Below are 288,358 nucleotides of genomic sequence, written 5' to 3'. Positions count from 1 at the left end.
CATATAAATATATATTTGTAATATATACATATTTATAAATAAACAAATATATGAATATATTATATAAATATAAATAAATATATAAAAATAAATATATACATATAAAATATATATAGTATATATATAATTTCTCCCCTGAACTAAAACTTCAGGTATCCATCCTCCAGATACCCAGCACGCAACTTAATCTCTCCATGTCTAAAACAGAAATGTTGATTTTTTTTTTTCCTATTCTCCCCTAGTCTGTCATATCCTTCCTTTTTTTCTACATTAGCAATTGGCACTTCCTCCCATTCCATTGCTTAAGACAGAACCCTTTCACTTATTCTGATTCTTCCTTTTGACTGTATATCCAAAATGAAGTTCTAAATTTCCCCAGTTTTCACCTTTTACACGACCATTGTTCTAGACTAAACAATATTCATCTCTACCAAGATTTTAGAGCTTTCTAACTGGTTTCTCTGTTCCATTCTTACTGCTGGATGTTCACCAGGTGACTGCAGTGGTCTTTCACAAAGTAAATCGTATCACATCACTTCTTTGCTTAAACTCTCCAGTAATGTCTTATTCCACTATGAATATGATCCAAATGCCTTCCCTCAGTGGATCTGATGCACTGCTGGACTTGGACCTCATCTCACTTAATTTGGACTGAGTAGGATTGACTTACCTACCTCCCTAATTCTTGACACCAGATAATTTGTCACCAGCATAGCTTAAGTGACTCTTTTTCCCAGTTAGCCCCTCTGTTTCTATCTCCTCTATCAGGAAACCTAACTCCTTATTATTATTCCCTGATTTTGAGACCCTTATCTTTCCCTTCTTGTTTTCTAGGCATCAGAAACAAGGTTGTTTACATTTTCTTTCAATTCATGTTTCCATTTCTCTTAAGGGCATTTATTTTTTGTTTGGTTCCCATTTTTGTCTTCTTTGTTGATTCTCTAGAGAAGGGAAATTTCCTCTTCATACCTAAATCAAACTTCCTCAGTGTTACTTGTTTATTTCTATTTTTCTCATCTCAAAAATTTTGTGAAGAAATATTTCTAGTCAATGATTCTAGAAAATATCAACATTCTTGGCTTTAATAATATTAGGTTGGTTTTAATTATAAAAATTTTTATACATTTAATTATATAAGCAGTTCATTTGGATTTTTCTATAACATCTTTGAAAACCTAAGTGAACTTTTTGGTCAACCAGATGTTTTGGTCTTGAGTTTTTAAGCAAAGCAAAATGCCTCTCTTCTTAGGGTGAACCCTTTTTCCTTGAAGATACTTTTTAAGCAGTTCAATTGCAGGAATCCAGTTTAAAGAAGTACATTTTCAAAATTCTCATACTGAATATGATTTTTAATTTTGTTTATGATTCTGACCATAAACATCCAACTGAAACCTTACTGTGTAAAACTCAGACCTAATATAGCAAAAGGGTAATAAAACTAAAAAACTGGGATGGGGAATACGTGTAAATCTATGGCTGACTCATATCAATGTATGACAAAACCCACTGAAATGTTGTGAAGTAATTAGCCTCCAACTAATAAAAAAAAAAAAAACTAAATAAAAGTCAACTTTTAAAGGACATATTAATAATAGTTATTAAGAAAAAGAGAAAATCAGATTTGCAGTCACCTGGATTGGGCAAATATTTTCTCTGCATTGTAATCTAAAGATAACTTATTTTTTTATGATTTAGTTTTATACTTATGAAATAAACAGAAAAAAAATCTAAACTATCTCCCAGTGTTTTTAGGATCAAAGAGATACTGTATGTGGTATTTTATGATGCTTACGAAGGAGGCATCTTGGAATGAGAAAGGCAGGACATAAATACTTATTCTGGTCCTTATTAAAGGTATGACTTTATTAAGCCCGCCATGCCTCATTTTCTTGTTGCAAAAATATGAATAACTGTAATTTGATATCCGAGATTATAGTTTTATAAAACAGCATCTTACATGGCAGGGATTCAATAAATTATAGTTATTAAATATTACTTTAAGAACTTATAAACAATTATAGAATATAGCATTGATAATTGCTATCATTATTTCATTCAAGTGCTAAGATGGAAGTTACTCTAAAAAAGTATTCATAATAAATATGCAAAAAGTGCTAATTAGGGTTCAGCCTAATTTTTCTTCTTTTCACCTCATTCTTCTGTCTTGGGAAAGGATCTACATTTGTTTTATAACATATATTTCATTTTTTTCATAACAATGACATTAAAATTGCTAATGATACTTGTGACACAGAAAAGTCCCTGCTCTGTTTTGAATGTTGTGTAGTTCTGATAAATCTTGTCATAAAAACGCAGTACATACTAATGTTTAAAGTGTATTGTTATAGTTCATGAGCAGAGTTCATGCCCTAATTTAGTTGTCTGGTTCTGCTTCTTATCAAAAAAGAATTACAACCGGTGTCAATAATAACTTTGCCTCAGTAAATCTTACATTATTGGGTTGTGTTAGAAATTTAAATCTGATTATTCCAGGAATACTTTGGAGATAAAAGTAATTAAGAGACTACTAGGTATCAATATTTATACAGAAACCTATAAGGATTAAAACTATTTAGTATTTACTATTGGTGCAACAATGGAAAAAAATAGATAAATATAACATAAAAGGACATTTGGAAATAACACATACATGGTCTCTTTTTATATCTAAGTTTATTTACAATATAATCACTATGTTGTACAGGTGAAACTATATTATATTTTAAATCAAATATTCTCAATTAAAAAGACCATCCTTATTCTAATGCACTATGATGTCCAACATTTGTATTTGTGTTCTTTTTGATAATAGTCATTCTGACAGATGTGAAGTGATATCTCACTGTAGTTTTGATTTACATTTCTCTGATAATTAACAATATTGAGCATCTTCTCCCATCCCTGTTGGGCATTTTATATATTCTTTGGAAAAATATTCATATCCTCTGCCCATTTTTTATCTTATCATTTGTTTTTGACACTGAGTTTTATGAGCTGTTTATATAATCTTAATATTAACCACTTATCAGGCATATTATCTGAAAATATTTTCTTGCACTCCATAGGACGTTGTCTTCTCATTTTGTCTGTGGTTTCCTTTGCCATGCAAAAGCATTTAGTAAAGTCATATATGGTTATTTGTGCTTTTGTTTCTTTCCCCTTTGGAGATGGGTCTAAAACAAATACTGCTGACATAAGTGTCAAAGTATGTTCTACTAATGTTTTCTTCTAGACATTTTATGATTTCATGTTTTACATTCAGGTTTAATCCATTTTGGATTTATTTTTGTGTAAAGTGATAGAGAATGTTCTAATTTCCTTCTTTTACATGTAGCTGTCCTCTTCTCTCAGCATTACTTACTTATTGATGATGTTTATTCTGTATTGTGTAGTTTTTCATTCTATGTTGTAGATTGACTACAAGTGCATGAATGTATCTGGTTTGTCTATTCTTTTCCATTGATCTATGTATCTGTTTTTGTATCATGCTGTTTTTAATACTATAGCTTTGTAGTATAATTTGAAGTTTAGGCGTGTGATACCGCTGTTATTTTTCCTCAAGATGACTTTGGCAATACAAGCCTTGTGATTCCATATACATTCAAAGATTATTTGTTCTAGTTCTGTGGAAAATATCATGGCTATTTCGGTAGAAATTACATTAAATCTGTAGATTTCAACCATGTCAATTCTTACAATACAAGAACCTAGGATATCTTTCACTTACTAGTATCATTTTCAAATTCTTTCATTAATGTTTTGTCTTTTAGAGTATAGGTTTTTACCTCCTTAATTAAGTTTATTCCTTATTCCTTTTGATGTGATTTTAAATGGGGCTGTTTTCTTGCTTTCTCTTTCTGATAGTTAATGATTAGCATATAGAAAGTAATACATTTCTGTATATTAATCTTTTATCCTTAAATGTTACTGAATTTATTAGATCTCACTGTTTTTGGTGGGGTGAGACTTCAGAATTTTACACACATAGTATCATTTTATCTACATAAAATAACAGTTTCACTTTTTTATTTCATATTCAGATGCAGTTTATTTCTTTTCTTTTTGTTGTTGTTGTTTGTTTGATTGCTGTGTCTGGGACTTCTGTTACAATGTTAGATAGAAGTGGGAGAGTGAGCTTCCTGGTCTTGTAAGCTTTATAGGAAAAGCTTTAAAGCTTTTAATCATGGACCATGATTTTAACTTTGGATTTGCCATAAATGGCCTTTATTTTGTTAATAGTGTTCACTCAATACTCATTAATTTGATGACAATATATATAATGAATGTATGTTCAATTTTTTCAGATACATTTTATGTGTTTATTGCGATGATGTGATTTTATCCTTATTTTGTTTAATGTAGTATATTACATCAATTGATTTGTGGGTATTAAAGTATCCTTGCTTCTCTGAAATAAATTCTACTTGATCATGATATTTGATCCATTTTATATATTGTTGCATTTGATTTGCTGATGTCTTGATGAATTCATCTATATTATATTGGCCTGTATTTGTGTTATTGTCATTACTGTCTTTGATAGTTTTAGTATCAGGATAATGTTGGCCTCAGAATGAATTTGGGAATGTTCCATTTTCTTCTGTTTTTTAAAAAAGTTTGTAAAGGATATGTAGTAGCTCTTCCTTATGTTTGGTAGGATTGCCCAGGTCTTTGAGCTTGATTGATCAGGGTTATTCAATTATAAATTCAATTCCACTATTAGTGATAATTTGTTCAAATTCTCTCTTCCTTCCTTACTCATTCTTGGATGGTTGTATGCTTCTAGAAATTAGTTCATTTCTTCTGGGTAGTCCAATTTTTTGCTATGTAACAGTTCTTAGTATCCTCTTAATGAATTTGTTTTTTTTTTTTTTTGTATCTCTATGATATCTGCTGTTATTTCTTCTCTTTCATTTTTTATGGTTTTTTTTTTTTTTGCATCCTTTCTCTTTTTTCCTTGATGAGCACATCTAAGGAAATACCAGTTTTGCTTATCTTAAAAACAACTCTTGGTTTCATTGATATTTTCTCTTTTTATTTATTTATTTTTCTAAATTATCTCTCTAATCTTTTATTATTTTCTTCATTCAGCTTTCTCTGGGCTTTAATTGTTTTTCTTTTTCTAGTTTCTTTATATGGCAGGTTAGAGTGTTTAAGATTTTTGTTCTTTCATGAGTTAGTCCTGTATTGTTATGAACTTCCTTCTTAGACTTGCTTTTGCTTGGTCCCATAGATTTTGGAAAGCTGCGTTTCCTTTTTCATTTGTCTCCAGACATACAATATCAACATACTGAAGAATGAAAGCCATATTATCATTTCAATCAGTTCAGTTCAGTCCCTCAGTTGTGTCTGACTCTTTGTGACCCCATGGACTGCAGCACGCCAGGCTTCCTTGTCCATCACCAACTCCCAGAGCTTACTTAAACTCATGTCCATCGTGTCAGTGACGCCATCTCACCATCTCATCCTCTGTTGTCCCCTTATAATCCCACCTTCAATCTTTCCCAGCATCAGGGTCTTTTCCAATGGGTCTGTTCTTCACAGCAGGTGGCCAAAGGATTGGAGTTTCAGCTTCAGCATCAGTCCTTCCAATGAACACCCAGGACTGATCTGCTTTAGGATGGACTGGTTGGATCTCCTTGCAGTCCAAGGAACTCCCATCTCAATAGATGTATCTCAATAGATGTAGAAAAAGTTCTTAAAAAAATCAACACTATTTGATTCAAAGCCCTTCAGAAAGTGAGCATAGAGGGACTGTATCTCAAGATAATAAAGGCCATAAATGATCAACCAAAGCTAACATCATACTCAACTCTGAAAAGTTAAATATAGTTCCTCTAAGATCAGGAGCAAAAGAAGGACGTCCAGTCTCACCACTTTTATTTACCATGTGTTCATCTTTACTAGTGGGTTTTCCCCCTTTCTTGTTCTTGTAGCTTTTTCTTTTCCACTTAGAAGAGATCCTTTAATATTTCTTTTAGGGTAGGTTTACTATTGATAAACTACTCTCGTTTTTTCTTGCCTGAGAAGTTCTTTATCTTTCCATTATTTCTAAATGATAATATTTATGGATAGAGTATCCTAGGTTGCAAATTTTCCCTTTCAATACTTTATATTTCCTTCTAGTATTTTTTTTTTCATTTCAGTTATTGTATTATTCAGCTCTGACTGGCTCGCTCTTCTCTCTTTATATTTTGCAGTTCTTTATTAAAATTCTCACTATATTCTTTCCTTTGTTCTTCTTGACAGAAATTCCTCATTCTTCTTTTTTTTCTTTAGTTTTTCTGTTTGTATGAAATGAAGAGAAACAGTTACCTCACTTGGCCTTAAAGTGGTATCCTTGTGCGGGAGCTCTCTTATATAGTCTATGTGTGCCCAGTTGCTTTGGTAGGAGAGCTGGATCTAATGTGAACATTAGTCATGTATGCCCCAAAGGTGTACTGGCAACCATCACCTTGGGAGGATGCAGGGATAGAGATGAAGAGGCGAGAGCCAAAGTCAGGGGTGCTCTGAGACTTCTTCTCTGCTCACTGGCCAAGTTCACTGTTCCACCCTACTGTGGCAAATTCTTAAAGAGATGGGATACCAGACCACCTTACCTACCTCCTGAGAAATCTATGTGTAGGTCAAGAAGCCACAGTTAGAAACAGACATGGAACAGACTGGTTCCAAATCAGGAAAGAAGTCCATCAAAGCTATATATTGTCACCCTGCTTATTTAATTTATATGCAGAGTACATCATGAGAAACGCTGGGCTGCATGAGGCACAGCTGAAATCAAGATTGCCAGGAGAAATATAAATAACATCAGATATGCAGATGGCACCACCCTTATGGGATAAAATGAAAAAGAACTAGAGAGCCTCTTGATGAAAGTGAAAGAGGAGAGTGAAAATGTTGGCTTAAAACTCAACATTCAGAAAACAAAGATCATGGTATCTGGTCCCATCACTTCATGACAGATAGATGAGAAAACAATGGAAACAGTGAGAGACTTTATTTTTTTGGACTCCCAAATCACTGCAGATGGTGACTGCAGTCATGAAATTAAAAGACACTTGTTCCTTGGAAGAAAAGCTATGACCAACCTAGACAGCATATTAAAAAGCAGAGATATTACTTTGCCAATAAAGGTCTGTCTAGTCAAAGCTATGCTTTTTCCAGTAGCCATGTATGGGTGTGAGAGTTGGATTATAAAGTAAGCTATGCACTGAAGAATTGGTGCTTTTGAACTGTGGTGTTGCAGAAGGCTCTTGAGAGTCTCTTGGATCAAGGATATCTAACCAGTCTATCCTAAAGGAAATCAGTACTGAATGTTCATTGGAAGGACTGATGCTGAAGCTGGAGCTCCAATCCTTTGGCCACCTGATGTGAAGAACTGACTCACTGGAAAAGACCCTGATGCTGGGAAAGTTTGAAGGTGGGAGGAGAATGTGATGACAGAGCATGAGATGGTTGGATGGCATCACTGACTTGATGGACATGAGTTTGAGTAAGCTCTGGGAGTTGGTGAGGGACAGGAAAGCCTGATGTGCTGCAGTCCATTGGGTTGCAAAGAGTCGGACACGACTGAGCAACTGAGTGACTCCACCCTACTTGTGGTGGTTTCAGGTTCAGAGTTGCCGGAGTAGAAGCCATGAGCATCAGGTCTGTGTTGGCCCCATTCCCTCTAAGTGTGCTCTTCCACCTCCCAACACTGGGACCCTCTACCCAGAGGGGGCCTGTGCTGGAGCAAGAGGGACTGGAGTAAGTTCTCAGTATTGTTTAGGGTGCTGCCTTCTTAAGAATCAAAGATGGGTGCCTGTCACTTGAGATGCATTTTCAGGTTCAAGCCAGCTTTGCCCTTCACAACTGAGCACTCTCCTCAGCCAAGGCAGCCCTGCTCCTTGTCTGGAGCTGCATTGCGGAGCTTGAGGGGCCAGAGTGGGCACTCAGATCAGTCAGGCACAAGTACTGGGCTGGTCATGGGAGCCTGGCCAGAACTCCATGCTTTTCATTCTGCTCTCTCCACCTTGTTTCAGGAGTCAGCAAGCGTGTGCAGAGTCTTGATCAGCAGTCTATGTTTCTTACAGACCTCCTATTAATCCTTCTCATTTTTAAATTAGCTAAATGGACTTATCTTCCAAATATTGGACCCCATGACTTGGGCACCCAATATGTGTCTAGAACCACTTACTTCCCAGGAAGGATATCTGTTCTTTTAAACCCTCTTTTTTTTTTTTTTTTTTGTCCCCTCTGAGGGCATAAATCTGAACTTAATCACTTTTCTTTCCTTCCTAACAGATTCTGTAGGGGGGGTCTTTCTTTCAATCTTGGTTGTATGGGATTCTTTCTACCAGTATCCAGTTATTTTTCAGTTAGAAGTGCTCCACATGTAAACATAATTTTCATGTGTTCATGGGATGAGGTGAAGTCCTTGTGTTCCTCTGTATGTGTGCTAAGTCACTTCAGTCATGTCCAACTCTGTGCAAACCTATGGACTGTAGCCTGCCAGGCTCCTCTGTCCTTGGGGTTCTCCAGGCAACAATACTGGACTGAACTGCCATGCTTTACTCCAGGGTATCTTGACCCAGGGATTGAGTCCATGTCTCCAAATTGGCAGGCAGGTTCTTTACCACTGGTGCCACCTGGGAAGCCTGCCCCTGTCTTCCTACTCCGCCATTTTGACCTTTTCTCAATGATGGTCTTTTCAATAAAATGTTCTGGATTCATTGGATATCTTTCTGAAAAACATTAATCTTGTATCTTATGTAACACCATAAACAAACATTAATTCCAGGTAAGTCATAGCCTAAATATGAAAGGTACAAAAAAGAAAGGTTCTATAAAAAACACAGACTATAACCAATACAGTAAAGATTCATTAAATAGCACAAAAAATGAAGGTAAAGTAGATAGGTTAGATTATATTAAAATTATGAAATTCTATTTATTAAACAAAATCACAGAAAGACTAAAAAGACATATTTAAAACTTTTATATCCATTGTAAATATACATGTATTGATATACACTGATACATGTCCAAAGGCTCAAATCCACAGTGTATTTAAAAACTCGTCACATAAATAACTTAAGCAGAGACCTAATAAATGATGAATATGGAATTTCAACAAACATTTCATACAATAGAAAAAATAAATGAGGCTTTGAAATGGAACTAAACTTTTAAAAATAGTTTTCAGAAAAATATAAATTAAAACCACAATGCAAATTATTATACATCTAAAAGAATGACTAAATTTTTAAAAGGCAGGCAATATCAAGTATTGACAAGATGTCAATTCAAATGAGAAAAACTGAATTATCCTAACTGTCGCAACAAAGTGAGTTTATACTAATAACTTGAATAAAACCTTTGGTGTTATCTATAAAGCTAAATCCATATCAATTCAATGACTTAGCAATTCCATCCCTAAGTAAACACCCAATGGAATTGGGTACGTATGTTCTCCAAAATGAAAGTACTTGAAGTATGTATCCATCAGTTGTATAGTTCATAATTGTGATATATTCACACCATAAAAAACTACATATATCTCATAGATAAAATACTGGGGGGGAAGTTGCCAAACACAAATAATGCTTAGTATAGGACTCCACAACTCTTAGTTTCACATTTTCTATATGAGTGTCATGCTTCAAAAAATATTCTACAAATGCAGAGAATATTTCTGATTCTGAGATCACAAGTTTACCATGTTATTTAAGAGGATACTGAATTAATGATATATAAAGATATTTATTTACTCATATTTAACACAAATTGAATCATAGTTTAAGTAAATTCATGGCAAGCAGTACTTGTTTAAAATGATAAACAAAAACATGAAATAGTTTTCTAAGCTCATTTTATCTTTTGTCTGTATCCATTTCTGAATGACTATAATTGGTTGTTTATGTCACATACATTGTTTCAGTGTTTTTCAAGCACTGCTTAATTACAGAAGGTGAGTATTATATTCATTTTATTGTTGAGTGATGGACGTGAAGAGTCTGTCCATACTGAGGATCAGGCTTAACTCTTTGGATATTTTTTTTAGTACTCTTAAATATACTGACATATCAAATTACCTAACCTCTGACCTTGACTTAGTTCAGAAATAATTATCTTAGGATAATTCTTTGACATTTATAGAAAGAAAGATTTTGGAAATACTGTATATAAACTGGATGTGATCTATTATTAAAATATATTAATAATATTAATTGGGTTTCCCTGGTGTCTCAGTGGTAGAGAATCTGCCTGCAATACAGGACACGTGGGTTTGACCCCTGGGTCAGTAAAATCCCCTGGAGAAGGAAACAGCAAACCATTCTAGTATTCTTGCCTGGGAAATTCCAAGGACTTTCTACAGTCTGTGGGTTGTGAAAGAGTCAGACATGACTTAGCGACTAAACAACCATTTCATTCTCACAGACATTAATTAACTCTTTTAATTTTAACACCAGAAGAAAGTTAAGGAATTTCAGATCAAGCCTGGTTTTTTTGACTCTAAAACTAGAGTTTGTTGCCATTGAAAAAGATATATTCAAATGCATGTGCTAAATCACTCCAGTGTCAAGATTCTTTGTGATCCTATGGACTGTAGCCTGCCAGACTCCTCTGTTCATGGAATTCTCCAGTCAGCACTGGAGTGTGTAGCTGTTCATTTCTCCAGGGGATCTTCCTGACCCAGGGATGGAATCTGAGTCTCTCATATTACAGGAAGATTCTGAGCTACCAGGGAAGCCATTTATTTTTACAATATTTTTTTAAAATGAAAAAAAAATGATATTATAAAAACTTATTTTTATAATTTTTATTTATCTTATTTTTGGCTATGGTGGGTCTTTGTTGCTTTGTGAAGGCTTTCTCTAGTTGTGGCAAGGGACTTCATTGCAGTGACTTCTCTTGTTGCAGAGCACGGACTCTATGGACACCAGCTTCAGTAGTTGTGGCTGGGAGCTCTAGGGCATGTGGCCTTCAGTAGTTGCAGCAGGTGAGCTCAGAAGTGGCGACCTGCAGACTCGAGAGCACAGCCTCAGCAGTTGTGGTACACCAGCTTAGTTGCTCCATGGTGTGTGGAATCTTCCAGGGATTGAACCCATGCCCTTGCATTGGCAGGCAGATTCTTATCCCTTGTGCCACCAGGGAAGTCCTAGTACCATATTAAAAAGTACTTTGGTTAAAGAGCTATTACCCCCCACCAAAAGTCAATTAATTATTCTCTTAAATTTTTTTTCTTTTTAAAAAGTATAAAATTCACATTGTTCAATGTATCACATTTTTATAATATTGAAGATACTAACATTTCTCAATGCTAGATTTAGTTGACTATGATTGCCTGAGTTCAGATAATTAGTCAAGGGTCTGATATAATATGCAGCATAATTAATATAACTTAATGGAAAGCAATTTTTTTAATGGAAAGCAGTTTTTAAACCCTCATGTATTTCTCAGAATTACAGTAATGAAGTTAATATCCAAAGGTTATAATAATATCATTTTTGGAAAGCATTCATTCAAGAATGAATTAAAAATGAGTCATTGAGTCATATTTTCTCATGTGATTGATTAGAAAGAATAAAATCAGTATTTTTAAAGCTGATTTATAAGTTAATGTTCACATTGTTGTTGGCATTTCATTTTGGTAAATAAATTGATCTTACAATCTCTAAAGTTGAGAAAAAATTATTACAAGGCTAAATCATTTGAGTGTATTTATGTAAATTTACCAAACTATTAGTTAGAAATGTAGAGTTTGAATGAAGTTGTCCAATTTACTTCTGTCATAAGTTAAATTGAAATGAATTAATAGTCCATATTTTATATGTTTAGAGAACAACTAACTAATGTCTTAATAATAGTAGTGGACTGAAAAATCACTGTGTTTTCTGAATCATAAATATAATGAATTATTTTAATGTATTCAGATTTTGAGCTTCCCTGATAGCTCAGTTGGTGAAAAATCCTCCTACAATGCAGGAGACCCCTGTTTGATTCCTGGGTTGGGAAGATCCACTGGCGAAGGGGTAGGCTACCCACTTCAGTATTCTTGAGCTTCCCTTGTGGCTCAGCTGGTAAAGAATCCACCTGAAATGTGGGAGACCTGGCTTTGATCCCTGGGCTAGGAAGATCCCCTGGAGAAGGGAAAGGCTACCTGCTCCAGTATTCTGGCCTGGAGAATTCCATGGACTGTATAGTCCATGGGGTTGAAAAGAGTCAGACACGACTGAGCAACTTTCACTTCATTTCACTTAGATTTCTAAATCATATCTATGAAAATTATTAATCTGATTGTTGCCACCAAATGCTAGCAATTAATCATTAAGTATTATTTCATATTTCAAGCTTTAGAATATAATTCTATAATGAAACATTTTTCTTCTTCTAATACATATTGTTTATTTTTAATTTATTTATTTTAATTGGAGGTTAATTACAATATTATGGCAATTTTTGCCATATATAGACATGAATCAGCTACAGTGTACATGTGTCCCCCATTGAACGCCCCCTCCCACCTCCCTCCCCACCCCATCCCTCTGGGTTGTTCAAGGACACCAGCTTTGAGTGCCCTGCTTCATGCTTTGAACTTGCACTGGTCATCTATTTTACATATGGTTATATACAGGTTTCAAAGATATTCTCTCAGATCATCCCACCCTTGCCTTCTCCCACATAGTCCAAAAGTCTGTTCATTACATCTGTGTCTCTTTTGCTGTCTTGCATGTAGGGTCCTCTTTAACATCTTTCTAAATTCCATATATATGTGTTAATATTCTGTATTGGTGTTTCTCTTTCTGACTTACTTTACTCTGTATAATAGACTTCAGTTTCATTCACCTCATTAGAACTGACTCAAATGTGCTCCTTTTATAGCTGAGTAATATTCCATTGTGTATATGTACCACAGATTTCTTATCCATTTGTCTGCCAATGGACATTTATGTTGCTTTCATGTCCTAGCTATTGTAAATAGTGCTGTGATGAACATTGGGGTACACGTGTCTCTTTCAATTCTGGTTTCCTTGGTGTGTATGCCCAGCAGTGGCATTGCTGAGTCATATGGCAGTTCTATTTCCAATTTTTTAAGGAGTCTCCACACTGTTCTCCATTGTGACTGTACTAGTTTGCATTCCCCTCAACAGTGTAAGAGGGTTCCCTTTCTCCACACCCTCTCCAGCATTTATTGTTTGTAGACTTTTTGATGGCAGCCGTTCTGACCAGTGTAAGATGGTACCTCATTGTGGTTTTGATTTGCATTTCTGTGATAATGAGTGATGTTGAACATCTTTTCATGTGTTTGTTAGCCATCTGTATGTCTTCTTTGGAGAAATGTCTGTTTAGTTCTTTGACCCACTTTTTGATTGGGTCATTCAGTTTTCTAGTATTGAGCTGCTTGTATATTTGGAGTTTAATTCTTTGTCTGCTATTTGGTTTGCTATTGTTTTCTCTGATTCTGAAAGCTGTCTTTTCACCTTGCTTATAGTTTCCTTCATTGTGCAAAAGATTTTAAATTTAATTAGGTCCCATTTGTTTATTTTTGTTTTTATTTCCTTTACTCTGGGAGTTGGGTCATAGAGGATCTTGCTGTGATTTATGTCAGAGAGTGTTGTTCCTATGTTTTCCTCTAAAAGTTTTATAGTTTCTGGTCTTATATGTAGATCTTTAATTCATTTTGAATTTCTTTTTGTGTATGGTGTTAGAAAGTGTTCCAGTTTCATTCTTTTACAAGTGGTTGACCAGTTTTCCCAGCTCCATTTGTTAAAGAGATTGTCTTTTCTCCATTGTATATTTTTACCTCCTTTGTCAAGGATAAGGTGTCCATAGGTGTGTGAATTTATCTCTGAGCTTTCTATTTTGTTCCATTGATCTATATTTCTGCCTTTGTGTCAGTACCATACACCAAATAGTAGCAAATAATTATTAAGTATTATTTCATATTTTAAGTTTTAGAATATAATTCTGTAACAAAAGATTCTTTTCCTCACATGAAGTATTTGCTTATTGTTTATTTATTGATATGTAATTGATTTACAGTGTTGTTTTACAGGCATATAGTAAAGTGATTTGTGTATATGTATAAATATATATATGTTCATATATGTATATATAAAACATACATATATACTTTTTCATATTCTTATCCATTGTAGGTTGTTACAATGTATTAAATATATATAGTACCCTGTGCTATATAGTAGGTCTTTGTTGTTCATTTTTATATATAGTATAAAAATATATATGATATTTTTATTGTTGATTTTCTATATAGTAGTGTGTATCTGTTAATCCAGACTTCTTATTTATCCCATGCCCTCCATTCCCCTTTGGAAACCATAAGTTTGTTTTCTGTACCTTTGAGTCTTTTTAAATAAGCTCATTTGTACCTTTTTTTTTTTTTTAAGATTCCACATATAAGTGATATCCTATGATATTTGGCTTTCTCTATCTAGCTTACTTAACTTAATATGATAATCTCTACTGCTACTGCTAAGTCACTTCAGTCGTGTCCGACTCTGTGCGACCCCATCTCTGGGATTCTCCAGGCAAGAACACTGGAGTGGATTACCATTTCCTTCTCCAATGCATGAAAGTGAAAAGTGAAAGTGAAGTCGCTCAGTCATGTCTGACTCTTCACGACCCCATGGACTGCAGCCTACCAGGCTCCTCCGTCCATGGGATTTTCCAGGCAAGAGTACTGGAGTGGGATGTCATTGCCTTCTCTGATGATAATCTCTAGATCCATACATTTTGGTACAAATGACACTTATATCCATTTTATGGCTTAGTAATATTCCACCAAGTGTGTGTGTATGTGTGTGTGTACCATATCTTATTTATCCATTCACCTGTGCATGAACATTTATATTTCCTCCATGTCTTGGCTACTACAAACAGTGTTGATATAAATACTGCATTTCATGTTTGTTTGTTTTTTTTAATTGCAGTTTTCATCTTTTCTGAATATATGTCCAGGAATTAGTATCAGGGTGGTAGATCACATGGATACTGTATGTTTTTAAAAAATAGAACCTACTCTGCTCCATAGTGGCTGCACCAATTTACATTCCTACCAGTGGTATAAAATGGTTTCCTTTTCACCAAACCCTCTCTAGTACTTATTATTTGAAAATATTTTGATGACTACTATTCTGACCTGGGTGGATTGATACATCATTGTAGTTCTGAGTTGTGGTTCTCTAATAATTAGCAGTGTTGAGCATCATTTCATATGCCTTTTGGCCATCTGTTGTCAACTTTGGGAAAATGTCTCTTTAGGTCTTCTGCACATATTCTTTCTTTCTTTTTTTTTTTCCATTGAGCTATATGAGCTTTTGGTATATTTTGGAAATTAATCCCTTATTGGTTGTGAATATTTTCTCCCATTCTGTGGAATTTTTGTTTTGTTTATGGTTTCCTTTGCTGTGAAAAACTTTTGAGTTTAATTAGTTCCCATTTGTTTTTGTTTTTATTTGCATTACTCCAGGTAATGGATCCAAAAATATATTGCTGTGAATTTATGTCAAGGAGTTCTGCCTATTTTACCTCTAGAAGCCTTATAGGATCTGTCTTGCCTTTAGGTCTTTCATCCATTTTGTTTTCATTTTTGTATATAGTGTTAGAGAATGTTCTAATTTCATGCTCCTACATGTAGCTGTCCAGTTTACCCAGAACCACTTATTGAAGAGACTGCCTTTTCTCTATTGCATATTCTTGCCTCCTGTGTCACAGATGAGTTGACCACAGGTATGTGGATTTATTTCTGGACTTTCTATATTGTTCCATTGATATCTGTGTCTGTTTTTGTGCCAGAATCATACTGTTCTGATTACTGTAGATGTGTTGTCTGAACAGGAAGCCTAATTGCTCCAGCTCTATTTTTTTTTTAATATTACTTTTTTTTTCATTTATTTTTATTAGTTGGAGGCTAATTACTTTACAATATTGTAGTGTTTTTTTTTTTTTTTTTCTCGAGATTGTTTTGGCTATTCAAGGCCTTTTGTGTCTTCATACAGATTTTAGGGTTATTTTTCCTGTTCTGTGAAGACATGCCATTTGGAATTTGATAGGGATTGTATTGAATCTATAAATTGCTCTGGGTAGTATGATAAAATTCAGCATCTATTTATGATAAAAACTCTCCAGAAAGTGAGCATAGAGGGTACATACCTCAACACAATAAAGGCCATAGATGACAACCCCACAGCTAATGACATATTCAGTGGTGAAAAGCAGAAAGCATTTTCTCTTAGATCAGGAAGAAGACAAGGATGCCCACTCTTACTGCGTTTATTTCATTTTGGTCTTCTTGAAAACTTTAGAACCATAATATGCTGATATTTTCTCTTTCGTTTTCTTTGTTACCAGTTTTGTAAATTTATGAGATAAACATTTTCTAAGAAGTTTAATAACATAAGTCAGATGACAGCTGAGTTAATAACACAATAAATGTTATGACAACTAAAATAGACACAAAAAATGAGACCATTAGGATTGTTATGCAGTTAAATTTTTCCTGGGAAAGCCTAAAATGAGAGAAAAATATTAACTGATATTTCTAGTAGAAGTCTCCACCTTTATTATTAATATCCCTATAGTTCCCTATCTAGTTATGCAGTTTCCTAAGAAGGATGTATCATCCTTCCTAGAGTACAGGGCTTTTGATCATTTATGTTCTTAAATATTTTAGCAGTACTACTGCTATGTGTAAAGAGTTTACAGCTTACAAATTATTTACTTTCATGAGAGGATTTAGTAGAATATGCTAACACTCTTTGCAGTTTGTGTATTGATCAATTGAAAATAATAACGGTGATTTCTTAATAGTCCAACTGTTGATTCCATGCCATACTCCTACTAATCTATAACAATTAAGTCTTTATATCACCCAATGTTTGTATATCAGAGCTCCAATGACAAAAAAATAATTTATTAGATGAAAGACGGAAGTGGGTTCTGAATTGAAATAACAGGGAAATCTAAAAGATTTTATTTAAATGATTCAAATATGATAGTTTGTTAGAAAAACATGGATTTTTTTCTTGTAGATTCAGTGACTTTATATCATTTGTGAATATGAAAATTACATTGCATTAAAATATAGATATTCCTTTCTCTGTGTAATATTAAATTTTTGTTATATTTCTGTATTGAAACCAAGGTTTATATCTAGCAATTCTGACATTATGTAACTTATTTTTAAAAAATGAAACAAATTGCTTTATTTTAAAAACCTAAGAAATATGTGAAAATATATTTCAGTTTTAAGGATTCCTATAAAGAAATGAGAGTTTAAAAATGTTGGTACTAATCTACTTCCAGCCATTTCTTATCATTTTCTTTTATTATTTTTCAGGTATCTTTTGAGATTAATGTTTTAGAATCATCCTTTTCAGAAAATTGTATTGTTTTTCACTATGAAATAGATCTAATGAAATATTTTCTCCTCTTTATGAAAAGTTGCCAAACAATTGACCCTACAGAGATTCTCCAATTCATCTCCTGGTCACCCTTAAATCCTTTCTCCATTAAAAATTGAATAAAACACAACAATAAAAAATGATTTTGACAATTTCACCATTTGTTTGCATTTTGGTAATTTTAGTGAATTGTGTTCAGTCCTCATTTAACTAGACCAGACTACAGGATTTGACACCGTTAATCATCCTCTCTTCCTTAACTCTTGATTCCTAAGACTTCATTTTTTTGCAGAGAGGATTTTCTTATGTTATAAGGTAATCATTAATCAGTTCTCATTCTCTGCTTTGATCACCCTTCACTTCCTTAGTGAGTGAGTGTTGAGTAGTATATCGGCTTTAAATTGAATTCACATATCAAACCCCGTGAAATTTATATCTTTAGTCCAGACCTTTCTCTGAATCACCAGATTTGTGGTTTAATTGTCTATTTAATATTTTAAATTTTATGCCCAGTAAATATTCCATATCAGTCCTATTCAAAATCACTATTATGATATTTTTAAAATCAGCTCTACTCCCAGCTCTCTCAGTATTGGTTGTCAGTATTGGTTTCCTTTTTGGTTCTCTTTTTTCCCCCATATCCGAGGTAGATGAGATACATTCAGCATCAGACATCATTCATCATTTTACTGTTAGCCTTCAGGACAAGTTACTATCCTCTTCTTCATGTGTATAACTTCTACAGACTTTTGATTGATCTCACCTCCAACTTTGCTTCTAAAGTCTCATCATGTAGCATAAATAGTGAGCTGTTTCAAATTATTTGTTATTTTTAAAATAAGAATTGTATATGTAAGATTTTCAATGTAATTTGATATACATAGTGAAACAGTTTCTACAGTCAAACTAATTAGCCGATAGTTAACTATGCTCACATAGTTAACTTGTTTTTCTTTTTTCATGGTGAGTGGACCTGAAATCTACTGTGAGTGAATTTCCAGTATTCAGTACAGTATTATTCACTATAGTCATCATCCTGTATATTTTCTTTCTAGGCTTACCCATCCTATGTAATTGCAGCTTTGTACACCTAAACCAACACATCTCCATATATCCTATGTCAGTTCAGTTTAGTTTAGTTGCTCAGTTGTGTCCGACTCTTTGCCACCCCATGGACTGTAGCATGCCAGGCTTCCCTGTCCATCACCAACTCCTGGAGCTTGCTCAGACTGTTGTCCATTGAGTCAGTGATGCCATCCATCTGTCTCATCCTCTGTTGTCCTCTTCTCCTCCCACCTTCTATCTTTCCCAGCATCAGGGTCTTTTCCAAAGAGTCGGTTCTTCACATCAAGTGGCCAAAGTATTGGAGTTTCAGCTTCAGCATCAGTTCTTTCGATGAATATTAAGGACCGATTTCCTTTACGATTGACTGGTTGGATCTCCTTGCAGTCCAAGGGACTCTCAAGTGTTCTCCAACACCACAGTTCAAAAGCATCAGTTCTTCAGCACTCAATTTTCTTTATAGTCCAACTCTCCCATCCTTACATGCCTACTGGAAAAGCCATCCTATGTCACTGCCCCAGTGATCAGTGTTCCACTCTCTGCTTCTATGTACTTGACTTTTTTAGATTCCACTTAAGTGTAATCATGCCATTTATTTACTTATTTATTTATCTGTTTGCTTCCTTGTGTCTGGTTGTATCACAATGTCATTTACCATAATGCCATCTATATTCATCCATGTTTTTGTAAATGACAAGATCTCTTTTTTTGTGTTTGGATTATACATATAGTTTTCTATTGTGACATATTACAATGAACATGGATTGCAAATATCTTTTTTAAGGAACTCATTTCATTTTGTTTGGATATATACTCACAGGAGGGATCAAACTTTAAAAATGTAAATCAGATCATATCTTTTTTCTGGTTCCCTATTTTACTCAGAGTAAACTCTAAAACAATGAGATCTCTACATAATCCTGTGTAATTTGGCCTTTCTTGTTCCTTCTTTGACTTCACATTTTTTTATTTCACCGATTTCTATCCACACCTTCTGGCTGTCCTGGGATATGGCAAGAACAGGTCCACATTTTCCCTGTTGTCTGGAAATGTCTTCCAACAGACATGTATATATAGTCAGTTACTCAACTTTAAATCTTCTTAATGTTAACTACTCTAAGCTTTCTATTTAAAATTACAAATTACCAATCTACCCTTCAGTGTTCATACCCTGCTTTTTTCTTTTCATTATTCTCATTCCCTTCTAAAATACTAGATAGTTGACTTGTTTACTGTATTTATTCCTTATTTCTGTCTCCCTTTGTCTACTTTGTACACTTAAAATAAAGCAAACACCTGATGGACTCACCAGTGATATCTGTTACATGACTGCATATCACAAGTTAAATGAAAGGATTAACTGTAGTTAGATATGCCATGCAAAACTGTTAAACATATCATGCTTAAGATAAAATACATCAAAAGTGTTTTATAAAGATATGGAAATTAGTGAATATCCCCCCAGACCTCGCCTATGAAATCTAGCTACACATCTACCCCTCTGGCTAGCAGAATTGGATACAATCACTAGGATAGCCAGGAAGGCACATATGGAAGACTGCAAAACTTCCATCAGCCTGAAATCTTAGTTTGCAGTGGAAGGTGACTTTTCAGAGTCTCTTCAGATAGGAAGTGATTAAGAAAGAGTTATAACTGAATCACTTTGCTGTATACTGGAAACTAGCAAAATGTTGTAGATTAACTATACTTCAGTAAACAAAGGGGTCTAGGGATGTAATATCAGCAAGATGACAAAATAAAATCTGTCAGCACACACAATATGAGGTAACAGATGCTAGGTAACTAGCATATTGTGGTTATAACTTTGCAATCTACATGTGTCTGAAATCATCAGATTGCATTTCCTAAACTTTCTGTGCTGTGAAAGTCGCTCAGTTGTGTCTGACTTTGCAACCCCATGGACTGTAGCCTTCCAGGCTCCTCTGTTCATGGAACTCTTCATGTCAGTATACTGGAATGGGTAGCTGTTCCCTTCTCCAAGGCATCTTCCCAACCCAGGGATCGAACCCAGGTCTCCTGCATTGCAGGCAGATTCTTTACTGTCTGAGCCACCAGGGAAGCCCAAGAATACTGAAGTGGGGAGCCTATCCCTTCTCCAGGGGATCTTCTGGACCCAGGAATCGAACCAGGGTCTCCTGCGTTGCAGGTGGATTCAATACCAACTGCTCTACCAGGGAAGCTGTTAATGTCAATTATATCTCAATAAATCTGGAATAAAGTTAGCAAGCAAATATTAGTAGATATAATTATCTTAGAAATGATGTTTTCTCTTACATATAAGAATTAATTTTAAGACTAAAGGTTATAAAATTTGTCACCTTTAAGTGTTTAGCATATAAAAATAATTGATAGTCATTAAATTAGTACTTCTTACTCATTGCCTTTTAAAGAATGCTTCTATTCTGTCCCTCCAGCCTATCTTCTATAGTGACAGTGCTGTCTTTTAAAAATCTAAATGCAATATACACTCTTTTGCTGAAAAATCTTCAATAGATTATCATTTTAAAGATCATATGCTTCAATCAAGTGGATATGCACCATTACAATTTGACTTTTCTTACTTTATCACCCCCATCTCTTCTCAAACACTATCAACATATACTATTCAAATAAATTGTCTAAGACATAATGAATAGCTTCATTAGGCTAATGCTCCCATTGAAAAGAGTAGAAAAGTCATCTCAAGTCTCAAAGAGTTGCTGAGTCCAAAACCCTCTGAGAGTCAAGATAACTGAAAGAAGGGAATAATGGAGTGTGAGTTGAAAGTCTATAAGCAGATTTCCTGGTCCTTTATTTATTCTTGGAGCAGGGACTATAGTGAGATTATCAGTTAGTTGCAGCCATGTAGGTGACAAACCAGAAGTTTTGGCAGTCTCATAAAGCTGGAGAAACATGGAAGGGAATTTGTCACTAACAACACAGACAAGATTTGAAGGGGTCAATGTTGCCGGGAGAACAGAGAGGCAGGGAAGAGTGAGTGCCCTAACCTCAGCAACTTCTCCAACATGGCTTTTACAGAATTGGTAATTCTACAGATCTAAGCAGACTGCTGCTGAAAATAGATGGTAATTTACATCAGTCAAACAGTGAGGGCGAGACATATACTGAAATTCAGAACCTTTCAAGTAAGAGAAACCCCAGAAAACCCCAAGACTCTCAGGAAGAACTCCTATGATTCTATAGAATAGAAGACGCTTTGTCCTCTGAGCCACCAGGGAAGCCCCACAGTGGTAGGCAGACCTTAGCAAAAACTCCAGCCCAGCATCTGGTCTACTCAGCCTCTGATTAGTTGTTCTAGTGCTATCCTATTTGTTTATCAGAGAATGGGACTCAATTGTTCTTTAAAGAGGGTGATAAATGTGTTGCATTCTATCAATAATTACTCTGCAGGACCAAGAGACTGGGCCATGTAGAGGCAACCCAAATAATTGGACTTAAAGTCACAAGTTGGATGCACTTGTATTAAATATACATTAGATTGGTGCAGAAGTAATTACAGTTCCAGACTCTGAATTTTAAATCCTTATAACAAGGCTCAAATACATCTTTATTAATCAAAACAGGAACTGTTACAGTCAACACATTTTGCCAACAAGAAATATGTTTGCTTATTCCTGTATTATAAAAATTCATGCTCCTGGATTCAATAAACTCTTGGAAAACATTTTCTGTATCCTGCTGGTTGTGGCAGCATTTTTCTGCAAAAAATTGTGGAGATGCTTTAAGAAGTGGTAGTCAATTGGTGAGAGGTCAGGTGAATATGGCAGATAAAACAAAATTTTGTAGCCAAGTTTGTCCAACTTTAGAAACATTGGTTGTGTGATTTGTGGTCAGGCATTATGGTGGAGAAGAATTGGACCCTTTCTGTTGACCAGTGCTGGCTGCAGGCATTGCAGTTTTCAGTGCATCTCTTCAATTTGCTGGGCATACCTTTCAGAGGTAATGGTTTTGCTGGGATTCAAGAGCTGTAGTGGATCAAACAGGCAGCAGACTACCAAAGAATGACTGACCATTACCCTTCTTTTGGTGCAAGTTTGGTTTTGGGAACTGCTTTGGAGCTTCTCAGGAGAAAGAAATGGCAACCCACTCCAGTACACTTGCCTGGAAAATCCCATGGACGGAGAAGCCTGGTAGGCTACAGTCCATGGGGTCGCAAAGAGTGGGACACGACTGAACAACTTCACTTTGGAGCTTCTCAGTCCAGTCACTGAGCTAGTTGTCATTCTAAAACCTACTTTTCATTGCACATCACAATCCAGTCAAGAAATGGTTCATTGTTGTTGCATAGAATGAGAACATAACACTACAAAACAACATTCTTTTTTTAATTTGTGGTCAGTTCATAAGGCACCCACTTATTGAACTTTTTCACTTTTCCAGGTTGTTTCAAATGTTCAGTGACCGTAGAATGGTCGATGTAGAGTTCTTGGGCAACTTCTCATGTATTTCTAAGAGGATCAGCTATGATGATCCACTCAATTTGTCATTGTCAACTTCTGATGGGTGGCCATTGTGCTCCTCATCTTCAAGGCTCTAGTCTCCTTTGCAAAGTAGACTTGCAAAGACCACTTCTTGAACCACCATTGCACTGCATGTCTATTAGCAGTTCCTAGGCCAAATGTGTTGTTGATGTTGTGAGTTGTCTCTGCTGCTTTAAGGCCCATTTTGAACTCAAGAAAATAGCTTGAATTTGCTTTTTATCTAACATCATTTCCATAGTTTAAAATACATATAAAATAAACAGCAAGTAATTATTCATTAGCAAAAAACATAAAGCAAGACATGTGCATTAAAATGGGGTATAACATAACAACATTTATTTAAGAAGGCATTCCAATATCCAATGGCAAAGTTCAACAATGCAGAATTGAAATTTCTTTTGCACCAATGTAATAAAAAATGACATGAGATGGAAAACTTCACCAGAGAACTGGATTAGATTATACAAAAGTAATAAAAATTCTAAAACTGATGAGTATTAAAACAATTAAAAATTCAGCATATAATAGTATATGGAACCATGAGAAAAGAGGATGAGTGAAATAAGAAAGAGGCTTAAATCATGAAGAGCTAAACAGGTGGGGAACAAAAGAATCTGAAACACTGGGACATAATGAAAAGTTCTAGTATAACAAGAGCTGCAATCCCAGAGGGAGAGATTGAAAACAGGATCAAAGTATAACTTGGAGAGAGAACGATTAATAATTTTTATGCACATACCCATCCACTTTTTACCCTTTTCAGATCATTTTTTTTTTCTTTACACATGTCCTTCATAATGCTTTGTTCTTAGTTATAATAACTGTTCTTATCAGGAAGTGTTATAGTTATGTATATATTCACAGTACTCAGCACAAGAAGTTCTTAAAACTTTCTTTCTAATTGGCTAAGTGCCTAAAGGCATACACACAGATTTCTCTTTCATTTTATGTTTCTTTTCTACTGATGTTAACGTTTCTGTCCTGTAATCTCTCTCTCTAAAATACCTGAATGAAGGAAAATACATATAAAGACTCTGTGTTAAGCATCAACTGATTAATCTGGGAAGTTAATTAAGTACTTGTTGAAGAGAATTAAAGAATTATAATGGAAATGAAATCACTTAGTATAAGAGAAATATCTTATGTTTTTGAACTTAGCTCTTTGCAGCAGGGGGCAGTGTGATTCTCTTGTCTTTTCCCCATAATTGATTAAACTTTGAGGTTAACTTATTCTTACAGACTTTCATGAAAGTTATGTTTTTTTTGTAACTAAAGCAGAGAGAAATAATGAAATTAAAATTACTAGTTTTCTCTTTCATTTTATTTAGCGATTCACAAATATTGTCAATAATACCATGGGTTTGAATAGCAATGCCAGTGGTAAACTTTCACAGGGAAATGGTGACAATATGCCATTGGCCTTCATGAGGTCTTTAAAGCCTACACACACACACACACACACACACAGAGTTAAGCATGATCAGATTTAAATCCACTCTCAAGGCAATTGATCCAGGGAATAGGAAAAAATAGCCTTTGTCATCTCTGTCTTGCAGAAAAATGCCCTTATACTTACCAGACCTGCTGGGTCAAATGAGAAAGTGAGCCGATGGCACATCTTTGGTTTGTAAACAGGCCTAGCAGTTGCAATCGATAATGTTGTTATGAATTTGTACTCAGAATGAAAGGGCATGTAGCACTTCCTACATAATTGATTTTAAAACTGATTTAAAAGTGTATGATTCTTACTTTTAACTTGTGAAAACCCAAAGCCATAAACAAAAGATTTCTGTTAACACTAAAGATTCTAATTTGCGATATACTTCTCTGACAAACAAAGCAGACAGTTGCTCTTGTGATGACATAAATTAGAAGCAGGAGCAAAATTGCTTACTAATTGCCATGAAAGTAGTAAAATAAAATTAATAATGTCGTAGCCTCTAGACTGGGATAAGTGGTTTCTCAAACAGCACAGTAAAATTCCTTGAACTATGATCAGTTTTACCTGATTAAAGGATACTGCTGACAATTAATGACCATGTAGCTTAAATCATTGAGGTCTGCTGAAAGAAATTATGAAGTTCACACCATTTTAGCAATTTGGGTAATTTGCCTAGAGATTATTATGAAAAGGAACTTGGGCAATTGTAAGATAATGATGAAATGATGAATGAACAAGAAACAGGAATTGGAGAATCCTAAACCTTATATGAATTATTTCTACTAGAAATAAATGTATTTTGCTGTCTTACTAGAAATTTGTAACATAAGTAATATTATTATGCTTGCAAATATTAAAAAATGTCTTAATGAGTCTATCATAATATTTCTATTTATAATTGATAGCATTTTCTTTTCATGCCTACCATAACATGATAGAATTGATTTTCTTTTACTAGATTTACTGTAGTACCTTGTCACAATTGCATCATTTTCACAGCATGGACATTTTCTCTGCACCAACAATGTTACAAAAACTACTAAACCCTAAGTTAAATATAGAATTTAATTCCAAATGTCTTAACCATGAAACCATAAATAAATATTTCATTTATTCTTACTTTAACACAGTATATAGACATTTATATTTTTCTTTAAGCTAAGAGTTTTCCCAATAGTTACATAAAAACATTATTAATTTTGTTATATGTCTGCATTTCAGATTGAAAGCCATGATTTTAGGCTGAGTTCTAAAACATCCAATTAAACTGTCATAAAGAGTGTACATATCATTAGGCTTACAAGTTGAAACTAATTTACATAAAATGGAAATTTATTTCAGACTGGATGTCAAAATTATGGGTCCATCTTGATTTACTACTTTCCGTGTAAAATCAACCATCTGATCTACTTATGAAACTGATTATCTTACCTTCCTGCCCTGTGAATGAAAGTGATCCTGTGAGGCCTTTTCCAAGCATATGTTTGGGATGCAGACATCAAGCTTTTACTGAAGTAGTCAAATAAGTAATAAAATGTCCATTCAAAAGGGTGACACTGAGAACCAGGTTTGATTATTGTGTGTTAAGGGAAAAATACATTAACTAAGACGTCATGGCGGAGAAACAAGATGGCGGAGGAGTAGGAGGACGTGGAGTACATCTCTCTCCATGGATGCATCAGGATACACCTTCAGACACGGAAGTGCATGCAGAACACCATCTGAGAGCAGACAGGACTACTTGACTGAAGAATATATAGAACCACACAAACTTGGTAGGATAAAGGAACTAGGGGGGAAAACGGGAGTGTTACTAGGATTGAACCTGCCCTTGGGCGGGTGGGGGGAACTGAAGCAGGGTTCCGATCCCCACATTGGGCAATTGTCTGAGTCAGAGGAGAAACAATTAAGGCTGAGAGGGAAACAGCTGATCTGTGGCAGCCCAAGTGGAATAAGAATCAGACAGTCCCTGCCATGGCCATATGTACCCTGGAGAGGGAGGCAGGTACGCTAGAAGGTGCAGCAGCTGGGAGCCAGAGCTTAGCGTTTGTGGAGCAATCCCAAGGCAAGGGCTGATGTTGACTGTGGAGAGATGGACCAAGGGGAGGCGAGGGAGGAGATTATGGTGGGAAATGCCTGTGGAGGAAAGCCAGGCAGTCATGGAAACAAGACGATATTGCTGAGTCACATGTAGAAGGTGGAGCCATCACCAAAGCCTCTCTGACCCCACATGCCAGTATCAGCTGCTGAACAACTGAGAGGCTGGCCCATCAAGCTCCTGACAGACTGAACTACAGAGTAGGACCCCACCCAGGCTACCCTTTAAGTGCCTGATGCAGTGGTATGCAGAGTAGGACCGCAGCCAGGGGGATCCCTCTATGTGCCTGATGCAGTGATATGCAGAGTAGGACCCCAGCCAGGGGGACCCCTTCATGTGCCTGATGCAGTGATATGCAGAGTAGGACCCCAGCCAGGGTGCCCTTTAAGCGCCTGATGCAGTGATATGCAGAGTAGGACCCCAGCCAAGGGGACCCCTCTATGTGCCTGACTCACCAAACAACAGAGAAAGATCCCAGGCAAGGGAGCCCTCTAAATGCCTGAATGGGCGGAGCTATGGAGAGAGACAAGCCAAAGAGGCCTTCTGATCGTCAGCTACCAGAGGTTCGAAAAAAGACAGGGTCATAACTCCAGCGGCTGAGGCAGACCATGTCTCTTCACACTTGGTGCTGCCAGAGTCCCCATGACCCAAGCAGCTGCACCACCTCCACGTTCAACCCACACTGGGGCAGCGCTGCCACAGGCCAAAAAAAAAAAAAAAAGTCTTGTGTTTATGCACACGGGGGTTTTTTCAGTCACATCGAATTCTTTGCGAACCTCTGGACTGCGGGCTTCTCTGTCAGGCTTCTCTGCCAGGGGGGTTCTCCAGGCAAGAATACTGGAATGTATTGGCCAATACTGTTGCCATACCCTTCTAGAGCATTATAGTCCCTACGGTCCTAGAGGCCAACCCCCTTGGGTACCTGGTGCTGCCAGAACCCCTGCAACCCAAGCAGCTGCACCACCTCCACACCTGGCCCTCACAGGCGTAAACCCAAGTCCTCCAGGGAAGCCTCAGGAGAAAATCCCAGCGGACGACCCACATGCAGAGGTGGAAATAAAACATAATTGAGTCCAGGGGCAGTGCGCCTAAATAGGAAGACCCAAAACCTTCCCACCAGCTGTACAAGCTGCAGATTAAATCCACATGACCAACTAGGCAGAGTCTGCATCTCCAGAATATATAAAAGTACATTGAGAGCTCCCACAAAAGACAATGTGGTAGTTCTCATAGCTGTGGACATTGGAGGCAAGAACACACAGGTGTAGGACCCTATTAGAACCTGAGCTGCCCCCACAGCAAGTCCAGAGACCAGCACAGTTTTGGGATGCATCCTAGGGAGGTGAGATGGACTGTGATTCCCAGTGCTGGAAGGGACTCTGACAGCAGTGACTCAAGAAAGGCATTTATTATTCTTACGTTTTGACTTCTGTAGTTTCTTTTGGATTTTTCTTTCTTTTCCTTTTTCCTTTTCTTCCATCCCCCTCTGTTGCTGTTGTCGGTTTTATTGGCACTATGAAATCTAATTAAGCTTTTGAGTTTTTTCTTTTTCTTTTTATTTCAATTACACATTTTATTGTTGTTATAAACCTCTGCCTCTACGTTGGACTTCTAAGGTTCTGTGGCGTTTCCTTTTTTTTTTTTTTCTCTCTCTCTTTCCTCTTTTTTTTTTTCTATTTTTAATTTTTAAATTAAAATTTTAAACCTATTATTATTTTTCTACATTTACTCCTTTGTTTGCTTTTCCTACTTTTTTTTTCCCTAGTAGTTAATCTTTAATGTATATAAATCTTCTTTGTCCACCTCTATTTAGCTTTGCATATCTATTCTCTCTTTCTTTCCTTTCCTCTCAACATATTTGTTAGTCTTCTTTTCATAGCTTTATTTCCCAGTTGGCACCTTGCTTTAGTTTTATTTTCCAGTTTCTGCTTTAGTTAGGTTTGTTCTTAACTGGTAGATATAATTTTTGGTTCCTTTTGTTCTCCAGGTCAATTTATTGTACTTTAGTTTTGTTGGACTATTTTGATTTTGCTTATGGATGTATATGTGTATGTGCATATTCCATTATTTTAATTATTATTTGCCTGATTTTGTAATTGCCATTAGTCTGGGGGTTTGTCTTCATTTTTCATTTTTAGGTATGTGTTTTAATCTCATTTAATACCATAACAAACCACTTGTGGAATCTTCATTAATGCCATAACAAACAACTTGTACAATCTTCGTTCCTGAGCAGAGATCAAGCCCTGAGCCTTTTGAGTGGGAGCACTGACTTCAAAACTCTAGACTACCAGAGAACTTACCCTAGGGAGTGTCAAATAGTGAGAACTCCCACAAAGGAAACCACTTGAATACAAGACCCAGCATCACCCAACCACCAGTAGCACATTCTGCAGGATGCCTCATCCAAACAACAAACAAAACAAAAATGCAAACTCAATCATCAACAAACAGGATTACCACCTCACTCAGCCTTGCCCATCAGAGGATAAACAAACAAAGAAACAAAAAACTTAGCGTAAATCTCTTGTATAAGAAGCTTACACAAACCACTGCACCAACCTTAGTGAAGTGAAAGTGAAGTAGCTCAGTCATGTCCAACTCTTTGCAACTCCACGGACTGACTGTAGCCTACCAGGCTCCTCTGTCCATGAGATTTTCCAGGCAAGAATACTGGAGTGGGTTGCCATTTCCTTCTCCACCAACCTTAGATGGTGCAGAAACCAAAAGGAAGAAAGAATTCAACCTTGAAGCCTGGGAAAAGGAGATCTCAAACACAATAAGTTGAAAAAAATACTGAAAAGTCAGAGAAATATTGTACAAATGAAGGAACAAACTAGAAACACAGAATTCCAAATAAATGAAGAGGAAATGGCAAACTACCTGAAAAAGAATTCAGAATAATGATAGTAAAGATGATCTGAAACCTTGAAAACAGAATAGAGTAAATGCAAGAATCAACTAACAACGACCTAGAAGAGTTAAAGAATAAACATACAGAAACAAACAACACAATTATTGAAATTAAAAATACTCTAGAAGGAATAAATAGCAGAATATCTGAAGCAGATGAACGAATGAGTCAGCTGGAAGATAAAATGGTGGAAATGACTTCTGAAAAGCAGAATAAAGTAAAATGAATGAAAAGAACTGAGGATAGTCTCAGAGATCTCTGTAACAATATCAAATGCACCGACATTCGAATTATAAGGGTCCTAGAAGAAGAAGAGAAAAATAAGGTGTATGAGAAATTTTTTGACGAGATTATAGTTGAAAATTTCCTCAACATGGAAAAGGAAATAGTCAATTAAGTCCAAGAGGCACAAAGAGTCCCATATGGGATAAACCCAAGGAGAAACATGCCAAGACGCATACTAATCAAACTAACAATGACTAAACACAAAGGAAGAATATTAAAAGCAGCAAGGCAAAAGCAACAAGTAACTTACAAGGGAAAGCCCATACATTTAACAGCTGATCTTTCAGCAGAAACTCTGCAGGCCAGAAGGGACTGGCAGGATATATATGAAGTACTGAAAGGGAAAGATCTGCAGCCTAGATTACTCTACCTGGCAAGGATCTCATTCAAACTTGATGGAGAAATTAAAATATTTTTAGACAAGCAAAACTTAAGAGAATTCAGTACCACTAAACCAGCTTTACAACAAATGTTAAAGGAACTTATATAGTCAAGAAATACAAGAGAAGAAAAAAGATCTACAAAATAAAACTCCAAACAATTAAGAAAATGGCAATAGGAACATATATATCAATAGTTACTTTAAATGTAGATGGATTAATGCTGCAACCAAAAGACACAGACTGGCTGAATAGATACAAAAACAAGACCCATATATATGATGTCTACAAGAAACCTACTTCAGACATAAAGACACATATAGACTGAAAGTGATAGAATGGAAAAATATATTCCATGCAAATGGGAAGCAAAAGAAAGATGAAGTAGCAATCCCATATCAGAAAAAATTAGACCTTAAAATAAAAAATATTACAAGAGACAAGGAAGGACACTACATAATAACCAAGGGATCAGGCCAAGAGGAAGGCATAAAACTTGTAAATATCTATACACCTAACATAGAAGCACCTCAATACATAAGACAAACACTAACAGACATAAAAGGAGAAATTGACAGTAACACAATAATAGTAGGAGACTAACACCCCACTCACACCAAAGAATGGATCATCAAAATTGAAAATTAATAAGGAAACACAAGTCTTAAATGATACATTAGATGAGATGGATCTCATTGATATCTTCAGGACATTCCATCCAAAAGAAGAGTACACCTTCTTCTCAAGTGCGCATGGAACATTCTCCAGGATAGACCACTTATTGGGTCACAAATCAAACCTCAGTAAATTTAAGAAAATTGAAATCGTGTCAAACATCTTCTCCAACCACAACACTATGAGACTAGATATCAATTACAAGAAAAAAAAATGGTAAAAAAAAAAAGAAAACCCACAAATGCATGGAGATAAAGCAACACATTTCTAAAGAACAAACAGGTTACTGAAGAAATCAAAAGAAAAATCTAACAATTTCTAGAGGCAAATGACAATGAAAACATGAAAACTCAAAACCTATGGTATGCAGCAAAAGCAGTCCTAAGAGGGAAGTTTATAGCAATACAATCTTACCTCAAGAAACAAGAAAAACCTCAAATAGACAACTTAACATTACACCTAAAACAGCTGGAAAAAGAAGAACAACAACAATGAAAACAAAGCAGAAGGAAAGAAATAAAGATCAGAGCAGAAATAAGTGAAAAAGAAATGAAAGAAACAATAGTAAAGATTAATGAAACTAAAAGCTGCTTCTTTGAGAAGATAAACAAAAATGACAAACCTTTAGCTAAACACATCAAGGAAAAAAGAGAGAAGACTCAAATCAACAAAATTAGAAATGAAAAAGGAGAGGTACAACACACAGTGCAGGGATACAAAGGAGTATAGGAGAATATTATGAACAACTATATGGAAATAAAATGGATAACCTGAGAAATGGCCAGATTCTTTAAAAAGTTCAATCTTCCAAGACTGAGCCAAAAAGAAATATAAATTATGAACAACCCAATTACAAACACTGAAATTGAAGCTGTGATAAAAAATCTCCCAAAAAACAAAAGCCTGGGACCAGATGGCTTCCCAGGAGAATCCTATCAAACATTTAGAGAAAAGCTAATGCTTATCCTCCTACAACTCTTTCAAAAAAATGCAGAGGAAGGAACACTTCCAAACTCATTCTACAAGGACCCATCACCCTGATACCAAAACCAGACAAAGACAACACAAAAAAAGAAAACTACAGGTCAATATCACTGATGAACATAGATGCAAAACTTCTCAACAAAATTTTAGTAAACAGAATTCAACAACACATTAAAAGGCTCATATACCATGATCAAGTGAGGTTTATTCCAGGGATGCAAGGATTCTTCAATATAAGCAGATCAATCAATGTGATATACCATGATATCAAATGGAAAGATGAAAACCACATGATAATCTCAATATATGCAGAAAAAGCCTTTGAAAGAATTCAGCATCCCTTTATGATTAAAATTCTTCAAAAAATGGGCATAGAACCATCTTACCTCAACATAGTAAAGGTCATATATGATAAGCTTACAGCCAGCATTATTCTTTTTTTTTTTTTTTTTTTTTTAACATAATCAAGGATTTATTTCCTCATTCACATCCCTGTCTTGTAGTTGTTGCTGCTGCTTGAGTGTTAGTGGGTTCACAAGGAGTATCAGAGGGTTTGTTTAATCCCTAAGTCGTGTCTGACTCTGCAAACCCATGGACTGTAGCCCACCAGGCTCCTCTGTCCATGGGATTTCCCAGGCAAGAATACTGGAGTGGGTTGCCATTTCCTTCTCCAGCCAGCATTATTCTTAATGGTGAAAAATTGAAAGCATTCCTGGTTCAATCAGGAACAAGACAAGGGTATCCACTTTCATCAATATTATTCAACATAGTTTGGGAAGTCTGAGTTACAACAATCAGAGAGGAAAAAGAAATGAAAGTAATCCAGATCAGAAAAGAAGAAGTAAAGCTCTCACTGTTTATAGATGATATGATACTGTGCATAGAAAACCCTAAATATAGTATCAGAAAATTACTAAAGCTAATCAGTGAATTTAGAAAGCTGCAGGATACAAAATCAATACTCAGAAGTCACTTGCACTCTATATACTAACAATGCAAAATCAGAAAGAGAAGTTAAGGAATCAATCCCATTCACCATTGCAACAGAAAGAATAAAATATCTAGGAAGAAACCTACCTAAGAAGACAAAAGAACTATACACAGAAAATTATGAGACACTGATGAAAGAAGTCAAAGATGATATAAACAGATGGAGAGATATTCCATGTTCCTGGGTAGGAAAAATCAATCCTGTGAAAATGACTATACTACCAAATGCAATCTACAGATTCAATGTGATCCCTATCAAATTACCAATGGCATTTTTCACAGAACTAGAAAGAAGAAAATTCACAATTCATATGGAAACACAGAAGACCCCCAAATAGCCAGAGCAGTCTTGAGAAAGAAGAATGGAGCTGGAGGAATCAAGCTTCCTGACTTCAGATTACACTACAAAGTGACAGTCATCAAGAGAGTATGGTACTGGCACAAAACCAGAAATATAGACCAATATAACAAAATAGAAAGTCCAGGAATAAAACCATGCACCTATAGGTACCTTATTTTTGACAAAGGAGGCAAGAATATACAATGCGGTAGACAGCCTCTTGAATAAATGGTACTGGGAAAACTGGACAGCTACATGTAAAAGAATGGAATTAGTGCACTTCCTAACACCATACCCAAAGATAAACTCAAAATGGATGAAAGGCCTAAATGTAAGACCAGAAATTATAAAACTCGTAGAGGAAAACATAGGCAGAACACGATGACATAAATCAAAGCCAGATCCTTCATGACTCACCTTCTAGAGTAATGGAAATAAAAACAAAAGTAAACAAGTGGAACTTGATTAAATATAAAAGCTTTTGCACAGCAAAGGAAACTATAAGCAAGCTGAAAAGACAACCCTCAGAATGGGAGAAAATAATAGCAAATGAAAGAGCTGACAAAGGATTAATTCCCAAAATATACAAGCAGCTCATACAACTGAATACTGGAAAAACAAACAACCCAATTAAAAAGTGGGAAAAAGACCTAAACAGACATTTCTCCAAAGAAGACATACAGATGGCTAACCAACACATGAAAAGATGCTTAACATTGCTCATTATTAGAGAAATGCAAATCAAAACCACAATGAGATATCACCTCACACTGGTCAGAATGGCCATAATCAAAAAGTCTATAAATGGTAAATTTTGGAGAGGGTGTAGAGAAAAAGGAATGCTCTTGCACTGTTGGTGGGAATGTAAACTGATGCAGCCACTATGGAAGATGGTATGGAGATTCCTTAAAAAACTAGGATTAAAGCCATAGTATGACCCAGCAATTCCACTTGTAGGCATATACCTGAGGAAACCAAAATTGAGACACATGTATCCCGTTGTTCATTGAAGCACTATTTGCAATAGTTAGAACATGGAAGCAACCTAGGTGTCCATCGACAGATGAATGGATAAAGACATGGTGATAAATATACACAATGGAATATTACTCAGCCATAAAAAGGAACACATTTCAGTCAGTTCTGTTGAGGTAGATGAGCCTAGAGCCTATTATACAGAGTGAAATAAGCCAGAAAGAGTTAAATATAACATACTAATGCAGATACATGGAATCTAGAATAATGGCACAGAAGAATTTATTTGCAGGGTAGCAATGGAGAAACAGACATAGTGAAAAGATTTATGGACATGGGGAGAGGTAGGAGAGGGTGAGATGTATGGAGAGAGTAACATGGAAACTTACATTATGATAAGTAAAATAGATAGACAGTGGGAGTTTGCTGTATGTCTCAGGAAACCCAAACAGGGGCTCTGTATCAATCTAGATGGGTTGGATGGGGCAGGAGATGGGAGGGAGGTTCAGTAGTGAGGGCATATATGTATACCTATGGCTGATCATGTTGAGGTTTGACAGAAAACAACAAAAGTCTGTAAAGCAATTATCCTTCAACTAAAAAACAAATAAAAAATGAAATCAGAGAGCATATGAGTCCTATAGTTTATAAAACTGCAGCATTAGTAGATTTGGGAAAATGATTTTCCATAGGATGTTAGGAAAATTTAAAATTTGTTCCAGCTAACTATATTCCTGCTCATAAAACTGACATATGATGCAAAAATGCCAGTTGATATTTTCAGTTTGCAACTGATCAACCTTAGGACAAAGCTTTTTCTTGGCTAGAATGGGAAATTGTTCTTTACGTGAACCTGAAGGAGGTAGGAATAAATCACCTGGGTCTTTCTAGGACTAAAGAACGCATAACTGTTTCAAGGTCTATAAGCTTCTAAGTGGCAGACCAAGAATTAAAACTGAGATTGATCAAACTCTACTTTTATTATAATTGCTGTACCAGTGGCTCTCAAATTATTTTTAACAATTGATTTTTTTTTTTTTTTTTTACTGAGTTAAACAGGACCAAGTTAAATTATAATAAAAACTGAGCTACACTGGTTGAAGTTAGGATGAGGAATAGTCCATTTAAACATTTTTTTTCACAACAACCTCACCTTGCTCTGTCCCCCACAGTGATCTCCAAAGCACTTTACAGAACAAACCCTGGCCTTTCCTGGATGTGTTTTAAAAATCACTACATTAAAGGTACTAGTTGCCACATTAATGTATCAATTTTCCCTGTGGAAAATTGATGTACATTCCTATGATTACATTAGAATGAATTAACTTATTACATGGCTAATTTAAAATAGAAGAAAATTAAGTATTTATTATTCCTTAGGCACAAACAGACTGTTCTGAAATATATGTAGGAGGTTTGGCTAGGTTATAAGGACTAAAAGATACAGTTACCACCCTTAAGAAACTTTGTAGACCTAAAAGCTCATTGCAAGGGTAAGCAAAGCAAAGGTGCATGATGCAACATTATTAGCAATAAGGAGTTATAAAGCAGTTGTTCTAAACTCTTTCACTTATGTTTTTCTTTTAAGTCAAAATATTACAATTTATGGTCAAGTGTGATAAGTGCTATAAATAAGAAAGTGCAAAATATTAAAATTTAGGAGTTTAGGTGATAGTACTTTTCGAGGTCAGTTCATTAGGAAGGCATTTGTGGACGTAGTGTTATGTGATCTGGGTTAAATAAAACAGAGAAGGAATTGGAGGAAGTGGGAAACAGAATAGATATACCAAGGCATCATTGATTATTCCTATTCTAATTCTGAAAACTTATTGTAAGATGATGCTATTCACTTTAACAGTATTTCTTATTATCTGTATCACTTCTGATACCACACCAAAGAAGTAACATTCTTTTAACTTCCTCTGATGTTTTCTTCCCTCAATAATTCCTTGAAAGTGAAAGTTGCTCAGTCAAGTCGGATTCTTTGTGGCCCCCCGGACTGTAGCCCTTAAAGTTAATCAATAATTCCTTAAAGTTGACTAATTCAAATAGTCTTGGCATTCTTTTTTCTTAAAGGAAAAAAAAATTATGGGGTAAAATGATGAAACCAGTCATATGGTAAAACCTCTCAAAATCTACCCTCACTCTTTGGTCTTGAGATTAGGAAACCATTCCAGTCAGAAGTGCCCAGGATTGTGGATGCCCAAGAAATGGCATAGAACAGAAACTGCCGATAAATTGAACTTCCTCGGTCACTTGGAGAGTCACCACTGCAGCTAACAAACCCTCCTGACTAGGTGAACTGGCCCTTTGTCTTCGATATTTAGCCCCTGACAGTCATAGGTGGGATATTGTCCTGTGACTTAGACAGTCATCCCAGTCATCTGCAGAGAGAGGAGATTGGTCCTTAATGAGTCATTTTGCCTGCAATCCATTACTGAAAAAATTCCTGGCCCTTCTCATGTATCTCCAATCTGACCTTTGTGATTTTGTTGTCATTTTTTCTCACACGTATTTACTCAACCCAGGAGATTGTAAGGTATGAATGATTACAGAATAGTTTTACCAACATTGTCCCATACATGACATTTCTATGATTAATTCTAAAACACTAGCACAAAAAATGAATAGCACAAGTAGCCATGTCCACCTGGGGCGTGAGGGCTTTTGGAAAATCATTTATCCCAATATGCTGTACCATTCTGTGAGCTCTTTTCATTCTTCTCTCTATTGGCTGTATTACTTAGCTCAGTTTCAGTCAAGCAATGAATACATATTTGTGTAGTGAATGAAAGTTTTTTTTGCATAAATATTGAAAGAAACAGCTCATTTACTAGTTCATATGTTACTGGTATATTAACTTTTATGTTAAAGTTGTGCTATGAATTAATGAATAGGTTTAATCTTATTTAAAAATAAGGGTATAGTTTAGTGATAATAAAATATTTCAGAAATATATTTTATTCATTTCCAAAATGCCTGGATTAAAATGTGGTATATGCCACAATTTGCCTCTCAGGCCAAATGGTTTGTATTTCCTTTACTTCTGCTTTACAACTTCTGCTATCTTCAACACTAAAGCTGTAAACTTTCTTCAGATAGTTTTGTTAGCCTTGTTTTGGTTCTTACTTCTCTGTCTTTGGTCAAATACATTCATTCCCATTGTTTCAGCTCTCATAAAAAGCACATCAAACTAAAATATATTATCTGCATGACTTTTTTCTGAACTCCATACTGCAGTTTCCTGATATTATATATACATGTCATATATACCACCTTATAATAAATGTATATAACGTAATAATAATATAAAGCATCATGATTTGTGAATGAAATTTAGTACTTTCTCTGCTGTTCTTAAAAAGTATTTGAGCATAACCAAACAGATGCTGAGGAAAAATAAACTTTCTAAAGGAATCACACCTAATAAATGGTAGTTAGTTCAGTAATACCTGCTAACCATTGTGAGATGTTGATTGAAATGTTGTAATAGGAGGATCAGGCTAATGCACTTGAATTTCTCATTAGTACTAACATTATTAAACAGTAGGAATGCAAACATCATGTATTTACTAACATGATATGAATTAGATGATATATTCTTTCCAACCATTGAACATGGGTCACGCTTTTAAATCTATCAGTTTAGAAAAAAGATTGGGAGAAGAAAATTCCGAAATGACACTATAAAGATGCTATCAGTTGAACACAGAGTATGGAAATTTATTTATGACAAGTGACATGTTTCCTTAAGGCAATATCACTGGGAAAAAATGAAACAGAGATATAAACCTAATATAATTTATTGTTGATCAGCTGCTCAGTGGTGTCTGACTCTTTGTGACCCCATGGACTGCAACACATCAGACTTTCCTATTCTTTACTATCCCCCATAGTCTGCTCAAACTCATTTGCATTGAGTCAATATTGCCATCCAACCATCTCATCCTCTGTTGCCCCTTTTTCCTTTTGCCCTCAATGTCAGCATCAGGGTCTTTTTCCAATGAGTTGGCTCTTTGTATCAGATGGCCAAACTATTGGAGCTTCCGCATCAGTCCTTCCAATGTATATTCAGGGTTTATTTCCTTCAGGATTGACTGATTTGATCTCCTTGCAGTCAAAAGGACTCTCAAGAGCCTTCTCCAATACAATTCAAAAGCATCAGTTCTTTGGTGCTCAGCTTTCTTTATGGTCCAGCTCTCACATCTATACATGACTACTGGAAAAACCATAGCTTTGAACAGATGGACCTTTATTGGCAAAATGATGTCCCTGCTTTTGAATACACTGTCTAGATTGGTCATAGCTTTTCTTCCAAGGAGAAAGAGTCTTTTAATTTCATGGCTGCAGTCACCATCTGCAGTGATTTTGGAGTCCAAGAAAATAAAATCTGTCACTGTTGCCACTTTTTCCCCTCCTTTTGGCCAAGAAGTGATGGGACAAGAGGCCATGAGCTTCGTTTTTTGAATGTTGAGTTTTAAGCTGCTTGTTCACTCTCCTCTTTCACCTTCATCAAGTGTCTCTTTAGTTCCTCTCTGCTTTCTGCCATAAGGGTGGTGTCATCTGCATATATGAGGTTATTGATATTTCTCTCGGCAATCTTGATTCCAGCTTGTGCCTCATCCAGCCTGACATTTCTCATGATGTACTCTGCATAGAAGTTAAATAAGCAGGGTGACAATATACAGTATTGATGTACTCCTTTTCCACTTTGAAACCAGTCTCTTGTTCCATGTCCAGTTCTAATGGTTGCTCTTTGACCTGTGTACAGGTCTCTCAAGAGGCAGGTAAGATTGTCTGGTATTTCCATCTCTTTTAAGAATTTTCCATAGTTTTTTGTGATCCACAAAGTCAAAAGTTTTGGTGTAGTCAATGAAGCAGAAGTAGATGTTTTTCTGGAATTCCCTTGCTTTCCTATGATCCAATGGATTTGGGCAATTTTCAGTCAAATTATCTACCACTGAGCTATACCCCCATGTTTGCAATTTGATTTCTAGTTCCTCTATCTTTTCTAAATCCAGCTTGTATATCTGGAAGTTCTTGGTTAATGTACTGTTGAAGCTTAGTTTGAAGGATTTTGAGCATAACTTTGCTAGCATGTGAAATAAGTGGTCATGCAGCAGTTTCAACTTTCTTTGGCATTGCCTTTCTTTGGGATTGGAATAGAAACTGACTTTTTCCTGTCCTATGGCCACTGCTGAGTTTTCCAAATTTTCTGGCATTTTGAGTGCAACACTTTAACAGCATCATCTTTTAGGATTTGAAATAGCTCAGCTGTAATTCTATCACCTCCACTCCATTTGTTCATAGCAATGTTTCCTAAGGCCCACATGACTTTACACTCCAGGATGTCTTGCCTTGGGTGAGTCATCACACCATTGTGGTTATCCATGTCATTAAGACCTAATAATATGTAGGTTTATTTGGATATAAATTCTATAAAACAAATAAAGTTAGCTAAAAATAATATAACTATCAGTAAAATTTTAATAGAAATGGTTTTAAATTAGTAATGAATTACTTTTAATTTTGTTTGTAGAAATCATCTTGATATTATATATTTTTAAATTCTTATGTATTACATACTGTTCAGAATTTAATTAAATTTTGTCTAGAATATGCTTTAAAGGACGTCACAAATAAAAGATGGGTTCAGTGAAGTAAGAAATACATAATATTTTATTGAAACTGGATAAGATCATGATGATTCATTACACTATTCTTGTTTCTGTTTATTTGAAACTTCTATAAAATCTTGAAGAGATTTGAACAAGTTCTAGTTTATTTTTCTCCTCTTCTTCTATCTTCTCTTTGCACACGAATTGAAATAATCTCTCTGTAAAAGGTAGAGTTTGTACATTGTTAGCTAAAGAGTGATCTTGGATTTTAGAATTTTGAGTAGTAAAGAAAAATTAAAATGAAAATAGCATGTTGAGAGGTAGTAAATGAAATAGTGGGCTTCCCTGGCGGCTCAGCAGTAAAGAATCTGCCTGCCAATGCAGGAGACTCAGGTTAGATCCCTGGGTTGGGAGGCTCTCCCAGGGAAGGAAATGGCAACTCACTTCAGTATTCTTGCCTGAGAAATCCCAAGGACAATGTAGCCTTGCAGGATAAAGTTCATGGGGTCATGGAAGAGTTGAACATGTCTTAATGACTAAACAACAAATGCAATAGTGGCATGTTTTCTTTAACCTTTCAAAATACCTTTTTTGAGGTATAATTGATATACAAATAACAACATATTTAATGTGTAAACTTGGTGCATTTACTATATGCAAATATATTAGTAGGTGTTGGGTATGTTTAGTATATCTTTGTAGTGATGGTATCACAGGGACATGTTTTATGGAAAAAAATTGTTAAGACTAATGGCTTTTAAAATCTTCGGTTTGATCTGATATAGATTCCTTCCATAGATTTTCTTCTCCAGTATTCCTGTTCTGATTTAATAGATGGGTTGATATTTCAAGAGGTCAAAATGTCTATTTTTGAACTTTTAAGTACTATCATATTAAGCTGCTCATGACAGATGAAGCATTAAAAATGGCTTAAGAATGAGAGTTCAAAGCTTTCCTTAGGTATGTTCTAATATTTAATATTAGATGATGTAGTGTCATGACTTAGAAGATTCAGGTTCTTAGAACAGGTCTTGTAACACAAGTTATATGACCTTGGACAGATTTGCATACCAATTTTCTCCATAATAAATGTAATGTGAATATTAATTGATAATAACATGTGAAAGCTTATGGCTTCCCAGGTGATGCAGTGGTAAAGAATCCACCTGTTAATATAAGAGACACAAGAGACCTGAGTTTGATCCCTGAATTGGGAAGATCCCCTAGAGAAGGAAATGGCAACCCACTCCAGTGTTCTTGCCTGGAAAATTCCATGGACAGAGGAGTCCATAGAGTTGCAAGGAGTTAAACATGTTGAAGCCACTGAAAGCGCACATGCACACACAGACACATGTGAAAGCTATCTGTCTATCATGTATCCCAAAGGCATTAAATTATTGGAAATTTTGTGTGGCAGGTAATAATCTTATTTAATACACTAAAATGTTTCTTTAACTCCTATTTTACTTGAGTGGTAGTAATTTTATCTCTGTTATTTTTTCCCCTCCTTTTAGGAGATTGTGTCTAATTTCTAGGGGCTTATATAAGGATAATACCTTAGTTGATGGGAAGGAAGCTTATAACTTCTTCAGTGGCCATATAATAAACTCTAAGAACCACTGAGTATTAATATTTTCTCTGGTGTTTTATTGTTGGTTCATATAGGTCATGGCAGAATCATCCCTCAAACCTATTCATAATCCCCTTCAAGTCCAAGACTTTGCTCTTTCTCTGTTTCACTAGGACTAGGCTATGCCACTATTTCCTAAAGCTCCCTCTCCCAACCACACTTTGGGATAATTCTAATGTTCTTATACTTTGGTAGCATCTAGAATTCTGGGTCTGATTTCTTACCTAAATTCTGCTGTTTCTATTACCTATACCTGGAATTACTGTTTTAAGAATTATTTAAAGCATGAACTCTGAAGTCAGATTAAGGTTGAATCCTACACACCTACTACCTTCTCAACCTTGTTATTTAACCAGATTGCACTTTGCTTTCTTCATTTGATAAGTAAGAAAGGTAATAGTATTTTCCTCAGAAAATGTGAAATGTATAAATAACCAGAAACTTGTCTGGACCACAGTAAGACCTTTAGAAGTATTATCCACTATTATTCCCCTGATCTTACCAGAATACCTTTGTAAGTTAGAAATTTAAAAAAAAAAAAGTCTGCTTTTCCCTCATCTGTGTTTTCACATCTTTTCTTTAAGGTGTCAGAACAGAATACTTTTCTGATAGAGATACTAAAGTAATGGGAAGAAGGCTAAGTGGGGAATGGGAAGAAGTAGAAGAGGAAAACACAGTTAAATTTCATTGCTGACGTGTCAATTAAGTTGCTAATGTGGTAGTTTACACAGTTCATTTCTTTCATTCTAATTGCTTGTGTGGACTAATCAGGGGTGTGACTTGGGCATGGCTATTCTTTAAACTGTTGGAAATAATTCTGTTGCTCAGGCAGGCTAAAAATTACTGACCTGGATTCCTAGGAGGCCCAGATGGTTTAAGTATTTATTGGGTATTTAGCAGAAATATGTAAAAGGGATTTGTCTTTTCTATGTCTGTAGCATTGGGAATTTCAAGACAAGTTCATGAAAATTTCCAAGTATAGGAAGTCAAACATCTAACATCTGTTTTATGCATACTAAGCACCCTGATTAATGGTGAAAAAGGAATGGAAAGTGGAATCTTCAAAATATTTCAGTAATAACTATAAAAACTCTATGTAACTAATAAAAATGTATAGAATAAAATTGGTATTGGCATGGTAACAATATATATCATTTATTGTATATATCATACGTATCATTTTCCCATTTTATTAGTTTTATGCTCATCTGAAAGGTATACTAACTCACAGATAATCACCATTTACATCTTACAGTTTCAATATTCAGTTGATGATGTACATTGGTATGTGATTTACACAAACACTAGTAATTTTTTTACCCTGTGTTTGCTCTAGACTTGAAAAATAGTATTGAAAAAATATTTTTTCAATAAAAATGAGCCTGAGAATGTTTCATTGGGCTGAAATTCCAGGTATATTAGTAATGTTATATACCAGAGAAAAGTAAATCACACTTTCTAAACTCTATCTTGCTGAAACAAGCCTAAAGGATAAGTGATAATAGCTGTGCAATATCATGTGATGAAATGAAAATAGTGAAATGTTATTCAAAAATATTGTAGAATGTAGAGTTATGTTTCTTGAAATTCAGGTTCAAAATTAAGGTGAAAGTTACTTGGATTAAAAATTACAATGTAATGTCTTTAAAATATCCTATAATATAAACTGTAGATGTAATTGTACATAAATTTTATGGAAAAAATGGTTAAAAGCAACTGAGCTAAAGAATGGATATGAATTAAAAAATTGTTAAATATGGATATCTGTTTCTCAGACCATTATGATTTTATAATTGCTATTAAATAATATTAATTATATGAAAGTATATTGAATATGAGGTATATCTCTAAGTACTTAAAATTTATTTCATCCTTAATAGATAGATACAGTGAAATATTCTTATGATTAAATGATGCTCTTAACATTATTATCAAATGCTTGATTTTGAATCAACATTTCTAATACATATCTGCTTATCTACAGGATTTACTATGTTATGCTTTTATGTAGTTTTTAAAAATACAAACTTTTTTTTATGTGGATGTGTATACATAGAAAGGTTGCATTTGTGCTAGTAAGCTGTAGGTGGCTTACTGATGAGATTTTTACATGTACTGGAGGGTTTAGGAACTAAAGTGAACAAAATGTATTCACAGTGGTTTTTCTCTCCTCTTTTCTCTCTCAACATCTATCTCCTTATACACCATTATGGATTCACATGCTTTTATTAATTAATTATTACTATAAATATTCATTTTGATACTCAGTTTGCACAAAATGTGATCAATATAATCTCTTTCAAGAAGCATTCATTTTTTTTTTTTTTACATGATTCCACTAATCTTTGGTTGGATGGCCTCACTGACTCGATGGACATGAGTTTGAGAAAGCTCTGGGAGTTGATGGATAGGGAAGCCTGATGTGCTGCAGTCCAAGGGGTCACAAAGAGTTGGACATGACTGAGTGACTGAACTGAACTAGTCTTTGAGTGCTTCTTTCCTAATAACATTTATCAATTTTACTTTCCTTTTTTGCTTGCTATATAACTATATTCAGAAGTGTTTTCAAAGAGTCCTAGTTTTTCATACTGGCAAAGGGTATTTGCAAACCAGACCTGGATGCTATGTGTGTTAATTACTAATTACTATGTGCTAATTACTTTTGGAGTATCATAGCTTTTCAGTGGAGAGATGTAGCATATAATTTTAAATAAGTTTTATATTTTAGAACACTTAGATTTATAAAAATATTGCAAAGACAGTATAGTTTTTTAAAATAAATTCTGCATTCAGTTTCCCTTTATAATTAACATCTAACTTTAATGTGATGCATTTGTTATAGTTAATTAACCAATATTGAAACATTATTATGAAGTCCACATCCTGTTCAGATTTTATTAACTTTCATTTTGTGTCGCTGTTCTGTTCCAGGATCTCATCCAAGATACCATATTGCCTTTAGTTATTGTGTCTCCTTAGGATTCTCTTGGCTGTTAAGAGTTCCCCAGACATTTCATGTTTTCAATGACCTTAAAAGCTGTGAAGAGTACTGTTCAGGTATTATATAGAAAATTTCTCTGTTAGAATTGCCTCAATTAGAGTTAGAAAGTCTGATGTTTTTCTTATGATTAGACTGAGGTTATGGGCTTTTGGAAGGAAGACCAGAGGTGAAGTGCCATTTTTTGTGCATCACATCAAGGGTATGTAGGATACTGATATCGTTGTTGTTGTTAACCTTGATCCTCTGGTTGAGGTGGTAGTTTGTCAAGTTTCTCCACTGTCCAGTTATTCTTTTCCCCCATTTCTATATCGTACATTTTGGAGAGAAGTCACAATATGAAAACAAGACTTGATAAGTGTGGAATTAATTTCTGCCTCGAGTAAGGCAAACTAGCTACACAAAGTATTTGCATTTCATTCTGCATTGGAAATCTCATCCCTCATTTGCCTCTTTCTTTATTCAACAACCTATTATATTAGTAAATACTCATGAATATTTACATTCTACTCTGAGTCAGAATGCAGTACTTATTTATTTTGTTGCTCAAATTGTTTGGGGGATCTTTCAGACGGTTCTAGTTGCTTAAATTCCACATCACTGTTTTGGTTTGTTTTGTTTTAGAACTCTTTCTGGCACCACAAGATTTTTTTCCAGGCTCTTCTGGTATATTTCCTGCCTTAGTCTTGGAATCAACCATTTATTCAAAGTTTTAGTTCTTTGTTTTGGAGGTTGGAATTAGAAACCAAATCATGGGCAATAGGTGATGAGATGGTCAATTTTATATGTTAACTTGACTGGCTTAAGGTATAATGTGATAGCTGGTAAAACATATTTCTGAGTGTGTCTGTAAGAGAGTCTCCAGATGAGATTAACATTGAATGGGTAATAAGGATAACTTGAATGAGTAAAGATAAGTTCTATTGCAGGTAGATATCATCCAATTCATTGAGGGCCTAAGTAGAACAATAAAGCAGAGGAAGGGTAAATTTGCTCTCTGCTTGAGCTGGGGCATACACCTTCTGTTCTCAGACATTGGTTCTCCTGATTCTTGGACATTTGGAGTTGGTCTCACTTATAATTGACTCCCTTGGTCCTAGGGCCTTTGAATTTAAACTCAAATTACACCACCAGCTTTCCCGGGTCTCTAGCTTGCAGATGGCAGATGATGATACTTTTCTATCTCCATAATTGTGTAAGCCAGTCCCTCATTATAAACGCTTTCTATATATACATATAAAAAGTGTTTATATATATTATATATATAATTAGTTCTGATTCTTTGAAGAACCTTAATATAGATTTAATTAGTAAACCTAGTTAGTAATACAGGTTTAGATTAGTAAATCATGATATAGGTTTACTCCTTGCTACTGGGGTATCTTTGCCTTTATCAGTATCAGTGCAGGAAAAGTATATGTGTATATACTATCCCATGTATATATACATACCTATATTTATAGATACCTTATGTCACCATATGTGCTGTGCTATGCTTAGTTGTTCTGCTATGTCTGACTCTGTGACCCCACTGGGATTTCCCAGGAAAAAATACCAGAGCGGGTTGCCATGCCTTCCTCCAGGGGATCTTCCCATCCCAGTGGTCAAACCCAATTCTCCTGCATTTCAGGTGGATGCTTTACCATCTGAGCTACCAGGGAAGCCCAAGAATATTGGAGTGGGTAGCCTATTCTTTCTCCAGGAGATCTTCCTCACCCAGGAATCAAACCAGGGTCTCCTGCATTTCAAGCGGATTCTTTACTAGCTGAGCTACCAGGGAAGCCCATGTCACCATATATATCTATATTAATCTAAATATAAGTTCATATTGATGTCTCCCATCCTCATTTATTACCACATATTCTTTGCTCCTTCCTCTTGCTTATCTCTAAGCTATCACTACAAAAGTGAGGAAATTGATTTTTCATCATCCACCTTCCATTTACTTTAATTCTAGTAGACATATATATTCAGAATTGTTAACTCATACCTGATGCAATGTACCTTTTTCAACTTAAGTTTAGTGATTATGTACATTTTCCCCTCAATTAGTTTTATAGTCTCCACTGACTTCCAGTTATTTACCTTGGAACATTTACCACACACCATCCAGTCAAATTGCTTTATATATTTGTAATAAAGTTCAGTTGTTTTATCACATTCTGCATTCCATTCTGGGAGTCCCTGATCATTATTTTTATTTTCTCTAAATCATTATTTTTAAATTTTTAAAATATTAAAGTTCACTTTTTGTCCTGTGTTGATAAATAGATTTTGGAAAATGAATATTGTCATTTATCCAAAAATATATTATTATACATAATAGATTCACATTCCTAAAACCTCCCCTGTGTTTCACATATTAAACCTTACCTCCCCTTTCCCCCAAATCCTGGCAAACACTGTATTTTATTGTCTCAGTAGCTTTGGCTTTTCCACAGTGTCATTTAGTTGAAATCACAGTGTATAGTCTGTTTAGCCTTTTACTAATAAATATGCATTTAAGATTCATACATTTTTCGTGGCTTGATTGTTCATGTTTTTATCACTGAGTAAATATTATATATTTTGAATCTATCACAGCAGAGTCTCCACTGGTCTACTGAAGGGCATCTTGGTAGCTTTTATTTTTGGTGATCGTGATATTTATATGGAATTCTTTGTATGAGCCTAACTTTTCCAGTCAGTTGGTAAATACCAAGGAATGCAATTAATACTTCACACACGAAGTGTATGTTTAGCTTTGTAGTTCAGTTCAGTCGCTCAGTCGTGTCTGACTCTTTGCGACACCATGGACTGCACATGCCAGACTACCCTGTCCATCACCAACTCCTGGCGCTTTCTCAAACTCAGGTCCATCAACTTGGTGATGCCATCCAACCATCTCATCCTCTGTCATCCCCTTCTCCTCCTGCCTTCAATCTTGCCCGCCATCGGAGTCTTTTCCTATGAGTAAGTTCTTCGCGTGGCCAAAGGATTGGAGTTTCAGCTTCAGCATCTGTTCTTCCAATGAATATTCAGGACTGATTTCCTTTAGGATTGACTGGTTTGATCTCCTTGCAGTCCAAGAGACTCTCAAGAGCCTTCTCCAACCCTACAGTTCAAAAGCATCAATTCTTCAGTGCTCAGCTTTCTTTATAGTCCAACTCTCACATCCATACATGGCTACAGGAAAAACCATAGCTTTGACCAGACGGAACTTCGTCAGTAAAGCAATGTCTCTGCTTTTTAATATGCTGTCTAGGTTGGTCATAGCTTTTCTTCCAAGGAGCAAGTGTCTTTTGATTTTGTGGCTGCAGTCACCATGTGCAGTAATTTTGGAGCCCCCCGCCCCCAAAAAAATCTCTCATTGTTTCCATTGTTTCCCCATTGTTTCCCCATTTTTTAGCTTCGTAAGAAATGTCCAAATGCTCCCAAAGTGGTTGTACTATTTTGCATTCCCACAAGTAATGAATGTAACTGTTCTTTTACTCTTCACCATAAATGAAATTATGTTTTTCTTTTCAATTTTAGCTAATCTAATAGGTGTATAATGCTCTCTTGTTTTAATTTTCAATTCCCTAATGGTGTTTTATGGATAAAATATTTTCATATGCTTATTTTCCATCTGTATGTCTTCTTTGGTGAGATATCTCTTCAGATTCTAGTTCTCATATGGGTTGATCCTTTTTCTTGAGTGTTGAGTTCTTGCATAGTTCTTTATAAGTGTGTTTTGATAGTCTTTTTTTCTGGCATGTGGTTTTCCATTTCTTTCCCTTAAATGTTTTTCACAGAGGAAAGTTTCCATTTTAATAAATCCATCTATCTTTTTTCCCCATGAATTGTATTTTAGATGTTTTATCTCAAAACTCATACCCAACTCCAGAGTCACCTAGATTTTCTACTGTGTTTTCTCCTAGAAGTTTTGTGGTTTTGCATTTTATTTTAGGTCTTTTATCTACCTCTATTTGTGTGTGTGTGTGTGAAAGTTATAAATTCTGTGATTAGATTTATTTGTTACTGTTCCAAGTATTTTTTTTTTTTATAATTATCACATATGTATATTTAACGTTCTAGTACCATTTGTAGAATTTTCTCCATTGGATTATCTTTCTGTGAGTCTGTCTTTAGGCTGCCTATTTTGTTTTACTGAATATGTGTGTATTCTTTTGCTAATACTATGTTGCCTGGATTACTGTTAGAGGAAGTCATGGAGAGGACATGACCACTGGTGGACCAAAAGCTGAACCCAGGCAATTGGTGACTCCTTACCCTGTGTCCTGTAGTTGGAACATACATTCTTCCCACCATTCCCACAGCTGAATCTTTATCAAAAAAGTAGACTTGAGAGAGTAAAGTGCTTCAAGACCATGTGGACTGAATATATGACTGAACCCAGTTAAAGTCTCTATATAACTTTTAAAATTCTGATAGGTGGGTGCACCTATCTTCCAGATGAGTAGGTACTGTAGTTACCCAAGATGAGCCTTGTATGCAAATTCTTTTGCTTATTAAACCTGTCACCTACCAATCTTGAATGGTCTGCCTCTTTCTTAAGTCTCTCATTCCCCTCCATTTACGGGCTTCACTTTCAGACTTCACTTGGGGATCTCACACATTTTCAAAACCACAAATACTGTAGTTATATTAAGTATTGGAATTGAGTAGTATGAAATTTCCAAGTGTATTTTTCTTCTTTTTCAATACTGTGTTGATCATCTTAGATCCATTTCAGTTCCTTTCTGACTTAAAATAAATTTCTCCATATCAACAGAATAGCTTCCTGAGATATCAACTGTGATTGTATTGAATCTGTAAGTCAAGTTGGTAAACACTGATATTTTAAAAATAATACTGAGTCTTCCTATTCATGAAATATCTATTAATTTATATCTTATTTTTCTTTAGCATTCTATAGTTTTTTTTACATAAAGGATATTTACATAATTTGTCAGATTTATACCTTATTACTTATCTTTTTTGGTTATATCATAAATGGTATTGCATTTTTTATTTCAGAATTTAGCTGTTCATTGTTAGTATATAGTATATAAAGAATAATTAACTTTTGTGTCATAACTTTGTGTCCTCTGACCTTGCTATATTGGATTATTAGTTTCCATAACTCCTTTGTTGATTCTTCGAGAATTTCTACAAAGATCACATTGTCTCAGAACAAAGATAGTTTTATTGCTTCCTTACTAATCTGTATATATGTTATTTCCTTTTCTTAACTTACTGAATGGAGAAGGAAATGGCAACCCACTTCAGTATTCTTGCCTAGAGAATCCCATGGACAGAGAGAGAATCCCAGGGACAGAGGAGCCTGGTGGGCTGCCGCCTATGAGGTCACACAGTCAGACATGACTGAAGTGACTTAGCAGCAGCAGCAACTTACTGAACTAGGTAAAATTCCAGTGCAAAGTTGAAAGGAAGTGTTGAGAGAAGACACCCTTGACTTGTTCTCATCCTTGGGAGAAAACCAGTAAAGTTTCAGCATAAAATATGATATTTAAAGAATGTTTTTATAGATTTTTTTATCAAATTTAGAAAATTATTTTCTATTCCTAATATGCTGAGTTTTTATCATTAATGGATATTGAATTCTGTCAAAGTATCTTTCTGCTTCAGTTGTTAATGTGGTAGATACATTGATTTTTGAATGTTGAAACAACCCTGAATAATTAGAAAATACTCACTTCAGTGTGGTTTATAGTTGTTTTAAAATATTATTGAATTTTTTTCTGCTAAAATTTTGGTGAGAATTTATTGCATTTATTTTCATGAGAGGTGTTAGTCCATACTTTTCTTTTCATATCATAACTCTCTTATTTGTCTTTATGTTATTGATTGATTAATTCATAGAATGAGTTAGGAAGTATCCCTTATAATTATATATCTAGGAATATATTGTGGATAATTAGTATCATTTTTCATTAAATATTTAGAAGAATTAATCCTTGAAATCACTTAGGTGTGGTGTGGTGCTTTGCTCTTTAGAAGATTACTGGGTATTAATCAATTCCTTTAAGAGATACTGGCCTATTCAGATTATTTTTCATTGTGTGGATTTCGTGGGTTTGAGTCTATCAAAGATATGGTTCACTTCTTCTGAGTTATCAAATTTATGGGCATAGAAGGCTGTTGAAAATTTTAATTATAATAGTGAGTTTGTCTGTTTTTGCTTGAATATGTGTGTTTTCTCATGTCTTTTGTCTCTCTGTTGTTAGGTGCACAGACATTAAGGATTTTAATCTCCTTTTGGAGAACTGACCTCTTTATCAATATTCAATGTCTACCTTTATCCCTAGTAGCTTTCCTTGCTCCAAAGTCTAATTTATTTTAAGTTACTATGACTACTCCAGCTTTCTATTTATTAGCATTGGCATACTATACCTTTCTCTAATACTTTTCTTTTAACCTCTATGAAACTTCATATTTAAATTGGATTTTCTATAAGCAAAATATAATTGTCTTTTTAAAATTCATTCTAACAATCTGTTTTATAGTTGTGGTATTCAGACCATTCAGATTTAAAATGATGAGTGTTTTAGTTAGTCTAATACCACTATGTTTTTAACTGTTTTCTGTGCCTTGTGTTCCTTCTTTTCCTTCTGTTTTCTGTCTAATCTGGCTTGATTTAATATTTTATGTGATATAATTTAAACTCTTCTCTTAGAATATTGGTTGTATCCTTTTTTTGCATGTGTGGTTCCCCTGTAATTTTCAATATACATTTTAACTTATCTAATCCACCTTTACATAACATATACTGCTTCTCTTGTAATGAGTGTTCTTAATGCTGAAATATTCCCAATTCCTTCTTGCCTCGTTCCTTTTGACACTGTTGTCATCCCTGTCACTTATCCATACTCTGTAATCATCCACTGTCTTGTTACTAGTTTTGCATTCAAAGAAACACTTATCATTTATATTATCTTAATCAAGAATAAGAATAAGGAAAACAATATGTTATTTATATTTAATTCTTCCATAACTCTCTTTATGTGGATCTGAGTTTCTGACATACAACATTTCCTTCTCCATAAAAAACTTGTAACTTTTATCTGTAGAACTGCTCACAATGAATTCCCTGTTTTGTTTAAAAGGAAGTCTTTATTTCTCCTTATGAAGTATTAGCTTGTTAAGAAAGATCTATGTTGGTGAATATATATTTTTTGGAAATACCTGTGTCTATATCTGTATCTGTCTATCTATGTGTTACTCTACTCTTTTCTTTCTTGTACAGTTTCTGATGAACAGTCAACTGTATAAAAAAACCTTCTTGTCCCTCTATAATTAAGATAATGTTTTTTCAAGAACATTAAATTCTTTACCAGGCCATGTTTAGTATGTTAAAGGACTCACTGATAGCATTCTTCAGTTCTGTCACAGTGTTATTAATTTCTAGCTTATTCTTTTGATTCTTTCTTAGAATATCCATCTCAGTCCTTATATTCCTCATCTGTTTTTGTATTTTATTTACTTTGTCATTAGAGTCATTATTACATGAATTATAATTATTTTAAATTTCCTCTCTGATTCTAACATTTGCTTCATATCTGTTTCTGATGCTTGCTTTGTGTTTTCAGATTTTGTTTCTTCTGAACTTTTTACCATGTCTTTTAATTTTTATATTTTTCTTGAATGCTAGATGTGATGAAAATAAATTGAGGTACATAACCTTAGTGTGAGCATGTATGTAACTCTGACTAGGAGTTGAGGTGTTTGCAGTGTTTACCGTATCTTAGGCACAGTTGAATTCCTAGGCTGTGCCTGCTTTGGTCTGTGATGATCAGGTGTGGTGAAAGGAAAGCATTCTACAATATTATGATTGTACCTCATTGTTATAGTAGACCTGTGTCCCTGAATTATGGTTTTCAATAGCATTTCTTAGCTTACTCCCCCTACCTCCCATGAGACAGGAAGGCCAGAGAGGGCTAGATCTGGGGAAATATCCTCTCCAATAAGGCTCTGACAATTTATTTTTCCTCTGGAGAATAGGCCTCTGTTATCGAGGAAGCTCTAACCTAGTTCACAGTGGTTACCTTTCCCCTTTGACAAATTGATAATGGGAGTGGCAGCTCTTCACCAGTAGATTCTGGTTGGTTCCCTGGAGATAAGTCTACAGAAGTTTGTGCCTTCCCAATACTATAAGCCTGAAGAGTTTCTCACTTTCACCTTCATGATGGTCTGTATTCATACTCTAGCAATTCTTCAAAATGTCCTTTAACTTTTCCTACCAGTTAATGGCTCCAACTGTTTTTTCTCCAGGTGAAGGTCTATGACTCCTTTGCTTTGACTGTCTTTTTGACTTTCAATCTAGCAGTTCGCCTTTGCACTCTCAGTCCCCTGGTGAGTCCAAGATAGATCATTAATTCTCAGTTTGTTCCGCTGTTGCAGTAAGAAGACTAAAACTTCCAAGCTCTTCATGTGTTGAAACTTGAACCAGAAATCCCTCAATGTATGTATTTTAAAACTTGAGTTTTTATTAATATTTCCAGTTTAAATATAGTGTGTAACCTTTTTATACCTTTACCGACTTTATCTTTCTTTTCTCTAATATGGAACATATCTTGTATTATTAACATATGTAAGTATGTATGAATGTATGTTATTCTATGATATACTTAAAATAATTTTAAATTTATAATGTTAGCTTTGTAGTTTAAGATTCCTTAGTAATTCCTTTCATCGTATTCAGTTAATGTACTGTATTCAAATTTACTACAAAGCACTTACTGTTTCTGCATGGTTTGTTAACAACCTGATAACATAGTTCCATTAATTATTTCTCTTTATTTTTGGTTAAATTTTTTACACTTTATTTTTTTTTATTTTTCATGTGTAAAACTGACATGGTTCAAATACAAAAACTTTCTAAAAATGGTATATTCAAGAAAATATTACTACATTTGCATCTCTTCAGCTCTATCCTCCCCATGTCATCTTTTGCAAGAATACATATTTGTGTACTGTCCCTTGTATTTTGTAAATCTTTAGCAAACTATACAATGTACCTGTAACCTGCATTTTAAAATTAATGATATATACTAGAAATAAATCCACAATGAACATCTTACTTCTTTTGATAACTAATAAGTTCTTTTAATTATGTACTAGTATGCATATATCATAATGTACCCAGCTAGTTACCTATTGAAGCTGAAACTCCAATACTTTGGCCACCTCCTGAGAAGAGCTGACTCATTGGAAAAAGCCCTGATGCTGGGAGGGATTGGGGGCAGGAGGAGAAGGGGACAACAGAGGATGAGGTGGCTGGATGGCATCACGGACTCGATGGACATGAGTTTAAGTAAACTCTGGGAGTTGGTGATGGACAGGGAGGCCTGGCTTGCTGTGATTCATGGGGTCACAAAGAGTCGGACACGACTGAGCGACTGAACTGAGTTACCTATTATGGTGTTGAAGTTGCAGATTTTTTCCAAGTTTGCTATAAAAATATACACACTATATATATATAGTTTTACATTTGTAGGAGTGAATCAAAGTCTATTCAGTAAAGGTTCTAACATTTTAAAATATGCCCATAACACACAAAAGTCCTACCTTCTACAACTTGCTAACAGGTTGGTCTTTCTGATGTGGCCAATCTGCCAAAAGAGAAATGGTATCACCCTGTAGTTTTATGTAGTTGGTGTTATTATTATGTTAAATATAATTTCATGTTCCTAAGGGCCATTTTATTTCCTTCTGTCCCCCAGTTAACTTCCTTTTTTCCATTTATTCTGTCAACTTGCTCTTTTTCCTCTTTTTTTCAAAGCATTTTATATAATGGTGATTTTAAGTCTTTGACTAATATATCAATGGAAAATATTTTTAGTTCTTTCTTTGACTACTTATTTTTCTCCAGTTCCATTTTTTTTTAAGATTGCAGACATATATAACTTTGCTGTACACAAGCAACTAATACAACACTGTAAATCAAGTATACTTCAATAAATAAATAAATACTATAATGTCCCAGGAGCACACAAAATGTAGTTTTATTTTCTAGTATCTGAGTGCAAAATTGACTGTATCAATAAGAGCCTCCTTATTGATTGCTTTTCAGATGTTTTTCATGTTTGCTCAATATTGTATCAATTTTGTCTGAGACAAAATAGTGTACTGGAAGTATATTAAAAAGTGCTCTTGGGATCAATGCTTACAGATAGAAATGGAAAGAGCCAGAGTAGGCCAAGGAGGTAGTTGGGCTGTCATGCAGTCTCTACAGCGACTTCAGCCAGCAAACCTGAGCGGAGCAGTGAAGCTGGGTTGGCCCTTCAGAGTTGCCCCATGTTACATCCATTGGCCTGATATTTACATAGTGGGTCTTTGGATATACTCTGTCACCAGAAACAGAAGTTTTCTTAGAAGAGTCAGCTCTCTCCAGCCAAGACAATTTCTGAGAGGGCTAACAACTGGGAGTAGGTAGCTCACAGTATTCCAAGTAGTTGAGGGAAAGGTCTTTCAGTCCTGAAGAGAAGTTTCTGGGCAGTTTCTATATCTTCCTCCTTGTATGTCTTCTAGTCTCTGCTTTTTGGGGACTGCAGATTTTTAGTGCATAGCTGCCGACAACTGTTACATCTTCATGGTGAATTGTAGTTATTACACTATAAATATGTTAACATTAAATATGTATATTTTTACGTTAGCACCAAGTACTTTCTTAACATGTATTATCATTTTAATATATTTCAGTTTCTGCCATGTTGTACACTTCATAGGTATTTTTATTACTGTTTTATACTTTCTATACTTAATAAATATTTTTATAATATTAAATGTACAGCTATGTGAAAACTTTCTATTAGTGATACATAGTCTTTATCCTCAATTTTCATTCAGGTTACATTTCCTTCTCGTGAAGGATAGTATTTTCCATTATATTTACAGCAGAGATGAATTTTCTTTACTTTTTCAGAAAATGTGTTTATTTAGGCTTCATTTTACATTTAAAATTATTTTCTTGAAGAAAAAGGAATATAATTCTATAGTGTTCTGGTGTCCATTTTTTCTTTAAAGAAAACTGTCATTTTCTTGATATCCCTTTAAAGTTCCTGAGCCCATTACTATACTCCTTCCTTTCAGATTGCTGTCTTTGGCTTTTTTTTTTAGCAGTTGTCATAATGTCAGACTTAGTCTGTAACAGGAATTTTATTTTAGTATTATTTTTAAAAACCTTTTGGCCATTATCCTCTTTGAATATGGATTCTGCCTCATTCTCACTCTCATCTCCATCTGAAATGTTAAGAACATGTCAATTAGAGCTTTTCATATTATTTAATATGTTTTCTATGCTTTTTTCTGTATTTTCCTTCTTTTGTTTATGTGTTTGTTTCCTTCTGTTTTTTTTTTTTTTTTTGTGTGTGTATTGTGGATATTTTCTTCAAAACCACAGTTAGTTTTTACAATTTTTTTTTGACTCAGTGGAATCAAATCTGACATTATTTCTACCCACTAGGTTTAGAACTTCAGTACACTTTAAGCTCTATAATTTCCCCTACTTATTTTTAAAGTAGTTAAATTTTTTCTCTGTCAAAATTCTTGATACTATCTTTTTTATTTTTGAACATAATAAGCATAGTTATTTTGGTCTGTGTCTGCTTTCTTCATATTTTTTCAGTGACTTATTAAGTGTTTTTACCTTTTGTTTTATATATAAAACAGTTTTTGATTTACAACAAAACTAAGAGGGGGAGTTTAGAGATTCGTCATATATCCCTCACCCCCACATGCATAGCTTTCTTATTGCTACCATCCCCTACCAGAATCATACATTTGATACAGTTGATGAACCTACACTGACACATAATCACCCACAATCCACAGTTTACTGTAAAGTTTACTCCAGGTGAGTACAATAAATAAGTTTGAACAAAAGTATACTATAATACAACCATCATTATAGTATTGTGAAATGAAAATATCTTCTGCCATACTAATAAGCAAGAAATGTCACAGCCATCATTGGATTTCTGGTACCCAAGTGTGAATGAGGACTCCCAAAACTGTGATGCTGCTACCCAACATGGTTTGCTGAGGAGGTGGGGGAATGCAAGAAGCAAGGTGAACAGGATTGACCCCAGATGGCTGAGGAACATGAAAAGAATGAATTTAGTGAGCCCAGAGGCTTGCATCTTCCCATACATAGAATCCTAAATTCCTAAACTTGATCAAAAGTTGCTACCTCATTGAAAAAGCAAGATAATTTCAGAAAAGCATCCACTTCTGCTTTATTGACTACACCAAAGCCTTTGATCGTGTGGATCACAACAAACTGTGGAAAATTCTTAAAGAGATGGAAATACCAGACAGCCTCACATGCCTCCTGAGAAATCTGTATGCAGGTCAGGAAGCAACAGTTAGAACTAGACTTGGAACAACAGACTGGTTCCAAATAGGAAAAGGAGAATGTCAAGGCTGTATGTTGTCACCCTGCTTATTTAACTTATATGCAGAGTACATCATGAGAAACGCTGGGCTGGATGAGGCACAACTGGAATCAAGATTGCCGGGAGAAATATCAATAACCTCAGATATGCAGCTGACACCACCCTTATGACAGAAAGCAAGGAAGAACTAAAGGACCTCTTGAAGAAAGTGAGAGGAGAGTGAAAAAGTTGGCTTAAAACTCAACATTCAGATAGAGATCACAGAATCCAGTCCTATCACTTGAAGGCAAATAGATGGGGAAACAATGGAAACAGTGAGAGACTATTTTTTTGGGCTCCAAAATCTTTGCAGATGGTAACTGCAGCCATGAAATAAAAAGACACTTGCTCCTAGGAAGAAGCTGTGACCAATCTAGACAGCATATTAAAAAGCAGAGACATTACTTTGCTGACAAAGGTCCATCTAGTCAAAGCTATGGTTTTTCCAGCAGTCATGTATGGATATGAGAGTTGGACTATAAAGAAAGTTGAGCACTGAAGAATTAATGTTTTTGAACTGTGGTGTTGAAGATTCTTAAGAGTCCTTTGCGCTGCAAAGAGTTCAAACAAGTCCATCCTAAAGGAAATCAGTCCTGAATATTCATTGGAAGGACTTATGCTGTAGCTGAAATGCCAATTCTTTGGCCACCTGATGAGAAGAACTGACTCATTAGAAAAGACCCTGATGCTGGGAAAGATTGAGGGCAGGAGGAGGAGGAGACAATAGAGCACGGAATGGTTGGATGGCATCACCGACTCGATGTACCTGAGTTTGAGTAAGCTCCGGGAGTTGGTGATGGACAGGGAGGCCTGGAGTGCTGCAGTCCATGGGGTTGCAAAGGGTCAGACACAACTAGAGCAGCTGAACTGAAGTGAAACGGAGGTAAATATGAAAGGAATGAATTTAGTGAGCCCAGAGGCTTGCATCTTCCCATACTTAGATTGCTAAATTCCTAAACCTGATACGTGATCTTGATGTTCAGACTGCTCTTCCCTTTGTTGCAAACTTATATATAACCTGTCTTCCCTTCTGCCTCCTTGGAGTAATTTTCTCAGAGCTATTGAGATGCTGTCTCCTAAACTTTCCCACCAAATAAAATAACTGTCTACTTTCAGATTGTGACTATATTTTTTAGTCGATAGTATCAAGCAGAGTATTTTCATTGTTCTGAAAATTGTGTTCCACATATTCATTCCTTCCTCCTCACTAACCCCTCTTTGTTTTTCTAACTAGCCAATTATGTCATCTGCAAGTAAGGACAGATTTATGCCTTCCTTCTAAATCTTCATACATTTTGCTTTCTTTCCTTGCCTTATTATATTAGTAAGATTTCCCAGTACAATGTTGAAAAGGAATGGTGAGAGTGGACATCTTTGCCTGTACCTAATCTTAGCGGGAAATCTTTGTTTCTCACCATTAAGTATGATCTTAGCTGTAAGATTTTGGTGAATAAACTTTCAAGTTGAAAAGTTTCCCCTCCTTTCCTAGTTTATTGAGAATTTCTATTATGAATGTGTATTGGATTTTGTCAGATGCTTTTTCTGAATTAACTGATAGGGGTGTATACTTTTTCTCCTTTAGTTTTTTGATGTTATGAGTTACATTAATTGATTTTAAATATTGATCCAGCCTTGAGTATCTGGAATAAATCCCAGTTAGACTTAGTTCTTTTAATGCTGGGTTGGATTTTATTTTCTAAGATTTATTTGAGGATTTTTTCATCTATGTTCATGAGCAGTATTTGTTTTTATTTAGTTTTTTTTTTGTAATGTCTTGTCTGATTTTAGTATTATATTAGGGTAATGCTGGTCTCATTAAATGAGATAGTGTTAGGGAAATTAAATAGTCTGTTTAGGATTCAGAGACAAAGTGGAGCTGGCCTCTGACCTTGACTCTAAGGTTCCTAGACACTGTCCTGACTGAGTGACTGCCTCCTGTGAGTGCAAGTCTTCAGGACCATAGATAAGATGTTGTTCAGTCATTCAGTCCTGTCCAACTTTTTGCAACCCCAGGGAATGCAGCACATCAGGCCTCCTAGTCCTTCACCATCTCCCAGAGCCTACTCAAACTCATGTTCATTAAGTCAGTGATACCATCCAACCATTTCATCCTCTTTCGTCCCCTTCATCTCCTGTCTTCAATCTTTCTCAGCATCAGGGTCTTTTCCAATGAGTTAGTTCTTTGCATCAGGTGGCCAAAGTATTGGAGCTTTAGTTTCAGCATCAGTCCTTCTAATGAATATTCAGGATTAATTTCCTTTAGGATTGACTGGTTTGATCTCCTTGCAGTCCAAGGGACCCATAAGAATCTTTTCCAACACCACAGTCCAAAAACATCAATTCTTAGACACTCGGCCTTCTTTATGATCCAACAGATATTGGCAATTGGATCTTTGGTTCCTCTGCCTTTTCTAAATCCAACTTGTATATCTGGAAGTTTTTGGTTCACATATTGTTGAAGCCCAGCTTGGAGAATTTTGAGCATTACTTTGCTAGCATGTGAAATGAGTGCAATTGTGTGGTAATTTGAACGTTCTTTGGCATGGCTTTTCTTTGGGATTGGAATGAAAACTGACCTTTCCAGTCCTGTGGCCATTGCTGAATTTTCCAAATTTGCTGGCATATAGAGTGCAGCACTTTAACGGTATCATCTTTTAGTACTTTAAATAACTCAGCTGAATTCCATCACCCCCACTAGCTTTGTTCGTAGTGATGCTTCTTAAGGCCTACTTGACTTTCCACTCCAGGCTGTTTGGCTCTAGGTGAGTGATCACACCATCATGGTTATCTGGATCATTAAGATCTTTTTTGTACAGTTCTTCTGTGTATTCTTGCCACCACTTCTTATTATCTTCTGCTTCTGTTACGTCCATAACCACTTTTGTCCTTTACTGTGCCCATCTTTGCAAGAAATATTCCCTTGGTATCTCTGATTTTCTTGAAGAGATCTCTAGTCTTTCCCATTCTATTGTTTTCCTCTATTTCTTTGCATTTTTCACTTAGGAAGGCTTTCTTATCTCTCCTTGCTATTCTTTGGAACTCTGCATTCAAATGGGTATATCTTTCCTTTTCTTCTTTGCTTTTCACTTCTCTTCTTTTCACAGCTGTTTATAAGGCCTCCCCAGACAGCCATTTTGCTTTTTTGCACTTGTTTTTCTTGGGGATAGTCTTGCTCCCTGTCTCCTGTACAATGTCACGAACCTCCATCCATCATTCATCAGGCACTCTGTCTATCAGATCTAGTCCCTTAAATCTATTTCTCACTTCCACTGTATAATTGTTTGGGATTTGATTTAGGTCATACCAGAATGATCTGGTTGTTTTCCCCACTTTCTTCAATTTAAGTCTGAATTTGGCAATAAGGAGTTCATGATCTGAGCCACAGTCAGCTCCTGGTCTTGTTTTTGCTAACTGTATAGAGCTTCTCCATCTTTGGCTGCAAAGAATATAATCAACCTGATTTCAGTGTTGACTGTAGAGTCTTCTCTTGTGTTGTTGGAAGAGGGTGCTTGCTATGACCAGTGCGTTCTCTTGGCCAAACTGTATTAGCCTCTGCCCTGCTTCATTCTGTACTCCAAGGCCAAAATTTGCCTGTTACCCCAGGTGTTTCTTGTCTTCCTACTTTTGCATTCCAGTCCCCTATAGTGAAAAGGACATCTTTTTTGGGTGTTAGTTCTAGAAGGTCTTGTAGGTCTTCATAGAACCATTAAACTTCAGCTTCTTCAGCATTACTGTTCAGATCATAGACTTGGATTACCATGATATTGAATGGTTTGCCTTGGAAATGAACAGAGATCATTCTGTCATTTTTGTGATTGCATCCAAGTACTGCATTTTGGACTCTTTTGTTGACCATGATGGCTACTCCATTTCTTCTAAGGGATTCTTGCCCACAGTAGTAGATATAATGGTCATCTGAGTTAAATTCACCCATTCCAGTCCATCTTAGATCACTGATTCCTAGAATGTCAACATTCACTCTTGCCATCTCCTGTTTGGCCACTTCCAATTTGCCTTGATTCATGGACCTAACATTCCAGGGTCCTATGCAATATTGCTCTTTATAGCATCAGACCTTGCTTCTATCACCAGTTGTGTGTTTTGTTTTTGCTTTGGCTCCATCCATTCATTCTTTCTTTCTGCAGTTATTTCTCCAACGATCTCCTGTAGCATATTGGGCACCTACCGACCTGGTGAATTCATCTTTCAGTGTCCTATCTTTTGCCTTTTCATACTGTTCATGGGATTTCAAGGCAAGAATACTGAAGTGATTTGCCATTCCCTTCTTCAGTGGACCACATTCTGTCAGACCTCTCCACCATGACCCGTCCATCTTGGGTGGCCCCACATGGCATGGCTTAGTTTCATTGAGTTTGACAAGCTGTGATCTGCATACTGATTTCTAGTAATTGCCTTCCTTTTTTCTCTTATAGCATATTGGACACCTTCTGACCTTGGAGGCTCATCTTCTGTCATGTCTTTTTCATACTGTTCTTAGAGTTCTAACAAGAAAATTGGAGTGATTTGACATTCCCTCTTCTAGTGGGTGACGTTTTGTCAGAACTCGCCACTATGATCCATCCATCCTGGGTGATCCTGCATGTCATGACTCATAGATTCATTGAGTTATGCAAGTCTCTGTACTACAACAAGGGTGTGATACATGAAGGGGGTGATCTTTATATAATCACTTATTATAAATCACTTATTATAATAATAATCACTTGTTAATTACAAAAGTTTCTTTGTTGATTTTTGGATATTCTACACGAACAATTCTGTCATCTGTGAATGTAAACAGTTTTATTTTTTCCTTGTGACTCTCTGTATCTTTTATTTCCTGCCTGTTTCATTGCATTAGCTAGGACTCCCAGTACAATGTTGAAAAGTGGTGGTGACAGAAAGACTTTCTTGCCCTGTTCCTGATCTGACTAGGAAAGACTTGAGGTTATCATCATTAACTATAATATTGGAGTTTTAGAATTTTTGTAAATATACTTTATCAATACAGATAATTTCCCTGTGTCCTAGTTTACTCAGAATGTTTATTGTGAATAGGTACTGGATTTTTGTGAGATGCTTTTCTGCATGTTTTGGTGTAGTTGTGTGTGTGTGTGTGTTTTCTTTAGCTTATTAATATAATCAATTACATTAATTGATTTTTTAATATTGAGCTGGTCTTGAATAACTGAGAAAGGTTTCAGCTAGTCATGATGTATAATTCTTTTGATATGTTGTTGAGCTTGATTTGCTAATATTTTGTGGTGGATTTTTTTTTTTTTTTTTTTGCACCTTTGTTCATGAGGTATTGTTTGTATTGAGCTGTTTTTATAATATCTTTATTCAACCATGTTGTTGCATATTGCAGAATTTCCTTCTTTTTAAAGTCTGAATAATATTTCATTCTGTGTCTTATAACACATTTTATTTTTGCATTTATCTATCAATGGACATTCAGTGTTTTAGGTATTATGAATAGTGCTGCAGTGAACATAGGAGTGCTGATATCTCTTTGAGATCCCAATTTCATATATTTTGGATAAATACCCAAATGTGGGATTGCTGGATCATATGGAAGGTCTATTTTTATTTCTTTGAGGAATCTCCTGTTTTCTAAAGCAGATATACCATTTTACATTCCCACCAATAGTGTATAAAACTTCCAATTTCTTCACATCCTGCCAATAGCTTTTTTTCCCCATAATTGCCATCCTGAAACGTGTGAGGTAGTATATCATTGTGGTTTAGATTCACATTTTCTTGATGACTTGTGATGTTGAGCTTCTTTTTATGTTCCTGTTGACCATTTGCATGTCTTCTTTGGAGACTATTAAAGTCTATCCAAGTCCACAGTCCATTTTTAAAATTTTTGTTTGTTTGCTGTAGAGTTGTAGCACTTTCTTATATATTTTGGAAATAAATCCCTTCTCAAATATATGATTTTCAAGTATTTTCTCTCATTCTGTACATTCTCTTTCACTCTTGATTATTTCCTTTCCTGTGCAAAACCTTCTTGGTGTTTGATGTAGTTCTACTTGTCTATTTTTGCTTTTGTGGTCAGTGCTTATGGTGTTATAGCCATAGAACTATTGTCAAGATCAATATCAAGATTTTTCCCTTTGTTCTCTTCTAGGAATCTTGCAGTTTCATATCTTACATTTAGTTGTGTGTGTGTGTGTGTGTGTGTGTAGCAAAAAAAAAAAAAAAATGAGTCCAGTTTCATACTTTTGCATGTTATTATTCAGTTTTTCCAACACAATTTATTGAAGAGACTGTTCTTTGCCCACTGTGTATGTTTGGTATCCTTGATGATCATTGACTGTGTATATAAGTTTTTATTTTTGTGCTCACTAATCTATTGCGTTGGTCTATATGTCTGTCTCTATAGTAACACTGCACTACTTTAAGTACTACAGCTTCACAGTGTATTTTGAAATTAGGAAGTGTGATTCCTCTAGTTTTCTTCTATGACCAACCTAGGCAGCATATTAAAAAGCAGAGACATTACTTTGTCAACTAAGGTCCGTCTAGTCAAGGCTATGGTGTATCTAGTAGCCATGCATGCCTGTGAGAGTTGGACTATAAAGAAAGCTGAGTGCCGAAGAATTGATGCTTTTGAACTGTGGTGTTGGAAAGATTCTTGAGAGTCCCTTGGACTGCAAGGGGATCCAACCAATCCATCCTAAAGGAGATCAGTCCTGGGTGTTCATTGGAAGGACTGATGTTGAAGCTGAAACTCCAATACTTTGGCCACAACTCATTGGAAAAGACCCTGATGCTGGGAAAGATTGAGGACAGGAGGAGAAGGGGACAACAGAGGATGAGATGGTTGGATGGCATCACCGACTCAATGGACATGAGTTTGGGTAAACTTTGGGAGTCCGTGATGGACAGGGAGGCCTGGCATGCTGTTGTTCATGTGGTCGCAAAGAGTCAGACATGACTGAGCGACCAAACTGAACTGAACTGGATTGATTTGACTATTCAAGGGGTCTTTTGAGATTCCATATGAATTTTAGAATTGCCTTTTTTTCTGTTTCTGTAAAAAAAAAATTGAGATTTTTTATAGAGGTATCATTGAACATGTAGATTGTTTTGTGTAGTATGAATATTTTAATAATATTATGTCTTCCAATCCATGAATATATGTCTTTCATTGTGTCTTCCTTAATTTCTTTCATCAGTAATTTATACTTTTCCATATAGAAGTCTTTCATTTCTTTAGTTAAGTTTATTCCTAAGTATTTTTTTTTTTTTGGTGCTATTTTAAATGAGATTGTTTTCCTAATTTCTTTTTTGGATAGTCTCATGTTACTGTATAAAAGCATACCTGATTTTTGTTTTTCATTTTTGTATCCTACCATTGTACTGAACTCATTAATTCTAGTATTTTAATTTTTTAGGTATCTGCAATATTTTTATATATAAGACCATGTCATCTGCAAACAGTGACAGTTAAGATTATAGTGCAATAACATTTGGTCCCTTTGGCTAACTTTGGGAGAGAATGGCAATTGAACACTTGAGAGAAACATAGAGATGATCCTTGTAAGGAAGAAGAGTTAGATACATGGTGGTAGCTGGAGATAGAAATGAAGTCACATTTTAAAATAAATCATGGATTAAAGAAATCTCAAGAGAAATCAAAAGCATTTTGGTATAAGTGAAAAATGAAGTGATCAAAATTTGTAAAATGCAGTGAAAACAGTGTATAGGGAGAACTTAGACTACTGAATATATGTATAATAAAATAAGAAAAATTCAAGAATAGCAATTTAAACACAAAGCAAGCATAAGGAAAATGAAAACAGAATATAAATCAATAAAATTGAATACCAAGAAAAAACTAGAAAACTAGTTTTTATAAAAAGATCAATAGGCTAACTAAGGAATAAGAAAAAACACAAATTACCAATATCAGAAATAAGGTTGAGTCATCATTACTGACTTTTGGACCCTTAAGGATAACAGTGAATTCTATGAGCACATCTGTTTCCATAAATTGGATGACTTATATAAAATGGATCAATTTCTTGAAAGGTACAAAAGTCAAAATTTAAGAAAGAAGAAATAGATAATTTGAATGGATTTATACCTATTTAAAAATTCAATCATTAATCAGTAAGATTTCACAGAAGAAAGCACAAAGCCTAAATAATTTACTGGAAGATTACAAAAAAGTTTGCCTATATTTAAAAGATTTTGTTTATTCTTTAATTAATGAGGTAACTGGTGGATGTTACCACCAGTTCACAAGATAATTTTAGAAACATGTATATTAACCTCTTTCAGGAAGGATAAAATGAATTTATGAAACACTTGTCAATATCCTCAAGGTAATTTTTATGTGTGTCTCCATCAGAGAGAATTTCTATTTTTATGGACAAGAAACATTGAATTTCTATTAGTATTCTACTACTTTCAGAGTTTTAAAATGGCTCTAAGTCAGTGGAAGTCATAGATAATGTGGAAGGGTACTCTCAATGGGACAGTCATAATTTTTGTCCATTTCAGTGTCTTCACAATTTTTTCTTATACCTGCTACCAATGAATGGGATAGGAGCTCTTTTAAAAAGCTAAAATTAGTTATAGAATATAAAGTTATATTTTCTTCAAGTATTTTAGAACTAATATATACATTTTGCAATCTTAATGAAGTCACTTTCCAAGGCTACTACTAACTTCTACCTTTAACATCTATCTGAATAGTCCCACATTAACACACTGCAGAACTGAATGTGATTCATTTCACCCAGATCTCCCACATCCTAAAGAAGTAATATGCAGAGGCCAGTGCTCTCAGGATCCTAACTGTTGAAATAAGAAGAACAGCTCTACCCAACTTAAGTTCCAATCTCATTCGTATGAGGAGAGACAAAGCCACAGCTCCTTGGGTTCACAACAACTTAGAGAACTGCCCTTTTGCTTTAATTACATTGCCTTGTCCCTAGGATTCAAATTTAAGACCTGGAGGATTCAGTTCAATAGTCGTATGAGAGACAGGGAATGAGAAAGAGATACAGACTGTTTTGAGACTCTTGAAACTCTCCTGTTTGTGCTATTGTTCTATCTATTCACCTACATATTCATCCAGCCTTCCAATCACTAATACTAGAGTAAGTTTAGTATTACAGCTGACATGGGGAGAAGATTTTCACAAATTATAATAGCAGAAGGTTCCAAAATCCTATCATCTAATATTCCCTGGAGTTCTGTCTTCTGATCCAGAGAATCATTATGGTATCTCGTAGACAGAGCAGGGTACTGGGGTGAAAGAAGCTAAGTGTGTTAGTTTTCATTCTCTTCAGACACATTATCATTTACAAAAATAAGGGGATTGATTATCACAGCATTATGAGATTATTGTGATAATAAGGGTATATTTGACAAATAATATTTAATTGCTGAGTGCAAGTTCCTTTACTGCCCCATGTCATCAGTCTAGGTCTCAGATTCAGTTCAGATGCTAATAATACATAACTCTCTCTCATACTTATGCCTTTATTTCCAGTCAGTTATTCACAAAAAAGTTTATGTCCCAGTTCATTTTGATTGATGTACTAGAATAATATCCTTTATCTTATAATTAATTTGTTATGGTAGCTATATTTATAACAATATTATGACCACAGTTAGCCTTTTTATAGCTCATATAATTAATTTTTCTCTATATTTCTGTACACTCATCATTAATAAGTTCCTCTATATCTATAATATTATTTTGAAATGTATATAACAATCATTTAAGAAATAAATTATTTCTATACCAATCACTTCCAGATATTAGATACAGAAGAAACACTTGTAATGTAATCTTTGAAGCCATCATTGTCCTAAATAAAATCAGATGTACACTACAAGAAAGAAAAACTGCAACCAGTATATCTCATGAACATAGTTTCAAATGTCCCTAACAAAATATTAACAAGTTAAACCTGAAAGTGTACATTTAAAAATACATATTAATTCACCCACATTCCAAATTACTGCTTCTATCAAAATAATTCTTATTTTCCCTCAAAGGTAAACACGTTTGCCTAAAATAATGTTTTGGGTTGAGTAAAACAAAAAAAATAAATGTTTCCTCATGTGGGTAAGTTTAAAATATCTAATTTTTTCATGACTTTTAAAAGCAGTTAAGTAAACCTATTTGCCACTAGAATAAAGGTCAAATAATTAGAGCTATTCTGTTTGGCTACATGATAATTCATTTCAAATAATCCATGAACATAAATTATTAAAAATATGACTTAGGGAACCAAAACATCTAAAAAATTCTATTAGACTTTTGAATTAAATGATGTGTTTAGAAATTAATAAACACTTTTGGTTATACTGAATAAAGGAAATTTGAATCACCATTATCTTCACAGAAGGTTATCAAGGACCTTTGGCGCTAGAGAAACAGATGTTTATTAAGTAGCTATATAGGCCTCAGGAGATAGATTTATAATCACTATAATTTAATCTTCCCATCAAGCCAATTGGATAATGTTGTCTCAACTGCAACAGAGGAGGAAAGAATCTAGTGTAGATTGAGTGCATGTTATCAAGTCATACATATAACTAAGTGTTTAGTTCAGTTCAGTTAAGTCGCTCAGTCGTGTCCGACTCTTTGCGACCCCATGAATCTCAGCACACCAGGCCTCCCTGTCCATCACCAACTCCCGGAGTTTACCCAAACTCATGCCCATCAAGTAGTTGATGCCATCCAGCCATCTCATCCTCTGTTGTCCCCTTCTCCTCCTGCCCCCAATCCCTCCCAGCATCAGGGTCTTTTCCAATGAGTCAACTCTTCACATGAGGTAGCTAAAGTATTGGAGTTTCAGCTTCAGCATCAGTCCTTCCAATGAACACCCAGGACTGATCTCCTTCAGGATGGACTGGTTGGATCGCCTTGTTGCCCAAGGGACTCTCAAGGGTCTTCTCCAGCACCACAGTTCAAAAGCATCAATTTTTTGGTACTCAGCTTTCTTCACAGTCCAACTCTCACATCCATACATGACCACTGGAAAAACCATAGCCTTGACTAGATGGACCTTTGTTGGCAAAGTAATGTCTCTGCTTTTTAATATGCTATCTAGGCTGGTCATAACTAAGTGTAGTGAGGCAATAATAACTTGGAATTTGGAAGTGATAGCATCAAATGATAGTTTGGCTCCATTTAATAATGGAGATTTGGAAAAAGCATTCAATATTAAGGAATTTTGACATATATAGTTTCTTCTGAATTAAAGTTTCTTTGATTTGAAATGTATTCAAACACAAGAACAGAATATTTGGCTTGCCGTTTTTAAGCAAATAGTGTCTTCCCTCTTCTCTCTCTCTTATTGCCTCATATACACACGCACAAAGTCATACAAAAACAACATGAGAGCAGTCCAGGGCAACTGAAGATGTTTAACAATGTTTTTTGGACATAGGTTCCTATTTTTGCATTCTGCCATCTTTATGTAGAATCATCTTTCCTCTACAATATATTTGACATTATGTTCAAGGAAGAGAGTAGGTGCAAGGGCAATGAAGCCAAGATTGGGCCTGCCGAGTCTATTTTTGTTTTGTTTTGTTTTGTTTTAGTGAAGAAAACAAAATCTGAGAAGCTTCACTGCTACTTTTTTTCTTTTTCTTTTTTCCTTCCACTTTTATTGAGGTATAATGGTCAAACAGTATTGTATAAGTTTAAGGGGTACAAGATAATAATTTGAATTACAAACATCATGAAGTGATTATGATTATGATATTTGTGGGTTTTTTGATAATAGCCATTCTAACAGGTGTGAGGTGATATCTCATTGTTTTAATTTTTCATTTTTGTGATGACTTGCAATGTTGAGTATCTTTTCAGAAGCCTATTTTGGCCATCTGTATGTCTTTAAAAATATGTCTATTCAGATACTGTGCTCATTTTTAGTCAGGTTCTTTTATTTATGTTGAGTTGTGTGAGTTCTTTGTTTATCTTGGATATTAATCCCTTATAGGATATATCATGTGCAAATATATTTTGTCATTCAGTAGGTGCCATTTTTATTTTGTTTATAATTACCTTTTGTAGGCAAGCATTTTTAGTTTGATTTAGTCCTATTTGTCATATACAAAAAAATACTACTATGACTCATGTCTAAGACTTTACTGCCTAAGGTTTCTTCTAGCAGCTTTTTGGTTTCATGTCTTACATTTAAGTCTTTAATATACTTTGAATTTATTTTCATGCATGGTTTGAGAGAGTAGTCCACTTTAATTGTTTAGCATGTCCAGTTTTTCCAACACCATTTATTGAAGGGCTATATTACTTCATTGAATATTTTGGTTCCTTTGCCACAGATTAATCATCCATATAAGTGTGAGTTTATTACTGGGTTATTTGGTTCCTTTATATATGTGTGTGTGTTTGTGCTTGTCCCATAATGTTTTGATTACTGTAACTTTATAGTGTAGTTTGAAATCAGAAAGCAAGAAATCCACTTTGTTCTTCTTTCTCAAGATTGTTTTGGCTTTAGAATTTTTGTTTCTATAATTTTAGAATTTTTTTTTCTATTTCTGTAAAAAAAATAATGCAATTGGTATGTTGATAGGAATGGCATTGAATCTGTAGATTGCCTTGGGCTGTATGGTTATGTGAACAATATTAATTCTTCTAATCCATGAACACAATATACTTTCCATCTAGTTGTGTCATCTTCCATTTCTTTCATCTGTGTCTTATAGTTTTCTTAGTACAGGTCCTGAACATCCTCAGTTTGATTTATCCCTGGGTACTTTATTATTTTAGTTGAGGTTATACACAGAATTGTTCTCTTAATTTTTTTCTTTCTGATAGTTAATTGTTAGTGTTTAGGAATGCAACTGATTTCTGTGTATTAATTTTCTATCCTGCAACTTTAGCAAATTCAGTGATGAGTTGTAGTCATTTTCTGGTTGCATATTTAGAATTTTCTATGTTTAGTATCACATCATCTATGAATGGTGGCAATTTGATTTCTTTATTTCTAATTTAGATTTATACATTTCTTCTGATTGCTACAGTTAGGACTTTCAATACTATGTTGAAAAAAAAAAAAAACTGGTGAGAGGGGACGTCCTTGTCATGTTCCTTATCATAGAGGAAATAGTTCAGCTATTCACCAATGACTATGATTTTATCTGTGGGATTGCCATATACAGCCTTTTTATGTTAAGATGTATTTCCCTGATAGCCATTTTGTTGAGACTTTTTATCATGACTAGATGTTAAATTTTCTCAAAAGATTTTTCTGAATCTATTGAGATTTTTATTATTTAGTTTGTTAATATTATATATAGAATTTATCATTGTGCATATGTTGAACCATCCTTGGGTCCGTGGGACAAATCCCTCTTGATTATGATGTATTATCCTTTAAAGGTATTATTGTATTTCATTTACTAATATTTTGTTGAGGATTTTTGCATCTGTGTCATCGGTGATATCAGTCTGTAATTTTCTTTATTCTTCATAATAATTTTGTCTGATTTTCATATCAGAATGATGCTATTTTTGTAGAATAAGTTCAGAATTATTCATTCCTCTACATTTTTGGGAATGATTTGAGAAATACAGGTGCTCACTATTCTCTAAATGTTTGTGTAATTCACTTGTGAAGCCTTCTGGTCCTGGCTTGTTTGTTGGGAGTTTTTAAATTACTGAAGAAATTTCACTACTGGTAATTGGTCTGGTCTATTTCTCTTTCTTCCTAGTTCAGTTTTACATCTGGAAATTTGTACATATGGAAACGTGTCCATTTCTACTTGGTTGTTAGTTTTATAGACGGTATAATTGTTCATTGTAATCTCTTAAGATCTTCCATGTCTCTGTGATATTGATTGTAATCTCTCCTTTTTCGTTTCTGAAATCTGTTCATCTAATCTTCTCCCAAGTTCTTGAGGCATCTGTACAATCATTACTTTGAAATATTTATTAAATATATAGCTCATCTACCCTTCTCTTAATTATTTTTCTGGGGTTTTATCTTGGTCCTTCATTTGGAACATATTCCTTGTCCCTTCATTTTACCTTATATGCTGTTTTTGTTTCTAGGTATTCAGAGGTTTGTTTATGATTCCTAACCTTGAAGAAGTACATTTTTCTAGAGGATATCATATGTATCTTAGCAGTGCACTTCTGTTTAGTCACCAGAGCTATATGCTTTAGCTGTGCACCCTATGTGGCTGCATGGATCCTCCTCTTGTGGCAGTCTGTGTACTATCAGTGGTCTGGTATGTGTTCCAGGCCCCTGGAACACATTGGTTGCCAGGTCCTTGTGCTGAGGCTGCCAGCTGCCGGTGCACAAGGCCAGGTTGTGAGATAACTTGTTACAGAGCCCCAAGGGTCCCAGGTCTATTGTTGGTCCACTGGTAGGCAGAGCTAAGTCCTGGGATAGATAGTCGCAAAGCTGGATCTCCTGGATCTGGTGTTGGCCTGTTTTTTGTGTGAGGCCAGTATCTTAAATGGTATGTATGGGATCTTTGAGTGTCCAGAGCTCATGTTGATCTACTGTTGGATGGGGCTGGATCCTGGGGCAGCTGACCTTGGGGTCCAACGTGTCTTGAAGATGGTGTTTGCTTCCTGGTGGGTGAGGTTGGGGCCCAGGGGGAGTGTTCATAGGCTAATGTTTGCCTGCTGATGGATGGAGCCAGAGCTCAAGAGGTCTCTGGGCTAATGCTGACCTGCAGGAATGTGGGATGGGTGCTGACATGGAAGACTGCAGCACAGTGTTGGTCCTGAAAATGGTGTCTACCTGCTCATGATGGTGCTCTTACATAGGTGATCCTGGAGCTGTGCCTACCTATTGGTGATGAGACTGGTCCTGGAGCTAGTGCTGGCCCACTGGTGGGTTTACAGGTCCTGTGGTCTCTGGCTGCAGGACCCAGGGATACCCAGAGTTGGTGGTGGCCCTCTGGTGGATGGACCAGAACCCTCAGAGCCCTGGGCCTTATGCTTGCCAACTGGTGAATAGTGCTTGGTCCTAGGGTCTCCGGTGCAGGGCCCTGGAGGTTCTGGGGCTAGTGCCCATGCACTGGCATATAGTGTCAGGTTCTTGGCCCTGTTATGGACAGAGCTAGTTCTTGGTGCCACTGTGGACTCAGGTGGTCCTAAGGCATCTGGCTTGCTGATGGGTAGGACTGTTTCCCCATCCAGCAATTTGCTTGTCTTGAGGTATCCCAGAACTGGTTCTGACAGGTCAGTGGATAAGGCTGCATTCCATCCAGGGAAAAAAAAAATTCCAAAATATCCCTTGTCAGCACCAGTGTTCTCTTGGTAGAACTAGCTCCAAAAATGGCTACCTCCAATGCTATGTCCCCAAGATGAGCTCTAGTTGCCTCTTGCCTATCTAGATGGCTCCCCAAAATCAGCATATGGTCAGACCCAGGCTCTTTTCAGATTACTGCTTCTGCCCTTGGTCCCAGAGCATGTGAGATTCTGTATATGTCTTTAAGAGTAGAGTAGAGTTTATTTTCCCCACAGCCCTCTGTATCTCCCAGAAGTAATCCCTGCTAGCCCTTATAGCCAAATAGTCCAGGAGTATTGTCATCTTGCTACAGGCCCACCAACCTAGGAAGCCAAATGTGGGGCTCATACCCTTTGTCCTTGGAGATAAATTTTGAAATTTTAATTATTTTCCTATTTGCAGATTTCCCACCCATGCTTATGAGATTTCACTGTATCGCATCTCAGCCCTTCCTACCTGCTTCTATAATTTTGGATGCAGAAGATCTTTTCTGGTCCTCTAGTCTTTCTCATCAATATTTTCTCTGTTAATAGTTGTAATTTTGTTGTGCCCATGAAAGGGAGTGGGCTCAGGGTCTTCCTACTCCACTATATTGGCCATTCCCACCTGCTACTTGTCAATACATGAATATTTGGAGACAATTTTCCATGAGTCTCTTAGGATTTTGCATGTATACAAAGGTACGAAGTGTTTTGTTATAGAAGATCTTTCAAAGTATTATGTGGGTAACAGCCTTGGGAAGTTGGTAACAGCCTTGTCCTGTCAGAGTTGAGGGCAAGTTTGTGTGTTGTTCAATAAAATCAAAATAATATCTACTTCTGTGATAAAGGACAGTCATATTTACTGTAGCTTTTATTAAAGGTCGAAGTTTCCTAAGCTCAGAGTCCTTTTTCTATTGCAACCCACTGTATGTTCTGGGTTCTCTTGGCTCTTACTGTATTGCCTGTGGGAACTGAGGCTTGGAAAATCTGTGAGAATGACTCCATCATGCCACCCTACCAACCTTGCACATTTCTACGTAGACCACAAAGGCAAGACCTGACTGTAGCTTTTCTAAGTCTTTGCAGAATGCCCTGTGATCCTCCTGGAACATGAGATCATTTGATGTTTGTGAATAGCTGTTACAAGGTTATTTTCTACTTGTTTCCCATTTCCCCGGGATACTGTCATGACACAATTTTCCCCTAGTCTTCTGGTTTCTCATGAGCTGTGAGGCTGTCTGCCTTGTCTCTTTAGGGCAATACTGCAGGCTCAGGCTCTTAGATTGCTTAGCTACAGCATGACATTAGCTTCTCTGTAAAAATGTCTCCTAACACTCTCCCTAAGGGACAGACAGAATAGAAGCAGGCACCTTTACTTCTCTTTGTTTTTGCTATTTATGTAAGTAACAAACACTGATAATCTAAAAAAATGACTTTCTTTTCTTTACTGGATCCATTTTTCAGTCTTGCATTGGTAAGGAATCAGTACAGGAAAATGATATTCTGGCTACTGCTATTTCTGTGAATAATAATTGTTCTTTTTCTTTGATCCAGAAGATTTGTGTCATCTACCAGCATCCAATAAACTGTGACAGGCACATTCGTTAGCTTGCAAAAAGTGTAAAATATCAGATCTTTCAGAGTTCTTGACATTGATAGTGGCAGAATTGTGTCACATATATAAGCCCAGCTGGATGATGGCTGGGAAGACATGATTGTATATATATCTTGAGTTCCCACCCAACATTATCTACCATATAAAGCTAAACTCCTAAAAGCAACAGACCAGATCCGTATAGAGGCCTAATTTTAACTAGTTGTATGTTTAAGACATAGAGTAAATTCGTAATTCTTGCTATAGTCTCCTTAGCAAACCTACTAGTATAGTTATCTCCTTGCTTGCCTTTTTTTTTTTTTTTTTTCTTTAATACAGAAATCCTACTTACACTGCATAAATAGTTGACTGTTTGCAATGAACAGAATCTAGAGGGGATCAGGAAATATGTTTCAGAACAGTTAAAAACACTTTGGGTTCTTTTCTTTATACATAGGAAGTCATTTTCTGTTGAAGTCGGGAGCACTTCAACTGTTTTGAGATTTTAAAATACAGATGTTAGAAAAAGTTATTAGTTTAAAAAACGATCCTTTTAGGAGTTGAATGTTCTTCAGTACTAATTATAACTTTTAATGATTGTAAAGTGCCCTGGGAGACTTTAATGAAGATTGTAAGACTACATTTCTACTGTAAATTTCCCTTTCCTATGAAAATGTGTTTGAACACCCAAAGGACAAAGCTAGTTGTATAAAGTTCACTAAATGTTAACACTTGCCTAGTGACCCAGGAGTCATATAAGGGAATTACAGACACATGTTCTGAGAAATCTTTGGCAGAATTAGTTCTCTGAAGTTTAAAAAAATGGACTGATAAAAATTTAAACAATGATATCACTTGCTTAGGCTATAATAGATGTTACTTAAGTCAGCGTACTGGGGAAAGACACTATAATTTTGGTTCTATTAGGGCAACTTCCTGCTTGTTTCTAATTGACTTGATGAAAATTCTGTGGCTTGCCAGCAATATACATCTAAATGAAAATTGTTCACAAAATCTCAAAAGCCAGGGTCATTGGCCCTGTAAGATATGAGTTACATAATTAATAGTCAAAGTACTGTTCCCCAAAAACATTATTTCTGGACTTGAAATACTTTATCTGAATTGATTCATACATGGTTCATTTGTACTCAATCATTTAACATTTCCCTCTCCAATTCTTTGCTTTCTTGTGGTTACTACAGTTCAAGAGGCTAAGTGGTGCCATTTCTCTTAATTCTCATCAGATGTGTGCATCATGTTATAGATAGAAGACTAAAGTATTCTTCTCTTTAGAACTAGATCAAGGCCCTTTACAGGGTACGTTATCTCTTCTACAGAATTAAATGGCTTATAAAATTAGGTGATTTATCTCCACAACTGGATCACTTCAAGTAAGTAATGTTTATTTCCTGCTTTATTTTACCAGATACTTAAGATTACAGATGGTGTTTTGACTTTTTAAAATATCCTTAGGATATCCCAAAGAATTTTCTGAGTTCTTTCCTATTTTTAATTTTAAATCTATAAAATTATATTGGAATGTTTTGGAAAAGGAAAACATAATTTAGCGATGTGTCAAATGGTTTTAATGACAAATATCTTCCATATTCAAATATTAATCTATCTTTGAATCCTCATAGCAATTAAAGTCCAAACTGAATGTGATCACTAAATCTCTTTATTGTAACTTTATCTTTAACAAGAACTCTTGGCCTTGTTCTTGCAAGCATTTTTAGGTATTTTGTCAATTTTCCAAATCAAACCAACAGTTTGAACACCTAAAATAACAATATAATAATGGTCACAATTTAATGAAGACCTAATTGTCAGGAACTTTTCTAAAGCCCATTCCATATTCCTGGGCATATATCCAGCATAAACTGGATTCACACACCCCAGTGTTCAATTCAAAAATATTCACACACCCCAGTGTTCAAAGTAGTATTTACAATAGCCAAGACATGGCGAGCAACCCAAATGTCCATTAACAGGTGACTGGATAAAGAACATGTAGTGTATATATATATAAACACACACAATGGAATAGTACTCAGGCATAAAAAATGAAATAATGTCATTTGCAGCAATATGGATGGGTCAAGAGATTGTCATACTAAGTGAAGTAAGTCAGACAGAGAAAGACAAATACCATATGATATCACTTATGTGTGAAATCTAAAATAGGGCACGTGTGTGTGCTTAATCACTTCAGTCATGTCTGTGTCTGTGCCGTTCTATGGACTGTAGCCTGCCAGGCACCTCTGTCCATGGGGTTCTCCAGCCAAGAATACTGGAGTGGGTTGCCGTGCCCTCCTCCAGGGGATCTTCCTGACACAGGGGTCAAACCCACATCTCTTATGTCTCCTGCATTGGCAGGTGGGATCTTTTACCACTAGCACCACCTGAGAATATGACACAAATGTACTTAATTACAAAGCAGAAATAGACTCACAAACATAGAAAACAAATTTATGGTTACCAAAGGAGAAAAGAGGTAGGGTAAATTAGGAGTTTGAGATTAGCAGATACAAACGTCTATATATATAAAATTAATACACAACAAGGACCTACTATATAGCACAAGGGACTATATTCAATATCCTATAAAAACATAATGGAAAGGAGTATGAAGAAGAATATATTTATATATATATACATATATATATGTATACATACGCACACATATAACTGAATCACTCTGCTGTATTACATCAGAAACTAGCGCAACATTATAAATCAACTTCAATATATTGAGAAAAGACATTAATGATAAAGTATGAAAGTTTAGATTTCTATATGCTTCAATAATTCATTGATACAATTACTTTCAAAAACATCTGAAATAGTATCTGGGTAGCTATCCATGGACTCTATAGGATAATTTTATCACTAAGTATGTGGTCTATGATAGACAGGTTTTTCATAAAAGGTTCATCATGCCAATATAATGAAAACCAGGAAGATTGTATAATGAGAGTTGTATGCTATTGAACTGCTCCATTTCTTTTTCATTTTTTCTTTTTGCTTTTTGAGAATAAGTTTGGAGAATTGTGGCTATTTATTAGGGGTAAATGTGGGTATTGTATTATTAGGCTAATGTGTAGACAGACAACTCTACCTAGAAATGGTAGGCTTACATGAGAAACTGAACAAAGATAAAAAATTATTAACCCAGTTAAATATAATTGATTTAGATTATTCTTTCATGATAGGTTTGTAAACAATATTTACACAGATTAAGAAAACTATTGTATTATTTTATTCCTCTTGAAATTCTGACATGATTTTATACCTTGCTCTAGATAAACCTAAATTTTGTTTTCAAAGTTTTTTCAAGTTAAACACTCTGGCACATCATCAGTTTTCAGAAAATTTTATGGATAATCATAGAATGCAAGACTAAGAAATCTATGAAATAGAATTTTTATGATGAAAACTTTTGTTTCCTGAAAGTTTCTATTCAGTACCTACTGTACCATATTCTATGATAATGAACACCTAGAATTTCTAGACAATGATCTAAAGAAATATTTCATTTTTCATTATATAAAGGGCATTCCTATAATTTTCCTTCTTTCCCATAGTTTTATTCCTTTACCTTCTTCCCAACTCCAAAGGTTTTTTTTTTTTTTTTTAATTCACTTGTTTACTTGTTGGGTTTGTTGGTCTGTTTTTGCATTGTTGATTTTGTGTTGTTGTTTTTACCATCCCTCTCATGAACTTTATTCCACCTACATGTGCTGCAAAGTCAAAACTAGATTCCATTCTAGAAAGTTGATAGCATCCTTGTAGTTCATTGTGGGTTTTTTAGGTTTTCACATTCATCAGAAAAGTATTTACATGTGTACAATACTGTATATACAATAGATAACCAACAAAGACCTACTGGGTAGCACAGAGAACTATACTCAGTATCCTGTAATAACCTATAATGGAAGATAATGCAAAACAATACATATATATGTATGGGGATAGATACAGATAGCTGAATCACCTTGCCTTATGTCTGAAACTAACACAACGTTGTAAATCAACTATATTTCAATAAAAATTAAAAAGAAAGAATTTACAAGTAAATAACTTTTTCTTTGTGAAATTCACCATGCATAAGAGCATAACTTGATGCATTTTTAAAGACTCCCTTGTCCTCTGGAGTAGAACAAAATAAAAGGAGGAATAGAGAGAAACAGCCCTAATCACATTCAGATGACTAGAAGGAAACCCTCCTCGCTTTGTACTCAGAATCTAAAGGCAGAGAAAGTAGTTTAACATCAAGTATGTTAATCAGTTTAACATTTTTTTTTTTTTTCTGGAATGGGCTGGACTTGATAGGCTAAAGATAAAAATGGTGATATTTATTATTTTCACATATTTTCACATTATTTTCAATGTGCTCTCTCTGATTTTAACTGTCTCTACTCCTAAACATGTATCAGGAACATTTCTGTGATTAGAAAAAAAAAAAACTGTGTTTACTTATTAAAGTACCCAGTTGAATCATACATATTTTCTGTAAAACTCAATCTTGCATACCAAACCACTAACTTCACCATTTCTCAACTCAGTTCTCTACTTTGGTTCAGAAATCATCAGTGGCAAAAGAAGAATGGGCAATTCCCAATACTTCCTTTCCACTTTTTTCCCTGCCTCTAATCCTTACCATACCAGGTATCCTTCCATTTCCTTTTATGTTAGCACATGCTGACTTCTGTTGCCACAGTGTTTACACTCTAGTAATCCAAAAATTTGAGGGAAAATTTTGCTTTGAACCTCTTACACTAGTGCTGTTGTAAAGTGATCACTTCAATAGCTTAGTTGCTTCCCAGGTCTATGAAATTCACTTACTTCTTTTCTCTTTTTCTTCATTTTTTTCTCTGTGTTCTCATTTTTACCATGGGAACAGTAACCTTACTTTATCTACATCAGTGGACTCTTGCCTAGTCCCACTATTCAATATTGTTAGAGTGCTTTGAACTCTGTAAAGATTTTAGAACGTTGACACTGATTTTTTATGTCCCACCAATGTACATAGTTCTTGTTTTCACAGATAATATCTCACCATATTATAATTTAAGTTACTGCTAGTTTTGCATTTTTTTCCTATATTGGATTACAATACTTAGTTCTCATCAACAGCAAGTAATGAAACCTGAAAAATGTGAATTCATGTTAAATGATCATTCTGTTTAAGAGTAGTGGAGAACATCAAATGTAAAACCCATTGCCCTACATATAGGCCAAAGGTATAAATAAGATCAGGAAAGTGTATTCCATTAAAGCCAAAAAACAAACAATTATATGTTGAGAAAAGTTAGCTCTACATCAGAAGCACATAGGATGTGAAGAAGTTTTATGTAATGGATGTTCAAATACACAAATATTTGTGAATAATTGAAAAAAGCCTTTTTAGGGATTTTGTTCAGTAGTGCGATAAAATGGGGAATAAAAATTGAAATAATCTGTCCATTAGTTTATATTGACTTTAGTATAAAGGAAATTATTTTTTTTAAACCTAAACAAAGCCTTATTTAATGGTTTAAACAGCCATTCCCAGAACTTTAGGAACTTGGGTCTCATCTTCATTTTATTACAGTGCCTGGTACTTTCTAAAATCTCTAATTGATTTTTCCAATTTTATAAACTGAAGGAATAAAAAGTTCACTTTACAAAGTTCCCTTCAGGTTACTACAGATATCTTAGTGAGTCCCAAAATCTGATTTAAGAACTTAGTATATAAAACATTGAAAGTTAAATGATAAAATTGTTTCTATTTTCTTTCAAATGTTTGTCATTTTTTTTTTTTTTTTGCTTTCTTTTTTTTTCAAACATGTATTTGCAGTGAAGCAACAATTCTGAAGGTGGCCTTTCATCTGCGGCTTGAAAATATATAATACCAGGAAGCTTAATAATTCAACAAAGCAGAAAACAACCTATTAATTCTCCCAGAAAAGAAAAACAACAACAAATTTTAGTGAGGGAAGTTTTTCTTTTAGTAAGCTATTAGAAATCCTTACTTGTTGACAAAATTTTTCTAATTCATTGGCAGCTTTCTTAAATTAATCTGATATCATGTGATAGCAAAGAAGAACCACCTACAGAATTATAGTTTCTAGAATATTACATATTTGTATATACAAATATATGGAATATTATCTTCTTAATACAGACTATAAACTCACTTAATGTAGTGCCATTGCTTTGGTTTTATAGTCTTTGTCATGAAACTGCCTTGTACTAGGGTGAATGCCTCATATATTTGAGCAGTTAAATAGATGGGCTGCTTCATCTTGACCTTTGGAGAGTCTATATTGAGTTGGGGGCTCATTTCATTGCTTTTACCATTTATGACCCTGTCTTCCAATGGCAAGGGTGTTTCAAATGTTTTCTAATCAAGCATGTACCTTTACTGAAAGGTCAGAATACTAAAATGCTATCTATCAGGGACTGAAATTATGTTTCATCTCTCCCATACAAGAAATTCTAATTAGAAATGCACTACATTCATTCCCTTGGGTCAAAGATGGCCATGAATATCACATCACTGAATTGAGGACTATAGCACATACACATACACACAGTAAGCAACATATTCTCTAGACCTTTGTTGACAATATCACTTCTCTCAATGTTTTGCACTTTTTTTTTTTCATGCACTTTGAAATACTCTTTCAGATTGTTCTGCAGAGGGTATTTACTGTCTGGGCTACAAAAACAAAACCAAAAGAACATTATGTTATTTTATGGATCCACTCAGGAGCTCATTTCCCCAGACGAACATGCCAATCTACCATTCTATTCAATTTCACAAAACAATAACAACAACAATATTTGAGCAGTGTATATCTATATATACATATATATATATATTTGTGGGGTGTGTGTGTGTGTGTATACACACACACCCTACAAGCCAAGAAAAGCAAATCCTCAGCCTTGAAAGGAGGTTGATCAAAACAGTCTTGGAATAATCTAGGAAGAAGAAACATTTAGAAGGCAAAATGACACAGGTAGTAAATAGAACAAGAAACTTGTTGTGCAAGCGTAAAGGAATAACAGATTTCTCTACTTATATTTATAATGTATTTATACATTATGTATTTATATACATGTATTTATAATTACTTATAATGTATAAGCCTAATTTTTTTCACGTGACTGAATTTTGGAGATCATATCATAGATTCTATATCTGCCACATTCTTAATATTATTCATAAAATATTTTCTTCTGTAGCTCTATCACAGTTTGTCCAGCCTCACCTAACTGATGAATATGTCTGTTGTTTCAGTTTTTACTATTTTAGAAATAGGAAATATTGTATATGTGTATGTGTGTGTTCACACACATTTGCATCCATATGCCTATATTTGTGTAAGACACATTTACAAAATTAGATTTGCTGGGTGAACCTTTAAATGATGACCTAAAAATGTGTGAAAAATTACCAAATTTCCTTCTGATGACATTGCAACAATTTAGGTTTCAACTGATGATTAATGAATGCCCATTTCTTGCACTTTGGCTGCTTATGTCTACTCCTATCCATTTGATCTTTGTCAGTATCTTAGGAGGAAATTATTAGCACACCATTTGTATACACACACACGTGCATGCACACAGACACCCACTACTGTGCTTTGTAGGAAAACATTTTTCTTCCAATGCGAAACTATTTATTGTCTACAAGTTTACTGTCCCACTTTATGAGGTTCTACTTCTATTCATGAACTTTGAGCTACTATGTAACTTTCAGTTTTGTAAGTTATAGGTAACTGAGAGATATGTAAAATCTGTCCTATTAATGATTTTATTGACTTGCCACTGCCAAAAATTACCTTTGTCTCAATAATCCTTTATTCCATATTAATTTGAGCTCTTTTTACTTTTTCTTTAAATCAGTTACAATATCTGCCTAGTTCTGTCATATCATTGAGTGAGACAAATGCTTTAACCTGGCTCATATCTATATTTTTATGTGAGTCATGATTTTACCTTCCTATAAAAATTACATTTTAAGAGTATACAGATGTAAAGATATGCCATATAGTGTATATATGTGGATATACTTGTATCATACATATCTATCTACCTATGTATATATGTATGTATATTTTAATATGTACATTTTAATCATTTATGTCAAGGAAACATTGCACTGGATGGAATTAAACAGACCAGGAAGACTTTATTTAAGATTATTGCCGTAGGGATCGAAACTATTGGGCAATGGATTTAACTCAACTCCATTGAAACAAGAGGTTAGAGTGCTTTAAAGTGCTGGAGCAAGACAGTGAGAACACTGCAGGGTAGATTTTAGAGGGAAATTTGGTTTTAGGGTGATTGATGGGTGATTAGGCCCATCTTTGTTTGCAAATTTGTGCTCATTGAAGTGAGGCCCCCTACCTTCCCACAGAGACTAGGACACAGAGGCTCTTGTTTTCTTGATGATTAAATTTCAGTGGGATAGCTCCCAGGTCCTTGAAAGCATTCCTCAGGTATGAAACTCATGACAGGCTGGAAGAAATTTTACATCTCAAAGGATCATGGAAAATTTTACACAGTGATGTTTTCTGGAGTAAATGCTCTAGGAGATGGGAAGGTGAGGGACCTAGAGTCAGGAAGATGTGCTTAGCTGCTCAATTGTGTCTGACTCTTTGCAACTTGCGGACTGCGGCCTATCAGGCTCCACTGTCTTTGGGGTTTTTCAGGCGAGAATACTGAAGCGGGTTGCCATTTCCTCCTCAAGGGGATCTCCCCAACCCAAGGATCGAACCCACATCTCCTGTGTCTCCTGCGTTGCAGGTGAATTCTTTATCCACTGAGCCTTCAGGGAAGCCCCCGCAGTCAAGAGAAGCCTGTCTGAAGTTTAGTCAAGCTGAGGAAAACACTAAGCCACAGTTGGTCATTTGTCAAGTTTCACAGAGAAAGCTAATAATAAATGTTATTTTTGACATAGCCCTCTGATTTTATTTTTCAGAGCTCCCCTGTCTTGCTAACATTTGTCATTCTCTTTACTGCCCAACGTTTGACTTTCATTTCTGCATCTCCTATCAAGAAATTTGATAGTGCATGCATGCTAAGTCGCTTCAGTTGTATCCAACTCTGTGCAACCCCATGGACTGTAGCCCAGGCCCCTCTGTCCATGGGATTCTCCAGGCAAGTATGCTGGAGTGGGTTGTCATGCCTGCCCCCAGGGGATCTTCCTGACCCAGGGATCAAACCGCATCTCTTGTATTGGCAGGCGGGTTCTTTACCACAAGTGCCACCTGGGAAGTCCAAATCTGATAATACCAGTTCTTTGCTCTCCCAGCCTTTCATATTTGTAAGTCTTAGCATATTCTGATGGCTGTATGAGACATACATGTCCATTCCATGATCTAAACCACAACCACAGCTGGGGTGAACAAGCAGTGGATTATCTCAGAAAGCATGGCAGCCAGAGCCATAGCTAACTGTGAGTGGGTATAGTAGCAAAAGTACTAGTTGTTGGAGCCACTGTCCAGGAGGTAGTACCAGACTTCAGAAATGAATTCAGGGATTATTTGGATTATATTTAGCATTTCTCTTAGATATGTGACCTCCAAAGTTCATTCTTTTTTTTTTCTTTCTGAAAATGTGTCACTTACCTCTTTTAATAATTCCTTACCTGCTTCTTCTGTGAGCTAGAGTATATTTATAGCACTTGCACCTAAAATACCAAGGCTATTCTGCTTAGCAGTTGTTTCTACATCAATAATACGTTAAAAGCTTTACTCTTTAAGAAGGAAAGAAAAAATCTGTATATCACTACCTTAGGGAGGTAAATCCAAACACATGCATTGTAATTTTTTGTTGCTTAAGCCAAATGTATGTTTAAGTAATATTTTGTGATTCTTGTACTTTTCCAGAATACATTTTTTAATATTGCTTTTACAGACAAATCCTCTAGTTATATTACTAAGGAAATAACAAAATGCCAGGGTGTCAATTTGAATAGTCCATATTTACTAGTCTGTGAGTTTCTCCAATTGTTGATAAATTTTGAAAATACAAAGAACATGAAATTTTTATTGGAAAGTAAAATTGTTCACACTGTTGGTTAGCCCTTGGCAGATGAGTACTTCAAGTGAAACTTTAGGCAAGCTTCAAAGTTGTAAATGTGAGTAATACTTCTGATGACCCAGCCATTTAGCAATTACTTGGTTTCCTAAAAAGCCAATAGAGAGACTATTTGAAGGGAATGTACTTCTTCCTTAATTTTATTTTAATTACCTAAGTACCTAAGAGGTTTTAAAACATTGACCCATCTATATTACCTAGCTTGAACTCTGCACCATTGTAAAATGCTTCTCGTTGCAGAATTTTTTATTGATTTTATTTTTTTTAGTTTCAGTAAATTTAACATAAAATTTACCATTTTAGTCATTTGTAAGTTTATAGTTCACTGGCATGAAGTGCATTCACATTGATGTTCCACCATCTTGCAAAACTGAAATCCTGCACGTTTTAAACAATATATGAACATTCTCTATTCCACCCAGCCTTTGGTAACCACCATTCTACCTTTTTTATCTGTAAATTTGACTATTTTAAGTATCTGGTATATGTGGTATTGTACAGTATTTGTCATTTTTTTTTTTTTTTTAGTATTTGTCATTTTTAACTGACTTATTTAACTTAGCATAATGTCTAAGGTTCATTCATGTGGTAGCATGTTTCAGAATTTCACTCCTTAAGTTGAATAATCTTCCACACTATATATATACAAACTTTGTTTATGCATCCAGTTATTAATGTACACTTGGGTTGCTTCCACTTTTTGCCGAGTGTGAATAATGTTGCAAAAACATGGCTATTAAGATATCTGTTCACGTCCCTGGCTTTAATCCTTTTGGGTGTATACTCAAAGTGAGATTGTTGACTCATGTGGTGATTTTATTTTCAGTTTTTGGAGGAACTATCTTGCTGTTTTCCATCGTAGTTGCAACATTTTAAAATATTCTCACTACTAGTGTACAGGGTTCCAATTTTTTTTGTATCCTTACTGACATTATTTTCTTTAAAATAATAGGCATTCTAATGAGTATGAAGGTGTATCTCTTTGTAGTTTTGATTTGCATTACTGTAGTAATTAGTAATATTATACACATTTTCGTAGACTTCTGACTGTTTCTATGTCTTTGGAGAAATGTTTATCTGTGATTTTTTAAAAAATAAGGTTGTATTTTGTTGTTATTGTGGAGGTTTAGGAGTTCTCTATATATTTGGCTGACAATCTGATATACAGTTTAAAAATATTTGCTTCCATTCTGTGGGTTGTCTTTTTACTCTGTTGATACTATTCTTTGCACAGAAGTTTTGAATTTTGATGAAGTTCTGTGTGTCTATTTCTTCTTCTGTTGTCGTATACAAGAAATCATCATCAAGGCCAATGTCATGAAGCTTTTTTCTTACGTTTTCCTTTAAGAGCTTCATAGTTGTAGCTCTTGAGTGTAGGTCTTTGGTCTGTTTGAATGCATTTTTATATATGGTGTTAAGTAAGGATCCAGCTTCATACTTTTGCATGTTGATATGCAGATTTCTCCTACACTATTTGTTGATAAGTCCATTCTCTTAATTTGAGAATGAATTTTTCTATTTCTGTAAAAATGTCCTTGGGATTTTGATAGGGATTATATTGAGTCTGTAAAGTACTTGAGTAGTATTGACATATTAACAATATTGACCTAACAGTCAATGAACACGGGCTGGCTTTCCATTTCTTCATACCTTCTTAAATTTCTTTCAATATTGTTTTGTAGTTTTCATTTTACAAGTCTTTTGTCATTCTAGTTGATTCCTAAGTATGTTATTCTTTTTCATGCTAATTAATACGGGTGTTTTATTCACTTTGAGGATAGATCTTTAAGCTTATAGAAGTTTTGTGTTACTAAGCTGTCATTAAGTAAATGGTAAAATTGAAATTATAATTCAGACACTCTGTTTTCAAATCCAGTTCATTCTCTGCTGCCTTTTAACACTAAATCATGAGGTATTATTCATTTTATATACTAGATCTAAGTATATAAAATGGAAATGTAAGAGGAAATGTAAGTCACCTAGCATCATGAGGACACTAATCATGTAAAGTGCTCCAGAATTCTGTCAATTTGCTATGAAGAAACTTTATGAGAGAATTCTAGTAATTATTCGACACAGTCAAACTGTGAAAGTGGAGCTCAATCAGAATAAATGACCTATCCAAGTTCATACTGTAATTTTGAAAACAGAATAAATTAAAAAGCTAACAATTTAACTCTGTGAATAAATTCTGAGGCAACATCTGAAAATGAAGACAGAATTTGAAAGCTAAAATCTAAGCTTTGTAAAGGTAAAACCATTATGACCCTATTGATAAAACCCAAGTGTTTTTTGAACAGTACTATCACATGTTATTGCTTTCCTGGTTTGAGATTTTATTAATTATTGATGGAATGAGAACAATTAATGCTATTGCAAATTTGCAGCATCACAATATAATTGATTTGGTTTACCTCAATGTTGAAAGTAATAATATGCAGCTCACTAAAACATATTAGAAATAAAATCTTTAAGACTTCCCAGAACCTATTTTGACTATTAAAATGTATTTTTAACAGTTATCTGTTTTATAAATAGAATATTAATTGTCATCTATGAAACTATCAAATATTTCTGATCTATATAACTGATCATATGGCATGTTTGCCATTGTTTGGTGAGTTTTCTTAGTAAAGCTGGTTAGAAATTAAATTGGTGCAAATTTTGTGAATATTAATATTGTAATATGAGTCAGCCTCCTTAAAATCCAAAGACTCTATCTGACTAATAATTCTGTAAAATGAAAAACATAGTAATAATATATCGATTTCATGAGCTATCCATTCAAGGAACCATACTGACTTCTTTATAATAGCATAAATTGGAAGTTCAAATTTTGAAATAAATTATTATGCCATTATTTAAAACAAATGCTGCTGAAAAAGATTGACAGGGTTAAATACTAAAAATATAACTTAAAGTAAAAAAATCAGAGTAAAATAATATTTTACAAAATAAGATAATCTGTTTATATAAGATAAAAAAAAATACACATCACATACTGTGAATACACACATGAACTCAGACTGGGAACAGACCTGAAGGAAACATTCAAAAATATGAATGCTGATTATCTGTATATGTTAAGATTATAGTTAATAATATTTAAAGTAATTTTCTACATTTTAGAAATTAGTTTTTAAAAATCATACATGAAGATCTAAAATTTTTATATTTGTAAATTTTATAAGTGAATTCTTTATATTTAAAAGTAAATCTTCCAAGCTTTGTTTCAGAAAATCAGAAACTCTTTCATATATTATATGTAGCCACCTTACTCCTTAAAACAGGAGTTTTCACAGTAAATAAATAAAATGTACATTTAAAAAATAAGGACACACTTTTAGACAGTGGGAAATACCAAAAAATCATATGTTTAATCCTCTTTCCCCATCAAATTATTTCTATTCTATCTTAGTGTTTTTCTGTAAGGTTATTTTGCTACATTGGCAATGCCTGTTTTCATACTCGTTTAAATATACTGTTTTTAAGAGATGAGCAGACATGGTGCTATTTACTTTTCACATTGAATACTTTTGCTAATAGTTAATAATTCACCAGTTGTGGTTTCTCTGTAGAAGAGGCTTGGGGATTTCCCTAAAGGACTTTAACAGTGGTTCCAGGATTCAGTATGTTTAAAATGAGGTTTCTTTACCATCCACAGGGAGGAGAACTTCTGAATATTTAGTAAGGAGAACTGATTAGCTGCAAACTGAAGTAAGCTTTCTTCTTTTCCCTAAATAGCTTTTAAAAGTTTCTTTTTATAATTAATTATCTTTCCTCATGTCATATTTAAATTTAGGGCCAATTTAAGAAAAAAAATAAATTATTATTGGCACTTTTATGTATGTGGAAAGGGAGATGGAATAGATTAATTAGAAACAGTTAAAAAAAAAGTTAAAAAATCACTTTTTTTAAAATAATAGTCCTTGAATATTGTTGAATGAGGCAGGCTTCAATTAGATGGAGTCTATTACTCCAAAGGTAAGTAGAAAACTGGATGCTAAGGAAATGATCACAAGCTGGAATTCTGAATTAACTGCCATCCTTAAACTTCCAGAGTAAATGTCTTAAATTTTGTAGTTTTGCACAAATCAATGCACTTTACAAAATCAGCATGAGAGAGCTGGGCAGGAGCTCAGGCACCCTATGTTTTTCTTGTGGATATGAAAATTGAGGTTCAAGAAAATAACCTGCATTCTTTAGCATTAACATTCTAAAGGAAAAGAAAGTTTTATTTACAACTTATCTTTGAAATTTAACTGCTAATCTTTATGAACATAGTCATTATTGTCCCCAATAAAATTGTATCTTATTTGAGTCAACTGAGACACAGGAAGTTACAACAATAGTTATTCATTTGCAATTCAGTTCTATCTCAGCATCCAACCTGAAAGACAAAGCATAGGTGACTGCTTGTGTTTGAGAAAAGATGCACTCATCTGAGCAGCTAAAGTGAAAAGTAAAAGTGAAGTCTCTCAGTCTTGTCCAACTCTTTGTGAACTCGTGGACTGTAGCCCACCAGGCTCCTCCATCCATGGAATTTTCCAGGCAAGAGTGCTGGGGTGGGTTGTCATTTCCTTCTCCAGCGGATCTTCCTGACCCGGATCTCCCACATTGCAGTCAGACACTCTACCATCTGAGCCACCAGGGAAGTCCTTCTGAGCAGCTGTCCAGAGACCAAATACACAAACTGATAAAAATCCAACCATCTGTACACAGTAGAACTCTGATCCACAATCCAAAACTATCAATTTTAGCAACTGTAGACTTAGAATATTCAGGATTTGGCCCCTAACTACTAGCTGCCCTGATTATCTGCCCTTGTTCCTATTTAGAATCAATCAAAGAAAACCATATGCTCCCTTACCCAATCACATGGGATGTCTCCTCTTCAGCTCACCCATGCTAACAATTTCAAAACATAAGTGAAGCCTTCCCTTTTATCCACTGTAAAACTTTTACACTATCTTGCCTACATTTGCATCTCTCTCCAATACAAATGATAGACATTGACTCCAGACAGTTTATTGTCCAGTTCTAACCATTGGTGAAAGTAAAAGAAAATGCTATTAATAGAAACCTCAGTATTCTATATGTAATCTGGATAAATTTGTTTTGATAAATTTTGATGGTTAATCTGATCCAAGGAAAAGACCCAGACTCTGGGAGCAAATCCACATTGTTTTTGGATAGATGGTCTTAGCTATGAAGGCAGAGAAGTATCATGTTTTGAGACATGGGGTAACTGGGGACTTGCCAAAGATATACATGCTTTACCTGGAGTTAGCTTTCTCTGTAGACATACCTTTTTTGCCTGGCATTCCTGTGTGTGTCTCCTGTCCATGTGTCAACACTTTGTGGGTCTCTCCTCTACCAAGAAAGGGACTTTCGCCCGCATGTGTGTGTCTGCTCAGTCTCTCAGCCATGTCCAATTCCTTGTTACCCTATGGATTGTAGCCCGGTTGGCTCCTCTGTCCTTGGAATTCTCCAGGCAAGACTACTGGGGTGGTTAGCTATTCCCTTCTCCTGAGGATTTTCCCAATCCAAGGATTAAACCTTGGTCTCCTTCATTTCAGACAGATTCTTTACCTGTTGAGCCACCAGCCAAGCCCCCAAAATCCCTTCATTTCCTTTCTTTCAAGATATCTCTTCCTTTCTCTTTTTCACCAACTTTGTTGCTTCTCAGTTCTTTGCTTTCTACAACTGCCTAGCCCTCCTTTTCTTAGAGTCTTTATGTATACTTTAAAAACAATTTGCTGTTTTTATGGAATTAAATTATATAATCCATTATGAAATTAAAATCTATCAATATTTGTATCAACCATTTTATTAACAAAAGTAATTTGTTAACAATAGGATTTACAGTTAACTCTTTTGTAAATATGGAGTTGATGGTGTCCAATCAAATAACAAAAGTGGGAAAAAGGAGAAGAAAGAGAAAAGAAGACAGAATAATTTACAACTGTTGTAGGAGTGTGTGACTTAAAGTTGGACACTCCCTCTTTTGGACTTTTAACTCATGGTAATAGTAGATTTCTATTACTTTGCTTTGTTTTCTGTAATTCCTTTGTATTTTAAAAAGGAATTGGCAAATATTTGTGCTTTTACCACTTGATCATGTGACTCTTCTCCCACTATTTGTGATTTAAAAGAAAAAAAAAACTAGCTCTACAGTATTGTTGGTCATAACACCTGTTCGTGTTAATGAGGAGATGATTACAGTCTAAGTAGACCCTTTCTGTTAATTTCTCTATAGTTCTCTTCAATGCAAAGGTCACCAGCACATTCTGACATTCTAATTAGTTACAGGGCTGAGTTTTCCAAAAGCATCAGGATCAGCAGGAGGAACTGCCAGGGTTTGACTTTTCCAGAAATAACTCCCCTTAATTAATCATTGTATATCATAGCAAAAAAAAATCTTTGGAATAGGGGGCATCTGAATGATTAAGCAGAATACAGTCACATAGTGGTTTAGTTAAACTATGATCTGTTTTTCATTCTAACTTAATCAAGATTTTTGGTTTATCACTTGTATGGACAAGACGTATTGACCTCTTCAAGATACTGTATGATATTCAGAATAATTTATCAAGCAATAAATATAAAATGGCCATCACTAAACAGCAATTCCATATTTCCTACCTTTATAATGTATTAGCATGTTAATAATTCTGTGGGAAATAAAATTCAGTTTTCAAATATTTCCTTTCTATATTGACAGTTACTTGTTGAAAAGAATGTGTCTTCTCTATGAATTTTCACTAGCCTACATAACAAAAATTTGAAGCTATAATTGGATTATGAATGGACTCACTAAAAGGAAGTTGTTTTTACTGTTACCAAGCAGTGCTGGAAAAAAGGAAAAATAACATCTCATAGACGTTTTATTTCTCAAAGATTTTATAGCATTGTTAAGAGCCTATTTATGCCAGGCTCCAGCATACAGACAGGATGATTCCTGCTTAATAAGAGAAGGGCTTATTTATCCTAAACATAAATAGTAGAATACAAGAGGACAATCCCTGGCAGGCACTTGTCTGACACACAGGTATTCTTTGTAATTGTCATTCTACTGCAAAGATCTGGACTCTGATGTGTTTTTACTTTGGATATTCTTGAGCAGTACAAATAAAACCTGATCCTTTATTTATTAATTAAAATGTTGGAATATACATAAATCTGTAGGATTCTGCCCTGAGTCCTTGATTATGACAATGATGCTGTTTCCATCTTTAGTACCAAGCACACTGTAAAAGAAGTCTCACTGTTAAATCAGCCTCTTCAATAGTTTCTTTTTTCCAATGCATTTTCTGAAATAGTTTTAAAGCTTAAAAAAATTAAAATTTAGAAACTACAGGTTTGAGGACGCTGTGGATGCCAGATTTTATTCCCTTTTCCACTCTGGCACAGTTCCCACAGTGTAGGAGATTTTGCAGTCAATACTTAATGCATTTTGGACCAATCTCCCTTCTAAATCACACCATGAGTAAATCACATTAACTTTTTGAAACTATTCAGTTAATTCAAGGTCAGGAACCCCTGGTATTTATTGTTGGATACACTATGTTTAGGTCCATTGCCAGTCACACAGTCAGTATATTGTGTAAGAATTGAATGGGAATTTAGCAAGTAATGACTCATCTCCCACTCCCTGCCCCACCCTCCAAAGAAATTTTAAAATACTGTAATATGGGTGGCGGTCCCAAGATGGCGGAGGAATAAGACAGGACAGGAAGACCACAAATTCATCAAAAGATCATTTGAATGCTGAGCAACTCCCACAAAACAATTTCTGAATACTGGCAGAGGACACCAGGCACACAGAAAGGCAGCCCATTCTCTTCGAAAGGGCATAGGACAAAATATAAAAGACAAAAAGAAAGACAAAAGAGTTAGGAATGGAGACTCATCCTGGGGAGGGAGTCATGAAGGAGGAGAAGTTTCCAAACAGCAGGAAACCTTCTCACTGGTGGGTCTGTGGGGAGCTTTGGAATCTCAGAGGGCAACATAACCGGGGGGGGGGGGGGGGGGGGTGAATGACGACGACAATACACACCTAACTGCAATTCCCAGTGGAGAAGTAGCCCAGATGCTCACATCCACCATCATCGAGCAGGGGCTGGACAGGTAGGTGCAGGCTGCATGCTTAGGGTAAGGACCAGGCCTGAATTCCCTGAGAACAATCTGAGGGAGCTAACGTGAGATAGCAACCCAAGCTGTGGGATAGCCACAGAGACAAAAAAGAGAGAGAGAACTTCCCCGTGATAGGCTCTAACCTAATGCAGAGCCTGGCCCACTCACAGAATGAAGGATTGAGGAAACACCAAAGGAGAGCTAATTGGCTGTGTACCAGCCCCTCCCCACTGCCAAAGGCAGAGAGGCAGGTGTGTGACAGCCAGAGCCAGATGGCAAGGGGCAATCTCAGCCCCAGAGACTGGCATCCTCCACCAAACTGTGAGCAGGCTACCAGTTGCTAACCACATCTTCCTGGGATCCTGGATGGTTGACATCTGCCAGGAGGGTCACGGCCTGAGATGAGCTCCCCGGAATAGACACATGGCACACCTGAGAGTGCTCTCGCAGCGCACCTGGGAAACCAAGTGGCCAGAACCGGGAAGGTGATTAAGATGCATGGTCCACTTGGGACAGGGCGCTTGCCAAGGACTAGTGAGTTTGAGCTGCTCGGACATGGGAAGGGGACAAAACACAAGTCCAACCAAGTCTGTGCCCTTGCGGAGTACCCGAGGACCTGAACCTGAGCAGCTTAGACCTTGGAAGTGCATGAAATGCTGGGCCTGTTTTGGACAGTGCCCCTGCAGAGCAACTTGCAGCCTGAGTAGTGTAGACCCAGAAAGCGCATGCCACCATAAGATTGGGCAGATCCAGTGTGGTCCATACACTGGGAACACTCCCCACACATGCCAGCGATATTTGTTTACAATGTCCCTCCCTCCCCACAATATAGCAGAACAAGTGAGCTTAAATAAGTGACAACCTTTGCCCCCTTGTGTCAGGGCAGAAATTAGAAACTGAAGAGACTTGAAAACAGAGGAAGCCAAAATAAACAAGAGGGAACCTCTCGAAATGACAGGTGCAATAGATGAAAACCCTGTAACGTTGACTAAGCATTGGAAGTTGAAAAGAAGTACAAGCTGGAACAAGGAAATATCTGAACAACTTGGAGGAAATGGATGAAGTCTTAGAAAAGCATAACCTTCCAAAACTGAACCAGGAATAAGTAGAAAATCTTAACAGACCCATCATGAAAATGGAAATCGAAACTGTAATCAAAAATTCTCCAAAAAACAAAAGCCCAAGACCTGATGGCTCCACAGGTGAATTCTACTAAAAATTTAGAGAAGAGCTAACACCTGTCCTATTCAAACTCTTCCAGAAAATTTCAGAGGAGTGTAAAATTCCAAACTCATTATATAAGGCCACCATCACCCTGATACCAAAACCAGACAAAGATGCCACAAAATAAATAAAAAAATAAATAAAACTACAGGCCAATATCACTGATGAACATAGATGCAAAAATCCTCAGCAAAATTCTAGCAAACAGAATCCAACAACATATTAAAAAGATCATACATCACAACCAAGTGGACTTTATCCCAGGGCTGCAAGCGTTCTTTAATATTCACAAATCAGTCAATGTTATACACCACATTAACAAATTGAAAGATAATAACCATATGATTATCTCAATAGATGTGGAGAAAGCCTTTGACAAAATTCAACATCCATTTGTGATAAAAACCCTCCAGAAAGCTGGCATAGAAGGAACATACCTCAACATAATAAAAGCCATATATGATAAATCCACACCAAACATTATCCTCAATGGTGATAAATTGAAAGCATTTCCCCTAAAGTCAGGAACAAGAAAAGGGTGCCCACTCTCACCATTACTGTTCAACATAGCTTTGGAAGTTTTAGCCACAGCAATCAGAAAAGAAAAAGAAATATAAGGAATCCAGATTGGAAAAGAAAAAGTAAAACTCTCACTGTTTGCAGATGACATGAACCTCTACATTGAGAACCCTAGAGACACCACCAGAAAATTACTAAAGCTTATCAATGAACATAGTAAAGTGCAGAATATAAAATTAGTACAGAAATCCCTTGCATTCCTATACACTAACAAAGAGGAAACATAAAGAGAAATCAAGGAAACAATTCCATTCACCATTGCAATGAAAAGAATAAAATACTTAGGAATAAATCTACCTAAAGAAACAAAAGACACACACACACACACACACAAACATATATATATAATAAAACTATAAAACACTGATGAAACAAATAAAAAAGGACACAAATAGATGGGGAAATATACCATGTTCATATGACAGAATAATCAATATAGTGAAAATGAGTATACTACTCAAAGCAATCAATTCAATGCAATCCCTATAAAGCTACCAACAATATCTTTCACAGAACTAGAACAAATAATTTCAGTTTGTATGGAAATACAAAAAACTCAAATAACCAAAGTAATCTTGAGAAAGAAGAATGGAACTGGAGGAATCAACCTGCTTGACTTCAGACAACTACAAAGCTACAGTCATCAAGACAGTATGGTACTGGCACAAAGACCGAAACATAGAAGAATGGAACAAAATAGAAAGCCCAGAGATAAATCTACACACCTATGGACACCTTATCTTTGACAAAGGAGGCAAGAATATACAATGGAGAAAAGACAATCTCTATAACAAGTGGTGCTGGGAAAACTGGTCAACCACCTATAAAAAATGAAACTAGAACACTTTCTAACACCATACACAAAAATAAACTCAAAATGGATTAAAGATCTAAATGTAAGACCAGAAACTATAAAACTCCTAGAGGAAAACATAGGCAAAACACTCAGATATAAATTGCAGCAGGATCCTCTATGACCCACCTCCCAGAGTAATGGAAATAAAAGCAAATATAATGGGACCTAATTAAACTTAAAAGCTTTTGCACAATGAAGGAAACAATTAGCAAGGTGAAAAGACAGCCTTCAGAATGGGAGAAAATAATAGCAAATGAAGCAACCAACAAAGAATTAATCTGAAAAATACACAGGCAGCTCATGCAACTCCATACCACAGCAATAAGCAACCCAATTAAAAAAAAAAAAAATGGGTCAAAGAACTAAACAGACATTTCTACAAAGAAGACATACAGATGACTAGCAAACACATGAAAAAATGCTCAACATCACTCATTATCAGAGAAATGCAAATCAAAACCACAATGAGGTACCGTCTCACACCAGTTAAAATGGTTGCTGTCAAAAAGTCTACAAACAATAAATGCTAGAGAGGGTGCAGAGAAAACAGAACCCTCTTAAACTGTTGGGGGAATGCAAACTAGTAGAGCCACTATGGGGAACAGTGTGGAGATTTCTTAAAATTTGGAAATAGAACTGCCATACGACCCAGCAAGCCCACTGCTGGGCATACACACTGAGAAAACCAGAATTGAAAGAGACACGTGTACCCCAATGTTCATCGCAGCCCTTTTTACAATAGATAGGACATGCAAGCAACCTAGATGTCCATTGACAGACAAATGGATAAGAAAGCTGTGGTATGTATTCACAATGGAATATTACTCAGCTATTTAAAAGAACACATTTAATCTGTTCTAATGAAGTGCCTGTGAGTAATAATGAGTCTATTATACTCTAGTATTCTTTCCCGGATAATCCCATGGACGGCGGAGCCTGGTGGGCTGTAGTCCATGAGGTTGCAAAGAGTCGGACACAACTGAGCGACTTCACTTTAACTTTTATACAGAGTGAAGTAAGTCAGAAAGAAAAACACCAATACAGTATATTAATGCATTTATGTGGAATTTAGAAAGATTATAGCAATGACCCTATATGCAAGTCAGAAAAAGACACAGATATAATAAAGAACAGACTTTTGGACTTTGTAGGAGAAGGCAAGGGTGGGATGATTTGAGAGAATAGCACCGAAACATGTGTATTACCATATGTGAAATAGATGGTCAGTCCAAGTTTGATGCACGAAACAGGGCACTCAAAGCTGGTGCGCATGGGACAACCCATGAGATGGGGAGGAAGGTGGGAGAGGGGTTCAGGATGGGGGACACATGTACAACCATGGCTGATTCATGTCAATGTATGGCAAAACCACCACAATATTGTAAAGCAATTAGCCTCCAATTAAAATAAATTTTTTAAAGAAAGAAAAAGGTAATCAGCAAATGGCCATCTAATTACCAGGTGAGTTTAGGATGAACTATATGTGACAAATAATGCTGTCATGTCCTACCTTACTTGCAGACTAAGTATCATTCATTTTGATCAGGTACTGGGTTGCTCTAGCTGCCTACATAGAAGGGTGAGATGTCTCTCTGTCCTGATTTTTAGTGAACTGCCTGTGATGAGCATCACATTCTGGTGTAATGGTTATTCAATAATGAAAATAATTTCTTATCTTCTAAAAAAAAGTACTGTAATTTGATTTGGGGGATATTTGCAGGCCTCTAAATGGACTCAGCCTACATATATTTTGCAAAGTAGGTAATATTGATTTTTAATAAAAGATATGTCTTTTCTTCTCTAATGTATCTGAGATCTTTCAAGATTTTCATCCTCAAAAGAGATAGATATGCTTCAAAGAGATACTAAGTTCAGCCAGTTTCAAACATGAAACCTTACCTTTGAATAGATATCCTGTGACCTTGAGTTCATGAATCAACTTTTCAGAGTACATAAATTTGATGAAGCTTTGTTTTTGTTATTTATAAATAGCATTAATGTTATAGCTAAAGAGCTTCCCCAAATATGTAGCATTTCATAGATGTTGGGAGCTGCATATTTTATTCCTTAGAGTAAGAAATGAAAAAATCTGTGTGGCTTAAAAATATAGTTTTAAAAAATAAAATCACTTGTTTTTATTATTATTATTATTATTTTATAATCCAGAGCTTTTTTTTAAAAAAAGGTATGTATGTATAGATAATTCTATTAAAAATATATACATGAAATTTTTTTTCTTAGATATTTTATCCTTACATGTAGTTAATAAAAATAATATTTTTTTATTCCTTTAAACAAGAAATGTAGGAAATGTAGCTTAAAGGCAGTATTTAAAAAATTGAAAACACTCTTTTAACCCATTTTATTTTATAACCCAGAGTCAGGAAAATATGTAGGATATACCTGTATAGGTTTTTCTAGGATATAAATTATATACAAGTATATAATTAAAATGCCCTTTACATTTTATTCTAATATATAATTAATTTTAAAAATCTATTTATTTCACCTGTGATTTTCAGGAACATCTTCAGTTTAGTTGGAAGATACTTTGGGGAAATAAGGTCCCTTGGCCTTTCCTTTGAAGGGAGGGGGTTGGAGACATTATGGAAGCCTGAGTCTTAGTGAAAAGATTAGAGCAGAAGCTTAATATGGTCTTAATTTTTCATCCCCCAAAGACCCTGAGACTAGAAAAGAGAGATAATATCCATAGTATTTCTTAAGCTTTTTAACTTATTTATGTTTGCTAATTTTGCTCATTCTTGAGTATTTAATAGAAAAAAAAAGTTAGAAAAATTTCAAAATAAATTTTTAGTAATAATGACAGAAATCATTCATTTAGCAATTACACATGGATCACAAGAAAGACAGCACTACCAGATAGTATTTCTCAAACAACCATTCAGGCATATGTGGGGTTTTGTTTATGTTTTTGTTATAATTTTTAATATAGTGACATGATTATGTATTATCATATATTATCATTATATGTTATACTGGAGTAAGCGTTTGTGCTTTTGGTCTGTAGCAAACCCTAACTGTGGTAATATAATACATTCAGATTACTAAAGAAAGTATTGGAGTGATAGTGATAGGTGAAAGATACATTTATGCTAAAGGCAATTTTTTGACATAACATTCAATTGTTTTTTCATTAAATTGAATAAAGAAAAATGTGAGAGAATTAGGCAATCATACACTACATTAATTATGGGAAAGCAGAACCCAAACTGTTCTATTTCATAGCAACCAGCTCCATTTTTCTCAGTGTTTTGGGTGAATTGTTCCTGTCAGGAACAGTCAGTCACCAAGGACTATCTATTTTACTTCTGAAGTAATTCTCATCTGTTCCTTTCCATGTTTTGTATCAGTGTCCACATCATGCTGGTGGTGTGGCTCTCTCCTTTTGCTGGTCAATTTTATTGACCTTTGGCATTATCTACATTCATTCACTCTTTTACCTTCAGTGAATGGTCTTCACACCTCGGCAATAGTGATTTAAAAAACAAACATACCAAAAAAAAAAAAAAACCCCACAGGAAAATCTTTACATCATCCCATAGAAAACAGCCTTTAATAGTTTCTCAATGCTTTAGAGATAAATACCAGAAGACTGAAGATGGTCTCTTATGACCTTCTGAGCTATGTCTTGAACTTCTTCTCTAGTCTATTCCCATTAAGTCACGAATCTGTCTTTCCCAAGAACAGCAACTTTCTTTCTAGTCCTCGAACATGACATACACTTCCCTGTCATGATAGACTTCCTAAATTCTGTATGTATGATTTACCTGATTCGTCTTTTAGCTCTTGCAGCAAACCTATTACCTCACTTACAGACTTCCGTTTTTCAAAGCCAAGACCCTAGAATGAGATGTTTTGATACAATGTATATTCCCTTCATAGTTCTTATCAAAGTTTATAATTAGACAGCTATTGCAATTATTGATACTGACTATTCCTTCCAGTAAAATGTAAGCTCTGAAAATCCTAGAACATGGCTGCCTATGAGCACTGTTGCATCTCTAGAGAGAGCAGAGTTTGAAACAAACCTTGTTAAAGGAGCAAAAGAATTGAGCGCTACAAAGTTAACTTTGTAAACTTAAATTTTCCTCATTTATAGTTTACATGAAATATATGTATGTTTTAATTTTACTACTTTCAATGATTTATACTTATAAAGTTGTTTTAGTTTAAATTTTACATATCTAGGTGGCAATATGATTATACCAACATAATAAATTTGAATGTTTTTATTTGCATTGAGTATACTACTGAAGTTCTCTAAAAGATTTATTGAATAGATACAAACTTCCATGTATAAAATAGACAAGCAACAAGGATGTGTTGTACAGCACAGAGATTTTATAGTCATTCTTTTGTAATAACTTTAAATGGAGTATAATCTTAAAAAATATTGAATCACTGCTGTACATCTGAAACTAATACAATATTGTAAATGAACTATACCTCAATAAGAAAGAAATTCTCCAAACTTAATATTTGTCAGATAGACATAAAACACCATTAAAGATAAAGTGAATGGTATCAACTATTAAGAAACTGAAAGACAAGCTGGGTTCATAGGACTTTTATAAAAACAGTAAGAGCATAGGGAATCATTTAATCCTCTCAGGTACCTATAGCATAGTATGTTCATGCAATTTTTGAAAAATAATTTATCATACACAATTTCCTATTGCCTTAGCATGTATTTATTGAAAATGAAGGTAATTCTTCCTTGGGAGTATTAAAGTTTGGGGGATAAAGTCCTCATCATCTCACTGTGAAATGAAAACAGAAGGTCAATGATACAGTTTTAGAAGAAACTGAAGTAAAGACAATCATCAGGAAGTGATTTGAGATTCATGCTCAGCTTCGTTGCCTTCTATTTTATCTTGTTTCAATCTGTATTTACTTTTGAAACCAAATACTTGGTGTTAGGCCACTCTTTTCAAGTTAAGGATGCAATATTCCACAAAGCAGATTTCACTTTAGATACCAGGTAAAAGTCTGAGGGGTCCTAAAGCCACTCACATTTGATATTATGGTCTCCCACTATCTATGTGGTTGTTGTTTAGTCACTGAGTCATGTCTCACTCTTTTGTGACCCCTTGGACTGTAGCCCACCAGGCTCCTCTGTCCGTGGGATTTCCCAGGGAAGAATACTGCAGTGGTTTAGCCATTTCCTTCTCCAGGAGATCTTCCTAATCCAGGGATCAAACCCACATCTCCTGCATTGGCAGGCATATTCTTTACCACTGAGCCACTGAAGTCCCCCACTATCTATACCAGTTTTCTAATTCAGTAGGAAAACTCACAGTTTTACACTTTTACTTTACACCTTTAAAATAGTCAATTTTTAAAGCCCTTTTATTAAGTTGACAACAAAATTAAATGGAAAGCATAGAGATCTCATATATTCCCTACTCCACAAATGCAAAGCCTTTCCACTATCAACTTCCCCCACCAGAGTGATACCTTTGCTAGAATTAATGAAACTTCATGACACGATATCATCACTCAAAGCTCATACTTTATGTTAGGGGTTCATTCCCTGATGGTTCAGATGGTAAAGAGTCCACCTGCAATGCAGGAGACCCAGGTCCAAACCCTGGTTGGGAAGATCCCCTGGAGAAGGAAATGGCAATCCACTCCAGTGTTGTTGCCTGGAGAATCCCTTGGACAGAGGAGACTGCTGGGCTACAGTCCACGGGGTCCCAAAAAGGGGGGCATGACTGAGCAACTAACACTTTTCACTTTCACTTGGACTGTACATTCCATGGCTTCTGGAAAGTGTATGACAACACTGTAATATCATATAGAGTAATTTCAGTGCCCTGAAAATTCTCTATTCTCTGCCTTTTCATCTCTTCCTGTTGCTGGCATCTGTCCCTGTTCATATCTGGCAGCTGCTGCTCTTTAAAAAAAAAAAAAAAAAAAAAAAACTTTCTTTTTTAAAGCAGTTAGATATGTACTATAAAAATGACAGGAGTACGGAGACTTCCCATTTGGCTACTACCCCCACATATGCAGAGCCTCTCTCATAATCAGCATCACTCACCAGAATGGTACTTTTTTTTTTTATACCAAAGATGAACTTAATTTGACACATCATCATCACCCAATGTCTGTAGTTTACCTCAGGGTTCCCTCGAGGTGCTGTACATTCAGAAAGCTTATACAAATATTTAATCATATGTATTCACCATTATAATATCATGCAGAATATTTTCACTATTCTAAATTTTTTCTGTACTCTGCATATTCATCCCTCCCTCCATAGTAACCTCTGACAAATAGTGATCTTTACTGTCTTAATAGTTTCTCCTTTTCCAGAAGGTCATAGAGTTGGAATCATACAATCTATAGCTTTCACAGATTTGCTTCTTTCCCTTAGTAATAAGCCTTTGAGATTCCTCCGTGTCTTTTCACGGCTTGATTTCATTTTAGCACTGAATAATATTCCATGATCCTTGCTCCTCTGTATTGCCTTTGTTTCTTGGTCAAAGATGAGTCAACTACACTTATGTGGGTCTATTTATTGGCTCTCTATTCTGTTTCATTGACCTATTTGTCTTTTCTTTCACCAATATCACGTGTCTTGATTACTATAGTAGCTTTAGAGTACATCTTGATGTTGCACAGCTTTATTCCTCCAACTTTGTTCTTTATTATCCTTTTAAAGTCCAGTAGAATCTGCAGTGATGCCGTCTCTTTCTTTGCTGGTATTGGTATTTTGTGCCCTTTTTTTCCCCCTTAGCTTGGCTAGAGGCTTAGCAAAATTATTGATCTTTTCAAGGAAGCAGCTTTAGGTTTTCTGGATTTTCTCTCATGATTTCTATTTTCAAATTTATTGATTGCTATTGTAATTTTTATTATTTCTTTTCTTGCTCTTACTTGGGTTTTAATTTGCTCTTCTTTTTCTTATTTTTCTAAGGACTTCCCAGGTAGTTCAGTGGGTAAAGAACCTGTCTGCAATGCAAGAGACACTGGAGATATGGGCTCAATTCCTGGGTCAGGAAGATCCCCTGGAGGAGGGCACAGCAACCCACACTAGTATTCTTGCCTGGAGAACCCCATGGAGAGAGGAGCCTGGCGGGCTACAGTCCATAGGTCACAGGGTCGGATACAACTGAAGTGACTGAGCACAGAACAAGGTGGAAGCTTAGAATTTTTTTATTTATTTTTTTCTAGTACATGGATTCAGTGCTATAAGTTTCCTTGTAATCACCTCTTTTGCTATATCCCATACATTTTGATGTTTTATTTTCATTTTCTTAAAAATACTTTTAACTTTTTGAGACTTCTTCTTTGACCCATGTGTTACTTAGAAACGTGATGTTTTATCTCCACATATTTTGGGATTTTTCAGTTATTTTTCTTTTGTTGGGCTTCCCTGGTGGCTCAGATGGTAAAGAATCTGCCTGCAGTGCAGGAGATCCAGGTTTGACTCCATGGATCAGGAAGATCCCCTAGAGAAGAGAATGGCTACCCTCTACAGTATTCTTGCCTGGAAAATTCCATGGACAGAGGAGCCTAGTGGGCTACAGTTCATGGGGTCACAAAGAGTTGGACATGACTGAGTGACTAACACTTTCTTTTATTGATGTCTATTTTAATTTCATCATGGTCTACATTATATGATTTATATCCTTTAAAAATGGTTAAGGTGTATTTTAGGGCCCCAAATGTAGTCTGTCTTGGTAAATGCTCCATGTGAACTTGAGAAGACTGTGCATTCTACTGTAGTTTGATCAAGTAGTAAGTAGATGTCAATGACAACCAGTGAATTAATTGAGTGCTATTAAGTTCAACTATGTCCTTAATCCAGCCTACCTCTACTCTCTGGAGGTCAAGCTGTTGCCATGTGGCTCAAAGTCCCAATCCTTTAATCAGACTGTTGGTTCTCCTGGCATGGCATTTCCTCATCCTAAGTCTTTTAGTTGGCATAAACTATCTGGGCGCACCATGAATAACACAGACACTTTTATCATTTTGAAAATTCCAAACATTTAGAGACTACTTCTCAGGGACTAAGATGAAGACGAAGACAATTTTTTATTACATACAACCTAAAACAATAACACTGTACAAAGTTACCTCTATAATATTTACTGTAAAATAAAAATAATGAAGGACTAATCAAGGCAAAGGAAAAAAAGAACTAATCAAGGCAATAGTAGCATTGTGTCAAAGAAAATAGCTAAAAAAATGTCTGGTGTTTGGATGGGGGATTTTTATTTTATTTTTTAAACACCAAAAACATTTTGTATTGGAGTATAGTCAAATAACAAGGTTCTAATAGTTTCAGGTGAAGAGTGAAGGGACTCAGCCATTCATATACATGTATCCATTCTCCCTAGGTGGGGGATAGTTTTAAAGCAGCAGAATTACTACCTTAAATCTAAGGGTTGGCCTGAAAAGTATAGGAAAAAATAAACAGAACCAAATAAATGAATATGGAAAAAGGTAGAATAAATAGAGATAATCACAAAACATGCAACAATGAAGATATTCCATACTTGTTTATGGTGTTTAAAGATTTGATTAGAATTTTATTGAAAAGTCATCACTGGGAGAGAATATGTCTGATTAATATTTATTGTCCTATTTCACTCACTCTGTATATCTTTCTTTGTTTCTTCCTTCTTTCTTTATAGAATTGGTAAGTAAAATTACAGGCAACATTCCTCTTAAAAGTTTAAAGTATATATGAATACTTATGACTTTTAATCCCCATATTGACACCATCCATATGTGTGTGTCAGAAGTGAATACATTTTTTCTATAAAGGGTCCAGTGGTCAAATTTATGGAGAAAGCAAAGGCAACACACTCCAGTACTCTTGCCTAGGAAATCCCATGGACGGAGTAGCCTGGTAGGCTGCAGTCCATGGGGTCGCTAAGAGTCAGACACTAATGAGTGGCTTCACTTTCACTTTTCACTTTCATGCGTTGGAAAAGGAAATGGCAACCCAATCCAGTGTTCTTGCCTGGAGAATCCCAGGGTCAGGGGAGCCTGCTGGGATGCCGTCTATGGAATCGCACATGACTGAAGCGACTTAGCAGCAGCGGCAGGTCAGATTTACGCTTTATAGACCACTCATAATCTCTATTGAATTTTCATTCTCTCCTCCTCTCTACTCTTTTCTTCTTCCATCATCAAAATTCATGCTCATGTAAAAAGTAAAAGCCATTTTTATCTTGAGGCTGTACAAAGACTTTACAGGCCAGATTTGGCCTGTGCTTGTAGTTTGTAAGTGCCTGAACTATTGCATAAAGTCAGAGGTAAAAAAACTTCAGTTCAGTTCAGTTCAGTCGCTTAGTCATGTATGACTCTTTGCGACCCCATGAACGCAGCACGCCAGGTCTCCCTGTCCATCACCAACTCCCAGAGTTTACTCAAACTCGTGACCATCAAGTCGGTGAAACCATCCAGCTATCTCATCCTCTGTCGTCCCCTTCTCCTCCTGCCCCCAATCCCTCCCAGCATCAGGGTCTTTTCCAGTGAGTCAACTCTTCGCATGAGGTGGCCAAAGCATTGGAATTTCAGCTTTAGCATCAGTCCTTCCAATGAACACCCAGGACTGATCTCCTTTAGGATGGACTGGTTGGATCTCCTTGCACTCCAAGGGACTCTCAAGAGTCTTCTCCAACACCACAGTTCAAAAGCATGAATTCTTCGGCACTCAGCTTTCTTCACAGTCCAACTCTCACATCCATACATGACCACTGGGAAAACCATAGCCTTGACTAGACAGACCTTTGTTGGCAAAAGTAATGTCTCTGCTTTTTAATATGCTATCTAGGTTGGTCATAAGTTTCCTTCCAAGGAGTAAGCATCTTTTAATTTCATGGCTGCAGTCACTATCTGCAGTGATTTTGGAGCCCAAAAAATAAAGTCTGACACTGTTTCCATGTTTCCCCATCTATTTCCCATGAAGTGATGGGACCAGATGCCATGATCTTAGTTTTCTTAATGTGAGATTTAAGCTGACTTTTCTCTTTCACTTTCATCAAGAGGCTTTTTAGTCCTCTTCACTCTCTGCCATAACGGTGGTGTCATCTGTATATCTGAGGTTATTTGATATTTCTCCCAGCAATCTTGATTCCAGCTTGTGCTCTTCCAGCCCAGCGTTTTCATGATGTACTCTGCATATAAGTTAAATAAGCAGGGTGACAATATACAGCCTTGATGTATCCTTTTCCTATTTGGAACCCGTTGTTGTTCCATGTCCAGTTCTAACTGTTGCTTCTTGAACTGCATACAGGTTTCTCAAGAAGCAGGTCAGGTGGTCTGTTATTCCCATCTCTTTCAGAATTTTCCACAGTTTATTGTGATCTACACAGTCAAAGGCTTTGGCATAGTCAATAAAGCAGAAATAGATGTTTTTCTGGAACTCTCTTGCTTTTTTGATGATCCAGCGGATGTTGGCAATTTTATCTCTGATTCCTCTGCCTTTCCTAAAATCAGCTTGAACATGTGGAAGTTCATGGTTCACATATTGCTGAAGCCTGGCTTGGAGAATTTTGAGCATTACTTTACTATTGTGTGAGATAAGTGCAATTGTGCAGTAGTTTGAGCATTCTTTGGCATTTCCTTTCTTTCGGATTGGAATGAAAACTGACCTTTTCCAGTCCTGTGGCCACTGCTGAGTTTTCCAAATTTGCTGGCGTATTGAGTGCAGCACTTTCACAGCATCATCTTTCAGGATTTGAAATAGCTCAACTGGAATTCCATCACATCCACTAGCTTTGTTCATGGTGATCCTTTCTAAGGCCCACTTGTCCTTATATTCCAGGATGTCTGGATCTAGGTGAGTGATCACACCATGATTACCTGGGTCATGAAGATATTTTTTGTACAGTTCTTCTGTGTATTCTTGCCACCTCTTCTTAATATCTTCTGCTTCTGGGACTTCCCTGGTGGTTCAGTGGCTAAGACTCTCTGCTTCCAATGCAGGGGGCCCGGGTTCATACCCTGGTCAGGGAACAAGATCCCATGTGCTGTAACTAAGTCTCTGTAACTAAGACCTCATGCAGTCAAATAAATAAATAAATATATATATATATATAAAAATATCTTCTGCTTCTGTTAGGTCCGTCCCATTTTTGTCCTTTACTCAACCATCTTTGCATGAAATATTCCCTTGGTATCTCTAATTTTCTTGAAGAGATCTCTAGTCTTTCCCATTCTGTTTTTTCCTCTATTTCTTTGCATTTATTGCTAAGGAAGGTTTTCTTATCTCTCCTTGCTATTCTTTGGAACTCTGCATTCAAATGGAATATGTTTCCTTTTCTCCTTTGCTTTTCGCTTCTCTTCTTTTCACAGCTATTTGTAAGGCCTCCTCAGACAACCATTTTGCTTTTTTGCATTTCTTTTCCATGGGGATGGTCTTGATCCCTGTCTCCTGTACAATGTCATGAACCTCCGTCCATAGTTCATCAGGCACTCTTGTCTATCAGATCTAGTCCCTTAAATCTATTTCTCACTAGTACTGCAAATTTCTTATGTATTATATGAAGTAATACAAAACTAATTCTATTTGTCTCTGAAACATTAAAGGTGAATATTTTAATTTGTCCCAATTCTAAAAACATTAAGCCAAATGTGGGTAGATAAATGCCACTACATAAGTATATTTAATACATTTTAAATGACTAAAGTCCTATCATGTATATTCTTTGAATCCCGTGAAAAGAAACTAGAGATGAAAACAATAAGATGTTTATTAAAGATATTTTAAAATTAGGCCTCATATATGTAAAAAAATCAATGGGTCAAGTTTATTTCAAAAATAAAATGATTTGCTAATATAATATATCATTTGGGAGATTCAGCTAAAACAGTGCCTGAAGGGAAGTTGAGAGCTTTAAATGTTTGTATAAAAGAAAGAAAGCTCCAAAATCAATCTAATATTTTTCTTCAGGAAGTCTGGAAAAGAAAAATAACCCGAAATATGGAGAAGGAAGGAAATAATAAGTATAAAAGAAAAAGAATCAGTATATTTATATACCAATAATGAAGAAAATTAAGTCTAATGTTGGTTCCTTGAACATATCAACAAATTTATCAGTACTAAGGTAGATGGTAAGAAAAGTGTCATTGCCAAATTCAGTATAAAAATATATTTCATAGTTTATCAAATATTCAAGAAAATCTAATTTTGCTAGCCTCCTTGTGAACAACTTTATGAAAAGCTAAGGAAACATAATTTTATTTACTGATGCTAATGTTTTGAAAATTATGGTAGTATTCATTAAGAACAGAATATGAAAAAATCAGTAATATATTGCATCTGGGATATACTAGTAGTGGGCCTGCCTATAAATTTGCTGACATGTTTTCTGTAACTGTATAAAACAAATTCATTGAATTGTGCTGTTAGCTGATGCCCCAAATATGAGAATTTCTTTCATTTGTCCTGCTGCTCTTGTTTGCAGCAATAAATCAAAATATCATAAAACACATGTTAAGGAAAAGCTGAAGTTAGCTCTGGAGAATTAGTAAGAAAAACTCAGATCCAAAACAGGCAAAAGGGTGGGCTCAGTAAATGTAATTAAAAGCCATTACCACAAAGTGCCCAAGGAAGTACTAAGCTAAATGGATGAGCAAATTAAAAGTCAGACATAATTACAACTGTAAAAGACCAATGTGTTCATAAAACTTGGAGGAATAAGTGTATAAAGAAAGCAGGCTATGCAGCTAAATCTTTGTTGGCAGAATCTCACTATTTCAGGATTCTCCCATTTTTTTTTAACTTCTATGGATATAATCTGAAATTACATCACAGTTTATGGCACACAGAAGAATATTGAAACTGTTATTATGAGCTTAATAGTTCAAAATCAAAAGGGTGTTCTGTCAGACATTTCTTAGTAAAATTGGTTTGTTTTGTTTGTAAAATCAGATCCTTTAAAATTTGTATTTGAGGCATCATTAAAAAAAAAAAAAAATCCTATGGGTACAAAATCAGTCAGTTAAGTCGCTCAGTCGCGTCCAACTCTTTGCGACCCTATGAATGGCAGCACGCCAGACCTCCCTGTCCATCAACAACTCCTGGCGTTTACTCAAACTCAAGTCCATCGAGTCGGTGATGCCATCCAGCCATCTCATCCTCTGTCACCCCCTTCTCCTCCTGCCCCCAATCCTTCCAGCATTAGGGTCTTTTCCACTGAGTCAACTCTTCACATGAGGTGGCCAAAGTATTGGAGTTTCAGCTTCAACATCAGTCCTTCCAATGAACACCCAGGACTGATCTCCTTTAGGATGGGCTGGTTGGATCTTCTTGTAGTCCAAGGGACTCTCAAGAGTCTTCTCCAACACCACAGTTCAAAAGCATCAATTCTTTGGCGCTCAGCTTTCTTCACAGTCCAACTCTCACATCCATACATGACTACTGGAAAAACCATAGCCTTGACTAGATGGACCTAATGACGAGACATTACTTTGCAAAGTAATGTCTCTGCTTTTAAATATGCTATCCAGGTTGGTCATAACTTTCTTTCCAAGGAGTAAGTGTCTTTTAATTTCATGACTGCAGTCACCATCTGCAGTGATTTTGGAGCCCCCCAAAATAAAGTCTGACACTGTTTCCACTGTTTCCCCATCTATTTCCCATGAAGTGATGGGACCAGATGCCATGATCTTAGTTTTCTTAATGTTGAGCTTTAAGCCAACTTTTTCACTCTCCTCCTTCACCTTCATCAAGACGGTCTTTAGTTCCTTTTCACTTTCTACCATAAGTGTGGTGTCATCTGCATCTCTGAGACTATTGATATTTCTCCCAGCAATCTTGATTCCAGCTTGTGCTTCTTCCAGCCCAGCATTTCTCATGATGTACTCTGCATATAAGTTAAATAAGCAGGGTGACAATAATTTGATAATTAATGGGGTGAGGGTAGTTTTCTAATACTCTACAGTCATAGAAAGAAGGAAAAAGATTCAGTTTGCTCTTCTTCCAAAGGCTTAATACATAAGTACTTGAGAGAGTAAAGTGAAATGTGAAATTGAAAGTCACTCTTTGCGACCCCATGGATTGTAGTCCATGGAATTTTCCAGGCCAGAATACTGGAGTGGATAGCCTTTCTCCTCTCCACGAGATCTTCCTAACCCAGGGATTGAACCCAGGTCTTCCACATTGCAGGCAGATTCTTTACAGGCTGAACCACAAGGAAAGCTCTGGTTAAAGTAAGAATCCACTTAAATATGACTTTGACATTGTCAGATATATGTTATAGAATTAAAGGTTTTATTAAAGCTATAACAAAAACAGCACAGAAAAAAACATATACGTCAAGTCTATGGAGAAATAACTACTTTTTAAAGAGAAAACCTTTACTATTTGTAACTCGATTTGTTTTGAAAATAAGAGTAGTTTTTTAATTAACTTTTTGTCCTATCAGTTCCTTTTGTTAACAACTTGGAGGGCTAAACTTTATTTGTACTGTCTTCACATATTGATTGTTTTTAATCTCTACATATACATATGTTTTGGGCTTCTCAGGTGGCGCTAGTGGTAAAAAACCCACTTGCCAATGCAGGTTAGATATAAGAGACAAGGGTTTGATCCATGGGTCGGGAAGATCCCCTAGAGAAGGGAATGGCAATCCACTCCAGTATTCTTGCCTGGAGAATTCCATGGACAGAGGAGCCTGGCAGGCTACAGTCCATAGCGTTGCACAGAGTTGGACACGACTGAAGCGGCTTAGCATGGCATATGTAAATAAAAGCAACATTATTCCCAGGGAACAGAAAAAATCAGCTGAGCACAGTCCTTATTTCACAGTGCAACCTTTAGAATTAACTTGCCTAAGAAAGGCTGAAATTGTCATTCTTTAACTGATAAGGTCTGACTATGTTGATTATTTTCTAGTTTTCATCTACTCAGACTGTCTAGGCCAATTGGTCCAAGCCCTATAGAAGTCAGATTAGAGGTCTAAAAATATCCTGAATGTTAAAGATTAAAAAAAAGAACAAGCTCAAGATTTATCAAAAGATTTTGAGGTAACCTTTCTGTCTAAAACTCGCCATTAGGATACAGCATCACTTGTTAAGCTAACAAGTTATTTTGGGGAATTCTGTTTCACTGGATCCATTGTGGGGTACCAGGGCCCTGACTGTAATATACTCACAATCACTTTAGATAACCATATAGGGTTGCACACTCTGATTTCAGATGCTTAAAGCTAAATTCTGTTGCTATTTTTCTCATATCTATAGGTGATCTTTGTATTCCTGATGAATAGCTGAAGATTTCTGCCAAGTTCTTACCATTTTGATATTTTCAAGCTGGGTTCTGTTAACAATCTCCTTGTGTTTAATTTAGCTAAATGAACTTTCCACAAACCAGTCTCTGTATAATGCCAAGAAGAAATTGCTTAACCAGATTCCATCAAATTCAATCCAATTCTGTCCCTTCAGTATTAAAGGCATCTCAGGTCAGAATTAAAGTATATCTATAAACTCTATTTTAATAGTCATTTTGCCTCTCTTCTGGGGAAAGAGATTTATTTTCTATTGAAAAAAAAGTCTTCATTTACATCAGTCTATTCAAATTCTTCCAAGTAAGTTTCATCATTCATGGTTGATGATATCACTCTGAACCTAATAAATTATCTGTATCAGAAGTTCTTACATATTTTGGTCTCAGGAGTCCTTTGTTCCCTTAAAAATTGAGCACTTCTAAGAGTTTTATGTTGGTTATGTCCATATTTAATGCACTACAAAATCAAAGCCACTAATTGCTTAAATTTTCTATAAACTGATTTTATTTGGACAAAATAATTATATTAAATGTTAATATAAATAATATATTTTATAAATAGGAACTATTTTCCATAACAAAAATTTACTGAGTGTTGGATTACATATTTTCCAGATCTATTTGGTGTCTGGCTTATCTGCTTCCACATGTAGTCTCTTGCAATAGGCTATTCTGGTTAAGGTATTGGAAATAATCTGGCTTCACACAGATATGTAATTTGAGATGGGGCAATAGTTTATTGGCTATTTTAGATTATTTGGATTTTATTTTATGATACCATGCCTTAAGTCATAAACTGGTATTATTTTAATATAAACTTTAAAAATTGAGATATAATTGACATGCAACATTAGATTAGATTTAGGTATCATTCAGTTCAGTGCAGTTCAGTCGCTCATTCGTGTCTGACTCTTTGCGACCCCATGAATCGCAGCACGCCAAGCCTCCCTGTCCATCACCAACTCCTGGAGTTTACTCAAACTCATGTCCATCGAGTTGGTGATGCCATCCAACCGTCTCATCCTCTGTCATCTCCTTCTCCTCCTGCCCCCAATCCCTCCCAGCATCAGGGTCTTTTCCAATGAGTCAACTCTTCACATGAGGTGGCCAAAGTACTGGAGTTTCAGCTTCAGCATCAGTCCTCCAATAAACACCCAGGACTGATCTCCTTTAGGATGGACTGGTTGGGTCTCCTTGCAGTCCAAGGGGCTCTCAAGAGTCTTCTCCAACACCACAGTTCAAAAGCATCAATTTTTCAGTGCTCAGCTTTCTTCACAGTCCAACTCTCACATCCATATGTGACCACTGGAAAAACCATAGCCTTGACCAGACGGACCTTTGTTGGCAAAGTAATGTCTCTGCTTTTTAATATGCTGTCTAAGTTGGTCATAACTTTCCTTCCAAGGAGTAAGTGTCTTTTAATTTCATGGCTGCAGTCACCATCCACAGTGATTTTGGAGCCCAAAAAAATAAGGTCTGACACTGCTTTCCACTGTTTCCCCATCTATTTCCCATGAGGTGATGGGACCAGATGCCATGATCTTAGTTTTCTGAATGTTAAGCTTTAAGCCAACTTTTTCACTCTCCTCTTTCACTTTCATCAAGAGGCTTTTTAGTTCTTCTTCACTCTCTGCCATACAGTAATAATTCTATTTTGTATATGTTGCAAAATGATCACAATATCTGATATAATACATGGTTACACATTTCTTTTATTATAATGAGATCTTTTAAAAATCTACTCTCAGCAACTTTCAAATATGCAGTATAGTATTATTAACTATAGTCACCAAGCTGCCTTTTATATCCCCATGACTTATTTATTTTATAAGTGGAAAATTCGTACTTTTTGACCTTCTTTACCTCTCACCTCTGCAACCACCAGTGTGTTCTCTATATCTATGCACTCCTTTTTGTTTGTTTTGTTTTGATTGCATGGGCTTTCTTGGTAGCTCAGCTGGTAAAGAATCTGCCTGCAATGCAGGAGACCTGGGATAGATCCCTGAGTTGGGAAGATCCCCTGAAGAAAGGAATGACTACCCACTCCAGTATTCTGGCCTGGAGAATTCCAGGGACTGTATAGTCCGTGGGGTTGCTAAGAGTTGGACATAACAGGGCCACTTTCACTTTCACTTAAGGTTCCACATATAAGTAAGATCATATGGCATTTCTCTTTCTCTGATTTACTTCACTTGGCATATTGTCTTTAAGGTATGTTTCTCCACAGTGTTCTAAATGGCAAGATTTTATTCTTTTTTATGGCTGGATAATATTGTGCATACATGACCACATTTTTTTTCTTTCTGTTTATTTATTTATTGAGGTATAGTTGATTTACACTCTACTGGTTTGGGAAGTACAACATAATGATTCATAGTTTTATAGATCATATTCCATCAACATTTAGTATAAGGTGGCTCAGACCGTAAAGCGTCTGCCTACAATGTGGGAGACCTGGGTTTGATCCCTGGGTCAGGAAGATCCCCTGGAGAAGGAAATGGCAACCTACTCCAGTACTCTTGCCTGGAAAATCCCATGGACCGAGGAGCCAGGTAGGATACAGTCCATGAGGTCGCAAAGAGTCGAATGGTACTGAGCGGCTTCACTTCACTTAATGGCCATAATTCCCTGTTCCTGTGTTGCTCACCTATTTTATAATTTTTATCTCTTAATCACCTCCCTTTCCCTCTGCCCTCTGATAACCACACATTTGTTTTCTATACCTGAGTCTGTTTCTGTTTTGCTATATATATTCATTTGTAATATTTTTTTAGATTTAACATATGAATGGTATGATAAAGTATTTGTCTTTGTCAGACTAATTTCATCAAGCATAATTTTCTCTAACTCCATCTCAGTTCAGTTCAGTTCAGTCGCTCAGTCGTTTCTGACTCTTTGCGACCCCATGAATCCTAGCACGCCAGTACATAGCTACAAATGGCAGAATTTCATTCTTTATTATGACTGAGTAAAGTAATATCCGGTTGTGTGTATGTGTGTTTATACACACACACACATACTTGCATACATACCACATCTTCTTTATCCATTTGTTGATGGACATGTGGGTTGCTGCCATGTCTTGGCTCATAAATAGTGCTATTGTGAATATTGGGGTCCATAAATCTTTTCAAGGTAGTGTATTCATTTTTTCCTGGATTTTCCCAGGAGTGAAATTGCAGATCATAAGGGAGTCTACTTTTAGACTTTTAGTTTCTTAAGAAACTTTGTTTTCTATAGTGAGTGCACCAATTTACATTGCCACCAATAAAGTACAATGGTGGCCTTTTTCCACATCCTTGCCAGTAATTCTTATTTGTTGACCTCTTGATGATGGCCATTCTTACAGGTGTAAGGTGATATCTCACTGTTGCTTAACTGGACATGGACCAACAGACTGGTTCCAAATAGGAAAAGGAGTATGTCAAGGCTGTATATTGTCACCCTGCTTATTTAACTTATATGCAAAGTACATCATGAGAAACGCTGGGCTGGAATAAGCACAAGCTGGAATCAAGATTGCCGGGAGGAATATCAATAGCCTCAGATATGCAGATGACACCACACTTATGGCAGAAAGTGAAGAGGAACTAAAAAGCCTCTTGATGAAGGTGAAGGAGGAGAGTGAAAAAGTTGGCTTAAAGCTCAACATTAAGAAAACTAAGATCATGGCATCTGGTCCCATCACTTCATGGGATATAGATGGGGAAACAGTGGAAACAGTGTCAGACTTTATTTTTGGGGGCTCCCAAATCACTGCAGATGGTGATTGTAGCCATGAAATTAAAAGACACTTACTCCTTGGAAGGAAAGTTATGACCAACCTAGATAGCATATTTAAAAAGCAGAGACATTACTTTGCCAACAAAGGTCTGTCTAGTCAAGGCTATGGTTTTCCCAGTGGTCATGTATGGATGTGAGAGTTGGACTGTGAAGAAAGCTGAGTGCCGAAAAATTGATGCTTTTGAACTGTGGTGTTGGAGAAGACTCTTGAGAGTCCCTTGGACTGCAAGGAGATCCAACCAGTCCATCCTAAAGGAGATCAGTCCTGGGTGTTCATTGGAAGGACTGATGTTGAAGCTGAAACTCCAATACTTTGGCCACCTCATGCGAAGAGTTGACTCATTGGAAAAGACCCTGATGCTGGGAGGGATTGGGGGCAGGAGGAGGAGGGGATGACAGAGGATGAGATCACTGGATGCAATCACCGACTCGATGGACATGAGTTTCAGTAAACGCCAGGAGTTGGTGATGGACAGGGAGGCCTGGTGTGCTGCCGTTCATGGGGTCGCAAAGAGTAGGACATGACTGAGTAACTGAACTGAACTTAATAGTGATGTTGAGCATCTTTTCATGTGCTTATTTGCCATCTGTATGCCTTCTTTGGAAAAATATATTTTGTTGCTGTGCAAGAGGCTTTCTAGTTTAATATAGTTCCACTGAGTTTTTGGTGGTGTTGTGTTTACTTTTTGTATTTACTTTTGGTATCAAATCCAGAAAATCATTCATCATGAAGAGCAGTGCCAAGGAGCTTAGTGACAACTTTTCTCTTTTTTTTGTCTAATTTTTACAGTTTCATAAATACCGGTTGTCTCTATCAATATATATCCCTTAATTAAGAGCTATTCAAAGATATCTCATTTCTAAAGGTATTGGGATTTTCATAAAATAACTGCATAGTGTTTGTATATGAGAAAAGAAAAATCGAACACAATTTTTAAATCCATCAAGAATATTTATTTTCCTTGATACTCAACTATTCCACCAGTAAATACAGATTTTTCCCCCCTATTTTAAATGGATGGCTGCTGCATATAAAAGAAGTATTTACAATTATTCTTTATTGGAGATAACTAAATTGGACGTTTGTGATATCAGCTGAATAAATTATAGTGGTCTTGAAAGATTCTACTCTGGCATTAAATACACAAAGAGAAAAAAGTGTAAGTTAGAAGTTGTTTTTCTTTTTACAAAAGTAGTGTCAATAGTATAGCAAAATCAGAAAGAACAATTTTTCTGATCATTATACTCCTGTGTGGTAATGTTTTTAGTACCTGGCCTTTGTATATCCAATAATTATATTTATTGATTAATATGACTAAAACTAAAAGAGACTGCACACCTTTTCATTTGAGAATAACATGATTAGTGTTAGCCCAATTTTAAATGAATCCATTCTAGTTTAATCATTCTACCAGTGTCACTGCAGAATTATCAAGATTACTGGACAAGATCATAAGCTTAGAATCAGATTTATGTTTCTTCAGCCATATCTCTGAAATAAAAAATTAATATGTGTAACATCTTGGGCAGCTACCTAAACTCTCTAAAATTCACTTTTTTCTGTCAAAAATAAGATGGGAATAATGTCCCAAGTGTCGTTGTGAAAATTAAGTGAGTTTTGAATACAATTTATATAGTTCCTGAAAGATAACTGATTATTTAATCAAAATTTTTTGAGATTATTTTGAGGGCTGAATAAATGTCTGCTTTTATGGACCTCATATATTAAATGTGGGAAGGTGGACTTATGTATAATGTGTAAAATAACAGATAACAAGTAATGTGGACAAAAAAGCAGAAAGAGCCAGAAAAGTGAGTTAGGGCATCTATATATGTAATTTTAAGTAGGGCAGTCAGAAAATACTTCACAGAGACAGTGATATTTGAGCAGCAATCTAAAAGAAGTAAACAATATTCATTATATTTAATTTTTAAAATGCATATTATAATCCATATGTTTTGATGTGAAAATTCTTAGAAAATATAGAGAATCAACTCTTTTCTCTGAAATTTACTATTTGTTTTATTTTAAAAATTTAAATATGTATATATATATTTATAAAATTATCCACAAATATCTCTTATTTTGAATATTTGAAATACATGATTTCAACACTTTCAAATACATGATTCAGTTTTTGATTTAGAACTCTTCTGTCTAAGCTCCAACAATCCATATATATATATATTCATCTCTAACTGCAAACACCATAAATTTTCTCACTATTTTTTTATTCTTATCAGAATTATTATACCTATGCACTCTTTCATCTCTGTGGTCAATCATTTTCTTCTTTAATTTTCAAAAAGAAAAGTAATAAAATAGGAGTAGGTAGTAGATTTATCCTAAGTGAATAATGTATCAGAGACTACATGTGACAATTTTTATGTTTCTACAGTGTCAAGAAAGACCCTTCAGAGGACTCACAAATTAAATAAAAATTTAAGCCACCCTAACTTTAACATAAAAGAAAATAGGTATGTGATGTGAGTGCATGTATGTGCTGTGCTTAGTCACTCATCTGTGTGCGACTCTTTGCGACCCCATGGACTACAGCCCGCCAGGCTCCTCTGTCCATGAGGATTCTCCAGGCAAGAATACTGGAGTGGGTTGCCATTTCCTCCTCCAGGGGATCTTCCCAACCCAGGGGCTGAACCCAGGTCTCTGGTATGGCAGGCAGATTCTTTGCCAACTGAGCCACCAGGGAAGCCCAGTTGCACGTATAGGCGTGTTCAACTCTTTGTGACCCCATGGACTCTAGCTGGCCAGGCTCCTCTGTCCATGGGATTTTCCAGGCAAGAATACTGGAGTGGATTGCCATTTTCTTTTCCAGGGAATCTTCCTGACCCAGAGACCAAACATGCCTATCTGGCGTCTCTTGCATTGGCAGGCAGATTCTTTACTACTAGCACCACCTGGGAAGCCCAATATTCTACATGATGACTTGTACAAAACTCATCTTCAGTATACACTTGGCTACATGGAAGGATGAGTTAGGACTTTAGACTCCTAAAAGTAGGAGTCTAATGACACATATTTATATCCCTAAATCTGTTTGAGAGCAGCAACATGGTATTGATACTACTGAGACAGAATCCCGGATCCTAAAGTTTTAACTCAATGGTTTACCACCATTCCAGTCTTCCTATAACAATGTTATTTCCATTGATAAGCTTGAGATCTTAAGCACTGACTGAATGTTAAAGCACCGAAATGATCTTTTTAAAAAAATAGAAAAACAAAAAACAAAAAACAAAAAAACTTGTACCAACTGGATATGGAGTACATTTTCAGACTTTGACATACTTCATACAAAAACATTTTTAAAATCTGCACTTTGGAAAAGGGCTGAATAATTTTTATACAAATATGCTTTCCCGGTGGCTCAGTGGGTAAAGAATCCTTTTGCAATGCAGGAGACACAGGAAATGCAGGTTCAGTCCCTGGGTTGGAAAGATCCCCTGGAGGAAGAAATGGCAACCCACTCCAGTATTCTGGCCTGGAGAATCCCCAGGGACAGAGGAGCCTGGTGGGCTGCAGTCCATGGGGCCACAAAGAGTTGGACATGACTGAGCGACTAAGAATAGCATAGCAAGATAGGAATGTAAAAGTGGCATAGCTGGCCATGGAAGCTAAAAACTTTGACAATTCCCATCTGAGACTGAAACGCATTGTGCGTATCTCCAGAGTTCTCCTTCTGTTCCCCTCTCTCTTCCTCAGCCATCTGCCTGTGAACTCTAACCACCTTGTTCTCTCTGGAGCTCTTCTTCCTTTCCTCATCCCAGAGTATCCACCAGGTTACATTTGGGTTTCTTCTACCTATATTGCAGCCTAGAAATTCTCTCAAGGCAGTAGGCTGGGACAGTCATAAAGTTCCTGGGATTCTTTTGCATTTCTCATGGGTCCTTATTCATCACTGCCTGAGGTTCAGTTATTTCTAAAACTATTTCTTTTCTTTTCTTTTTTTTTTTTAACTTATTTCAGGCCTAGGATAAATCCTGTCCTTGTTACCATATCTTGGGAAAAAGCAGAATTTTCACTTAAATGGTTTTAGTATGTAAAATTAAAAAATGATATAGCACAAAAATATTCAATCATTTTTATTTTATTTTAAATGAAATAGAGCTGATATGCAATATTATATTAGTTGTAGGGGTACAACATGGTGATTCAATATTTTTAAAGTTTATACTCTACTTCAAGCACTTAAAGCTATTACAAAGTAATGGTTATATTTCCCTGTGCTATACAATATATCCTTGTTTATTTTATATATAGTAGTTTGTACCTATTAATTCCTTACTCCTGTTTATCCCTTCCTGCTTCCCCCTCTCCTCTGGTATTGCTAGTTTCTTCTCTCTATATATGAGTCTGTTTTTATTTCATTATTTTATTTTATTTTATTTTTTTAGATTTCTAATATAAGTTATATCACACAGTATTTGTCTTTCTCTGTATGACTTATTTCACTAAGCATAATGCCTTCTAGATCTATCCTCATTGTTGTCAGTGGCAGAATTTCATTCCTTTTTATGGGTGATTAATATTATATAACATATAGATAACTACATTTTAAACTAATCATTTTTGATGGATGCTTGTTTTTCTTCCATATGTTGGCTATTGTAAGTAATGCAGCTATGAACACTGGGATGCATGTATCTTCTCAAATTACTGTTTTTGTTTTCTTTGGATATACAACCATGAGGAAAATTGCTAGATCATACATATGGTAGTTCTATTTGTAGTTTTCTAGGAACTGCCATACTGTCTTCCATAGTGGCTGCACCAACTTATTATATGTTCACACCAGCAGTGTATAAAGGTTCCCTTTCTCCACAGCCTTACCAGTATTTATTTATAGCTGTGTTCATAATAACCATATATGTCTTTTGCTTTGAGCATTTAGTTCAGTTACAATTAAAGTGATTTATTTTTAAATTTGTAAAATTGAGTAAGCTTTAATTTTAAAGTGATTAACATTTACACAGTAAAGTATACATAGATGTAATGTGTGTGTGTGTGTGTGTGTGTGTGTGCGTGTGTGTGTGTGTGTGTGTGCATGTGTGTGAGCTAACAGTGGTTCAGGAGTAAAGCTAACCAGTGGCTCAGCAGTAAAGAATCTGCCTTTAGTGCAGATTTAGGAGATATGGGTTCAATCCCCAGGTCAGGAAGATCCCTTGGGGAAGCAAATGGCAACCCACCCCAATATTCCTGCTTGGGAAATCCCATGAACAGAGGAGCCTAGTAGGCTACAGTCTGTGAGGTCACAAGAAAGTTAGACATGACTTAGCAACTAAACAAACCAATTTAAAAGATGGCAGTTATTAAAAGTTAAATTATTATTAGAAGAGTGGTTCATTTATATAGTTGGGTTAGACCAAGTTAGTTAGTATCTAAGCCCTTGGATAGATACTGCTAATTCATCAATATTTGAGCCTCCTCTGCATTGAGGCACATACAGGAATACACTGACTTGAACACTTACAGGTTTACATGGGCTTCTGAGTAGTTCTCGACAGTGTGGCAAGTGAAATGGTGTGTGTTACTTTTCCAAAATATTTAAAATTCAGTATGAGACTCTCTACATCTCTCATGTGTTATCAGGAAATTGTAAAGAGATACTTGATTTAACGTGGTGGAGTCCAAACTTGTGCACTTTGTTCTAGATATTTAATACGGTCACATATAAGATGATATTATATGGTATAGTTGTTCATTGTAAATCAAAAGTCAGTTTTAATTAATACCTTGAATACTATATAAAATTTGAAATTATTCTATTTGTTTTCATTTCTAGGTAATGGAGGAGATAATCAAGAAGTATAAGGTATGAATAACTTCTTTATACTCTTCCTGATATTTAATATTAATATATATATATATATAATCCTATAACAGTATTTTCATTTTTATTGAATGTGTCAGTGCTGCCATTTATCTCTCAGAGTGTTCTAAGTTTTAGCACACGATCCATGTTTTTAATTGAGAATGTAAAGATGTTATCACTGCAGATAGCTTTTACCCTAGGAAAGTGATATTAAAATTAGTCATTTTATCAATTTGACTTGGATTTAGGTCCATGTTACATAAAACCTTACTGACAGTGGTTTAAAATAGAAATTAATCATTTTTTTACTCATAGGTAGAAGTTTGTGAATAATCAGTTCCAGTAGACTTAATGATGAATTGTTTGGTATCTCTGATTCTATTATCCCATCATTTTTATCAGTAGAATTCTGCCACAGCTCTGAACGATTAAGGCATCATTCATCATAGGAAGAATGGAGGGAAGTGAGTGTTGGAGGGGTAGCGAAGGAGAGGCATCAACCATTTGTGATCCCTCTACTCAGAGATTTTTTTAGAACCCTTTCTCTACCCCAGAACTTTTCTATTCATTATTGCCTGGAAAATTATGCCTATCCCCAGTTGTAGTAAGACTGGCAAAGAGCATTTACCTTTCCTGTACTTTTATTTTTAATGTTATATAATTGATTATAACATAGTATAAGTTTAAGTTGTATAACACGTTGGTGATACATGTATATATTCCAGTGTAATTCCAAAATAACATTAGCTAACACCTTTATCTTGGCACATTTTAATCATTTCTTTGTTGGGTTGAGAAAAGTTAAGTTAGTGTCTTAATAACTTTAAAGTTTATGATACAGTATTGTTGACTATAATCAGTATATTGCATATTAGCTTATTATCTGAACTTATTTATCTACTAGTTGTAACTTAGTACTCTTAAAAATCTCCCCATTTCCCCAGCCCCTGGCAACCACTTTTCTTTTCTCTTTTTTCATAGTTCAGTTTTTAAATGTTCTATATATAAATGTTACCATACAATATTTTCTTTCTTTGTCTGACTTATCTCACTTAGCATGCTTCCAGGGTCCATCTGTATTGTAGCAAATGGCAGAATTTCCTTCTTTCTCATGGTTGAATAATAATAATTTATTGCATATATACCATATCTCCTGTATTGACCTGTTATTGGACACTTAGGTTGTGTCTATATCTTGGCTAATGTGACTAATGCTACACTGAACATGGGTGTGCAGATCCCTCTGAAATATTGATTTCAGTTTCTTATACTGCAAGATCATACAGCACTTAAAATGTTAATCTTTTAAGAAACCTTCACGGTGTTCAATAGCGGCTGCACAATTTACATTCCCATTAACAGTGTTCAAGGGTTCTCTTTTCTCCATGTCTTTTCAAAGTTTGTTTTTTAAAGACTTTGCCTCCAGTTTTATTGAGATACAATTTACTTATATCACTGTATAAGCTTAAGGTGTATGTCATAATGGTTTGTCTTATATATTATTTTAAATTATTACTGGTATAAGTTTATAGTTAGCATCCATCATCTCATGTAGATACAATAAAAAGTAGGCAAAAAAAGAAAAGAACGTTCTTGTGGCAAGAACGCTTAGGATTTACTCTGTTAACAGTTGTTATATATTAACAGCAATCTTAACTAGAGTTATCATGTTGTATATCACATCCCTAGTACTTGTTTGTCTTGAAACTGGAAGTTTCTAACTTATGACCACCTCTCTCCTATTTCCTTTCTTCCTAACCCCTACCTCTGGTGACCATAAATGTGAGCTCCCCCTCAATTTTAAGTGTTAATTCTTCCAGTATAGGAACTTGGATCTTTCCACTTATTTGGGTCTTCAATCTCTTTTAATCAATGTTTTATACTTTTATTTAGTATTCAGGTTTTTTCACGTCCTTCGTTAAATTTATTTCTAAGTACTTTTATGCTACTGTAAATGGGTTTCTTTTTTATTTTCTCTTTCAGATAATGTTTGTTAGTGTACAGAAATGCAATTGATTTCTGTATGTTCATCTTATATGGTGCAAATTTACTGACTTTATTAGTTCTAACATTTTTAGTAGTCTGTTATGCACAAACAGAAAATTTTACTTCTTCCAACCAAATATACATGCTTTTCATTTTCTTGACTAATTATTCTGGCTACAACTTATAGTATTGTGTTTAATAGCAACTTGCTTTCTAAGATATAGAAGTGTAAAGTGAGATTTTTTTCTTATTTCTCAATGTGTTTATCAATATAAAATTTCCTCTCAGAAACCCTTTTGCAGCATCTCATAGGTTTAGCCATGTTATGCTCTCATTTTTGTTTCATAACATTTCTTGATTGCCTTTTAATTTACTATTTGATCCCTTGTTTTTCAGGTCAAAATTTATATTTTTAAATTTCCACATATTTGTTAATTTTCCAGGTTTCCTCCTCTGATTGATTTCTAGTTTCATACTATATGGTCAGAAAAGACACTCAGTATAATCTCCATTTGTTAGAATATGCTGTATGACCTCTCATGTGATCTTTCCTGAATGTTCTGTGTTCATTTGAGAGTAATGTGTATTCTCCTGTTGTCAGAATGTTCTTTATAGATACATTAGGGCATTTCATCTGAAGGTGTCATTCAAATCCATTATTTCCTTTTTGATCTCATGTGCATGACCTCTCCATTGTTTAAAGCATGGTATTGAAGTCCTCTACTATTATCGCTTTGCTATTTCTCCCTTCATTTCTGTCAATATTTATTTAATATATTTAAATGCTCCATTCCTGGAGTGTATGTGCTTACAATTGTTCTGATTGTAATGAACTGGTGTGTTTATCAATTCTGATGAACTGACATGTTTATCATTACATAAAGACCTTCATTGTCTATTATTATAGTTTAACTTAAAGGCTCTTTTGTCTGATAAGTATAGCTTCTGTGCTGTCTTTGAGTTTCCATTTGCTTGAAATATCTTTTACAATCCCTTTACTTTCAGTCTGTGAGTGTATTTTAAAGTGAAGTGTGTTTCTTGTAGGCAGCATATAAATGGATTTTGTTTTCTATATATTCAACACCTCTATGTCTTTTAATTGGTAATTTAAACCAGTAATATTTAATGTAAGTATTGATACTTCCCATCATTACTTTGTTCATTGATTTCTGATTGTTTTGTGATTTTTTAGTTTCTTTCTTCCTGAGTTTTTGTTGGTTGTGATGTTTTGAGGTGTTTTGCTTTGATTCTTCTTTCTTTATCATGTGTATGTCTAGTTTAGGTTTTTTCTTGGTGGTTACTTGTAAGTTTATAACCATCAGTTTTAAGCTGATAACAACTTAATTGCATAAGAAAGAGTTACCCTTTTACTTGCCACAGCATATTTTTTAATAAATGACTTTATATTGAAGTACAGTTGATCAACAACGTTCTGTCAGTTTCATTGAGCAAAGCTTTCGGTGCTATACAGTAGGTTTTATTGGTTATCTATTTTAAATAGAGCAGTGTATAAACATCAATATCAAACTCCCAATCTATGCTCACACAATTTATGTGAGGTCCCAATTTTCAATTTTTTTGTATTGCGTTTCCAGTAATGTAATATTGGGATATACCTGTTTTCAGTACTTTTGGCTGTTAATCAATGTGGTAGATTTCAAAGTGACTTACAAACTACCATGGCAGTTTGAGAGTATTCCAAAATTTTTTGCTATTTGGTTCAGTTGCTCAGTCGTGTCCGACTCTATGACCCAATGGACTGCAGCATGCTAGGACTTCCTGTCCATTGCCAAATCCTGGAGTTTACTCAAATTCATGTCCATTGAGTCAGTAATGCCACCCAACCATCTCATCTTCTGTCGTCCCCTTCTCCTCCTGCCCCCAATCCCTCCCAGCATCAGGGTCTTTTCCAATGAGTCAACTCTTCGCATCAGGTGGCCAAGGTACTAGAGTTTCAGCTTCAACATTAGTCCTTCCAATGAATATTCAGGGCTGATTTCCCTTAGGATGAACTGGTTGGATCTCCTTGCAGTCCAAGGAACTCTCAAGAGTCTTCTCCAACACACAGTTCAAAAGCATCAATTTTTCATCACTCAGCTTTCTTTATAGTCCAACTCTCACATCCATACATTACTACTGGAAAAACCATAGCTTTGACTAGATGGACGTTTGTTGGCAAAGTACTGTCTCTGCTTTTTAATAAGCTGTCTAGGTTGGTCATAACTTTTCTTCCAAAGAGCAAGCATAGTTTAATTTGATGGCTGCAGTCACCATCTGCAGTGATTTCAGAGCCCAAGAAAATAAAGCCTGTCACCATTTCCACTGTTTCCCCATCTATTTGCCATGAAGTGATGGGACCAGATGCCATGATCTTTGCTGAGTGTTGAGCTTTAAGCCAACTTTTTCACTCTCCTCTTTCACTTTCATCAAGAGGCTCTTTAGTTCTGCTTTACTTTCTGCCATAAGGGTGGTGTCATTTGGATATCTGAGGTTATGGATATTTCTCCTGGAAATCTTGATTCCAGCTTGTGCTTCATCCAGCCCAGCATTTCTCATGATGTACTCTGCATATAAGTTAAATAAGCAGGGTGACAATATACACCCTTGATGTATTCCTTTCCCAATCTGGAACCAGTCTGTTGTTCCCTGTCCAGGTCTGTTGCTTCCTGACCTGCATACAGGTTTCTCAACAGGCAGGTCAGATGGTCTGGTATTCCCATTGTTTTAATAGTTTTCCAGAGTTTGTTGGGGTCCATACAATCAAAGGCTTTGGCATAGTCAATAAACCAGAAGTAGATATTTTTCTGGAACTCTCTTCTTTTTTAATGATCCAATGCATGTGGCATTTTGACCTCTGGTCCCTCTGCCTTTTCTAAATCCAGCTTGAATATCTGGAAGCTCATGGTTCATGTACTGTTGAAGGCTGGCTTGGAGAATTTTGAGCATTACTTTACTAGTGTGTGAGATGAATGCAATTGTGTGGTAGTTTGAGCATTCTTTGGGATTTCCTTTCTTTGGGATTGAAATGAAAACCAACCTTTTCCAGTCCTGTGGCCACTGCTGAGTTTTCCAAATTTTCTAGCATATTGAGTGCAGCACTTTCACTTTCACAGCATCATCTTTTAGGATTTGAAATAGCTCAACTGGAATTCCATCTCCTCCACTAGCTTTGTTCGTATTCATGCTTGCTAAGGCCCACTTGACTTTGTATTCCAGAGTGTTTGGCTCTTGATTAATGACCACACCATTGTGATTTCTGGGTTGTGAAGATCTTTTTCATATAGTATTCTTGCCACCTCTTCTTAATATCTTCTGCTTTTGTTAGGTCCATACCATTTCTGTCCTTTTTTTGTGCCCATCTTTGCATGAAATGTTTCCTTGGTATCTCTAATTTTCTTGAAGAGATCTCTAGTCTTCCCTATTCTATTGTTTTCCTCTATTTTTTTGCATTGATCTCCAAGGATGGCTTTCTTATTTCTCCTTGCTATTCTTTGGAACTCTGCATTCAAATGGGTATATCTTTCCTTTTCTCCTTTGCCTTTAGCTTCTCTTCTATTCATAGCTATTTTTAAGGCCTCCTCAGGCAACCATTTTGCCTTTTTGAATTTCTTTTTCTTGGGGATGGTCTTGATCCCTGCTTCCTGTATAGTGTCACAAACCTCCATCATAGTTCTTCAGCCATTCTGTCTATCAAATCTAAATACCTTGAATCTATTTGTCACTTCCACTCTATAATTGTAAGATATTTGATTTAGGTCATACCTGAATGGTTTAGTGGTTTTCCCTGCTTTCTTCAATTTCCCTACTTTCTTTCAATTTCTTCTGAATTTGGCAATAAGCAGTTCATGATCTAAGCCACAGTCAGCTCCAAGTCTTGCTTTTGCTGAATGTTTAGAGCTTCTCCATCTTTGGCTGAAAATAATATAATCGTTCCGATTTATGTGTTGACCATCTGCTGATGTCCATGTGTAGAGTCTTCTCTTGTGTTGTTGGAAGAGGATGTTTTCTATGACCAGTGCATTCTCTTGGCAAAACTCTATTAGTCTTCGCCCTGCTTCACTCTGTATTCCAAGGCTAAATTTGCCTGTTACTTCAGGTATTTCTTGACTTCGTACTTTTGCATTCCAGTCCCCTATAATGAAAAGGATATATTTTTGGGTGTTAGTTCTAGAAGGTGTTGTAGCTCTTCAGAGAACCATACAACTTCAGCTTCTTCAGCATTGTTTGGTCAGGGCATAGTCTTGGATTACTGTGATATTGAATGATTTGCCTTGGAAATGAACAGAGATCATTCTGTCATTTTTGAGATTGCATCCAAGTACTGCATTTTGGACTCTTTTATTGACCATGATGGCTACTCCATTTCTTCTAAGGAATTCTTGCCCACAGTAGTAGATACAATGGTCATCTGATTTAAATTCACACATTCCAGTCTATTTTATTTCACTGATTCCTAAAATGTCAATGTTCACTCTTGCCATCTTCTGTTTGACCACTTCCAATTTGCCTTGATTTATGGACCTAACATTCCAGGTTCCTATACAGTATTGCTCTTCACAGCATCAGACTTTACTTCCATCACCCGTCGCATCCAGAACTGTGTGTTGTTTTTGCTTTGTCTCCATCTCTTCATTCTTTCTGGAATTATTTATACGCTGATCTCCTGTAGCATATTGTGCACCTACCAACCTGGGGAGTTCATCTTTCAGTGTCCTATCTTTTTGCCTTTTCATGCTGTTCATGGGGTTCTCAAGGCAAGAATATGAAATGGTTTGCCATTCCCTTCTCCAGTGGACCACGTTTTGTCAGAACTCTCCACCATGGCCCGTCTATCTTGGGTGGTCCTACAGGACATGGCTCATAGTTTCATTGAGTTAGACAAGGCTGTGGTCCATGTGATCATATTGGTTAGTTTCCTGTGATTGTAGCTTTCAGTCTTTCTGCCCTCTGATGAAGAAGGTTAAGAGGCTTATGAAAGCTTCCTGATGGGAGAGACTGACTGAGGGGGAAACTTGGTCTTGTTCTTATGGGCAGGGCCATGGTCAGTAAATCTTTAATCCAATTTTCTGTTGATGGGTGGGGCTCTGTTCCCTTCCTATCATTTACCTGGGGCCAAAGTATGGTGGAGGTAATGAAGATAATAGTGATCTCCTTCAAAAGGGCTCATGTAAGCACTGCTATACTCAGTTTCCCTAGCCTTGGAGCAGGCCACCACTGACCCACACCTTGGCTGGAGACTCCTGAATACTTATGGGTAAGTCTGGGTCAGTCTCTTGTGGGGTCAGTGCTCCTTTCTCCTGGGTCCTGGTTCACACAAGGTTCTGTTTGTGCCCACCAAGAGTTTGTTTCCCAGTCCTGTGTAAGTTCTTGGGCTCTATGGTGGGGTTAATGGTGACCTCCTCCAAGAGGGCTTATGCCATATCCAGGTCTGCTGCACCCAGAGCCCCTGCCCCTGCGGCAGTCCACTGCTGACCCGTACCTACACAGGAGACACTCAGACACAGTTTTGTCTCAGTTTCTGTGGGGTCTATGGGTCCTGGTGTGTACAAGGTTTGTTTCAGCCCTCTGAGCATTTCTGGAAGGTATGAAAGGTTGTTTCTGAGCCATGCAAAGACACCAGGATTCTTGGCCTCTGGAGGAGAAGAATTCAATCTGGGGCCAAAGATGAGGCTTGATCTCTCAGAGCTTTTGTGTAATAAAGTTTTATTAAAGTAAAAAGGAGATAGAGAAGGCTTCTGACATAGGTATCAGAAGAGGGCAGAAAAAGTACCCCCTTGCTAGTGTTAGCCATGGAGTTATATACTTTCTAATTAGTTATTCAGTTCAGTTCAGTTCAGTTGCTCAGTCATGTCCGACTCTTTGTGACCCCATGAATCGCAGCACATCAGGCCTCCCTGTCCATAACCAACTCCCAGAGTTTACTCAAACTCATGCCCATCGAGTCGGTGATGCCATCCAGCCATCTCATCCTCTGTCGTCCCCTTCTCCTCCTGCCCCCAATCCCTCCCAGCATCAGGGTCTTTTCCAATGAGTCAACTCTTCGCATGAGGTGGCCAAAGTACTGAAATTTCAGCTTCAGCATCAGTCCTTCCAATGAACACCCAGGACTGATTTCCTTTAGGATGGACTGGTTGGATATCCTTGCAGTCCAAGGGACTCTCAAGAGTCTTCTCCAACACCACAGTTCAAAAGCATCAATTTTTTGGCATCAGCTTTCTTCACAGTCCAACTCTCACATCCATACATGACCACTGAAAATCAATCTTGATTCCAACTTGTGCTTCTTCCAGCCCAGCGTTTCTCATGATGTACTCTGCATGTAAGTTAAATAAGCAGGGTGACAATATACAGCCTTGACGTACTCCTTTTCCTATTTGGAACCAGTCTGTTGTTCCATGTCCAGTTCTAACTGTTGCTTCCTGACCTGCATATAGGTTTCTCAAGAAGTGGGTCGGGTGGTCTGGTATTCCCATCTCTTTCAGAATTTCCCACAGTTTATTGTGATTCACACAGTCAAAGGCTTTGGCGTAGTCAATAAAGCGGAAATAGATGTTTTTTTGGAACTCTCTTGCTTTTTCAATGATCCAGTGGATGTTAGCAATTTGATCTCTGGTTCCTCTGCCTTTTCTAAAACCATCTTGAACATCTGGAAGTTCATGGTTCACTCATTGCTGAAGCCTGTTTCGAGAATTTTGAGCATTATGTTACTAGTGTGTGAGATGAGTGCAATTGTGCGGTAGATTGAGCATCCTTTGGGATTGCCTTTCTTTGGGATTGGAATGAAAACTGACCTTTTCCAGTCCTGTGGCCACTGCTGAGTTTTCCAAATTTGCTGGCATATTGAGTGCAGCACTTTCACAGCATCCTTTCAGGATTTGAAATAGCTCAACTGGAATTCCATCACATCCACTAGCTTTGTTCGTAGTGATGCTTCCTAAGGCCCACCTGACTTCACATTCCAGGATGTCTGGCTCTAGGTGAGTGATCACACCATTGTGATTATCTGGGGCATGAAGATCCTTTTTGTACAGTTCTTCTGTGTATTCTTGCCACCTCTTCTTAATATCTTCTGCTTCTGTTAGGTCCATACAATTTCTGTCCTTTACTGAACCCATCTTTGCATGAAATTTTCCCTTGGTATTTCTAGTTTTCTTGAAGAGATCTCTAGTCTTTCCCATTCTGTTGTTTTACTCTATTTCTTTGCACTGATCGCTGAGGAAGGCTTTCTTATCTCTCCTTGCCATTCTTTGGATCTCTGCATTCAAATGGGAGTCCTAAGGAATGTAGAGGGACAAAAGTTTGTCCTTTCTTCCTCCTTGAGAATTCCAGACCCCTCTCTCCTTGTGGACCCCTAGACTTCTTATCAGCCTGCCAGGGAAATGACTCTCTCAGGTATGGGGTTTGATTGTAAATGTGATTTGGCACCTCCTACCTTCTTGCTGGGGCTTCTCCTTTGTTCTTGGACATGGGGTATCTCCTCACGGTTGCTCGAGAGCCACGCAGCCGCCGCTTCACCACCACTCCAGCGTCAACCATCTTGCTGGGGCTTCTCTGCCCTTGGACTTGGGGTATCACCTCACAGTTGCCCCCTCGCTGTGTAGCTACAGCTCTTGCACCACTATTGATTAGTCGCTAAGTCGTGTCTGACTCTTTTGCGACCCCATGTTCTGTAGCCCACCAGGCTCCTTTGTCCATGGGATTTCCCAGACAAGAATTCTGGCCCATTTCCTTCTCCAGGGGATCTTCCTGAGCTAGGGATCAAACCTGCATCCCCTGCATTGGCAGGCGGATTCTTTACCACCCAGTCACCTGGGAAGCCCTACTATGCATTTAACTTACCAGTAAATTTTATATTTTTATATGTTCTTATTTTACTGTTTAGTACATTTTTGTGTCACCTTGGAGGTCTCCCTTTAGCATTTCTTATATGGCACTTATATCATGCCTCAGATTTAAGAAGTTGTTTGCCATTATTCTTTAACTAAAACTTTTTTCCCATTTTCTCTCTCTTCTTCTGGGACTCCCACAGTGTTTCTTTTGATCTGGTCCTACAGTCATATAGGTTTTCTTCCCACTTTTCCCTGCTAGTTTCTTTATTTTCCTCTAATTAATTAAAATCAAGAGATGTCTTCAAGCTCACAGATTCTTTCTACTGCCTGAGACTATGTTCAAAGCTGTATATTGCATTTTTTACTTTATTCACTGTATTTTTCATCTTCAGAATTTTTTTTGGTTCTTTTTAATGGACTCTATTGAATTTCTTCCTTTATTCATGTATTATTTCCTGGATTCATTGATTTGTCTGTCTCTGTTGTCCTGAATCTCACTGAGCTTCCTTAAAATTATTGTTTGGAATTCTTTCTCAGGATAATCTGTAGATTTTATCCTTGGATCAGTTGTTGGGTATTTTTGATATCTGCATTTGAGGGCACAGCCATCTCTTTCAGTGTTTCTGCATTGACTTCAGTGAGGAAAAACATTCACTGGGAGGTGGCTATAAGGTTGCTAGCTTGTGGAATGCAACATCGTTTGTTCCTGGGAAGGCACAGTGGAATAATCCACATGCCACCCTGCTGGTTGAGACAGATGTTGGCCAAATGGTGGGGCATCTTCCTGGCCAAGGCTGTAGAAGACTTGCAAGTGCCAAAGGCAGGTGGGCTATTCAGATCCTCTGGCTGAAGTGCCTGAGGTCTTCCTCTTCTCTCTCCCTTTTGTGTTTACCCCACGGGAGGAAGTTGTATATAATGGGATCCCTCTCAGATCCTGGGTTGGCATGCAGAAGCTCAGAATCCACAGAGCTGTACTGGAACTAGGATCCTGGAATTAGGCATATGTGGAATCTGCAATGCCTGGGTATGATGGACAAATGCATTTGCTATGGCTGTGGCCCTCGTGTTTAGGGTGTGAGTGTGTGCAGATATGTTGTAGAACTGATACCTGAGTTTCAGGGGATTACTAATATGACTCCAGCTGGCTAAGATGAGGGGAATGTAGCTGTGCCACAGGCCCTGGGATGAGAAGTTGCAGTGGTGACTTAGGCCCAGGATGCAGGGTGTAGTGAAAGCACAGCTGAGGGATAGTGGTAAGTCAAAGTCTCAACTCTGGTCCTAGGAGCCAGCCACAGGATAGCAGCAGCACAATTCAGGTGGTAGTCTATTAAAGCCATGTGTCAGGTCCTGGGGAGCTGGGCATGGAAATGTGGCAACATGGCTCTAGTAATGACAGTTCAGAGCCACACTGTGGGACCAGGAGGTAGGGTTTAGAACAGTGGTATCAATAAGGGGTCAACATCTCAACCTGCCACTGGGCTAGGGCTCTGGTTAGTGGCAATGCCCCTGGCAAGAATGGGTCACAGATGTAAGTAGGAACCATAGCGGGTGGGGCTTAGGGCAGCAAGAGCCTTATTCAGCAATAACAGTGTGATGTCTTAATCTGGGATAGGGCTTTGTGTTCAGGGCAGTAGCAGCACCCTTGACAATGGCTACTCAGCAGTGCAACCTGAAAAGTGGTGTGTGGGATTAGGGATGCAGCAGCATGGCCCAGATAATGGCAGTTGAAGCATGACTTGAAACCCAAGGAGTGACGCTGAGGGCAAGCAACAGATCTTCTTCCAATGAAGATTCAGCACTACAACCTGGAACCCAGTGGATGGGGCTGAATAGACTGTTATCTCTGTGATTGTTGTTGTTTAGTCGCTAAGTCATGTCTGACTCTTTTGCAACCCTATGGACTAGCCCACCAGGCTTCTCTGTCCATGAGATTTCCCAGACAAGACTACTGGAGCAGATTGCCATTTCCTTCTCCAAGGGATTTTCCCAACCTTCGTCTCCTGCATTGCAAGTGGATTCTTCACCCCTGAGCCATTAGAGAAGTTCTATTTATATCAGTACAACTCTGACACAACTCTGAAAATGAAGGCATTATTCAACATAGGAGTTGAGAATGGCAATGTGTTAGGAGCCCCAGGGGAGGAATGATCTCAATCATTTCTGATCTCTCTGTTTGAAGACTTTCCAGAACCTCTTGCTTTCATTCCCAACCCCAAACTTTTCTATATATTATCGTCCAGAATAGTATCAAATACCTACTCCCAGCTGTAATAATGCTGCAAATAAGAGCATTTATATTCCCTGGCTGTCTTCTAAAAGCCAATAAGGGAGAAGTTGGTTGGGAAATGTTTTCTCATCAGTGAAATTACGTACCTGTTGTAACTGTTTGTGTTCAGGGCAAATATTCATTTGTCAGTCTCTGTAATAGACACCATTTCATCTGGAAGCTATTTTAAGTTTTACCAGGTTCCACAAATGGGCAGAGGCTTAAAGAATTTCCTGCCCAAAGATACCTGTCCAAAGTCACAGAAAGTGAAATGTGTGTGAAACAGAACAACTGACCTCTAATATTATAATACTGTTACAAAGTTTAGCTCTCAAGTTCCAAACTTTAGCCATTTTGGAATACAGAGTTTCTACTTAAAGGAAATTTTATTTATATATACTACCTAAAATTTAGTATATTAAAATATATTAGTTTCAATGTTACTGTGCTCAAGTAGGCTTATCCTAATCCAGACAAAATCTTAAAATAAGTCACATTATTAACACAAAAAAATTCACACCCTCTTAATATGGTACCCATGGGAACTTTATTATCTGACCTTTAGACACAGTAACAATACATACTTCTTCAAGGTTTTTCGGTTTCCATCATGATCAGATCATAGCCACATTTCAGTCATAGCTATTCTATCTCTGACTGCAAGTCCTTCATGAAGCTATTTGTCTGCTGTATTAGTTTTCCTGTAAACTCAATTACACTTATACACTCAAAATAGCACTTCTAACAGTACTAAGTATTTCATATCTCTTCATACAACAGCTGCTTAGATGTTAGAGTCATTTAGAGTTTCCCTCAAGTCCAACTCAGAAAAGATGCACTTTATAAAGATTGATCTTTAGATTCAATAGTGTCTGAAGAAAAGCTACTTTCTGTGAGCACTCTAAACTCAAGGAGTAGTCAGCTTAGGTGGCCAATTACTCATTGTGTAAGGGTGAGGATAGGGAAAATATGAATCCTGTACAACACGATCTAGTAAGAATAAGAAATATGCCTTAACCTTAAAGCAAATCTCTTACTCATGGTTTTTTCTATAGATTGATCAATATTACAAAGAGATGTTAGTCTCTTTTGTTCTAAACTGGCTGATAATTTCTTAATGAGAAAATCATTGAGTGCTAATCTTTATACTGTTTTAATATCCCACATTTTCCTCATATTAATTAGTATATTTACAATAGATTTTTGGAACTGGATAATAACACCAAGAGGTTTTTTACAGTATCATGCAGCTGAAAGTTTCCAACACATGTATACAACCTAACGTAAACTGAAATTATAAAATTAGTTTCTAAATCTCAGTTCCATTTCCCTTCCAACTTTATTCTTTAATCAGTGTATTTTGACCCTGTTCACTACCTTTCTTTTGTCCTTTACATGTGTCCATTGGAATACTTTTCTCTCCCTCATACATTACCAATATTGTTTATTGAACTTTTGATATGTTCCAGTTATTGAGCTAACAGTTAAGTATAGAAAAAAATTTAAACAGGAAAATTTATACAGTGGCTGAGGGGGTTTTAGCTTCAGTTAAGTATTATAAGTGAAATCATAAAGGTTTGTGTGGGGTATCTTTGGGTGGGTTAAAAGAAAGAAGCACTCAAATAGTTTGGTTGGGGAATAGATGAGATATCACATGAGGGTAACAAATGGTTTGTGATTTACTTTATTAAAATTTTTCCTAGCCTTACTGAGATATAATTGACATATAACATTGTGTCAGACTAAGATAAACAATGAATTAATATAATATATATTAATATTTATTTATTTTTAATTGATTTATGATTGGTTTATAATATTGGTTTGATTTCTGTCATACATCACCATGAATTAACCATAGGTGTACATATGTCCCTTCTCTCTAGAATCTCCCTCCCAACTTCCACCTATTCCCCACTCTCTAAGTTATTACAGAGCTCCAGTTTCAGTTCCTTGAGTCTCATAACAAATTCCAATTGGCTAGCTATTACAGATGTTAGTGTATATGCATCCATGCTACTCTCTCCATTTACTTCACCCTCTCCTTCTTCTTCCCTACCCTTGTCCATAAGTCTGTTCTTTATGTTTGTGTCTCCATCGCTGCTCTGTGAACATATTCATCAGTACAATCCTTCTAGATTCCATACAAATGCTTTAATACATGATATTTGTTTTTCTCTTTCTGACTCTCTTCACTCTGTATAATAGGCTCTAGGTTCATCCACCTCATTTTAACTGACTCAATTGTGTTCCTTTATATGGCTGAGTAGTATTTGTTATATATACACCATGGCTTCTTTATCCATTCATCTGTCGATAGACATCTAGGTTATTTCCATGTCTTGGCTATTGTAAATAGAGCTTCAGTGAACTTTGCGGTACATGTGTCATTTTCAGTTTTGGTTTCTTCAGGGTATATGCCTTCTTCAGGGTATATGCCTAGAAGTAGTATTGCTGGGTCATAAAGTTAAAGGTTTTATTCCTAGTTTTTTAAGGAATCTCCATACTGTCTTCCATAGTGGCTGTATCAATTTACTTTCTCACCCACACTCTCTCCAGCACTTGTTTGTGGATTTTTTTTTTTTTTTTTATGGCCATTCTTACTGGGGTAGAGTAATATATCATTGTAGTTTTGATTTGCATTTGTCTAATAATGAGTGATGTTGAGCTCCTCTTCACCTGAGTCTCCCACATTGCGGGCAGACGCTTTAATCTCTGAGCCACCAGGGAAGCCCTCATATGTTTACTAGCCAGCAGTAAATTCATCTGGTGGCTCAGATGGTAAAGAATGCACCTGCAGTGTGAAAGACCTAGGTTCAATCCTGGGGTTGAGAAGATGCCCTGGAGAAGGGAATGACTACCCACTTCAGGGGAGTTGGTGATGGACAGGGAGGCCTGGCGTGCTGTGGCTCAGGGGTCACAAAGAGTTGGACACAACTGAGCGACTGAACTGAACTGAACCCACTTCAGTATTCTGGCCTGGAGAATTCCATGGACAGAAGAGCCTGGTGGGATAGAGTCCATGGGGTTGCAAAGAGTCAGACATGACTGAGCATCTTTCACTTTCAATTTCATGTCTTGTTTGTAGACATTTTGATGATGGCCATTCTGACGAGTGTAATGTGATACCTCACTGTAGTTTTGACTTGCATTTCTCTAGTAATGAGCAACGTTGAGTATCTTTTCATGTGTTTGTTAGACATGTGTATGTGTTCTTTGGATAAATGTGTGTTTAGGTCTTTTGCCCACTTTTTGATTGGGTTGTTTGTTTTTCTATTATTGAGTTGTATGAGCTGTTTGTGTATTTTGGAAATTCATTCTTTCTCAATTTCATTTGATATTATTTTCTCCCATTCTGAGGATTATGTTCACCTTGTTTAAAGTTTCCTTTGCTGTGCAAAAGCTTTTAAGTTTAATTAGGTCCTATTTATTTACTTTTGTTTTTATTTCCATTGTTCTAGAAGGTGGGTCATAAAGGATCTTGCTATGATTCATGTCATATAGTGTTCTGCCTATGTTTTCTTATATGAATGTTTTAGTTTTTGTTCTTACATTTAGATTTAATCCATGTTGAGTTTATCTTTCTGTGTGGTGTTAGGTAGTGTTCTAATTTCATTCCCTTGCACATAGTTGTCAGTTCTTCCAGCATCACTTATTGAAGAGACTATCTTTTTCCCATTGTATATTCTTGCCTCCTTTGCCAAAGATAAGGTGCCCATATGTGTGTGGGTTTATCTCTGGGCTTTCTATCCTGTTCCATTGGTCTATATTTCCTTTTTTGTGCCAGCACCATACTGTCTTGATGACTGTAGCTTTGTATTATAGTCTGAAATCAGGTAAGTTGATTCCTCCAGCTCCATTCTTCTTTCCTAAGATTGTTTTGGCTATTCATGGCCCTTTCTGTTTCCATAAAAATTGTGAATTTTTTTTCTAGTTCTGTGGAAAATGCTATTGTAATTTGATAGGGACTGCATTGAATCTGTTGATTGCTTTTGGTAGTAGAGTTATTTTCACAATATTGTTTCTTCTAACCAGGACTATGGAATATTCTTCCATCTGTTTATGTTGTCTTTAACTTATTTCATCAGTGTCTTATAGTTTTCTGTATATAACTCTTTTGTCTCCTTAGGTAGGTTTATTCCTAGGTATTTTATTCCTTAACTTGCAATGGTAAATGGAATTGATTTATTAATATCTCTAATTTTTCATTGTTAGTATATAGCAATGCAAGCTATTTCTGTGTATATATTTTGTATCCTGTGACTTTACTAAATTCACTGTTTAGTTCTAGTAATTTTCTGGTAGTATCTTTAGGGTTTTCTATGTATAGTATCATGTCATCTGCAAATAGTGAGAGTTTTACTTGCTTTCCAATCTAGATTCCTTTTATTTCTTTCTCGTCTTTGATTGTCATAGGTAGGATATCCAAAACTATGCTAACTAATGGTGGTGAGAGTGGGCACCTTTGTCTTGTTCCTGATCTTAGAGGGAATGCTTTCAGTTTCTCACCATTGAGAATAATGTTTGCTGTGGGTTTGTTGTATATGGCCCTTATTATGTTAAGGTAGGTTCCTTTGATGCCCATTTTTTTGAAGAATTTTTATCATAAATGGGTCCTGAATTTTCTTGAAAGCTTTTTCTGCATCTGTTGAGATTATCATATGGTTTTTATCTTTCAAATTTATTAATATGGTGTATCACATTGATTGATTTGCATATATTGAAGAACCCTTGCATCCCTGGAATAAACCCAACTTAATCATGGTATGATCTTTTTAATGTGTTGTTGAATTCTGTTTGCCTGAATTCTGTTGAGAATTTTTGCATCTATATTCATCAGTGATATTGGCTTGTAATTTTCTGCTTTCATGATATCTTTGTCTCATCTTGGTATCCAGGTGAATGTGGCCTCGTGGAATGAGTTTGGAAGTGTTCTTTCTTCTGACATTTTTAAAAAGAGTTTCAGAAGGGTAGGCATTAGTTCTTCTGTAAATGTTTGATAGAATTCCCCTGTGAAGCCATCTGACCATAGATTTTTGTTTTTTGGGAGATTTTTGATCAGTTTTGATTTCAGTGTTTGTAACTGCCTTGTTCATAATTTCTATTTCTTCCTTGTTCAGTTGTGGGAGGTCGAACTTTTCTAAGAATCTATCCATTTCCTCTAGGTTGTCCATTTTATAGGCAATATAGTTGCTCATAATATTATCTTATGATCCTTTGTATTTCTGTGTTTTCTGCTGTAGCCTCTCCTTTTTCATTTCTGACTTTGTTGATTTGATTTTTCTTTCCTTTTTTCTTGATGAATCTGGCTAATGGTTTGTCAATTTTGTTTATATCAAAGAACCACCTTTCAGTTTTATTAATCTTTGTTATTGTTTTCTTCATTTCTTTTTCATTTATAAAGCTCTGATCTTTATGGTTTCTTTCCTTCTGCTGACTTTGTTTTTTGTTGTTGTTGTTGTTGTTGTTGTTCTTATTCCAGCTGCTTTAGATGGAGAGTTAGGTTGTCTATTCGAGGCTTTTCTTGTTTCTTGAGATAGGATTCTATTGCTATAATCTTCCCTCTTAGAACTGTTTTTGCTGCATCCCATAGGTTTTGGGTCGTTGTGTTTTCATTGTCATTTGTTTTTAGGAATCTTTTGATTTATTTTCTTATTTCTTCAGTAACCCTTCCATTATTTAGGAATGTATTGTTTAATCTCCATGTGTTGTGTTTTTTGCAGTTTTTTTTTCCCCTGTAATTGATATCTAGTTTCATAGTGTTGTGGTCAATGCTTGATATGATTTCAGTTTTCTTAAACTTACTGAGGCTTGATTTGGGGCCCAAGATTTAGTCTATCCTGGAGAATGTTCTATATGCACTTGTAAGAAAGTGTATTCTTCTGCATTTGGATGGAAGTCTTGAAGATATCAATTAGGTCCACGTCGTCTAATGTTTCATTTAAGGTTTGTGTTTCCTACTGATTTGCTGTTTTGATGATCTGTCCATTGGTTTAAGTGGATGTTAAAGTCCCCTATTATTGTGTTACTGTCAGTTTCCCCTCTTATGTCTGTTAGTGTTTGCCTTATGTATTGAAGTGCTCATTTTTGGATGCATAAATATTTACAATTGTGATGTCTTCTTGAACTGATCCCATGATCTGTGTAGTGTCCTTCTTTATCTCTTATAATTATCTTTAACTTCAAGTCTAATTTGTCTGAAATAAGATTTGCCACTCCAGTTTCCTTTTGATTTCCATTTGCATGGAATCTTTTCCCATCCTTTTATTTTCAGTCTGTATATGTCCCTGGGTCTGTGGGTCTCGTGTAGCAGCATATATAAGGATCTTGTTTTTGTATCCATTCAGCCAGTCTTTATCTTTTGGTTAGTCTGTTTAATTCCTTTACATTTAAAGTAATTATTAATATATATGCTCCTATTGCCATTTTCTTAATTGCTTTGTTTGTTTTTTGGTAGGTGTTTCCTTTCTCTTGTGTTTACTGCCTACATAAATCCCTTTATTATTTGTTGTAAAGGTGTTTTGGTGGTGCTAAATTCTCTTAACTTTAGCTTATCTGTAAAGTTTTTATTTCTCCATCAGTCCATCAGTGTTAAATGAGATTTTTCTGGGCAGAGTAATCTTGGTTGTAGATTTTTTTTTTTTCTTTCAGTACTTTAAATGTATCCTGCCATTCCTATCTGGCCTGCAGAGCTTCTGCTGAGAAAGCCACTGTTAATCTTATGGGTTTTCCCTTGTATGTTACTTGTTGCTTTTCCCTTGGTGCTTTTAATAGTCTTTCTTTGTTTTTAATCTCTGTTAGCTTAATCAGTATGTGTCTCAAAATGTCTCCCCTTGGATTTATTGGGTTTATTCTGTAAGGGACTCTCTGTGCTTCTTGGACTTGATTGACTATTTCCTATCCAATCTCTGGGACCTTTATAGCCTGAATGTTGGTGTGTTCCGTATTGTCTCAAAGCTTTCTGAGGCTGTCCTCGATTCTTTCATTTTTTTCCCCTTTATTCTGCTCTTCAGCCATTATTTCCACCATTCTGTTTTCCAGTTCACTTACCTGTTCTTCTGCCTCAGTTATTCTACTATTGGTTCCTTCTAGAGTATTTTTAATTTCAGTAATTATGTTATTCATCTCTGCTTATTCTTTATTTTTTTCTATGTCCTCACCAGTTGTATTAATTGGCTTTGACAGTGTTCAGTTCAGTTCAGTCACTCAGTCGTGTCCGGCTCTTTGCAACCCCATGAATCGCAGCATGCCAGGCCTCCCTGTCCATCACCAACTCCTGGAGTTTACTCAAACTCATGTCCATTGAGTCAGTGATGCCATCCAGCCATCTCATCCTCTGTTGTCCCCTTCTCCTCCTGCCCCCAATCCCTCCCAGCATCAGAGTCTTTTCCAATTAGTCAACTCTTCGAATGAGGTAGCCAAAGTATTGGAGTTTCAGCTTCAACATCAGTCCTTCCAATGAACACCCAGGACTGATCTCCTTTAGGATGGACTGGTTGGATCTCCTTGCAGTCCAAGGGATTCTCAAGATTCTTCTCCAACATCATAGTTCAAAAGCATCAATTTTTCAGCACTCAGCTTTCTTCACAGTCCAACTCTCACATCCATACATGACCACTGGGAAAACCATAGCTTTGACTAGATGGACCTTTGTTGGCAAAGTAATGCTTCTGCTTTTTAAATATGCTGTCTAGGTTGGTCATAACTTTCCTTCCAAGGAGTAAGTGTCTTTTAATTTCATGGCTGCAATCACCATCTGCAGTGATTTTGGGAGCCCAAAATAATAAAATAAAGTCTGACACTGTTTCGACTGTCTCCCCATCCTTTTCCCATGAAGTGATGGGACCAGATGCCGTTATCTTAGTTTTCTGAATGTTGAGCTTTAAGCCAACTTTTACACTCTCTTCTTTCAGTTTCATCAAGAGGCTTTTTAGTTCCTCTTCACTTTGTGCCACAAGGGTGGTGTCATCTGCATATCTGAGGTTATTGATATACCAGATGCCGTTATCTTAGTTTTCTGAATGTTGAGCTTTAAGCCAACTTTTACACTCTCTTCTTTCAGTTTCATCAAGAGGCTTTTTAGTTCCTCTTCACTTTGTGCCACAAGGGTGGTGTCATCTGCATATCTGAGGTTATTGATATTTCTCCTGGTAATCTTGATTCCAGCTTCTGCTTCATCCAGCCCGGCATTTCACATGATGTAATCTGCATATAAGTTAAACAAGCAGAGTGACAATATACAGCCTTGACATACTCCTTTTCCTATTTGGAACCAGTCTGTTGTTCCATGTCCAGTTCTAACTGTTGCTTCCTTACCTGAATATAGGTATGTGTGTGCACTTGTGTGCACCTTTCTGGGCTCCCCGTTCCAGCCCTCTTCACTGTGGGGCTTTTGTGCTCTTCTTTTGGCACCCTGGGCCTACCCTCTGCACCGAGGGCTTGTATGCGCTTCTCACAGTTCCCCAGGCCCACCATCTGTACCCAGTGGCCTGTGCTTGCCTCTTTCAGTACCCCAGGGCCACCTTACGTGTTGTGAGTCTTCTGTAAGCTTCTCTCGGCTCTCTGAACCCACTGTCTGGTTGGGGCCAAGGACTATGGCTGTTTATGAGCTGAGAAGTGCAGCTTCTTCTGTATCCTGCCCTCTAGTATGCTTTTCCTGACTCTCTGAGCTTCTGCAGCTCCCCCTTGGTCCTGCCCCTGATGGAACTTCCTACTGACGGATTCTTTCTCCTTCACGACTCCCTCCCTCTCTCAGTGCACAAGCTCCCATCCTGAAGTTCTCTGTCTCTTCATTTTTATGTCTCCATCCTCTGTCCTACTTCATTCCAGGGAGCTTAGCCTGCCCCTCTGGAGGCCTGGGGTCTTCTTCTGTTGTCCCGAGGTTGCTTTGAGGGGATTGGTCCATTATCTTGATGAGTTTTTGATGTATTTATGAGGAGGCTGGTGATATTCCTGTCTTATTCCTCTGCCATTTTCTTCTGCTCCTCAATCTAACACATATATATGATCAAATAATTAACACAGACAGAAGGATTTCCTTTGTTCTTGTGGCTGAATAGTATTTTATTCTTTTTTTTTATCCATTTATTCATTGATACTTAGGTTGCTTCTATATCTTGGCCATTGTAAAGAATGCAATAATAATGGGAGTGCAGATAACTCTTTGAGATCATCTTTTTATTTCCTTTGGATTTATACATAGAAGAGGGATTTCTAGATCTTATGGTAGTCCTAGTTTTAATTTTTTGAGGAATCTCCATACTATTTTTATAGGGGTTGTACCAATATACATCTTCCCGAGTAGTGGTAGTAGTAAAGAACCCACCTGCCACTGCAGGAGATTTAAGAGATTTTGATTCAATCCCTGGGTCAGGAAGATCCCCTGGAGGAGGGCACAGCAACACACTTCAATATTCTTGCCTGGAGAATCCCCACAGAGAGAGGAGCCTGTTGGGCTATAGTCCATGGGGTTGCATACATTCCCACCAAAAATGAATAAGTGTCCCCTTTTCTTCACAATCTTGCCAATACTTATCATTTGTCTTTTTGATGATAGCCATTCTAATAGGTGTGAGGTAATACCTTATTGGGGCTTTGATTTGCTTATCTCTTCTTATTAAAGATGTTGAGCATATTTTCATGTCCCTGTTGGGTATTTGTATATCTTCTTAGGAAAGATATGTATTCACTTTCTCAGTCCCTTTTTAATTTGTACTGTTTTTCTGCTATTGAGTTATGTGAATTATCTACATATTTTGAGTATTAAACTCATCAGATATATGATTTATAAATATTTCACCTATTAAATAAATTGGTTTTTCATTTTATTGATTGTTTCTTTTGCTGTGCAGAAACTTTTCCATTTGCAGTAGTCCTACTTATTGATATTTGCTTTTGTTACTGTGACCTTTGCATCATATACAAAAACCATTGCCAAGTACAATGTCTCATATTAGTTTTGCTAATTTTATTCCAAGAATTTAATGGTTTTATGTTTATGTCTTTAATCCATTATGAGTACGGTTTTGTGAATCATGTAAGATAGAGATCCAATTTTATGTTTCTCCAGTTTTCCTAAAAAAATGTTCATTGAAAAGACTATAGTTTCTACATTTAGTATTCCTGACCCCGTTATGAAGTGTATGTCAATTGTATATGCATGGGTTTATTTTGGGCTTTTGATTCTGTTCCATTCGTGTATGTCTATCTTTATCCATTATTTTACTTTCTTTTTTTATTACTGAAGATTTGAAGTATAATTTGAAATGAAGTTGAGGCCTCCTGCTTTTTTTTTTTTTTTTCCCTTTCTCAGGAGTGTTTTGGCTATTAGATATCTTTTGTGGGTATATACAAATTTTATACTTTTTTCTATTTTTATGAAAAATACCATTGGGATTTTGATGGTACTACACTCAATCTATAGATGTCTTTGGGTAGTGTGATTTTTTTTAAACATTAATTTTTCCAATTCCTGAAAAAGCACTATCCTTCCATTCATTTGCGTCTTCAATGTTTTTATCAAAGTTTTGTAGTTTTCAGTGTATAGACTGTCAGGGAATGTTTGACGGGAGGATTCCTACATGCTGTCTCTCATGAGTCCTTTGTCCCTCTTCAAGCAGAACAGCACGCTGCTCCCAGGGACTGAGGTCATTGTGTGAGGCAGGCTTGGGTCTCCTTTAGTAAACATTCTCTTTAGGACAAAACTGCTTAGTCTCGTTCCCCTTTCTTGAGATATGGATTGCCTCCTGACCTTGTGACTAACATTACCCCTTGTTCCCTTGGTAACGGTTGATGTACGTTTGGTTTTCTGATCTCTATCATTCCCGAAAGAAGTTTCTTGTACCACAGCCTATATATACTCACAGGAAAATCATTAAAGCACCTTTGCTCCATCAGAGCTTAGGTCCCCGGGTCTTTTTTGTCTCTCTCTCTCTCTCTCTTTTTCTGGCTGACTCTCTGGAGCGTGGAGACCCGTCGTGCTCACTTTTCTGCCCGGGCTTCTAAGACCCCCTCGAGAGGGCACCTGGTGCCTTCGTGAGCGATGCAAGTCCTGTGTCAAGGACTTCATTGGTCCTCTGTGTAAACCAAGGGATATCAGCCTCTTTCTCTCTTTTACTTTCTTATTGTCGACTCTGTACCACAAGGTTCCGGTCCATTAAAGGACCCCAAAAATAGACCTCTCATCTCTGATTAAATATATTCCTAAGTGTTTTGTATTGTTTTTAATGTTATTAAAACACAACTGAATGAGATTATTCTTTTTATTTCTGATGTTTACTTGTTGTTTAGAAATGTAGCTCATTTTGTGTAATTTTGCATCCTATAACTTTACAAAATTTCTTGATTATTTCTAACAGTTTTTTGGTAAAGTACTTAGGGTTGTCCATATATAAGATTATATCATCCACAGATATCATTTTCTTTCTTTCTGAATTGGATAGACTTCATTTCTATTTCTTGCTTGATGGCTTTGGGTAGAATTTCTAGTACTATATTTAATAGATATGGTAAGAGTGGGACATTTGTCTTACTCTTGATCTTAAAGGAAAAACTTTCAATTTTTCATTGTGGAATATGATGTTAGCTGTGGGAAAGTCATATATGTCCCTTATATTACTCAGATATGTTGATTCTATACCATTTTTAATATATATATATATATCATAAAAGATGTATTTGTTGGATGCTTATTCTGTTTATAATGAGATAGTCATATGATTTTTAATTCTCTTTAGTGATGTGAGTCAACTTCACATCTCAGAGATAAATACACCTGATCATATGATAGTTTTTTTTTTTTATTTAACAATAAGTTTTAATTAATTTATTTTTTATTGAAGGATAATTGCTTTACAGAATTTTGCTGTTAATTGTCAAACCTCAACATGAATCAGACATTTAGTTCAGTTCAGTTCAGTCACTCAGTCGTGACCGGCTCTGCAACCCCTTGAACTGCAGCACGCCAGGCCTCCCTGTCCATCACCTATTCCCATGGTTTACCCAAACTCATGTCCATTGAGTTGGTGATGCCATCCAACCATCTCATCCTCTGTAGTCCCCTTCTCCTCCCACCTTCAATCTTTCCCAGCATCAGGGTCTTTTCCAATGAGTCAGTTTTTTGCATCAGGTGGCCAAAGTACTGGAGTTTCAGCTTCAGCATCAGTCCTTCCAATGAACACCCAGGACTGATCTCCTTTAGGATGGACTGGTTGGATCTCCTTGCTGTCCAAGGGACTCTCAAGATTCTTCTCCAACACCACAGTTCAAAAGCGTCAATTCATTGGTACTCATGTTTCTTTATAGTCCAACTCTCACATCCATACATGACTACTGGAAAAATCATAGCCTTGACTAGAAGGACCTTTGTTGGCAAAGTAATGTCTCTGCTTTTTAATATGCTATCTAGGTTGGTCATAACTTTCCTTCCAAGGAGTAAGCATCTTTTAATTTCATGGCTGTAATCACCATCTGCAGTGATTTTGGAGCCCCCCAGCAAAATAGTCAGCCACTGTTTCCCCATCTATTTGCCATGAAGTGATGGCACCAGATGCCATGATCTTAGTTTTCTTAATGTTGAGCTTTTTTACTTTCCTCTCTCATTTTCATCAAGAGGCTCTTTAGTTCTTCACTTCCTGCCATAAGGGTGTTGCATATCTGAGGTTTATATTTTTCCCAGAAATCTTGATTCCAGCTTGTGCTTCATCCAGCCCAGCATGTCTCATGATGTATTCTGCATATAACTTAAAAAGCAGGGTGACAATATACAGCCTTGATGTACTCCTTTTCCTATTTGGAACTAGTCTGTTGTTCTGTGCCGAGTTCTAACTGTTGCTTCTTGACCTGCATACAGGTTTCTCATGAGGCAGGTCAGGTGGTCTGGTATTCCCATCTCTTTCAGAATTTTCCACAGTTTATTGTGATCCACATAGTCAAAGGCTTTGGCATAGTCAATAAAGCAGAAATAGATATTTTTCTGGAACTCTCTTGCTTTTTTGATGATTCAGCAGATGTTGGAAATTTGATTTCAGGTTCCTCTGCCTTTTCTAAAACCAGCTTGAACATCTGGAAGTTCATGGTTCACGTATTGCTGAAGCCCGGCTTGGAGAATTTTGAGCATTACTTAACTAGCATGTGAGATTAGTGCAATTGTGTGGTAGTTTGAAAATTCTTTGGTATTACCTTTCTTTGGGATTCTAATGAAAACTGACCTTTTCCAGTCCTGTGGCTACTGCTGAGTTTTCAAAATCTGCTGGCATATTGAGTGCAGTACTTTCACAGCATCATCTTTTAGGATTTGAAATAGATCAACTGGGATTCCATCACCTCCACTAACTTTGTTCGCAGTGATGCTTCCTAAGGCCCACTTGACTTCACATTCCAGGATGTCTGGCTCTAGGTGAGTGATCACAACATCGTGATTATCTGGGTTATGAAGATCTTTTTTGTACAGTTCTTCTGTGTATTCTTGCCACCTCTCAATATCCTCTGCTTCTGTTATGTCCATACCTTTTCTGTTCTTTATTGTGTCCATATTTCCATGAAATGTTCCCTTGGTATGTCTAATTTTCTTGAAGAGATCTCTAGTCTTTCCCATTCTATTGTTTTTCTCTATTTATTTGCACTGGTCACTGAGGAAGGCTTTCTTATTTCTCCTTGCTATTCTTTGGAACTCTGCATTTAAATGGGTTTATCTTTCCTTTTTCCTTTGCTTTTCACTTCTCTTCTTTTCATAGCTATTTGTAAGGACTCCTCAGCCAGCCCTAGGTATACATATATCCCCTCCTTTTTGATCCTCCCTCCTATCTCCCTTCCCATCCCACACCCTCTAGGTTGATACAGAGCCCTTGTTTGAGTTTCCTAAGCCATACAGCAAATTCCCATTGGCTATCTATTTTACATATGGTAATATAAAATTCCATGTTACTCTTTTCATACATCTCACCCTCTCTTCCCCTCTCCCCATGTCCATAAGTCTATTTTATATGTCTGTTTCTCCATTGCTGCCCTGTAAATAAATTCTTCAGTACCATTTTTCTAGACTCCATATATATGTGTTAGAATACAGTGTTTATCCTTCTCTTTCTAGCTCATTTCACTCTGTATAATAGGTTCATCCACCTTATTAGAACTGACTGAAATCCGTTCCTTTTTATGGCTGAGTAATATTCCATTGTGTATATCTACCACTACTTCTTTATCCATTCATCTGTCAACGAACTTCTAGGCTGCTTCCATGTTCTATCTATTGTAAAAAGTGCTGCAGTGAACAATGAGAAACACGTGTCTCTTTCAATTTTGGTTTCTTCAGGGTATATGCCTAGGAGTGGGATTGCTGGTTCACATGGTGTTTTTATTCCCAATTTTTTAAGGAATCTCCATACTGTCTTCTGTAGTAGCTGTACCAATTTACATTCCCACCAACAGTGTAAGAGTGTTCCCTTTTCTCCACACCCTTTCCAGCATTCACTGTTTGTAGACTTTTTGATGAGGGCCATTCTGACCGCTGTGAGATGATACCTCATTGTAGTTTTGATATGCATTTCTCTAATAGTGACCGATGTTGAGCATCTTTTCATGTGTTTGTTAGCCATCTGTATGTCTTCTCTGGAGAAATGTCTGTTTAGGTCTTTTTTCCACTGTTTGATTGAGTTGTTTGTTTTTCTGGTATTGAGTTGTATGAACTGCTTATATATTTTGGAAATCAATCCTTTGTCAGTTGTTTCATTTCCTATTATTTTCTCCCACTCTGAGGGTTTTATTTTCACCTTGCTTATAGTTTCCTTTGTTGTGCAAAAACTTTTAAGTTTAATCAGGTCCTACTTGTTTACTTCTGTTTTTATTTCCGTGACTTCCCTGGTGGCTTAGACAGTAAAGCGTCTGCCTACAATGCGGGAGACCCAGGTTTAATCCCTGGGTCGGGAAGATATCCTGGAGAAGGAAATGGCAACCCACTCCAGTATTCTTGCCTGGAAAATCCCATGGATGGAGGAGCCTGGTAGGCTACAGTCCATGGGGTCACAAAGAGTCAGACATGACTGAGCAATTTCAATTTCACTTTCTGTTACTCTAGGAGGTGGGTCATAGAGGATCTTGCTTTTATTTATATCATTGAGTATTCTGCCTATGTTTTCTTCTAAAAGTTTTATAGTTTCTGGTCTTACATTTAGGTCTTTAATCCATTTTCAGTTTATCGTTGTGTATGGTGTTAGGAAGTGTTCTAATTTCATTCTTTTACATACAGCTGTCCAGTTCATATGATACTTTTAATGTGCTCTTGAATTTGGTGTGCTAATATTCATTGAGAATTTTTACATATATATTGATCAAGTATATTGGTTTATAGTATAATTTTCTACTAGTGTCATGTGATTATGGATCAGGGCAATGCTGTTCCAGTGAAAGGAGTTTAGGAGTGTTCCCACTTTTTTGGTAGAGTTTAAGAAAAATTAGTATTACTTCTTCTTTGGATGTTTAGTGGAATCGCCAGAAAAACCATGAAGTCCTTGGCTTTTCTGTTTTGGGAGGCCTTTGAATACTCATTCAATCTTCTTAGTCATGATAGTTATCTATTCGTGTTTTCTATTTCTTCATGATTTACTCTTATAACATTGTATGTATATAGGAATTCATCCACTTCTAGGGTAATCAGACTGTTGAGGCATAATTATTCACAATAGTATCTTATTAACTATCGTATTCTATGTAATCTGTTTCAATGTCTCTCTTTTATCATTTCTATAAGGTTGAGGGTTTTTTCCCCTCAGGCTACCTGAAGCTAATTAAATTTGCTTATCTTTTCAAAATTCTGGCTTTAATTTTGATTTTTTGTTTGTTTGTTTTGGTCTCTATTTCTGCTCTAATCTCTATTTTCTTCCTCCTGATGAGGTCTATCTTACCTTGTTCTTGTTTTCATAGCTCCTTGAGGTGCAAAGTCAGATTGTTTAGTTGAGACACTCCTTTTCAATCAGTATTGCTGTAAATTTCAGATAGATTTCATTTTGCAGAATCCTACATGTCTTGATATGTTGTGTTTCTGTTTTTGTTAGTGTCAAAGTATTTTTAATTTCCCCTTTTATTTTTTTTTAATTGACATATTGGTTATTCAGAATTGTATTTAATCCACATATTTCTGAATTTTCCTGCTTTTCTTATTATTGCTTATAACTTCATATCATTGTGGTAGGAAAACATATTTGGTATAATTTTAATCATTGTATGTTTGCTAAGACTTGTTTTGTGACCTTTCATATGATATATTCTGGAGAACATTCCATGTGCACTGAGAGGAATGTGTGTTCTCCTGCTATTGAATGAAATGATCTCTTGTCTGTTAGATCCACATGACAACGTCTATCTTAGTTCAAACATTTACTTGTTGATTTTCTGTCTGAATGATTTATATGTTTTGAAAGTGGTAGATGAAAGTTTCCTACTGTTATGGTAGGTGGGTTGATTAAGTGAATGTCGTTCAGTCATGTCTGACTCTTTGTGACCCCATGGACTATACAGTCCATGGAATTCTCCAGGCCGGAATACTGGAGTGGCTAGCCTTTCCCTTCTCCAGGGGATCTTCCCAACCCAGGGATCGAACACAGGTCTCTCACATTGGAGGTGGATTCTTTACCAGCTGAGTCACAAGGGAAGCCTAAGAGTACTGGAGTGGGTAGCCTTTCCCTCCTCCAGGGGATCTTCCCAACCCAGGGAACAAGTCCAGGTCTCCTGCATTGCAGGCAGATTCTTTACCAACTGAGCTATGAGGGAAGCCTGAGTAGATTAAAGTCCCATACTATTATTGTGGGTGCTATTTCTCTCTTCAGAAGTAATTTTTTGTTCAATATATTTATGTGCTGCAATGTTGAGTGATATGTAATATGATATACTGTCTGGTTGAACTGATCTCTTTACAAGTATTCAGTGACCTTATTTGTCTCCTGCTATTTTTAAAGTCAATCACGTCTGTTGAAAGTATGGCTATTCCTACTCTTGGTTTTTACTTGCATGCACTGTCTTTGTTGTGTATTCATTTGGAACCTATAACTGTTCAGACTTAAAGCTGAATGAATAGGGTCTATTAAGTTTATATATTTATACACTGTAATATGGCCATTCTTGGCAATTTAGCACCTTTCTCATATTACATTATTATTCCTTTTGAATAGTCATGTCAATTAAATTCTAGTCTCTTTGCAGATTTGTTGTCTATATGCATTATACTGTACCTTAGATCTCTATAGCTTACTTACTACTCATTGCAAATTTGTACCCTGAAATATCGTCTGTTTTACACATCCCACCAATAGCATCTGTTTTTGGAGGTTTGACTTTTTTAGATTACACATATTATCAATATCATATAGTAGTTGTCTCTCTGTCTCTCTGAATTCTCTCTCTTAACACAGTGTGCTCAGGATCCATCCAAGTTGTTGCAACTGGCAGGTGTAAACACACACACACACACCATCTTCATTCTTTAGTTGGCGGTGGGCATTTAGGTTGACTCTATATTTTGGTTATTGGGACTAATGCTGCAGAAACATGAGAGTGCATATATGTCTTTGAAGTCCTGTTTTTAGTTCCTTTGCATATACCTAGAAATGGTATTGATGTTGTTCAGCTGCTAAATTGTGTTTCACAGTTTGGAATCCCATGAACTGCAGCATGCAAGTGTTCCTTGTTCTTCACTATCGCCTTGAGTGTGCTCAAAGTCATTGTCCATTCAGTCAGTGATGTCATCCAACCATCTCATCGTTTGTTGCCCCTTTTTCCTCCCACCTCCAGTCTTTCCCAGCATCAGTGCCTTTTCCAGTGAGTCAGTTCTTTGCATCATGTGACCAAAGTATTGGAGCTTCAGCTTCAGCATCAGTCCTTTCAATGAATATTCAGGGTTGATCTCCTTTAGGATAGATCTCGGGTTTGATCTCTTTGCTGTCAAAGGGACGCTCAAGAGTCTTCTCTAGTACCACAGTTTGAAAGCCTCAATTCTTTGGTGCTCAGCCTTATTTATGGTCCAACTCTGACAGCCATACATAATTTTTGGAAAAACCAGAGCTTTGACTATACAGACCTTTGTCAGTACAGTGATAGCTCTACTTTTTACAACCTGTCTAGATTTGTCATAGGTTTTCTTCCAGGAGAAGCTGTCTTCTCATTTCATGGTTGCAGTCACCATCTGCAGGGATTTGAGAGCCCAAAATGAGGAAATCTTTCACTGCTTTCCCCTTTTCCCTTCTATAGTATCGTTATACTAATGAAAAAATTCCATGAATAAGTTGATGTGCACATTTTAGGGTTCTACTGTGTATGAGTTGAAGTATTTTATAAATTAACTAATGGTTAATTCAGTATAGTTTGCAAGGTTTTTTTTTTCATTCTGTACTTTGCCATTTTGTTTTGTTTTGTTTTATTGCTTAGGATAAGCTCTAATTTTGAGGTAGTTTTGTTTGGTGATTTTTGCTGTTGTGTGTGCTTTTAGAGTTATATCCAGAAAATCATTGCCAAAAAATGTCAAGCACCATTTTCTACACATTTCCTTAATGGTGTGAGTCATCAAATTTCATTCTTCTTCCTGGATTTATGGAGCTTTTCCATATCACTTATTAAAATGATTATTTGCCTAGTGGCTGTTTTTGAAAGTGAAAATATTAGTCACTCAGTCTTGTGTGACTCTTTGCGACCCCATGGACAATAGCCTACCAGGCTCCTCTGTCCATAGAATTCTCCAGGCAAGAATACTGGAGTGTTGTCATTTTCTTTTGTGAAAAACTAGTAGCATCTGAGCAGTCTATTCAATTGCATATCTATGTGGCTATTTTTGTGTTGATACCATAGTATTTTTTAGTAGTATTTTTTTGTAGTGTACTTTGAACTCAGGATGAATGATCTCCAGATTTGTTTTTATTCTCCTGATTGCTCTATCTGAGGTCTTTTGTGATTTCTTACAAATTTTAGAATTGTTTCTTCTATTTCTGTGAAGGATTCCTTTGGTATTTTGATGGAGATTATTACATTATCTATAGAAGGAATATTTTAGGCAATTTACCAATATTAATTCTTCAGAATCAAGAACATGGGATGTCTTTCTTCAGTTTCTTTAATCAGTGCCTTACAGTGTTCAGTGCATCAGTCTTTAACATTTTTTGGATAGATGCATATCTAAGTTAATTTTTAATGCTATTCTGAATAAGATAGTTTTTTTCTCCAAATACTTTGTGTATAGAAATCCATCTGATTGCTGTATGTTCATTTTGTACCTTGCAAATTTACTAACATCATTGCTTAGACCCAACAGCTTGTTGGTTGAATCTTTGGGTTTATCTATCATGTCATTTGCAACTAGGTACAATTAAACTTTTTCTATTTTGATGTCTTTTAGTTCTTCATCCTGCTTAATTGCTCTAGCTAGGACTTGCATTCGTACATTGAATAGGAGTAGTGGGAATAGGCATCTTTGTCTTGTTCCTGATCCAAGAGAAAAAACGTTCAATTCTGTCCCCACTGAGTATAATGCTAGCTTTTTTCTTCTTCTTCTCCTTCAATATATGGCCTTTATTATGTGGAGGTATGTTCCTTCTTATACCTAGTCTGTCAAGGGTTTTCATAATGAAAGTGTTGTATTTTGTCAAATTTTTCTACATGTATTGAGAGGATCATGTGATTTTCATCTTCAGTGTAGTAATATGATTTATGTATTTATTGGAATATTTTGAACCATTCTTATATCTGAGGGACAAATCATACTTCTTCATTGCATTTAACCCTTTTAAAGTATTCACAAATTATTCTTTCACTTGTTGGAAATTTTTTGCACCTATATTCAGGAAGGGGTGATATTCACAGTTCACTCACATCACCCTTGAAGGTTGGTAGGTAGGAATGTAGACACACTATGATCTGAGAGAATGGTGAGTCTAGCTATTGACTTACCTACCAGTCATCGGGGAGATGTGAGAGAACTGTGAGCATACCTCCCTACCAAATTTTGAGGCAAATGTGAGAGAAAAATGAAACTAGGTAAGGAGGTAGGTGGACACACCATTCTCTCACATCTCCCACCCGTGAGGTAGATAGGGTAGGTAGTGAGAGAGTCAGTTCCTAGGCAGGTGGATGATAAGTCCAGGGGTCCCCAAGGAGAGAGGGGTCTGGAATTCTCAAGGAGGAAGGAAGGACAAACTTTTTTCCCCTCTACATTCCTTGGGATTATATAACAATAATGGATCCTGCTTGAGGACAGTCTCTGGAAAAAACCTTCTGGATAATCCTGTTATCTTAAAATGTAAATTATGTGAGTGGGTTTAGTAAGGTCTTTACAATCTCCAGACATTCTTTTGATTCACTGTAATAACTAATTAAAAGTATATAACTCCATTGCTAACACCACTCTTTCTGTCCCCTTCTGATGTCTATGTCAGAGGTTTTCTCTATCTCTTTTATACTTTAATAAAACACAAAAGATCTGAGCAATCAAGCCTTGTCTCTGGCCCCGGATTGAATTCTTCTCCTCTGGAGGCCAAGAATCCCAGTGTCCTTTGTGGTTCAGCAGTAACCTTTCTGTAGGTAGGTGGGTAGGTTGACAAATAATTCTCTCATATCCCTCCTGAAAGTAGGGAGCTAGGTAGGTAAACTCACAGGTCTCTCACACACGCCTTGAAGGTGAGAGTAGATAGGTTGGTAGACTCACAGTTCACTCATCCTGCCTGAAGGTAGATGTGCAGACATCCCCTAAGAAGGTTGGTAGGTAAGAATGTAGACTTGCAGTATTCTCACATTTCCCAGAAGGAAGGTGGGTAGGTAAGTAGACTCACAGTTCTCTCATATTACCCTAAATAGGATGTGAGACACCTCTGAGTCTAATTACCTACCAACCTCCGAGGGGGATGTGAGAGAACTGAGTCTACCGACCTACCCACCAAGCTTTGAGGGGTATGTGAGTGAACTGTGAAGGTAGCTAGGTAGGTAGACTCACAGTTTTCTTACATCCCCATGGAAGGTAGATAGGTAGGTACGTGACTCACAGTCCTCTTATATCCCCCTGAAAACAGATAGCAAGTTACACTCTCTTATCCCCATTGAATGTAGTTATGTAAGTACATTCTAGATATACTCACATTTCTTTCACATACCCCTTGAAGGTAGGAGGGTGGGTATGTAGACTCAGAATTCTCAATCCCCCTCAAAGTTTGGTAGGTATCTAGGTAGAATCACAGTTCTCTCACATCCTCCATGAAGGCAGGTAGGTAGACACAGTTCTCTCACATCCCAGTTGAAGGTTGGTAGATAGGTAGACAGACTCACAGTTCTCTCATGTGCCCCTCCAACCCATGTACAATGTGAGAGAACTGTGTCTATTTAACTGTCTATCTACTGACCTACCTTAGGGAGGGATGTTGAGAACTGTGAGTCTACCTACCTACCTTCCTTCCTTCAGGGTGATGTGGGAGAACTGTTTTTCTACCTACTTACCTATCTAGCATCAGGGTGGATGTGAGAGAAGTGAGTCTATCTACCTACTTACATTCGTGGGGGTTGTGATGTGGTTGTGTGTGGCATGGTGTACCAGATTACACAAGTTTATTTAATCTGTAAACAGAGAATGCTGGATTCTTCCTCTGTTCTAATGATGTTGTGTATTTTCCTGTTTGTTTACCTCTATGCATAATAAAATATTGACATTTACTAGTTTATCAGTAATTACTTGATGAAGGAACTAATTCTTCCTTGAATATAACTCAAAAGCTATTGTTTATCTGTGTATGTAGGATAAAGATATTTTTCAAAGGTCTGTATGTTTTTAAGTTTTAATGTCTTTTAGAAATTAAAGAAAAAATGAACCCAATCTGGCTAATGACTCTTTTACCTAGTACTTACCCTATCAGTTGTAAAATTTGCCATTTAAACTTGGGCCTGAGAAAAATTATACATCTGCATGTCACAAGCCTTTGCAATTGCAAACAGAGTCTACAACATAACTGGAAAATCCTCAGTGCCCAATATCTAGTGGTCATCAAAATATTTACACCTGAGCATGTGAGAGAGCCTATGACATGTAGGACTCTAATTCCATCACCATCCCTCAGCACTGCTTTCTAAATTATGTCCCACATGGACCTTGCCTGGGAAAGAAATTCTGTATGCAGTGGTCCCCAATTTCTGCCATCTAATGACTGATGATCTGAGGTGGAACTGATGTAATAATCATAAAGCACACAATAAATATGATGTGCTTGCTCCACTGAGAACCCATCCCCCTCCCCCCTACTCTACCCACTGCCAGTCCGTGGAAAACTATATTCCCCAAAACCATCCCTGGTGCCAGAAAGGCTGGGGACCCACTGCTGTAGAGCATCAACATTCATTCCACAGGGTCCTGCTCATGTGTTGTTGGTCACTACATGCTTCTATAAAATTGATCCATACTATAACTTCAAGACAATAGATTTTCATTTTACTGAAGAACTTAAAATTATGGGAATATAAAAATTTCAGACAACACTGGTCCAAGAGATCTATTTCTTCCAAGCAGACTTTTAGAAAACTTCAAATTAGTGAGCAGAGGCTGTCCTATTCATTGCCTATTCACAATGTCTATTCTCTAAAGTTCATTTCATCACAGTGTTAGAAGAGCCTAAATGGTAAAATGTTAAAGGAGCTGAAAGATTTGATGAATGCTGTTATCAATATGCAATTTTTCTGTGATATAAATGTTGAGATAGAAATTAGACACTGAGAAAAATATTAAGTAGCTATTAAAAATCAGAACAAAGACTCAACATTAATTTTAACTGTTTTCATAAGGTTACCAACTGTTTTCTTAATAGCTTCTTATGATTTGGTTTTTCTGCATTAGCTCCAAGGTATAGAACATAAAATGGCAAAGGACAAAAGAGAAAGTGAGTCACTAATGAAGCTGACACCTTATTAGCTTTAAAATATGCAGTCTGATACAAACCTGGCAGGGGAAATATCACAATCAAAAAACTCGGTATGCTTTTCCATGAATACTATTAAAGCCCTGAGAAGACTAAAAGGTCCTATCAAATTTCAGGCAGTGAACCCAACTAGTTAAAAAATGCATGTTTTACCAGAGCTAAATCGAAAATAATTTAGCAACCCAGTGACGAAATGATAGGCCACCTTTTTTTTAAGGAGGAATTGTTTTGTTCATACATTTGATTGGTTTAACCTCTATTTCATGAAACATTTCCAAGCAAAACTAAATATAAAGCTAATCAAAGTGGAGTAGCACTTTGAGCAGACATTAATCCCGTAAGCCTCTATTAGATAACTACTATATGAAGAGTAATGTCAGAAGTAACCTAGTAAAGAAAGACTCATATATATATAAAGCAATTTTCCCTAATCAATTAATATGTTGTGCAAACATAAAACAGATAATATAAGCAAATATAAAACAGTGGAAAATATTACATGCAATATAATTCAAAACTAGAAAATAAAACAAATAAATTAATATAGAGGCAAAAGAACTGGACTTGGACTAAACAACTTAAAACAGTATTCAACTTAATTTTCTGTGTCTTAACTTCCAAGAATCTTTTAAAAGGTTATTGTGCATTATTTTATAAAAATACTTTACAGGCATAATTCTGTAAACTTCTCTGACCAGAGAATTTGCCATTGTGTTAACACTGCAGAAAACAGTTTCTACTAAACTCAGGTTTACAAATACTATTTCAGTGGGAAAACTGTATCCCGTATATTTGAAGTATCTCTTTGTATGCAGAATTCTCAAAAATCCAACACCCTGTTAGTTTCTTGATGCGTATTTCCCCCTTTTTCCTTTAAAAATAAGCTCGTAAGAGAATAGCAAACAAGCAGTTTCAAAGGACACAAACAACTAAATGTTATGGATATCAAAATAGGGTTTCAGAAGAGGGATAACAATTTTCATGAGGAGGAGAGCTATCCCCTAACTGTAGCACATATCCTGTAAGCTGGTGATTATTGATGGATCTCCTTATATTTATGTTAGTCATAGCTGTCATGCAGAATAGCTGAGTCAGTGTTCTGTCTTAAATTTGTGTCTGTGCTCAATGTTTAGTTCATGCTATCTAGCTGAATGAGTAACAATATAAGGAAAAGGAACTATGATGAGACAATTCTATTTGCTAATTCAACTAATGGGATGTCACAATTCATTCAACAAGGATTAATTCTATTCTCTGTTTTAGTTACTGTGCTAGAGAGTATCTTAAGGAGCATCTTGTGGTGCCTTTCCTAGAGGTGAGAGAAGGAATTGGCCCACCTTTCAGATACATGAAAGCAGCCTTTACCTACCATTTATATTATTTTTAACTAAAAGAGACAATGATGGACCCCTTATTACTAAGAATAATCAAGAATTCAAAGCATATAGAAAGGAAAGCCACATTTTTTGAAGCCACAACATGCAGGGCCAAGTTTGGAATATGGTTTGTGACAGCAACATGTTACCTGTCTATGCCTCATTGGCTTCCTCATTAGTGCAATTGTGAAAATAATGAAACATTAATGAAAATAATAATACATCATAATGTTAGTAGTATATGCCCTCAAACACCAATAAGGTGTTTTTGGAATTAAATAAATACATACCAGGTAAAATAATAAAGCACTCAGACATTTTAAACACCATTAACTATGCTTTTAACTTAAAATTTCTTTCCTGACATTGCAAGTGACAAGTTTGAAGTTACTACATCTAAGTAAAATTTATCTACATAAACTCTGTTCTATTCATATCAGCTGTAGTGTCATCAAATTTCATTAAGAGGAAAATGAATCTTGGTTAGAATAAATTTTGAAATAGTATTAAACCACTTTATAGGTGTATTCTAGCAAAAAAATGGATGGCTTCACTCTAGCATTTCATTTTATTTAATTCCAATTATGATATTTTTCATATCTGAAAAATATAATGGCAAAGTCTTTCTTCTGTGAATACCTATTCATTTGAAAAAAATGAATTTTTTAAAATCATTGTCTAATCCTGAATCATACAACAGTAGGTTCCAAATCATAAATACCTCATGTGCAATAGGTTATTTTCTAGATATTTGAATTTTCTTTCAGAGTGCAATTTTCATGACAAATTCAAAATCCAATTTACTGGAAAAATTGCCACTGCCAAGTAAAACAACACATTTCTATAAAACTATGTATTATTTGTACAGTAAATTCATAGTTATATAACCTCAGGCAACATTTCCTCAACACTGGCTATGTACAGAATCTGTGTAAAAATTATCAGGTTTTCCCATTAGGTAGGGGGTATGTGTGTGTGTATGTGTGTAACCAGAAAAGTTGTATTAATACTATAGAATCATCTATTAACTAGTTTTAATGACCAATAGAAATACTTTTGCAACTAAATGTAATTGTTAATATTTGTACAGAGTCACTGAAGTGTGATATAATCACCAAAAAAGAGATAATTTCAAATAAATTTATAAAAAGCAACACCCATAATTCTTAATTTCTTAATCCATGCTGTGGTTAGTGAACATAGGTAACCTTTTGACAGTGTCAAAGATAATGTAACATTTTATACTTACTAGTTTTTTTCTAGTTTTCTATTAAAATAGAATTTCCTGCTTAGTTTTTTAAAAATAATGTTTTCCTTACCTATGAAACTGGGAAATTGTTAGAAATGCAAATAAGTAATTTTTAAATTCCTACAAACCTGAAATCATCAATACCAAATTTACACACTTTAAAACACATTTAAACTAATTTGACATCATACTGAATAAATAATTTAATCTAGCATTCAATTCTGTATTTTCCCAAAATTATTTTTATACACAGTTTACAATAACTGCTTAGTCACTTGAATATATTCAGTTTTATTTATTTTAAAACATTTCACATTTTTTCTTTTTTCCTTTCATAATATATGTCTTAGGTTGGAATATCTTATCCTTTGTGACATGGATGTACATTTGCATTATGGAATTTATCTTTTCAGGTAAAATTTTTTTCCAGTGATGCTAACAGATATAGAGAACATTTCATTTTACACAAAACCCTGTAACAGCAATCTCAACAAAAGTAAAAAAAAAAAAAAAAAAAAAAAGGTCTGGTTTAATGGAATAAAGTCAACCTGACTATTGGCAAAGTAGCAACTGTAAAGGATTTAGGCAAAAACGTAGCTTTTACAATGTATTTTTCAAATAAATTACTTCCCTTAGAAGACTGATATAGAGGAGAATAAAAGCTGAGGACCAATAGGTAGGAATGATTTATAAAATCGTGATACTTGAGGAGTTAGGAGAGAAAGTGAACCTCCATTTAACCTCCTCTCATGTGTCCTAAAAAAATTGCCAACGCAGTTTCATTTAACCAGCTGATTTTAAATTGTTCCTTGAGGCTGGTTTTATAAAACTTCTTTGATATTTTATGGTTGTGCAGTTTTATGAGCACCGTAAATGCCACAAAACTCAGAAATGGTGAATCATTTCAATAGGAGCACCTTTTTTTTTTTTTTTAATCAGAATGAAGTTAAGTTACTGAGTGCTGAAATCTTTTAACAGAGTTACTCTGGCTTACATTTCACATGACTACCTAACGTGAGCATTAGTAGAGTATTGTATTACCCTGAGTACAGTTTATTATAGATCTTCATTACTTAAACATTTCTTTTATCTGAGCCAATAGTCTATGACCTATTTATAGTGCTGCAATGTCAGGAGTCTCTCTACTAAATTTAAAACTTAGCAATACTCTGTGAGCACAATGCAGTTACTCTTCAGAAGGCACTGACCACAGAAGCATTGGGGATTGACACTCTAGAGATAGAGCGATCATTACTCTTGTACTAGGATACGAAGTATTTTTTTTAATCTACAATCTTACTATTGTGAAAGGCCAGTGGTTGCACAATGACCATCAGATATCACTGACAGAGCAGAATGGACCAAGGTGTATCTGATGTAGTCTAGTACATTTAATATGACCCATGCCTAAAAACGCTTAGAGGGTGACATTTAAAAAGGCATCATTTCATTTTGATTCATGAAAAAATAACAGGAGTGCTATTTTTGTTTTTTAGATATTTAATATTTTTCTTTAGAATCAAATCCCTGTTCCACATTGTTTGTTTTTTAATGGACTTGTAGCAAAGCATGTGATAATGATAATGGATCCAATTTCCTTTATTATAAGTGAAATCACTCCTCTTGAGATCTTAAGGACACTTAAGCACTTTCACTTTCCAAGAGAGCAATAATTGCTCATCCTGAACTTTAGCACTGCCACTTAGGACAAGAAGACAGTCTCTAGATATACCTGCAATACATTCACCAAGTTGTGCTTTTCAAATTATGGCATGTATTTCACAAATACATTCTTGCAGTTTGTGTTGAGAAGCAAAAACCTCACACAAAAGGCTGAAAAGAGAATCATTTTAACTTCAAGCAGAAATCTATTATTATCTCTATCCAGGATTCCAATTAAAGAATATCCAAGAGAAAACAGCACTAGTGGAGATAAAAATGAACATTTTAGATTAGCTTTCAAGAGCTGCATGTTGAAAGAGAAAAAATAATGAACCTGAGCCACATTCTGTAAATTCTACAAAGGTTATTGTCACCATCAGTCAATATAACTAAAATGAAGCAATGAGAATTGAGTATCCTTAAGCTGATAATGCCAAATTATTTTGTTCTTAAATATATGAGAACAATGTATAGCTTTGAATTTTACATTAGTGACATAGAGTGAGGAGTAGGTACAAGACAATGGACATTGCCTAGGAATGTATGACTAAAGTGGCATGTCTAGTCAGTTGTCAAATATTAAGGACATAAACTAACTCACAGTAAAAAATGTTAACTGGTGGGCAAATAAAGGTCCATGAAGTCAAGGCTATGTGGTCTTCCCAGTAGTCATGGACAGTTGTGAGAGCTGGATCATAAAGAAGGCAGAGTGCTTAAGAATTGATGCTTTTGCACTGTGGTGTTGGAGAAGACTCCTGAGAGTCCCTTGGACTGCAAGGAGATTAAACCAGTCAATCTTAAAGGAAATCAACCCTGAATACTCAATGGAAGGGCTGATGCTGTAGCTCCAGTATTGTGGTCACCTGATGTGGAGAGCCAAATCATTGGAAAAATCTCTGATGCTGGTAAAGATTGAGGGCAAAAGGAGTAGAGGGTGTCAGAGGATAAGATGGCTGGATGGCATCACTGATGCAATGGACATGAACTTGGGCAAACTTTGGGAGATGGAGAGGGACCCTGGCATCCCATGACAGAAGGCCTGGCATGCTGCAGTCCATGGGGTCACAAAGAGTCGGACGTGACTGAATGACTGAACAAGAACAATAAGAGCAACAATCAAAATTACCAACAACCACTCTAACAATGATTACTCTTTATTGAGAATCAGGCCTTGGTTTAGTATTTGTTGTTGTGTAGTTGCTAAGTAGTGTCTGACTCTTTTGCTACCCCATGGACTGTAGCCCACTGGGCTCCTCTCTCCATGGGATTTCTCAGGCAAGAATACTAGCGTGGGTTGCCATTTTCTTTTCTACCATACCGTATTTTTAATCCAAGTACCTCAAGTTGATTTTTTAAAAATAATAGCATTTGTATCAAAGCACACAATGTATTTTCCTAATTAAGTTGATTACACAACCCTGTGAGGTTTAACAGTAACTTTTTCTTATTTAGAAATGATACAAGGTAGATTTAAAGAGGCTGAACTGGTTTTCAGACCCACAAAACTGGTGACAGCTGAAGCAGGATTGACAAACAATATCCCACCTTAGGGAACGTTTCTGAAGAATGGTTCTCAAATTTTCTTTCCTGTACCTATTACTCTTTCAAAGATCTGGGGCCTATCGTGGAAAAAATAGGAGATACAAATTTCCAAAGACAAGGATGGATGTACTTTCTGACATTCTAATAATATATTTAATGTTTATGATAGGATTTTCTGACATTTCATACCACAGAGATTGTGGATATAAGGAACTTACTGAAACTTCCCTACCCTCACTTGCCACAATCAGGGAAAAGGGAAGCTAGAAAGTGCCAAACTACATAGGTACCCATGTTGAGAGAGTATTTGTAGGGGTTGAGACTGCCTGAGGGAAGAATCTGACATATAATTGGAGTGGGATAAAGAGGTCTTTAGATGCAAAGGAGAGGGAGAACTTGCTGAGGGGCCTAGAATAGCATATTAAAAGTATTAAAAGACAAAACTTGCCAGCCAAGAAACTATATCTAACAAAGTCATCCTTCAGATACTAAGAAGAAAGAAAACTTTCCAAAACACAACCAGAGGGAGTTCCCTGCTACTAGACTTCACTCAGAGAAACAGAGAGGAGTTCATCAAGTTGAAATGAAAAGATGCTAATCTGAAACATGAAAACATATGAAGGTACATAACATTCTAAAAGATGAAAATAATATTAGAAAAATGTAACTATATTAGGCTGGTGTGTTATCCAGTTAACTATACATGATAAAGGACAAGAGCATTAAATCTATAGCAAACATTATCTGTTAATGAAAATACAGCATAAAAAGGTAATTATATAAAATTACATAAGGTGATGAGTAAAAGTACGGAGCTTTTATATACAAAAGAAGTTAAGTGCTATTAACATAAAATGGATTGCTTTATCTAAGTCTCATTGTAACCACAAATCAAAGCTCTAAAGTGAATTCATGACACATAAAAAAGGAATGACAGAGAATGGAAAAACATATTCCATGCAAATGGAAATCAAAAGAAACTTGGAGGACCAATACTCAGATAAAATAGGCTTTAAAATAAAGACTGTCATAAGAGGCAAAGAAGACACTACATAATTAATAATCAAGGGATATTCTAAGAAGAAGATATAACAATTGCAAATATGTATGTCCTAAACATAGGAACACCTCAATATTTAAAGCAAATACTAATAACAATAAAGGGACAAAACAATAGTAACACAGTAATAGTGGGGGACTTTAACACCCCACTTTCATCAGTAGATCATTCAGACAAAAAATCAATAAGGAAACACAGGCATTAAATGAAACCTCAGACCAGATACTGTAATTGATAGATATAGAACACTCCATCTAAAAGCAGCAGAATACATATTCTTTTCAAGTGCACATATAACATTCTCCAGAATTGACCACGTGCTGGGACACAAAATGAGCCTTGGATAATTTAAGAAAACTGAAATTTTATTAAGCATGTTTTCTGACCACAATGCTGTGAGATTAGAAATAAACTATAAGGGAAAAAAAAAAACTAAAAACTCAAGACACATGGAGCCTAAACAGTGGATCAATGAAGAAATCAAAGAAGAAGAAGAAGAAAAAAAAAAAAAGTCAGAAACAAATGACAATGAAAGCACCAGTATCCAAAACCTATGCAGTAAAAGTAGTTCTAAGAGGCAAGTTTATAACAATACAAAATTACCTCAGGAAAAAAAAAATCTCAAATAAATTGCCTAACCTTACACCTAAAGCAAATAGAGAAAGGAGAATAAGAAAAACCCAAAGTTAGTAGAAGGAAAGAAATCATAAAGAGATGTTCAAGCTGGTTTTAGAAAAGGCAGAGGAACCAGAGGTCAAATTGTCAACATCCGCTGGATCATCGAAAAAGCAAGAGTTCCAGAAAACATCTATTTCTGCTGTATTGACTACGCCAAAGCCTTTGACTGTGTGGATCACAATAAACTGTGGAAAATTCTGAAAGAGATGGGAATACCAGACCACCTGATCCACCTCTTGAGAAACCTATATGCAGGCCAGGAAGCAACAGTTAGAACTGGACATGGAACAACACACTATTTACTATTTTCCAAATAGTAAAAGGAGTACATCAAGGCTATATATTGTCACCCTGCTTATTTAACTTACATGCAGAGTACATCATGAGAAACACTGGGCTGGAAGAAGCACAAGCTGGAATCAAGATTGCCGGGAGAAATATCAATAACCTCAGATATGCAGATGATACCACCCTTATGGCAGAAAGTGAAAAGGAACTAAAAAGCCTCTTGATGAAAGTGAAAGAGGAGAGTGAAAAAGTTGACTTAAAGCTCAACATTCAGAAAACTAAGATCATGGCATCTGGTCCCATCACTTCATGGGAAATAGATGGGGAAACAGTGGAAGCAGTGTCAGACTATTTTTTGAGCTCCAAAATCACAGCAGATGGTGATTGCAGCCATGAAATTAAAAGACGCTTACTCCTTGGAAGGAAAGTTATGACCAACCTAGACAGCATATTAAAAAGCAGAGACATTACTTTGCCAACAAAGGTCCATCTAGTCAAGGCTATGATTTTTTCAGTGGTCATGTATGGATGTGAGAGTTGGACTGTGAAGAAAGCTGAGCGCCGAAAAATTGGTGCTTTTGAACTGTGGTGTTGGAGAAGAATCTTGAAAGTCCCTTGGACTGCAAAGAGATCCAACCAGTCCATCCTAAAGGAGATCAGTCCTGGGTGTTCATTGGAAGGACTGATGCTGAAGCTGGAACTCTAATACTTTGGCCACCTCATGCGAAGAGTTGACTCATTGGAAAAGACCCTGATGCTGGGAGGGATTGGGGGCAGGAGGAGAAGGGGATGACAGGGGATGAGATGGCTGGATGGCATCACCAACTCGATGGACATGAGTTTGAGTAAAGTCTGGGAGTTGGTGATGGACAGGGAGGCCTGGCATGCTGCAATTCATGGGGTTGCAAAGAGTCAGACATGATTGAGCAAGTGAACTAACTGAAAGGCTCTTTATGACAGTGAACCAACTCTGTCTAAAACTATAATGGTGGATACAAGTTAACACATTTGTCCAAATCCACAGAAAATACACCACCAAGAATGAAATCTAATATGAATTACAGGTTTTGGGTGACAATGATGTGTCAATGTAGGTTCATCAACTGTAACAAATGTGCCACTCTGGTGATGGATACGCATAGTGGGTACAGTTTAGGGACAGGGGTATATGTGAACCTTCTGCTCAATTTCACAGGGAACTAAAACTGTCTAAAAATAAACTTACTTTAAAAATTGGAATATTCAATCAAAAATTGATGAAATAACTACTGAAATTATAAAATTATATGTGTTAACATGTTAAAATAAAATGCTAATCCATATAAATAAAAAAATTGAGTCTTCAAGAATTATCATATGTGAATCCACTCAGTATTCTTCATGAAAAATAAAGTTAACATGTACTATAGGCAACATAATACCCACAAGTGTTGACAAGTCACATTTTATTTACATAACAATAATTCTGAACTCTATATTTAACAATGTTATTACCAATGCAAATTCAACAACTATTAAATACAAATTATATAATTGCATGCTGTTTTTCTTGCATACTAAGGAAATAATTATCCTATATATATTAAAGTATTGTATAATTATATAACAAATTTTAGAAAAAACCTTCATTCTATCTCACTCTGAATGTGTAAAAGGCATTGTATCAGATCTGTTCTCTCTATATATATGTATTTTAAAAATTACCCAAAATATATAGGTTTAATATATATACTTAAAAATCACCCCCAAATTAATCTGTTCATTTCCTCTCATATCTGTAGTTTTAAGAGTTGGCAAATTCTCAACTAAGATGTCTCTTCACTGCTTTCCAGGGAGTCAGTAAGTCTCATGCCTACCGTTGGCAGTTTCACTGGTGATGGCTGATCACATACCATCTCCTTAACAAGTATGGATGTTGTGTGGTGCTATTGGCTGGGACACCTAGGTGCAGCTAGGTTCCAAGAAGGTCAAAGAAGAATCTGCAAAGCCTCTTGGGGCCTTAAATTGGAAGTGACACAATATTCTTTCTAACCATGTTGCAATGGTCAAATAAATTCACCATGATTAATCTAGATGCAGGGAGCAGTAGAAGTACTCCACTTAATGAGGAAAGAAACAGAGAATTCACATTGAAAAACAAAGTGTAAGAGTTATTCCTCATTGTAGACCAACTGCACAACAAATGATTCTAGTAGACTGAAACTTCTAGCTGTTCTGAAAGAGTGTAGTTTGAAAAGATTTGTAAAGCTCTGCTTTGGGCTTGAAAAAGGTGAGAAGTAATAAATGGTAGAAAGGAAATGAAACTTTTGACTAAGATGCTTATCTATGGATACCATGGTATTCCTGTAAATAGGAAATTTAATTTCACCATCTTGACTAGATTTGCATGTATTAGAACACAGATTCCTTAGCTCTGATCTATCTTTTAGTCAGCCTACTTCCATTCATTGATATTGACTGTGTTTCCACACGGATGATTACTTGGGATCAGCAATGATGTCATTAATTTGAAAAAAATATATGATTGTTTCAGATTTTTTTCTCTAAGATACTCTCCTTAATACTAAAAGTTTAAGAAATAGATGAATTGATGGAGAAAGGCAAAAGAGAAAAGAAGAAATTAAAAAAGAATATGCCTATGAAGAGAATGACACAAACATTTTGTTAATATAAAGCCCTGCTAATTAATATGTATTAGTTTGGGATTCAGTTTATGTCCAAAAAAAAAAACCAAAAAACCTGTCTTTACCAAAGACAACAATAATGTTTCTAAGGAACGTTTTCACCTTGGATCATCAGCAGCGTCAAAATAATGTGCTAAATTGTCATAAGGTACTTGACGCAGGAAGCAAAGACTGCCCCACACCTAAAAAAACTTAGGCAAGGCTATTTGGCTCAGATGGTAAAGAAACTGCTTGCAATGCAGTAGACCCTGCATTCAATACCTGGGTTGGGAAGATTCCCTAGAGAAGGAAAGGGCAACTCCCTCCAGTGTTCTTGCCTGGAGAATTCCATGGACAGAGGAACTTGGTGGGCTACAGTCCATGGGGTTGCAAAGAATCAGACACAACTGAGCAACTAACACTTTCCAAAAAAAATACAGATCGAGTAAAGCTGAGCACTAAATCAAACTAGTGCATGTGTGCTTAGTTGCTAAGTCACGTCTGATTCTTTGTGACCTCATGGACTATAGCCTGCCAGGCCCCTCTATCCATGGGATTTCCCAGGCAAGAATACTGGAATAGGTGCCCATTTCCTTCTCCAGGGGATCTTCCACAACCAGGGAATGAACCCAGGTCTCCTGCTTGGCAGGCAGAGTCTTTACCACTGAGCCACCAGAGAAAGCCCCAAATCAAGCTACTGTGTGCATACTTGCTTAGTTGCTCAGGTGTGTCCAACTCTTTGTGACCCTTTGGACTATAGCTTGCCATGCTCCTCTGTCCATGGGGTTTTTCAGGCAAGAATATTAGAGTTGGCTACCATTTCCTTCTCCAGGTGATCTTCCTGACCCAAGGATGGAAGCCTCATCTCCTGTCTCCTGCATTACAAGCAGATTCTTTACCCATTAAGCCATCAGAAAGTCAATAAAACCAAACAAGTAGGATAACCCAAATAGAAATAGTAACTGAAAACAAATAATTCATGTATATGTTACATATAATATCAAATACATATGTATATATTAAAATGCATAAAAACTATGCCTGTATACATATGTATTTTGACATATATATACACAAAATTTATGGCTAAACAATGTTATTATGAATACAAGAAAATGTCATTGTCATCTGAAAACCAATAGCGTTCATAGCTACATATAAAATCCTAAAGATGCTACCAGATAACTACTAGAACTCATGAATGAGTTCAACAAACTTGCAGGATACAGAATTAATTCACAAAAATACCATGCTTCCTATACACTAAAAAGAAATATCAGAAAGAGAAATTAGGAAAGCAACCCCATTTACCATCATGGTAAAAGGATTAAATATCAAGTAGTAAACCTACTTAAGGAAATAAAGCACTTTCCTGATGGCTCATCAGTAAAGAGCCTGCCTGCAGTGCAGGAGATTCAGGTTCAAACCCTGGTCTGAATGATGCCTTGTGGAGGGCATGACAACCCACTTTAGTATTCTTGCCTGGAAAATCCCAGGGACTGAGGAATTTGGTGGGCTAGAGTCCATAGGTAGCTAAAAGTTGGACGCTACTGAAGTGATTGAGCAGACAAGTAGACAAAAGACCTGCACTCCAAAAACAGTAAGACACTGATGAAAGAAACTGAGGATGACAGAAACATACTGTAAAAGATACCATGCTCTTGAATTGGAAGAATCAATATTGTCAAAATGTTTATACTGCCAGAGGCAATCTACAGATTCAGTGCAATTGCATTGATCCAACACCTAGAGTTATGAAAATGAAAAACAAACAAACAAAAAAAACCCAAATGGGACTTTGTTGTAGTTCAGTCACTAAGTTATATCCAACTCTTTGCAACCCAATAAATTGCAGCATGTCAGGCTTGCCGGTCCTTCACTATCACCCATAATTTGCTAAAATTCACATCCTTTGAGTTGGTGATACCATCCAACCATCTCATCCTCTGTTGCCCCATCTCCTCCTGTCTTCAATCACAATGGGACCTAATTAAACCTAAGTTTCTGCACAGAAGAAGAAACCATGTTGTTGTTCAATCACTAAGTCATGTCCGACTCTTTGGGACCCCGTGAACTGCAGCATGCCAGGCTTCCCTGTCCTTCACTGTCTCCTGGAGTTTGCTCAAACTCATGTCCATTGACTCAGTTATGCCATCTGACCATCTCATCCTCTGTCACCCACTTTTCCTCCTGCTCTTAATCTTTCCCAGCATCAGGGTCTTTTCCATTGAGTCAGCTCTTCATATCAGGTAGCCACAGTACTGGAATTTCAGTATCAGTCCTTCCAATGAATATTCAGGGTTGACTTACTTTAGGAGCAACTGGTTTGATAACCTTACTGTACAAGGGACGCTCAAGAGTCTTCTCCAGCACCACAAGCAAAAGCATCATTTCCTCACCAATCAGCCTTCTTTATGGCCCAACTTTCACATCCATACATGACTACTTGGAAAAACCATAGCTTTGACTAGACAGACCTTTCTCAGCAAAGTGATGTCTCTGTTTTTTAATATACTGTCTAAGTGTGTCATAGCTTTACTTCCAAAGAGCAAGCATCTTTAAATTTCATGACTGCAGTCACTGTCCACAAGAAAAGATTTTGTCACTGTTTCCACTTTTTTCTGCATCTATTTGCCATGAAGTGATGGGTCTGGATGCTATGATCTTAACTTTTTTTTATGTTGAGTTTTAGGCCAACTTTTCCCCTCTTCTGTCACTCTTGTCAAGAGGCTGTTTAGTTCCTCTTCACTTTATGCCATTAGAGTGGTATCACCTTTGTATCTGAGGTTATTGATATTTCTCCCAGCAGTCTTGATTCCAGTTTGTAACACCCAGCACAGTACTCTGCATGATGTACTCTGCATAGAGGTTAAATAAGCAGGGTGACAATATACAGGCTTGACATACTCCTTTTCCAATTTTGAACCAGTCCATTTTTCCATGTCCAGTTCTACCTGTTGCCTCTTGACCTGCATACAGGTTTCTCAGGAGGCAGGTAAGGTGGTCTGGTATTCCCATCTCTTCAACAATTTTCCACAGTTTGTTGTGATACATTCAGTCAAAGTCTTTGGCATAGTCAATGAAGAAAATGTTTTTCTGGCATTCCCTTGCTTTATCTATGATCCAATGGATGTTGGCAATTTGATCTCTTGTTCTTCTGCCTTTTCTAAATTCACCTTGTACATCTGGAAGTTCTTGGTTCATGTACTATTCAAGTTTAGCTTGAATTATTTTGAGTATCACTGTCTTAGCATTTGAAATAAGTGCAACGTATGATTGTCTGAACATTCTTTGGCATTGTCCATCTTTGGGACTGGAATGAATATTGACCTTTTCCAGTCCTATAGCCACTGCTGAGTTTTCCAAATTTGCTGGCATATCGAGTGCAGCACTTTCATAGCATCATCTTGTAGGATTTGAAATAGCTCAGCTGGAATTCCATCACCTCCACTAGCTTTGTTTGTAGGAATGCTACACTTGACTGCACACTCCAGGATGTCTGACTCTAGGTGAATGACCACACCATCATGGTTCACTAAGACCTTGTTTGTATAGTTCTTCTATGTACAAAATGAGAAGGCAATCCAGAGAACGGGAGAAAATACTTGTAAATCAAGCTACCAAAAAGGTTTAATCTCAAAAATATACAAACAGTTCTTGCACGTCTATGTCAAAAAACCCAAATTGAATTTAAAAAAAATAGACAGAAGGTCTAAATACACATTTCTCCATAGAGGACATGCATATGGCTAAAAAGCACATGAAAAGATGTTCAACATACAAATTATCAGAGAAATGGAAGTCAAATCACACCAGTCAGAACAGCCATCATCACAAAGTCTTCAAACAAAAAATGCTGCAGAGGATGTGGAGTAAAGGGAATCCCTCTACACTATTAGTTGGTATGTAAATTGGTACAACCAGTATTGAGAACAGTATCGATGTTCCTTAATAAACTAAAACCAAAATTATCATATGATTCAGCAAACCCACTCCTGGGCACATGTCCAGAAGAAATCCTAATACAAAAGAATATATGAACCCCAGCATTCACTACAGTATATTTACAATAAGACATGGAAGCATCCTAAATGTCCATCGGCAGTTGATTGAATAAAGGCAATATGACACATAAATACAATGAACATTACTAAGCCATAAAAAGAAAATGAAATAATGCCATTTGCAGCAACATAGATGGACCTAGAGATGAACATACTATGAAAAGTAACTCAGAGAAAGACCAATATATGATATCACTCATATGTAAATCTAATTTTTAAAATAATACAAATTAACCATTTTGCAAATCAGAAACAGACTTGTCGATATGGAAAACGAGCTTATGATTAACAAAAGGGAAACATGGTAAGGAAGGATAAATCAAGAGCTTGGGATAAACACACACACTGCTATGTGTAAGATAAATAGACATCAAGGACCTATGAATTTTTAGGACAGGGATCTTTACCAAATATCTGTGACAACCTATATGAGAGAAGAATCTAAAAAAGGATCAGTATGTGTGTGTGCACAGCTGAATCACTTTGCTGTATACCTGAAACTAACACAACATTGTAAATCAATTACACTCCAATAAAATTAAAATGAAGGTGTCTACACCCTCAGTGTTCATAAGAGCTCTTCTTTACAATAGCCGAGACATGGAAGCAACTTAAATGTCCATTCAAGAGATCAATGGATAAAAGTAATGGGCCATATATTATATATGTGAACTATTACTTAGCCATAAGATAATTCAAAAATACTACTTTCAACAATATAGATGGATCTAGAGATTATCATATTAAATGAAGTAGCGAGACAGAGGAAACAATATCATATCACTTATCTGTGTGAAAAATGCAAAGGAACTTCTTTACAAAACAAAAATTAACATACAGCCATAGAAAACAAATTTATAATTACCAAAGGGGAAAGAAGGGGGAAGGCTATATTAGGAGGTTGGGGTTAACATATACACACTGCTGCTGCTGCTGCTAAGTCACTTCAGTTGTGTCCAACTCTGTGCGACCCCATAGACGGCAGCCCACCAGGCTCGCCCATCCTTGGGATTCTCCAGGCAAGAACACTGGAATGGGTTGCCATTTCCTTCTCCAATGCATGAAAGTGAAAAGTGAAAGTGAAGTCGCTCAGTCATGTCAGAATACACACTAGTATACATAAAATAAAAATGTAAAAACCACACGCAATAAAATCACGCACACTTGAAGCCAAACATATTTTGAGATATTAAATTTCATATTTTCCTCTCAGTTCTTTTTATCTTATTGTAACACTTTTCAATTATCTGCCTTAAGGTCTGTAGTGGTAATAGGATGACTCCTAATAAGCAACCACGAGAAGCAAAAATAATCTGAAAGAGCAGACTTTTCACAAAAGCTTGAACTGAATGCAAGAGATGTGTTAAGTGTTCTGAAAAGGGATTGCTTTTGAGAATCAGACAAGCAACTTGCGGAGATTTCCAAAATTTGGAATGGGTCAGCATTCTGTAAGCCTTGGAACCGACTGGAATCCTCACCTTTCTTCAAGGAATAATCCTGAGGAGGTTAGCCAGACCTCTTAGAGAACCACTATTTATTGCATTTGGGAAGGCAGAATCTAACTTTTTGGATAGAATTGAGTGAAGTTTACACTGTCCATGCCTGGCACAAAATTGGCAGAGCTTCCAAGGATCACAGTAGGGATGGACAAAGATGAGGTAGAGAGTGTGTTAAAATTGATGCCATCTTTTTATGGTGAATTTCACTGTGATAGGAAACAAAAGCAAATGAGGTTTTTGGAATGTGGAAATAATAAGGTGACCATAACTACAATTAAAATGCCTATTATTCAGTCAAGAAGAGATGTCTAACAAGCAGGTAGATTTATGGAGCAAAAGATCAAAGATGACTCTGGGGATGTTACTTAAGTAAGCATCTTGTCCAAATACCCAGGAAAATTTGACTCAGAAAAATGCTTATTACAGCACTATTATATAATATTACTTTCAAATTTGCATAATATATGATTCTTGGCATGCAAATGTCCATTTTCCACATCACATTTTCTAAGAAACAATGACTACAAGCCCTCAATACCTATACTGATTGTTAATTGTCTTTTCTAGTAACAATAATTTGTGTTATTCACTAAATATCTCCATAAAATAATAATCTAATGTCAATAAAACACAATTTTCATTCATAACAATTTCTCTACGGAGGAAAATATATGCACATATTTACACAGACATACACACACACACCATACAAGGAAAAGGCAGAATGTGCTGTGGAGTGGTTAGTTGCTCAGTCCTGTTCAACTCTTTGTGACCCCATGGACTGTAGCCTTCCAGGCTCCTCTGTCCATGGGGATTCTCCAGGCTAGAATACTGGAGTGGGTTGCCATGCCCTCCTCCAGGGGATCTTCCCAACCCAGTGATTGAACCCAGGTCTCCCGCATTGCAGGTGGATTCTTTACTGCCTGAGCCACCAGGGAAGCCCCAAAGGACAGAATAAATGTTATCAAAGTCATTACTTCAATCTCCTCTTGCCTTTTTTCACCATTATCAAAACCATTATTAAAATCAAGACTAAAACGCACTTGTAGTTACCAGATAAAGTTCAACAACTGAAGTTTGGGAAGTTGGTGCCATGCCAAAAAAAGTTCTGTAGGTTTCCCAGGTATAGATTTCCTCAGGGGAAAAATTGTATGTGATATTCCTGATGTATAGATAGGTAGGGTTACATGTGCGTTTAATCCAGATGCAGAGATTTTTGACCTGACCTCTTCGAGCAAGATATTAAAAGTTTGGGAACACCACTCTAAGTATATGCTGTGTATAGAAAATAATGTACATATTGAAATTGCACAGAAGTGACAGCACAATGTCTTTTCTATCCATAAAATGTCAGTCTTTATAAAAACATTCAGTCACTGATACTTTAGCATTTATCTTCCTTAATGTAAAATCAATATTTCAATGGAAGCTAATTACACTGGGCATTAACTAACAAAAACATCTTCTCTTTACAAGTGACTTGGAATAAAAGGATACCCAAGAACAAGTCAGCTATGAGTAAATGCTAATAGGCCTGCTGGCAGTTTATTTAATTGTTAATGGGCAAGGTGATTTATTTGATGATACAATTTATTAATGTTAATTCTGTTGATAAAATGGCAGAAGTTTCCTTGCATTCAGCTAAAGTAAATAGTGTATGAAGGATCTATCTTTGAATATTTGGAGAAATGAGGATGCACACACATAAAAGATGATAGTAAGTTCACCAGGAATGATGGAACCTTCTTGACTCAAGTAAAACAGGCCAAGGAAAAGAAAGACACTTAATTTTTGCCTAGATGCTTCTTCTCTGAAGACCTCCTCCTGCTCCCATTCACACACTTTTACACATTGACAAGATTATAAAATGTGAAAAATTATTAAACAGTAGAATATCCACTAAAATATTAATACAGACTCAAATTTATATACAAAGTGAACATTCAAACAATACTATACAATTCTTTCATTTATAAAAAATTGATAATATCTATTCTTATCTAGGATGTAGGAAATTACCTTCCATTAGTTTTGTTGTGGCTATAACAAATTACTACAAATTCTGAAGCTTAAAAATACAAATGTGTTGTTTTATGGTCCTGAAACTCAGGATCACAACACAGATGGCATCAGGCTATAATGTCAGCAAGACTGCACTTCTCTCTTGAGACTCTAGCAGAGAATCTGTCTTTCTAGTTCCAGAAGCTGCCTACATATCTTGGCTCCTGGCCCCCTTTTTCTGTCTTCAAAGCCATCAGTACTATATCTCTGATTCTGCTTCCTCCACATACTTACATCTCACTTGGACTACAGAACCAGAAAGGTTCACAGATTTAAGGACATGTTTGGTTAGACAGAGCCCCCCACCCCCTGCCTGCAGATATTCCAGTATTATCTCTCATCTTAATTTCCTTAATCTCTATCACAACTGCACAGTCCCTTTTATCATGTAAAATAACATACTAACAGGTTCTGGGAATTACAGCATGAACTTATGTGCATGTGCGCGTGTGTGTGTAAAGAGATAGTCATTATCCTGACAATGCCAATTACAGTTCTTCAAAAAACTGTTTGATGCTTCTATATCAGGAACATTCAGGAAACTTCTCCATATTTTCTTATTGGGCCTCACTCTAAAGTGAATGGCGAAGAGACAAGAACACTATAAAGTGTAACCCTGACAAATTCACATTCTCTGCCATCACTGCTGATGAAGGAGCTAAAAAGATTCCAATTCATCTTCTAAATCTCAAACTAATGCTTCTCAGGGACAGAAAATAAATCACTTAGAGAACTCTGACAGACATGTGTCTAGGAAGTGTAGTTTCTAAGCTTCCAATCTTTGTGGAAAAAGAAAAACAAAAGGATCTAGAGATAAATACTGGTAACACAAAGAAAATATATTCTTTGGGAGTTGAATTAAACTAAAATCTCTAATGTAGGCATTAAGTCATGAGTCAGTAAACTAAAATTTTAAAGATTTTTTTCCAGTTATGTTTGCAATTAAGAAATATTTTAGGTGTTAAGTGATTCAGTTCAGTTCAGTTCAGTCACTCAGTCATGTCTGACTCTTTACAACCTCATGAATCGCCTCACCCCAGGCCTCCCTGTCCATCACCAACTCCCAGAGTTTACTCAAACTCATGTCCATCGAGTCGGTGATGCCATCCAGCCATCTCATCCTCTGTCGTCCCCTCCTCCTCCTGCCCCCAATCCCTCCCAGCATCAGGGTCTTTTCCAATGAGTCAACTCTTCGCATGAGGTGGCCAAAGTATTGGAGTTTCAGCTTCAACATCAGTCCTTCCAATGAACACCCAGGACTGATCTCCTTTAGGATGGACTGGTTGGATCTCCTTGCAGTCCAAGGGACTCTCAAGAGTCTTCTCCAACACCACAGTTCAAAAGCATCAATTTTTCAGCGCTCAGCTTTCCTCACAGTCCAACTCTCACATCCATACATGACTACTGGAAAAACCATAGCCTTGACTAGACAGACCTTTGTTGGCAAAGTAATGTCTCTGCTTTTTAATGTGCTATCTAGGTTGGTCATAACTTTCCTTCCAAGGAGTAAGCGTCTTTTAATTTCATGGCTGCAATCACCATCTGCAGTGATTTTGGAGCCCAAAAAACTAAAGTCTGACACTGTTTCCACTGTCTCCCCATCTATTTCCTATGAAGTGGTTAATGGACCTCAAATTATTAAAATACCAATCGATATATCTGTGTGTGTGTGGTTATGTGTATGTGTTTACCAGTTCTTTTTAGATAACCTGTCTTAGTGAAACTTTATTTTTGAGAACTATACTTCTAAGAGGAATTTAACATAATGCCACAAGTTTACCAAATGAGTTTATTTTCCTAGGTATACAGCAAAGCTGCCTTCTTGAACCACCTTGCATCTCAGTAGGTTCCTGTCTTTAATTATCAAGATGAGAAACTAGACAAAATGTATTTCTTCCTGCCTTTAGTAAATGAAAGTGATTTTAATATTTCTTTCCACCGTTCTTGACAGATTACACACCCAGGTGTTCAAAATTAGGCCGATTCAACAGAAGAGAGTACGGTGACATTAAATGAAGGAATAATAAAAGTGTATATTATTAATTCATAGAGATTTGGGGGATTCATTGGACTAACACCATATAGCTCACTCTATCCTCACTGCTATAGACATATTCTGATTTTTTCATGTATTTCTGATCACAGGAAAGTTAATCATTGGAAATATATCTAAAAGTTGTCAATGTACATGCTTCCTACATTTTTCTTTATTTTCTACATTGTTCACAGCACTGTACCAAGCACATATAATCCATGATAGAAATTGCTATCTCTGTGAAATTATATATTTTGTAAATACCGAAAAATTATGCTCTGAGATAATATACCCCATATATACTTATATAGTTACATATTTATGCATTATTTTATATATATACACCATATACATTATTAGATATTTACTGTGGGAACCTCAACTAATTTCAGAAGAAATAGCTGAATCATCCCTTTGGTAGAAATGAGAGACTGGCACAATTATAATACTCATTTTATAGATAGTTATACAGAAGCACATAAGGACTAAAACACTAGCCCAACAATAATAATAGAAGAGAGTCTATGTCCTTTGTTCCAACCTTCTCATACTTCCTATATTTTAACTTGTATAAACTTATGTACATATTTGACATTTGTGAAATGAGAGAAAACCGTATCTCCTAGGAGCAAAATGACATTGATAAACTTGACAGAGTCTTGACTGTTATTTCCCCAGTTCGAACAACTTTTCTTTTCTGACACAGCAAATGCAGTAGTTATAAATGGAAAAAAAAAACAAAAACAAAAAAACCCCTAAAATTTCTTCAAAACAAGAAAACAGTTTTTATATCAAAAAACAAGGAATATCACAAGAAATATAAGGTTGTCAAAATTACTGGAAGAAACAGGATTTTCTCATTTTTTAATAAACAAACCTGAGTTGTCTCTAAAGGTATAATTAACTGAGATGGAAAAGGGAACACTGCACCAAACCATAATTCATTTCAGTTCAGTTCAGTCACTCAGTTGTGTCTGACTTTGTGACCCCATGAACCGCAGTACACCAGGCCTCCCTGTCCATCACAAACTCCTGGAGTCTACCCAAATTCATGTCCATTGAGTCAGATGATGCTATCCAACCATCCCATCCTCTGTTTTCCCCTTCTCCCCCTGCCCTCAATCTTTCCCAGCATCAGGGTTTTTTCAAATGAGTCAGCTCTTCGCATGAGATGGCCAAAGTATTGGAGTTTCAGCTTCAATGTCAGTCCGTCCAATGAACACCCAGGACTGATCTCCTTTAGGATGGACTGGTTAGATCTCCTTGCAGTCCAAGGGACTCCCAAGAGTCTTCTCCAACACCATTTTTCAAAGTCATCAATTCTTCGGTGCTCAGCTTTCTTTATAGTCCAACTCTCACATCCATACATGACTACTGGAAAAACCATAGCCTTGACTAGACAGACCTTTGTTGAAAAAATAATGTCTCTGCTTTTTAACGTGCTGTCTAGGTTGGTCATAACTTTCCTTCTGAGGAGTAAGCGTCTTTTAATTTCATGGCTGCAATCACCATCTGCAGTGATTTTGGAGCCCAAAAAATAAAGTCTGACACTGTTTCCACTGTTTCCCCATATATTTGCCATGAAGTGATGGGACCAGATGCCATGATCTTAGTTTTCTGAATGTTGAGCTTTAACCCAACTTTTCACTCTCCTCTTTCACTTTCATCAAGAGGCTCTTTAGTTCTTCACTTTCTGCCATGAGAGTGGTGTCATCTGCATATCTGAGATCATTGATATTTCTCCTGGCAATCTTGACTCCGGCTTGTGCTTCCTCCAGCCCAGCATTTCTCATGATGTACTCTGTATATAAGTTAAATATGCAGGGTGACAATATACAGCCTTGATGTGCTCCTTTTCTTATTTGGAACCAGTCTGTTGATACATGTCCAGTTCTAACTGTTGCTTGCTGACCCTCATACAGGTTTCTTAAGAGGCAGGTAAGGTGGTCTGGTATTCCCATCTCCTTCAGAATTTTCCACTGTTTAATGTGTTTCACACAGTCAAAGGCTTTGCCATAGTCAATAAAACAGAAATAGATGCTTTTCTGAAATTCTCTTGCTTTTTCAAAGTAGGTCAGCTCATTTGTGGTTCTCAGCTACACAGACTCTGACAGCTGGCTGAATATATTTATATACACACACATATATGATATAAGATATACATAAAGGTTCCAGTGATTTATTGATCTTTCTTCCCCTAATGCCTGTGATACAAAAACAACAAAAGGAAAACCAATAGTTTTTCCTTCTTGCTTAGGAAAAAGCTACACTGGGGACATGTGTATAATTATTAAATTCAGTTAGCTACACCCAAGTGCATAAAACACATTGCTAGCTACATTTAAACACAGAGAAACAAAGAGGAATGAAAGAAAATGTTGGTACTTTCTAGCCCCATAGATATTTTAATCCAAGTTTTACTTCATAGTTATATATCAATTAATTTTTAATGTTTTAAAAACAACTCTCCTCAATAAATGCTCATAAACAAGCTAGACACAGAAATAGAAGCATTCCTTCTCTTTAAAAAAGTTTTGTTTAAAATTTGAAAGTAATAAAATTGTAGAAAAGTCAAAGTAATTCAGATGTTAGTAAATTCTACCATGCTTGATTCACGAGACTCATGTGTCCCACTTAAAGGACATTCAAAAGAACAATTCATTACACATACCTACCCTACATAAACCATTACTTGCAATATTTTGTTGGGGAATCATGCATAATATTGTCCTCTATTTCAGAAAACTAAATCCCATATCCTTAACACACTTGAAGTATTTTTTTTATTAAAGTATAGTTGATTTACAATATTTATAAGTTTCAGATGTACAGCAAAGTGATTGGAGAAATATATATGTGTGTGAGTACTCTTTTGCATTATTGGTTATTATAAAATAGTGAATATAGCTCCCTGTTGGATACAGTACATCTTGTTTTTTAATTTATCCATAGTAGTGTGTATCTGTTCATATCATATGCCTAATTTATATCCTCACCTTTAGTAACCATGAGTTTGTTTCCTATCTGCGAGTCTGCTTCTCTTTTGTATATAAGTTCATTTGTATTATTTTTAAAATTCTACATTTTAAGTGATATCATGTAACCTGTCTTCCTCTGAATTACTTCACTTAATACTGCAAATGGTATTATTTCATCCCTTATTTATGGCTCAGTAATATTCTGTCTATATATGTACAACATCTTCTTTATCCATTTATCTGTTGATGGACATTTAGGTTCCTTCCATGCCTTGGCTATTGTAAATAGTGTTGTGATGAACACTGGGAAGTGTGTACTTTCTTGAATTAAAGATTTTGTCTTTTCTGGATATATGCCCAGGATTGGGATTGCTGGATAACATGGTAACTCTATGTTTAGCTACTTAAGGATCCTCCAACACTGTTCTCCATAGAGGTTGCACCAATTTACATTCCCACCAGCAGTGTAGGAGGGTTCTTTTTTATCCACACCCTCTCCAGCATGTATTGTTTCTAGACCTTTGGATCATGGCCATTTTGACCAGTGTGAGGTGATACTTCACTGTACTTATGATTTGCAATTTCTAATGAATAGTGATGTTGATCATCTTTTCCTGTGCATGCTGGCCATCTATCTTCATTGAACAAATGTATATTTAGTTCTTCTGTCAATTATTATTTTTTTATTTGGTTGCTCTTTCCATGTTATTTAATTGTATGTACCATTTGTATGTTTTGGAAGTTAAGCCCTTGTCAGTCACAACATTTGCTAGTATTTTCTCCCAGTCTGTAGATTATTTTTTCATTTTGTTTTATGGTTTCCTTTGCTGTGGAAAACTTAAGTTTGCTTAGGTCCTATTTGTTTATTTTTGCTTTTATATCATTTTCCTTGGGAGACTAACCTAAGAAAACTTTGCAGTGATTTATGTCAAAGAGTCTTTTCTTATGTTGTCTTGTAGGGGTTTTACAGTGTCGTATCTTACATTGAAGTCATTAAGCCAGTTTGAATTGACGTTTGTGTATGGTGTGAGGGAGTGTTCAAACTTTATTAGTTTACATGAGGTTTGAAATATTATATCTCTAAACTTGGACTCGTGAATTTTGAGTATTCTTCCCTAAGTCTATTATCTTATTCTTGTCACTGTTCCTCCAAGAAACCTGCCAATCCATTTCTACTCAGAAGTCTCTCTCTCCATTTTCTCACATCATTATCAGTCTTTGCTGATCCAGCTCATGTGACTACTATAGCCTCCTTCCTACCTCAAATCTCTGCAAATCGGCTTCTGCTTTCACTACGCAATGAATGATACAGAAGATCTGCTTGCTAAGGCCAATGAAAAATCACTTCAGTTCATTCGCTCAGTTGTGTCCAATTCTTTGTGACCCCATGGAATGCAGCACGCCAGGCTTCTCTGTCCATCACCAACTCCCAGAGCTTGCTCAAACTCATGTCCATTGAATCAGTGATGCCATCCAACCACCTCATCTTTTGCCTCCCCCTTTTCCTCCCGCCTTCAATCTTTCCCAGCATCAGCGTCTTTCCAATGAGTTATTCTTGCAGAATCAGGTGGCCAGAGTATTGGAGTTTCAGCTTCATCATCAGTCCTTCCAATGAACATTCAGGACTGATTTCCTTTAGGATTGGCTGGTTGAGTCTCCTTGCTGTCCAAGGGACTCTCAAAAGTCTTCTCTAACACCACAGTTCAAAAATATCAAGTTTTCAGCATGCAGCTTTCTTTATATTCCAATTTTTACACCCATACATGACTACTGGAAAAACCATCATTTGATTAGACAGACCTTTGTCAGCAAAGTAATGTCTCTGCTTTTTAATATGCTGTCTAGGTTGGTCATAGCTTTTCTTCCAAGGAGCAAGCATCTTTTGATTTCATGGCTGCAGTCACCACCTGCAGTAATTTTGGAGCCCAAGAAAATAAAGTATCTCACTGTTTCCATTGCTTTCCCATCTATTTGCCATGAAGTGATGGGACCGAATGTCACAGTCTAGTTTTTTGAATGTTGAATTTTAAGCCAGTGGAAAATGCAGCTCATCTATTACCAAAAACTGATCAGGGGTGAGACTATTATACTCAGTAAATTCATTGATTACTCTTTTTCTTTACATTGCTTCCAAGAAATTATGTTTTGATTTCTCCATTTCCCATCCTTCAGTGCTGTTATTCCCATGTAGTTTCTCCAGACAAGCTACAAATAATCTATTTTCCACATGTCCTTACTCCCTTTGAAATATTTGTGTAGAAATTATAGCCTGAGGGCTATAAAATTTATACATTCCAACAATCCTACACATATTTTACAGTGCTTAGTCATTGTTGTATAATATGTGTATCAGACTCAACACATTTAAAATTGAGTTAATATTCAAAAAGTACATATAACATTACCCATAGAAAACAAATATTTCTTTAAAAATAAATTTTGTGAAGAACTATATGGCAATAAAATGGACAACCTATAATGGGAAAATTCTTAGAAATGTACAGTCACCTAAGAGTGAACCAGGAAAAGAAGAAAATATAAAGAGAGCACTTAGCAGTAATGAAATTGAATCAATAACTTGAAAACTTCCTGCAAACTAATGTCAAGGACCAGTTGGCTTCATATGTGAATTCCACCAAATATTTAGAGAAGATTTAACATCTTTATTTTCCAAAATATTCCAAAAAATTGCAGAGTAAGAAACACTTCCAAACTTATTCTACAAGGCTGCATCACGCCAATACTAAACCAAACAAATATATTACACCAACACACATATACACACATTACAGGCTAGAATCTCTGATAAACACAAGTGCCAAAATTAACAAAATATAAGTAAACCAATCCAATGTTACATTACAAAGACCATGCAGCATGATCAAGTGGGATTTATCCTAGAGATGCAAGGATTTTTCAGTATCCACAAAACTCATTAAGATCAGTTCAATTCTATTTACTTTCTCAGTCATGTCCAACTCTTTGTGACCCCCTGGACTTGCCTGGAAGCATGCCATGCTTCCCTGTTCATTACCAATACCCAGAGCTTACTCAGACTCATGTCCATTGGGTTGGTGATGCCATCCAACCATTGCACCCTCTATCATCCCATTCATCTCCTTCATTCAATCTTTCCCAGCATCAGGGTCTTTTCCAATGAGTTAGTTCTTCACATCAGGTAGCCAAAGTATTTGAGCTACAGTTTCAGCATCAGTCCTTCCAATGAATATACAGGACTGATTTCAATTGAATGGTTTGATCTCCTTCCAGTCCAAGTGACTGTCAAGAGTCTTCTCCAACACTACAGATCACATTTTTTTTTACATTTTTAAAATTTATTTATTTTTCTTTATTTTTTAAATTAATTAATTTATTTTAATTGGAGGCTAATTACTTTACAATATAGTAGTGGTTTTTGCCATATATTGACATAAATCAGCCATGGGTGTACATGTGTTCCCCATCCTGAGCACCCCTTCCACCTTCCTCCCCATCCCATCCCTCAGGGTCATCCCAGTGTCCCCCGTCTCATGCATCAAGGCTGGCGATCTATTTCACATATGATAAAATACATGTTTCAATGCTATCCTCTCAAATCATCCCACCCTCGCCTTCTCCCACAGAGTCCAAAAGACTGTTCTTTACATCTGTGTCTCTTGCTGTCTTGCAAATGGGGTCATCGTTACTATCTTTCTAAATTCCATATATATGCATTAATATATTGTATTGATATTTTTATTTCTGACTTACTTCACTCTGTATAATAGGCTCCAGTTTCATCCACCTCTAACAATAAGAAAACAGAAAGAGAAATTAAGGAAACAGTTCCATTCACCACTGCAATGAAAAGAATAAAATACTTAGGAATAAATCTACCTAAAGAAACAAAAGACCTATATATAGAAAACTATAAAATACTGATAAAAGAAATAATAGATGACACAAATAGATGGAGAAATACACCATATTCATGGATCAGAGTAATTAATGTAGTGAAAATGAGTATACTACTCAAAGCAATCTATATTTTCAATGCAATCCCTATCAAGCTATCAACGGTATTTTTCAGAGAACTAAAACAATTAATTTCACCATTTGTAAGGAAATACAAAAAACCTCGAATAGCCAAAGCAATCTTGAGAAAGAAGAATAGAGCTAGAGGCATCAACCTGCCTGACTTCAGGCTCTACTACAAAGCTACAGTCATCAAGACAGTATGGTACTGGCACAAAGATAGAAATATAGAACAATGGAACAAAATAGAAAGCCCAGAGATAAGTCCAAGCACCTATGGACACCTTATCTTTGACAAAGGAGGCAAGAATAGACGATGGAGAGAATACAATCTCTTTAACAAGTGGTGCTGTAAAAACTGGTCAATCACCGGTAAAAGAATGAAACTAGAACACTTTCTAACACCATACACAAAAACAAAATCAAAATGGATTAAAGATCTAAATGTAAAACTAGATACTATAAAACTCCTAAAGGAAAACATAGGCAAACACTCTCTGACATAAATCACAGCAGGATCCTCTATGACCCACCTCCCAGAATAATGGAAATAAAAGCAAAAATAAACAAATGGGGCCTAATTAAACTTAAAAGCTTTTGCACAACAAGGGAAACTATAAGCAAGGTGAAAAGACAGCCTTCAGAATAGGAGAAAATAATAGCAAATGAAGTAACTGACAAAGAATTAATCTCAAAAATATACAAGCAGCTCCTGTAGCTCAATTCCAAAAAAATAAATGACACAATCAAAAATTGGGCCAAAAAACTAAACAGCTATTTCTCCAAAGAAGACATACAGATGGCTAACAAACACATGAAAAGATGCTCAACATCACTCATTATCAGAGAGCTGCAAATCAAAACCACAATGAGGTACCATCTCATGCCAGTCAGAATGGCTGTTATCAAAAAGTCTACAAACAGTAAATGCTGGAGAGGGTGTGGAGAAAAGGGAACCCTCTTACACTGTTGTTGGGAATGCAAATAGTACAGCCACTATGGAGAACAGTGTGGAGATTCCTTAAACTGGAAATAGAACTGCCATATGACCCAGCATTCCCACTGCTGGGCATACACACTGAGGAAACCAGAATTGAAAGAGACATGTATACCCCAATGTTCATCACAGCACTGTTTACAATAGCCAGGATATGGATGGAACCTAGATGTCCATTGGCAGACAAATGGATAAGAAATCTGTAGTACATATACACAATGGAATATTACTCAGCTATTAAAAAGAATGCACTTGAATTAACACTATAGATCAAAAGCATCAATTCTTCAGTGCTCAAGTTTCTTTATAGTCCAACTCTCACATCCATATATGACTATCCATATATATAGCTACATATATGGATACTATATATCCATATATAGCTTTGACAAGACAGACCTTTGTTGGCAAAGTAATGTCTCTGCTTTTTAATATGCTCTTTATGTTGGTCATATCTTTTCTTCCAAGGAGCAAGTGTCTTTTAATTTCATGGCTGCAGTCATCATCTGCAGTGATTTGGGAACCCAAAAATTAGTCTCTCACTTTTTCCTTTGTTTCCCCATCTATTTGCCATAAGGTGATGGGACCACATGCCATTATCTTAGTTTTTTGCATGTTGAGTTTAAAGCCAACTTTTCCACTCTCTTTCACTTTCATCAAGAGGGTCTTTAGTTCTTCATTGCTTTCTGCCATATGGGTGGTGTAACCTGCGTATCTGAGGTTATTGATACTTCTCCCAGCAATCTTGATGCCAGCTTGTACTTCATCCAGCCTAACATTTCACATGATGTACTCAGAGTACAAGTTAAATAAGCAGGGTGACAATATGCAGCCTTAACATACTCCTTTCCCAATTTGTAACCGGTCTGCTGTTCCATGTCCAGTTCTAACTGTTGCTTCTTGATATGCATATAATTTCTCAGGGGGCAGGTCAGGTGGTCTGATATTCCCATCTCTTAAAGAAATTTCCATAGTTTGTTGTGATCCACACAGTCAAAGGTTTTGGCATAGTCAATAAAGAAGAAATAGATGTTTTCCTGGAACTCTCTTACTTTGTCTATGATCCAGCAGATGTTCGCAATTTGATCTCTGGTTCCTCTGCCTATTCTAAATCCAGCTTGAACACTGTTCATCCACTGTTGATGCCTAGCTTGCAGAATTTTGCACACTACTTTGCTAGCATGTGAGGTGAATTCAAACGTGTGGTAGTTTGAGCATTCTTTGACATTGCCTTTTTTGTGATTGAAATGAAAACTGATCTTTTCTAGTCCTGTGGCCACTGCTGAGTTTTCCAAATTTGCTGAGATATTGAGTGCAGCACTTTCACAGACTCATCTTTTTCAGATTTGAAATAGCTCAGTTGGGATTCCATCACCTCCACTAGTTTTGTTCATAGTGATGCTTCATAAGGACCACTTGACTTCACATTCTAGGATGTTTGGCTGTAGGTGAGTGATCACACCATCCTGGTTATCTGGATCATGTGGATATTTTTTGTATAATATGTCTGTGTATTCTTGACACCTCTTCCTAGTATCTCCTGCTTATCTTAGGTCCATAACATTTCTGTCACTTATTGTGCCCATATTGCATGAAATGTTCCTTTGGTGTTACTAATTTTCTTGAAGAGATCTCCAGTCTTTCCCAGTCTATTGTTTTCCTTTGTTTCTTTGCACTGATTACTCTGGAAGGCTCTCTTATCTCTCCTTGCTATTCTTTGCAACTTGAATTCAAATGGGTATCTTTCCTTTTCTCCTTTGCCTTTAGCTTCTCTTCTTTTCTCAGCTATTTGTAAGGCCTCCTCAAACAACCATTTTGCATTTTTATGTTTCTTTTTCTTGAGGATGGTCTTGATCACTGCATCCTGTACAATGTCATGAATCTCTGTCCATAGTTCTTCAGGTACTCTATTAAATCTAATTCCTTAAATCTATTTGTCACTTCCACTATATAATCATAAGGGCTTTGATTTCAGTCATAGCTGAATGGTCTAGTGGTTTTCCCTACTTTCTTCAACTTAAGTCTGATTTTTGCAATAAGGAGTTCATGATCTGAGTCATGTCAGCTCCCAGTTTTGTTTTTGCTAACTGCATAGAGCTTCAATATGATACACTACAATGTGAGACACTGCATTTAACTAAGATAAGAATTAAAATCATATGATCATTTCAGTAGGTGAATAAGAAAGGTTTTGACAAATTTGGCATACCTTTGTTATAACATCTCTCCACAAAGTGGGCATATAGAAAACATACCTCAGAATGACAAAGATGTGCATCACAAAACCACAGCTAACATCATACTCAACAGTGAAAAGTTGAAATATTGATTCTTAGATAAGGAATAAGACATAGATACCTATTCTCGCCACTTTTCTTAAACACAGTATTGAAAGTCCTAGCCACAGTAATCAGAGAATAAAGATAAATAAAGCAAACTCAAATTGGAAAGGAAGAAGTAAGACTGTTACTGTCTGCATGATATGATACTATACACAGAAAATCCTAAAGATGCCACCAGAGAACTCCTAGAGTTCATCAATGAATTTGGTAAAGTTGCAGGATACATAATTAATATATAGAAATCTGTTGCAATTTACATACACTAATGATGAAGTATCAGAAAGAAAAATTAAGAAAGCAGTCCCATTTATCATTGCATCAAGAAGAATAAATTACGTATGAATAAACCTACCTACAGACATAAAAGACCTGTACTTGGAAAACTATTAGGCATTAAGGAAAGAAATTTAATATGAAACAAGCAGCTAGAAAAATATATTGTGTTCATGAACTACAACAATTTATATTGTTTAAATGGCCAGATTATCCACAATGATCTAAACATTTGATGCAATCACTATCAAAATAACTGACATTTTTCAAAGAAATATAACGTTTTATAAAATTTGCACAGAAACACAAAAGGTCATCAGTATTCAAAACGACCTTGAGAAAGAAGAGCTGAAGAAACCATGTGCCCTGTCTTTATACTAAACTACAAAACTACAAAAATCAAAACAGCATGGTACTGGCAAAAACAAACAAACAAACAAACAAAAAAAAACAGTTACAGGAATCAATACAACAGAACAGAGAACCAGAATAAATGCACACACTTATTTGGTCAATTACTCTATGACAAAGGAGTCTAGAATACACAATAGAGAAATGTTAGTCTCTTCAATACATGGTGCTGGTAAAGCTAAAGAGCTACATGTAAAAGAATGAAAGTAGGACATTTCCACAGATCTTGTACAAAAATAAACACCAAGTAGATTAAATGCATAAATGTAAGCCTGGAAACCATGAAACTCCTAGAAGAAAATATACACAAAACACTGCTGCTAATTCCCTTTAGTTGTGTCCAACTCTGTGCGACCCCATGGACTGCAGCATACCAGGCTCCTCCATCCATGGGATTTTCCAGGCAAGAGTACTGGAGTGGGTTACACAAAACACTATTTGATGTAAATTATAGCAGTACTCTTTTGGATCTGTCTCCTAAAGCAAAAGAAATGAAAGCTTTTATACAGCAAAGGAAGCCATCAAGAGAAAAAGGACAGCCTACTAAATGGGAGAAATATTTGCTAATGATACAACCAATAAGGGGTAATATCCAAAATAGCAGTTCAGTTCAGTCGCTCAGTTGTGTCCAACTCTTTGTGAACCCCATGGACTGTAGCACACCAGGCTTCCCTGTCCGAACCAACTCCCAGAGCTTATTCAAACTCATGTCCATTGAGTTGGTGATGCCATCCAGCCATCTCATCCTCTGTCATCCCCTTCTCCTCCCACCTTCAATCTTTCCCAGCATCAGTGTTTTTTCCAATGAGTCAGTTCTTTGCATCAGGTGGCCAAAATACTGGAGTTTCAGCTTCAGCGTCAGTCCTTCCAATGAATATTCAGGACTGATTTCCTTTAGGATTGACTGGTTGAATCTCCTTGCTGTCCAAGGGACTCTCAAGAGTCTTCTCCAACACCACAGTTCAAAAGCATCAATTCTTCAGCGCTCAGCTTTCTTTATAGTCCACCTCTCACATCCTACATGGCTACTGGAAAAAACATAGCCTTGACCAGATGAACCTTTGTTGGCAAAGTAATGTCTCTGCTTTTTAATATGCTATCTAGGTTGGTCATAGCTTTTCCTCCAAGGAGCAATTGTATTTTAATTTCAAGGCTGCAGTCACCGTCTGCATTAATTTTGGAGCCCTCCAAAATAAAATCTCTCACTGTTTCCATTGTTTCCCCACTATTTGCCATGCAGTGATGGGACCGCATGCCATGGTCTTAGTTTTCTGGATGTTGAGATTTAAGCCAAATTTTTTCACTCTCCTCTTTCACTTTCACCAAGAGGCTCTTTAGTTCTTCATTTCTTTCTGCCATATGGGTGGTGTCACCTGCATATCTGAGGTTATTGATATTTCTCCCAGCAATCTTGATGCCAGCTTGTGCTTCATCCAGCCTGACATTTCATATGATGTACTCTGCATACCAGTTAAATAAGCGGGGTGAGGTATTAAATACAGCCTTGAGGTATTCCTTTCCCAATTTGGAACCATCTGTTGTTCCATGCCCAGTTCTAACTGTTGCTTCTTGACCTGCATATGGTTTCTCAGGAGGCATTCCCATCACTTTAAGTATTTTCCACAGTTTATTGTGATTCATACAGTCAAAGGCTTTGACATAGTCAATAAACAGAAATAGATGCTTTTCTGAAACTCTCTTGCTTTTTTGATGATCCAATGCATGTTGGCAATTTGATTTCTCTTTCCTCTGCCTTTTCTAAATCCAGCTTGAACATCTGGTATTCATGGTTCATGTAATGTTGAAGCCTTGCTTTAAGAATTTTGAGCATTACTTTGCTACTGTGTGAGATGAGTGCAATTGTATGGTAGTTTGAACATCTTTGGCATTTCCTTTCTTTGGGATTGGAATGAAAACTGACCTTTTCCAGTACTGTGGCCACTGCTGAGTTTTCTAAATTTGCTGGCAAATTGAGTGCCACACTTTCACAGCATCATCTTTTAGGATTCGGAATAGCTCAATTGGGATTCCATTGCCTCCACTAGCTTTGTTCATAGTGATGCCTCCTAAGGACTACTTGACATCACATTCCAGGATGTTTGGCTCTAGGTGAGTGATCACACCATCCTGGTTATCAGGGTCATGTGGATATTTTTTGTATAACATCTGTGTATTCTTGCCACCTCTTTTTAGTATCTCCTGCTTCTCTTAGGTCCATAACATTTCTGTCCTTTATTATGTCCACATTGCATGAAATGTTCCCTTGTTATCTCTAATATTCTTGAGGAGATCTCTAGTCTTTTCCATTCTATTGTTTTCCTCTATTTCTTTGCAATGGTTACTGAGGAAGGCTTTCTTATCTCTTCTTGCTCTTCTTTGGGATGCTGAATTCAAATGGGTACCTTTCCTTTTCTCCCTTGCCTTTAATTCTCTTCTTTTCTCAGCTATTTTTAAGGCCTCCTCAGATAACCATTTTGCCTTTTTGCATTTCTTTTCTTGGGGATGGTCTTGATCGCTGCCTCCTGTACAATGACACGAATCTCCATCCATTGATTTTCAGACACTCTGTTTACTAGATTTAATCCCTTAAATCTGTTTGTCACTTCCACTATAATTGTAAGCGATTTGATTTAGTCATAGCTGAAAGGAAATGACAACCCACTCCATTATTCTTGCCTGGAGAATCCCATGGACGGAGGAGCCTGGTGGACTATAGTCCACGCGGTCGCAAAAAGTCCGTCACGACTGAGCGACTTAACTTTCTTTCTTTCTTTCTTTCTTGAATGGTCTAGTGGTTTTCCCTACTTTCTTCAATTTAAGTCTGAATTTTTCCATAAAGTGTTCATGATCTGAGCCACAGTCAGCTTCCAGGTTTAGTTCTTGCTGACTGTATAGAACTTCTCCATCTTTGACTGCAAAGAATATAATCAGTCTGATTCAGTATTGAGCATCTGGTGATGTCCATGTGGAGTCGTCTCTTGTTGTTGAAGGGTGTTTGCTGTGACCAGTGTGTCTCTTGGCAGAACTCTGTTAGCCCCCACCCTGCTTCATTCCGTACTCCAAGGCCAAATTCGCCTGTTACTGCAGGTATCTCTTGGCTTCCTACTTTTGCATTATAGTCCCCTATAATGAAAAGGACATCTTTTGGGGGTATTAGTTCTAGAAGGTCTTGTAGGTCTTCACAGAACCTTTCAACTTCAGCTTCTATAGCATTACTGGTTGGGGCATAGACTTGGATTACTGTAATATTGAATGGTTTGCCTTGGAAATGAACACAGATCATTTTGTCATTTTTGAGATTGCATCCAAGTACTCCATTTCAGCCTCTCTTGTTGACTATGAGGGCTACTCCATTTCTTCTAAGGGATTCCTGCCCACAGTAGTAGATATAATAGTCATCTGAGTTAAATTCACCCATTCCAGTCATTTTAGTTCACTACTTGTGCTTCCCTAATAGCTCAGTTGGTAAAGAATCCACCTGCAATACAGGAGACTCTGGTTCTCTTTCTGGGCTGGGTAGATTCGCTAGAAAAGTGGAAAAGCTACCCACTCCAGTGTTCTGGCCTGGAGAACTCCATGGACTGTATAATCCATAAGGTTGCAAAGAGTTGCACAGGACTGAGTAACTTTCACTTTCATCCAAAATATGCAGAAGCTTATATAACTCAACATCAAAAAACTAATAACCTGATGGGGAAAGACATTTTTCCAATGAAGATATACATATAGCCAACAGGCACATGAAAAGATGCTCAACATTGCTAATCATAAGAAAAATGCAAATTAAAACCACAAAAAGATATCACATCACATGTCTCAGAATGGCTATCATCAAAAAGACCATAAATGCAAAATGTTGTCAAGGTTGTGAAGCAAAGGGAACCATCATACGTTGCTGTTGGAAGTGCAACTTTGTTCAGCCACTGTGAAAAGCAGAATGGCAGTTTCTCAAAAATGTAAAAGTAGAACTACCATATGATTCAGCAATTCCAGTCCCTAGTATATATCCAAATTAAACAAAAACACTAGTTCACAAAGATACATGCACCCCAATCTTCATAGCAGCATTACTTAGAATTGCCAAGAATCTAAGGGGCCATCAACTAGTGAATGGATAAAAATGTCATGTGTGTACATTTATACACACACACACACACACACACATATACAGTGTGTGTATATATTGTGATTATAAATATATAGACATATGATGGAATATTGCATACATGTATTTATATACTATGTATATATTATATATTTTTTCAATGGAATTTTACTCAGCCATAAAGAATGAAATTTTGCCATTTCTAGCAACATGAGTGGGCTTGAAGGATATTAAGTGAAATAGATTAGACAGACAAAGATAAATATTGTATGGTTCCACTTACCTATGGAATCTTTAAATAAAACAAACTAGTAAGCATAACAAAAAGAAATCAGATTCAAAGATAAAGAGAACAAACTAGTGGCTTCCAGTGAGAGAGGGAAAGGAGGAGGGATAAGATAGAGTTAGGGGATTAAGAGATACAAATTATTATGTATATGGTAAATAAGCTATAAGAATATACTGCATAGCACAGGGAATATAATTGATATTCTATAGTAACCACAAATAGAGTTTAACCTTTAAAAATTGTGAATCACTATGTTTCACTCCTCTAACTTATATAATATTGTACATCAACTGTATCTCAATTAAAAAGTGAATATTGCATAGTGTTTAAAAGTATGTACATTATGGTCAGCCATACCAGAATTGAATAATAACTTACTGAGTGTAACAACATATTACTAGCTTTATACTATTATAGTATTTATGAAGATTAAATACTTATAATATGCAGCACACAGAAAATGCTTAGATGTTATTGTTGCTGTTATTGTTAATAACTTTAAACACAAACTCTGTGTTCTATGTTCTATTTAATTTTCCTCCTAGATGTCCTTGAAATCTATTCCCATTTCATCATTCTCAGTAACACTGTTTTAGTTCAGGCCCCTGTAATATCTTGCTTGTACTGCTGAAATATCCTTCTAATAAGAGCCTCACGGTTCAAGTTCAGTTTTCAAAAATTCCAAGAAAATATTCTAAAAGAACAAAATTATTCACAGCTCTTTATTTAAATTCATTTGTGGTTTTTCATATCTTTACTGAATAGTTTTAAACCTTTATGTAAAGTATTCAAGATTTTCTTTTACTTCTCAGTGCTACTGCTCATCAGCACTGCTCTTACATTCTATGCTACAACCATACTCAATCACTTTTATTAATGGATCATGTTCACTATTATTTTTGGGCCTTTTGACATGAAATATTTTCTATCATGCCTCAAGTTTCTCTTGGTTTGCATAGCAGATTATTTTCTTTCAAAAGTCAAAGAAACCCCTCAAACATTTTCTGATCCTTCAATCTGATTCGCTTAACCCATTTTCTAATATTCCACAGCGTTCTGGGTATTCTTCTGTCATGGCCCATAGTAGTCTATACTTTAATCTTAGTTCACTTGTCAGAAGCGCAGGGAGTATGATTGTCTTTGTATTTTTCATGCTTAGTACACCATAGGGCAGTAAGAATTATGACAGGCAATGTCATAATTGATGTAGAATCCAAGTATCAACAATTTTAAAATAGAGTCGAGAATTATTGGGAGTGGAAGAAGACGGCGGAGGAGTTAGATGGGAGATCACCAGCCTCCCCACAAATACATAAAAAACTCATCAAGATATGAAACAACTCCTACAAAGAACCTCTAGGTGACAGAAGACCCCAAGCCCCAGAGGTGCAGGCTAAACTCCCTGGAATGAGGTAGGAGAGAGGATGGAGACATAAAAAGAGACGGAGAACTTCTGGATGTGAGACTGGGCCCCATGGGAGGGAGTGAGTTGTGACGCAGGGGGAGTTTCTGTGCACTGGGAAGCTTCCTCACAAGTGCGCCCAAGGGGCTGCTGCAGAATCTTGGAAAACCAGGCCAAAGCAGGGACTTAGACGGCCGAGAAAGCTGCACTTCTCAGCCCATAAACAGCTCACAGACTGTGGCCCCAGCCAGATGGTGGGCTCAGGGGACCAAGAAAAGCCCTCAGAAGCCCCGTGGTGCAGAGGACGGGCCGGCGTGCTGGGAGAGGCACAGCATACAAACCTCTCCAGCGTACACAAAACATGTGTCGCTTAGCGCAGGCCTAGGGAGCCGAAAGAAGAGCACACAAACCCCGTGACATAGAGGGTGGGCCTGCTGAGGCGAGACAAGTGCACACAAGGCCCGCGATGCAGAGGGCGGGAGGGGAGAGCTGAAACACGTGCGTAGAAGCCCTGCGGCATAGACTATGGGCCGGTGAGCCAAAATGAATGCAAACAAATGCAAATGCCCTGCAACACACAACGCAAGCTCATGGGGCTGAGGGAAGCCCACGCAAGTCTGTGATGCAGAGGGCAGGGTCCGGGAGTTGAGGAAAGATCCACACAAGCCTCTCCCTAGCAACCTCACTCCTGCAGTGCAGGGTGGGATCCAGAAACAGAAGCACTGGCAAAGATTCCAGGGACAGGTAGGGCGCTGGTGGCAGTGAAGATATGCTGAGAGGGCCACTTTGACGTGGCTGCAGAAATAGACATGTCTAAAAATGTCTAAGCCAGAAGGGTTGCCCAAAGACATACTGAACCCATAGACACCCCAAAACATACTACTGGACACAGCACTGCCTTTCAGAGAGACAAAACTCAGCTTCATCAACCAGAACATAGGCATAAGCTCCCCCAAACAGGAAAACATCACAGGACACCAAGACACCAATCCAACCCATCCATGGGGGCAGCCTCCACAACTAAGAACTATGACCTTGAGAACTGTTTTTCCTTATAAATCACACTGTTTATTCCCCCTACGTATTTCTACCTTCACATTAGCCTTTTGTGGTGCTGGGGAGTTTTCCTCTTTTTCTTGTTTAAAAAAAAAATCTTAAAAAGATTTTTTTTCTCTTTTTCACCCTTTTTTTCTCTCTCTTTTTTTTTTTTTTTTTTTTTTGGTGATTCTTCTGATTTTGTTTTTGATATATTTGACTGCTTTTCTTATGGTTCTTTACCAGCTGTAGCTATTCCTGAGTATGTATAAATCTTTTTAACATACGTCTATTTATCTTTGCTTTTCTATTTTCTCTTTTTTTACCTTCTTTTCCACCCCTTCTCCTCTTTTTTTCCCCCTCTTTTTTCTTCCACTCTTTCTTTTTTCACCATGTAAGTTAAATTGTTGAACTCTCTTTGCTATATTCCCCAGTTGGCACTCTACTCAGGCTCAATTTTCAAGATTGAGCATTAGCTAGCTCTGATTTAATTGGTTGATTATCACGTTTGGTTTCCCTTGTTCATCAAGTCAATTCCCTATACTCTTTTCTTTAGAATACTTTGGTTATTCTGTGTGAAAGTGTGTGTACATGTCCCATTATTTCTGTAATTACCTGCTTGATCTGCTTGATCTCCTCCCACTAGAACACAGACACAAGCCACCCCCAACAAGAAGTCAACACAAACCACTCAACAAACCTTCCCCTCCAAAGGCAAAAACCAAAATGAAGAAGGAATACAACCCTAAGGCCTGGGAATAGGAAACCTCAAACAGAGCATGTTAAAAAAAAAAAAAAAGACAAATACAGCACAAATGAAAGAACAAGGTAGAAATTCACAAGACCAAATAAATGAAGAGCAAATAAGCAATCTACTTGAAAGAGAATTCATAATAATGATAGTAAAAATAATACATAAGGAAATATTAACAGGCATACAAGGAGAAATTGACAGTAACACAATAATAGTAGGGGGCTTTAACACTCCACTTATACCAATGAACAGATCATCAAAACAGGGAGTCAATAAGGAAACACAAACCTTAAATAAAACATTAGACCAAATGGACCTAATTGATATCTTCAGGAGCTTCCATCCAAATGCAGAAGAATACACTTTTTTTCCTCAAGTGCACATGGAACCTTCTCCAGGATAGACCACATCTTGGGCCACAAATCAAGCCTCAGTAAATTAAAAAAAAAAATTGAAATCATATCATATGAGACTAGATGTTAACTACAGGAACAAAACTGCAAAAACACAAACACATGGAGATTAAACAATACATTACTAAATAATGCAGACTTTACTGAATAAATAAGAGAAATCAAAGATTCCTAGAAGCAAATGATAATGAAAACATAGCATTCCAAAATGTATGAGATTCAGGAAAAGCATTTCTAAGAGAGAAGTTTATAGAAATACAATTCTACCTCAAGAAATAAGAAAAGCCTTGAATAGACAACCTAATCCTACATCTAAACCAGCTGGAAAAAGAAAACAAAAACCCTAAAGTCAGCAGAAGGAAAGAAATCATAAAGATCAGAGCAGATATAAATGAAAAACAAATGAAAGAAACAATAGCAAAGATTAATAAAATCAAAGCTGGTTCTTTGAGAAGATAAACAAAATTGACAAACCACTAGCCAGACCCATCAGGAAAAAAAGGGAGATAAAACAAATCAGAAAAATAAGAAATGAAAGATGAGAGGTTACAACAAAAAACACAGAAGTACAAAGGATCATAAGACAATATTATGATCAAGTATATGCTAGTAAAATGGACAACCTAGAGAAAATGGACAGATTCTTAGAAAAATTCCAACCTCCCATGACTGCACAAGGAAGAAATAGAAATTATGAACAAGCCAGTTACAAACACTGAAATCAAAACTGTGATCAAAAATTTCCCATAAAACAAAAGCCCAGGGCCAGATGGGATTCACATGGGAATTCCATCAAACACTTAGAGAAGAGCTAAAGCCTATTTTTCTGAAACCCTTCCAAAAAATTTCAGAGGAAGGAACACTTCCAAACTCATTATATGAGGCCACAATCACCCTGATATAAAACCAGGCAAAGACAACACAAAAAAAGAAAATTACAGGCCAGTATCACTTATGAACATAGATGCAAAAATTCTCAACAAGTTTTTAGCAAACAGAATTCAACAACACTTTAAAAAGCTCATACACCATGATTAAGTTGAGTTTATTCCAGGGATGCAAGGATTCTTCAATAAATGCAAATCAATCAATGTGATACACTAAATTAAAACATTGAAAGATTAAAAACCATATGATCATCTCAATAGATGCAGAAAAAGCCTTTGACAACATTCAGCACCCATTTACAATAAAACACTTCAAAAAATGGGCACAGAAGGAACCTACCTCAACATAGTAAAGGCCATATCTGATAAGCCCACAGCAAACATTATTCTCAATGGTGAAAAACTGAAAGCATTCCCTCTAAGATCAAGAAGAAGGCAAAGGTGTCCTTTCTTACCACTATTATCCAACATAGTTTTAGAAGTCCTAGCAATAGAAATTAGAGAAGAAAAAGAAGTGAAAGGAATCCAGATCAGAAAAGAAGTAAAACACTGACTGTTTGCAGGTGACATGATACTACACATGTAAAACCCAAAAGAAACTATCAGGAAATTACTAGAGCTAATCATTGAATTTAGCAAAGTCGCAGGATACAATGTCAATACACAGAAATCACTTGCATACCTGTATAGTAACAATGAAAAATTAGAAAGAGAAATTAAGGGATCAATCGCATTCACCATTGCAACAAGAAGAATAACATATCTAGGAATAAACTTACCCAAGGAGACAAAAGAACTGTACACAAAAAATTATAAGACACTGATGAAAGAAATCAAAGATGACATAAACAGATGGAGAGATATTCCATGTTCCTGGGTAGGAAGAATCAATCTTGTGAAAATGACTATACTACCAAATGCAATCTACAGATTCAGTGTGATCCCATTCAAATCACCAATGGCATTTTTCACAAAACTAGAACAAAAAAATTTCACAATTCATATGGAAACACAAAAGACCCCAGATAGCCAAAACTGTCTTAGGAAAGAAGAATGGAGCTGAGGGAATCAAGCCCTCAGACTCCAGACTATACTACAAAGCTACAGTCATCAAGACAGTATGGTACTGGCACAAAAACAGAAATATAGACCAATGGAACAAGATAGAGAACCCAGAGATAAACCCACAAACCTATGGGTACCTTATTTTTTACAAAGGAGGCAAGAATATACAATGGGGCAAAGATAGCCTCTTCAATAAGTGGTGCTGGGAAAACTGGGCAGCTACATGTAAAAGAATGAAATTAGAACACTTCCTAACACCCTACACAAATATAAACTCAAAATGGATTAAAGACCTAATTATAAGACCAGAAACTATAAAACTCTTAGAGGAAAACATAGGCAAAACACTTGACATATATTAAAGCCAGATCCTCTATGACCCACCTCCTAGACATAAAGACAAAAATAAACAAGTGTGACATAATTAAACTTAAAACTTTTGCACAGCAAAGGAAACTACAAACAAGGTGAAAAGACAGCCCTCAGAATTGGAAAAAATAAAAGCAAAGGAAACAACTGACAAAGAATCAATTTCCAAAATATACAAGCAGCTCATACAACTCAATACCAGAAAAACAAACAACCCAGTCAAATAGTGGGCAAAAGACCTAAACAGACATTTCTTCAAAGAAGACATACATATTGCTAACAAACACATGAAAAGATGCTCAACTTCACTCATTATTAGGGAAATGCAAATCAAAACTACAATGAGGCATCACCTTACACGGTCAGAATGGCCATCATCAAAAAGTCTAATAACAATAAATGCTGGAGAGGGTGTGGAGAAAAGGGAATCCTCTTGCATTGGTAGTGGGAATGCAAATTGATACAGCCACTATGGAAGATGGCATAGAGATTCCTTAAAAAACTAGGAATAAAACCATGATATGACCCAGCAATGCCACTACTAGGCATACACCCTGAGGAAACCAAAATTGAAAAAGACACATGTACCCCAGTGTTCATTGCAGGATTATTTACAATAGCTAGAACATGGAAGCAACCTAGATGTTCATCGACAGATGAGTGGATAATGAAGCAATGGTGCATATATACAATGGAATATTACTCAACTTTATAAAGAGTGCATTTGAGTCAGTTCTAATGAGGTGGATGAACCTAGAGCCTTTTATACAGAGTGAAGTAAGTCAGAAAGAGAAATTAAAGATCACATACTAATACATATATATGGAATCTAGAAAGATGGTCCTGATGAATTTATTTGCAGGGCAGCATTGGAAATACATACATAGAGAACAGACCTATGGACATGGGAGGAGAGAAAGAGAGAGAGGGTGAGATGGACAGAGAGAATAACATGGAAACCTACAATACCTTATGTAAAATAGATAGCCAATGGGAATTTTCTGTATGACTCAGGGAACTCAACTAGGGGCTCTGTAACAATCTAGAAGGATGGGATGGGGAGGGAAATAGGCGAGGTTCAGGAGGGAGGAGAGGTGGGTGTACCTATGACTGATTCATGTTGATGTTGGACAGAAAACAACAAAATTTTGTAAAGCAAGTATCCTTCAATGAAAAGTGAATTAATTTTAAAAAGAATTATCTATTCAATTTCCTTGTATTATTTTTGCCATATAAATCAATAATAATTTATCACTATTTGCAGCTTTTCTTTACTATTTTTGAATCATTTCTTTCATTATTTTTCCCCATGATAATGTGGTCCAGCAGGTTGCAACAAGGATATACACCTGTAATGGCATCACAGGCTTTGGAAATGGATTCAGGAAAAAATGTCAGTCCATTTCTCTAAAGAATGCTGTAACAATGCCTTACAATATTTGTCTTCTTATCACTGATTCTCCCACCCACAAACAGCACCACACTGGGCATATCCAAAAAAGAAATATGGTGTCAAAAGGAATAGCTGCTGCTTGGGGAACTAAGGAAATTGACCAATAAGAATATTCACACATATAAATACTACATAATTTTCAGTAAGTTCTTTTAAAAAGCTTATTCTGGTGGGAGGGGGAATCGGGATGGGGAATACGTGTAAATCTATGGCTGATTCATATCAATGTATGACAAAACCCACTGAAATGTTGTGAAGTAATTAGCCTCCAACTAATAAAAAATTTAAAAAAAAAAAAAAGCTTATTCTGATATCCTATCTAATTGATCCATGTCAGGTTTTAATTCTGGCTCCAGCAAGACTTAAACGTTATTAAAAATATTCAAAATATTCTAAAATGTTTCAATACATTTTGTAAATGTGTTTACTCAACTTGTTAGGAATTACTTGTCAGAAATCTCCTAAATTTTATCTCTACATGCCAGGGAAACACATTTGAAAGAGAACAAATAAAGAAGGAAGCAGATAGGACAGTTTTAAGCAGTAGCATCACTCAGGATCTGTCTTAGTGAAAAAGAAATTGCACAAAAAACTAATTTAAAATTGTCAAGTGGCCTTTGTTCTTTAAAGGAAACAATTTCCTTGCAATTGTTCAAAAGCCTCAGATATGGAATTAATATGGCTCCAAATATGACCCCTTTTTCCTGCTTTCATTAAAGAACCTGAAATTATTTTGAAGTACATTTTAAGAAATAATGTCCCTATATGAATTTAAACTTCCAAAATATTTACTATCTAAAGGGGGCACAAAAGGTATTCTGTCTATCATAAATATTCAAGACATTCTTTAGATTAGGTAACATTAAACTATGACCCAGAGGCCAAATGTGATCCAGCTGTCATTTTTATAAAGTTTACTGTACCATGGCCATAACCATTCCTTGTATTATTTGTGGTTGTTTTCTCACTATAATAGGTGAGTTGAATAGTTGCAGGGATCATACAATCCTCAAAGCCTAAAATATTTACCACGTGTAACTTAGAAAAAATAAGTTTGCTGACTCCTGCTGGACCTCTTGAAATAATTTATATTTGATCCAATTATAAGAAGTTCTTCCCAAAGCACAACATACAGCTAATACAGATGCCCAAATATTTTGACATGAATACATGTGCACACACACACATATACATTTATATACAGTATTTTTAAATAATCTGCCCACAAAACAGTTTTTAGCATGACAAAACAAATCTTCAGCATCTTTTAACAACACTGAAGATGAAAGCCATATGAGATATTCAGACACTGATCCATCTTTGGATGGGTGACACAGCAGGGTTGCCTTAGCTTATAAAATTACAAAGATCATGTCAATATAAGAGAGAATTAGATAATTTATCCTACAATTACACTTTCTAAACAGACATCAGGTTAATCTAGGATGGCAGGAAAAGGAATAATGAAATAAGGGGGAATATCAAACCAAGATAGAGTAATGGAGCCTAAATTCTAAACAGAAAGAATGCCTTTCAGCCTGAAAAACCTTTTTTTAATGGACATGATATATGCATTAGTGGTCTCCAGTTGTGTATCAGACAACAAAAGACTATAATTATTGGATAGGTTTAAAAAAAAAGAAAAAAAGATATGAACCCAATACTTTTCACATCTTTACTATAGAAAGTTTTCTGATTGTTGCACAGGAAGGACAAACATAGGCAAGCTCAAAAGTCTGCATGAGTTGCGAAACAGGATTTTATGAAGCTTTTATGAAGGCTAAAGCAGCTATAAGTGTAGTATTGGCAGGGAGATAACTGCCCCAGAGAGATCTCTGGACAGCTTTGAAGATTCCCTTTTTAGTATTCAGTTGACTATTTGATCAGATCATATATACAAGGCAACTACTCAAGGATAGGGGAAAAGCAAACTGATAATTAGAGGGAAAACTAAAACTCCTGGAATTTACCAAAAGCAGTGACTTCCCACTAGCCAGAGTAGAAACCCTCCTCACAATTTGTTAACATTGGGTAAAGTATTCAGAAGAGTTTAGTTAAACAGTAGAGAAAAAAACAGCCCTAGACCAAACACTGCATTGGTCCAGCCTAAAAATGCTTTTAAGCAAGACTCTGAAGAATCAGCACTTTTTCAATTTATTCAACTTAGTCCCAGAACAAAGTTCCAAAATATTTAAACAAATGCAATAATAATCAAAGTCCAACAAAGTAAAATTCACAATATCTGACAGCTAAAATGAAAAAAATTAACAGGCATCATAAAATTAGGACAACTCATAAAACAAACAAAATCCATCATTTGAAAATGACCCAGAACTGAACATATGAGAATTAGTAGCCACTGACACTAAAGCAGTTGTTAAAACTATTTTGCATGTTGAAAATTTAGAGGAAGGACTGGACATGCTAAATAGCAACATGGTAATTATGGATAAAGAGTTCAAAGTGAAAGTGAAAGTTGCTCACTCATGTCCAACTCTTTGTGACCCCGTGGACTATACAGTCCATGGAATTCTCCAAGCCAGAATACTAGAGTGGGTAACCTTTCCCTTCTCCAGGGAATCTTCCCAACCAGGGATCAAACCCAGGTCTCCCACATTGTAGGCAGATTCTTTACCAGTTGAGCCACAAGGGAAGGCCAATTATGGATAACGATTCAAACATTTAGAGATTACAATTATAATGCTCGAGTTTTAAAAAATACTCCAACTGGGATTAATGACAATTGAATATTAAATAAGAAAATATCAGTGACTTGAAGGCAGTGGAATAGGTTACCCAAAACAGAACACAGAAAAAGATGGAAAAAAGGAGAGAACTGAAAGTTGGGCAGATGCAGAAAAGTGTTCACATAAATGACCAATTTTTCCCCCAAAGTTTATGAAAAGTGAAAATCTACAGACTGAAAATCTAAATTAATCATGAACACACACACAAAAATAAACTAAAAGGCACACCATAATGCAATTAGTTAAAATCAGGAAGTTTATCAGGAAGATAAAATCTGATAGTTTTCAGTGCTCAGTTCTTAAATAACATCCCTAGTTAAATGTATTTCCAGTTTTTTTTTTCCTAATTTCTCTAAGAGTTCATTACTAGTGTATGATTTTTACACTCTGATTCTGCAGCCTATGCATGCTAAGTCGCTTCAGTCGTGTCGAACTCTTTGCAACCCTAAGGACTGTAGGTTCCAGGTTCCTCTGTCCATGGGATTCTCCAGAGAAGGATATTGGAGGGGTTGCTGTGCCCTCCTCCAGGGACTCTTTCTGACCCAACTGAAGCCGCATCTCCTGCATTTGTATCCTGTACCTTTATTGAGTCTATTAGTTGTAGTAATATTTTGTGGAGTCTTTAGGGTTTTGTATATATATCATCTGCAAACAGTGACAGTTATACTTTTTCCTTGGCAAGTTAGATGCCTTTTCTTTCTTTTCCTTGCCTAATTGCTCTGACTAAAATTTTCAATACTGTGTTGAATAAAAGTGACAGGAGTGAGCATCTTTGTTTTGTTACTGATCTTAGATGAAAAGCCTCTGTTTTTCAACATGAAGAATGATGTTACCTGTGAGCCTGTTATATTTGGCTTTTCTTAGGTTGAGGTTATGTTGCCTCTACATTCACTTTGTATCAAGTTTTTATCATAAATGAATGTTGAATTTTGTCAGGTGATTTTTGACAAAAAAATCATAGTTATATATAATATGAGATCTTCCCTCATGGATCAATGGTAAAAAATTCACCTGCCTATGCAAGAGACATGGGTTCAATCCCTGGGTTGGGAAGATTCCCTGGGGAAGGAAATGGAAACCCACTCCAGTATTCTTGCCTGGGAAATTCCATGGACAGAGGAGCCTGGAGGGCTATAGTCCATGGGGTCTTAAAAGAGTCAGACATGATTTAGTCACTAAACAATGGCAACACACAAACACACATATATATTTCTTTTCATATTATTTTCCATTATAGGTTATTATAAGATATTGAATAAAATCCTCTGTGCTATATAGTAGTGCCTTTTTATTTTATGTATAGTAGTTTATGTCTTCTAATCCCAAACTCCTAATTTATCCCTCCACTTCCCTTTTCCCCTTTAGTAATCAAAAGTTTTTCTATGTCTCTGTGTCTATTTCTGTTTTGTAAAGAAGTTAATTTGTATCAAATTTTCCATTGCAAACATAAATGATATCATATGGTATTTGTCTTTATTTATTTACTTCACCTGGTATGACAATCTCTAGGTTTATCCATGTTGCTACAAATGGCATTATTTATTTTTTTTATACGACTCAGAAGTATTCCATTGCTTATATGTACCAGGTCTTTATACATTCATCTGTTGATGACCATTTATATTGCTTTCATGTCTTGCCTATTTTAAACAGTGTTGCTATGAAAACTGGGGTGCATGTATCCTTTCAAATTAAGAGTTTTCTCTGGCTATTTGACAAGGATTGGGATTTCTGGATCAACAGAAACTATTTTTAGTTTCTTAAGGAATATCCATGCTGCTTTCTGTAATTACTGAATCAATTTACATTCTTACCAACAGTGTAGGAAGGTTCCCTTTTCTATACACCCTCTCCAGCATTTATTGTAGACTCTGTAGGATGATCCATATAGTAGAGAGTTAAAGTTGGAGATATCAGTATGAATTATCTCTAGCTTAATATGGACAGAGATGATTTGATAAATATTTATAGATATATGTATATTTATGGGCTACCATATACACATATATTTCTTTGCTCAATCAGCTGAGATGCCCTAGAAACTATACTCCAGAAATGACAAGCATAATTATCATCCAGATCTTGGTTTCAAATATCATCCTCCAATAAAATGAAATAGCTCCTCGAGAAATGGCTGATTCTAGTGCTGAGCAGGAACTCTACCAGATGTTCCTGAATCATCATGTAGCTCCAGAAAGTAAAAGAGTGATAAAAGAACAAAACAAAACAACTCCTCCCAAACACACACACAGTGATGGGGGTGGAGGGTTTAAATAAATAGGATTACAGGAAACCAGCTGAAAGAGCTCCCAATGGCAAAAAGCTGGAACATTTTGAACCACAGAAAAATAAAATAGTATCAGCACTAACCAAAGTATAAAATAAGTAACCATGAGTCCATACTGATACAATTAGATGACTAAAGTAATAAATGGGGCAGGAGTAAGAGACCTATGTTCCATGCATGAAGATTCCAAATACTTTATGGAGATAATTCACTACCATGGAGGTAAAGTCTAACTTTCCACTGTTTAGGTATGGGCTGTAGATAGAGAACTCCTTTCAGATAGTACAGTATGAAAAATGCCAATAAAGAAAAACTTTAAAGCAGAGAAACCTGACAAACATTAACTCAGACAGCTGATTAAGGTCAACATCAGCAGCCATCACTTAACTTGCTAGTGTGTACTCTTGATATGATGTGCTGGAAATGGCATTTTCATCAGCAGTGTTTCTTGTATAACCCCAGTCTAAAAAAAAAAGACATATCTTCAGTTGTAATTGAGAGACCTTCTACAAAATACTTGACCAATACTCTGAGACTTCCAAGTTCACTGAAAACAAGAAATGTCTGCACAACTGTTCCAGCCTGGAGTTGCATAAGGATACATGATGACTAAATTTAATATGCCATTTTGGATGAGATCCTGAAACCAAGAAAGGACATTAAGTGCATGTTATCTGGTCCCATCACCTCATAGGAAATAGATGGGGAGACAGTGGAAACAGTGTCAGACTTTAGTTTTTTGGGCTCCAAAATCACTGCAGATGGTGACTATAGCCATGAAATTAAAAGACGCTTACTCCTTGGAAGGAAAGTTATGACCAACCTAGACAGCATATTAAAAAGCAGAGACATTACTTTGCCAACAAAGGTCCATCTGGTCAAGGCTATGTTTTTTCCAGTGGTCATGTATGGATGTGAGAGTTGGACTGTGAAGAAAGCTGAGCACCGAAAAATTGATGCTTTTGAACTGTGGTGTTGGAGAAGACTCTTGAGAGTCCCTTGGACTGCAAGGAGATCCAACCAGTCCATCTAAAGGAGATCAGTCCTGGGTGTTCATTGGAAGGACTGATGCTGAAGCTGAAACTCCAGTACTTTGGCCACCTCATGCGAAGAGTTGACTCATTGGAAAAGACCCTGATGCTGGGAGGGATTGGGGGCAGGAGGAGAAGGGGACGACAGAGGATGAGATGGCTGGATGGCATTACCAACTCCATGGGCATGAGTTTGAGTAAACTCTGGGAGTGTGTGATGGACAGGGAGGCCTGGCATGCTGCGATTCATGGGGTCGCAAAGAGTCAGACACGACTGAGTGACTGAACTGAAGAAAATCTGAATAAGACATTGACTTTACTTAATAATCAATACTGTTTTTTTTAATGATTACAAGTGTATCATACAAATGTTACCCTTTTAAATGAAAGGGAAACGGTGCAGTTCATGGAAACTGCTTCTATTATCTCCACATTATTTCTGTAAAGTTAATTTTTCTAGTAAAAGTTACTCAACAGTAAAGCTGAAGTATACAGTTTCAGATGTAAACAAGAGATAAATTCATCTCTGGTACATGAATACCTTGGAGATATTGAAGGTCTGGTTCCAGACAACATTAAAATAAAGTGACTATTTCAATACAGAGAGTCACACAAAGCCTTTGGGTTCTAAGTGAATATAAAAGTTATATTTACACTACACTGTAGTCTATTATGTGTGTATTAGCATTATGTTTAAAAATAATCTACACACCTTCATTTAGAAATACTTTATAGCTAAAAATTGTTAATGGCAACCTGAGCCTTTAGCAAATCTCAGTAGTGATCAAAGTAGTGATCAAAGATCAAAGATCACAGATCACTATAACAATATGGCAATAAAATAGTTTGAAATATTGTGAGAACTTTCAAAATATGACAGAGACATGAATTGAGCAATTGCTGCTGGGAAAACGGCACGGATAAACTTGTGAGATTCAGGCTTAAAAAAAAAAAAGAAAAAAAGCACAATCTGTGAAGTGCTACTGAACAATATATGCCAGACTTGCACTACAAATGAGAGTTTAAGGGAATTTGTGAGGATTGAGAACAACTATGTTTGTAATATATTTGATATCAAGAAAGTAACCTATTTGAAATGATTATTGTAGGATTCTTATAAGTAAAGCAGTAAATATTAATTGAAGTTAAAGAGTGATAAATTAAGACTGCCTATTTTGTTCCCTAAGTTCGGTTCAGTTGCTCAGTCCTGTCTGACTCTCTGTGACCCCATGGACTGCAGCACACCAGGCTTCCCTTTCCATCATCAACTCCTGGAGCTTACTCAAACTCATGTCCATAGAGTCAGTGACACCATCCAACTATCTCATCCTCTGTCTTCCCCTTCTCCTCCTGACTTCAATCTTTCCCACCATCAGGTCTTTTCCAATGAGTTGGTTCATTCCCTTTTGGAGAAGGGAATGGCAAACCACTTCAGTATTCTTGCATTGAGAACCCCATTAACAGTATCATTGTTCCCTAAAGAAATCCCTAAAAATAACAAAATGCAATATAACTGAAATGTGTCCACAGAGGAGATAGAATGGCATAACAATACAATTTCTTTGATTTTAAAGAAGACAGAAAAGAAAGAAAAAGGAAGAAAGAAGAGAGAGAAAAATGGAAAGCAAGTAATACAGTGGCAAATACAAAACCAAACTTACCAAGAAGTATGTTAAATCTCCAATTAAAAGCAGAGATAACCTAACAGGATTTAAAAAGCAAGATGAAGCTGTAAGTTCTTTAGAAGAAATGAATTTTAAGTATAAAGATGCCAAAACATTGAAAGTAAAGATTGGAAGAAAAAGTACAGTTGGTTTAGATTTATAAATTATAGATAAACTGGAATTTAAAATGAGAAGTACTAACAGATGTAAAGAGGGTCATTTTATAATGAGAAAGAGTCAATCAAGTATACTTAATATATTCAAATGTAAATGTAACTAATTAAAAGCAATTCAAAAATACATATACTTAATACTGTTATTGAGCATAGTGATTCAGTTTTTTTTTTAATAGATTAAACTCCATTAAAAGTTACTACAAATTAATGGCTATAATTCCCTATGTGTACACTATATCTCTATACATAGTAGTTTTTATTCCAGCATTATCTCTTAAAAATTATTTTATCTCAGAAATGTGGTACCCTTTTAAGCTAAATGATACTGTATTACATATTTTGATTAGAAATTTGATCACTTATTATATATGCATACATACATACATGTATATATGTGGAAAGATAGATGCGTAACTATTCTGGGTCTCTTAGCACTGAATATATGCAGTTACCAAAGGAATATCTCATTTGTGTCTTTTCTGTCCTTCCGCAGCCTGAAAGTATATTTTCCCCCTTTGTCTAAAACAAAACCCATTTTTGTTAGTTTTAATTTTTATATGCCAAGGAGGTACATTGTGCTTAATTATAAAATGATCATTTTCTTGTATTTGTCTCTTTACTTTCTAAATTATATTTTCTATAATCTTCTTTTCAGGAAATATTTTCTTTTTCTTTATATGCCTTAAACCTAAAACTGTTGGCAAAATAAACAATTGTTAAATGAATGTTAACTAAGATATAAGAGTAAGTTCTGACCCTTTGAACTAGCTGAACCTCATAGTTGAGAGCTCCTAAAATATGAAATTTACCATTTTTTATTTCTAAAAATAAGTAGTAAAAGGACACTCTCTCACTCTCAAATAAATTAAGGAAGAATATCAAGTAAATCAATTCACATCTCCATTCCACGAATACTTTTATAGAGTATCTCTGAGGTTTTAAAATATGAAAAAATAATAAGACAAATATTCCCACAATTTTGATGGTTAGAAAGTATTAGTATATCATAAAATATTATGTGGAAGTTAAATCTAGTTCAGAAAAAGACCATCTGTAGGAATTCCACATGCAGATGAATAATCGCACCACTGGGCCTATACCCTGAAGAAACCATAATTGAGAAAGACACATGTACTCCAGTGTTCACTGCAGCACTATTCACAATAGCTAGGACAGGCAAGCAACCTAGCTGTCCTTAGAGAGATGAATGGAAACAGACACTGTGGTACATATATACAGTGGAATATTACTCAGCTACAAAAAGAAACACATTTGAGTTGGTTCTAATGAGGTAGATGAACTTAGAGCCTATAATACAGAGTGAAGTAAGTCAGACAGAGGAAAAACAAATAATGTATAGTAACACATATATATGGAATCTAGAAAATGGGTACCGATGAATCTATCTGCAGAGCAGCAATGGAGATGCAGACGTAAAGAACAGACATGTGGACACAATGGGGAAAGGAGAAGGTGGGACAAATTGAGACAGTTCATTGAGCATTGAAACATATACATTGCCATATGTTAAGTAGATAGCCAGTGGGAATTTGCTATATGACACAGGGAGCTCAAACCTGGTGCTCTGTGACAACCTAGAGGGGTGGGATGGGCTGGTAGGTGGGAGGAAATGTACCTATGGCTAATCAGTATACCTATGGCTGATTCATGCTGATGCATGGCAGAAACCAACACAATATTATAAAGCAATGATTCTCCAATTAAAAATAAAGTTTGTAAAATTTGGAAAATGATAATTATGGGTGTCAGGAAAAACTTGAGATATGAAAAAGAAACTAAAGGGAGAAACCTGAGTGGAGCTGAAAAAGGAAGAAAGAAATGACAAGGATATTTCAAAAGCTCCACAGTGGTGAGGGAAAGAGAAATTATTTGTAAAGATAATGACACTGGGTAATTGACAAGTCACTAAGGAATATAGTAGATACAAAATAATTTTGGATATAAGAAGAAATATTATGTGCAAAGACTAAATGTTGATTCTGAAACTAACACTGAGGAATTTTGATATGATACCAGATGTTATGAACAGTAAATTATTTCACCAGAGTTAAAATGAAGAAAAAAAAATGCTGAACTTTGGAAGAATTATTAACCCTTCAGTTCAGTCGCTCAGTGGTGTCTGACTCTTTGCAACCCCATGGACTGCAACACGCCAAGCCTCCCTGTCCATCACCAACTCCTGGAGTTTACTCAAACTCATGTCCATTAAGTCGGTGATGCGATCCAGCCATCTCATCCTCTGTCGTCCCCTACTCCTCCTGCCCTCAATCCTTCCCAGCATCAGGGTCTTTTCAAATAAGTCAGCTCTTCACATCAGGTGGCCAAAATATTGGAGTTTCAGCTTCAACATCAGTCTTTCCAATGAATATCCAGGACTGATCTCCTTTAGGATGGACTGCTTGGATCTGCTTGCTTTCCAAAGGACTCTCAAGAGTCTTCACTAACACCATAGTTCAAAAGCATCAGTTCTTTGGCACTCTAATGTCTTTATAGTCCAACTCTCACATCCGTACATGACTACTGGAAAAAACCATAGCCTTGACTAGACGGAACTTTGTTGGCAAAGTAATGTCTCTGCTTTTTAATATGCTATCTAGGTTGGTCACAGCTTTTCCTCCAAGGAGCAAGCGTCTTTTTATTTCATGGCTGCAGTCACCATCTGCAGGGATTTTGGAGCCCCCCAAAAATAAAGTCTGACACTGCTTCCATTGTTTCCCCATCTATTTCCCATGAAGTGATGGGACCAGATGCCATGATCTTAGTTTTCTGAATGTTGAGCTTTAAGCCAACTTTTTCACTCTCCTCTTTCACTTTCATCAAGAGGCTCTTCAGTTCCTTCTTCACTTTCTGCCATAAGGGTGATCATCTGCATATCTGAGGTTACTGATATTTCTCCTGGCAATCTTGATTCCAGCTTGTGCTTCTTCCAGCCCAGCATTTCTCATGATGTACTCTGCATATAAGTTAAATAAGCAGGGTGACAACATACAGCCTTGATGTACTCCTTTTCCTATTTGGAACCCATCTGTTGTTTCATGTCCAGTTCTAACTGTTGCTTCCTGACCTGCATACAGGTTCCTCAAGAGGCAGGTCAGGTGGTCTGGTATTCCCATCTCTTTCAGAATTTTCCAAAATTTATTGTGATCCACAAAATCAAAGGCTTTGGCACAGTCAATAAACAGAAATAGATATTTTTATTGCTTTATCGATGATCCAGCAAATGTTGGCATTTGATCTCTGGTTCCTCTGCCTTTTCTAAAACCAGTTTAAACACCCGGAAGTTTAAGGTTCATGTATTGCTGAAGCCTGGCTTGGAAAATTTTGAGCATTACTTTGTTAGCGTGTGAAATGAGTGCAATGTGTGGTAGTTTGAGCATTGCCTTTCTTTGGGATTGGGATGAAAACTAACCTTTTCCAGTCCTGTGGCCACTGCTGAGTTTTCCAAATTTGTTGGCGTATGAGTGCAGCACTTTCACAGCATCATCTTTTAGGATTTGAAGTAGCTCAGCTGGAATTCCATCACCTCCACTAGCTTTGTTCACAGTGATGCTTCCTAAGGCCCACTTGACTTCACATTCCAGGATGTCTGGCTCTAGGTGAGTGATCACACCATCGTGATTATCTGGGTCATGAAGATCTTTTTTGTACAGTTCTTCTGTGTATTTTTGCCACCTCTTCTTAATAGCTTCTGCTTCTGTTGGGTTCCTACCATTTCTGTCCTTTATTGAGCCCATCTTTGCATGACATGTTCCCTTGGTATCTCTAATTTTCTTGAAGAGATCTCTAGTCTTTCGCATTCTATTGTTTTCCTCTATTTCTTTGCACTGATCACTGAGGAAGGCTTTCTTATCTCTCCTGGCTATTCCTTGGAAGTCTGCATTAAATGGGTATATCTTTCCATTTCTCCTTTGCTTTTTGCTTTTCTTCTTTTCACAGCTATTTGTAAGGCCTCCTCAGACAGCCATTTTGATTTTTTTATCATTTCTTTTTCTTGGGGATGGTCTTGATCGCTGTCTCCTGTACAATGTCATGAACCTCCATCCGTAGTTCATCAGGCACTCTATCAGATCTAGTCCCTTAAATCTATTTCTCACTCCAACTGTATAATCGTTAGGGATTGATTTAGGTCATACCTGAATGGTCTAGTATTAACTCTTAGCTACCTTCAAATACTATACATTTACTCATATTAAAATTACTCTTTAAACCCAAGGAGTAACACACCAAGACACATAATAATCAAACTGACAAAAATAAAAAGACAGAGACAAAATATTAAAAGCAACAAGGGGAAAATGACAAATACATACAAGGGAACTCCCATCAGGCTATCAGCTGATTTCTCAACAGATACTCTACAAGCCAGAAGGGAATGGCATGATATATTTAAATTGATGACAGGGAAGAACCTAGGACCAAGAATACTCTACCCAGAAGACACTCTTTCAGATTTGATGGAGCAATCAAAATCTTTCCAGACAAGCAAAAGTTAAGAGAATTCAACACCATCAAACCAGCTTTGACAAATGCTAAATGAATCCTCTAGGCAGGAAAGAAGAGAAAGACCTACCTACAGAAAATAAATGCAAAACAACTGAGAGAACAATAATAGTATCATACATATCGATGATTACCTTAAGTGTAAATGGATTAAATGCACCAACGAAAAGACATAGACTGGCTAAGCAAATGAAAATGTGCATGTATGTACTTCCATTTACCACATCACTCTGCTTGACTCCCCCAAACTAAATGCAATTATTTTATATTGTTTCAATATATTTTATATTATTCCAATCATGTTCCCATTATGGCTTGCTCTGGCTATTGATTGTGAAAACTCATAAACCCCTTTCATTATTGTGATTATGTAACTATTACTCACTTAATACCAATGTATCAAGATTGGTCAACAGAAAAATAATAGAATTCTATATTTCCAAAACTACCACTTAATAGAAAAACCTGTTATCACTTTTTAAAATCCAGATGCATATCAGAATTATCTTGGAATTTTTTTTTTGAGAAATAAAAATGCCCAGGTATTGCTTTTGTTTCACCAAAACTCGAGATATGATTCTAATGAACAGCAGTGTTTAAAAACAACTGGACTATATGAACATCTTTTACTTTTATCTAGTTTGTTTCACTTTTTCTATTTCATATTCAGTGTTCCCATTTCATCCAGTTTATTTTTTGATGTTCTTTCTCAAGCCTTTATCAAGCATAGTAGAAAATCTCTTGTACATATATAAATATGTATAATACATATATTTTAGAAAACTTATGAATTTTTGCCTAAAAAATTATGACATTTTGATTCTATTTGTTTGACTTCATATAAGCAGAATGCTAGATTTCTAATTAAAAAAATAGATATCCAACAAGCAACAAAGGTTTACTGTTTAGCACAGGGATAGTCAATATCTTGTAAAAACCTATAATGGAAAATAATTTAAAAAATAATATGTGTTTATGTATAACTGAATCACCAAAAGGAAATTTAGTAATGTTTATTTTTGTCAGTTTTTCTAAGTGTCCTATGGACATCTAATAACGTTTGAGATACAAAATTTTAAATATATTTTTGTAGGATATATAATTAATAGAAATATATTATATTTAAATTATTAATCAGATCATTCAAGATGCTCCTATTCTTTTTCTGCATTTGATATCCTCAAAGAAATGTTAATATGTCTCACTATGATTATAAATTTTTTTCTTTTCCCTTGTATTGCTTCTGATTTTTGCTTTATGTATCTTTGTTTCCTTGTTGTTAAGCATGTGATGTTTTATGATGTCTATCTTCTTTGTCAATTGTAACTTTTATCATAAAAATATTCATCTTTGTTTCATTTATTAAAAACTCCTCTCTTTTTTTGAGAATGGCCCATTCAAACTGAGATTTGTAATACTTAATCCTGTGTACTGAAGCTTTGGTAAGAGAAAAACTCTATTAATAGATTTAGAAGGTTCATTATTTGTCAATGTAGTTGCAACTGGGTGGAAAAGATGACCCATTATAGTGAGAGAAGCAAACTTGTAAACAATCTAGAGTTAAGCACCAAATGAACAGGAAAAAAGTAATCTTTTTAACATTCTCTTCTTCAGCTGCAGAAATTTAGAATGAGTCATATTTACAGTAAATGCTCTAGTTATATTGACAAAAGCAACGTATGAGACAAGAAGATCAATTTGACAAAAGAAAAATTGTTGAAAGCACAGATTTCCTTCCACCTTGCATTTCCATGGTTCATTAAGTTTAAACACTGAACAAATCTCAGATTTTAATATAAACGTTATTTCTGCACATAGTCTTTCAAAGTTATACCATGCATTACATTGAAAATGCTTTCAATTTGGCTATAACTGGCTTCTTAGACACAGCTGAGCATGTAAAGCTCTAAGTTTTTTTTTCTTCTCAAACAGTTGATGAAAGCTTTTTTCCCATTTCTTGTATTATATAGCTGCTTTGCAATATGTCTTAAACTTACATGTACAGAACATAATTAAAACATGAATAAGAGAAAATCTGCTATAATAATATGAATATAGCCAGTTGCTTAAGTTTCATAAAATTTAATACTTAGTATTAGGGATATTTAGAATTAGGGATGTTCATCTTTTGGCAAAATATGACTGGTCTGTAAAATTTTAATATATTGTACAACAAACATAACTGTCCTTAGACACCAAGTAATTTTTAACTGAGAATTTCTTCTACAAGAGGATGCTAAATATGCTGTCAGTGATTTGATGTGATTTTTAAAAAACAAGGAATTTTAATTCTTCCATTTTCCCATATTTTTAGGCAAGTTTCCCATTTTCCTTAAAAATATTAATACACTATTTAAACTATATTTCAATTAACAAGTTCTTGGTAAAAATGAGAGTGACTGTTACCTTTCCAATGCTTACTACTAGCTGATCCAGTTAAACATTAATAATAACTTTACTGTTCCTGAAATATATATTCCATATCAAAAGAGCAAACAGTTATATAAAACAGTAAAATTTGAGAACCAAAATAATACATTCCAAAATACAGTAACTATTAAATTACAAATATGAACATATTTGTTTTATATGAAAATAAATTCAAACTTCACTATGTGTTTGTCCCTAGTTATCAACTCTAAGGGGCTTCCCTCAAAGCTCAGTTGGTAAAGAATCCACCTGCAATAAGGAGACCCTGGTTCCATTCCTGGGTCAGGAAGATTCACTGGAGAAGGGACAGGCTACCCACTCCAGCATTCTTGGGCTTCCTTTGTGGCTCAACTGGTAAAGAATCTGCCTGCAATGCTGGAGACTGGGGTTTGATCCCTGGATTGGTAAGATTCCCCTGGAGAAGGGAAAAGCTACTCATTCCAGTATTCTGGCCTGGAAAATTCCATGGACTGTATAGTTCACTTTAATTATTTATAGTATATATTCGTTGCTTTTATTCTCCCTTTAAAATTGTTTTGTTAGTTCATTAATATTTAGGTGAAAGATTGTAAATTTTACTTGCAAAGAGTTTTGCAAAAAATAAAATTACTTTTTTCCAGTTAAGAAAATGAATAAATGTTATTTACAGTCTTACAGATACTTAGAAAATAAAAGTCTCCCAGAATGGGTCTGTGCTTATGTTCTGATTTCTGAGTTTACTTATTTCACATGTTAAAGTCAATATCAATTATGCTGATACAAGTTTTAGCACTCCCTTCTGTGTTTTACATACTTCAACACTCACCCTGACTACACTGACATTTTCTCCATCACAAGGAACTATGCATTGCTGAATTAAACCTTTTCCTGATGAGGCTTTAAATTTTTTTTCTATTTGGATATTTTACCCTCAGTTGTAGACAAAAAGAACAATCTTTAAAAGTTGCTTGAGAATAAGCTGAAGCATTTTAAAATTTATTTTCTTAAAACTATAATTTTGGAAATGTGTGCTGATGTCCCATTTCTATCATCTGGATCACTGATGTTTCAAATTTTCTAAATGAGTAACTCTCACTCTTAAACTAATTACCATAATTTTGCTCTTTGGCATATCACTTTCTTAAATTTCACCAATTCTTATGTGCTCGGCATGCAGATTTAAATGTGAATGTGGGACACATGTTCACCAACCTGTGACAAATGTTCAGCTTTGTATTACAGCTTGCATTTTGATGGTCAAGTCTGCATCTAAGGTGAACTACCATGGATCTCTTTGACCTTGGCTCTTCTGAGTGACAGAAGACTAAGACCTTAGATGTGAAAGTGGAGAATCTGTCAAAAGTGATGGCTATTTTGTTTTGCATTCATATTGTGATAGTAAACCATGGGGTGAAAAATGTTCACACACTTGTGCTCATAATTCATCTGATTCCTAAATTATAAATCTCAGCGTAGAAAAGGCTAAATAAAATATTGTTTTCACAGTTTTATATGACAGAAATTATGATTTGCTTACTGCTTCTCTAAAATATAATTTGTTTATATTCATTATATTATAAAATAGTCATAAAACTATAAGGAAAAGAAAACTTCAGTATCATTCTTATCATGAAAGTTTCCTTTTGTTGAAAATATGTAACAAAAATTTAAATACAAACATGTAATGGAAATTACTTGATTTTATAGTGAACTGGTTTAAAAGGTTATGATACATTCATATGATATAATAAAGTGGGTTTTTTGACAGCATGAGAAATAGAATTATTTTTATATGTAAAATACTATCATTAAGTGACAATATTGACATAAGAAAGAAAGTATTTACATGAAGATTAAGATACTTTTAAAGAATGAATACAATAAACTTAACAGGCTCACATTTGAGGAAAGGATGTTGGAGGAAGGAAGACTTTAATTTTGCTCTAAGCATCTCTATTTTGCTATGAATTTTAAGAGACATGTAAATATCACATGTTAAGAAAACTGAAAGATTACACCTAAACATTAGGATAAGATAAATTTTCAGTTTTACCTTTTAAATATTCTAAATTTAAATATCAACACATGCCCTATAATATATAGTAAATTAGAAATTCAAAAATAATCTCAGACCTCTTTTTGTCATTGAAAAACTAAAATTTTAAATGTAACATTGCCACTAGCAATGTTATTTTAGTTTACTAAAGATTTTGTTTGTTTTCATGATAAAGCCTGTTTCTTGAAAAAATATAGCTGAATCATTTACTATAATATCTGTTGTAGATGTAGCAACAAAACAATAAGATAATACCTTAGTGAACTGTAGGTTATTTACCCTTTTCACAGTTTTCTCTATATATACATGAAATGGAAGGAGATCTTTTACATAAAAAATTGTACAAGAAAATGATTAAAGTTTATTATCATATAAAGTTTTTAATGTCAGGTGGCATGAGTGGTAAAAGACCCAGCTGCCACTGCAGGAGGCGGAAGAGATGTGGGTTCAATCCCTGGGTCAGGAAGATCCCCTGGAGAAGGGTATGGCAACCTACTCCAGTATTCTTACCTGGAGAATCTTATGGACAGAGGATCCTGGTGGCTATATTCCAAAGAGTTGCAAAGAGTTGGACATGATTGAAGTGACTTAGCACATGTATAAATTAGGGTATTGATTTTTAATAGTGACAGTTTTAAATATAATGCTGAAAGCAAAACTTTTCAAAACAAAAATTTTAGTTGTAGAATTGTAGGTACTGTGACATATTATGGCCAAAATCCTACACTCAAATAGATGCCTTAAAAAAATTTTTTTTTAATAAAAGTTTATGTTAAATGCTCAAGTTGATGGAACATTTTGGTGTGTGAGATAATATATTTACAAACTGACCTTGTCTAACATTAATTTATTTACTAAATAATAATAGCAAATGAACATTAAAAATAATAGCAAATGAAGAAACAGACAAAGGACTAATCTCAAAAATATACAAGCAACTCTTGAAGCTCAATTCCAGAAAAATAAATGACCCAATCAAAAAATGGGCCAAAGACCTAAACAGACATTTCTCCAAAGAAGACATACAGATGGCTAACAAACACATGAAAAGGTGCTCAACATCACTCATTATCAGAGAAATGCAAATCAAAACCACAATGAGGTACCATTACACGCCAGTCAGGATGGCTGCTATCCAAAGTCTACAAGCAATAAATGCTGGAGAGGGTGTGGAGAAAAGGGAACCCTCTTACACTGTTGGTGGGAATGCAAACTAGTACAGCCGCTATGGAGAACAGTGTGGAGATTTCTTAAAAAAACTGGAAATAGAACTGCCATATGACCCAGCAATCCCACTTCTGGGCATACACACCGAGGAAACCAGATCTGAAAGAGACACGTGCACCCCAATGTTCATCGCAGCACTGTTTATAATAGCCAGGACATGGAAGCAACCTAGATGCCCATCAGCAGATGAATGGATAAGGAAGCTGTGGTACATATACACCATGGAATATTACTCAGCGGTTAAAAAGAATTCATTTGAACCAGTTCTAATGAGATGGATGAAACTGGAGCCCATTATACAGAGTGAAGTAAGCCAGAAAGATAAAGAACATTACAGCATACTAACACATATATATGGAATTTAGAAAGATGGTAACGACAACCCTATATGCAAAACCGAAAAAGAGACACAGAAGTACAGAACAGACTTTTGAACTCTGTGGGAGAAGGTGAGGGTGGGATGTTTCGAAAGAACAGCATGTATATTATCTATGGTGAAACAGGTCACCAGCCCAGGTGGGACGCATGAGACAAGTGCTCGGGCCTGGTGCACTGGGAAGACCCAGAGGAATCAGGTGGAGAGGGAGGTGGGAGGGGGGATCGGGATGGGGAATACGTGTAAATCTATGGCTGATTCATATCAATGTATGACAAAACCCACTGAAATGTTGTGAAGTAATTAGCCTCCAACTAATAAAAAAAAATAAAATAAAATAAAAATAAATAAATAAATAAAAGTTTATGTTAAATGCTCAAGTTGATGGAACATTTTGGTGTGTGAGATAGTATATTTATAAACTGACCTTGTCTAACATTAATTTATTTACTAATTCAGGATAAGTTGAGAGAATAAAATATAATTTTCTTTAATTCAATAATTTAAAAGTGACAACAATGAAAATAATGTCATCTAACACTAAGTACTTCAATATGCCAACTTCTAACTGTGGAAAATTCTGAAGGAGATGGAAATACCAGACCACCTGACCTGCCTCTTGAGAAACCTGTATGTAGGTCAGGAAGCAACAGTTAGAACTGGACATGGAACAGACTGGTTCCAAATAGGAAAAGGAGAATGTCAAGGCTGTATATTGTCACTCTGTTTATTTAACTTATATGCAGAGTACATCATGAGAAACGCTGGGCTGGATGAATCACAAGCTGGAATCAAGATTGCTAGGAGAAATATCAATAACCCGATATGCAGATGACACCACCCTTATGGCAGAAAGTTAAGAAGAACTAAAGAGCCTCTTGATGAAAGTGAAAAAGAAGGGTGAAAAAGTTGGCTTAAAGCTCAACATTCAGAAAACTAAGATCATGGCATCTGGCCCCATCACATCATGGCAAATAGATGGGGAAACAGCAGAAACAGTGGCTGACTTTATTTATTTGGGCTCCAAAATCACTGCAGATGGTGATTCAGCCATGAAATTAAAATTATGACCAATCTGGACAGCATATTAAAAAGTAGAGACATTACTTTGCCAACAAAGGCCAGTCTAATCAAGGCTATGGTTTTTCCAGTAGTCGTGTATGGATGTGAGAGTTGGACTATAAAGAAAGCTGAGTGCTGAAGAATTGATGCTTTTGAACTGTGGTGTTGGAGAAGACTCTTTAAAGTCCCTTGGACTGCAAGGAGATTAGTCCCGGGTGTTGATTGGAAGGACTGATGTTGAAGCTGAAGCTCCAATACTTTGGTCACTTGATGTGAAGAGCTAACTCATTTGAAAAGATCCTGATGTTGGGAAAGATTGAAGGCAGGAGGAGAAGGGGATGACAGAGGATGAGATGGTTGAATGGCATCACCGACTCAATGGACATGGGTTTGTGTAGACTCCGGCAGTTGGTGATGGACAGGGAGGCCTGGCGTGCTGCGGTTCATGGGGTCTCAAAGAGTCGTACACGACTGAGCAACTGAACTGAACTGAAGTGTCCTGTGTGGATTAATCCATTTAACCGTCACAATCTCAAGGTGATTCTAGGAGTTAGTTACTTTTTTATCTTTCCCCCTCTTGAGATTAGTTTTCTTGTATTTTTATTTTTTACAGCAGATAAAGAAAATAAGTCCCAAGTAGTTAATTTCCAAGGTAAAGCAAATTACCATCATAATACAACAAGCATAGTTTAAAAATCCATGTCCATTAACTAAACTGTGCTTAAATGCAAAGAATGTAAATCATGTTGCATTTTCAAAATATAACCTATAAAGAAGTCTAACTTAAGTATTTTTCTTCTAAATTTCAATTTCCTACTGTCCTACTTCTGTTCTATTAATATTTTATATATTGCTTATTATAGTCCTCCCTAGAATTATTTTTAATATAAAACATCTTATCACCTATACCAAATGAAGATCACAAATAATTGCTGTTTCTTTTTAAAATGTCACTATTATAGTCTCTACTTTATCAGATAGGCATTTTAAAAGTTCACTTCAGCTGTTGTTACAGGGATTTTTGGACGGGACAAGACAGGAGAAGAAAGCCCTGGTATGGTAATTAGAAAGAGGTAATAGTGACATGAACTATGTTAGTGTCAGTGATAGCACAAGTGATGTAACTGTAAAGGATGGCATGGGAACTTCCCTGGCATTCCACTGGTTAAGACTCTGTGCTTCCACTTCAGGGGGCACAGGTTAGATCCCCAGTTGGGGAACTATGATCCCACATGCCACATGGTGCAGCCAAAGAATAAATAAAAATTTAAAAATTGATGCAAAGAAAATCCAGATGAACAAAAATAAATTAAAAGAATGGCATAGATGACTGGTTTGGGGTAACATTCATGGGATCAGAGTACAAAAAATAGTTGACAAGGTCACAGGTCAATGATGAATATTATTTTGTGAATTTGCATGAGACCTTCATGAACAGGTGACCACTCTAAAGATAATACAAGATTGGAGACTTAGGAGTGAGATTATGTGATAGACTTAGGACTTAAATGAGTGGCAAGAGACAATATTCAGATGGATTCTATTGGCAAGAAAATAGACTCAAGAAGAAAAAGATGGCTTTATAAAGATATGAGTGCCAGCAATATTTAAAGGCTATCATATAGAATTGTGTACCTTATCCTTTGAAAGTGAAGGAAAAATAAACACTTTCTGAAGCAAAAATTGATCATGTTGCCAGTTGACCTGCCTTGCAAGGCATGCTAAAAGTGCATTCTTTAAAGAGAAGAATGTATTAGAGGCCAAAAATCTGGTTCTACATAAAAAAGGAATGTTGAAGAATTCAATTCCTTCAAAAAATTGTAGGAATATGTACAAGTTTTATACAGCTTTAACATTTTTCTTTTTCTTAATTGATCTCACAGATAATAGCTCATTCAACAATAGAAAAATGCATATGATTATGCATGCTTTGTATATACTAGATATATATTTATGTATTCAGTTCAGTTGCTCAGTCATGTCCAACTCTTTACAACCCCATGGATTGTAGCACACCAAGTTTCCCTGTCCATCAACAATTCCCAGAGCTTGCTCAAACTCATGTCCATGGAGTCAGTGATGGCATCCAATGATCTCATTCTCTGTCGTCCCCTTCTCTTATTGCCTTCAATCTTTCCCAGCATCAGGGTCTTTTCTTATGAGTCAGCTCTTATCACCAAGTGGCCAAACTATTGGAGTTTCAGTTTCAAGATCAGTCCTTTCAATGAACAATCAGGACTGATTTCCTTTAGAATTGACTGGTTGGATCTCCTTCCAGTCAAAGGGACTCTCAAGAGTCTTCTCCAACACCGCAGTTCAAAAGCATCAATTATGCGCTTAGCTTTCTTCATAGTCCAACTCTCACATCCATACATGACTACTGGAAAAACCATAGCTTTGACTAGATGGACCTTTGTCAGCAAAGTAATATCTCTGCTTTTTTAATATGCTATCTAGATTGGTCATTACTTTTCTTCCAAGTAGCAAGCATCTTTTAATTTCATGGCTGCAGTCACCATCCGTAGTGATTTTGGAGCCCCTCAAAATAAAGTCTGTTACTGGTTTTCACTGGTTCCCCATCTATTTGCCATGAAGTGATGGGAGCGAATACCATGATCTTAATTTTTTGAATGTTGAGTCTTAAGCCAATGTTTTCACTCTCCTCTTTTACTTTTATCAAGAGGCTTTTTTATTTCTTCCTATTTATGTATACTTATGAATAAGTGAAATGAATGAAAGCAATGACACAAAATACTTTAAAGGAAAGTATTAGGAATACTTTGCTATTTTGAGATGCTTATACTACCTGTGAGGGTATAATATTATTTTAAAGTGGCCTTGGTTTATTTGTAAATGTATATTGCAAAATCTAGGGCAACTACTAAGTATATAAGGAAGTATAATTGGTATGCTAAGAAAGGAGGCAAATTGGAATCATATATACTATTCAGTTTGAAAAATATGGAAAAATATAAGACTAAAATATAAACAATAACAAGGGTAACAAAAAGAAACAAATGTGGGAAAATATTATTCCAACTATATCAATAGTCTTTGAATATCTATTGTGTATCTGTACCAATTCAAAGACAAAGATTGTTGGAGTAGATCAAAAAGCATGCCCTAACTATGTTGTCTACAAGAAACTCACTTTAATATATAGCAAGAGTAACAACTTGAAGTAAAAGGATGGAGAAACTATATCCTAATACTAATTTCTCTAAAAAAAAATAGTAATAGATGTATTCATTTCAGACAGAACATGTTTTAAAGTAAGGAAAGCTGTCAAGGCAACGGAGGGGCATTATATAATGAAAAAGAAATTAATTATCCAAGAAACACCAATTCTTAACATACAGGTGCATAACAGCATATATATATATATACATATATGTATATATATATATATATGAAGTGAAAAATGATAGAATTACAAGGAGAAATAGGTATATCAACTCTGGTAGTTGGAGAATTTAAAGGCCCTCTCTCATAAATGGACAGATCTAGCAGACAGAAAATCAGTAAGGATATAGTTGAACAACATCACCAACAACTGACTGGATATAATGAACATCTGCAGACAACTTCATCCAACTTATAGCATGTACATTCTTCAAGTCACATGCAATATTAACCAACACAGACACACCTTAAAACATACCTTAATGTATTTAGATGAATATAAATAATACATCAGCTGGGCCATAAAACACACCTTAGTGCATTTGAGTAAAATAGAAATAATATAATGTCTGCTCTCAGGCAACCATGGAAGTAAAGTAGAAAATCTTAACAGAAAGACAACTGAAAAATCCCCAAATAAATGGAGGGCAAACAACACACTTCTAAATGAACATGTGTCAAAAAGAAGTCTCAAGAGAAATTTTAAAACATATTGAAATAAAAGTAAATTAATATACAATTTTTCAAGATTTATAGAATTCAGGAAAAAGCAGTTATGGGGGAATTTATACTATTGAATGCACCTTATCAGGAAAGAAGAAAGACACGATAATCAAAATTTCTAACTTAAAACTAGAAAAAGAAAAACAAATAAAAAATAAGCATGGGAAAATTAATAAGAATTAGAACAGAAATCATGAAACTGAAAACAGTGAGTCAAAATAGAAAAATCAACAAAACAAATGCTTATTCTTTAAAAAGATGAATAAAATGAATAATTATTCTCAGATTTTTAGAAAAGGATTTAGAATATTAAAATGGGAAATGAAAAAGGGCAAATAACTATATGTCCCATCATAAACAAAATGACAGCAATAATACTGTGAACAGGTCTATGATCATCAATTTGATAACTTACAAGAAATGGACTAATTCCTTGGAGAAAAATCTGCTAAAACTCACAGAATAATTAGGCAATTTGAATTGCAGCCTACTATCTACTGAAAAAATTCAGTCAAAACCAACTTTCCAAATGAAAAGCACCAGACCACCCATATGGTTCACCGGTGAGTTCTAACAAAATTTTAGGGAAGTATTTATACCAATTCTCCACAATCTCTTTTAGAAGACAGGTGAAGATATAATACTTCCTATCTTATTCAACAAGGCCAGTATTATTCTAATACAGAAACACACACCCACAAAAAATTACAAGAAAAGATCATTATAGACCATTGTCTCTCTTCATGAGATGACAAAAATTGACAAAAGTGAGATGCAACAAAATATTAGCAGATGAAATCTAAAAAGAGATAAAAATAATTATACACCGAAACCAACCAGGATTTATCCAAGGTATGCAAAGTTGTTTCAACATTTGAACATAAATTAATCTAATCTTTTACACAACAAAATATAAAAATCACATTATATTAACATAAAAAATTTGCAAAAATAATAAAATTTATAGTAAAAACTATCAGTGAAATAGAGTGAAACATTCACAGCTTGATAAAGACTAGTCTCAAAAAAACATGGTGAGAAACTCGAAGCTTTTCCACTAAGATCAGATAAAACACAAGGATGCTTTCTCTTACCACTCCTTTTCAGTGTCATACTAGAAGTCCTTCAGTAAAATACAATAAGGCAAGATAAGAAAAAAAATATGTATATAGATTGAGAATGAAGACAAAGTTGTCTTATTTGTCTTTATATTTATTTTATATGATTTATGTAATTTATAAATTATAAATTTTTATAATTTTAATTTATATGATTTTCTACATATAAAACATTTCTTTCGGACAAAGAAACTCTTGGAATTAATAAGTGATTATTACAAAGAAATAGACGGTTAATATATGAAAAGCAATTGCTTTCCTATATATTAGCAGTGAACAAGCAGAAATTGAAAGGATAAGGCTTTTTTTTTACATTAACACTCAAAAATAGCACACTTAAGGATAAAACAAAATATGTAGAAGTTTTCTATGAAGGAAACTGTGAAATGGTGATGAATGCTATCAAATATATAAATGGAGAGATACTCTATGTTCACAAATAGGAAGACTCCAAGTCATCAAGATGTAAACTCTTTCCAGATTGATGTGTATAGATCATTGCAATCCCAATCAAAATCACTGCATGTTATTACATGAATATCAACAAACTATTTCTAAAGTTTATATGAAAATGCAAAAGACCCTGAATAGCTAATACAATTTTGAATGAATAGAACAAAATTAGAAGAATGACACTACCCAATATTAAGATTTACTAGGAAGTTCGTCAAGACCAAATGGTATTAACAAATGAATAGACAAATAGATCAATTAATAAAATAGCTCCAAAATAGACTCACATATAGTCAAGTGATCTTTGACAAATGAGCAAAGGTAATACATAGCAAAAGACAGTATCTTCAACAAATGGAACAACTGAATATTCACATGTGAAATGAAGAATTCAGACATAGACCTTACACCTTTCAAAAATTAACTCATAATGGAAACTCATAATGGAAACTCATAATGGAAAGTCTATATAAAACATAGACTTAAATTGAAAATGCAAAATGATAGACTTTTAGATGATAACGCAGGAGAAAAGTAGATGACTTTTGAGTATGATGACAGTCTTTTAGATATACCTGAGACAAAATTCATGGGGGAAATGCTGATAAGCTCTACCTTATTATAATTAAAGGCTTTTTCCTCTACAAAAGATGGTATTAAAAGAATGAGAAGACAAGACATGGAATGGGAGAAAATATTTGCAAAGACACATCTGATACAGGACATTATCTGAAATATACCAAGAACTCATAAAGCTCTCAACAATAAGAAAACAATCTGATTCAAAAATGGGCCAAAAACCTAAAAGAACTCAAAGAATATATGCAGTTGGCAAATAAACATATGAAAAGATGCTGCACCTATAACAACTGGAAATATAAATTAAAGCAACACTAAGACACCATTAGGGCTTCCCTGATGGCTCAGATGGTAAAGCGTCTGTCTGCAATGCGGGAGACCTGGGTTCGATCCCTGGGTTGGGAAGATCCCCTGGAGAAGTAAATAGCAACCCACTCCAGTACTCTTGCCTGGAAAATCCCATGGACGGAGGAGTCTGGTAGGCTACAGTCCATGGAGTCGCAAAGAGTTTGACACGAATAAACGACTTCACTCATTTCACTAAGACACCATTATGTAAACATCAGAATGGCCAAAATGTGGAACCCTGACTACACAGAAGGCTGGTGAGGATGTGACATGATAGGAGCTGTCACTCATTACTGATGAAAATACAAAATTACACAGCCACCTCGGAAGACAGTTTAGTGGTTTCCTATAAAACTAAATGTACAAATACTATATGACATAGCAGTAGTTCCCCTTGGTATTTACACAAAGGAGTTATGCCTATGCATATGGCTGTGAAAGAATGTTTATAAACAGCTATTTTGGATAATTGCCAAAACTATAAAGCAAACAAGATGTACTTCTTTAGGCGGATGGGTAAACTAGTACATCTAGACAATGGACTGTTACTCAGTGCTAAAAAGTAAGGAGCTATAGAGCCATGAAAAGGCAAGAAAGAACCATAAATACTTGTTAATAAGTGAAAGAAACAAATTTGAAGGTTACATACATGATTCCAACTACATAACACTCTGAAAAAGGCAAAACTACAAAATGACCAGTGGTTACCATGGGTCAGGGAAGAGGGAATAAATGACTTGGCTTAGCAGGGGAGATTAGAGCAGTGCAAATATTCTATGATATTATAATGATGAATATATGTCATTATACTTTTGAACAAATTTATTGAATGTACAATAAAAGTAAATATTTAGGTAAAGTATAGACTTAGGTTGATTCTGATGAGTCAATATAAGTCCATCCTTGGTGGAAAATGTGTCATTCTGGTGAGTGATTTTGATAATTGGAGTATCTCTGCAAATATGAAGGTAGAGCGCATATGGGCAATCTCTTTATGCTCCGCTTGTTTTATTGTAATCTAAGACTATTGTATAAAGTTTTTTAAAAGCTGCTTAATATATTGGATAATTTTGCTTGATCAGAGTTTTAAAATAAAGAAATAACAGGCCCAAAGTGTCTACCACAATAGCAAATTCATAAAATTATTTGCAGTTTTCAAACCCTTCCAAGAAAATGAACTTTAAACAATCTGCAGTTTCCTGAGTTGCACTATAAGGTAATCTGCTGATAAAACCCATGCGCGTTCCTTTCTCCTTTAAACGAAGTTGTCCTGGCCTAAAATAATCCTGTCTTTTCTTTTGAAAATATGTTCTTTCTATAAATATCTTTCATTTAGTACAGCCCTTCAGAGCACCTTTCTAGTTACTGCACAGGATACTTCTAGATTCATAAATTACCTAATAAAGCAAACTACTTCAAATTTACTCAGCAGAATTTTGCTTTTATAGACAATAGCTACAAGATAAATATTTGTAAAACTTAAAACTATAAGATATAAGCTCTACACCAAAACTATAAAAAATCATATAAGAAATATACCCAATATAAAAAACTAAAATAATTGAGGTAAATGGTGTAAAAAGATAAGTGATCCCAGAGAACAACCAATATGAATCTGATATAATTATATTACTATCAGTCAAGTATGTCTTAAGGCAAAAACAAAAGCAAAACTTTGAAGATAGTCACAATGTAATAATAACGTTTCTATGGAATCAAAGATTTGACCATTTCAAAATACTATGTCACTAAGGCCTTATATAGAATGAAAAATTCATAGAAATATAAGGAGAAATTGATAAATTTACCAGCATTAATATATTAAACTGAAAAATAAGAAAAATAAAGACAATGAATAGAAAGTTAGCAATAAAAGTTAGATACATTTTTCATGAAGAAATCCAAAGAATGAAAATATCCTAAAGAATATAAAATAAATTGAATATAAAAATAAGTATGTTTTTGGATTAATGAATCAACACCATAAAATAAAATCTATTAGTAAAATCTCTATTGATTCAATTAAATTTCAAAATAAATTTCAGTTTTTTCTTACAGTCTTATAGAATATTAGGAGGGTAAATTTTCTTGTCCAGATATAGTGACATATCCAAAGCCATGGCAATTAACATGCTACAATATACACCTTAGACATGTAGATCAAAACAGAAACATGTATTTACGCAGTTAAAGTAGATAAAAATTTAAACCTAAAAGCAGTCCTTTAAATTGTTGGAAGACAATATGAAGAATTATATATGTGACTTTGAAGGAAGGATAATAGATTTATCATGATTTATTTAAAATTTTATTGATAAAAATTTAAAAAGAGGCAAAAAAACCCCACCCAAAACTACATATTGGTATGATTTTCCTACACACTTAACTAGCAAAATATTAGTGTCCAGAAAATACAGTAAAGTCCAACTAAACATTAAATGATAAATATTATCATTCTTTACCCAAACATGCTTTTTGGCCAATCCATTAGAAAAAAGGGCTAAATTCATGACAAGCACTGGAAAGAAGAGTATCCTTGCTATTAGCAAGTCAGGAAAATGCAAACTGAAAGCATAAGGTTAAATACTCTATTTCTTATAGATATGCAAATGTCAGTATATATTAAGAATTGACAAGATTGCAGTGCTGAGTTCATCCATACTTAATGTTAAAGGCCAACCTTTCTGGAAAACTGCTTGGACTTGCTTAGTAAAATTTATCCTATTCATAACCTTCAGTTCAGTTCAGTCACTCAGGCGTGTCTGATTCTTTGTGACCCCATGGACTGCAGCACACCAGGCTTCCCTGTCCATCATCAACTCCCAGAGCTTGCTCAAACTCATGTCCATTGAGTCAGTGATGCCATCCAACCATCTTATCCTCTGCCGTCTCCTTCTCCTCCTGCCTTCAGTCTTTCCCAGCATCAGGGTCTTTTCCAATGAGTCAGTTCTTTGATCTCCTTGCAGTCCAAGGGACTCTCATATCCTAAACTTCCCTTATTTCTAATGAGATTGTTTGTAATAACCAGAAATTCTAAAAACCTACTAATAGTTATCAAGGGTAGAAAGGAGACATAATTGTTAGACACATTCTAAACTATCAAAATAAAAAAAAGTGAAATACCTGTAAGCATAAATACATCTAAAAATATAAGACAAAGGAACTCAAAGTGTACTATAGTATGCTCTGTATGTAAAGTTCATAAAATTGTAACTATTAAATAACAGCCTTTTTAGGAATGCAAACATGGTGATAAAACTCCAAACTTCTTAAATTAATTTTATTTAAAATAATACAGGACTTCCCTGGTGGTTAAGACCCTGCTAGCCAATGCTGGGGACACTGGTTTGATCCCTGCTCCTGGAAGATTCCACACGCTGCAGAGCAACTAAGCCCATGGGCCACAACTACTGAAGCCTGCCTCGAGCCTGTGCTCTGAACAAGAGAAGCCACCACAATGAGAAGCTCATGCACCATGAAGAAGAGTAGCCCTCGTTCTCTGCAACTAGACAAAGCCTTCACACAATCAAACACAATAAATAAAATAGTATAAACAGAAATCTTGACCATATCTAAAAACAAATCCTGACCTATCTCATATCAGTGAAATATGAAAATTGATACAGCAAACTTAGAATTTTCAGTGTGGCCATTTTGAATTGTACTTTGCTTCAAAAATTTTGGGGGAACTTATCAATCCTTTCTATGCATCAACATTGGTAACTGCATAATTGGAACCACAATCAAATTTATTTTACACTGGAGAAGTAAAGTATTTAACATATAGTAAGGAACATATTTGTCATTCAGGATATCATACATAGCCAAACTATCATTCATGAGTAAAGAGAGGTCTTTTGTTTTCTAATTCTCTGACTTTCCTTATGTTTTTATAATCCTTTAGTTGAATTCAGTCAAATTTCTTAAGATCAATAAGTATCCTACTGAACCTGAACATTAAATGACTGGACCAAGATTCTACAGTGGATTCAATAATGCTTAACCCCTAAATCTACTTTTAATCCCTAGCAATAATAAATCAAATACTAATAGGAAAATGGTTTTAAATAAATACTGCATCAGTAAAATATACACAAAATTATATAAACTACTGATAGACACTTGACTAGGCTAGTTTCACATACAGGCAGTGAGACCTAAGATTAAGATTCTTTTAAGACACCGATCATTATAGTATCTCCACACATAAAAGAATAATCCCCATACCTTTCACAGATTACAAATGGAAGCCAAATAAACCAAGAATTAAAGTAATAGTTGTAGGTTTAGGGAGGTAATAAGACATATACACCTTATGACAACTAACTAGGCCCAATACCATGGGATTAGCAACTATTTATTAAATATGACATAAAGGTATACATTTAAACTTATCATTTTATCTGTATTAAAACTAAAAATATATACTCATACGAAAAATGGTGAGAAGAGTCATCTTATATGGTATTAGAAGATATTGCAAATTATTATCTATGTGCTATGCTTCGTCACTCAGTCATGTCCAACTCTTTGCAACCCCATGGACTGTAACCCCCAGGCTTCTCTGTCCATGGAGATGCTTCAGGCAAGAATACTGGAGTGGGTTGCCACGCGTTACTCAAGGAGATCTTTCCAACCCAGGGATTGAACCCAGGTCTGCCACATCACAGGTGGATTCTTTACCATCTGAGCTACCAGGGAAGCCCTTATTATCTATAACAAGTAACAAACTCAAAAGGAAAAAAAGCAAATAACCAAATAAGCACTTCACAAAAGTGAGTATCTAGTCACTAAATATATGAAGATATACTCAACTTCATTTGTCATCAAGAAAATGCCTATTTTTATAATCATACTGCTAAATGTCAACCAAAGATTACATGAAAAAAAACAATATAAACCTGGTGAGGGTGTAGACAAGCTGAAGCTGTTGCTTTGCAGCAAATATTGATACTAAAGCTGAAATAATGTTACCTCATGACTCAGCTTCCATTTCTAAATATATAAACAAAAATGTGTATGTATGTTCACCAATACATATGTACAAGAATGTGCATGGAATCATGATTAACAATTACTAAAACACGGAAACTGTAGATATGCTTTGCACAAAGGGAATGGATAGATAAGTTGTGGCATAGTCACAATGGAATAGCTAACCGGAATAACAATCTTTATATTTACACAAAAAACAAACAAAATATCTCAGTGTCATGTCTTAAACAACAAAAATGAATTTTCTTATAATTCTGGTGGCTGGAAAGTCAAAAATCAAAGTTCTGGCAGGGCTTTGTTTCTAGTAGGAGTCTCCTCCTTCATTACAGATGACTGCTTTCTTGCTGTGTCCTTATGTGGCAGAGAAAGTAAGCACTTTTTAGAAGAACAGTAATCCTATAGGATAAGAGCCCCACCTTTATTATCTCATTTAATCATAATTATCTTCTAAAGGACTGTTTGCAAATATAGTCACATTGTTATTTAAGGTTTCAACCTATGGCTTTCGGGATATACATATGGTCCATATGGTTCTGGAGAAGACTCTTGAGAGCCCTTTGGCCAGCAAGAAGAGCAAACCAGCCAATCCTACAGGATCTCAACCCTGAATATGTATGGGAAGGGTTGATGCTGAAGCTCCAATCCTTTGGCCACCTGATGCAAAGAGCTGACTCACTTGAAAAGACCCTGATGCTAGGAAAGAGTGAAGGCAAAAGGAGAATGGGAGGCAGGGGGTGAGATGGTTGGATGGCATCACTGACTCAATGGACGTGAGTTTGATCAAACTCTGGGAGATGGTGAAGGACAGGGAAGCCTGGTGTGCTGCAATCCATGGGGTCATAAAGAGTCAGACATGACTTAGTGACTGAACAATACAGTCCATAACATGGATGCATCTCACAAAGTTCACATTTATTAACAGAAGCAAAAGATAAGAGTATACACTGGATGATTTTATTGATTAAAAAATACTAAATATAGGAAGAGAAATCTATGTTATTAGAAGTCAGGGTAGTGGAGGTACTCAATAAAGAGCTGGCCTTGACTAGAAGGAACATGAGTTTTGCTTCTGTAGCTGATATATCTGATGTCTTAACCTGGGTTCTGGTTGCATAAGTGTGGTTGTTCAGTGACAACTGATCAAGTTAACAGTTATGATACATGCAGTTTCATTATGTATTTACTTCAGTAAAATGATTATAAACCTATTTCAGCATCTTAGCTATCTGATGGAATAAACATATATATTTTTTCATTTATTTTTATTAGTTGGAGGCTAATTACAATATTGTAGTGGTTTTTGCCATACATTGACACGAATCAGCCTTGGATTTACATGTGTTCCCCGTCCCGATCCCCCCCTCCCGCCTACCTCCCCATCCCATCCCTCTGGTCTTCCCAGTGTACCAGCCCTGAGCACTTGTCTCATGCATCCAACCTGGGCTGATATTCTGTTTCACCCTTGATAGTATACTTGTTTCAATGATATTTTCTCAGAACATCCCACCCTCGCCTTCTCCCAGAGAGTCCAAAAGTCTATTCTGTACATCTGTGTCTTTTCTGTTTTGCATATAGGATTATCGTTACCATCTTTTTAAATTCCATATATATGCATTAGTATATTGTATTGGTGTTTATCTTTCTGGCTTACTTCACTCTGTATAATGGGCTCCAGTTTCATCCATCTCATTAGAACTGATTCAAATGAATTCTTTTTAATGGCTGAGTAATATTCCATTGTGTATATGTAACATAGCTTCCTTATCCATTCGTCTACCGATGGACTTCTAGGTTGCTACCATGTCCTGGCTACTATAAACAGTGCTGTGATGAACATAGGGGTGCACGTGTCTCTTTCAGATCTGTTTTCCTTGGTGTGTATGCCCAGGAGTGGGATTACTGGGTCATGTGGCAGTTCTATTTCCAGTTTTTTATATTTTAAATATATACATATATAAACATGGACACTGAAGACTGGTATTGAATAAATGGGCTTTCCTAATGGCTCAGCAGGTAAAGAATCTGCCTGCAATGCAGATCTGCAGGAGACATGGGTTGTATTCCTACATCAGGAAGATCCCCTGGAGGAGGAAATGGCAACCCACTCCAGTATTCTTGCCTGAAAAATCCCTACCTTTATAATATGAAAAATGTGGAGGTTGAAAATAGATGAGAATAGAATTAAATAAATACAAAAATAAATCTAATGTAGCAATTTTAATGTTAAGCAAAATGGAATAAAATATTGTAAGTATAAGTAACCATAAAAATAGGAATATTGTTATATATAGCAATATATAGGGACTTTTTCTACTTTCTACAGTCATGATTGGAAAGCTAGAGAAGAAATTTTAATTTTTTAAAACTAAAAAAGTTATCTTAAAATGGTCAAATCCACTGTAGCTGAACAAGAATGTAACCAAGTTATTTGACTAAATTAAATTACAAATTATACCTATAACTCTTGGCTTGTTGAGGACTGAAAAATAATTATTCAAGTAATCTTACTATCACCATTAATGAGATTATGCTTGCATTAGATACTAAATTATGACTTTATGCTGCAGAAGCAAGATGCTGAAAAAGTAATACAAAATACATTTTTTAAAGTGGGGAAAAACTATTACATTCAATAAAGAAACAAGGGAAAAATACACACACTTAGATTTTAGAGGAGTTTCTTTGGAAAAACTCTGAAAAAGGAAATGCTAAAGAGAACTACTCTATCAGAGACTAAGAACAGATAATTTTCTTGAGAAGGAGAAAGTCTCCTACAAATATAGTCATAAGTTTTTATTTATGAAGAATAAAAACTTTTTGGTTTTGCTACTCCAAAGTTAATAAAAATTCTTTTCAGATAATTTCATATGTCACAGAGAGTGACAGATGTAAATTTACTAGTGTTTAAAATTGTGACATTAGCAAAGTCTGATTATTCATTTTATCAAGCTTTGGTCATAAATACCTTGCATCTTAAATATGTACATTTTATATATTTTTATATATGTGTGTATGTTTACTAGATAAAGATGAGTATTTGACACAATAAAATTATCATCTAGTCTGATTAATGAAAGCTGGACATTATGAGATGTTTTTCATATTTGATAGTTTATGTACGATATGGGCTTCCCTGGTAGCTCAGCTGATAAAGAATCTGCCTGCAATGCAGGAGGCCCCGGTTCAATTCCTGGTCGGGAAGATCCCCTGGAGAAGGGTTAGGCTACCCACTCCAGTATTCCTGGGCTTCCCTGGTGGCTCAGTCTGTAAAGAAACTACCTGCAATTCGGGAGATTCTGGTTTGATCCCTGGGTGGGGAAGATCGCCTGGATAAGGGAATGGCAACCCCCTCTAGTATTCTTGCATGGAGAATCCCCATGGACAGAGGAGCCTGCCTGGCAGACTACAGTCTGTGGTGTTGCAAAGAGTTCAACACAAGTGAATGATTAAGCACAGCACACGTACCATATACCTAAATACCTAATATATTTATGTATATAATTTTTCCAAAGGACATTTTAAATTATTTAAAACACAATTATTTCTGTTTCAAATTTGACTTTAGCATTTTATTTCATAAATGCAATGATATTTATAACAAATAAACACAGACACAGATATTCCTTTATCTGTGCCAAGGCTCTTCTGTGCATACTTTGGTTTCACTCATAATTATTTTAACAGGATTTCAGTTGTGTATATATGTTGAATTTTAGTCAATGAAGAGTGTTACAGTTGCATCTTTAGCTGGGGCAAGTGCCTAGAAAAATGCCTGAATATAAAATATAAAGTATTAAAAGTATATATGTGTTATCTAGTGATAAAAAGATATTTACCAAAAGAAGTGTTTAAGAGTTAACCTTTGGGATATAGGTGTATATGGAAGGGAAGCAAGAGCAATGGTAAAACTTAATGTCTCTATACTTTTGGCACAGTAAAAGTTAATTTGAAGTAACATGAGGAAACAAATATATATCAATTATAAGATGTATGTTACATCTTTGTTGATTTGTGATAGTCAAACATTATGATTATAATAAATAAATAGTGATAAACAAAGCCATAACTTGTGAAGAGCTCATCTTCTATTACCTCAACTTACCTTCATGAATATTCTAAATAGTTTCATTTTGTCACAAGTTTGTACTTTTTCCTTTTCTTATGGGCAAGATAGTTAACAATGCTGTGTTATAGATCTGAAATTTGCTAAGAAAGTAGATCTTAAATATTTTTTAGCAAACAAATGCCTTAGTGTGGTAATAATTTTGCAACATGTAGGTCTATCAAGTTATCAAGCTGTATACATTAGGCTTACACAAATTTGTATGTCAATTATATCTCAATAAAGCTTGAGAAAGAAAAATAAAGATCAGTACACTGGGAAAAAATGCCAGCATTTTTTCTTGTATGTACACTGATGCTGATCGGATCATGGGAGACTTGATTCTGCTAGTCAAAATAAAGAAATTTGATGAATTTTGATAAAGAATCCCAAAGAGTTAACCTTTGGGATATAGGTGTATATGGAAGGGAAACAAGAGCAATGGTAAAACTTAATGTCTTATCAAAATAAAGAAATTTAATGAGAAAATTGATGAATTACACAGTTGATCTTTGAACAACACATTTAAATCACATGGATCCACTTCTAAGCAGATTTTCCCCCCACTACTGAATACTATATTACTGCACATTCTTTGGTTGCTTGAGTTTAGGATGCAGAACTTCAGTTAAAGAGGAACTGTATAGTGAAAGGGTCAACAATAAAGTATACACAAATTTTCAACTTCATGGAGTTTCAGGGCCCATAACTCCCATGTTGTTCAAGGGATAACTGTATTTTTAATAGAAGTCAGTCAAGATAGCAGACAATCACTATATGATATAGATAATCTGTCCCATATGTGAGGTCTACGCTTCCAGGAAAGAAAATCTGTGCAATGCACCTATAGATCCTGCAGAACCAGTCTGATGTTCTGTTTCTCCGGTTTTTCTTCTGACAACTTTTCCTTTTGTTTCAGTGATTATGATCAATTTAGGATGATTTAGAAGTTCCCCTTCTTGTAAGATAGTGCTGCATCTCTTTTTTAGGTTAACACTCAGAAAGCAAAAATTTCAAACTTTTAAAAAAAATTTTTAATATCGGAGTTTAGGGCTTCCCTAGTGGCTCACTGGTAAAGAATCCAGCTGCCAGTGCAGGAAACATGGGTTCAATCCCTGGTCCAGGAGGATCCCACAGGCCATGGAGCAGCTAAGCCCATGAACCACAACTACTGAGACTGTGCTCTAAAGCCCAGAACCTCAACTACTGAGCCCATATGCTGCAGCTACTGGAGCCTGCTGAGCTCTGGAGCCGGATGTCTGCAACAAAAGAAGTACTGCAACAAGAAACCCTGCCCACTGGAACGAACAGTAGCCCTGACTCTCTGCAACTACAGAAAAGCACACGCAGCAACAAAGACCTGGTATAGCCAAAATAAACATAAATAAATAAAATTTTAAAACATGGGAGTTTCCTTACTGAGCCTTATAGAATCATCAATAAGTTATTGTCACTTATTTTTCTCAGTTAGCTATCACTCTGGATTCAGTTTTCATCACTTAAACACAAATCTCACTATTTTTCAATTTAAAGATACAGTATTTTTTAATAAAATTCTCATGCCTAGCTTTATTTCAGTAGTTTTATTCTTTGTTATTTTTATCATGCCTATGCATCTTTATTTGTGTGAATACTTCTTAATGGCATTTTAAGTAATTTCCAACAAAATTCAGGACATTATTGTCAGCTCAGGCCCCTCTCGTTCAGTGAAAAATATACTTACTAATTTTGGGGGGAAAGAAAACACAAATAGTTATACCACAGCTTGATGTAGCACCTGTTCTTAATTAACTCCAATAGACATGATATATTCATTTCCTCCCTCTTTCTCTCATATTTCATCTTTCCTGTAATTTAAAAATTAAAAAATATCTTGGAATCACATGACTATGTGTGGGCTATTTTTTCAATTTTCTCATCTTAAGTTATTAATATTTTAGTCTGATGAAGTCTGTTGTGTCCAACATTTTTAACAATAAAATTTTTCAGGTCTAAAGAAACCTGTGACTAACTTTCATGTCAATGACACACAATCACGAATATTTTGAATGAGAAACAGTTTACATGATTTTTTTTTTTTCTGGGATTGTAATGGTGGGCTTCCCAGGTAGCTCAGCTGATAAAGAACCTGCCTGCAAAGCAGGAGATCCAGGTTCAATTCTTGGGTTGGGAAGCTCCCTTGGAGAAGGGATAGGCTACCCACTCCAGTATTCTTGGGCTTCCCTGATGGCTCAGATGGTAACGAATCTGCCTGCAATGCTGGAGACCTGGGTTTGATTTCAGGGTTGGGAAGATTCCCTGGAGGAACACATGGCAACCCACTCTCGTATTTTAGCCTGGAGAACCTCCATGGGCAGAGGAGCCTGGTGGGCTACAGTCCATGGGGTCACAAAGAGTGAGACACGACTGAGTAATTAAACATACATACACATACACACACACACACACACCAGTGACTTGAATTGTATTCTTTAGACCATTTGAACTGTGACATAAAAGGGAAATATCACTTCAGGAATTTAAAATAACACAAAATATCTGGAGATATATTTGAAGGCGTATTTGACATTTCTTGTATGCATCCTATTTAAAGGCAGTCAGAATAAAGTAGAGACATAGTGTGTATTAAGACAAATAGTGAGTATCAGATGTGTATAAAATTCCACTAGAAATGCCAAGAAACTTATAAGCGTGGAGGAGGAAAAAAGATAAAATTCAAACTTACATGTAGTTTTTCAATTAAATTATTAAAATTGTCTATTTAAGCCATCAATATCAACTTTGCATTGAAAATCACATGCAAGCACGTGTCATACCCTTCATATTATCTAATTACAAATAACTGCAATAAATATATATTTAGATTAAATCTGAAAGTGAAAGTGAATTCGCTCAGTCGTGTCCGACTCTTTGCGACCCCATAGACACCAGGCTCCTCTGTCCATGGGATTTTCTAGGCAAGAGTACTGGGGTGGGTTGTCATTTCCTCCTCCAGGGAATCTTCCTGACCCAGGGATCAAACCCAGGTCTCCTGCATTGTAGAGAGACGCTTTACTGTCTGAGCCACCAGGGAAGTCCCAGATTAAAATCTAATTAGATAAAATTACATAAAATGTTAGATAAAATCTAATTACAACTAAAATAAATATATATTTGAATATTATCTCAAGATTAAAGCAAATTTTATGAATCATCTTCCTAGACTTTCATAGAGTTCATCCAACTATACATGTCAGGTGTTCTGAAAAGTCACCTCTGGACCACTCAATTTTTGCTATAAAGTACATATAATCAATTGGGAAATTATTATCAACTTTATTAATTAATTTAAAAACAAATCTCAAATGAAGAGGCATTGCTTAAAGCTCAGTTGAATAAGACAGATAAAGCCTTTTACTTTTTCTAAATCCTGACCATAAATCTTGCTTTTGAATTACCAAATTTGCCACACATGGGCTCTGGAATATTGTGATTAACAAAGATAGGAAAATTATTTCTACTCTAGGAGCTGAGAAGAAGATATAGAAAATAGTATATTTGAGTGAAGGAGGTAGAAAAAATGATGTCCTGGATCCTTCTTTCAAACAAATTAGTAAAAGGTGACCACATTTTACTAAAGATCAATCAGGTTACACACTCTTCTCCTTTGGGGAGAAGAGTTAAGAAAATAATCAATGGAAATTTCTTGTGGTTTAAGCTTTGAATATGGCGGGGGGAGCGGGGAGGGAAATCAGTGATCTTTCCAACTCTGAACAACATTCTTTTAGTATTTCTGTCCAAATAGCCTATCTGTATAAAAATTTGCTGATTTTAGAAGAGGAAAGCATTTGTTCAGAGTTCCCATTTCAAGTCTTCTGGTGCTATTCTAGCAATCTCCACTGGTTTTTAAAAGTACAATCACTTTTAATAAGGTAAGATGGGAAACTTAAACATCCAAAGAAAAGGCTTTTTACTAAGATTTTGAGTGTTTAAATTTCTACAAAATTTGCCTTTTCTTATGTGTATGTGTGTAAGAGGCTCATTTCAATATACACTTATTTCCCAGAAATCCTTAAATTCTGTTTTGAATACTAATACATTACAGGTGAAATAGGAAGGGAAATAAAATGTATGATCATGGTCCTCTAATACTTTGAAATTATTTCCTACCTCTCAGATTATATTCACCTCTCAAATATAATCAAAATGCTGAATAAGGTGGAGCTTTGGTCCTCTGGCTCCCATGGTCATTTATATATGTACTTTAATAAAATGTAATAGTTTAACAAGTTTCTGAAGCAAAGCCTAGAAGTTGCCAAGCTATTCTAACAACAAATAAGCTGAAAAAAAACAAAAATCAACTGTCCTTAGATTCTTAAGAGATGTGAGGTTACAGGGCAAACAACTGCCCACAAAATTGGAGACACAGGCAAATACAGAGAATCACAACTTACCATAAAAGAAACATCCCATCAGCAGGACACCAGAAGAACAATTGACAAACAGCTCAATGATCAGAGTGGACCACTCTAAAAGTTAAAATATTCAGCAGTACCAAATCACTGAGCATGCTCCACGCTTTGACTTTTACCTCATGTAGCTCTAACCAGGTTCCCACAGTGAATATGCAAAAAATCCTCTCATGTGACCAGTGTACAGAGGAGAAAGGAAATCACTTGAAATACTCCAAGGCATTCTGTTCTAAATAAATCAGCCTTCAGGAGAAATTAACAAACCTGTGCCTAACCCACTGAGGTATTATCAGATTCTAACTAATTCAGAGAAGGGCGATATCCAACTACAGGCATGGGTTCTATCCCTGGTCAGTGAACGAAGATCTCTCATGTTTCGGTGTGTCCCTTCCCCCTCCTCCCAAAAAAAGTAAATGGAAAGCAGAGTAGAGATGGTCTTAACACTAATCAAAAGAAAGTGGGAGTAGCTATATTAATTTCAGATAGAGCCAACTTCTAAGAAAGGAAATTTATCAGAAAATAATGGTGCACACTTTTATTTTTTATATGTAGGAAACAAGTGTGTCAAGATATGTGAGGCAAAATCTTAATATTTAGAACCTCAAAGACAAAGGGATGAATCTACTATTACAGTGGAAACTTAACACCACCCTATTAAAAATGGACAGATTCCACAGGCAGAATATCAGTAAGGGCATAGCTTAACTCAATAACACCATCATAATGTATGTCTATAGACTACTTCATTCAATAGTATAATACACACTCTTAAGTTCACATGAATCATTAACCAAGAAAGCATATTATGAACCATAAAACACAACTTAACACCTTTAAAAGACATCATACAATGTCTGCTCTTAAACAACCATGAAATTAAACCTAGATCAATAACAAAAAGATGCACTGAAAATCTCAAATACTTGAAGATTACACAGTACACTTCTAAGTAACACATGGGTCAAAGAAGAAATATTTAGAGAAATTTTTAAAATTTAGCTAAGTAAAAATGAAAGTACAACTTATAAAAATTTGAAGAATACAGTGGAAGCAGAATATACATGGACATTTATGACACTGAATGTGTATATGAGATCTAAAAATCAATCAGGTAAGTTTCATCTTAGAACTAGAAAAAAGATCAAATTAAATCCAAAATAAATAATTTATAAGAATTAGAGCAGAAATCAATTAAATTTAAAATAGAAGGTGAATGAGGAAATATCAATGAAGCAAGTGTGAGTTCTTAAGAATTTTTAATAAAATTAATAACAGTATAGGCAGACTAACTTAAAGAGCACAAATTACTGATATCAGAAACAAGAAAAAAAAAGAGCGACATAACAGGTCCCACAGAATTAAATTTGAATTAAAGGGTAAAAAGGAATACTATGAACAATTCTATACTTACATATTTGACAATCTAGTTTAAATGGATCAATTCCTTGAAAAACACAATCTTGTAAAACTCACAGAAAAAGAAATAGGCAGTCTCAATAGGCCTCTATCTATTAAATAAATTGGGTCAGTAACTAATTACCTTCCAAAACAGAGAGCACCAGGCCCAGATTGGTTCACTGGTGAATTTTACCAACCACTTAAAAATGAATTATCAGTTTTCTATAATGTTTATCTGAGGATGGAAGCAGAGGGAATACTTCATATCTCATCTGATGAAGCCAGCACTAATCTTATACATAAAAAACCAAGATAAAAACAAGATAAGCACAGGACAATACCTCTCATAAATACAGATGTAAAAAACCTCAACAAAATGTTAGTAAATCAAATCTAAAACAATTTTTTTCAAAATTATACACCACAACCAAGTGGGATTTATACCAAGTTTCCAAGGCTAGTTAAACATTCAAAAGGAAAAGAAAAGTATAATCTGTTACATCAATAGGCTAAAAAAGGAAAAGCACATGATTATATATACAGATATAGAAGCATTTGAAAAAATCCAATGCTCATGCATAATACAACTTCTCAAACTAGGAACAGAAGAGAACTTTCTAAACTTGAATATCTATAATATTTATTAAAAATCATTCAGTTTACATCATAGTTAATGGTGATAAGCTCAGAATTTCCTATTAACTTTGAGAACTAAGCAAGGAAATTCTCTCTCATGGCTTTCCAACATCATGCTGGAGTCTAGCTAATCCAATAATAAGAAATGAAAGAGAAACACATTGTGATGGAAGAAAGAAAATGCTTTTAATTCAGAAAACATGCTTATTTATGTAGAATATAAGAGTCAATAAAGAAACTACTGAACTAGTAAGCAATTTTAGCAAGACTGCAGGATATAAGTTTAATACAGATAATTCAGTCACTTCATACTATCAATGATCAAGTGGAATTTCAAATTAAAAATGCAATGCCACTTAAATTGGCATTTCACAAATAGAATGTGTATGGGTAAATCAAACAAATATGCACAAGATCTATATGAGAAGAACTACAAAAGTCTGTTGAAATGAAGAGTTAAATAAACAGAGACATATTATATGTTCGTGAATAGGAAGATGTTATCAGTATGTCAGTTCCTCCCCTATTTACCTATGGATTCAATTCCAAGCAAATTCCCAGAAAGTTATTTCATGGATAACAGAAAGCTGAGCCTAACATATATATGGAGAGGTAAAAAATCTTAATAAGCAACAAATTCTGAAAGAGGAGGATAAAATTGGAGGACTGATACTACTCAATTTCAAAAGTTACTAAAACTGCTGTGATCAAGGCAGTTTGCTAATGGTGAAAGAATAAAGAACTTATTGGAACAGAATAAAGAGCAGAAATAGATTCACCACAAGTATTGTGAATTCTTTCAAGATTTTCTTCCAGTTTCATTGAGATATAATTTACATATCAATGTGTAAGTTTAAGGTGTATAGCATAATGGTAGTCAACTAATCTGTGACAAAGAAACAAAAGAAATAAAATGGAGCAAATGCAGTTTTTTCAACAAATGGTGCTAGAAAAACTGAGCAACCACAATGAAAGGAATGATTCCAGACATAGGCTATAACTCTTTATACCCTTTACAAGGGTTAACAATACTCAACTGTAGATCAACACACACAAAAAAATGAGAGTTCCAGAAAAACATCTACTTCTGCTTTATTGATTACACCAAAGTCTTTGACTGTGTGGATCACAACAAATGGTGGAAAATTCTGAAAGAGATGGGAACACCAGACCACCTGACATGCCTCCTGAGAAGTCTGTATGAAGGTCAAGAAGCAACAGTTAGAACTGGACATGGGACAACAGACTGGTTCCAAATTGGAAAAGGAGTACGTTAAGGCTGTATGTTGTCACCCTGCTTGTTTAAATTATATGCAAAGTATATCACACAAAATGCCAGCCTGGATGAAGCACAAGCTGGAATCAAAATTGCTGGGAGAAATATTGATAACCTCAGATAGGCAGATGACATCACAATTATAGCAGAAAGTGAAGAGGAACTAAAGAGCCTCTTGATGAAAATGAAAGAGGAGAGTGAAAAAGCTGGCTTAAAAGTCAACATTCAAAAAACTAAGATCATGGCATCTGGTCCCATCACTCCATGGCAAATGGAGAAACACTGGAAACAGTGACAGACTTTATTTTTTTGGGCTCCAAAATCACTGCAGATGGTGACTGCAGCCATGAAATTAAAAGACGCTTGCTCCTTGGAAAAAAAAATCTATGACCAACCTAGAAAGCATAAAGCAGAGACATTGCTTTGCCGACAAAGGTCTGTCTAGTCAAAGCTATGGTTTTTCCAGTAGTCATGTATGGATGTGAGAGTTGGACTATAACCTGAGTGCTGAAGAATTGATACTTTTGAACTGTGGTGTTGGAGAAGACTCTTGAGAGTTCCTTAGACTGGAAGGAGATCCAACCAGTCCTGAGGGTACAGGAAGAATAAAAGAAAAGCAGGCCCCGGCAAGGGCCAAAAAAGAAAGTTGTAATTATTGATAAACTGGCTGCTATAAGGCATGAGACTCTTGGAACAAGTCCAGCGGAAACAGTTCATAATCTTGAAAACAAGATATGATCCTGGGGTCAGAAAACTGACCCCAGACTGTTTCTCAACTGGTGTCTCAGAGTCACATGTTTTACATATCTGGTGGAAAATCTACAGGTAAGAATATTAGTCTTAGTTACAGATTTGTTATGGATTACTGTTTCCTAATTACTCAATGGTTAGTGATCATTTTGTTCTTTGGCCCTGAAGGCCACATGAATTATAGTTTAACTCCCCATGTATTCTTTCACTCACAGCTGAAAGTATAATCAAGCTGGCTTGGATTCATTTTCAGCACCTTCACCCTGGAGTGGTGTTGGTCCCCTGATCCTCGCTTTTTTCTGGATTCTCATGTCTCATTTCTCATTCTCTCGCTGTATTGCGCTTTCAGAAACCCTGCTTGCCAAGCTGGTCTTGACACAGTCCATCCAAAGGAAATCAGTCCTGAATATCCATTGGAAGGACTGATGCTGAAGCTGAAGCTCCAATACTTCGGCCACCTGATGCGAAGAACTGACTCATTGGGAAAGACCCTGATGCTGGGAAAGATTAAAGGCAGTAGGAAAAGGGGACGATGGAGGATGAGATGGTCGGATGCCATCACCGACTTGATGGACATGAGTTTGAGCAAGCTGTGGGAGTTGGTGATGGACAAGGAAGCCTAGTGTGCTGCAGTCCAGGGGGTCGCAGAGTCAGACATGACTGAGCAACTGAACTGAACTGATCTGAGACCAATCCATGAAAGAATTCAAAGTTTTATTTCACTAAAATAAAAATTTCTGCTGTACAAAGCACACTGTCAAAAGAATCTAAAGATAAGCCACAGACTTATGGAAAATATCTGTGAAATACACATCTGATAAACACCTATTATCAAAAGTATATCAAATAACTTATAAAGTTCAATGATAAGAAAACAAACAATCCAATTAAAGCATGGGCCAAATGGCTAAACAGATTCTTCACCAAAGATATACAAATGATAAACAAGCATATGAAAATATGCTCTACAGAATATGTTATCAGGGAAAGGCAAACTAAAACAGTGAGATACTACTATGCATCTATGATAATGGCCAAAATCAGAATACTAATGCCATAAAATGTTGACAGGGATATGGAGCATTGAGAATTCTCTCACTAGTCATGGGCATGCAGAATGGTACAGTCACTTTGGAAGAGAGTTGGACAACTTTTTACAAAATAAAAACATTCTCTGAGATTCTACAATTGCACTCCTTGGTATTTATGCAAAGGGGTTGAAAGCATATGTCCATACTGAAACCTGCACATGAAATTTTATTTCCACTTTATACATAATTGCCAAAATGCAGAAGTCACCAAGATGTTTTTAGGTAGGTAATAAATCACTTCTTCTTACCACTTAATAATATTTTATTAAGCCATTGAAAGATAGGAATAACCTTAAATGTGTATTAGTAAGTGAAGGAAACCAATTTGAAATGCCTGTATAATCTTGATTCCAGTTATTTGCCATTCTGGAAAAGGCAAAACTATGGAGACAATGAAAAGATCAGTGGTTTCCAAGGTTTGGGGATAGGGTAGGATGAATAAGCTAACATAATTTTTTTTTTTTTAAGGCACTTAAACACTCTGTAAGAAAACATAGTGCTGGATACATGTCATTATACATTTGTACAAGCCCATGGAATATATAACACCAAGAATGAACCCTAATGTCAACTAAGACTCTTGGTGATAAGGATGTGCAATGTAGGATCAATATCAAAAATTATACTACTCTGACAAGGGATGTTGATAATGGTGGAGGCTAACCTGTGGAGGCAGAGGGTAAATGGGAAATCTACCTGCCAGTCAATTTTGCTGTGAACCTAAAAATATTCTAAAAATACTTCATTTTTTAAAAGTTTATGACGAGTCACTGTTTGCATATATGAATAGGCAATTTTGTACAATTAAAGGTACTAAAGCAGCAACAACATTCAGAGTTCTGTATTATGAACTTTAAAAAAATAGTTTTACTTGAATCTTCCCTCTCATGATTATTAATCCCTGGAGAATACAAATGCCAGGATTTATTGGCCATCTATTACATTTAGAACTGCATGTCTCATTTAACAGTGTTTGCAAATGTCTTAATTTTCTCAGAATTGCTTTTAAAACAGAAAGTGTTTCATTAATAATTTGCATGTATTTCATTAACTATTAATTAGTTGCAGCACCACTGTGATGAAGATGAAATATGAAAATGATCCAGCATTATTTCTCATATATACTCAATCTGATATCCTAATTTTATTCTGTCATAATATTTTTCAGAGCATTGTGTCTGGCTTCTTTCTCTACTGGGCTACTCAGTCCCTGTCTTCAATAATGGGAGGTATCTATAAAAAAGACTGACGCTTCCCATGTGGCACAGTGGTAAAGAATCCGCCTGCCAATGCTGGAGATGTGGGTTCGATCCCTGGGTCAGGAAGATCCCCTGGAGAAGGAAATGGCAACCCACTCCAGTCTTTTTGCCTTGGAAATCCCATGGACACAGGAGCCTGGCAGGCTACATTCCATCAAGTCACAAAGAGTCTGACACAAGTTTGTGACTAAACAACAACAAATGGATAAGATTAAATTATGGCATGGAGCAAGGGATATTATGGAGACTGCTTAATTCATATTTGTTTATTTAGTACATATGTAGGTGTCAGTTGACAGTTATTCACCTTACCAATAAGAAGGGATTGTAATTGTAAGAAGCCATAAATGAGAACTTTTTTTAAAGCTAAAGTTAGTCTACAAAGAATTATGTGCACAGGAGAATGACCACTTTTCCCATTCTTAAAGCACTATACTACAATAAGATAATATTGTTACATGTTTTTCTTGTCATGTCTACTTCATAAATAAAAGTGAGAAAAGTAAAACAGAAACTGAAAAACAAATTTCAGGTGATAACAGTAACAGTTTCAGAAATAAAATTAGAATATTTATTAGACTCTGAATTCCAGGTTTTTGTCTTGTGTTTTTGTTTGATTTTAAGTACTTATACAGAGAGAAACACACATTTTAAAAAATTTTAAAATTTATGAAAACAATTTTTAAATTTTGTCTAGATGGCATGTATGTATACTTTGCCAAGAAATTCATGGATTTAGAACTGAAAAACACATGAGATTTTATTGCAGTTCAACCTCCAGTATCTCATTACCTTAGATGTGTCATTCAATCATTTTGTTGCAATTGTCTTTGTTTCTAATACAACCCCAGTTACCTCTAAGAGTTGCTGAGCAGATAGAATGAGAATGACTTTGAAAGCATTTTTAAAGTAAATAACATACACTGATGCATGATCCCATGCATATTGTTAATAAGCTACTTTTATGGTAGCTTTAAGTCCATAATTCATCTTATTCAAGTTCATAGTGTTGATGAGGTAGTAAAAATTCCTCTATAAAACATGAAAAAAGGAATAGCTTATGTTCTAATGAGTTTTAGCCTTGTACCAAGCTACTTTAATTGATCTTACTGTTTAGGAGAAATCCTTCTCTTAATGATCCCTTTAAGCATCTTATAAATATAAGGAAATTCCCCTCATGTAGACTTTTCAAGCTAGAACATTATGCAGTCCTAATGAGCATATTTCTTCTATGTTTTCCTTCTGATTTTACTGAAGACTTAACACTCTTTAAGGTTAACAAGATTTCTGATAATGTGTAACCAGCTGCTTTGTTTAGTGTCATTTAATTGGTAGCTTTCCTATATTATCAATCTTTCTATGAGGACATTCAAGTTAGCACAGCCATTTTAATTTAGAAAAAAAAGTTTGTAAAAGATTCTGGTGTCAAACAACACATATGATTTACTGATGGCCTTTAGTTCCCTTATGGATTAGGATTTGAATGTTTAAAAAAAAAAGTCACATGCACTAGAGGTAAAAATTCAGTTGTAATCCACATACTTAGAATATAGGAAGTGTATAATAAAATGCATAGATTTATATCTTAAAACCATTGAATAAAGAGCAAAAGGCATGAAGAAGTAATCTCCAAAATATACAAGCAGCTCATGCAGCTCAGTATAAAAAAAAAAAAATCAAAAAATGGGCAGAAGACTTAAACAGACATTTTCCCAAAGAAGACATACAGAGGGCCAATAAATACATGAAAAAGTGTTCACACCACACATTATTAGAGAAACGCAAATCAAAACTTCAATGAGGCATCACCTCATACCAGTCAGAATGGCCATCACCAAAAAACCTACAAATAACAAACGCTGGACAGAATGTGATAAAAGGGAATCCTCTTGCACTGTGCATGGGAATGCAAATTGATACAGCCATTATGGAAAACACTATGGAGATTTATTTAAAAACTAGGAATAAATCTACCGTATGGCCCAGCGATCCCACTACTTGGCACAAACCCTGAGAAAACCAGAATTCAAAAAGACACAGGTACCCTAATGTTCACTGCAGCACTATTTACAAAAGCCAGGATATGGAAGCAATCTAGATGTCCCTTGACAGACTAATGGATAAAGAAGTTGTGGTACATATATACAATATAATATTACTCAGCCATAGAAAAGAACAAATGTGAGTCAGCTGAATTGATGTTGATGAACCTAGAGCCTGTTATACAGATGAAGTCAGAAAGGGAAAAACATACATTAACATTCCATACATATATATGGAATCTAGAAAAGCAGTATTGATGAACCTGTTGGTAGGGCAGGGATAGAAATACTGACATAGAGAACAGACTGTTAGACACAGCGGGGGAAGGAGAGGATGGGATGAATTGAGAGAGTAGCATTGAAATGTATACATTACCATGTGTAAAACAGACAGCTAGTAGGCAGTTACTGTAAAACACAGGAAGGTCAACTAGGTGCTACATGACAACTCAGAGCGGGTGGGATAGGGGGTGGGGTTGGAAGGAAGGGACACATGTATACTTATGGCTGATTCCCATTGTAGTGTGGCAGAAACCAACACAACATTGTAAAGCAATTACCCTCCAGTTAACAAAGAGTTAGTACATGATTTAACACTGTATTGATTAGGTAGTGTTCAGTTCAGTTCAATCGCTCAGTCGTGTCTGACTCTTTGCGACCCAAGGAACCGCAGCTCGCCAGGACTCCCTGTCCATCACCAACTGCTGGAGTCTACCCAAACCCATGTCCATTGAGTCGGTGATGCCATCCAGACATCTCATCCTCTGTCGTCCCCTTTTCCTCCTGCCCTCAATCCCTCCCAGCATCAGGGTCTTTTCAAGTGAGTCAGCTCTTCGCATTAGGTGGCCAAAGTATTGGAGTTTCAGCTTCAGCATCAGTCCTTCCAATGAACACCCAGGACTGATCTCCTTTAGGATGGACTGGTTGGATCTCCTTGCAGTCCAAGGGACTCTCAAGAGTCTTCTCCAACACCACAGTACAAAAGCATCAATTCTTTGGCGCTCTACTTTCTTTATAGTCTAACTTTCACATCCATACATGACCACTGGAAAAACCATAGCCTTGACTAGACCTTAGTCGACCTTAGTTGACCTAGATGGACCTTAGTTGACAAAGTAATGTCTCTGCTTTTTATTATGCTGTCTAGGTTGGCCATAACTTTCCTTCCAAGGAGTGTCTTTTAATTTCATGGCTGCAGTCACCATCTAAATATGATTATTTTAAAGCATGTAATAAAGACTAATCTTATAAAGCAAAAAAGGTAAAAAGCAAAATCTAAGTCATAAAAATGGGGATTAGAGGATGGTAGGAAGCAGAACACTATGTCTACTCACGAATTTAGACTTTGAATGCAGTGTGCACTCAATGTTCATTTTCGTGTTAATTTGAGCTTTTCTTAATTCCTGGATCTCGACGTATGACCTATAATTGTGGGAGAAATGATTTTAAGGGGAACTTTAAGTAAGTATGAAATTTAGATCTGGTTTTCCTGATAGGTAGGGGAAAATGGAATCATGATGAATATGTGTGCTACTTTTATGTGAGAAAAAGGAAAAACATAACCTGCTTTTACTTCATATTATTAATGTGGACTGTGAGAGAAATTGGCATTGTAGACCAGACTTAGTTTTGCGTATCTGTGTATTAGGCAGTCCTTTACTGGGTGAAGCCTTTTTGTGTCTTGTTTTGGCTTCCAGGGAAACTGACTAAATTTCCCTTGTAGATAAATTAGTAACTGCAGCAAGATAATGGTTGGAGTACTTTACCTGAACACAGAGAGTCAACATGTGTCTGATTACACTCTACTGGTGTTGAGAAAGATCATCGGATTAAGTGACTGGGTGGTAGAAGAAAACTAGAAATTTGTACCATTTATTGTTTGATTTATATTTCCAAAAAGAAAAATAAAAGTCTCTTCAAGAATGAAATTTTGTCCGAAGGCAATTCTGCTACCTAATTTGAACTTATTTCCTAACATAATAGTAAATGGTCATTGTAACCTCTGATGACTAGTGCATAACCTGGAAAGATACATTTCCATTTCATTAAATTCCTATCTGGTAATAAACTAATTTAACCAAATGTAATTTACGCACTTGCTAGACCTAATTACTTTATCAGAACAATCTGTAGATATAAACACCTGCAGTGCCATAATTAGAAAAAATATCAACTAATTCAATACAAGTAATTTCCCCTTCATTAACACAGTTACTGCCTTTGCTAACTAATCATAGTGTGACTTAAAGCACTTTAAAAAATATATTAATACTGTTACATTTTTCCTGCTCAGGGCCTGGAATCTTGTGTTATCAGGTGGGCCAAAAGGTTCATTTGGATATTTCTGTAAGATGTTATTCCAATATTTAGGAGTGTAAGTTGTGTATACTAGTTTAGAAATATGTGGAAGCATCAGGTAGCTAACACTGCACCCGTTAACTTTTAAATGGTTGCATTAATCATAAAATGAACACATATGAATGGGTAGCAAAATGGGGGTGATTATGGAAGTGTAACTTTGTTTTCCCAATAAAAACATAATTTGATGATATTTATTCTGACATCTATACTTACATCAGCTGCTTTAGTTACAACATGACTTAATTAAGCTTAGCCAACATTTCTAAAAAGCAGTTATCAGAAAACTCAGATAAAGTAATATTCTTAGCATAAGGAAAAGAAGGCATTTTCCTATTAGATTTTCTCTATTCAGGGTTTGGTTTTAATCCAGAAGCCCACTGTTTCAATACAACTGTAAACTGGAGTCTGATTTGACTTGTCTGTAAAAGCGAACACCTACTGTACCCAGAGGCTCCTTGGTACATTCTATGAGGGACAAAGAATGGGAGAGAGAAGCTAGATCTTTTGTATTTATTGGTGCGATACATTAATGTAAAATACTTGTCCTTTAGATAACCTTTTGGGAAGGCATAGGATGACACATTTTGTATTATTAAAAAAACACAAAAAACTAACTTTTACTTTATTTAGAATGGAAATATTATTTTACCTGATTAAAAATTTGTCACCACTTCAGCATCAAGTGGTGATGAAGTTCTGGGAATGCCATTTACATTTCTAAGTGACTTTCCCACCTGGAAAATGAGAACTGTTCTAGCAAGTAGCTTGCTTACAAGATGGCTTGCAAGGAAAATCCATGATAATGGGAATGAAAATATTGACAAAACATTCTTTCTATGTATGTATCTACATACCTATCATCTATTTATTTACCTCAACTGATGGTTTCCAGTCAAACCATTAACTTGCTGTTTCTTTACATATCAATAATTTATAAGATATATACCCTCAAAATAAAATTCTACAGTCACCCTGCCAGCAAGGATGGAAGAAAATGTTCACTCTTATTATACGTCAATTCTTTCTAGCTAAAATTTTTCTCATTTAAAAGACTGGTATAACAAACTCCCTGGACACAATGTGCCACTAACTCTTTTTGCCTGCTGGCTAGAGAATAACTTAGCTATATAGAGAAAAAATAACTGTGCTAGCCTTCTACCCAGAAAAATTGCAAAGTCAGGAAATGGGATAGAGAGCAGAATGAAAGTAAAGTGTAACTATTATATATGTTATAAATATTTTTCAAGATCAGTAACTTTGATATCAAAGTACTTTATTTTATACATGATGCAATTTGCATGTAATATTTCATTTGCTCTTCATAGCAATACTCTAAAGATATGGCTTAATGGTGTACTAAATAACTTGCTAGTAATTTATTAGCAGTAAATTATGAAATTATGACACTAAGTTTAAGCAATCTAATCCAAAAATCTATGCTTTGCACCTTACACCTTGCTGTCTTCTATCATACATTTGAAAATTTGTATAAAATCTTATGGTATGTACATTTCAGTTCAGTTCAGTTGCTCAGTCGTGTCTGACTCTCTGTGGCCCCATGAATCGCAGCATGCCAGGCCTCCCTGTCCATCACCAACTCCCAGAGCCTACGCGAGTCCATGTCCATCGAGTTGGTGATGACATTCAGCCATCTCATCCTCTGTTGTCCCCTTTTCCTCCTGCCCCTAATCTCTCCCAGCATCAGGGTCTTTTCCAATGAGTCAACTCTTCTCATGAGGTGGCCAAAGTATTGGAGTTTCAGCTTCAGCATCAGTCCTTCCAATGAACACCCAGGACTGATCTCCTTTAGGATGGACTGGTTGGATCTGCTTGTAGTCAAAGGGACTCTCAAGAGTCTTCTCCAACAACACAGTTCAAAAGCATCAATTTCTCAGGGCTCAACTTTCTTCACAGTCCAACTCTCACATCCATACATGACCACTGGGAAAACCATAGCCTTGACTAGATGGATCTTTATTGGCAAAGTAATGTCTCTGCTTTTTAATATGCTATCTAGGTTGGTCATAACTTTCCTTCCAAGGAGTAAGCATATTTTAATTTCATGGCTGCAATCACCATCTGCAGTGATTTTGGAGCCCAAAAAAATAAGGTCTGACACTGTTTCCACTGTTTCCCCATCTATTTCCCATGAAGTAATGGAACCAGATGCCATGATCTTAGTTTTCTGAATGTTAAGCTTTAAGCCAACTTTTTCACTCTCCCTTTTCACTTTCATCAAGAGGCTCTTTAGTTCCTCTTCACTTTCTGCCATAAGGGTGGTGTCATCTGCGTATCTGAGGTTATTGATATTTCTCCTGGCAATCTTGATTCCAGCTTGTGCTTCTTTCAGCCCAGATTTTCTCATGATGTACTCTGCATGTAAGTTAAACAAGCAGAGTGACAATATACAGCCTTGACGTACTCCTTTTACTATTTGGAACCAGTCTGTTGTTCCATGTCCAGTTCTAACTGTTGCTTCCTGGCCTGCATACAGGTTTCTCAAGAGGCAGGTCAGGTTCCTCCTCAAAAATACTGGGTTGACACAAGTAGGTGTATAAATAAATACATATACAGACACACCCAAACTCATCCAGATTTGCTAAATTTCAAAAGACTGAAATTCAAGTTTATATTTAATCAGTGTGTAACGATACACAAAATATACAAGAACATAAGACAGGTTTTTATGTTAGTTGAAAGATAATCCATGTATTCATAAAGCTAACAACTGTATTTTAAGCATAAAATTTTCTTTTTTTTATTAAATAGGCTATATTTTCCATTTATTAAATATTATCACATAGTAAGAAGCATCAAAACTACTTTTAAATAAGTTCAATATACTTTTTTAGCAAGTAGTACAATCTTCAATTACATGGAATTTTTAAACTACTGCAATTCACTGAGATAATATTCTGCCTTTAGCCATAAAATTAATGATGCCTGGCTTAAATAGAGAAAAAGAAGAAGAGGAAAACTAAAAATATACTGAGCTCTGGGGTGGGTAATGCTTCCAAGCAATTGTGTTGACAGAAATTGCTAATGCTCTTCAGTGTACTTTCTTCCCACGTATGAAGAGATACACACTGATCTATCTTAAGAGAGCATAATATACTGAACACACCAAGATAATACTTTCTACAATTACCATTTTTTCTTTAGTTTCAGGTTATTAAATATTGATAGTCCAAGAAGAAACCCCAGGTATTAGATCCAGATAGACTTAAACCTATATCAAAATCCTATGACATGACACTCAAATTTTTGTTGAGATATTCATATACCTTTTAGTTCTCCATTTTACTGATGGGGTAGCAGTGTTTTACAGATTATTCTTAGTTTGGGAATACAGAACAAGTGAGACCAGTTTAGTATTATTCAACAAATTTTAACTTTAAATCAAATAAAAAAACATTGCCACACTATCATTTATGGGTTACACTATGGGTTCTTCAGATGTTGGTGTGGATTTTTTTGATGTTTTCAGGTATCTTATTAGAGTTAATTAACCATTTACTATGGGCCAGGAGATTTAAATTAGGCTTTTTTTTTTCTTTTGTAATTGTACAATGATCTTATAGCAGAAATGCTACTGATGAAGTATAAGGAGGAAAGATCTGGGGGCAAGAAAATCCTCATGCACAGCTACATGGATCAGTTAAGCCTTTCCCAACAACAGGGATATTTAACATATGAGACCACTACTGCAGGTAGAAATTCTGTGGAATAAGGTGAAAATGAATTCACTCTGTCATTTATCAAAATGTTTCGATACACATTTTGTGAGATCTTAAAAAATAAACACATTTTAATATTTGATGTTTTGAGAACAAGACACTTCATCATTCCTAATCATCTAAATAAATAAATTTACTTGTCCCCAAATAAAAGCATTCTTCATTTTCCCTTTCCTTTTATATAACTTTATAAGAAAAAGGAAATGTGAGAACTCTGAGATTAGTTGTGAACTGATCTATTCTTAGAATACTTACTATTTATACTTCTGATAATTCCTTTATTCAGTTTGGATTAGAAGTTTGTCTACCCTATTCTTTCCAGTACCTCTAATCCAAAGTGATGTTCAAGATTTCAAGATACTAAAAACAAGTATAATTTATTATATTCCTCTCTTTTAGTTGCAAAATCAGCAAATCTATGAATTTCTACTTAAAGAACACTGTATAAAACCAACTGTCTAACGGTTGATTGTTTTCTATGATATTATCAATTAGTGGTTGAAATGCTTATAGTTGGATAACTACAAATGTAGGACAAATCAACTTACATGGTTAGATTCTTTTCAATGAACTCTTCCAAAATATCCTTTGTTATTGAATAAAAAAAGATTGGACATAATCTGAGGAATTTCTGATTATTGTCTTCCAGGGAATGATGCTTGTCATTTAATTACAGTATTTTTTACCTTTAATTCAAAGTTTAGTTTTTGCCTTGTCATGAAATATTTCTGGTCATGCAAACACACCTAGTTCTTCACAAATTTCCCGACTGTTTCTAAAATACTTTACATTCCTTCTTACTTAGGGTGTTGGTTGTTTTTACTTATTTGGGTGGGACACTGATACAATAAAGTGGGTGGTTTGTTGGGGAATTCCAGTTCTAGTTATGAGATAGCTTTTGAATTATGAGATAGCTTATCTTTTGAATTAAGCTTTCTACCATAAAACAAAATAAAACCTAAAATTTAAAAAATGCAGTAATGAGCAGCAACTGAAGGATATATGATTCTTGAAACAATAGGTACTTTTGTGTGAAGGTTTGATTCAGTCAGTTCATAGGAACATCAGAGAATAAAGCTCTAAAAGGAATACATGGACCTCTTGGAATGAGGAATAAGAGGAGAAAGCTGATGTGTAGGGTGAGGTTTTGAAGGAGGAATCCCATGGTGGGAGCCTCAAAGTCTGCATAGAAGTCATTTTCCACATCTGAAAATCTCCAAACTCCTCATATGTTCGGAGAGAAACTGCAAAGAACCTCCTTTATAATATAAAGGAGGTGGACAGCTAAAATGTAAGGCAGACAGAGTTTAGAATTCAAGTCCCAGATACTACAATAGTATAATTTAAAATTAAGGTTTTCACATCCCCAAGGCAAATCATTCAATATCAGAGTAATCCAAGTCGATGCCCCAACCAGTAACGCTTAAGAAGCTGAAGTTGAACAGTTCTATAAAGACCTATAAGACCTTTTAGAATTAACACCCAAAAAAAGATGTCCTTTTCATTATAGGGGACTGGAATGCAGAAGTAGGACATCAAGAATCACCTGGAGTAACAGACAAATTTGGTCTTGGAGTAAAGAATAAATCAGGGCAAAGAGAAGAGAGAATGCACCGGTCACAGCAACCACACTCTTGCAACAACACAAGAGAAGACTCTACACATGAACACACCAGATGGCCAACACTGAAATCAGATTGATTTTATTCTTTGCAGCCAAAGATGGAGAAGCTCTATACAGTCAGCAAAAACAAGATCTGGAGCTGACTGTGGCTCAGATCATGAACTCCTTATTGGCAAATTCAGACTTAAATTGAAGAAACCGGGGAAAACAACTTGACCATTCAGGTATGACCTAAATCAAACCCCTTATGATTATACAGTGGAAGTGAGAAATAGATGTAAGGGACTAGATCTGATAGACAGAGTGCCTGAAGAACTAAGGATGGAGTTTGTGACACTGTACAGTAGACAGGAATCAAGACTATCTCCAATAAAAAGAAATGCAAAAAAGCAAAATGGCTGTCTGAGGAGGCCTTACAAATAGCTGTGAGAAGAAGAGAAGTGAAAAGCAAAAGAGAAAAGGAAAGATATATCCATTTGAATGCAGAGTTCCAAGGTATAGCAAGGAGAGATATGAAAGCTTTCCTTAATATCATTGCAAAGAAATAGAGGAAAACAATAGAATGTGAAAGACTAGTGATCTCTTGAAGAAAATTAGAGATACCAAGGGAACTTTTCATGCAAAATTGGGCTTAATAAAGGACAGAAATGGTATGGATGTGACAGAAGCAGAAGATATTAAGAAGAGGTGGCAAGAATACACGGAAGAATTGTGCAAAAAAGATCTTCACAACCCAGACATCCATGATGGTGTGATCACCCACCTAGTGCCAGACATCCTGGAATGTGAACTCAAGTGGTCATTTGGAAGCATCACTATGAAGAAAGCTAGTGGAGGTGATGGAATTCCAGTTGAACTATTTCAAATCCCAAAAGATGATGCTGTGAAACTGCTGCACTCAATATGTCAGCAAATTTGGAAAACTCAGCAGTGGCCACAGGACTGGAAACGGTCAGTTTTCATTCCAATCCCAAAGAAAGGCAATGCCATAGAACACTCAAGCTACCACACAATTGCACTCATCTCACACGCTAATAACGTAATGCTCAAAATTCTCCAAGCCAGGCTTCAGCAATACGTGAACCGTGAACTTCCAGATGTTCAACCTGGTTTTAGAAAAGGCAGCGGAACCAGAGATCAAATTGCCAACATCCACTGGATCATCGAAAAAGCAATAGAGTTCCAGAAAAACATCTATTTCTGCTTTATTGACTATGACAAAGCCTTTGACTGTGTGGATCACAATAAACTGTGGAAAATTCTGAAAGAGATGGGAATACCAGACCACCCGACCTGACTCTTGAGAAACTTATATGCAGGTCAGGAAGCAACAGTCAGAACTGGACATGGAACAACAGACAGGTTCCAAATAGTAAAAGGAGTACGTCAAGGCTATATATTGTCACCCTGCTTATTTAACTTATATGCAGAGTACATCATGAAAAACGCTGGGCTGGAGGAAGCACAAGCTGGAATCAAGATTGCCGGGAGAAATATCAATAACCTCAGATATGCAGTTGACACCACCCTTATAGCAGAAAGTGAAGAACTAAAGAGCCTCTTGATGAAAGTGAAAGAGGAGAGTGAAAAAGTTGGCTTAAAGCTTAAAATTCAGAAAACTAAGATCATGGCATCTGGTTCCATTACTTCATGGCAAATAGATGGGGAAACAGTGGAAACCATCAGTGACTGTTTTGGGGGGCTCCAAAATCACTGCAGATGGTGATTGCCGCCATGAAATTAAGATGCTTACTCCTTGGAATGAAAGTTATGACCAATCTAGACAGTATATTAAAAAACAGAGACATTACTTTGCCAACAAAGGTCCATCTAGTCAAGGCTATGGTTTTCCCAGTAGTCATGTATGGATGTGAGAGTTGGACTATAAAGAAAGCTGAGTGATGAAGAATTGATGCTTTTGAACTGTGTTGTTGGAGAAGACTCTTGAGAGTCCCTTTGACTACAAGCAGATCCAACCAGTCCATCCTAAAGGAGATCAGTCCTGGGTGATCATTGGAAGGACTGATGTTGAAGCTGAATCTCCAATATTTTGGCCACCTGATGCAAAGAGCTGACTCATTTGAAGAGACCCTGATGTTGGGAAAGATCGAACGCTGGAGGAGAAGGGGACGACAGAGGATGAGATGGTTTGATGACATCACGGACTTAATGGACATGGGTTTGGGTACACTCCAGGAGTTAGTGATGGACAGGGAGTCCTGGCATGCTACAGTTAATGGGGTCTCAAAGAGTCAGACACAATTGAGTAACTGGACTGAATAAAATATAGGAAGATAGAATTGTTAAAATGAATAATTTTGGTAAGGAAGTAGAATAAAAAATAAGCTCGACATTCCTGAGTTACAAAACAGTATTTAAGACCACCATTTTATTGATTCGTTTTAATTAAATCTCAGATATTGCAAAAATAGGATTAAATAGATTAACATAATTGAAATTTAAGCACGAAGATTTAAGAATAAAAAAAAACTCAGCAAAGATTGAAATACACTTGGCATACTGTCAAAATTTGTAATATGTGTAAAGAGAGAATATACAGAATGAAGCAAAACCTATGCTTGAAAAAAATACAAGAAAATTTTATAAAACTTATAGAAGAAGGAAACCCACAGATTTCATAAATTCAATAAACTTTGAACAAATCAATCTCACACACACACTCCCCATGATTAAACTGTAGAAAATGGTGTGTTAGATAAATTAATACATAGTGCCAGAATAAAATAATGTTTAGTATTATATATCTGAAGTAATTAGCTATAGAAGTTGTAAAATTCATATGCATATAAAGAAATACATTAATGCTTGGCACAAACAGAATGTGGTCCAATGTTTATAATACTAACATGATGGCATTTACTATAATTATATACTTATATACTAAAAGTTTATTAAATATCTTTTTTGTTGTTGTTGTTTTCAGTTGGAAATCTTTTATTAACTAATTTCTAAAGTTCAGCCAGAAGACAAATTTTATGGATGAGGTCAGCAAGTGACACATTCTGCCTTTATAGGTGCACCTGACCTGATTAGGAACAATTTTTTTCCCCAGTTGTGTTCTGCTCTTCACTTCCAATAAAGGGAGAGCCAAATGCCATTACTTAGTTTAAATCTTGCCTGAAACAATTGACTCCTACAAAAGTAACTGAAATATGGAGAGACACCATTAGATAAAGAGTAGAAAAAGGAGTCCAAGAAGGCAGAAATATGTGAACAACAAAAGCCTCAGAAAGAGGCTGTGGAGGACCAGAGTGAGAACCTCTGGCAGGAAAACATGCCCCAATCTTTCTAAATCCCATATATATGCGTTAGTATACTGTATTGGTGTTTTTCTTTCTGGCTTACTTCACTCTGTATAATGGGCTCCAGTTTCATCCACCTCATTAGATCTGATTCAAATGTATTCTTTTTAATGGCTGAGTAATATTCCATTCTGTATATGTACCACAGCTATCTTTTAAGTAATCAGAGAAGGTAGGTGGAAAAGACACTGCCAGGAGTGTAGATTCTGATATTCCTGTGAGAAGTTATCAACAAACCCAGATAGGTGTATGACACTACTCTAATGGCAGAAAGCAAAAGGAAACTAAAGAAGCTCCTAATGAGGGTGAAGGAGGGGAGTGAAAAAGCTGGATTAAAACTAAATATTATAAGAAAAATAAAATCTAAGATCATGGCATCCAGCCTCATCATTTCACAGCAAATAGAAGGGGAAAAGGTGGAAGTAGTGACAGATTTCCTCTTGTGCTCTTAAAATCACTGCAGATGGTGACTGCAGCCTTGAAATTAGAAAGCAATTGCTTCTTGGCAGGAAATCAATGACAAACCTAGACAGTGTGTTAAAAAGCAAAGACATCACTTTGCCAACAAAGTGGAATAGTCAAAACTATGGTCTTTCCAGTAGTCATGTACAGTTGTGAGAGCTGGACCATAAAGAAGGCAGAGTGCTGAAGAATTGATGCTTTCAAACCGTGGTGCTGGAGAGGACTCTTGTGAGTCCCTTGGACGGTGAGGAGATCAAACCAGTCAATCTTAAAGGAGAGCAACCCTGAATATTCATTGGAAGGATTGATGCTGAGCTGAAGCTCCAACACTATGGCCACCTGAGGCGAAGAGCCAACTCAGTGGAAAAGACCTTGATGCTGGGAAAGTTTGAGGGCAGGAGAAGAGGATGACAGAGGATGAGATGGTTGCATGGTGTCACTGATGCTTGGGCTAACTATGGTAGATGATGAGGGACAGGGAAGCCTGGCATGTTGCAGTCCATGGGATCACAAAGTGTTGGACATGACTTGGCAACTGAACAACAAAGATATATTCTTTTCATATTAACAATAATAGAATTGATGGCTGAGTTTTCAACAAAAATATGGAAGCCAAAAAGACCAGAGAAGTTCAAGAGGAAATTCTTTAAGTCTCAAGATTGCACTGTGGGTGTAATAAAAATGATTAAATGCACAAAATTTAAAATAGAAATTAGAAAAAAAGCAGAATCACATTTTAATTTCCAAGCTTTTAAAACATGCAAATACTTTTATATGAAATAATTTCTTTTTCAGAAACGAAAACATTCACAACAAAGTCATGTGGGGAAGATTTTTAAAAACAGATTATTTGGTCAATATCAATAAATGAAACTGCTAAAAACACCCACCAAAAGTAATAAAGAAAAAGGAGATATGTAAGATATTTCAAACATCACAAGATACTAAAGCTTTATGGCCATGAAGTTGGCCACCTAGATTTTAAACACCTGAAAAATAAAACACATCAGAAATAACACAGTGAAGTATTTAAGGAGTCCTGAATCAGGTAAAGTCGTGTTTGAATTTTTTAATTTTCTCCCCAAGAAAACATCAATTATTATGCCTACTTTGTCAAAGCCTATCAAGATATTTTCCAAACCTTGTTTTGGTATTCATATGCACCATTTCTCTATTAAAACAAATACTTTTTTCACACTATCACCATGATTTAATAAAGCTTACTGAAGAAAATCTTACTAAATATAAAGAAATGTAACTTTAAAATGCATATCATAGGAGATTTAGTCAATGAAAATTAACTTCCATGCAATTTGTGAGCACTGTATAAGATGATTTGGCTTACCCACCAAGAAACCTGTATTCCAGTATTAGAATCCCACTGTCTAGTCATGTTACAGAGGAAAGATCGTAACTTTTCTGGGTTTCAGCTCACTAACTTTTATAGTGTGGTGATTTGACTAAATGCATATATTTTCAGATGCTATTATGAATTCATGTTCTATTACATACAGATGGAAGGCAATGAAGGTAAAGTATTGATAAGATTATCCTATTACCCATTGATTGTTCACATTAAAATACATACTTTGTCAGATATACTGGGTATGTTTCACTATCTGCTCAAAATACTGTAAGTCTGTTTTTAAGAAAAACATTACAGTTGGGAAGTGCATGAGCTCATGATGTTAATTTTGGTTGTTACATATCATACAAATTAAACAAGAGAATTTGTCTTGCTTATGGAATTAGTTCTGGCTCATTATATCATGTTAAGTTTCTTCAAGAAACCTACCAACAGAGATACAAGCACTAAAGGCACAGTTGCATAAAATATTTGTTTCTATGAGCATCCCAATCAAATTTGAAATCTGGGATTAAGACATTAAAACAGAAATCACTTTGTAAAAATTATACCACATAATCTAAATGCTTTCTACTTTGAAAACTACTCCAAACTTTCCCAAACTCAAAGAAGTTAGAATTATTACCAAAAAGACAGATGAAATATTACCTATGATGGCTCTCATATAGCAAGCATTTGCCTTCCTTTCGGAGCAGTGTATCGAGTTTTAAGACAGAAATTGGCCAGTTGAACTGCTAGACAGTACCTTGAACTATGCACATCCCTTTTCCATCTCAGTTTTGTTGATGACATTCTGAGTCATGTCACCAGTCTCTCTGTGGATTAGGAAAAAATATCCCACAAGACAGATTGAGTCCTGGCTGCAGTTGTTATGTATTCTCATACAACCCTCTCTAATGTTTGTAGAGTGGTATCTACAGTGTAACATTGGCAGCTCTTAGTTACAGAGCTAGGAAAGAACAGGACTCCCCAAATGTAGATGTGCAAATATAGAATGCATTCAAAGTTTTTGCATTTCAATAATCATTTGGATATAAATTGAGCACAATGTATCTCCTACTGTGAGATATAGTACTGAATAATGAGTAAAATAACAACAATTTTGTAGAAATACACAGCATTTTCACAGGATGCCTAACTGACAAAAAAATCATTATATGATGTACATGTATTTGTATTAAATGTCATACTTTTTGTAATTGTTTGTATTCAATATTCAATTGAATAGTCAATATTCAATTTTAAATGAGACATTTAAAAATCACTAAATTATATATTATGTTCACTTTCTTCAAATTGTGGTTAATTTCTCATAAATTTTGAAATTTTTGAATCATTGATTCCACAAATAAGTTGGTAACTGGGACAAGTAAATTTTAGGCTTGGTGTTAGGTGGATAAATGTGAAAGTTTATATTTTAATAAATTTGTTAAGGCTTTTTTGTGACTTAACATGTGATCTAGCCCTGAGACCATTCCATGTGTGACTGAAGAGAATAGGTATCACTGTTGTTGGGTGCAAAGTTCTGCTTGTGCTTGGTAGGTCTATGTAGTGCTACCATTTGCTTGAATGTTCTATTTATTATTGAACATAGGGGTAGTGTTATACTATTGTTATAATTTAGTCTTTTAGATTTGTTAATATGTGCTTTGTATATTTAGGTGATCTCATATTGGGTGCATTTATTAATTAAAAATAATTTTTTAACTTCTTTAATTCCTTAAAATTTGCCTAGAAGTATAGGAGATATGTTGTTCAACTAAAGATACTTGATGTTTTTAGATAATTACGTTTCCACACACATCCCAATTAATTTCAAAATATATGCTTGAGACATGAAACATAAAGAAAATCCTTTTATACATAAAACATTATTTTGCTTTCCTAGTTTTAAAACAATTCCCTTATCTAGCCCAATTTTGAAGAACTATAAACTTAGCAACGGTAACAGGAAAACTTGTGAAGCATCCAAACACTGGGTAATTCAACAGGTTAGGATGAAACATTAAGTAGATTCAAGAAGTAAATGATTCTGATGAATCATGAGGCCAGAAATGTCTTATTTTATACAACACTGCTCCAAATTTTTTAGATTCTTGATGGTTCCCTTTTGGAAATGAATGTTGCTTTTTCAAAATGTTTGTACTTACATATAATGAAATATATTTAACACAGATATAATGAAATAATATTTAAAAGGAAATAAAAACAAGCTACTTCTTACTAACACATTTAAAATTTGACCATCAGCATCTTTTGGCAATACTAACTTAGGTTACGGTAATGTGACATGGGAGAGATATTTTTAATGTCAATAATTCATTCCTATAGTAAATGGTAATAAGATGGACAACTTTTTATTTTCCTTTACCCCATCAGAATGACACTTCCTATTGAAGACTAATTGAACAAATTGAACAAATTTGAACAAATGCCATAAATAATTCCCAAAACTCTAAATGACATTATATTCTTAAACTTCAAGTTTTCAAAAGTAAATAGACTGCTTATCTTTTGCATTTTAGAGAATCATATCACAAACATATTGACAATAACTTGACAGGCAGAGCAAATTCTCAGGCTATTGAATGAAAACATCATTTATCTTTATTATCATTACATCAGTCCTAGGTAAATGTCTCTTTCTTTCTTCTATCTCCTTTTTGCCCCCCTAAACAACTATATTATTACTATATTCTAGCAATATTTCCATTAAAAATATTGAGAAAACACATAAGCAGCAAGTCTAGGAAATATCAAATCACAAATTTTAAAATATTTTCTTTCTTCTTTACCACCCTCTCCATGGATATTGTACTTCATTTATTAAGGACATACATCTTTTAACAACACATTTAAACTGTGTAATGGGATGTTTGGTATAGTGCATAAATATACTCTCAAAAAACATGTCAATTAGAATGGTGGGAAATGGTGTTTCCCTAAGGCTACTGAAAACATGATTTTAAATGAAGTGTGACAACAGCTCAAATACTGAAAGCTCTCAAAAAATACACAATTTAAAAATGAATATGCCATAGAAAAATAGTGTTACTTAAATAGGGTATTCCATTAGAAAGCAAAGGCTTAGGCATCAAGGTGAAGGACTAATTTCCCAGAGCAATATTTTTGGTTTTTTTTTTCCCCTCCAATGCAATTTCCAGATACAATCATACAGGTTTTAGTGTTAAGCTTTAAAGATCTTATTGGGTAATAAAATTTAGCTGAAATATGTTCAGAAATCACTACTGAAGATTTCATATTCAAAGTCGGATTGATATGGTAACATATATAATTATAAGTGTGATCTGAGACAGAAACAATACTATTAGGAGATATATGTTGCCCAGTGAGGTGAGAGTAAGTACTGGGTGGCATTTATATACAATTCACAGGTTTGTAAGGTTTCCAGCTGAACTGTGGTCAAGTAAAGCAAATCGATAAAAGAAGAAAGGAAAGTTTAAAGACAAAAAGAGTAAAACAATCTATATTGAAAATAATTTGTTAAGGGATACACAGAAAGATGTAAAATATGAAGTAAAAACAGTAACTTCAGGGGAAGGAGTAAAAATGCAGGGTTGATAAAATGTATCTGAACTTAAGAGGTCAATATTCCAAAATAATTATATATATAGAGAGAGATCACTATATATAAACCTCATGGTAATAAAAAATAATACATGCACACAAAAAAGAGAAGGGAATTGGAACATAACATTAAACATGGTGACCCTATGGAGGGTTGCTTCGGTCATGTCCAACTCTTTGTGACCCTGTAGACTGTGGCCTGCCAGACTTCTCTGTCAGGGATGGGGGTTCTCCAGGCAAGAATACTGGAGCATAGTGGCAAATAATGTTTGCCATACCCTTCTAGAGCACTTTATTTTCTGCCACCCTAGCCACCAACTCCCTTGCGTGCCTGGTGCTGTCAGAACCCCTGCGACCCAAGCAGCTGCACCACCTCCACACCTGGCCCTCACAGGGGCAAACCCAAGTCCTCCAGGGAAGCCTCAGGAGCAAACCTCAGTGGATGACCCCCCTGTAGAGGTGGAAATAAAACCACAATTGAAACTGAGGCAGTGTTTCTAAGAAAAAGACCCAAAACCTTCCCACCTACTGTACAAACTGCAGATTAAATCCACACAATCAACTAGGCAGACTCTGTTGTCCATGGAATACAAAAAAGGCCATTGAGAGCTCCCACAAAAGAAAACGCACTAGTTCTGATAGCTGTGGTCATTGGAGACAAGAACATATACAAGTAGAACCAGATTAGAATCTGAGCTGCCCCCAAAGCAGGTCCAGAGATCAACACAGTGTTGGAGGGCATCCTAGGGAGGTGAGGTGGACTGTGGCTCCCAGTGAGGGAAAGGACTCTGACAGCACTGACTCAAGCAAAACATTTATTATTCTTATGTTTTGACTTGTTCTTTAGTCTTTTGGATTTTCCCCCCTTACCCCCATCCCTCTGTTGTAGTTGTTGATTTTATTGGCACTATGAAATCCAATTAAGCTTTTGAGTTTTTTTCTTCTTCCCTCAGTCATTTTTTCTTTTTTTTCTTTTTTTTTTTTTAGTGGAGTGCAGTTTATTACACCGGCGGGCCCAAGGCAGAGTCTCCTCTTAGCCAAGGACCCCGACCAGCATTTGTGAAAATCTTTTATACCCCATGTGTACGTGTCCAAACCCACCAGCCCAAATCCCTTGAGGCTCACAAAGAAAGGGTAAATACAATCACAATAACCCCATCATTCATGTGTTATGTGTTCAAACAGTTAATAATCAATAAACCCACGGTTATATTCCAACCAGTTAATAACGGATAAGCCTGTGGTTACATTCCGATAGATACTGTCCGGAGGCAGGGGTGATTAGTGTCTGTTTTCTCTTAGGAAATGAGTAACCTGGATGTGATCTTTAAGATTCCCCTGCCCAGAGTGGGTCTTATCCTTCCATTGTCATTCCCGCAGCCGCTAAGCACAGAGTTCAGAGTCCATTGGAGAGGCGGCCTAGCAGGATCAGCAAGGACAGGCCTGAGATGGAGTCCAGGCCCTATGAATTCCTTCTTCATTCCCCTCTCTTGATGCTCTTAGTTTCCATAATGAGCATCATTTATTGAGATATATTGTACCTTAGCCCTCCTGCCACCCACATGAGAGAATGCTATCAACCTCTGGGTTACAAAATTCATAAGGCATTGTAGGAAGCAGGGCCCACAAAGCAGTATGATCAAGATTACTATAACAACAGTTACAATGGTTTTCCACCAGTCTCCCTTTACCCAGGAGAGGACTTAAGTCCAAAAGGGAATATTTTCATTGCATATATTCGACTTTAATTATGGCTCAAGTCCCTCCTTGGGCTGCTGTGAGTATGTCTAATGCCATCCTATTTTGAATTACTGCCTTCTTCATCCGAATCTGTTCTTCGTTAACGGTTTCACACCCTCCTGAACTCTCTCTTCAAAGTTCTTTTCAACTTTCCCTTACGGTACTTGTTGACTATCGGTCTCGTGCCGGTATTTAGCCTTAATGGCTTTAGTACTGTCTAAGAGGGCCTGTTTAGTGAAATTAGTTAAGGCCTCTACCTTAACCATGATATCCATTGTCCCTACAGAGGGTACAAACAAGGCAGCAAGATAGTCATACCATTGGAACACGGATCGTGTCCATCTTGCATGCAGATAAGGCAGGTTTACTGGAGGCTGGTGTAGGCTAGTCTTAATCCTAATGTGCAATGCCCCACCCAGCCAACTGGTAACCATGGCCATAAGTTAAGCCCACAGAGCCACTGGGTCCCATTGGGGGCTACCCAGCGGATTCCAGGATTATACTTCCAGTCGGAACCGGGCCACTGAGCAGACTGATTGGGGTGATAGGTAACTTCCAAGATTTGTTTACTTTGTTCAGGGGACAAATAACAATTCTTTTGGGTCTAGGGGATGGTCTCCAAATCCAACTTTCTGTTCTTTTTGTTCCCAGCAAATAGTAGCAGGGGCAATCAACTGTCCTTTCTCAGGAGTCATCCAGAAATATTCATCCCAGACCTGGTAGTATTGCTCAAGGCACCGGGAGTCCTGTCCCCCTTTTCTAAGGGAGCCCTTTTCCTCTTTAATTCTCATATATGAGGTATAAGCCTTTGTTATCTCCTAAGGCTGGTGTTCATGTTAAATGTAACCCTATGTCCCTGGCCCATTGATGGCTTCTTCTAACACCAGAGGGCAAAGAAAGGTTATGGTTGGTGAGAGAGAGGAAAGTTCCTTTCTGTTGTTAAAGTCCCCATAACGGAGTGACGATACCCACCAGGGGAGTCTGTCTATTACTGACAGGGGCATAGCCCCACATACCCAAGTTCAGAATTGCATTGGTGAGGCCGAGCAGCAGGAGTCGTTTACCCAGCTCCATCCTGTAGAGGGCTCATCTGGGACCTAGTTTTCTTCTTCCTCCTCAGAATGATCTTGTTTTCCCGTGGGTCGGTGGGGTCTTTCTGGGTGGTCCACTCGGCGTCCTCCGGGTCAGCGTGGTATGTCTTCTTTGCTCTGGTGTGATGGATCAAGGGACAATACCTGCAACTTTAACTGCAGTAGGGATAATTAGAATAACATAAGGGCCCTTTCACCAAAGGGCTAGCAAATCATGTTTCCAATCTTTGACCCATACTTGGTCACCAAGTGTAAACTCATGAATCTGTTCCCCAAGGGGGAACGGCACCCTTTCTTGTACAAACTTAGTTACCCGATTTATTACCTTATCCAGTTCCATCTGCTGTGAAATCCTATCCCCCCTTATCTGAGGCAAATTTGTTGACACCTGTTTTCTTATGGGAGAAGGCCTCCCATACACAATTTCATATGGGGAATAGCCTTGGGACTGTGGGATCATCCTGAGTCTGAGCAGAGCCGTCGGAAGCAAGTCCACTCAGGAGCAGTCAGTCTCTCTGATCCACTTGGAGAGTCTTTTTAAGTGTCCGGTTGGTTCATTCCACCGTCTCAGAACTCTGGGCCTATATGCAGTGTGCAGTCTCCATTTGATGTTTAAAGTTTTGCTTGCTTCTACTAAATCAGCTACAAAAGCTGGGCCATTGCCTGATCCAATGCTGGTAGGAAATCCAAATCTGGGAACCATTTCCCTAAGCAGGCACTGGGCTACTTCTGATGCTCTTTCAGTCCAGGTAGGAAAAGCTTTTACCCATCTCAAGAATGCATATACCATGACCAGCAGGTAACAGTAGTGTCGGTGAAGTTTCATTTCAGTGAAGTCCACTCCAAGGTGTTCAAGGGGCAGTGTGCCTTTCAGCTGAATACCCAGAGGTTTTTGTCTGAATACCCGAGAGGCAGCATTAACCTGTGAGCAGGCAGCATGGCCTAGGTGGGCCACTTGGTGTGTTTGGCTTACCAGAGTGTGTGCCAGCTCCTCCGGTACCAATAATTTGCCACTTGGCAATTCCCACCATCTCTTTTCAGTCTTGATGGCCCCTTCTGCTTTGGCTAACCCGACAGCTGTTGTCCCTGTTTTATCAAGCTAGTGCCATCAGTATATAGGACCCAATTAGGGTCTGGAACCTTGAGCCCTTCTTTAAAACAAACCCCAGACACCTTACCTCCTCTTTGTAGATCTGTGCCTTCTTCTTCAACACCCGGTAACCTGCTTCTATCAACAGCTGGAGCAGTGCATTTGTCCTTTTCCAGCATTTTTCCTTGGTCTCGGGCAGCCAGCAGCAGGTCATCCCCGTATTGTAGGAGCTGACATCCATACTCTTCTGGATAGAATGAGTCCAGATCAGAAGCCAAGGCTTCCCCAAAGATGGCTGTGGAGTTAGCCTTTGTTATCTGGTGCTCCCGACTGGATCGTCCCATTCAAACGCAATGATGGGCTGTGACACGGGGGCGAGGTGTATGCAGAAGAAGGCATCCTTGAGATCGGGAGAGGCGGGTATAACTTGGACGGTTCAGTTCGAGCCAGATCCTGGAAGTGTTGGCCAGAGGCTTCTGTCACCAGGATCGGAGCCTGCCCAAGGCGGCTCTACGAACTCCGTGAAAGCTGGCGGAGGAGCAATGGCAGAAACTTCACCTGGCCCTGGATCGGGCATTAAGGCGGCCTCTGGTCCTGGTGAAGCACTGGGAGGCAGGCGTGTCATTATCCAGCATGGGGGAGGGGTCAGGTCATCCCCACCCAAATCCTGCCAGATCCCAGAGGGAGAAGGGGGATCAGCGTGTCTTCACCTGCCAGTCAGCACAGCTGAACCAGAACATCACATGGTCCGAGACTGTTTCTCCCTTAAAGTCCGTTCTGCCTTGGTGGGCTGAGCGCTCAGTTCCCCTGCTGCCGTGAAAGGTCTGGGCGTTGAGAAGCAGAATCCTTCCAGAGGGGCAAGGCGCCTTCCCCCCTCTAGGAGATTCAAGTTACAAAGCCTGGGGTGGCCACAAATAAGACCTGTTTCCTCAAAGTGAGGAGTTTCCCGGCCAATGCACCAAATGTTATAGCCATGCTTTCCGGGAAACAAACTCACTCAGAAGGACAATGCAGATAGTGGAGTGCAGTTTATTACACCGGCAGGCCCAAGGCAGAGTCTCCTCTTAGCCAAGGACCAGTCATATTTTTTACTGTTGTTATAAACCTCTGCCTCAATGTTGGGCTTCTGAAGTTCTGTGGAGTTTTCCTTTTTTTCTTTTCTATTTTTTTATTTTAATTTTTAATTTTTTAAACCTATTATTATTTTTTCTACATTTATTCCTTTGTTTGCTTTTCCTACTGTTCTTTTCTCCTTGCAGTTAATCTTTAACATATATAAATCTTCTTTATCTACCTCTATTCAACATTGCATATCTATGCTTTCGTTCTTCCTTTCTCTTCTTTCCTCTCAACATATTTGTTATTTTTATTTCCATCGCTTTATTCTCCAGTTGGCACCTTGCTTTAGTTTTGTTTTCCAGTTTGTGCTTTAGTCAGTTTTGTTCTGGTAGATATAATTTTTGGTTCCCTTTTTTCACTGGTCAATCTATTGTATATTACATTTGTTGGACTGTTTTGATTTTGCTTATGGGTGTGTATGTATATATTCAGTAACACTTTTTATTGTTGTTATAAACATCTGCCTCTACTTTGGGCTTTTGCAGTTCCATGTAGATTTCCTTTTTTTTTTTTTTTTTCCTTCTTATTTCTTTCTTCTGTTTTTTATTTTCTTTTCACTTTTTTACAATTTTAATTTTGAATTATTTAAATTTATTATATTTTTTCTACATTTATTCCTTTGTTTCCCTTTCCTGATGTTCTTTCCCCTTGCAGTTAATCTTTAATGTATATAAATCTTCTTCATCTACCTCTATTTAACTTAACTTAGCATATCTATTCTTTCTCTTTTGTCCTTCTTTCCTTCCCTCTCAACATATTTGTTAGTTTCATTGCTTTATTCCCTACTTGGTACCTTGCTTTAGTTTTGTGTTCCAGTTTGTGCTTTAGTTAGTTTTGTTCTTAACTGGTAAATATAATTGTAGATTTCCTTGTTCACCATGTCAACATACTGTATTTTTGTTGGACTATTTTGACATTGTTCATGAGTGTATACGTATATGTGTATATTCCATTATTTTAATTATTATTTGATTTTTTAACTGCCATTTGTCTGGGGTTCATCTTTGGTTTCTCATTTTTGTATATTTGTTTTAATCTCACTTAATGCCATAACAGACCACTTGTGAAATCTTACCTGACCAGAGATCAAGCCCTAAGCCTCTGTAGTCAGAGCACTGACTCAAAGACTCCAGACTACCAGAGAAGTAACCCTAGGGAGTATCAAATAGTCAGAGCTCACACAAAAGAAACCACTTGAATACAAGACACAGCATCAACTAACCACCAGTAGCACCCTACGCAGGACACCTCATCTAAACAACAAAAACAAAAATACAAACAAAATAAGCAGACAGGATTACCACCTCACTCAACCTTGCCCATCAGAAGAAAAACAAACAAAAGAAGTTCAGCACAAATCTCACCCCATACAAAGCTTACAGAAACCACTGGAGCAACCTTCAGAGGGAAGAAACCAAAAGGAAGAATTCAACCTTCTTCAAGGAAAGAATTCAACTTTCCTGGAAGCGTGTGAAAAGGAGGTGTCAAACACAATAAGTTTTAAAAAAAATAACAAAAAGGCAGAGAAACACTACACAAATGAAGGAACAAACTAGAAACACAGAAGTCCAAATAAATGAAGAGGAAATAGGCAAACTACCTGAAAAAGATTTCAGAACAATGATAGTAAAAATGATCAGAAGCCTTGAAAAGAAAATGGAGAAGATGCAAGAACCAATAAACAAAGACCTAGAAGAATTAAACAATAAACATATAGAGACAAACAACACAATTACTGAAATTAAAAATACTCTAGAAGGAATCAATAGCAGAATAACTGAAGCAGAAGAACAAATCAGTGAACTGGAAGATAAAATGGTGAACATAACTTCTGAAGAGCAGAGTAAAGTAAAAAGAATGAAAATAACTGAGGACAGTCTCAAAGAACTCTGGGTCAATATCAAATGCACCAACGTTAGAATTATAGGGGTCCCAGAAGAAGAGTAAAGAAAGGGTATGAAAAAATTTTTGAAGAAATTATAGTTGAAAATTTCACCAAAATGGAAAAGGAAATAGTCAATCAAGTCCAAGAGGTACAAAAAGTTCCATACAGGATGAACCCAAGGAGAAACATGCCAAGACACAAACTAATCAAACTAGCAAAGATTAAACACAAAGAAAACATTAAAATCAGCAAGGGAGAAGCAACAAGTATCATAAAAGGAAACCCCATATGCTTAACAGCTGATCTTTCAGCAGAAAATCTGTAGACCAGAAGGGAAAGGCAGGATATATTTAAAGTACTGAAAGGGAAAAATCTACAACTAAGATTACTGTACCTGGCAAAGATCTCATTCAAAGTTGATGAAAAAATAAAAAGTTTTTCAGACAAGCAAAAGTTAATAGAATTTAGTACCACCAAATCAGCTTTACAACAAATATATTTCTTAACTATATAAGTCTGTTTAACAAGAGAAGAAAAAGATCTACAAAATCAACCCCAAACAATTAAGAAAATGGCAATAGGAACATATATATCAATAACTACTTTAAATGTAAATGGATTAAATGCTCCAACCAGAAAGTACAGACTGGTTGAATGGATAAGAAAGACCAGACCCACATATATGCTGTCAAAAAGAAACACACTTCAGACCTAAAGTCATATAAAGATTGAAACTGAGAGGATGGAAAAATATGTCCCATGCAAACAGGAAGCAAAAGAAAGCTGGAGCAGCAACCCTCATATCAGACAAAATAGACCTTAACAAAGAATATTACAAGAGATAAGGAAGGATATTACATAATGATCAAGGGATCAGTCCAAGAGGAAGACGTAACAATTGTGAATACCTATGCACCCAACATAGGAGCACCTCAATACATAAGACAAACACTAACAGACATAAAAGGAGACATTGACAGTAACACAATAATAGTAGGAGACTTTAATACCCCACTCACACCAATGGACAGATCATCAAAACAGAAAATTTATGAGGAAACACAAGTATTAAATGATACATTAGATGAGATGGATTTCATTGATATCTTCATGACACTCCATTCAAATGCAGAGGAATACACCTTCTTCTCAAGTGGACATGGAACATTCACCAGGATAGACCACATCTTGGGTCAAAACTCAAACCTCAGTAAATTTAAGAAAATTGAAATTGTATCAAGCACTTTCTCTGACCACAATGCTGTGAGATTAGATATCAATTACAAAAAAAAAAAGTAAGAAACACAAACACATGGAGATAAAACAACACATTTCTAAATAACCAACAGGCTAGTGAAGAAATCAAAAGGGAAATAAAAAAAATTTTCTAAAAACAAATGACAATGAAAACACAACAACTCAAAACATGGGATGCAGCAAAAGCAGTTCAAAGGGGGAAGTTTTTAGCAATACAATCCTACTTCAGGGAACAAGAAAAACATCAAATTGACAACCTAATTTTACACCTAAAAAAAACTGGAAAAGGAACAAAAAAGCCACAAGTTAATAGAATACAATAAATCATAAAGATCCAAACAGAAATAAATGAAAAAGAAATGAAAAACAATAGTAAAGATTAATAAAACTAAAAGCTGGTTCTTGAGAAGATAAGCAAAACTGACAAATCTTTAGCCAGACTCATCAAGGAAAAAAAAAAGAATCAAATGAACAAAATTAGAAATGAAACAGGAGAGGTTACAACAGACAATGCATAAATACAATGGATTATAAGAGACTGTGAACACCTATATGGCAATAAAATAAATAACCTGGAAGAAATGGTCAGATTCTTAGAAAAGTTCAATCTTCCAAGACTGAACCTGGAAGAAATAGAAGTTATGAACAACCCAATTACAAGCACTGAAATTGAAGCTGTGATCAAAAATCTCCCAAAAAATAAACGTCCAGGACCAGATGGCTTCACAGGAGAATTCTATCAAATTTTAGAAAAGAGCTAATGCCTATCCTTCTAAAAGTCTTTTTAAAAAGTGTAAAGGAAGAACACTTTCAAACTCATTCTACAAACCACCATCACCCTGATACCAAATCCAGACAAAGACAACTCAAAAAAGGAAAACCACAGGCCAGTATCACTGATGAACACAGATGCAAAAATCCTCAACAAATTTTTAGCAAACAGAATTCAACAACACATCAAAAAGTTCATACACCATGATCAAGTTGGGTTTATTCCAGGGATGCAAGGATTCTTCAATATATGCAAATCAATGTGATACACCATATTAACAAATTGAATGATTAAAAAACATATGATAATCTCAATAGATGCAGAAAAAAACCTTTGACAAAATTCAGGACCCATTTATGATTAAAACTCTTCAAAAATGGGCATAGAAGGAACCTACCTCAACACAGTAAAGGCCATTTATGATAAGCCTGCAGCAAACATTATTCTCAATGGTGAAAAACTGAAAGGATTCCCCCTAAGATCAGGAACAAGACAAGGATGTCCAATTTCAACACTGTTATTCAACACAGTTCTGGAAGTCCTAGCTACAGCAATCAGAGAAGAAAAAGTAATAAAAGGAATCCAGATCAGAAGAGACTTAAGGCTTTCACTGTTTGCAGATGACATGATACTGTATATTGAAAACCCTAAAGATAGTATCAGAAAATTACTAGAGCTAATCAGTGAATTTAGCAAAGTAGCAGGATACAAAAATCAATACACAGAAATCACTTACATTTCTATATGCTAACAATGAAAAATCAGAGAAATTAACAAATCAATCACATTCACCACTGCAACAAAAAGAATTAAATATTTAAGAATAAACTTACCTAAGTAGACAAAAGAACTGTACACAGAAATTTCTAAGACACTAATGAAAGAGATCTAAGATGACATAAACAGATGGAGAGAGATTCCATGTTCCTGGGTAGGAAGAATCAATATTTATTGTGAAAATGACTATAATACCAAATGCAATCTACAGATTCAATGCAATCTCTATCAAATTACCAATGGCTTTCACGAAACCAGAACAAAAAATTTCACAATTCATTTGGAAACACAAAAGACCCCGAATAGCCAAAACAGTTTTGGGAAAGAAGAATGGAGCTGGAGGAATCAACCTTCCTCACTTTAGATTATACTACAAAGCTACAGTCATCAAGACAGTATGGTACTGGAACAAAAATAGAAATACAGACCAATGGAATAAAATAGAAAGCCCAGAAATAAATCCATGCACCTATTGGTACCTCATTTTTGACAAAGGAGGCAAGAATATACAGTGCTATAAAGATAGCCTCTTCAATAAGTGGTGCTTGGAAACTGGAATGCTACATGTAAAAGAATGAAATTAGAACAGTTCCTAACACCATACACAAAGATAAACTCAAAATGGATTAAAGATGTAAATATGAGACCAGAAACTATAAAACTCTTAGAGGAAAATATAGGCAGAACACTCGATGACATAAATCAAAACAAGATCCTCTATGACCCATCTCCAAGGGTAATAGAAATAAAAACAAAAGTAAACAAGTGGGACCTGATCAAACTTAAAAGATTTTGCACAGCAAAGGAAACTATAAGCATGGTGAAAAGACAACTCTCAGAATTGGAGAAAATAATAGCAAATGAAACAACTGACAAAGGATTAATTTCCAAAATATACAAGCAGCTCATACAACTCAATACCAGAAAAACAACCCAATCAAAAAGTGGGGAAAAGACCTAAACAGACATTTCTCCAAAGAAGACATACTGATGGCTAACAAACACATGAAAAGATGGTCAACATCGCTCATTATTAGAGAAATGCAAATTAAAACCACAATGATATATCACCTCACATTAGTTAGAATGGCCATCATCAAAAAGTCTACAGACAAGAAATCCTGGAGAGGGTGTGGAGAAAAGGGAATTCTTTTGCACTGTTGGTGGAATGTAAATTGATACAGCCGCTATGAAGACGTTATGGAGATTCCTTAAAAAAAACTAGGAATAAAACCACCATATGACCCAGCAATCCCACTCCTAGGCATATCCCCTGAGGAAACCAAAATTGAAAAAGACACATGTATCCCATTGTTCACTGTAGCACTATTGACAATAGCTAGAACATGGAAGCAACCTAGATGTCCATCAACAGATGAATGGATAAAGAAGTGGTGGTACTTATACACAATGGAATGTTACTCAGCCATAAAAAGGAACTCATCTCAGTCAGTTCTAATGAGGTGGATGAATCTAGAACCTATTATACAGAGTGAAGTAAGTCAGAAAGATAAATATTGTATTCTAATACATATATATGGAATATAGAAAAATGGTACTGAAGAATTTATTTACAGAGCAACAGTGGAGAGACAGACATAGAGATTAGACTTATGGACATGGGGAGAGGGAAGGAGAGGGTGAGATGTATGGAAAGACTAACATGGAAACTTACATTACCATATGTAAAATAGATAGCCAACGGGAATTTGCTGTATGGCTCAGGAAACTCAAACAGGGGCTCTGTATCAACCTAGAGGGGTGGGATGAGGAGGGAGACGGGAGGGAGGTTCAAAACAGAGGGGATATATGTATACCTATGGCTGATTCATGCTGAGCTTTGACAGAAAATAACAAAATTCTGTAAAGCAATTATCCTTCAAAATTAATTTAAAAAATGAAAACAAAATGATTCAAAAATACATGGACCAGCAGTTCTAACAGGGAAGTTTATAAAGATATGTCTACCTCAAGAAACAAACAAACAAACAAAAAACCCAAAAAATATCACCCCAATACAAAACCTGACCTTATACCTAAAGTAATCAGAAAAAGTACAGCAACATCACACAAAGTTAGAGGAGAAATAAAATAGACACTTAAAGTCATAGAGAGAAAAAAGAATCTGATTAACAGTTGATTCTATGTAAACACAAAATCACTAAACCTTTAGCCAGAATCAAGACAAAGAGACAATCAATAAATGGAGAGATGACAATTATACCATAAAAATATAGAGTCATAAATGATTACTATGAAAAATAAGCCAATAAAATGGATAACCTAAAAGAAAGAGATAAATCCCTAGAATATACAATCTCCCAAGACTGAACGAAGGCAAAATAGAAAATAGAAATAACAATTGCCAACAAAGAAATTGAATCAGTAATAAAAAAAAAAAAATCTCCCAAAGGAAAAAGTCTAAGACAAGACAGCTTCACAGGTTAATTCTACCAAACATTTACAGAAGAATTAACATGTATTTTTTTCAAACTATTCCAAATATTGCAAAGGAAGGACCACTTTTGAACTCATTCTGCAAGGCAAAAATCACGCTGATATCAAAGTCACCCAAAGAAAAATGTTACAGGCCAATATCACTGATGAACATAAGGGTAAAAGCCCTCAAAGAAGTATTGACAAACCAAATTCAGCAATACATTAGAAGGATCATACACCATAATCAATTGGGATTTAGCCCAAGGATGCAAGAATATGTATGTATGGAACATATTTCAACATAAAAAAGGTCATATATGACAAGCCCACAGCTAACATCATACTCAACAGTGAAAAGTTGAAAGCATTTCCTCTAAAAGCAGGAACAAGAGTGCCATTCTCACTACCTATATTCAACATAATTTTGAAATCCTAGTCACAGCAATCAGAAGAAATAAAAGAGGTCCAAATTTGAAAGGAAGAAGTAAAATTTTCACTGTGCCGATAACATATCATTTAGAAAATCCTAAAGATGTTACCAGAAAACTACTAGAACTCATCAATAAATTCGGTAAAGTTGCAAGATACAAATTTAATACACTTAATAATACATTTAATATAGAAATGTCATATATTTCTATACATTAACAGCAAACCATCAAAAAGAGAATTTAAGAAAACAATTCCATTTAGAATTACATCAAAAAGAGTAAAATACTTAGGAATAAATCTAAGAGGGGAAAATACCTCTACTTAAAAACTGTAAGCCACTGATGCAAAAAACTGAAAAAGACACAGATGGAAAGATACTGTGTTCAAAGATTAGAATAATTTATATTGTTTAAAGATAGTACAGATTCAGTATAATCCTTATCAAAATACCAACAGTATTCTTCACAGAAGTAGAACTAATAATTCTAAAATGTATGTGGAAAAATGAAAGATTGCCACAAAAATTCTCAGGGGTAGGTGGGGGGAGTGGGAGCAAAACTGTAGATAACATACACATACATGCATGAGTGCATACAATGGAATACCACTTATCTAAAAGAAAAAAAAAAATTTTCCAACAGCAAGGATGAACTGGGAAGGTACTATGCTTAATGAAATAATTCAAACAGAGAAACACAAATACTGTATATTTTTGCTTTTGTGTGAACTCCAAAAAATTTAAAAAAAAAACAAAAAACAAATGACTATGACAAAACAGAATCAGACTCACAGGCAGATACAGAGAACAAACCAGTAGTTAAGAGAGGAAGAGGAGGAGACGGGAGAGCAAGATAGAGAAAGGGAATCTAGGTTAGTAAGATTCAAGGATGTAATGTACTGCACAAGGAATATAATCAATATTTTATAATAACTTTAAATGGGGTATAATATGAAATATTAAAATCACTGTGTTGTATATTTTAAAACTAAAAAAATTGTAAATCAACTTTACTTCAGTTTAAAAGAAAATACAAAACTGAAACATACCTCTTAAAAACATGTCAAGATCGGTATGCTAAACCTAATCAAAGTGATTGCTGAAATAGAAGACTTCTATTAGACCCAGAGATTCCTAACATACTGACAAAATACCCAGGAAAACAATTTTAAAATATCTGTCATTCCAAGAAACACAGAATCACAACTGGAATGAGAAAAGACAGCTGATATCAACGCCAAGAGTAATCAGATGGTGGAATTATACAACAAGGATTTTAAAACAGCAATGATAACAAAATTTAAACAAGAAACTGCTAATCTTCTGTAACAAATAAGAATTTGTGTGTTCCAAAACAAGAATTTCAAGGATGAAAAGGAAATTATAAAACTGAAAAACACTTACACTTAGAAAAGAAAAAAACTGGGTCTAAGCATAGAGATGACATAATTAGTGGACCTGTGGTCAGATCAATAAAATATACCCAACTGGAACATTAAAGAGAGGGTAGAATTTTAAAAATACATCCTCTACAATTTATAGGACAGTAAAAAACAGCATTCACACCATTAGAGTCTCAGAAGGTGAGTAAATACAAAGTTGCTGAAATAATGACTGAGCTCAAATTTAGTGAAATTTATAAACCTACAGATTACAGGAACCAAGAAATACCACAAATAGGATAAATTGAAATAAATCCATACTGAGATACAGCAAAATTAAACTTCTGAAAACTAAATAAAAGTAATCTTGAAAACAGCCAGAGAAATAAGACATTACCTATAGGAGAACTCTAGTTCAGGTTACATTAAATTTCTCATTTGAAATCAGAGAGTAAGTTGCACAACATTTTTTAATCACTGAAAAGAAAGAAATAAGAACTGCCAATTTCATCTTTCAAGAATATTCTTCAGGAATGAAGGTGTCTAAATAAAGACCAACCAAATGAGAATGAGCAAAGCTATTTGTTCAGAGCTTGTTATATAGCAAGTGAGTCTGACAACATCAGTTACATTTGGCAGAGGCTCCAAGAAATTAAAAACTTCATAATGGCAACAAGAAAAGCCTTCAGGTAGTCCCTAATTGAAAACTGTTGACATGGGGAAACTAGAGGCAGGTTAACTACTAGCAGGGGATCCTAAATGATTAGTTAGAAAAACACACTTGGTTTTCACCACTTGGTCCTACATTGGAATCAGGGACAAAAAAAAAGCTGTCAGTTATTGATCAAGTTTTGACTGGGGCTGTCTGCTACAGATGTTGTGGTATGGATTCCTAGACTCATTACTACGTATTGTGGGTAGAGTTCTATCTTAAAATACTGCATGCCTGTTGTCTAGATATTCAATCTCTCAAAGGAAAAACAAAGTCATCCTTAGATGAAGGAAATTAAAAAACCTACTGTTGAAGAATGGCTAAGGAAATTCTTCAGAAACAAAATGATAGAAGATGAACTCTCAAAGGATCAGAAAGAAAAAACAATGGAAAGAGCATAAATATAAGTACATGTAATAGACATGTAGTAGACTATTTCCATCAGGTTTCTAAATAATACTTATACAAATAAAATTTAAAATAACAACTGATATCAAAGCAAAGATATTTAAAAAGTGGCAAATATAAAGGAACCAAAACGGAAATAAAGTTTTTACCCTTCATTGGAAGTGGTAAATTTATAGCAGTAGACTGGGGCGGGTGTGTGTGTGTGTGTGTGTGTGTGTGTGTGTGTGTGTGTGTGTGTGTGTGTGTGTGTGTGTGTGTGTGTGTGTGTGTGTGTGTGTGTGTGTGTGTGTGTGTGTGTGTGTGTGTGTGTGTGTGTGTGTGTGTGTGTGTGTGTATCTTCATAAAAGGAAAACTATATGAAGCAATATAATTAAAACATACCACAAATTAATAATCATGAATCCTAGAAAATATTTTATAATTCACAATAAAGAAGAATCAGAAACACAGGAAACAAATATGGAATGAATAATAAAATAATTGAGAAAATTAGCAAAAGTCATGAACCAATATTTCCCATAAATGAGTACACATGGCAAACATGTGAAAAAAAGGCTCAACATCAGTAGCCATCAGAGATATGAATGGCTATCTGGCTTTTTAAGCACAATGAGGCAGCAGTTTACACCTATCAGAACGGCTAAAATAAAAACTAGTGACAATACTAAATGCTGGCAAGTACACGAAGAAACTGAATCACTCATACATTGCTGGTGGAAAGATAAAAATGGCACAGACATTTTAGAAGACAGTTTGGCAGTTTCTTATAAAACCAAGCACATGATCAATCTAAGTCTAACAATTTTGTCTTGAGCATATTATCTCAGACAAATGAAAACTCATTTTCATACAAAAACTATACACAAATGTTCATAGAAGTTTTACTCAGAACAGCCATAAACTGTCAACACTTTATACATCATTGAGTGAGTGAATGGTTAAACAAACTGTAGGACATCTGTATTACTCAGCAATAGAAAGGAACAAACTACTGATGTACTCAACAACTTGGATGGATTTCAAAGGAATTATGCTGAATGAAAAAAATCTCAAAATATTACATCCCAAATGATTTCATTTGTGACATTCTTGAAGTGACAAAATTATAGAGATTGAGAACAAATTAGTGATTTCAAGATTTAGCAAGGATTGTGAATGGGAGGAAGGTGATTATAAAAAGGAAATTAAGAGTCCCGTTATTAAGATAGTGGAATGGTAGAGTCTGGCCTCCATTCCCCACACAGATATTAACAATTAGACAGCTAACCATGACCATAAAACAGTTCTTTGAGAATTTGGGAATCTGCTTAGGAAACTTCAGCAATGCTGTGCAACAAAAAACTTGAGAACCACCACCTAAAAATATGAAGAATACCTTATTTTGCCTGCAGCATCTCGTCACCCATGCCAGCATTACCCAAAGCCAAGAAGAGACTCCTTAACTAGGCAAAGCTCCCCTCATCTTATTGACTTTTACCTTAGCTACAAAACAGCAAAACTGAGACATAAGTGAGATGGCTAGGAGTAAGGAAGAAAAACAGGGATTACCAATATCAGCCAAACAATGGGAATGATCACAGTTCTCAGGCATCTACGCTGTAGACAACTCCAGAGTTTCTGTCACTAAAGACAGGCAAGAGTCAACACTGGCATCCCAGACTCCCTGCAGATTTCACCACTTATCACCCCACAGGTGTTTCTGTTTACTTCTGCCAGCAATGTAAATCCCTCCCTGCTCCCTCCCAACTTCCTTTTGGAAACCAGGACCCATATAGGCAGCCACCCCATACCCCTGCACCTATGAGTATGAGACGCCAACCTAGACCGCCACAGCGGACTGCGACCTATAGCTAGAATGAACCACTGAAAAAGGAAAAGATGAAATAAAGATGTTTTCACACATATACAAGCTATAATACATCACGAGCAAAACTTCAGTACAAGAGATTTCAAAGGCCTAAGGCTTCAGGTCTAAGTACTATAATACCAGATAAAAAAGCTCCACAGATGATGGAATGCAGAGCACCAGAAATGATAAGTATGTGTGTACATTTTCTCTACCTCTCTTCTTTAACCTATCTGAAGTTTAAATTATCTTCATGGTACAAGGTTATAAATTTGGAGTTAGAATGAAAAACCTGAATTAAAATTATGGCTCTACCACACACTAGCCATGTGATCTTTAGCAGGTCTCAAATATCATTTTACCATCTAGAATTATGGTGTCAATACTGTTCTGAAATTATCAGGTACACAGATGAGGAAATACATGTAGAAGCAGGTAGCATATTATCATATTAATAGTAGTTAATCCTTAAATATAGCTTTATTTTCTTTTTTAGTCCAAGATTTTGTCTTCATAGTCTTTCTCCCATATAACCATGTGATTACTGAGATGCTGAGTATTTTACTTAAATTCATTTCAATGTCATCCAATTTTCTAGTATTAAACTTTAGATTATTATCTTATTTCATGTAGTTTCAAATAAGATTTCTCTGAATTTATGGAATATATTTAGCAACAACAAATAAATTATTTTCTTGAAGCATCTCTGAAACATTTTTGTTGACTTGTGTGTTCATTCCTGTGCTATCACCATTTTAGGTCAACTAATTGTTGCACTGAAAGACTAGGTATACTGCTAGATGTGGTAGTATATATAATAGAATATTACTCAGCCATAATAAAGAATGAAATTTATTATTTAAATAATAAACGGCACTCAGATTGTCATACTGAGTGAAGTCAGACAGAGAAAGACCATATGATATTGCTTATATGTGGAATGTTAAAAAAAAAAAGTATAAATGAACAACAGAACAGACACAGAATCATGGATGTAGAAAACAAACTATGGTCACCAGAGGGTGAGAGAGAGGGATAAATTGGGAGATTGGGATTGACACACCACACACTACTATATATAAAATAGATAATAAATAAGGATCTACTATATAGCACAGGGAACTCTACCTAACATGCTGTAATGGCATTTCTGGGAAAAGAATCTTAAAAGTGTGAATAAATGCATAACTGATTCACTTTGCTATACACCTGAAACTAGGGGCTTCCCTAATAGCTCAGTTGGTAAAGAATCTGCCTGCAATGCAGGAGACCTCAGTTCTATTCCTGGGTCAGGAAGATCCCCTGGAGAAGGGAAAGGCTACCCACTCCAGTATTCTGGCCTGGAAAATTCCATGGATACAGTCCATGGGATCTCAAAGCATCAGACATGACTGAGCGACTTTCACTTCATACACCTGAAACTAACACAACATTGTATTAATATATCAACTATATTCTAATAATTTTTTAAAGTACTAGTCTTACCATGAAAAAAATAAAATCATAAATAGAAGGATTATGATAATATTATCTATCTGCATAAGTTACAAGGGACAGTTTGCTGTTACAGATGGCTGTTTATCAGTCATTTCACTAAAGAATTTGAGTTAGGTAGAAAATACACTATCAAGATTATAGATTGATTGTCTTTTGATGGCAACGTTTTTGTTTGGGCCAAATTATGGTATAAACAAATGTTAATTTCACAATTCTGTTTCCTGAACACTTAAAATTCAATTATATAAATATTAATTAAACATCAACTTTATGTTATGTACCATGATTGATATAAATTACCATGTAACTACATAAGGTATGTAAGTTTTCAGCCCTTAAGAAGCCCAATGTCTCAGGCTTGAAAGAAAGCAACCTTTCTTGCTTCCTCTAGCAAATATATTTCCATTTTAGATTCTATTAAATTTAAATTTAATTTTCATTAAGTTATTTTGAGTACTCATAACCTTCCTTCTTCAACCTCCCTCAAACAAACAAAAAACAGTAAAAGAGAATTGGCTGGTACCATTAATAGTGAAAAGGAAAGCATAGCTTCCAGTATTATATATTCATACAGGTCTCATAAGAATTAAATTATAATCAATGCTCTACTATTTATTGAAGCATTTCTATATCTGTCAAAATAAAACACATTGATATGAACTCGGAATTCAAATAGTTAAACAAATTTAATTTGTGCTCAGTTTTACATTTTTTTTTTCCTGACAGCTTTTAACTACTCAGTTAATCAGCAAGAGTAGGTGAATACATAAATTAAACAAAAACCAAATAATATCATGATTTAATAGTATTCCTTTTTCTCAGTTGAGGTTATTGAAATTAAAATTCAAACTTTATCCAAATGAACAGTGAATTTCATAGCATTTTCAGATCCACTTTTAGCTTCTGCCCAGCAGTAGCAAATGCATTTACTCTTTTGCAAAAATCAGTAGGACAAGAGATGCAGACCTATTAAATTGTTTTTTAAAGAGAGCATTTTAACTCCATATGTGAGTTAAAACTTAGCAAATGTTTTATCAGCATTATGCAAATAATTTAATAGTAAATAAGGTCATTCTTCAGGTCTGTATTATATGTCCATGGTTTTAAGAATTGTATTTATAGTCTTTTTATAACTCAGTAATGTCAAAATTGCTTTTCCTTTTGAATCATATGGTTTTCCCCATGAATTTTAAATTAAATCTATATTTATATCTTATATAATCTCCTCTATAAGCAACACATAATTGCTAACAACAAATAAACAAGTATAATGTCAATAATGCAGAAAAACACAGTCCATATATTTAGTTCTTACGAGGCTGTAGTTCTGCATAATATTTTAATTCACTGACATATAACAGAGCCTAAATATATGGAGATTTTGAAGACATGAATGGTAACCAAAATTCTCTCCAAATGTGTATAAATCTAATCATCCATTTACTAAAGAATTTTACAAACTACATTAAATAATAGCCTATTAGATATTTTCAGCAATATGCAAAGTTATAAAAATGGGAACAAAAGTTCTGCACAATCTCTTTATGGTGATATCCAGATACTATATGAAAATTCTCAACACATGCAGTGCTTTTTGATTTCTCACGATGACATTGATCTATACCAGTCTGAAAAGAAAGTTAAAATAATAACATCTTGAATATTTTTGTTTTCCTTCTCATCTCAAAGATACAAGAAACTGTTACTATGTCAAAATTATATTTGAAATATTGGACACAAAATACTATAAATATTTTCCAAATGTATCAACTAAAGAGAATTTTAGATCAGTTGCAGTTAAGGATTTTATTTTTAAAAATTTAACCTACTCATGAATTAAGAACTTACATTAATGTTATAATCTATGGAAATTCTATAGTACATCTAATTTTTAACTTCTGAAAACACTCACTAGAAACAGTATTATTATTTTCTACTTCTTGCTTTATGAGTTTAGAAGGCAAGCAAGATATGCACAAAAGTGTATTTGATTTTTACTTATGGTTTAGAAAACAGTAAGATGGTGAAATGTATTGATATAAGTCTCTAAGTACAATCAAATTTGATAATCAAATTTCTTTATGCTGACTTTAAATATAGCCTCACTTTTGTCTAAGAACCTTATTTGTCCAAGGAATTAAGTACAGGAAAAAATACTAGTCATATATGAAAGGAAAATATACAATGTGAAACATATGGAATATTTTGGTACCTTTAAGGTAGTTAATTAGAATCTAAATAATGAGCTTCAGCATGTGTCCTATTATTGTCACATTAGAACATTAGTTCTTGAGATCTATGTCCTCATGTATATTTTGCGTACTCAGAAGAAAATTATGCATTATACTAACACGTATACATTGACTCTCACATGAAATAGAAGAAACAGCTTACTGAAGTTTGTGTGTCTATGTGCATACAAACGCACATATGTGGTGTCTATACAAACACATACACAAACATAAACAGGGGTATGTTTATTTCTGTCCTTCAAAATTTGTAGTGAAAACTGTGTCCTGAGAAAACTAAACAAGTCAGATTCCTCTTTGAACCATCTAGAATGGATTTACACATGTTCCTCATCTGAACAGTGATATAAGATTTGGAAAACTAAAATATCAGAGCATCTTTACCTACCAGCAATTACTAATATAAAAGTTAGAATGGTACTAAAATATAGGCATTAGGTGTAACTACCTTCTTTCTTTAAAATAATACATATTTTGCATAGATGCATCATAAAAAGCTGAAGCCAATCATCCTGGAATAATATCTCTATGTATCATAAACTAAAAAGTTCCCTTTATCCTGGGTATGTCCTCTATAAATTACTTTTTATAATCATAAGTGAAAGTAAAAGTCATTTATCAGTGTCCAACTTTTGCTACCCCTATACAGTCCATGGAATTCTCCACGCCAGAATACTGGTGTGGGTAGCATTTCCCTTCTCCAGGGGATCTTAGCAACCCAGGGATCAAACCCAGATCTCCTGCATTGCAGGCAGATTCTTCACCAGCTGAGCCACAAGGGAAGCCCAAAAGAATACTGGAGTGGGTAGCCTATCCCTTCTCCAGTGATTCTACCCGACCCAGGAATGGAACTGCGGCCTCCTGCATTGCAGGTAGATCCTTACCAACTGAGCTACCAGGGAAGTACATCAAATTTACATGGAGTTTGTTTTTTTCTTCAAAAAAAAGCATTTCAATTGAATTTCAAAGGTCAGAATACAAATTCCATTTACATATACTTGTAAAAACATAGTGACATATTAAAAACATTGTAAAATTGTACAGAACTAAATGCACGCATGCATGCACAAGCACTCTCTCACACACACAAGTAGTACTGGTGAAATCTGAATCAGGTGAGTGGGTTGTATTGCTGTCAATTTCCTAATTGTGATATTTACTACAGCTATGTATATCTTACAATTGAGGAATATTGGATAGCAAGTATAGCTGATCTCTCTGTATTTTATACAACTGCAAGTTAAACTATAATTATCTCAAAATGAAAAGTTAAAAATCTGATTTATATATAAAATATATAACACAATTAAAAATTCTTTCTATAAGATATTATATATATGATGTGATACATAGAGTGCAAATAATGCCAAAAACCCTCTACACTGCCCATCAAACCTATCCTGTCCTCCTGGTAAATATATCCCTCCCTTAATTCTAAAAGTAGCTACATTAGGTTGTGAAATAAGAATCCATTCATTTGTTTTAAAATATAATTTGAAGGAGCACCAACAGTGATTCTAGTTCTTTCTGAACTCCCTAACACCTGAATCCATTTGTTCTAAATATACTGGGAAAAGACTCAAAATGAGTTTGTCAGGGTTGTAGTCATACATAATTTTAAGAATGTATGTTTCAAGCAACAATACAATCCATTTGATACTGATATTAATTTTTTTTTGTTGTCACCTCTCTTACCAATTCAGATTAAGATCTCCCAGACTCAGCCACTGAAAGGCACTAGACTTATCCTCCATTTAGCGATCATTTCACCTTTAAACGTATTCATGTTCTTTAAAATGAAACCTTATTTCCACCTGAGATAAATATAGCATTTATTTAATATTTCTGTTCCTGAAGTTCTCTGAACTCCAAATTATTAAGTGCCCACCCACATGATTCAAGAACAAAAATAGTAACAAGGAAATAGAGAGCTAATATTCAAAAGAAAAATCTGAATTCAAGTAGAATAATTTTAAACTTCTCTCTTGGAATTTTCCTCTTGCTCTCCTTTGCAGAATGCCCTCCTTGATTTGTTGCGATTCCAAGTCCTAGTCTGAGACCTTTTCTTTCTCAGAGTATCTCCCTTCTCCCTTTGGGAAGAGAGATAACCAGGTCATGGCTTTACTGATCATATGTACACAGAAAATTCACTTACACTGACCTTCAGCACAGATCCTTCTGCTGATATTCCAAACCCAAACAGCCAGCCATCCTGTCCCTCTTAGCTTAGCAGTTAGAAAGAACACTCTGATGCTCTGTGAGACACCTCGGCAAGGAGATACTGAGGCTCTGCCAAATACCTCGTTAGACATATTTATTTAGTTCCCAGGAAGCCTAGCGGCAAACAACCCTCAGCTGTCAGGCCTTTTAAGAACCGGTTCATCTGAAACGAGTCAGGATTCCCAGGACCTTTCCCTCCACCCAGCGTAGCTCACATGAAATCACATGTATGAGGGCCTAGCACCCTCACCGTATATGGGGATAACTGTGGAAGTCTATCCAGCATCAGAGAAGTTAGCTGAGATTTTTTGCTGAGACTATATCCCATGGCAACTTTTCTCTTCGCCCAGTACTGCTTCTTTATCTTCCAGAGATGGCTCTGAACTCAGTGAAGCACAATCTGTGGCAATTGGCACCAGATGTGGCCCAATTTCAGGAAAAAAAAAAAGTTGATTTCTGAAAATGTTTTTGACCAGAATGTGTGGGTTGATAGCCCTAGATGTGTGGGTTGATGGCCAAGAAATGAAGTAATTGACTTGTCCATAACATGATGAAAGTGAATGTCACTCAGTTGTGTCCAACTCTTCGCAAACCTAAGGACTATACAGTCCATGGAATTCGCCAGACCAGAACACTGGAGTGGGTAGCCTTTCCCTTCTCCAGGGGATCTTTCCAACCCAGGGAATCAACCCAGGTCTCCCACATTGCAGATGGATTTTTTTTAGCTATTCTTGGGCTTCCTACCCAGAAATGGAACTGGGGTCTCCTGCATTGCAGGCAGATTCTTTACTAACTGAGCTATAAGGGAAGCCCATAATAAGATAGCATTGCAGCTTGCTTTTCAGTTATTGTTTAATATCTAACATCCCACACACTTTAAATTCTGGACTATGCTTCTCTCTTACATTGCAGTGCTTTGCACATAGTAGATTCTTATCTGTTGAATGAATTAAAATGTCTTTTGCCAGTGCCCCCCCCCCAAATCTCAATATTGATATCTGCTTAATATGAATTTGAGAAAGCATCTTGAAAAGGCAAAGTATGATGTAACAAACATCTCAGAGTTGTATGAGGAAGATAAGATGGGGAAAATTTTGGCAGCCTTCTATGGCACAATTCCTTATCATAGGAGTATTTGGCAGTAGAAGAAAAGAGTTAACTAATAGTTATTCAACCTCTTTCTAATTGGCTCTTTTGCCCATATCTCCTCCTAACTCCTAGTTGCTTACTTCATGGCCATTTGGGACCATCCCAAAATGTGGAATCTACATGTTAGCAAGTGTTTGAGAGTCAACCAATGACAGAATTGTCATTAGTGTTTTGAGTGGCATAGTAGAAAAAGTCAAAGACATTTGAGTCAGATTAAAATTAGTTCAACTACTGGGTCTGCAGTTTACTAAATGTGTACTGGGTGGTCTTAATTAAACTTCTTAACGTCTCTGAGACTTAGTATGTTATTATCTACTGACTTTCCATGCATAAAAAATATGCACATGCCAAACAACAGGAATGGAGTAAAAGTGTCCTATAGCTGTATACTGGGCTTCCCCGGTGGCCCTAGTGGTAAAGAACCCGCCTGTCAATGCAGGAGACATAAGAGGCATGGGTTCCATTCCTGGAGGAAACATGGTAATCCACTCCAATATTCTTGCTTGGAGAATCCTGTGGACAGAAGAACCTGGCGGGTTATAGTCCATAGGGTTGCAGAGTCAGACACGACTGAAGTGACTTAGCACAGTATACAACATATCTATATACACTGTGTGCACACATATGTGTATACATACGTACATACTCACACATATTCACTCCACATCTAAGACCAGTATTTCTTCTGCTCCCTCTCAATCACTGTAAGACTTGATGAGTAAATTAATTTTTTAAATCACAACTGCCTTTTAACTGCCCATTTTTAACAGAGTGCTAACTGATGTGTCACAGTGTACTATAATCTACCTTTGACTCTGTGCAAATGTTTGATGTCTAGGATGTGTGAAATCCTTTTCTGAAGCATTGTTTTTACTTGTAAAGTTTTGTACATGTCAATAGACTATAGTTGTGTTGTGTTCAACTTTGTATTGATATTTAACAGCCTCATTCTACATTATCTGTGTTATCACACATAAATAATAGAGGGTACTTTCATTTTATCTTTCTTTTAAAATTACCTTTTGGATTTTATTGAATATTTCACTATTCTAATACCACAGGTGCTGTGCTATTTTCCCTCTGATATTGATATAAAAATTTGTAGTTCTCCTTTTTAAAAGTGAATTGCATTTGGGTAGGATGGCATATATTATTAAATTCTCTACAACATATACTTCAAATACTTTTAAATATCAATATATCATGACCCTTTTAGTAATGTGGCATACCATAATAATATATATACAGATAATTTATTTAACGTATTCAATACCTTAGGCTATAGCCAAATAAAAAATTAGTTACTCCAGTATATGCTTTCATAAATTTTATTATGATCAGAAACAACTAGATTGAGGCACTTTTACCAGACATATATGTAAATAGAAAATTAGTATTTTGTTAGATTATATTATGCAAGTATATGACATATCCAAACACATTAGAGGGTAGTAGGGATATAAACAGTTTTGGAATATTTAAAAATACCTCATGTTGGAGAGGTTATTGAGAAAAATCAGAATATATGAAATTCTGTTTTTATTAGCTAATAGTATCAAATAATTTCATCCTTATAGTCTCAGATTAGGCTCTGATAAAGTCATTAATGCCAAAGTAGTAATTTTCTTATAATAATTTTCAGAGAAGTTAATATTAATATTTTTTCTTATATCTCTCATTTCTTTGTTAGCTAATCATCATAACTAGTATCTTAACTCAATAAATCTTGAGTTTTTTAATACTGTCTTTGGGTTTAGGGCAAATCACATAGATTATATTATGTATAAAAAAGTGAACCTCAATATAGGAAAAAAGGCATTTGTACCTTTTTCAATTTTATTTCAATTCACACTGCTCCAATTCTTAGATAGAAAAATCAGAAATTGGAAAGAAGTGAAGAATTGCTGGACAAATTTCTCATTCTATGTGGTACATGAGATGAAAGACCTATCTTTAATGCTTTAACTTCTTTAGATTTGGAAGCGTGGTTATCTCCAAGGCAAAGAGATAAACCACTATCTCTTTTCATAAGCAGGATCTGTCATACTAATTATTTTTTAAAAACTTATTCTTCATTATCATATGTACATAATTGCTAGGGATTAGAATTAACACAGTATAGTCTATTATAACAAAACACTGCAAGTAAGAGTTGTTACTAGAGATTCTACTGATAGGAGCAAGAGGAGCTTTACCCGAAAGAAGGAGAATTACCATTCAGCCACATTGTTCCCTCAGTCTAGTAGGCCATATTCAGTGTTTTGGCCCACCATTAAGCAGACAGTTTTTTCATACAAATTTTGAGTTTCTTAAATGAAAGGTGTTAAGCAACTACAGATGTATTATAAAATTGACTCCATATCACTCAGAAATGTGGAAAACTTTAGAATCAGATCAAAGTAGAAAGTCCCTCTCCAATTACAATTTAATAATTTAAAACTTTGGCTTTGTACATACAATATTGTGGTGGGGGGAGTTTGAGGATAATAACTGGTCATAAATTGCACCTATTTCTAATCAAAAGGAAAAAAAATATACTCAAATTAGCTATATTACCTTTAAAGCTAGGTCAGAGAATATTGCTTGAATCCAAAGA

This window comes from Cervus canadensis, chromosome 14 (genome assembly GCF_019320065.1).
Source record: "Cervus canadensis isolate Bull #8, Minnesota chromosome 14, ASM1932006v1, whole genome shotgun sequence".
In the NCBI taxonomy this organism is placed as follows: domain Eukaryota; kingdom Metazoa; phylum Chordata; class Mammalia; order Artiodactyla; family Cervidae; genus Cervus; species Cervus canadensis.
This window is presented reverse-complemented; position numbering follows the sequence as displayed.